Source organism: Eumetopias jubatus, unplaced genomic scaffold, assembly GCF_037043125.1.
Source record: "Eumetopias jubatus isolate StellerSeaLion01/CBP00866 unplaced genomic scaffold, mEumJub1_p1.0 scaffold_13, whole genome shotgun sequence".
In the NCBI taxonomy this organism is placed as follows: domain Eukaryota; kingdom Metazoa; phylum Chordata; class Mammalia; order Carnivora; family Otariidae; genus Eumetopias; species Eumetopias jubatus.
This window is the reverse complement of record NW_028274819.1, coordinates 29,957,068-30,224,874: the sequence shown is the minus strand read 5'-3', so window position 1 is coordinate 30,224,874 and position 267,807 is coordinate 29,957,068. Positions and strand designations below refer to the sequence as shown.

At 40.7% G+C, this 267,807-nt stretch overlaps 1 protein-coding gene across 1 annotated transcript; it reads right to left on the bottom strand.

The window, feature by feature from the left end:
* Window positions 1-51,199: 51,199 nt before the first annotated feature.
* Window positions 51,200-221,934, bottom strand: MPPED2 (metallophosphoesterase domain containing 2). The gene is made up of 7 exons (XM_088017816.1): window positions 221,840-221,934; window positions 216,121-216,369; window positions 174,137-174,318; window positions 138,848-139,073; window positions 58,813-58,928; window positions 55,131-55,244; window positions 51,200-52,503 (listed from the first exon to the last, which is right to left on the bottom strand). The coding sequence occupies exons 2-7, from the start codon at window positions 216,246-216,248 to the stop codon at window positions 52,385-52,387; spliced, it is 885 nt and encodes a 294-aa protein (XP_087873942.1). The 5' UTR covers window positions 216,249-216,369; window positions 221,840-221,934; the 3' UTR covers window positions 51,200-52,384.
* Between the last annotated feature and the right edge of the window lie 45,873 nt (window positions 221,935-267,807).

Here is a 267,807-nt window from a genome sequence, read left to right as displayed (position 1 = left end):
TCTGCAAACTGAGCTGTAGTTTGATTTCTCATTTGTCCAAGTGAAGCATCAGCAACTGAGTAAAACCAATTACCTCAAAACCCACCAAGCCCTCGGCGGCAACTTAGTGCATCTGAGCTTTGCCCAAATGTCATTACTTTCAAATTAGAGCCTGGTCTGAGATGGGGCACTGAAGAATTTCTACTGCTGAAAATAATTCAATATGGCAGTCTAGTTTTGTGATCCTTTGCAGAGCCAAATAGAAAGCAAAGACTCCTCCCAAGTTCGAGACATCTCCAATCCATAGCTGTCCCCTTTCAGAAGGCAAATATGTTGTAGAAGAATTCCCCAGGTCGTAGTCTTCATTTCTGAGGTGAAGTCCTGGGTTTGGGTGGGGGACACTTTAGGGAAAAGAATGCAAGGCATAAGAAGGTTTGGATAAGGAGTTATGTCACCTCACTACATAGTGAGAAACTCTATAGCACAAAAATCCACTAGGTAAGGAGAGAAGTTATTGCGTTAGCACATGGTCGGAGGAATTAAAACAAGCTGGGAAAGGTACATTATAGGTACTTGAAGAAACATCTGCCCATTAATTCACTTGTCTCCCCAGCACCCCCGCCCTTCTCTCTCCGATCACAGACACAGTCATTTTCTACCCCTTTTTCTTGCTTAACTTCCTTTGCAGCACTTACCACTATCCTAAATTGCATTTCAGATAGTTTACTCATTCATCACTCATGTATTTGCTTATTGCCTGTATCCCCACCAAACTGTAAGCTCCATGGGGTCTGGGAGTGCATCTGTCTGTGCATGGCAGAGCCATGGCTAGTACAGAGCAGGCATAGAAATAGTTGAAGTGAAGAATGAACCCGTTCACCGAACTTCCATTTACCAAATGCCCAATGTCGAAGCTCAAAGGATTCGAAGATGATGAAGTCATAACTGTCATTCATAGGAGTTTACTATGTGCCCTCAGTGAGCTAAAAAGCTTTGAGTGTAATGAGTAACAGCTTTACATACAGTATCTTACTTAATCTCACAACAACTCTGCAAAGCATGTGTTTCAATTACCCTTTTTTTTTCTTTTCTATTTAGATAAAGACATAGCACCTCACAGAGCCTGGCTCCCTTAATGCCACACAACTAGAAGGAGGTAAAGCCATGAATTAAACGGGTTTCCCACTCTGACTCCGGGTATTGTGTTCAAAGATGAATAAGATACAAACATTCTCTTTGAGAACCTCCCAGGCTCATGGTTTGGATTTGAAACATGCTGTCTTAGAAGGTCATCCTTGCCCTGCCTGGCCAGAGGAAGAATCCAGCAATGAGTCCTAGAGAATGGGACATTTGTCATCGTGGGAATTTCAGGAATGTCCTCCTTCCTGGCAGGATCTAGTATCCCATGCTGTTTTGCCTTTGGGTGAGGTCAGATTCTATTAGAGGTTCATGAGAGCAACATATATTCTCACATCCCTGGTTCCAGGTCTGTGTGTGAACTCAGCATCTGTCAGGGATCCTATTTACTTTTAATAAATCCAGCAATGAGTGATAAATAAGTGATGAGTCTCTGCCTCAGAGAATCCAGCAAGGGTAGGACCCAGCCAGGTGCTTGGGGAGCCAAACTCTTTTCCAGCATTCACAACTGAATTCTAAACAGCTGACACCAAACTCCACAGTCAGTTCAGACTGCAAAGTTTCTATATATTTTCTATGAACTATCCCTCTCTCTAGTCCCCTGGAATAAAAGAAAGTCCCTCAGCCTATTCATCCCACGAATTAAGAAAAAAAGAAAGAAAGGAGGAAGATTTTAAAAAGGTCTCCCTCAGTTACAATGCTGTTCATGTCCTTTGACCAGAAAGAGTTAGAGAAAAACTTCAGGATTGATCTGAGGGATGCAGAGCCCAGGTTCCATTAAAGTGTATTAATGCCAAGGTCTGTGCAATTAGTGAAAAGTCAATTCCCATTACTAGTTAACACTATTGAATATCTGCTTTCTTTAATAAAAAGCCATGTCCAGTACAAAGAGAATAAATCAATAGGTTCGCTGCATTTAGATCCATTTTGCCTTCTTCTAAAATGCACAGAGAAACTCCCTGTCAGAACTCCGCTGTCTGTCTGCCAAGCTCAGCCTGGGAGCTGGCAACCGGCCCTGATGTTTTTGCCTGGAATCTTTCATTTAGCACTCTCTTGCCTTAGCTTTCATTTCTCTAATCAGAAAATTCGAGTTTACCCCCGTGCCTAAAAATCCTCTGTGTGAGCCCAATCTTGATCTGTCTCTGATTTGGACTTGTTTGGAAACCAAGCCGAGAAGCCGCTATGGACCTACTTCTAAGCCCCAGCGCCGGCTAGCAGCAGCTCTCCCTCAGGCTAGGAGAGGGTAAGGTGGACACAATCTCTCACCAGAGCCCAAAGAATCCATAGGGCATGAAAGAGTTTGCCCCTTTAGATATGCCCTTTCCATTCTTTTACAGCTGGTTAACCTTTTTTGCTGCCAATTTTGGAGGCAGCCTGGAATGGTCCAGATCCTCAACTGTGAAGAGCAAAAAAAAAAAAAAAAGGATACACCTGCCCCTTGATGTTTACAAGCCCCCTCTTGGTTCCCAGCATTTTCCCAGAGGAAGGACACATTCACTTCCCTGCTTCGGAGGCTGCTTCTCTGTAGCTAAGCCAGGCTATTCATCTTCTTTGGTGTGGACCACAAGAAGGGGAAAGCTGTTTAGACACTACTCTCATTATAATGCTTGGTTTACTACAGATTAAAAGGACATTTTGAACCCCACTGTCTCTCATGTACTTGATTATATGTGAGTTACTCTTAAATTGGAATATTGTATTTCCACTAAAGTGACTTGCATTTCTCCAAATCATTTCATCTTATTTACAAGAATTCTTAGTTTTTGATAGAAAAAGGAGGGTTGATATCATTTGGCTTTAGTCAGGTTTACTGCACAGAATTATCTGATATTCCTTTTTTATCCTTTGGTCCTTATTTTTATCAGTCAGTCCTCATTCACTGATTCAATCTTGCATCTTCTCTCCCTTCCCAGAGTGTGTGAGCCCGATCTTGATCTGTCAGGGTGGGCAGGCTTGGTGGTGATAATGATTTGGGTCATGGTTTTAGTAGTAGAAAGTATTTGAATTCCATTTTTTTCTCTCTCAGGTTTCAGCAAATTAGAATAGATTATTTTTTGATCTATACTAGTAGTATAGATTGTCTAATTATATAATACTATACAAATAGTTTAGATAGGTTTTTCAATCAGTCCGAGTCTAGTATTTCTGCACCCAAGAGGGTAAGTCTATGTAATAAAGCAAGAGCTAGCTGAACCCATATCTGCATATTCCTGTTTCAGGGGCCCTTTTATGCCTCTTGCCACAACTCCACTCCTGGTCCTGAGGTCGGGTCTGCCACTGCAGATGATTGCAAACCAGACCCTACACTATGAAACCAAAGAATGACCCTGCTACTGTTTTGGATGCTTCCTGAAGCCACTGAAATCGCCTGTTTTCCTGTCCCACTTCATAGAGCAGCACTGACACAAAGAGTAGACATTTCTACCTTCCTAATACAAGGGTGGGAACTGATCAGTTGTGAGGAAGCCTTTATGGCTACACAAACAGCCAGCTTTTCTTCACATTCAAGGTTAAAGATTTTCATAAGGCAGGTTGATTAGTGACAAGGAAAGACTTAAAAGTCATCAGACAGGCTGGCGGCACACAATAGCTCAGGTACCTCTGCAAAAGGGACACTGACTAAGGAACAGGTGACTGGATCAAGGGAACATAGAGATCTTTGCCATCCCAAGCAGATGAAAGCTGCCCTCCGGGCCAGAGGCAGTGACTCAATTTCCATTTTGGGACGGTGCTCACAAAGCGATGAATTGGAGTTGTCAAGAAATTAATCCAAGATGAAGTATGGTAATGAATGTTGGGAAATGAATAAATGCAGTCCCAAGCAATCTGCCTTTGTGACGTTTATACAAGAAAACTGCCTTTTAAGGGGTTCATATTTGTCTTTGGTTCTTTAGCAAACCCTGCTGTGACAATCTTGAAATGAATAGCAGGAGGTAGAATTGAATTAAACTATTTCGCTTTTCAAAATATAAAGAGATGTTTTAAAAGTTTAAAATTCACAGAATTGCCTCAAATGCTGCAAATCTTATGCAACACCAAGGAATTGATCCCTCTTATCTTCAAGGCGGAGGTGGGGTGAGGAGAAGGGTGACCAGAGATGTTCCTCACTCTGCAGGCACTCCTGAGAACCATCTTTTGCAAGAGAGTCAAGGTGCCAAGCCAGAACTGGCAAGAGAGTTACTCCATAAAACGAGAATGGAATGGAATGCACTCTCACCTTTGAATTCAAGTGCATGTTAAGATTTTTATCTGAAATGAATTCTGATTCATATCAACTTGGACTAAGGGAAAAAAGACATTCAAACATGTGTTTATGCTTGTTGACATGGGTAAAGGATACACCTTTAATCTGAGTCATAATAGAGAAATGCGTACCACTGATACAGTCTTACCAAGAAAGTCAATATTCCACATCCCCCAAGACAGGAGGAAATTTGTTTCAATGATTGTGCGGTCACTGTACAGCCCTAAGAATAAGCTACATTGAGTGCCCTCAACTCTCTCCACACCACTTTGTTCTTTTTAGTTATTGTCTCAATTCCTCTCTGCAAAACTTTATTTTCCGATCATTTCAGAAAAAAAGAGAAATGGACATACCTTCCATGGATACTTTAGAAGACTTGATGCTGGTACAGAGAATGGAGAGAGGGTTGACTTCCATATTGTTAGGAGAGAATTTGTGTCCATGGCAATGGACATCACACACACACACACACACACACACACACACACACACACACAGAATAAAACAAACTCATCTCTTTGGATAATGATGCCAGATGCTTGCAATCAGCTATCTTCATTAATTTGAACCACTCAGGTCTTTCAGTGGAGATAAAATGGAACTCATATTGGTTAAGATCTAGAGCTTGGCTGGATAAGTCCTGTCAACAAGAAGCAGCAGGTTTTTCCATTTCTTCACTCTTAGTTTATAGTCTACGTTCCTCGGATAGACAGTCCTACATCACCTGTTGCTTCTTCCATGATTTCTTATCAGAAATTATTTTAAAGGGTATGAAACCATCATATCTAATGGCTTCCCATCTCACTCAAGGCCCATCATCAAGCCACCAGCCAACCACTCACACACCATTTTCATTCCTTCTCCAGCCTTCTCCAGGCACACTAGCCTATGTGTTAGTCCTTGGACACTCTAGGCATGTTCCTGCTCAGGGCCTTTGCGCTTGCTATTCCCTCTGACTGGCTTGCTCTTACTACAGTGTACACATGGTGAAATTGGGTAGTAACTCAAATGCTGCTTTCCCAATAGTGACTCAAATGTTGCTGTCTCACCTAAAATTTTAACCTCCTCCATCTCCCAAACAATTCTTATCCCTTTTCCTAACATAGCATATGATTCACTTTTTCAATCTTATTTAGTCTGTTTCCCCACTTGAATGTGGAAAGGACAGTGTTTTATTCACTGCTGTGTCCTTAGTGCCAGGAACAAGGCCTGGTATGTAGTAAGGGCTCAATAAATACTTTGAAGGAATAAATGAATATCAATTATTTACCAAGGGAGACAGTCATCTCCCTTTATTCACATATAAAGGCCTTTTCATGGGACAGTAGAAGCATTAACATGATACTCTTCATTGTAAAAGGCTACGAGCTCTTACCATGTATCCAGCATTATGTGAAATGCCTTACATGTGTTATCTTATTTAATCTTCACAATGAACCCCTGAGCTGAGTGTGGTCATTTTTAGTTTACACTGACTAAATGAGAAGCCAAGGAAATCAAGTAATCTGCTCACATCGGCATATTAGTATGAGGTAGATAGAGCTCAAATGCAAGTTGAAGTTTGTCTAACACATAGGTTTCAACCAAGGGTGATTTTTACCCACCCCCACCACCAACCTCCCTGGAACATTTGGTAATGTCTGGAGACCTCTGTCATTGTCACAACTGGAGATTGTTACTGGCATCTAGTGGGTAGATACCAAAGATGCTGCTAAACATCCCACACTGCACAAGCCAATTCGCCACAATAAAGAATTATTCAGCCCAATTGTGCTGAGGATGAGAAACCCTGGTCTAAACCCATAGACTGTTCATAGTCACTTTGCAGTTTTGCTCGATTAGTTGCTAGTAGCAGTGAAAATGGCATCAACTCTTCTAGAAAGCAATATGATGATAGTGTTTCTCGGGAGTGTCAAATGTTTTCATATCTTTTGACCCTGAAATCCTACTTCTGTAAATCTGGCCTCAGGAAGTAATCTAAAATGTAGAAAATGTCCCCAAATATTTATCATGACATTATTTGTAATAGCAAAAAAATGAAAACCACCCGATGTCTTGTAATAAAGGAATCATTAAGTAAACTCTGGAATATCCACTTGGAACATTAAGCAGCCATTAAAATGATATTTATTAGCATTTTGTAGGGAGATAGGAAAATGCTTACATAGAAATGGTAACTTTTAGAAATTAGTTTCAAAATTATGTATGCAGGAGGACTGTTTAAAAGCTGACAAAAATTTTATAAAATTATACAAAAGAGGTGAAGCAGAAATACACTAAAATAGTAATAGTGTGGTAGGACAATAGCTGGATAATTTATTTGTTTTCTCTTTCAGTACTTCCAAAATGTTCAATAATTACAAGGTATTCATTTTATAATGGGGAAAATATATATTTTTAAAAATAAGGCTTTTTTTGCTCTTGTAAGAAGAAAGAAAGGTAAGTAAGACAAGTGTCCCTAAGTTGAACTTCAGACCTATTTGTGGTGGGTTTTTTCCTCACCAATGGATTTATTGTGTTTAATTAGTTTTTATTACGATTCCTCTTAGGTAGCTGTCTTTGCTGTGGGAAGAAAGTCATGGTTAGTTATTTTATGGCAGCTGCAATTAGCTCCATCTTTGCCTGAGTATACCTACCCAAAACATTTCACTTGCTTATCTTAAATTGGTCTTCTAATGTTTTAAAAACAGTTGAGCCCATTAGATCAAAGAAGTTCTACCCTTAGAACCAGGACTGCCATCAAGGCAGGTACTATTCAGAGCCCTGAGGGACATGAGGAGGATGGGATGTGCATGGTTAAGCTCCTTTGTATGGACCTCCAAACCCCGGAGCCATGCATGAGTCTAGTGACTACGAGTGGGCTCTGCACTCCAACAGCCTTGCTTCAAATTCAGATTCACACTCACCAGTGTACCTTTAAGTCAGCTCTTACCTCTCTGTGCCCTCTCTGGATTCCAAGTCTATGTTTAAATCCTCTATAGGAAATGCTGTTAATGTCTCACAGACCCCATGCTCTTTGGATACTGTGACTTGGAACCATCTACATAAGAAAAACTTGTCCCACGATCCACCTAGTGTCTTACCCTCATCCCGCACCCCGTTTTCCAGATGTCTTTCGTTTGAAGGAAACTTTAGGTTTAGCCCATAAAAATTGTGATACAACCTATGAAAGCTCCATTCAAGACGCTCTACCTTTGGATTTTGTTTTCATTCAAAGCTGCCTTCACCTTGTGGACTGCCAGGGGTAAGGCTTGGCTTTCTGGTCCACCTGAGGGGCGGCCTGGGACAAAGAAGGAACACAGACAAAGCAGCTACAGAGGTGGCATCCTCATTCACTCGGACACTATTTGGGAAACGAAAGAATGGACACCTCGGTTATTTAATTAACCCATGGAGTCTCTGGAATGTAAACATTTTCTTTGTAAAGCCCTGAGACCTCTCCTATTTCCAACCAGCAGGACATTATTTCTGTCTTTCCTGTTCTCTCTGCTCTTGACCCCTCTGTAATGCATTGTTAGATGACTTGTTTGCACAGGTTTCCCCCTCCCCCAAATTCTTGAGGCATTAGAAATTTTCTCCCTTATCAATTTCCCAGGGACTGGCCCTCTATTCCCTAATGGCACCGGATTGGTACACACGGCAGACAGTGCCTAAGAAACAAAAAAGAAAAGCAGGAAGATAGAGATACACAGAGCCAGGCTCCCCGTCTATTCCCCATGTGTCCCACCGACAATGCTGTGTGGAAGGGAAATTGTTCTATCAGCGACTGTGCGAGATTCATGACCCCACCACAACCTTGAATTGGCCTTTAGTTGTCGCTGATGGGAACTGAAGAACAGCGCCTGTCGACATGATTGCTACTCTCCAATGAATCAGAACATACAGGGCGAGGAGCAGCACATTAAACCAGCAACAGAAATATATCACTGTACTTTTATATAGATGTATTGCTTTTGCCCAGGCATATAAATGATTGGGCCAGGCACTTATTTTTTTTTTCAAGGACTATAAATTAAAAATAAGCTAAGGGTTTTTGAATTATGTTCTTTTTAAAAAAAAATTAGGGTAGCTATTTTAAGGCAACAGTCAAATATTTAAAGATCATCTTATATGGATATTTCAGCCACTGGCTTTGGGAGGAAAATCAACCCTTGCCACCTGCACTCAGGTTACTTAATACACGAGCACCAGTTTATCATGTGCTGTCATTTGCTAATTGATCTTTTTAAAAAGTAAATGTTTCCCATATTTACTTCCCTGCCTGCTTATTGATAAAAGTATAGTTCACAAATTTAAGTTGTGATTTAAATAGACAGCAAGCATATTCACCAGCCTTGAACAAGGTGCTGTAAGAGTCAAGGTGTTCAGAGAAAGCTAAGAGAAGGGATCAATAATTCTTAAATTAGGGGTTATAGGGCCCCATTGAGAATATGCTGAGGCCAGTGGACACTCTCCCCAGGAGCACACAGGCATGCTTACACTTATAAGCAAAATTCTTCATTTCAATTCAAGGACTCCCAAACTGTCTGAAGGCCTTCCCTAGAGCCGGGGTTGAGAGATCCCCTGCCTCTGAAGTCATCATGTAAAGCTCTAAAGTGACACTAGGAGGATGGTGATCAGCTATGAAGCATGTCTCAAGTAGTTGGTTACTAACAATAGGTAAAGTATAGATACTTGCAAATGATTTACGTTTTAGAAGTATGTATGGCTGAGGAGCTTCAAAGGTTTTCCTATAATAGGATCACTCTCAACTATCACTGTGTCAATAGGACCTATGTGGTCTAAGCCCTGCTTACTCTCTGACATCACCTCTTACAGCTTTTCTCCTTACCCTAAAAGTTCCAGCCACATGGTTTCCTTTTAAATTTTCAGCTAAGTTCTTTCCTGCCTTGGGGCATTTTTAGTGCTGGGCAATATTCTAGGCACAGTTTGAACAAGGCCCCAATATCTGTCTTTTGTGGATCTTATAATCTGCAGAGGGAAATACACAATTGGTAGGGAAATAAATCTATAAGTCTGATCATTTCACATGTTATGAAGCAATTAAAGTAGAATGATAATGGGATAGAGAGTAATTGATGGGTGGCCAGGTGATGCCTCTTTGTGGAGATTTTACCTGAGATGAGAGAAATGAGAACCAGCTGCAGATCAAAGGAAATATTTTGCAGTAGCAAGTGCAAATGCCCTGAGGCCGGAAAGAACTTGGTTTGGAAGGTCAGAAAGGAAGCCATGTGGCATCTGATATGTTCTCTCAAGGAAAAACTTAAATGATCTATGCTGCTGCCCAACTCATTGATACAATATAAAGCAGTTGTGGTAATTACAAATTAAGTTCTATATTTCCCTGCAATAATTTTGAGTTTTTGTCAAAATATGGATATGCAAATCCAAGTAATCCAAGACCAGGTTTGAGATGGAGTAATATGAGGCTCAGAGGGGTTAAGTAATTTGCCTGAGGTCACACAGCTGCTTAATAAATCAACTTAGTGGAAGAGACCAAAGCAAAGCCCTGGCTTCTGCATTTGCAGGGTGGTATTCTTGCCTTGTACCACTCTGCCTCCCTGTACCCTCTGTCTTCATATAACTTACCAAAGGCCACTTTTTCTTGAAGAGTAGTCTGGTGCCTGGTTCCATACGCAATTATGGCCCAGAGACACACCATCATTACATAGTTTTTACCTTTATGAACTTTAATTAAAAATCCAGCTCAGCATTCCTTGATGTCTTGGGTTTACCTATATAGCCAAAGGTAAGGTAAAAAATGTCTCATCCCTTAAAAAAATGAAACAAAAACAAAAACACAACAACAAAAAACCCACTATCCTCTCTGGGCCAGGCATTGAGATCAGTTAGACTATTATAGGTTCTGGGTACTCACTTGCGTCTGGTTGGGCTAGCAGTTGGGACAGACGGTCTTTCAATATTGAATGTCCATGTTAAGAAGAATAATCATGCCTCTACCCCCTTTGTCCCTCTGGGCTCCAAATAGCAACCAAATTGACAGCAGTCTTGATTCTGAATACGTGTAGAAATTCTCTGATCTAATGGAATCAAATATTTTAAAACATTAGAAAGAGGGGTGCCTGGGTGACTCAGCCAGTTGAGCATCTGACTCTTGATTTTGGCTCAGGTCATGATCTCAGGGTTATGAGCTTGAGTTCCACGCTCAGTGGGGAGTCTGCTTGAGATTCTGTCTCTCCCTGTCCCTCTCCCTCTGCCCCCCCCATCATGTTCTCTCTCTCTCTCTCTCTCTCTCCCCCTCTCTCTTTCTCTCAAATAAATAAATCTTTTGGTAGCTACCAAAAGCTGGCAAAGAATAAGCTAGGTCTAGCCACTACTACAAAACTAACTACTGTACCAATACTAAACTCTCTCATAACAAGATTCTAAGAAAGAGTTTGGTCCAGTCCAATATTGAAATGCCCTTTTGAACTTCTAAAAAAAAAGTTCAGAAAATAAACCTAGCACTCTTCTAGTGCCTCTGATAAAACTCAGGCTCACAGTCCTCTCCTCCAGCATCTGAAATCTATCTTCTTGCCAACAAGTTTCTCTCTCCTTTTTCATACTGCTGGTGGGAGTCATGCCTTCACAAGCACAATTTGGCTATTGGGTATCAAGATGCTCTAAAAACTATGTAGATTTTGACCCAGTAATTGATCATGACTAAATCAGAGATACCTACAAGATTACATGGCAAGATAGTCACAGCAGCTTTATTTATAATGGTGAAAAATTGAAAATAATCTAAAGGAGCTTATAATCTCCCAAAATGTGTTCTGTGGAAATGGGTCTCCTAATAATCTCCAAACATGCATATACAGGATTGGGTGATTAAATGAGTTTGAGGGCGCCTGGGTGGCTCAGTTGGTTAAGCGACTGCCTTCGGCTCAGGTCATGATCCTGGAGTCCTGGGATCGAGTCCCGCATCGGGCTCCCTGCTCAGCGGGGAGTCGGCTTCTCCCTCTGACCCTCTTCCCTCTCATGCTTTCTATCTCTTATTCTCTCTCTCTCTCAAATAAATAAATAAAAAATCTTTAAAAAAAAATAAATGAGTTTGAGACACACATACGATATCTCTCTTTTGAAGAGTCACAAAACATATTAGATAAATCTTTTCTAAAGAATTCCTACAGTAAAGAAATCTATTTAACCATGTTGAACTTAATGTTTCTCAAATCACATGGCCATGGAACTCCTTTATTATATAACACTTCTTGATATACTCTAGAAATAAGGCTCTACGAAATATATTTCAGTAAATACTAGGTTAAATAAATTTACATATTTGTATTATGGAATGCTTCACTGGTATTTAAGACAATGTTAAAGAAGATTAATTCTATGGGATAAGTACTGATGATATATTGTTGAATGTGGGGGGGAAGTAGGTTATATAACAATGAATATCTGATTAGTCTAATTTTGAAAAAGTGAGTATGTGTACATTTATACCAAAATAGTAACAGATTTGATTTCTTGGTGATGGAATTACTGATGGCTTTTTTTTCTTTGTGCTTTTCTAAATTTCCCCAATTTTCTATAATAAATAGGCATGAATCTTGTTATGGGGAAAATATTATATATTTTTAAACTTTTATTTCAAAATGATTTGAGTTATCGCTATAGACTGAATATATCCAAATTCATATGTTGAAACCTACTCCTCACTGTGATGCTATTTGGAAATAGGGCATTTGGAAGGTGATTAGGTCATGAGAATGGAGCCCTCATGAATGGAATTAGTGCTCTTGTAAAAGAGATCCCAGAGAGAATCCTTACTCCTTCCTCCATGTGAGGACATAGCAAAAAGACAGCCAGCTATGAACCAGTAAGTGGGCTCTCACCAGCTACCAAATCTGCCAATGCCTTGTCCTTGGCTTTCTCAGCCTCCAGAACCTATGAGAAATAAATTTCTGTTGTTTATAAGCAACCCAGTTGATGGTATTTTGTTATAGCAGCACAAATGGACTGAGACAGTTATAAAAGTACAAAAAAAAAAAATAGTACAGAAAGTTTTCACACACTTTTTACCAAGAGTACTTCCCCTTGTATTAGCATCTTACGAAACCACACAATGACTGAAATCAGGAGTTTAGCACTGATGGAATACTCCCGTGAATTTCACAGTTTCCCCACTTATACCTTCTTTTGGGTTCAGAATCCAATCCAGGCTCCCACGTTGTGTTTAGTTCTCATGTCTCCTTAGTCTCCTATGGTCTGTGACAGTTTCTCAGGTTTTTTCCTTGTCTTTCATGACCTTAATACTTCTAAAAAGTCCTGGACTAGTTATCTGTAGAATGTTCCTCAACTTGAATTTGTCTGAGGTGTTCTTAGTCTAGTTTCATGCATTTTTGACATTTTTGCAAAAAAGTCACAGAATTCGTGTTGTCCCCTTCCCAGTACGTCATATGAGGAATTACATAATGTAATATTTTATTACTGGTTTCATTAACTTTGATCACTTAATAATTATCTTTTGGGAAGCTATTTTGAGACTATGCAAATCATCATACTTTCACCTACTAATTTTAGTATCATAATGATTCTTAACTATACAAGTTATTACTGTTGTGTTTCCTAATATCATTCCACACTTATTAATTAGAAATCTACTGTAAGAAAGAGTTGCCCCTTTGCTTCCATTTATTTATTTATGCAACTATTTTTATGTAGGTGTGGACTAATGGTTATTTATTTTATTCATGGGTTATCATTAATGATTTTGGTTTCTGAAACCATCCCCGATTTGGCCATTCAGAGCCCCTTCAAATTCACTCCTGTGTGCTTTTAACATGTCCCCATCCTTCTTTTCAGTACTACTTTTCTTTCTGGCACACAAAATATTCCAGAATCATCTTGTGCTTTCCTCTCTTCAGCCCTGGAATCAAACATTTCTCCAAGAGAAACCAAGATGTGGGTACATTGCTACCAGGGAATCACTGGTTCTAGGCCCTTCCAAGTGGACAGAGTTTGGAAATACACAAAGTATACTCACACACATGCATACAAAAATATCTTTATTTTCTTATCTACCCCTCTCTATCTGTCTATCGGGGACTTCATGTTGATAATACCTTTGATTCCAATCAAACTCTACAGAATTAATTTTAGTCTTCCCACTTTTATTTGTAACCCCTTTCTCTGACAGTGAGAGACCTGGCTTTCATTACCCACAATACATTTATTTGTTCAATCCTAGAACACACATAAAGAGTTTCAGAATTTCTAGCCCATACCATGTGAAAAAAATTAACTTACCAACTGTAGTATAGTATTTGTACATAATTATTTTTGTCTTTAGCTGAATCATAAGTAGGTACTGCTTCCCAACATGACTTGGGTTACTTCTCTTCTCCTTTTGGAGTGGTCCTATTATTTTGTCAGTTAGGTTAATTTTTCAGTCAGGTTCACTTTTATGGTTTGTATTCCATTGGGGATCTCCTCATATCCTGGTTGATTTAAACTTTATAAATTTATTTTGGGGGTGAACAAAATATACCCAAGAGTTAGAGTTATGTATTAAAAATTATACTTGGGGCGCCTGGGTGGCGCAGTGGGTTAAGCGTCTGACTCTTGGTTTTGGTTCAGGTCGTTCAGGTCATGATCTCGGGGTCATGAGATGGAGCCCCACATTGGGCTCCAAGCTCAGTGCAAAGTCTGCTTAAGACTCTCCCTTCCTCTCCTTTTGCCCCTCCCCCCACTCTCTCTCTCAAATAAATAAATAAATCTTAAAAAAAAATACACTCAAGAAGTGTCACTCTCCCTGATGCCTACCATACCTTTCCTATTCCCCCATTCTTTCCATCCTTTTCCCACCCACCACCCCTCAGTAACTAATTCAATTAGTTTTTAGTTTTTCCTTTCTGCATTTCTTTTGCACAAATGAGCAGATACCTATATATTTTCTTATATCACCTTCTTTCTTACATGAGAGATAACATGCTATAAGTACCCTTTACACTTTGCTTTTTTCATTTAACAGCATATCCCAGAAATCATTCTGATTCTTTTTTATACTTACATAGTACTTCATTGAGTGACTATGCCATAGTTTATTCAACCACTTCCCTATGTGTGAGTATTTAAGTTCTTTCTAATATTTTAAAAGTACAACTAATGCTGAAATGAATAAACTTGTGCATATGTATTTACATATTGTTGGACATCTATCTTCAGTATAGATTCCTAGAAGTGAAATCGCTGCAACAAAAAGTAAGGGAATATGTTGTTTTGCTAGGTATTGCCAAATTATCCTCAAGAATGGTCATGCCAATTTGCATTTTCATCAGCAATATATGTTTGTTTCAGGGTGCCTGGCTGGCTTAGTCTGTAGAGCATGCAACTCTTGACCTTGGGGTCATGAGTTTGAGCCCCTTGTTAGGCCTAGAGCTTACTTTAAAAAAAAAAGAAGGCTGGGGCTCCTGGATGGCTCAGGCAGTTAAGTGTCTGCCTTTGGCTCAGGTCATGATCCCAGGGTCCTGGGATCGAGCCCCGCATCGGGCTCCCTGCTCAGTGGGGAGCCTGCTTCTCCCTCTCCCTCTGCCTGCCACTCCCCCTACTTGTGCTCTCTCTGTCAAATAAATAAATAATATATATATATATATATATATATATATAAAGAATGCTTATTTCTCCATTGTCTTGCCAACAGAACGTGCTTTCTGCTGGTTAATTTTTACCAATCTAATAGGTGAGAAAAGGAATGTAAGTTGAGTGTTGATTCACTTTGCATTTCGCTAATAATGGCTGGTGGCTTGAATATATTTTATGTGTTTAAGAGCTTCTTCATATTTTTTGTGGGTGAATTGTCTTCATGCCTTTTTCTCATTTTTGTATCATGCTTTTGGTCATTTATCCCTCAGTTTTTAAGAGTTATTTATGTTCTTAAGTGGATTAGCCTTTTGCAGAATACGTAACAAATACTTTTCCCCAGTTTTGGCTATTTTTGACCTTTTTATAAGGCATTTCTGCTCTGCAAAATTTTTAATTTTCTGTAGTCAAATTTATTAATTTTTTTATCTCTGCATTTCATTGTATAATTTTAAGCATGTGCCTATTCCTTACCTGAAGACTTAAGACACTACATTTCAGTGCCAAGAAAAGTAAGAACTTACTCTAGGGTATTTTAAACCTGAGAGAGAGAGTAAGGAAGTAGAAAACTCAATGGCCCTGCAATCAGGTGGGCTCTATTCCCACCTCGTTCCCTTTCATCTTTTAGCTGTGAGACCTGTGGCAAAGTATTTAACCTCTCAGAGCTTAGTTTTTCTCTTCTGTAAAATGGGATGGTAAAACCTACCTTGTGCTGCTAAAAGGATTTGAAATGCTTATTTCAGTGCTTGGTACTAAGGAAACATTTATTATTAGTAGTATTAGTATTCATAATACATCTAATTCTAAGTGATAACTTAATGAAAATCTTAAAAGATGTATCTGATATTTTGTTCCCAATATTATCTCATCAAGACTCTACCACTTTAGGGGCGCCTGGGTGGCTCAGTCATTAAGCATCTGCCTCCGGCTCAGGTTATGATCCCAGGGTCCCGGGATCGAGCCCCACATCGGGCTCCCTGCTCAGCGGGGAGCCTGCTTCTCCCTCTCCCACTCCCCCTGCTTGTGTTCCCGCTCTCACTATGTCTCTGTCAAATAAATAAATAAAATCTTAAAAAAAAAAAAGACTCTACCACTTCTATAAAAGCACAGAATCTAAAAGATTTTCTCCCATTTACCTGTATGTTCATCAAAATTGTTCTCCTCTTTGCTCTCTGAAATACTTTATCTTTTGAAATGCTATCATGTCTCTGTTCTATAATGCATTCAGAGAAATGTAAGGATGGGAGTTAACATCCATAAGGCACATGGAAGTGACAGATAAGAGCATCAAAATGAGTTCCAGAAAGGATCCTAATTAAGCCAATTCATTATCACCTTATCTCTCCAAAGCCCTCTCCTGCCCCCAGATCCAAGTTCAAAGTTTTGTGGTCTTTCCCAAAGGACACATGTTCCATAGAACCAGGAATCTTCAGCTGACACTGGTTATCGTCAGTACCACAAAGGTACTCATTGGAATTCCTGTTGCCAAATGTGCTCTTGCCTTAACAGGCAATTCCTTTTCAGCTTCCCTGTGAAATGAAACAGATGCCCATAGGGAAGTCTGATGTCACCTTTGTTTTCAGTACCATTCAAAGCAAACACAACCAAGACTATTCCCCTAATCCTTTGGCAGCTGCTTCTAAATTATTTGAACATGATGAAGTTCCCATCTACCAATAAGTTAATTAGGTGGATGTGTGTCCTTATAGAGTACAGATGTCTTGCAGGACAAAAAAAAAAAAAAAGAAAAAAAGGAAAAAAATTGTCTAAGAGCCCCCTGGATGGGAATGGATCTTCTTCTACTTAATTGCCCAAGGGAGTGATTTGGACATAGTCCTCCCACCATCCTTTTGTAATTCCTCAGTGCCTCAGGGCACATGCAACTGATAGAGGGAAAAAAAGAGTAGAAGTGACAAATAAAAGGCAACTAACTTTGATTGCACATCCACTAAAATCTGGGTGCTACATTAGGTACTTAGAGATATATTATTTCAATGGTCCTTAGTCAAGGGGATACCACCCTCAAGTGGCATTTGGAAAATTTGTGGAGCCATTTTTTGTTGCCATAATAATTTAAGAGTACTACTGACATTTATGGAGTGGTGTGGTATAATAAAAAAATAAATACTTGTCCAAGTTTTCTGGCACAAAGCCCCTAAAATGCTTGGAATCTCCTGAGCAATAAGAGTGTCTTTTGTCTTCTAATGAGATGGCTGTTAGGCAAGGAGTGGGGAATGAGATAGGGGGATGTGCTGGGGCATGGGGGCCCTAGATACCTTCAGGATGAGGGGTGGTCACCAGAAAGACCAGCCATGATTAGATTGTTGGAACTTTATACACTCCTCCTTCCCCCATGCCCCCACCCCGCCTCTGGGGAGGAGGGAAGGGCTGGAGATTGAGGCCAATCACCAAAGGCCAATGATTAAATTAATCATGTCTACATAATAAAACCGCCACAAGAAAACCCTAAACAATTGGGTTTGGAGAGCTTCCAAATTGGTGAACATGTCTCCATCCCAGAAGAGAGGCAGAGTGGCATGCCCAGAAAGAGCAAGGAAGCTCTGCACCTCCCTCCACCCCAGACCTTGCCATATGCATCTCTTCCATTTGGCTGTTCCTAAATTGCATCTTTTTTTATAACAAATCTGTAATGGTAAGGATAGCACTTTCCTGGGTTCTGTGAGTCATTCTAGCACATTACTGAACCTGGAGTGGAGAGATGGTGGGGACTCCCCAAGTGTGGGGAGGCTTGGGCACTCCATTTGCAACTGGTGTCTGTAGTGGGGGAGTCTTGTGGGAATGGGTCCTTAACCTTGGGATCTGCACTAACTCTAGATAGCATCAGAAATGAACTGAATTGTTGGATACCCAGTTGGTGTTGGGAGAATTGGTTGTTGGTGCTGGAAAAAACAACAGAGGTGAGGACCAAAGATGCCTCATGCTTGACACCCTGCAGTGCATGGAACAGCTCAATTGTCCTGTATCCCACATGGCTTTCAAGGGGCTCACTAGTACAAACCTGTTTAAAATTATCTGAGCCTAGAACTTTATTTTATTTACAGAGTATGTTTGGCATAGTTTTTATATAACTTTCCAGAAATGCAACTATTATGTAAACTGAGGGAACACTGCACTTTATTTTGTGTACTGTGGTACGCTTGAGTTGCTAATACAACACAGTTGTATTGGTCTGCATTTCTACCCGTCACATATATGGTGAAAAATGTAGGTGTAAACACTAGACCAACTCATTATATTGTCTAGTGTAGTTGTGCCTGAGTATTTATAAATTATTTTGTTATAAATTACTTTGCTTTTATATCTTCTTTGTTTCACATATGGGCATTTTGGATTTTTAATGTGTGTATATAGGGTATGTTATTTATGAATTTTATTTCAGGATAATAAAGGAGGCATTGCAAAATATTTGTAATAAAATTACGACATTTGCTCTAGGTTGAGACTCAATGTATTATTTCATCAACTCCTCACAATGATTTTGAGATCTCTTATTAGGCTTGCGTTACCTATGCAGGAATTGGAGACCAGAGTGGCCAAGTCTCTTGCCCAAAATCACACAGCCAGTTAGTAGCAGAGCCAGGATTCAAATTGTTTCTTTCTGGTTCCAAAGGCCAAAATTTAGCAAACATAAGGGGACAAAGCCTAGAAGGATGAATTAAGGGAAGGATAAGGAAAGCAAAAAAGATTGAGGAAAAAGTATGGAGGAGAAAAAAAGATGCAAATTTATTTTCGTTTTAATTGTTAAACTCTGATGCATCGTCTAAACATACATAAAAGGTTTTCATTGATACTGTTTGGTATCTGCTGTACATAATGTATATTAAAAATACTGAGGATACAAAATAATTTTTAAGTACATGACACAACCCTATTTTTGAAAAACTTGTAGTTCGGAAGATAGAGTATCTTCCCTTAAACAAACAACATGGTCCAGTATAACTTAAGTCCAAAAGGAGAGGGGCAGCATCATTTATTCATCTAAATGCACAGCCTAGTTTTAAGATAGCCTTTCTTGGGGAACCTGGGTGGCTCAGTCAGTTAAGCATCTGCATTCAGTTCAGGTCATGAACCCAGGGTCCTGGGATTAAGCCCCACATCGGGGTCCCTCTCCTGCTCCCCCTGCTTGTGCGCTCTCTCTCTGCCAAATAAATAAAATCTTAAAATTAAAAAAAAAAAAGTCATTCCTTAAGATAGCCTTTCTTTTTCATGCCATAGCCAAGGAATGAGAAGCTAAATGGTTAAACGTTCAATGAAAACTTCGTGTGGCAGGATCACAATTTTCTCCCCTCCTCAGTAAAGCTGATTCCTGTATCTGAGGTTGATCCTGGCTTTATGAGACACAACTTAGGCCAGTTTTACTTTTCCATAGCTGACGCTTGGGGGTACCCAGATTTTACTGGAAACACATACCACAGCCCAAAAAAGGGAGGATCAATCAGGTTGCCAGTAAATGCATCATGCTTGGTGCCACATCCAAAAGCCACAGCCACCACAGGGTAGATGAGCGGCCCATTTCCTGGTCCTGTCTGCTGCTGCCGGTTTGCCAGGACCAAAGTCAAGGGAACTGCTGTCTCTTTGCCCCAAGGGGAGTTTATTTCCCTTTGAGGACTCACAGGCAGAGGCAGATTTCTGTGAAGCTAAAGAAGCTTAAGATTCAGGGACCCTCATTTAGGAGGGGGCACCAATATGTTCACATGGTCATAAGCTTTAATAACCTTCCCAAAAGTAAGATATTGTAACTACAATTGGTTAAAGCCACGGTCTCTTTTTTTGGGGGGGCATCTCCTCCCACCCACATCCCTTTGTGCCAAGAGGGCATTGGGACGACAATGGGTATTTTCAGTTCCAGCTAAGAACGTGGGATGGGAATACATTTAGTTTGGGTATAGTGGGATATATTTTTGGGGTTCACATTCACTTTTCCAACCTTGGTCATTGTGTTTCTTTTATCTATCTATCTATCATCTATTATCTATCTATCATTGAGATATATTGGCATACTAGTTTCAAGTGTATAGCATAATGATTATATATATATGTGTATATATATAGTATGATGACTCACTTCTATATACAAATAAGTACAGCTATCTGTACTGAGATTAAAATGGCTTCCAAGAATATTCTTATCACTGATTACGCTGGCTAACCCATCACTGAGCACGTCATGAAGATACAAGGCCACGGGGTTGTATGGCATTACCAAAGTGTCAGACGTTTATAGGTCATGTGGAGAAGCAAGGTATGAAATGTTTAGAGCCAGAAGTCTGTCTGTGGAAAATTCTTCCAAATCCTAGAGCCCATATATAAAAGAAACTTATGGAGGCTTTCCCAAATTTGACAATATTAAAAATGAATTGATGTTACCCATCACAACTGGCATGGTTGAAAAAAGTACTTTTCTAATCTATCAAAAATAAAAGACAAATTTTGATATTAGAGGAAAGATTGAATTATCTTTCTCTTCTTTTCCTTAGAATATTATAAAATCATTGTCAAATAAAGAGTTATCCAGAATACTGATCCAAAAATGTAAGGAATGAAAAAGTACTAGAGAGGTAAAGGTTCTGAGCACTCAATTTCAATGTGTGGCAAGGTTTTTTTCCCCCCTTCATCACCAAGCAATTCTCGAACACCAGCTGGTTGTCTTACAGCTCCACTCGATAGTGGCTGATCCCATAGGTTAAAGGCTCAGTCCCACGAGACTACCGCCCTGTCCAACCCACTTCTACCCTCCACCCTCACACTTCAGACACTAGTCACAAGTCTAGGTTATAGACCAGAGGTTCCCATGACCCCATCCTTGGGTTTGACTGATTTGCTACCGTGCCTTACAAAACTCAGAGAAAGATTTCATTTAATATATTACTGGTTGGTTAGGAAAGGATGTAGCTCAGGGACAGCCAGATGGAGGAGATGCCTTGGGCAAGTTATGAGGAAGGGATATGGGCCTTCCAGGCCCTCTCCAGACTCCACTTTCTGCAAATTTCCACCAACCTGGAAGCTCATAATTTCAATTATGAAATTGCCTCATAATATAACAAGACACCTTTATGGTTCCCATTACTTAGGGAATTCCAAGGGTTATAGGCTCTCTGTACCAGAAATCCTTTTGGGTTTTTATGGAGGTTTCATTTCATACACATGATTGATGAAACCAATGGCCATTGGCAATTGATTTGACTTCCAGTCCTTCTCCCCTCCCTGGATGGAGGTCAAGGAGGTAGGACTGAAAGTTCTAACCCTGTAAGTTCTCCAAGGTAGGTTCTCCTGGCAACCAGTCCCCATTCTTAGATGCATTCCAAAAATTGCCTCATAATATAATAAGACACCTTTATGATTCTCATCACTTAGGGAATTCCAAGGGTTACAGGCTCTCTGTACCAGAAATGGGGACAAAGACCAAATATGCATTTCTTATTATAAATCACAATATCACAGAGGTGTATTGGGCAACTTATTAATAAAATTATTATGTTCTTTTTCTGGATGTTGTGATGTTTGGATTATTGTCAGTTTTTTAAAATGTGTAATTTGTTGCAATTTATTTCCTTATTCAAAAGAAATATTTATTTTTGCACCCAACTTTTTTATCAGTAATTTTATATCATTTTTCTTAAAGAGGGCCTTTCAAATTGCATAAGCTTCAGGTCTCACAGGACTTGGGTTCATCCCAGCTCATGAGGCTTGGGTTAGTTATTTTCCGAGTGTTGGTATGCAAAGATGGTTAATTTCATATGGTGCCAGAAAGCTAAAGCTTTAATTCATGGTAGGAGTTAAGGGAGGAAAGATTTCAGGTCAATTCAAGACAAAAATTTATTATTCAGAGCCTTATAAAGCTGAAGTGGTAAGCTATGAGGGATAGTGAGTTTCATGACAGCAGAACTATTTAAGTAAAAGCTGCACAATCATCTGGCATGGCCACTGTCATGTGGGCCCAAGCTTGGAACGCTGTTTGGGCATAATGGGCTTGCAGGTAGACTTTGCTGCTTAGAGTATCTTCTTCTTCCTGTCTGCTGTACCCTCAGACCCCTCCTTGTGCCCCCAGAAGATGCTCTCGCAGTAGAATCTTTGGGAAGCAAGGGGTGAAACGGGGGAGTAATGAGGGCAGAAAACCAGGAACACAACAATCTTTTTATGAAGAGGAACAGAGTGCTCAGAAGTGAGATTAATGGCATGGTATGTTCAGCGGTTGAGAGGGAATCCACACAGACAGTTTCTAGAAACACCTTCTACAAGCTCCCCAAAAACCTAATAACGTCCTAAGGGAAAGGCCCAGCTTTTCACTAATGGTGGAGGCAGTTGCTTTGCCATTAACCTTTTCAAAGGGTCACTTCCACACCATAAGCCCAACATGCCACCCAGAAAATGTAACTGAACATCAGTTTTGCTTTTTCTCTTGCTTAACTGTTTTAAATGTCCTTGAACTGCATTTCTCCACCAGGCTTAATTTTATGGATTGTGGATTACATTTACTGCTCAGCACTTCTTGCTCAACCCTGGACAATTGCAGACCTACTGAGTTGTTAACTCACGTGGTCAGCATTAATGTCTGAGACTAGTTATACCAAATGACCGTAGCATAGAGTGATTAACACCTGGCCTTAGAGCGGCCCAATGAAATCAGCACTTTGGTTCTTCTTTTTCACCCAGCACAAACCTAGGAGGAATGTACAAGTAATGGCTTGGGTTAACTGTGCTTATCTTCCAAAGAGTTCAAATCTCTACCTCAATCTTACTAGCTGCCTTATCTTGGAAAATTGCATTTGAAAGTTGCAGGATGGCCACTTTTCCCATCTTGCATGCAGCTTGCAAGATTTCAGAGAAAGGTGTGACTTCTTCATTGTCACACACAGTCAGTAGGTTAGCCTGTTTTTTTTTTTTTTCCCACTAGCCCAAGTTACTTGGTTGGAAGAATTCCAAAAAGTTGTTGTAGAAGCTACAAATAGCTTTAGAATCACAGAATCTTGAAGTTGAGAAAGACCTTAAAAGTAATTTATTATTTACATCTTTCCATCTGGAACATCTCAAATAGAGTTGAGTAGAACCTGCTGCAGGTATGACCTGTACCCAAAGCTACCTAATCTATGGATCAGGATGAAACTCCACTCCTGCCTGATGAATAGACCCAGGAGAGCAGAGCACAGGGAGTGTAACTGGTCTCTGAGGGCACGCGAAACCATTACCAAAGGGCTCCCAGTTCAGGGCTAATAACTTCGTCAACTTTTCTGGGTCTTTTTCTCATTTTGTCAGCCCCTTTCAGTGTAGATTGTCATTCTGTGAAAGTCTGACATGTGTCGGGATGCTCAGGTTAAGAATGTCAGCAATTCTATTTAGGAGGAGGACAATCTGCAGCTGCTGAGAGTGAAGAGAAAATTCTGAAATGTCCTCTCCTGATTCACTCAACCGTCCCTCCCACCGCTCCAGCGAAGGGGAGGTTGACAAATTCCTGATATCAAAACCAGCTGTCAGAACAACATAGGGTAATAGCCGTCCTTGTCAGATGCACCAATTAATTCACCTGACTGTCAATGCTAGGATAATTGATAGACTCCACAATCTGGCTGAGTAATGAAAGTCAAAGGCATTACTAAGTCCATTTCACCTCCTAACAGGTCCTACAGTGGAACTGGGGCTGTCAGAACTGGACGATATTAATAAACGCCTGCAAAAAACTAGAGCTTGATTTTTAAAAGTACGTGTGCAGGCATGGGGAGAGAGGCTCCCTAATCAACTATATCTGTTACTGGGTGACCAATTCCTAACAATATTACCACAAAATGCTCAAAGGAAAACATGGCAGATAGGTAAACATTCTACTGGTTAATTCTAAGGTTTGTTTGCATGTGGATACGTCATTGTTTGGACAGGCCATTGAAGACTTCATGCAGTAGCCTGGACCTTTCTGCACTACTTACTCACTTTGCTTAAAGTAGAAAATAGAAGTCTGGCTCAACAGATGTATACCCAGAAGATTTGGTAGAAAATATTCCTTCTTCTTATGACAGGAAAATCCAACTACCATGCAATGAGAACACTCATGGCTAGAGATCTTTGCTGAACATATGGTGATATAATGTAAAATGTGGAATTCCAGGGTGACAGTCACAATTAGATCATTCTGGTGGGGGGAACCAGGGAAATTAACGTCTGGTAGATTCCCTAGGAAGGCAAAGAGCCATTTGCAAGGAGGTCAGCTAAGGAAGGGCAAGTAGCTATACTAGGTCTAAACAGGAAAGATATCAAATAGAAGAGTCGTCAGCTCTGTATCTGTGAACAAGGTTGAACTCTGGGGTGTGCATTCTAGCTTTGTAACATGTTTCTTAAACTAAGGTGTACTATTTGCTGAGCATGAACAATCCTCAGCCCCAAAGTAACAGTGATAACAATAATAACAATTTATTGAGCACTTGCTATATTCAGGTACTATGCTTAGATTTAATGTACATTATGCCATTTAATTCTCACAACAACCTTATGAGACCGACAGAAGCGAATGCACATTTTTAATGTTCACAGATTTCTAGCTTAACAGAAAGACACCTGTGACCTCCATCTCAATTTTCGCCCAGTTCCTCCCTCCCAAAGAGGGAGGATTCCTTCTTGCTGGTAGAGGGACTAAGTATGCAGCTAATCATTAAAATACTGACAGAGGGGTAGAAGAATGCCTTGCTGCTGCTGATGGGGGTGGGAGTTTAGTTTTTCAGGAGTATTCCAGGAGAGAGGCTTAGAGCAGATGCAAGAGTAAACTACGTGGGTGGGGGAGTGTACGGAATGAATAAATACTACTGGGAACCAAGGATTTAAATCCTCTATAACATCCTTTTGAGGGAAGCCAGCGAAAAACTGGAATATCCTTTCACCTACTCTGGGCTGTTGAAATCAGGGCTTATTATATAGGACATTACTGAGGTAGAACTACATGATCTGCGAGTTCATTAGGATTAGGGCATAAATTTTACCCATGGAAAGACAAGGATATTGGAACTCCAAGAAATTACATAATTCACCCCAAGCTTTCAGTACATTTGTGGAACTGTGATTTAGCAGCACAGATGAAACTACCCATTTTTCCGTTCCTTCCCATGCCATTCTGGAAGAGTTCCATATTCAAGGATTTTCCTTGGCCAATTACACCAAATCCCTTAAAGCCTCAACTCAGAATTTAGCTGCTTTTGTCTCAGTAATAATACTACCAAGCATGGAGTGCTTACTATGTGATAGGTTATGCCAAACATTTGATTTATGTTTCCTCATTCCATCCTCACGTCCTCCCCTGAGGCAGGTATCATTATGTCCCGTGCACAGAAGAGAACAACAAGGCTGCAGGAGATCAAGTAAATCGGCCACGGATGCACAGGTGGCAGATAGCCGCATCTGAAGTTGAACCCAGCTCTGCCTAACTGCAAGCCTGAGCCTCCCTCTCTTTATCTTAGGATCATTTTGATGCTTCAGGTAAAGGCAAATTGTCTGTGGGGAGCATCTTGAATCTTGCTCAGAAACCCTCCAGGCATCCTTCTCAACTTCACCCCTTTTCTTTCTGATTGTTTGGGTCTAAAATGGCCACACCATTTGAATATCCAAGAAGAGAAATGTTGAGCAAAAGAGTGAGTGGTGAATCCCAGGCAGGCTGGGGCGCAGGGGGTCTGGCTCAGGGGATTAGCTTCCTTGGAGCAGCCTGATTAATAAACCGGGATTTGTCTACGCAGGCAGTCTTCAATTTGGATTTGTCAGGATCAGGAAGATTTGTTTTCTTCTGGAGTAATGTGAGGCTCGGGGTGAGTTCAGTGTAATGTACTGTTGGTTCACCTTGACTATGATCTTCAAAATCACCACCATGTCTCTTGAACTACCCACCTAAGAAAACACTGGCGTGGATCTGTGTAGTGTCTTCCAATGGCAGTAGTTTCTCTTGGGAAGTAGAACATTTTTCTTCTTTTCTGTAATTCATCTTGAGTGAAGTTGTAAAAAAAAAAAAAAAGATACAATGATAGAAAGGAAAAAGAAAGGAATAAAAAAGAAAGAAAGGTCCCGTCCTGATTTTTTTCCCCAAGGATCACGACCAAGGTCCTTGTATCAATGAAAAGTAGATATTCGGTGCCCACTAAGGTCGCCCCTCTTTTTTGCCCCCATCATTCCAAACTCCAGAGGCTTTCATTTCATTTCATTTTTACACTGGCCAACTGAAGCTGTCATGTTCAAGAGCTAAATGTGTTGTCCTGCGTGGGCATCACATCCATCAATTAATGTTTCTGCCTTCTGTGCTAAAGGAATTATCTCCAAGTTCATCTTGATGAATTTTTTCCTCTACCTCATTACCCAAGCTAGATATAGCAGAGACTTCTCATGTTTAATGGCAACCATCTTACACACACTCTGATTCTTTTGAATGCACACATGCCTATTTATAGAGGCCCATGAGCATCCCATTGACTAGTTTTTCCATTAAAGACTCTTAAATTACAACAGCCATACAAGTCCCTTGTAAAATAAAACCAAGCATTATAGAAGTGTTTCTAAAATGTGAAAGTCCTTAAATAGAATTTCTTTTCAATGAGCAATAAAAAGTAGAATCACACTATAGGGGCGCCTGGGTGGCTCGGTGGTTAAGCGCCTGCCTTTGGCTCGGGTCATGATCCCAGGGTCCTGGGATCGAGTCCCCCAGGCTCTCTGCTCAGCGGGGAGTCTGCTCCTGCCACTCCCCTGCTTGTGTTCTCTCTCTCTCTCAAATAAACAAATAAAATGTTAAAAAAAGAAAAAGAATCATGCCATATATATATATATATATATATATATATATATACACTACTGCAATTTGATTTTTTTCACTTTATTTCAAATCTGAGTACACAATAATAAGATGGGCATTAATAACTGTTACATTTTTAGAGTGTATTTAACTTTTATAGCACATTCACATTTAATTTCTTAATTGCTTCTCAAATGGACCTATGAGATTTTATTAGAATAGACCCTCAGCCACTAAGATTCCTGAGGTAAATTCCTTATATATTTCTCTGTGTTTACTTGCCTATGTTCTCACTCTCTCAATGGAATGCAAACTTCATGAGGACTTGTCTGTCAGGACTGTTTCCCACTGGTATACAGTAAGCGGTCAATAAATATTTGTGTACAAGTAAATGATAAATAATTTGAAATAGTTCTATCTTCTGGATAAGTGAGTTTGGATTTTAAAAAATCTAAATGAATTTATTGCTGAGATACATAAAAGGTTTTCTTGCCTGTTAAAATGGAAGTGTATTGCCCATAATCTAGCTATTTTGGGGTGGTGTGAGATCATTGCTGTATCATTGCTAATTAGTTTGTTGTGTATCATACCACCATGATTTTAGGGCTCAAGATACATCAGGCTTTTTGCCTCTACCCTAAGTGACTTAGACATTCATTTGATTCTGCTTGGCTCTATGAGTTTTCTGACTTAAAAAAAATCAGTGACAATTGATAATATTTTATTTCAGCAAATATCTATACTGAGTACCCAACATATGCTAGATTTCATCATGATTACAAAAAAAAGGTATAGTCCCAAGGCACAAGATCACATAATCATATTTCCTTGATGTCAGTACACAGGAATTCTCATTTTGTATTTCCTTCTGCTCTATAATATTATATGGTAAATTTAGGAATCAATAACTGTTAGAAATGTGTGTAAAGTATGAGAAATCAGGCATAGAAATAAGGTGTCTATTTGTATTGTTGAGAGATTCTGTCTGCAGATTGGATAATATCTAGCTAGTGTTTATGGAAGAGTTTTTTTTTTTTTTAATTGCATTTGATTCTCAATCATGTTTAGGGAACTGGGTTCTTTTTAGAGAAGTATTATTCTATGCCCATACAATAGAAATGAAACTGAAACCTGAAAGAATAAATATCTTGCCTAAGTTTTTATTGCTAGTTAGAAGCAGAGCCAGAACCAAACTTCATTTTTCTTTATCACTCACTCCATAGGTTTCCTACCAGACGAGAGACTCACAAGAATTTGTAACAGAATGACTGGGTATACAAGCAACGCTTATACGCATCTCTGTGTAATAACTCCCAGTAGTCTTCCAAAATAGGGGATGGGGGTCAATTATCTTCTTTCCTATTAAGCAGCTGACTTATGTGAATCTGTTAACATCAAATCATATAAGAGCAAAGAGTTGAGGCAAAGTTTCGCAGTGTGTGTGTAAGGTAGGGGGACTTAGAAAAAACAGGCATTGGTATGGGAGCCAGTTCAAAAGATAATCAGGTATAATCTCTTGCTATTTTCAAATCTTAAGCTTTTACAGTTGCTCTAGGTATTAGTTTGGGTGGAGTAAAAGCACCAAGCAATGTCAACCCAGAGAATGCAATGTCAACACAGTTTTACTTCTTGTGAACTTGTCTTCAGCTCACGCTTTTCTTGGGCTTCTTGTTTAGATTAGTTTCCAGAGCCAGGTCACTTGTGCCTCAGGCCCTTCTACTGTCCTAGCTTTCTGAATTTTCATGATAGGTGGTGACATTTGTGTTGACTGATGTTACGAAGGCTCTTCATGCAAGTGCACTTTAACTGAGCAAATCACTAGAAGAAACTTCCCAACATATAAATCAAATCACGTCCTTTGGTCAGTTAAACCTTCTACCCTCTTCATATGGCAATTACAATGAAATCCTAAATCGAAGTTTGTCAAGACGGTAGAATTTAAACGTTCTCACCTGTGTGTGTGTGCGTGCGCGCACTCTCACACACGCGTTAATTAGCTAGTTGGGAGGAATCCTTTCCCAGTGCAAATGTGAAATATCTTACAGTTTTATTTGTCAATTACACCTCAATAAGGCTGGAAAAAAAAAAAAAAAAAGACTACAATCCTAACTCTTACCAGAGCTTGCAAGGACGCTGGAGGTTTGGCACTTGCCCCAGCCCCTCCTCCTCTGCTCACTGGCTATGCTCTGGCCACACTGGCCTCTTTTTCTGCCCCTTTCTTCCTGGAAGCTCTGCATTTGCTGTTCCCTCTGCCTGAGCACTTTTCTTCCAGATCTTCATATGTCTGCCTCATTCTTGTTGCTTAGGTCTTCACTCAAATGTTTTCCTGTCAGAGACTTTTTCTTTGGCTACCCTCCTTAATGCCACCCACCCTACCCTGCCGGTCAACTTTTATCCCATCATGCAGTTATTTTCTTCATACACTTACCACAATTTAAAATTATCTTTTAAATTTACATTTTATTTTCTTTCCTCTCTGAAAGAATGAGTTCCACAGGGCGAGGACTTTTAGAGTCTCATTTATTGCTGTTCTTCCAAAGCCTAGAACAGTGCCTAGCACATGTAGGGGCTCAGGGTTTGGGTGTCAAGTAAACGAATAAAGAGCTCACAGATTAGATAAACAGGGATACCTCTCATCGCTGCTCAAGTATGTGGTTCTGCTTTTGAGTTCATTCACAACAGTCAAGCCCTTCCGACTGTGGTAGATTTATCGTCAATAATTCTTGCCCACACTCATACCAGGAGGATCATTATAGAGTCCATGTTAATAAATGTGTTTACAGGTCATACATAATGACCGCAAAAGCAATAATTATTATTATTATTATCAACACGTATTGAGCTCATGCCAAATGTTGGACTCAATGCTTGTCTCACATTTATTTCTAATCCTCGCCACAGCCCTGCAAAGTGATAGAATCCATGTTTTGCGGAATAGGAAAGAAAGGGCACACATTCATTATGTCTCAAACATATCTGCAGGCTCCCATACTCCTCTCAGCAGGTGTAGCAATGCTTACTAATAAACTCCTATTCTGAGCAGATATGCTGTTGGGGACTGGGGACAGAGAGGCTCTCAGGGAGGGATAGGAAATGACAGTGGTCTCGGTGCTGCTACCACATGGGGCTGTAGAGACACTGTCCCCACGCTCTGGGCCAGCCAGAAAAGAGACTGAGCAGCAGGTTGGGAAGGGTGTGGGAATGATGCCCATAACAACTAAGGGTTAATTAATTTCCTGTTTGGGGGGAAATACCCAGGAGTGTGGTAAGCATGCCAGCTTCTTTGAGATTCCGCTTGTGCAATCCTATCCCCTTTTTTGTTATAGTGAACACTTCTCGCAGAGCCCCATCTGCAAAAGACATTTCCATGGTGCTCCCCCTGCACCCCGCCGGACAGCCCCCCAGTCCACGGCACTCCACTCTGTTGACAGTGCGGGCCCTCGCTCCAAACAAATACCCAGACCTGGCTCCTTCAGAGTTCAGAGGTGGGGACCAGTGGGGGAGGGGCTGCCAATCGGTGTCCTCCGCAGATGCCTGACATTGACTCGGGGGAGGGCTTTGTGGGGGGAAGGTGGGAGCTGGGGTGCGCCCAGCTGGAAGCCGCCCGTAATTGAACACTCGCAGATGGAGACCGAGGGTGATGTGGTTGTCGGCCGCTGCTGCCTTCAAGGCCCCCTTCGGCTGCCTGGGACTCAGGATTCTTTAGGAAGGGCCTGGTGCGGGTGGGGGCAGCCTAATAAAGCAGCTGGTCTATTAGAAGATAAGCTTTGTGGAGAATCACACAATCATTCCGAATCCCCCTAATCCCAAACTTTATTGCCCTAGATAATAAGCTTTGGTGGCGACACTCCATTGAAATATGGAACTGTCTGCAGGGTGGAGGCACCTGCTGGGTCACTCAGCTCCAGAGCGGCAACTGCCTTGCACACAATTCAGAGGCAGGTGCACAGCTCCCGGCTGTGCTCCCAGAGGGAGGGAAGGGGGCCGGTCGCCCTCCCCTGAAGGGCTCCAAATACTCTGTGCCCAGGAAGCCTGGCTTAGGCCTGAGAATGGTCTCTCTGAGGCTTGTGTATTAAGTCGTTTTGGGGACTTGGGAAATAAGGAGCAGGAGGGAGCATTTGTTTATTGGGGATGTTGAGGCTTAGAGAAAGGACCAGCCCTGTCTGCAGACCTTGTGGTCAGTGGATGATTGGTCTCTCCCTTCCTCTGGCAATTCCTTCTTGCCACTGCCCCTGAGGCCCACCTTGACAGAGGCTGTTTCCTCTTCTGCCTCCTCCCCTACATGTCCCCCATGGGGGCTTCCCTGTCCCCACCGCCATGATGCCGTCCACCAAGGAGATGTGTGTCTTTTCCTATGTGTCTCTCTAGTTCTTAATTCACATTAACACTGTAGCCCACACAATTAGTCAATCAATTAATTTCTTCTACTCCTATCTCTTCCACTAGACTAGGGCATCCTTAAGGGCAAAGATCATATCTGATTCATCTTGTCCTCAGAATCTTGGAGATGCTCAAAAGATTTACCAAAAAAAAAAAAAAAAAAAAAAAAAGGAAAGAAAGGAAGAAAGAAGGAAAGAGACAAAAAGATAAGGGAAAAACAAACAAACAAACAAGCAACCTAAAGGCATATAAAATGAATTCTATATGGCCACTGCCAAGTAATGAAGCAGATCTACACATTCAGGGCATGAGGTTCAGAGCATATTGTTACGTGGAAATAATGCAAAGTGTCAAAGAGTGTTAGAATATTATCTTATGTTTAAAAAATGTAATACTGATGGTAATGGTTGCCTCTGGAAAGTATATGTGGAAAGGGGTTAAAATAGGTAGAAGGGAGACTTACTTTACACTTTAAATCCCTTTGTAAAACTGAAATCGTTAGCATGTGTGAATATGACCTTTTTGAAAGGGTAGAAACAAATCCACTCGCCCATGTAGAAAGACAGTTGTCGAATGCACGAATAAACCCCCAGTTCATGCTCAGGTCTGTCTTACTCCTCTTATTCATCGTTCAAACATGATCTAGAAAGGCGGGATGTGTCTCCCCAAAGGCATTTGCAGCAGATTCAACTCCCTGAATGCAGATGAACCTGTTGGGCTGGAACAGCAATGGGTCAGTTGCCATCCAGGAGCTAGGAAGCTATGGACGAGAAGCTTGGAAGGTATAATGCAGGAACTCAACACCTGCTCCAGAATGTATGACTATGGATGGGAAAAACCAAACTGGCATTTAAGGAACCTCTGAGGAATACTAGATCTGGCAGGAAACAACTTTAAAGAAACATGTCAACTTTTCCTTATTGTCTGATTAGGACAAAAATGTTCAAATTCCCCTTATTAACATATACTTTCTCGCTCCCCCCTCCCCCACCGCCCACCCCCCGTCTCCCTGCTCTCCCTCAACTACCGTTATAGATGCATAGATGCCCTTTCTGGAAGGTCTGCCCTCCCTCAGATGTACATGACCTAAATTATTTGGCTCCACTCTGATGGTGTATTGACTACTTCCCCATCCCCATAAACAACCTCTTGGCATCTCTCCAGGGGACTGCCTGCACTAGATTAAATTAAGAGCAATCCTGGCTTTTAACAGGGCCTCTCCACCAAGCAGTTGCTTTGTAGGAGTGATTCATGAGTTTAGTTAATGATCCTAATGGCCTCTAATCAGACTTATCCCTTCCTGCAGCATAGTCTTTGGGCTACATAGAACTGGATTTAGGGAACCTTCATTAAGGTTGGGTATATTCCCAAATACTAGAGGCAGAATATGAGAACAAAAATAGTGTGTGCCGTCACCTGCCGAACCAAACGGAGAGCTCCACTAGGGCAGAAATGGCTAATTCTCCTCTTTGAAGATGGCATCCTGGGGACTCCCTCCTCTCTGTGGGTTAATGTGGCCATAAGAGTTCTTTTGGTCTTTCTGCGAAGCTGCTCTTCTAGCTTTTGCTTCTATGTTTTTATAAAATGTGTGGCTGTGGTTATGATTCTGATGCACGGAAGTTTGGGAAATCCCTGCCTCCTTTCCTCAGGGGGGATTTAGATTTTAAAATAATCCCCAATGTGCTAATGAGCAATTCAGGACTCCTTCATGGCTTCATTGAAGTATCCCATGATAAACTTTGCCCCATAGGATCCGTTTCTCTAGAAAATGCCATATTGCTTTTCTGTGACCTTTCTGCTATGGTCACCTTGATCTGCCTCAAGGAGCCTCTGGGAAGCCAAGGCAGGTGATGTTGACTTTTTTGGTAACTGACGTGGGTAGACAGGGTGCCCTGAGTTTTAGGAACTTCACAATTACTCTTCTTCCCAAGGATAGGATAGTGTAACACAGTGAGAGTTTGGGGCATTGGAGTAAACCTTAGTGGCCAAATACACAGAGCTCCTAGGTCCATCAGCACACAAAATGCCCAAGCCACTAAAAATCTTCATGTGCCCCAGATCATCTACCTTTTAGGGAAATAGCCTGTATCATTGATGTAAGTACAATGGTTCACATTAAATATATTTTGTAGGTGTTGAATATATCACGGAAAGTGTTGAAATGCAGGTAACTAGTTGGCACGTTATTACATTTGCAGACATTCAACTAAATATTTATTAGTTTTGATTTTCTGCTTTTTAAAAAAAATATATTGGAACAATATGTTTTTCAGATCTCAAACACTGTCGGTCTAATAGTCTGGGTGCCTGTCTAGGTCGCCCAAAGGATAAAAGAGTCCTGAAACCATCCTTTGTTCCCTAGAGGAGTTTATGGTAATGAAGGCAGGATTCTGGAGGGCATCATTTTCACTGATTGAACAGCAGCACCCTTTGGAGTGTTCCAGAGAAGTGTGTCAACCAAGGACCCCTCCATTGCTCTGAACTTCCAAGGAACTCTGCTTGCTTCAGTTAGCCTTTGCTGTGTGACACACCACCCCAAAATGTGGCTTAAAACAATAATTTATTATTTTCACGATTCCATGACTTAGCTCCGAGGTTCCTGCCTGGGTTCACTCAAGCAGCCGCCTTGGGTTGAAGGGTCAGCTGGGCTCAAAGACAGAGATGGTAGGCCTTCTGGCAGGTGTGGCAGTGGGGGCTGGTGGCAGGGGGTGCTGGCTGTTGGCTGGGAAGCCTCACTTCTATCCCATTTGGCCTCTCTTCTTCTAGTAGGCTAGATCAGCTTCTTTGTGTGGTGGCCTCTGAGCAGCATTGTGACAGTATGTCACAACCCCAGTCCAGAATCAAGGAGTGGAGGAATAGACTCTCCTCCTGGACAGTGAAGGGGGCAAAATTACAGGGCAAAGGGGCCTGGCCACTGGAATGGAAGGAATTCACAGCCATTAAACAAGAGATCACAGGCATGGCACAGAAGGACTGCAGGTCCCAGAAGCTAGGGAGAGGAGACTGTCTAGAGCCTTCTCCTCTGGTCATTCCATCCTTTCTCTTGCACTGCTAGTACACCCTGCAGAGAGGCTACAGATCAGCCCTTTCCTTTCCTTTTTTTTCCTCATCGAGGAAATGTGGGATAGGTGCTTAGCTTTATTGGTCAGGGGAGGAAGCATGGTACCTGAATGAAACAGCGGAGAAGAGCAGATTCTCAAATCAAAATGCTTGGTTTGAATTCTGGCTCTACCACATACCAGCTGTGACACATAAACAAGAGACATAAACTCTCTAGGCTTCAGCTTCCTCCTCTGTAAAATGGGATGACCATTGAATCTTTTCTTTTTAATTCTGTATATATGTGTGTTGTGTGTGGATTCAAGGAGGAATGTTCTTTTGCCTCAATATCTGATATTTGTTAAGTCATAGTATTAGTTCTTATTATTTTCCAAAGAGGCAGAATTCAAATTAAAGAGAGGTGTCTGAGATAAATATCTTCATATATATTTCTAGAATCTAAAAGAACAAAGAGAAATTCAACCTTCCCAGTTACCCTGACATTTAAGACCCTATTGTGCTTGAATGTGGGCAAGGGAGTAGCATGAAAAGGGTCCACGTATTATAGTCAGACCAATCTGGGTTCTAATCCTGGCTCTGCCAGTTACTTATTGTGTAATCTTTTTTTTTTAATTTTTTAAGATTTTTTATTTATTTACTTGAGGGACAGAGATAGTGACAGAGATAGCGACAGAGAGCAGGAACAGGGAGGAGAGGGAGAAGCAGGCTCCCCGCTGTGGGGCTCGATCCTGACCTGAGCCAAAGGCAGGCGCTCAACTGACTGAGCCACCCAGGCGCCCCCTTACTGCACAATCTTGAGCCAACTACTTACCTCATGGAATCTCCGTTTCCTCACGGGCAAAGGACACTTCACAACAGCATACACAGTCACAGCGGAGTAGATGTGAGAACTCAGGTAACTTGGGCCAATCAGTGGGCACACGGTAGGTGTTCAAAATACACTAGTTCTCTTCCCTCCACTTTCTGAATTTCCAATTTCCCGCCTGAGTCCAAATAACAAATTCAACGATACTTCCTGAGTGCTGGTGTACAGATGAGACTTGACTCTAACAGTTGTTTGTTGAATTTCCGGGTCTTTGTCAGAGGCCCACAGAAAGAAGCAGCCTCCCCTCTCTTGAAATGTTAAATATGTTTTTGTCCTATTGACAGTTCTCTCTGTTCTGTCCCTTTAAGGAAAAGACCCTGAATGAGCGGCTCACCCCATTGATGCTAAAGGCTGTGAGTTTTTCAGTTCTACTGAACTCGGCATGACCCTCGCAGACAGTAATTGCTTTAACATAGGGTTAGGCAACAGCAACAAACTTGTCTAAAAATAAGCCGGGGCTTAAAATACAACTTAACCTGGGAGATTTAAGTAGGTAAAGAAGATGGCTTCTCTCTGGAATTGCTTCTTGATTAATCACCCCATCTGAGGCTGTAGGAAAAATGACAGTTTTCAAACGGGGCTTGAAATGTCTACCGTTCTACTTTTCCATACTGGCAGGAAGCCAGGCCCTGCAAGCCATTGGTTCTTAAAGGGGACGGGTTCCTTTGGATTTTCCTGAGCCGCAGCTCAGGAAGACAGTGAGACAGTAGTGGACAAACTGATGAGAGCTTCCATGCTCTTCACTGAAGATTTGTCCATCTTCAGGACAAACTCAAGGAGCAGCTGTGGAGCCTGGAAGAGGGAAGAAGCAGTATCTGGGGGTATTTCCAGCGGTGCTCAGGGCTCAGGTCAAACAGGCTTCCGTGTGTCCACTAGCTTCTTTCCAGTCACATTATCCAGTATCTCGCATTCTACGATTGCCCCAGTATTCTATTGACTTGTCTCTAGTCAGTCCTCTGTCCTTCCTGCTGGCCTCTTGTCAATCCCAGGGTTTTTGCCAGCCATCACTTCTCTGAACATTCCATGCCTTGAGTTTGGGAACCTTCAGTTTGCAGCCAGTCTGGGGATCACCTCCTGTTCACAGTTGTACCTCTGTCCCAAATGAATTTATGCATCATTTGGGTTAGAGTCTTGCTTCTCCACCATACCTGCTGGGCACCCATAGCATCACTGGAAGATACCAGTGGCCAGTCTCCTTGTCTCCATGTCCTTCTATTGGACAAGCTGATTTCTGCCCTCACCTCACCCTGGACATAGTCTCTGTGGGCTTTAGGTAACTTAGGCTTTATCACCTAGGCCTAAAGCATGCCTCCAACTGGTGGGATTTTTAGACAAGTGTTTCATCTTGGCCTTGGGAAAGCGATTCTTACCTAAAAGAGTTTTCTTCCTGGCTTGAAACCAGATAAGCTCTGTAACAAGGATATGCTGGCTTAGTGCTTTTCACATTGTATTCTTCATCCAAACCCTAGAGCTCTGCAAAGGATTCTCTAGGGATTTCCCACTTGGTTTCGACTAGAGTGGTTCTATTCTGGCCAGTCTTGTATACTGTATTGGAGGAGTTCCACCTAAGATTGCCTCTTTTGCCTGTAACATTCATCTCAAAATATCTGCATAACTTGCTCTTTCTCTTCCTTTGTGTCTATGGTTCAATTTTTCTCCACAACCACCCTACGTAAAATGGCAACACTACCTTCCCCAATTTCATACTTCCTTCACCATAGTATCTAACGTACTATATAGTTTTTATGGTGATTCATGCTCCCACTCATTTTTGTTATGTTTAGTACCTCATCCCTTGCACCTCAAATAATGTGGACATGTAGGAAGTGCTCAATAAACATCTGTCCAATAAATGAATAAATTATACTTACAGAAAGAGTCTCAGAATTCTAGGGTATGTTTTACTTATCATAAGTCAAAATGACTTCTTGCTGGAATCATTTTCCTTCTTTCTATTTTATTCTAGTCAAAAATTTTATAGCCAATTTCACTTTTTTGGGGGGTAGTGCAATGTGTTTCTTTTGAGTTTTAAGACACGTATAGATTTGTGTAACTACCACCACCATCACAGTCAGGGTACAAGATGATTCCATCATCTCCTCCCACCCCCAAACTTCCCACGCTGCTCAAGTGAAGTCCCATATTATCCCCCACCCTAACCCCTGGCAACCATTGATCATTATAGTTTTGTCTTTTTGAAAATATCAAATAAATGAAATCATACAGAATATAACATTTTCAAACTGTCTTCTTTTAGTCAGCATAATGTCCTTGAGATTCATCCATGTTGTTGTGGGTAGTAACGGTTTGTTCTTTTTTCATTGCCAAGTAGTATTCCACTGTATGGATGTACCACAGTTTGTCTAAGCATTCACCCACCGAAGGACATTTGAGTTGTTTCCAGTTTCTGGTGATTATGAAAAGAAATGGTATAAACATTTGTGTACAGGTTAATGTGTACACCTAAGTTATCAGAGCTCTAGGATTTGGAGTGCGATTGCTGGACTGTACGATCAACGTACATAAGAAACAACAAACCATTTTCCAGGTCTACCATTTTGCATTCCTAGCCTTAATGCATGAGAATTTCTAGTTGTTCTGCATTCTCAGCAACACTTGGAATTGTCAGATTTTCTTTTTTTCCCCTTTCCTTCTCTCTGTCCTCCTTCCGTCCTTTGCCATTTAATAGGCATGCAGTGGTAACACATGGTGGTTTTAATTTGCAAGTAGTAGTATCTCTTTCCCTAATGGCTAGTGATGTTGAACATCTTTTCTTGTGCTTATATGCCATCCATTCTCTCCTCTTTGGTAAAGTGTCTATTTAAGTCTTTTACCATTTTTAATGTGATTGAATTTTAAGACTTTTTTTTTCATTTTAATTTTATTTTATTATGTTATGTTAGTCATCATACATTACATCATTAGTTTTTGATGTAGTGTTCCATGATTCATTGTTTGTATATAACGCCCAATTTTAAGACTTTTAAAAAACATATTCTAGCTTACAAGACATAATGTCATTTGCACATATTTCCTCCCAACCTGTAACTTGTCTTTCATTTTCTAAATAGTGTCTTCGATGGAGCAAAAGTTTTTGATTTTAATAAAGTACAACTTACCTTTTTCTTTTCTTTTATAGATTGTGCTTTGGGGGTCATACCTAAGAACTCTGCCTAATTCTAGGTTATGAATGTTTTCTCCTATGTTTTCTTCTGAGAGTTTCACAGATTTGGGCTTTACAATTAGATCAGTGATTCATTTTGAGTTAATTCTTGTGTAAGGTATGAGGTTTAGGTCTAGGTTTATTTTTGTATTATCACAATCCTTTATTTTGCAAGTCTAATTGTTCCGATGCTATTTGTTGAAAGGATTATGTCTCTTCGTTGAATTGCCTTTGCACATTAAGAAAAAATTGGTCATACTGTATGTTCTATTTTGAACTTTCTATTCTATTCCATTGAAGTATATACCTATCCCTTCACCAAAACCACATTTTCATGATTAATGTATCATTATAGCAATTGTTAAATTCAAAGAGAATCAGTTCTCCAACTTTGTTATGGAATAATTTTCTACCTGCTGTCATCTTGTGCTCCGAAAGGAGGAGAAAGTAAAGAGAATAATCTTTTATTGAGCACTGTCTATGTGACAGACAGTGGACCATGGAAATTTACTGTATTTTAATTTTTAAAACAATGCATTTCAGGTGGGTATTATTTTACCATTTCTGACGATAAGAGAACTGACCCTCAGAGAATTTTAATAACATACCCAAGGCTATGTAGTTAATATGAGACAGAGCCAGGACTTAACCCCAGGTCAGACTGACCCTCAAGCTCGCAACCTTTCTACTACACAATAGTTCATGTCAACTCTTCTGGATTCTGGAGGTATGGAGTATGCCCGAGGATACCTTGAATCCTCTGCTGTATTGAATTTCAAAAGAATTTCAAAAGAAATCATTTATGTTTAAAGAAAAAAACCCTCTGTGATTTCCCAAAAATTATTTTGTTCCCATGGTTGAGATGCAAACATATTCTTATTTATACAGTCTGAACAGAAGGTTTAGTTTGGCCTCTTGAAAAACAGTGCTGAGTTAATAATCTAAGAGTAGATTGTCACACTGGCTACAGGAAGATAAATAATCAAGGATTCTATGTCTTTAATTTAATATAACTTATTCTCATTAATTAAATGCCAATTACCTGCTTGTCTTTCCTGGGAACTGGCCTTTGCAATTAATCTTTTCAGAAACGTTGTACACACATGCTCACAGAGGTATTAATATCACTCTCAAGATTTACAGGCACTGGACTCTTTGGCTTAAACCATCCTCAAACACTCTACACTGTAACCGCAGATAATCGTCATAAATTTCCTGATCTTTGACCTAACTGGTTCTTAAATTTCCATTCCCTAACGGGCTTGAGGAGTTCGTATTTATCATACTGAGACGCTTACTTCTAAGGATCAACGCATTCCAGCAAGGCTTGGATTTCAGGTCTCTGACCCATCTTCCTACTGGGGTTTTTGCTAGTCACAGCAGAGAAGACTCCTTGGGGACTAAGAGAGTACTCTGTCCTCTGACTCCCCTGAGCAAAATCATTCATTCACAGACAATATAACCTCGCAGAATACCCTGAGCAACTTGACCCCTTAGAAGCCTTTTGAATGCCCCACCTGTACTGATGTAAGCATTCTATGGCAGCACATATCCACTGCTGGGAATACTCCCATTCCAGCCCTTAGCAGCTGCCTGTAAGTATCTGCACTTTTTATTAAATTTCTTATCCTCTAGACTGCTTATTCCTTATGCTTGTACATAACTCTACATTTTATGGGTGCTATAAATTTAAGTCTTGCAAGTGACTGGTGGTTTGCTTCGCAGAGCTAGTCTTGAATGTGTGCCTTCTAATTCCTTATTTCAGCTCGACAAAACAAGGAGACAGAGGAGGAAACCAAATTTATTGAAGGAAAGCTCAGTTTACTTGCAAACTCAGAGTCACAGCTTCCTACATCTGATCAGCTTCCATTCTTTAACATTTCAATTTCAGTGCCCAGAGTACAATTATCTCCATCTCAATCACTAGTTGAATGTTCTTTTTTGTTTGCTTATTTTTTATTTTAAAATAGTTATACATGCACATGCAAAGTGAATTTAAAGAGTGTAGAAAAGTACAAGGGAGGTAAGTCATAAATCAACCTTTGGGATATATAAAAAGTCTAATAATTGATTTGATAATGGTAGCCCATATGTGCCAGGCACCATGCTAAGCTCTTTGCATCCATTTTCTCACTGACTTCTCTCAACAATCTTATGAGATCAGTACTGTTATCACTCTCATTTTATTCTATTTTATTTTTATTTATTTTTTTAAGTAGGCTCCACGCCCGGCATGGAGCCCAACACAGGGTCCAAACTCACAACCCTGAGACCAAGACCTGAGCTGAGATTAAGAGTCAGACGGTTTACCAACTGGGCCCCCCTGGTGCCCCATCACTCTCATTTTAATGATGAGGGAACTGAGGCTCAAAGAGATTAAGAAATTTGATCAAAATCTCTCAGCTAGTGAGTGACGGAATCCTATCTTGAACCAAATCTGTCTGACCCCAAATCCCATGTTCCAAAAATGATACTAAAGGGCGCCTGGGTGGCTCAGTTGGTTAAGCGACTGCCTTCGGCTCAGGTCATGATCCTGGAGTCCTGGGATCGAGTCCCGCATCGGGCTCCCTGCTGCTCAGCAGCGAGTCTGCTTCTCCCTCTGACCCTCCCCCACTCTCATGTGCTCTCTCTCTCTCTCTCTCATTCTCGCTCTCTCAAATAAATAAAATCTTTAAAAAAAATGATACTAAAAGTGTGAGCTATTCATCACCATTATCATCTCAGATTCATCTTTTCAATCATATGCTTTGTGACCTAGCTTAACCATGTAACTAAAAATCCATCTATTAGGAGTCTTTATTGTGGGCAGGGCCAAACATCTTGCTAGAGATCTTCATAGCTTAGCTTGTACAATTCATTCCCTGAGTTTGACCAATCCATTTCTCCAGTTTGTAGGAAACAAGGAAAACTGAGCTGGGGATTTCTTAATAAGTCATTATCCTTATATGTAAACATGGCACTATGTTTCCTATCAGCACATCAAGGGCTATAAATTATTGTAGCTTTTTTCCCCTTTAGTAGCAGAGATAAGATTTGCCTCAATTCACTTATATTCTTTGAACCAATCTCCGGTCACACCAATGAGTTATTTTAAGGTGCTAGGGCTGAAACTGTGTGGGGCTTTGGATAAGAATAATGAATACTCGTCCCCATTAACACACGACTCTGACCTAAACTCAATCTATTCCACTCATTTGCCAAAGGGGTAGCTTTAGGTCTTATGTGACCCTGGCTACTGCTGATTAGATCAGGGGTATGCACATGACCTAGGGTAGCAACTCAATGACTAGGAAGAAGCTGATCAGATACTATTTTTCTCCTGAGCATCAGAAAAAGGATCCATGAACGACTACTCCTGAGGCACCTGGAGATTCCTGGCTTGTCCCCTCCCCAGGCTTCCCTATTTTTTCTATTTATTATGTCTGCACCCTTTAAACTGCAGCTACCCACCCCCCTGCTTTTTGCAAAGTGAACTGGAGTGAATTTTGGTTCCTGGAAATCAAATATCACTTGGACAAGAGAGACATATTAAACTTTTTAAATATCAGAAATAGCTCTTTGGAAGTACATATGGGTAAAGGTCTACCAACTAAAAAGCGTAAGATGGTATGTATCAGACTTGAAAGAGTTAACTTCCCACAAAGAACTAAGGGGTTGACTTCCTTCTCTTCAGTTAGGCCCAGATTAATTTTGGTTGGTTGCAAATGGAGTTTTTATTCAGGAGGCATGGGACATATGTGATAAATGTGAGGACTATCATATGTCTTATAAAGAGCTAATTGTTTGTGAAAGATGCTCTCCCAGTGACACACACACACACGTCTGATATACACTAGCTGCTGGCTCTTCTATAACAATTTCATTATACTATCCACCCTTACACCAGAACATAATGTGACAAAGCAAAGATTGTCTTCTTTGACCTTGGCCGGATCTGGAAACATTAAAAAGAGATCAAATACTTTTTTTTTTTTTTAGAATTAACAACTTTATGAAGACCTAATCACTCTGCATACTACATTCAAGCATAGGACTTATAAGCCATTTTCTCATTAACACTGTTGTTAATTTTTCATGCTGTATCCAATTTTCTCCGTGTCTTGAACTAACCACTTACTCTAATTTATTAGCTTAAGAATTGCTGAATTACAAAGGTAAGAAAAAATTGTACGTTTCACCTTTCCTCCAGAATTAGACTCCCAACCCAAGGAACTGGAATTCTTCACTACGGAATCATTTCCCCCCATCTTTTAAATTGGTGTTTTATCCAATCTTTGGCCTTTGGAATGCTGGCAGACATGACTCAGAGTAGAATGTAATGTACTGTTTCGTGTCTTTGTAAAAGTCATTTTGCATTTATCTTTAGAATTATTTTATCATTTTACGGACAGTTTAACATATTTACTCATGTGTAAACGGACAATGGGTGAAGATTAGAGAGGCTTCATTTGCAATGAAGACCTCAGTAGAGTCTGAAAAAAAAAAAAGGTTGAGCTACTAGCTAAAGATTATAAATTGTGGATATCAAATTATGGCCATAATCTCTAACCTTTAAGATACTGCTTTAAGAAAAGACAAAATTTCTGAAAAAAATGAATCTATCTCCGCCTCACAAATAGAGTCTTGAAACTCAGCACTGTACTGAAGAAATACTTAAAGTCTTGAGTTTGTAGTTAATTCTTTCCTTGTAATTAGAGAGACATATTTGTGGAGAGAAAGTTTTTGACTGACTTACTTGGAAGAAAAAGGAAGCACCCTAAAACAGTAGGAAAATTCAGGAACTGCCCCAAAGCTTTAAAGTAGTCAGGGGCCGGGCCCATGGGAGAGATAGTGTCCATTCTTCATTATTTGGGTGTCCTTTTCAACATGACTTTGCTTATATCACTGTTAATATTAGCCAGAGAAGTTCTAAATCCTTGAAGAATAGAGAGTGCATTCATTAGCCCGTTTTAAGACATATCATCCAAAAACTGAAAATTTAAAAGGCCCCAAACTTTAATTTCTGAGATTTAACATTAGCCAGACCTCTCTGGCTTATAGACATGCTCTCCTAACTACATGGTACAAAGGCCAATTACTTTGTATTCATTTCTTTTTCCAATAAAACATATTTGTCCTCAAATGTTCTTAAATGGATTTACTGATACATTTTCCTGTTTACACACGTCATGGCCAAAAAATAAAAGTTATAAAATATAAGCCATGGTCTGCAAAAATTCCTAGAGGCGACTGAGACTGTGAGTTACAGGACAGCAGGTGGAGAAAATGGAGTAGCACCACTGATTTTCACACAGGTCACCTGAAGGAAACAGGTTCATTTGCTCTGATTCAGGTCAGATCAGGTGATTAAGGGTTTGGTTGAAGCCTCTCTTTGGCCCAACTCTGGACTAAATCTTACGCTAAACAGAGTGCCTGATGCAGAGTGGCCACACGATAAATATTAGTTACTGGGTGCATGGATGTAGAAGTACAGATTGGCTCCCCTGACTCAATCTAATATCCCCGGGGTACATGTTACTGGCCACTAAAAACTCGTGAAAAGTTATCGACTGGGTGTGCCACCCCACTTCCAAACCTCATTCTAGGAATGAAGACTAAAACAGAATCTCTTTGACTTCAGGTGAGCAGTAGACACATTTTGTAACAAACTAAAACAACTGTACATAGATTCAACTGGAGAATGACAATGACCATTTTATAAAACCTTCAGATGAGAGGGAACTGCATAAAAGAAGAAAAATGACCAACATACATCTCCATCCAGAAGGTCTCTAGGTCAGCAGTAATTATTTGGGGGTGGGTAGTGGTAATGAAAGGAGACTGCCTCCACTGAAGTACTTTTAACACAGGTCCAAAGTGGTGGTGATGATGGGGTTCTTTAAATAGCTTTGAGAATGCTGACCTTTAAAAACAGTAGGGGATGTCCTCAGCATCCCAGCCAAGCTCCTCACAGCAAATATACCAACAATCACAGCATTACTGTCATGGATATAAATATTCAGATCAATAAATGGGATACTGCTGAATCCACAAGTAGAGCTGGAATAGCCTACGTATTGTCACTTCACCAGAGATACCTATTTTATTTCTTGGGAAAAGTCTTCTGTAAGAGTAACATCCTCACAAAATAGCTTCCCATGTGCCGTTGTGTTGTGTCGGAAAAACCCATCACGTACAGACTGGGCCCCTACAAAAGCCAGCAGACCTCATATTAATAAAACAACCAGGGCAACTCACTTGCCTCCTTTGTTCAAGGGTGTCCTCACATCAGAGAAGATAGATATATCAATTCATAGTTTAGAGAAAGAAAGTGATCAAAAGACATACACAAGTCACACCTCTTAGCCTGGGAAATCAAAAGGTTCATTAGTGTTTCGATCTAAAACCTCTTGCTTTCTCTCCTTCCTCCTCCTAGCTCCCCCACCCCCACTTCACTTTTTTATTGAGCAAATTTCTCTGCACAATCTCTAAACTCAAATAATTTCATAGCAATTCCTGGATGCTGTACCCATAGACCTCATCCTTCCTTGGGAAGATGATCTAATCAATGCAAATACAAGAGAAATAAAATGCCTATCTACCAGAGTTCCTGAATCTTTTCAGAACCCGTAGATTCCATTCATAACATGTGAAACCAACATACTGCTGCCACTGCAACTAGTGGTCTTATGAGTAGCTCTAGATTTTTTACTTTGGTTATTTAATCCTTTAGAAAACAATGTAAGGAAGTTCTTATCCTTCTGGACATCTTATTTGAATTCCATTGAAATAAGCCAGTCAAGGAAAAGGGTTAATTTGTTATACACTGAACATAGTATTGTTGAAGTAGACACACGCACACAGACATGCACACACACACACACACACACACACACACACTTTCACAGGAGATACTTTAATGCGGAAACAAAGTTGTGATAAGTATTATTTTTCTTATTTCTATAACTTTCTCAGGTGAAACCTTCCAAGCTGTATTTTTCAACTTTTTGAGTTAAGAAGGTAAACATGGTATTTCAAATCTCACCACCATTTATTAATGCTATAGATAGGAGGACTGTGTTTAACATTTCAGGATCTCCGTATTATCTGATGCTTCAAACTGTTTATCTACATTATCGCCATCATCTAATGAGACAAAAACTTTGTGGAGTGGCCCCTTCAGGTGTTTGAGTCAGTACCAGATCTTACTTAGGAAAATGCTGCACTCTGCACTCTCTTAAGGAATCTTCAGCAGTTAAGAATTATCTTGATGTTTCTATTTATCTTGCATTTCTGATCTACCAATCTATGCAAAACCGAGGGGGTAGTGGCCAGATGTCTCCAACATGGAGAGTTCAAGGAAGTGGGACAAATTGAAAGCAGGAAGGGAACTGCACTCAGGCATGTAATACCTTTTCTCTTTCTGGTAAGTGTGAGTTCAAGAGAGCTCATGGGGGAATCACTCTGTCCACACACAGCTTCGAAGGACAAAGCTTCTGGCTTCCATACCCCATAATGCAACCCTAGCGATCACACCCACAGGAACCCAAGCTCTTATATCCGAAGAGTCACAGACCACAGGGGACACCTGGACCAGCTCCTCAGGAAACCCTGGTCAGAAGGCTATCAGTGCAGCCCAGGCCAAAGTCACCTGCCAATACAAGTGGGAAACAGTATAAAGAAACATGTGCTCAGGGCAGTATTTCTCCAGAGAGCTATTTCAGATTCCACATAAGAGTAACTGGTGGCCTTGGATAAATCATTCCTCTCATTTATGTGCTGAACAGGAGAAAACAAGTCAACAACTGATGCATGCAAAAGCATTTGGAGGTGATGGATGGAGACATTATGGTGCATTTCGTCAATGGCATGCCATTAGAGAAAACCATTTCATAGAGTAAATTAAGAAAACAAACCAGCTACGTGACACACTTGGAAATTGCCACTGGCCAGACAGGTTTTTCTCCTCCAGGAATGAAGCTGCATGGGATTGACATTATCATTAACACTCAGACTCCCCTTGCTAGGTTAGTTGCCTGTGCTTGTCTGAGACTTAAATCCCCAGCCTGCACTTCCCTATAACGATGGCCACTCACATAAGTGGACAAACCTAACACAGATCCTGACTTTCTTTACTGCTCTTTTGGACTTTCATTTGAAATCTTACTGCTATTTACCTTCGTGTGTCAATATCTTGCTTTCTTCACCAAGTTATAGGGACATTTCGTAACAAGAACTGAGTCTTGCAAATGAAGCTTACTGGTACAGCAGCGTGCCTGTGCTGTGCAGGAAATGTCTGATTTCAACTGTGATTAATTTCTCCTATCTTTCTCACATACCTGGCTATTGCGTGCCCAACATGGATTAATTAAGACAGCATTTCTTTGGGAATGCAGAAGAAGAGACCTGGTCGCTGACCTCAGGGAGCTCACAGGCAGACCAGCAACAATCACAACATGGAGCAGGGGACAGTCCTCATGAGGGACATGGCAGTACCAAAAGGAGGTGTTCTGGGTATGAGCAGGGGCATTCAGGGAAGGCTTCCAGGAAATAGGGAGTCCCTTTGGAGGATTAAGTAGTTGGTACCTCAGCACTATAGCCAATGTGTGCAAGGGCATGTTGGTGAGCCCAAGACTGGAGCATTTGGGCTCCAAGTCATTTGCCATTTTAGAAGCTTCTACTGAAAATTTCAACCTATTCTCAAGGTCATCCACTAAGGTCAGGGCAGAAATGGGCTATGAAATTACAGGCCCCTTCCCTTGGTAAGCGAGCTCTGAGAGCACTCGGATGCACCTCATGGTAACCGTGGCTTCATAAAAATCAACGCTGATTGATGGGTGCAGGCTCTCTGCCTCTCCGTGTTTAGTCTATTGGTGCTTTTAGTACCACTGTGGCCATGCTTCCTAATGGAAATGCATTTCTCTCTCTCACCATTACCCAGATATAGATGCTCTCAGATATGAAAGGCCTTTTACCTCAAGATTTTTGTCTTGTGAGACAACCCTAATTCAGGAAGGATATAGGAGGAGTTGAGAAGAAAGTACCACAAATGTTTTGTTTTGTAGTTTAAAGAGAGAGAGAGAGAGAGAGAGGAATTTAAAGAGCTCAGTTTATGTACGGCATGGGTCTGTAGCTCCATTACCTTGACTTAGTCCAGTTCAAGGAATTCACTTTCTTTTGTGCAGGGCTCTGAATAACCTGGAAAAATAAGCTAAATGTTTCCTTATGCACCCCCCCACCCCTCTTTCTTTTGCTTTAAGGAATTGTGATGGACAGCATAATAAAATCTTCCATGTATAATGATAGATCCCTGGGCCTAGGACCCTAGTGATATTAGCATATCAACTCTGATAAATCCATCGGGAGGTAGGAATTACCCCTATTATGCAGGTGTGGAATCTGAGTCTCAGAGAAGTAAAGTAGCATGTCCAAAGCTACCCAGATGGTAAATGGCATTGCTGGGATTTGAAAGCAAGCACATCTGATTTTCAAGTCATGGGCTCTTCCTGACACCCAACGTCTTCCAGACTAGACATACACATGTAGGTCAAAACACGTGACAAAGAGCAACATCTCTGTTGTGGGAGGAGGAAAGGAGTGCCCATCGGAGTTGTTATAGGTGGACTGGTTGAAAGGAAAGAAAGTGAATCCTCATGGGAACACTTGGAGGTCAGATGCTAAGGTTTCTTTCAAATAATCAGGTTTAATAGTAATAAACTACAGATAGGGAGAGGTTGTTTTCTGCTATAAAATCACATTCTGTCTGGCCAAACTGATCTCTCCAACGCTGGTTATTCCTGAATGTCAAACTGGAAAAGCAGTTCATGCTCAAAGTTAAGAACTCAAATGCCAATATGGGGCTCCCTCTTTTGATCTGCTGTGTGACCATGGTGGCGCCACTGACCCTCTCTGAACTTCTCTTGAGTAGCAGGGGCTGACTTTATGACGGGCACCAGGGAAGAGGGAGGCTTTTCTGAGAGGGTTTTCAATCAGTGTGGTTTTCTCTTCCATGGAAAGGCAGGATAGGAGCAGAAAAGTAAAGACGACGTCTTGAAAAGGAAGGGAGAGTAGCTCTAAACTTCTGGAAGAACCTTGTCAGAGAGTGGACACACAGGCAGCAATCTTCCTACTTCATCACAAAGTAGGAGAAAAAACATTTTGCATTTAGAAGCTGACATCCAGAAGGGGGCCTGGAACCTTCTATAAAAGCACCTAGTAAGAATGTCCGGTGCTGGAACCCTCCCCACATCAAAATGTCTCCTGCTCCAAACCCAGCAGTGTTTCCAAATGCCTCAGCTTATAGCCAATTTCTCAAAAAATTGAAGTAGACTTTAATTCACTTTGGTTTCATAATTAAATGAAAAGTAATGAAAACTTTTAGGAACGTGGGAACAGGGCATGAAAAGATACTGAGAAACCAAAATAAAAGATGGATGTTCGGTCTGATGGAGCAGCATAGCCTTACTGGGAGAGGGTTGGGGGAGGGGACATTATTCTGGGCACAGCAAGTATTTTATCTGCAATTGACAAATCCCAAATCCTCCCAGCTTCTGTTTCTCCCGACTTAAGCCCTGGGTCACAGTATTTATTTACTTAAGTGACAGAGATGAAGGCAGGCTTAATGCTGGCCACCTGTCAGAAGAACAGTGACCTGCCTCTTAAGGGGATTTCAGCAACACCTCCCCCATCTTTATAAGACAAAAGGGGATTGGGAGAAAATGTAGAGAAAAAAATCACTAATTGAGCTTGAAGGAGAGGGTGACATAGAATGTAAAGACTCCAAGGAGAGAGAGGTGCTGAGATCCACGGGTGCCATTTAAAGCAACTCTAAAGAGTACAGACCCCTTCCTCTCCTGAGATTAGAAGGGATTTGCAAAATATGATACCCACACTGAAAAGTCAGGCCCCCTTAGCTGCCTCTCACAAATGCCCTTGGGGTCCTTCATATTCTTATGAAAGAGGTTCATTATAGTTTCCAAGGAATGCAAACCAATACACTTTCTCAGAAATAATGCCACCAGTGCTCTTGAGGGTGAGGAAGCAACAGACAGGTCCTGCCTGGAGAATTTCAAGGCAGCATGGGGGACCTTAGTTAACAAACTGGATGCCAGGCAGTGATCTCCACAGCACAACTTACGGCCACTTCATCATCATCAACCCCCTTTCACAGTGATGGGAAGTACCCAGCCGAAGGCACCTGAGCCAGTCCGAGGAGGAGCTTGGACTGGGGCAGGCACACTGGCCCCAGGCTCTGTGCTCAGACCCACTACAGTGCGCTGTGTCTCAAGCAGAGAGGAAGTGGTCCAATCCGAAGGATGCTCCAACAGCTCCCACATAAGGGATAAGACCTGCCCCCAGGCCCCTATCAGTTTTTTATCAGCTCTTGAAGGGCATCAACTTTTCTAGTCCAGAGGCCAGGTGATAAAAAGGGCAGGGGCTATGAATTCGGACAGACCTGGTTTTGAACCTTCTATTTTCCTAGGGAAATTTATTTAACTTTTGGAGCCTTGGTTTCCTATCTATAAAGTGGGGCTTCTGTGACCTCTCCCAGGGTTTTGTGAGGATTAGAAACAAAATATGAGACCTGCTCAGCAGAGTGCCTGGTGATGAAAGGACGGAAAGTGCCAATTTGTAAGAGCTATTTCAACTGTTCCTTTGTTAGAAGGCCCAGTGGAGAAAGCTTCAGGCCTTTGGACAGTCACCCTGGCCCTCCTGGAGGCTATTCATACATATGGAATGGTGAACCTGGACCATGAGCCAGTCTACCCTGTAGATTTAGCAGGCTGGGTTGCTTCCTGCCCCCTCACAATGGAAAGCAATTTCAGTAAGTGCTTAGCTTAATTAGTTTGGGTCCGGACGTGCTGTCAAGAGCTGTACATGCACACTTGTCATCATGATCATCCACCTGTCTCTGGAAAGCCTGCTTTTCCAGAAGTCTGAGCTTAGCTCCAGATGACATTTCCATTCAGTCACCTCTCACTCCAGCTCCCTAGGAAGAGCCCTGAAGTCAACACCTTCTTCTACTGATGTGGCAGATCAGAGGAGGGTTGTTAACTTCCCACAGTACCTCTTTTGGCCCATCATGGCTACTATGGTCATGGGCCACCTCTGCTTGGGAAGCTCAAGCATCTGCTCGGCGAGCTCAGACCAAAGTGTCCACCACACACTCTGGGTGGCAGCCAAGACGCTTAATCAATATTAACAACTAAGATGGTTACACGTGAGTCTGAGCTGGACTTCTTGCCTAAAACATTCTCTCTACCCAGCAGGCACTGAAATCAAGGATTCTTTTCATCAGTTACACCAAAAGAGTCCACAAGAGAAGGAGGAAAGGAAGATCTGCCAGAATACAATCCAAGGGGCACTGGGATGTAGACTTTTGGGCTACACTGCAGTTTCAAGATCATGCTGTTTTTCTTCAATGGCTGTTCCAGAGAATATAAAAAAGACATTACTTAGTTGACCACATCCTACTGCCGCCCGTTGAGTGCTGGCTGCCATAACATTTTAGTGATGGACATAAAGAAAGAACAGCAAGGGGGTGACAGTGACCGCTCCTGGGGACAAATGAGACTGAGTAGTGGTTACTCTCTTACCCACTGGTTCACCCTCTCACCACCACGCACACAGCCACGATAGTATCTTCAGCCTCCACTGCACGGTGACCTTTCCTATAGAAATTACAGTGGCCAAGATGAAATATTCACCCTCTGAAACCCACGGCAAGATAGATGACAGTGTGATGGAAGGAAAGAGTAGACTGAGTGCCTTATCGATCCATCTGCCAGCCTGTGAACAGTGGGTAATAAAAATTTATTGAAAATCAGGAAAAAAAAATCACTTATTCTAATTCTTCTGGAAGGCAGTACTAATGTTGCATATGAATAAATCCCCTCCTTCCCCAGGACTAAAACCACCATCCTCCCAGCCAACCCTCCAAACAGGACAGATTTAAAAATCTTGCAATTTTATTTGCATATAAAGGCCGCTAGATATAGAATATCACAATAAATTTAAAAGAAACAACTGCTTTCCTAAATTTCATTAACAAGATAACATAAAATAGAATAAAGCTCAACAGCATTTACAATGGGAAAACAGAAATGACTATTAGCGACAATATTTTGTGCTAGCGAAGATTGCATCGACACACAGTGCAAAATGGGGGGAGGGAGAGGAAGTAAGAAGACAATTCAGGGTATTTAAATATAAAGGACGACTAAGCCTCATTTTAGTTACCTTCCATTGCATCCACTTAAGTCTGTACATGCCTGTAATTGTACCTAGACTTAACTCAAGCTCTTTGAGACCTTGAGTTCTGAGAAAATGTGTCAGCCCCTTCGGACTTCTGATGCCCTGCTATAAAGCATTCCTTCGCAGTTGTACTGTCCTTGGCAATATTAAACTCCTAACTTAGTCATAGTACACAAAAAATATTTATATATATATAAACCCATATTGAAAAGGAGTCTGCACGCTCAATTGTTTTTTTAACTGCATGAAATACCTGCTCTTGACAGATTCCATTTCCATATTTTTAAAGCTAAAATAATTTAAAAGAAACAAACAATGAGACCTTGTATAACCACAATATGGATCTCACTAGCTAAGCCATCCTTTGAACGAGGGCCATTTTCTTCCCTGGACGCAGCTTTCTTTAGAGTGAGAGTGTGAAGAGAAGTCTTTTCCACGCCTACTTTTGCTGAAAAGATTGCTATAAATCCAGGCCAAGTCTGTAAAAAAGAAGGGTTACCAAGAAAACAACAACAACAACAAAACATCAAAACATAAAATACTTCAAACAATACTCTTAAACAGTTGTGCAAATCTGGGTGGTTTTTAAAACACTACCTACCTGTTTCTCTCTCTTTTTCCTTTTTCTTCCAGCTTAAAGCATATTAAAATAAGACTTTCATCACCTTTTAAAAAGAAAGCTTGGCTGTCCTTTGGCGAATACTAACAATTTACAATGGCGTGGCCTTTGAGAAAACGGAAGTCATTTTACAAATTCACAATGCTCCTTTCATTTCGAATGGACGCCCCATTAAAAAAAAATAATAAAGAAGAAGCACAACCTCTAGCGTCATTTGTGTTCCAGTAATTTACAAAAAGAACTCACAGGATTTGGAAATAAACAAGTAAGAGAATGTAAGTTTATAATTAGAAAAATGGCAGTTTATAGACCTTCCCTCACATTCCAATTGGGCTTTTAGAGCTTCAGGAACCCTGTGGGTTTGGAAGGTCAAATATAATTGGAGGGTTGGTCGGTTGAAAGCTGACTGTACACGTTGAGGCATTGATGTACGTTGTATAACCGTCGGTCATAATGCCGTAACCTGTGGAGACAGAGTGTCATGCTTACTGTAATATATACAAATGACAGTGACTCAGTGGTGAGCTGTCAGGCAAGGAAAACTAAAAAATCTTTGCCAGTGGGCAGTGAGATGAGATTCAATGAAGCCTCCCCAGATGATAACAGCTTTCAGAAGCTGCCTTCCAATTACATTCTGTTTTCTTTAAAGGGAGAATCCTCTACTTCAAAGAAAAGTGATTCCTTTTTTCCTTATTTAAGCATTCTATTTATCAGGGAAAGACTGTGATTTCTTTACTAGTGAGAATAAAGAAAAAACATTTTTTCCCTCTCTTAAAAATATGATTTTCATTTCAAAGCCCTGCATTAATTACTGAGTTCTAGGAACAGAAAGAGTAACGTAAGAGACTCCTCAGGGTACCCACATCCACACCCCAGATGGGCTTTGGGACAGGTGAGGAGGGAAGGAGCACTGCATTGGGATTCAGGAGGGGTGGATGCTCAGGTTCCTTATCTATGAGATAATCTCTAAACTGCCTCAATGAAAGTTAACAGTAAGTGATCTTATCTCCCTCGAATTGTGTGGCTTTGGTGCTGAGTTCCCTTTCGTTCAAGTAAGTCAAGTAATCAAATATCCAAGTGATTTGCAGAGACCTCGCCACAGGATCAAGCAAAAAGACTTCCCACATGGCAGTATAAAATCTCTGGTGACCTACTGGAAGGAAGAAGCTAAGGAAGTTTTTCTGGGTCTTTCGTACGTATGTCCCTTTTATAATTTTTAATTTGTTGAAATATTTTAACTTGTTTGCAAGTTTGCACATTTCCCTGGATACCTTATATCTACCTTAGAGTCTCTGCATTGAAGTTTGTAATTCTGTGTTGGTCTCAGGCTCTTATGGAATAGAAAAATATGCACGTGAAAAATTAAATTACCGGGACTTACAGAAATAACCAGGGTTTTTTTCCTTTTTTTTTTTTTCCTCTTTCCATTTACTAAAATTTGTCCAAGTAAGCCTGTGGAGAGCTTAATGAGGGTCAATGGAAAAATCTCTTAAGAAAAGAAAAGAGGCATTTAAAATGTGCACTGTTTAGTTCTGGGGTCATAAAGTCTTGTTATCTCTCTCCATCAAGAGGTTGGTATTTGCCCTCTCTCTGCCCTCTTCAGCTGTCTTAAGTGAATAAAAGTGAGACAAGTTTATTTGAATATGATCTCCTGCCTTTTAAGCAAGTTTATTATTTTGGGACATCAGTGGAATTCCCCAATTGTCTGGCTAGTTTAAAGCTAATTAATGATTTAAAAAAACAAAAAACAAAAAACACGGATGAAATACAAACTCATAGGCATGCTGCAGGAATTCAAGCCTGATACCTGTCCCCAGAAATGTCAGTTAGACATGAACTCCCAACCCCCATCCTCCCACCAATCCTGGATCATGCCTTAGAGAAGTGCCCCCTTTTCTGAGACTACAGCTCAAAGTCAGGGTAGGATGATGCCCACTCTTGGGAAGCTGCACCCCTGCATTCCATGCGCTCGGCTGGCGCCTGCACTTGGGACAGGATGAATTTTCTTAGGTATCAGTAGGATGATTTTCAATGCATATGCTTTTAATTCCTTGCCTAACCCGGAAGCCAATGGATTTGTGGGCTTTGAAAAGCACACTCCGTTTTTTTGCTTCATCAGACACACAGGCCTAAACAACTCGCCTGCAGATTCCTAAATGACTCCAGAGGACAAGCTGAAAGCAGAAGCTGGAGAAAATACGGCAGCTGCCTATGTAAAGGCACCCCTGGCGCACAAACCCTCGGAACCGGGAGAGACCAGTAGGGCCAGAAAATCGAAGGCCTGCTGAAAGACAGCTTTGTATCTGTCTAAAAACCCTAGCTTAAAAAAGGAAGGAAAGACAAAACCTTGAACCGTAAAGTTTCTGGGAGGCTTTCAGGTTCTGTGAACTTGACTCCAGCTTACCATGAAAGGCAGAACTAGAGGCAACTGGACCAGTTCCCATTAAGGCGAGATTTAATCATTCTCTTTAGCCTCAGCCTGACCTAAGAGTGCTGATGATTTCTGAGAAGTCTGAAATGGTTTTCTGAGGTTAGTAAGGAAACGACTACCTGCAAATGTGCAGGTTCCTGCCACTTCTGTTCTATAACTTTCACTGCGTGTCCCAAGTTATTTGCTTCAGAGAATGCCTTGTCTTCCTGGGTCTTCATATGCATTCCATATGAAACAGTATTTACAGGTAGAAAGAGGTCATGGAAGTTATTTAGTCTAATATCTAGGCCACTTCTTCTAACCATTTTAAAGAAAAAAAAAATTGTCCTTTTTGACCTCAGGGCTGCTCTACAGTGGTGGTTAGCAAACATTCCTTGTCAGAGCCCTGAGATTCCAGAAGTTGCCCGGGGGAGTGCTGGGTTTTCCGGAAGGTGAACCAGACCTGGTTCTTTCTCTCCACTCTGCTTAAAAGAGAGCAGCTCCGTATAAAATCTGTATCAGCTTTTCAGGCAGGTGTTTCTCCTAATCCTTCATTTTATAAAAGGGTTCTACCACTGGTAAAAGTTGCTCCAGTCATTCCCAGGGTAGCCAAGGTCCCCATTCTGGAATGAGATCATGGCTAATGACACATCTGGTGAACTCCTTTCGTCTGGTCTTACCTTCATGGATTCCACCAAATACATGGAGTTTGGGCCGAACTCGCCTCTGGACTGTGTTTAAAAGCTCCACGCAGCCCACTCTTTGAAGCTCCTTTGGAACCCAGTCTCGAAAGCCTACGGGCAAAATGCAATCAATACTCTTACTTTTCCTTCTTCAGGTAAGGTTTCATTTAGACTTTCAGGAAGCCATAACTCACAGAAGGTTTATTACATTATCTGTAATCCTAGCCTCTCCATTAAAGCTCACAATGGCTTTTAAGGAACTTTTCACTTGTCACTTTGTCTTCTTTAGGTTCTTGAATTTTTTTTTTTTTTTTGGTTTCCATTTTTTTTTCCTTCCTGTTAATTAACATTTTTTTTTTTTTTTTTCCTGTAAGGGATTTGATTTATGCAGCCCCGGTTTCAAATCTTCATGGGCCTAATGACATTTATTCCCGGCAGTCCCGCAATATCTCTTTCTTTCAATATTCAGTTACTTTCTCCTTTTTTATTATATCTTTCTTATAGCAGTTTACTTCTAAGATGGCTCAGAGAAGACAGGCTTAGGAGAGGCTGTTTGTAAACTGGCCACCAGACACCTGGCTCTCCTTAGGTACCTCAACTCTTAACCTTTGGTGGTTCCTGCTGACCAAAGCTTGGAAATGTGAAGCTCCTCCTGCAGTCTCATCTCTAGCAATAGGCAACAACGTGACCTCGTGGTGGCATCCCGTAAGCTGGGGCTAATTGACTGCCTTTAAAGTAAAAGCCACTTACTTCTATGCTTAATGCAGAAAATCCATAAAAACTGACATCAATTATAGCACAAGTCAGGTATCTGAATGATTATGGTCAGAAATGGAATCCATCTGCCTCAGCAGGATGGGTGTAAAGAAGGCAGGTGGGACTAACAGCTAAATCGCCATCAGTGGGAATCCAACCATAGCTCCATTGGGTGATTTCTACTATTTAGAAATGATCGGGCAGAAATGGACAGACAAGCTTATTCCACTTTGTTTGGCAAAACTGTAGAAACGAAAATAAAGCATCTCTGTAAAAATACGTTACCTGGGGTGTGGGAGGGGGAGTGGCTGGAAAGAACATCAGACGAAAAAGGGGGGCCCTATAAAAATTCAACCAGGGGTTTCAAAACTGTTAATTAGAGGAAAAAATCCTTAATCCACAGTGATTGGCATATTCCCTCATGAATGTGTTCTTCTCAAAGGGGGAAAATATCTTACTCATATATGATCAACCTGAGAAGGCATCCTGCTTCTACCATAATAGTAAAGTCTTATAGAGAGACGGCTTTCCTTCTCAGCGGGACAGAATTCAAGGCCAATCTCCATCCCACACCCCAATCCAGCATTTTCACAAGAACCCCAATAATGCACTGATTAAGGTTCAACTTCACCATGCCTGACCTTTTATTTTGGAACTCCTTGAAGAACTCACTTTGCTATATGCACAGCCACTCTCTGGATTATTCCATGTTTGCTATAAAGAGATGGATGGTAGCCTCCCTATGAAAAGTTCCTGGGATGTCTGAATTCTTCAGAGGCTAGAATTCAGACCTATTAACTACTGTCACTGGCTTCTGTACCAAAATTAATGGCTTGATGAAACTGTGAATCAATTGTTCTGTTCAAAGTTGTGTTCCAAATAACACTTCAGTCATGCAGATGTTTCTGTGCTGAGAATATCCAAGTCTTATTTACAATAAACAGCCTAAGGGGAATCATGTCTGTACCGAAGAGGCTGCTCAGGGAAAGGATCAAGTTGGCTGGGATGCTCTCTCCGTAGGTCTCGCTGGGTAACTCAGGCTGATCAGAATATTTAGCTAGCAGTTCAGGAGTTAGTCTCTAATGACTGCAAAATAGGGAAATTAACTAATTAAGGATGATACATGTTGGGGCGCCTGGGTGGCTCAGTCGTTAAGCGTCTGCCTTCGGCTCAGGTCATGATCCCAGGGTCCTGGGATCAAGCCCCAGCATCGGGCTCCCTGCTCCGCGGGAAGCCTGCCTCTCCCTCTCCCACTCCCCCTGCTTGTGTTCCCTCTCTCGCTGTGTCTCTCTCTGTCAAATAAATAAATAAAATCTTATCATAAAAAAAGGATGATACATGTTGTTGGTAAGTATAATCTTTTTAAAACATGGGATGGGATGGGATGGGACAGAATGAAATAGGGAAAAAAGCATGGGGATGGTGATTCTGAAATATTGAAAAAGTCAAGAATTGCTAGATCTTGTGCAAATCTGGACAATTTCCCTATCTGCAACAAGGCTGGCTCCTCTTCTCCTGCTTCTCCCTATTGTTAAAACGTACCACCGTAACTCACACCTCGGTCCTCCCTTCAGCTGTTTCTATGTGAAACACAGAGCACTGCCTTGGTAAGGGAAAGGAAGCAGTCCTAAGTGCGTTGGAGGAAACAGTATTTACAAGGAGTAAATTCACAGTAGGAGGCATGTGTTAGATTTTTTTATTTTTCAGGTTGACAGAGGAGGGAAGTGATACAGACAACAACCCCAAACCACAGGGAAAAATTGTGAAAATAATTTATTTTGTATTAAGTGTTTTCTATCTTTTTCCAAACCAAACTTTGCTAGTACTGTACATTTGGACATTTAGTAAGAGCACAGATTTCATGTTATGTGTTTTTTACCACAATCGAAGAAAAAGAAAACTCTCCTACTTAAAGTGAAGTATCTGAATGTCCTGAGGACACCCTTGTTGGGCAGGAAGCGTCCTGGCGTAATAGATACCAGACAGATGGGGACCAAGGTGATAGGAGCATTTGAAAAATGTTCTGTGGCTGAGCCACAAAGAGATAACAAGTTCTTGAATAATTAAAAGATAATTATGTAAGTCAAAGAATCTTCTTCTGGACCATAATCTGCATAACTAAAGGTGGCTTTGAAGCACACTGGTGGGTGATCTAAACTGGGTGTAGGTTCAAGGATTCTGTAGGATGAGTATCTTTTAAGTAACTTTCACCATAAATCCTTACTTAACACCTTAGCTTTAAAAAAAAAAGGATTATTTGCTCGTATAATCCGCTCAAGTGTTAAACTTTTAAAGATTTCCTAGGAAATCTTTATGGAAAAGGAAAATGAGCTACTTTACCTTATCTTTGGGGGGGGGAGAGAGAGAGAAAGAGAAGGGGGGCAGAGGGAGAGGGAGAGAGAATCTCAAGCAGACTCCATGCTGAGCACGGAGCCCCATGGGGGGCTCAATCCCACTACCCGAGCCGAAACCAAGAGCCAAATGCTTAACCAACTGCACCACCCAAACACCCCAAATGAGCTACGTTAAACAAAAGTTTCCATCATTTCATTCCTTCACAAGCCCGCTGGTTGGGAGGTCTATGTCTATGTCTTCCTTCCATTCCCCACTCCACCTCCCTCACTCCTGAGTACAGTTCTTAAAATAAATGATCAAGCTCAAAAGACTGTGGTGCTCCATACTCATTTGATTTTCCCTGATTCAACTAAATAAAAAAATTTAATTTCAAGAACACCTGTAAGCCCAGCAGAACGGCTGAGTTGAATTATCGTACTGGTTTCTTTTAAAGACATTGACTTTTCTTTTTGTGTTCACTTTTTATTTTTTGAAGGAAAATGATTATATCCCCAAAGCATTTATTATCCTTTATTATTATGAAAAAAGGCATCTCTTATGACAAAAGGACAACCTTTGCTTCACTTACCTAGAGGAGGTCCGTGGGTCATGAGTATGTCAATGCCCTCAGGGATGAGGTTCCACTTGTCCAGCAGAGACTGACCTCTGGGCAGGTTAAAGCCCCATCCATTAAACCACGGGGTCCTTTGGGGGAGATAATGCACATGATATCAGGCCAGCAGAGCTGCGTTTCCGCTCTACAATATTTCTCTCTCGCACATTCCCCACACGGTTTGCGTTGCTCTCTTTTCTCTTTTTGATGGTTGGCCCTGGCAGCAGGATGCTTTTTTGTTGACTGCTTCAAAACCAGGGCATTTGAAAGCAAGTGTGGAGCCGGCGAATTGTTCAACCAGAAAGGGGCACAAGAGTCTTTACAGTGGAGACTTTTCCAGCTGACCTCTATCAAAATTTTAACAATGCTTTGTCTTCTCCCCTAAATCTCCATGCTTCCTAAGATGCCTAGTCCCAATCCAAAGCATTTCCAGCCTTCCTGCAGTATCTCAGAGCTCAGAAATTCTATCAGTACTCCTTCCTCCCGATCACTGTGACACTGCTTCCCCAGAAGGATTCTTACTAGTGTCCCAGGCGAAAAGGCAAGTGCTCTGAAGGCAGAGCGTGAACCCCTGTACAGGGAGATGTTCTGAACAGCCTGGACTGGGAAAGCTGAAAAAATATAGGGGTTCTGACTGGTGAGAGGGGGGACAGGGAACAAAGATCAGGAGGAGGCGCCTCCTCCTGTCATTAAAAGGAAGATCTGGGAGGTTATTCTGGAATCTGCTCTCCTGGCGGGGAAGGTAAGCAGTCCACCCTCTCAGAAACTTCTGCTTCAGGAATGAGTTTTTGAGACTGACTGCTTCATGCAGAGAAGTGAATGAGGTTTTGGTCCATCCTGTGAGCACCTCTAATTGGAGCTGAACGTGCCTCTACCATTTATAATAACATGAGAATAACCAATTTTTCTCTACAAATACTACTGGCTAGATCACATCAGAGCAACGCAGTCCCCAGCGCTGTCCTTCTCCCGAACACCTAGCTATAACCTCTATTTTCCGAAAACGACTCTTTCCCCCCCTTCTGTAGAAAAACTCCAATTTGCTAGTGCATACATGCAAAAGACAAGCTGGTCAATCTTCTGGCTAAGCTGAACTTCCCATGCCTCCTGAAAGGTGACCCTGCGTCCAAGGCAACCTGGTCAGTCACAGCTAACCAAATGAGGTCACTCTTACTTAAAGCCAATCATGGGCCAGACTATCAGACCCTCTCAAGACTCAGAACTCAGAAATACTGACCCTGCATTCATTTGGTGGGGGGCATGTATAGGTAAGGACAGGATCTCACAAATGAGAACCTCAGTTCTCACTGAGGCGCCTGAAAGAAAGTTCCAGAGATAACGGACTGTGTGACCCCAGCTAAAAAAGTGAAACCAAGAAAGTATCTGACCTGGTTCCTAGAATTATTGTCCAAGTTCCTAAGCCATCCTCAGGGGCTTACTTACAATAACAATAATAACTTTCAAAGCTATTAATTGTTGAGGGCTTACTCTGTGTCAAGGAACTATTCTAAACACTTTATTTGTATTAACGCATTTAAATTACACAACGAGCTCATGAGGTAGCTACTAGTATTAACTCTATTTTACAGATGAGGAAACCGAGGCACAGAGAACTCAAGTAAATACAACCAATAAACTGGATATCAACCCCAACAATCTGATTCCAAAACCCATCCTCTTAGCCATCACACAACTCCTCTTCTTACACAGTACTTGAATTAACTTCCTACTTGCTCTGGGTGAGCCTGTACTCTTTTAAGTTTAAGTGTCTTGTTGCTTGAAGCCAAATGAGCTCTGAACTGGGATCAGGTGCATGGTTCTGAAATCCAGCAATGAGATGGTGGAGTGGACACCCATGGTTTCTGCCTGCCCAGCTCCTTCACCCTTCTTTTGGTAATGGCATCTGAATTTTCTTTGGAGAACCTCTCCCTCCCCATCTCCGTACATGTGCTGCGCTAAGGCTGACTCGTTGCTGCTCTAGGATCTCCCTGAACAGAGACTGGTCTAGGGATGTACATATGACCAGGCTGGGAGTCGTCCTCAGGCTTTTGCTGGTGCTACTGAAAAAGAGGCCATGGGTTCCTCTCTGGGATCCTGGGATCCTTGTGTAGGCTTGGAATTGCCTGGGAGCTTTGTCTCAGCCACCATGCTGACAGCCTGTGCTTGAGGGTCAAACCATTACAAAAAAAAAAAGAAAAGAAAAGAAAAAAGCCAAGCAAAGAAACAAGTGTACCCAGATGATCTTGTTGGACATTATGGATCCAGCTGTGCCTAAAGCCAATCACACATTTCCTTCCAAGTATATAAGCTAATAAAATATTTTTCTTTTTATTAACTTGAGTTAGGTTCTGTTTCCACAAGTGAAAGAGTCCTAATACATAAAATTGTTGTATTTAGTGTAAAAATGATCTCTGTACTTATGGTAGGCAACAATGTCTACCCCCACTCCCACCCCACAGATGTCCATGTCCTGATCCCTGGAACCTGTGGATATATTACCCTACCTGACAAAAGGAATTAAGGATGCTGATGATGGAGTTCAGGAGCTCATCATGCTGACCTTAAACTTGGGGTGATTTGTTACAGCAACGAACAGGACACTAATACAGTCCCTAACAGGTCTGAGCCGGCTGGCTCCACCCTCCAGGGGCTGTGAGTGGTGCGGGGTCTCACGAAGCACACGTGCAATCAATTAGCACAGCTCTTGGCAGCCACACTGCCTTGCTCAGCTAGATGCTGTGCTTTGGGTTTCCTCAGAGGAAAAGGCAGTGCTTGCTGCTAGGGAGGCACAGACATCTCAGGCCTGGGGGTAATGCCAGGTGGGCCCTTTCAGTGCTCAAGTAGTCCAGCTCGCTTGCGTTTATCTTCCAGGACTTCCTATCTTCAGGTTCTTAAACATTTTCATTAGAGTCTGAAAGAGACCTTTCCCAGTTTGGGATGCCCATCCTTCCCGTTCATTTTACCATGACCCATGATCTGTCTTAAAAGTAAAAAGAAAAAAAAAACAAAAACGGCAAGTTCGAAACCGAGTGAAAACTCAGTGAGCCTTTTGGCATGAGAGAGACACAAGCAAAAACATCTGTTTTCCTAGATTTCGAAAACAAGCTTCTGGGCCTATGGTTTCCGTCTGAATGCCAAATAAAGAAGGCTTGAAAGAGTCCCAAGCACACCCAAGTAGTTGATACAATGAATAGTTGGTACTCTGATTTCTCTGCTAGAGTCTGTCTGCGGGCAGTCAGCCTCTGGACCCCCAGGTCATCCCAGGGGATTCCAGAGTCAAAGGAACAAGACTTCAATTTTCAGTCTTTCTAATTTTCTCTCACAGGGTCTTCTCGGGAAGCCCACAGCCCTAGTACCCCAGGAAGTGCTCAGTTTTATAAGTGCTTTGCAAGCACAAGACAAGCCCATTGTGTCTTTGGATACCCCAAATTTCATTTGGTTAATGTTAAGCTTGTGACAAAATCCAGAAGTTTCCAAGTTAAGGGTAAACTTTAAAAATATCTGGCTTTCATTTTGACTCAAACTTGTATGTATGTGTATGAGAGTGAGACAGGATTTAAATTATAAGAAAAGGAACATTTATCACGTCCCTGATATGCTTTACACAGAGGTTTTACATAGACTATTAAACTTAATTACTCATAACAATCCTTGAATTATTATATTAACAATCCTTGAGTACTGCCAGCTCTATTTTTAGATAAAAAGCCTGAAAATCAGTGATATCAAGTAACTTGTCAATATTCCCAGGATTGGTTAAGTAGTGGAGCCCAGATTCCAACACGGATCTGCTAGCTCCAAAGCCTCTGTTTTTCCCTTGCACAAGGCTGAACTAAAACCTTCTAGCCCAATGTTGGTTTTACTCTCACACTTATAGAGTAAAAACAGGGCTGCTCCATACAGTCTCTTAGGCTGTGCACTGTACAACCTCAGGCGGTGCCGTGGCACTGTGTGATCGAAGTGGCTCTTAGTAAAAATGGAGTGTGACTTCAACGATGTTATTATGGCTTTTATGGGATAATCTCTCTTCCTTTAGATCCTCCAGATAAGGCCTTTTCCACAAGACAGTGGCCAGGCAATGGGAAAAGCAGCCCAGTGATAGGTTCCAGAATTATCCCAGCATGGCCGTAATGAAGAGGGGCACACAGAAGAGACCTGTGTGCTAATTCTCATTCTGGCATCCATTTACTAACTCACGTGAACCTCTGCTAAGCGAGGAATGGTCAGTGGGCCACTTTCCTCATCTGAAAAATGCATGAGTACATGGATTTGATTACTGGATTTCAAGATTGCTTATAGGCTGCAGAAATCTCATGCAGGAGCCCCACACCCAAAGCAGGTTCATGCAGGGGTGCTCTGGCTGGAGGGCTGGGAAGAAGGGGCTCTGAACCTGCTCACTCACTTGGCTCCCTCCTCCTTTCTGACCTCTGCTTCTAAGCTAAGCCAGCAAAGCCCAGCACTTGATGGTCCTTCTGTGATCAAGAAATCCTAACATTCGGTAAGTTTGTGCAGACTATCAATGTTCTAAATACTGTGAATCACTCTCAATGAATTGCCTAAATTGCCTATAAGGGACCGAGTCCAGTGTGGAAGAAATAGCTGCACAGAGCCGAGACCAAACGTGTCAGCATCAATGAATAATGCTTTATCCAGTTGAGTTTCAACCTGAAACATGAAACCCCAGCAGTGAGCCCATCAGGGGTTCACTGGAAAATATGCGCACAGTCGACCTCCAGAGCCCCACAATGGATTTTGTTCTGTAGCAATGGGGGGTGAGGGGGGAGAGAAGGGGGGAGGCATCCAGGGGAACAATGTCTATTGCCTCAGCCAAGGACTTAATAATTAGCTGTGACTAATAAATACCACATGGGAACCAACTTGTAAGAAAATGTCCCACAAAGTGCCTATTGCCTGTGGGCCAATCAGAACCTGTAACCCATCCCCTTATAGAGAAGGATTCGAAAACTCTGGAAGGAAGGGGAGCACTACAACTGCCTGAAGCCCTTGGACCGAAGACTCAGATGGATGGAAGCTCTCGAGGTTAGGGGCACTTGGCTTCTCAGGGCCGAAAGTCCAGGGGCAGGTGCTACGGGAGTTAACGTAGGCAGGACTTGTTCCAAACAATGTCAACACAGAACAGGTTTTCTATATGGAAGCAGGTTGAGATGAAATCGCTGCAAAGGTCATCTGTGTTTGCAGTTCACAGAAGGGAGCTGCTGGACCATAAATCTGAGGTTGGGACAGGTGAATGGCTGTTTATACTCCCCTACCCACATCAGTGGGGGTTGGGCACGCCCTGGGAAAGCAGGATTTGGAAAAGAGAAGGTCCTACTTGTTCTGCTCGGATGGGGGCTACTCAGGTTCACAGCCCTGGTACTTGCTGGTCAACGTCTACAAATTCCCCATGTTCAGACAGGTCCCGGGCAGGCTGCATCCCAAAGACTCAGGATTGTTATAAACAGTCTCCTAGGTGCCTCCTGCAAAGATTAAGGCTTGGGAGCCTGGTGAGCTCCGCTGGGGCTGTGCATGCTTCACACTGGGTGTGAAGGGGAAAGTGCAAGGGCTCACAGCTGGTGTGTTGGCCATGCCACTTAAGAGCTGTGAGGACCTGTGGGTTCTGTCGAAGTTCACCACGCTCATTTTGGAGGCAGGAAGTATGAACATGGATTACGGAATCACTGATCAATCAAGTCCCAGGTCTACCGCTTGTTGGTCTCTTCATCTTTCAAATAGAAACAAAGTATCTGTCTACGTGGGTAAAGTGAGACAGATCATTTATGCAAAACTTTTGGCAGCATACTGGCACAGAGTGTTAATGTGCAGCTTTTAATTTATATATAAGATATATTAGCAATATACACACGGACACGTACATACACACACACACACAGTCACTCATGTTACTTTTTCTTTCTAGAATTTCCCAAGCTTCGGCTCATCAAATAATAGGCCCTCTTGCTCCAGACTTTTGAAGAGTCCCCAGTGAATAGGCAAGCATTGCTAGATGGCGAGATAGAGCCTGATTTCCTCCGGCTGATTACTTATTAAAAGGTACTTCCTCAGCTCACTTTTGAGTGGAAGTTTTTCAAACAGGCACTCGCTCGCTCACTCGCTTGCTCAGTCTTGCATAGACAATCCTGTGGAATGTAAGCGCACAGGGCGAAACGTTAGTCAAGGCTGCTTAGCTGGCTACCACAGGTGGTTAGATTTTGACAGGCTCTTAAATTGGGAAAGTTCCAGGAAGGGGGTGACTTCGGGTCCTCGGAATATTAATAACAGGGCGCTCGGAGAGGCTCACTGGCAGCATGGACAAGCTACTAATTAACACCATCGCTGTAGCCTGGCATCTCCGGGACGCAAGATTCAGAAGCCAGGGGACGGTTTCCACATACACTTTCTTTTCTAAATGGCACACTTCAGAATTGCAACCTTGCTCACGCCTGGCTCTTCCAGCCGCCATCGGCCCCTGCCCGATGGCACATCACACTGGGTCCAGCAGAAGCTAATTTAACCACCGCTGGTTAAAATCACACCGCACTTCACAGCCCCCTTCACATGCCATGAAGCTGTCATGATAATTCTTGATCTCTAGCTCACCTGACAGCTCAGCCCTCCCTTGACTGCAAAGCTCCCGTCAGTTAGAAATAGCAGTTTCTCTGGTACCAGACGTGTCATCCTGAATAACCAGACGAAAGGCAGGCACCTGCCCCACTCCCTTCCTTGCCTCCTTTGCTCTTTAACTCTGGAGTTTGTGAAGAAGCCAGCCTTCTCTCCCAAGTCCCTCCCCTTGGCAGCCTGGAAGGTACCCTTCCATGCAATTAAAAAGATGCTCTGCATTAGCCTATGGAGGAACGTCACACCTTGTGCAGCGAGAAGACACACACACACCAGTTGCCGCGGCTAGGAGAGAGAGGGACAGCTTAACTTCGGGGCAAGATTTACAGCCCCGTGCAGCTGCCTGGGAAGCCTGCCTGGCCCAAACCACAGGCTCAGCTGCCTCGAAAGGGCAGTGCGGGCTTCTCTCTCACCCCAGCTGTCTAGTCCCATCTCTTCCCTGTGACTTTGTAACGCGCTCTTTCCTTATGAGGGCCCCGGGATGACAACACACACTGTTCTGATAAAGGGCAGGCCGGGGTGAATAATGCGGTCTGCGTGCTGGGGACAGCAGGGGAACAAATCTCACCTGAGGGGGTCACCTGAGGCCCCTGAGCTGTGAGCAGGGGCTTCACAAACCAAAGGCCTGCGGTCTTTACAAACACGCCAACTGTGACCCTTTTTTGGTAACGAATAAGGGAACAAGTATCAGAATTAAGCCTCTGCTACCCATTTTCCTTTCCCTTGCTGGAAAGGAGATGGTGTAAGCGGAGTTTGCTTTAGGAACCAAGAAAAAAAAAAACAAACCCACTACGACCTGTTTTCCAATGTGGTGTGCCTTGAATTGTTAAAAGTAACATTAAAGCTTCTGTTGCCTTCCCACTGAGCAGTATGGGAGACTACGCTCATCCATCCTGTGAAGAGCCTGACAAGGCAGAGGAGGGGCCATGGCAGGACCTCTGTCTTGGGGGGCAGGTGAAGCAGATTTGGGGCATGCCCAGGTGCATCCAGAAACAGCATTTTGTTTTGTGGCTGAGGAAATTAGAGGACCAATACCAGGGTGCCCGGACCAGAAAATGGGCCCTGCATTGCTCTTTAACCCCCATTAGGGAGAATTCCTCAAAAAGGGGTATCAGCCAACTCTCCCAGGTTTAAAAGAAAAAGGGAGGCTCAGTGGATGGCAAGGAGTAGAAAAGAAAAGGCGCATTCCTCTTTTTTTCTTTTTTGGTGATTTTTAAAATTGTGGTAAACTATATATAACATAAAACTTACCATTTCAGCCATTTTTTTTAAGTGTATAATTCAGTGGCATTCAATACACTCACAGTGTTGAGCAACCATCGCCACCATCCAGCTCCAGAACTTTCTCATCATCCCAAACAGAAGCTCTGTGCCCATGAACAACCATTCCCTCTCTCCGTACCCTCCCCCCAGACCCTGGCAACCACCATTCCACTTTGTGTCTCTGTGAACATGACTACTGCAAGTGTCTCATGGAAGAAGAATCCTGCCACATCTGTCCTTTTGGGTCTGGCTTCCTTCCCTTGGTACAATGTGTTCATGGCTCATCCACACCGTAGCATGTATCAGAAATCCACTCCTTTTTATGGCTCAATACTATCCCATCGTACGGCTAAACATCATCCAATTTTTCATCTAAGGTTTCTGAAAGTCTAGGATGTGTCAGGCACTAAGCTTGGCCCTAGGGAGACATGGGGTCCCTTGCTTTGGGAAGTGTGAGGTTACTGAGTTGAACGCCCAGGGAGGATGGGCTCAGTCTGGTACTTGTGGGGCAATTACTCATTCGACAAACATAACCTGGATGCCTGTCGTGAGCTAGGTTCTGGCAAGGTAGGTGCTGGGAATCCAAAATTGAATACAGTTTCCAGGATAAACCCACAGCTCACCATCTCACAGGTAAGGCTGCCCCGGATAGAAGGCCTTCATTTCTAAGTACTCTAATTTCAGAGGAACTTGGGGAACACCAGAATGATCTGAGAATTCATCCAGCAATTTCAAGGGAAGACTGGCTCCCAGGCCACCACGTGATCGGGAGCATACTTGGCAGCACTTTTGGGGGAGGTTTCCTTCCATTTCCTCCTGCACACTCCTTAATAAGGCTGGGCAGCTGAAGCCAGGGCCACAAAACACAAAACCACATCCTCCTGAAGACTGAGCTTGTGAGGGCAATTGTGTGTCACATGCCTGGCTGGTTCCAAAGCACAGGACGAACAGGAAGGGAGGAGACAGGAAGATTGCCAAGTACTCAGGCAACTTGGCAGAGAGCACCTGTACCTCCCTCTCCTCCTTTTCTACCCTGCAGACATGTCACAGAAACCTAGTAGGTAGAGGAAGGGTTTCCTAACTCAGATTTCCCAAAAGAGCAAGAAAAGGAGGAAAAGTGGGCTCAGAATTAATGGCATTTTGTCTTGTTACATAGTGAACTCAAGAACTGCTGTTAACAGGCAGGATGGCCAGATGAAATCTGGGCCCCCAACCAGAGGATCCCACAACATTTTATTCTGTTTAGTTTTTTTGAGAACGTGTCTGTATGAGTGTGCACTGTCACACATTTATGTTGATAATGCTGGTTTCTTTTTATATTATTTCATTTTGGGGGGACTCACGGGTCTATAGCTGGGGAGGTTCACACTGGAAAGAAAGCCTGCCACCTGAAAAATAGACGCCAAAAGAATAAGTAATAAGTGGACAATAAAATACCATGCAGTCATTCATTAAACATAACAAGGAAGATTGGAAGTTCGGTGACTTCAGTCTGGTTCGCCACTGTATCCCTAGCACCCGGCACAAAGCAGACACTTAAGTATTTGTCAACTGAATTAAGAGGGACCATTCATAAAGGGTTTGTAACTTCATGAAAAAATGTGTCTACCTTGATGGTCAATGGAAAAGCAAAGTATTAATTTGCATATCAGTATGAATGCAAGTACGCAAAAAATGCTTAGAAAAAAGACACAGACCAACATCCTGAATGGGGGTGGGAGGATTAGGGACGATTTTTTTCCCCTTCTGTTTGTCTACTATTTTCTACTCTTTCACTACTGATTAATATCATTTGGAAAGAAATAATTATTTGGTGTAAAATCTTCATACAGCCAAATGCAAGTTGGATATGGACGGACAGACTCATTGTCTACTTAGACTCTACTCGGACTGTGAGGCAGTTTCCCCAGGGGGTGGAGCATTGGGGGGGTGTTTGCTCAGGAGGCTGACAAGGCTTGCTTTCTTTCTCTCTCCTCCCCACAAGACAGTTTGTGGGAAGAGAAAGGCATCTTTAGCAGCAGAAGTCTTTTATTCATTCAGGTAATTCAATACATGTTTACTGAGCACCTGCTATCTGCCAAGCATTACTCTTCTGGTGGTGGCTCATTTTTCATTTTACTGAGGAACCTGTTTCAACGTAGATAATGTGATATATCTGCATAGTACTTACTTAATAGAAGTCATTCCCACCTTTCTTAGTTCACGGTAACCCCAAGTGGTGAGCAAGGGATTCATTTAAGAGAAAACAGTATACAGAATTTTAGTGACTTGCCTGCGGTTGCCTTCGGTGGAGGTGGCATGACTACGTTTGCAGGGTTAAAACTTAGCCCAGTCTGGTTTCAGATTTGGACTGCTTTCTACTCAGCAGTGGGACCTCGGGCAATTTCGTCCACCTGATCTCCCTTCTTCCATCTATAAAATGGAGGTAACAACGGCAACCACACAAGTTCATTGTGAGGACTGGATGTGATAATATATGTAATCATTCGGCAGGATGCTTGCCCTATATTAAGAATTAAATTTAGCTCTTTTTGTCATCATCATGAATGTTAACGTCGTTATAAATATTAGTTATCTTCAAGCCCTTGGCTCTTTGTTGTCTACTGCATCTTCTTCGTATTGCCACCAGGTGTACCTTCTCTCCACTGCTCAGATTTCGAATGTAAATACCAAAGAATTAGAGTGACCCATTGGAAAGCAGTGAGCGTTAACATTTCAGTACAGAGGAGCCAGCTTCGGATAATGAGAAGGCAATGCGTTAGAGTCAGAGGACATGAGTCCAGCCCTGGCTCTTCCAACTTACTTGCTATATAACCTTGGGCAAGTAACCTCTCTGATCTCCCGTTTCCTTCACTGTGCCACAGGGACAACAATTCCTATGCAACTCGCAAGGTTGTCAAACAAAGACCGGTATAAGTGAGGTGCTAAAGAGAAAGTGCCTTCTAATTCCCATGTCACTGGCTGTCTGTGGTGCCTTTGTGCTGCTTGAAAAGCTCAGAAAAGCTGGAATAAGTGACAAGGAGGTCAGATGTAAGTTAAAGTGTTGGCCCCTACTGATCTACCATTTTGGCTCTAAATGACTAGTTGCGGTCCAGACCGATTTAGTCAAGTGAGAAAACTGTGAGTGCAAACTGGCAGTACACACAATCAGGGGGATGAGTGAGAAGCTGGAGCTGCCTCTTCAATTCAGAGGTTAAAGCAAGTAGACAGACCCTGGTGTCTCCCTCCCCGTGCCAGCCAACCATAGATTATTAATTGGGCTCAGCCACCATTATCAAGCCCCTTCCACTGCACAGCCTTGGCAAAGGCGCTTCGGGGAGATCGAAATGCAACGCGAGACCATCCCAACCTGCCATCTGGTTGGGATAACGAGATAGTCACAGGCAACATTGTTCTTCCCTATTTCTGCCCATTAAAATTCCACTGAGCCCTTAGAGCTCAGCTCATATATCCCCCAAGAAGCTTTGCCGGATCCTCTCAACACTCTAATTGTCATTTGTGGAATTTATCATATTCTGCATTATCACTGGCTTGTGCGCGTGGTGCATGTGTGTGTTTTAACTTATTTCCCACCTCATTCCAACAAGTTGTCAAAGTTGTGTTATGGGTATGTCTATCTTCCTCAATGGATTGTGAGCCACGCCCTATTCACATTGCTGTCCCTAAGATCTGTGTCCCCAACAGGCACAATGCCTGTTACATAATAGATGTCAAGAAAATATTCGTAATAATGAAAAAAGCAAAAGAGAGTTTAGAATAAGCGCCCATGGCAGTGATCCAAATAATATGTGTGACTGGAGGTTGGAATGGGGCAAGATAGATGAAGGTCTGAGTTTTTAAAAAAAGAAAGGCGACTTAAAAATACTGGATTTTATGTCTCAGAGGCCTGTGCTGCCAAATACAATAGCCACTGTGTGGCTACTGAGCACTAGAAATGTGGCTCGTCTTGCTTGAGATGTACCAAAAATGTGAAAGACATGCTGTATTTTGGATACTTCACAGAGAAAACAAATGTAAAAATATCTAAATTTTTATACCAATTGCATGTTTCAACGATAATATTTTGGATATACTGGGTTACATAAAATATATTATTAAGCGAATTTTACCCTTTTTCGCTTATTAATGAGGCATATTTAAAATTACATATTTGGTTCATGTTATATTTATATTGCACAACACTGGCACAGGCCACAGAATTATTTGTACTATGACTCAGAAAGCCCAGTTTAGGGCTTATGCCCTAAAGAAATCATCCCAAAGTGAGTAAAAATGCCAAGCACAAAGTTGTTCACTGCAGAGTTATTTATAAGCGCAAAATATTGGAAACAAGTATATCCTCAACTCTGCATAAAAATAGAAATGGTTAAGACAACTACCATTATTGGAATATCCAATAAAATGTATATCATGCAAGTGCTAATTATCAAGACTAAGTAACTTAGCAACACAGAAAGTTCTTAAGATACAATAATGCTTGAAAAAAGTGCTCAGTGCCTAAATCTATGTACAATCTGCATGTAGGCATGTTCTTTCACTCAGCTCATCATACATTTGCTGAACTATTACTGCACCCCAAGTTCCGTGTTAAGGGAAGATTGGAACTGGAGATGAAAGGGGGTGGGAGACAGCCGGGTAAACAGACAATGGGGTGTGCAAATGGAAATACCAGGAAATACCAGGTAGAATCTGAAGGAGGTCACATCTAACCTTCCCTGGGGTGAGCAAGGACTGGGGAAAATGTGAAGAAAAACAAGAAAGCTGTTCTTTTGGTTTAGGGTGGGATGGGGTTTTCCTTGAAGTCCCAAGCTTTCTCAGGTTTTTGCCATGAAAACACAGAATAGAGATCAGTATCTGACTCCACAGTGAGCCCCTGGCACCCAGCAGGTGTGCACTGTTGGTTCAAAGAACTGGGTAGCCCTTAACGGCGCGGCTCTGCGGTCTGACCCCTGTCCTAAAAGGCGCTAACACCTCTCTCCGTCTCAGTTTGCTCATCTGTAAAATGGAGATAATTAAAGTATCTGCCTCATTGATACATTGTGGAGAAAATTAAACTCAATAATCCATGTAAAGTTCTTAGCTGGGTGCTTCTGCACATAAGAAGCATTACATAAATGTTGACTTTGTTATTATTGTAAAGATTAGAGGAATAGCATGAAATAACTGATCAGGAAGATAAAATGGAGGGTGGAACAATGCTCCCAACAGTACATTTGAGTGGAACTGGTTCACTTATTTTCAGTTTCTAGAATCATTTATACCCATTGAATTAACTCAACCAAGTTTTCTCCTTTTTTTTTTTAATGCCTTGAAGGATGATGAAATTATAAGTGTTCTATATAATGTGATAGTGAAATAAGTTAACCAGAGAATTATTTAGGTCTGCTGTCTTTCACTTAGCAGCACAAAAAAGCCAGACTGTACTCTCATTTCAAATTTCACGTTTTTCCCCTAGCATGTTACTCATTTGGTTCCAAACTCCTCAGTCAGAATATTAAGCACAATTTATCCACCTCCAGGTGACCTCTCATTAGACAAAAAATCAGGTCAATTGTCTCATTGTTTCTTAAAGAGTTGCTGATGAAGTCAAGAAATCTTGAAAAAGAAACATTTTATTTTTCTGATACTCTGTCCTGCTCTTTTTCTAGTAAGAGTCTAAGCAAGTTTGTGTGAAAACAGACTTTTTGTTTTATAAATAGAACACTGTTCAAGGTTTTTTAGAGATGTCTGCTAAAAATAAAGAGGGTTATAGTTTACTTCTTTATAGCTCTCAAAACAAAACTAAACACAACAAAAAAGCCTGAGCTTAACTAAATGTTATATTTCTACTTTGAAAGGTGTCTTTATGTGAGTCAGGCATGATTTTTTGAAATGAAATTCCCCAGAAATTAAATTTCCTGTGTTTATATACAAGGTGTGCCTATGTTAAGTAATGACACCACAGTGTGTGTTGTTTTTTTTTGACACCATGGCGTTTTGTTTTGTTGGTTTTTTTTAAACATATGCCCCAGATGGCGCGCCTGGGTGGCTCAGTTGTTAAGCGTCTTCCTTCGGCTCAGGTCATGATCCCAGGGTCCTGGGATTGAGCCCCACGTAGGGCTCCCTGCTCCGTGGGAAGCCTGCTTCTCCCTCTCCCACTCCGTCTACTTGTGTTCCCTCTCTCGCTGTCTTTCTGTCAAATAAATAAATAAAATCTTTAAAAAATTAAATAAAAAAATAAACATATGCCCCAGAATGAACACTAAATGTTCTACATCCAACCTATAAAGTACTCACACAATTCCTCTTTGAAAATTGCTTACTTTGTGGAGTAGAATAACTATTTTTATATATAAGTTCTTGGTTATTTGCTCCCAAATTATCAGCATCACTTTGAAGCTGAGCCCTTTGGTCCTCAAACTGGGAACTGACTGTATTCCAAACTGTTTGCAGGTTGCCTGGTTGGAACCGGTCAAGTGTCATGGTGCGGAAACAAAACCAGGTTTCCAGGTGAGTCCCTAGGAGCCAAGCTAATTCTAATTCCTATTGACAACATACGATGACAAGGATAGCACCGGAGCTCCACCACCACCTAGAACAAGGTGAGCTTGGAAGAAGGTCTGCTTTTCAACTCTGGATGCTGGGCACAAGGCTCTCCTGGCGCTGGCTGGATGGAGGCTCCAGGACCAGGGGCAGGAGACTATGAGTTGGACAGAGGAACTGAGGTTTCCTTCCAGGGAGCTTTCCAGGGCAGTATTTCCTACAGCGTGCCCAGTAGATTGGATCTGTTGAGATTGTTCAGGATCACAAAGGGTTCTGGGGTTAAGTAAGTCTGAGAAATGCCACTTGCTGCATTTCCCTTCCACTTTGGTGGCATAAGGTGAACCTTATCATAGTAAAGACTCCGAGAAGCCCTGCAGAAAAGAAATCTGTTGAATTTGATGTAACTGAACATGTTCCAAACATATAAGGCCCCTACCAATCCTGTTGCACTGTTCTCCATCATGCCTATTAATGGCAGTTAACATGTACGTAAAGTGTATGATGTGTCAGGTACTGTTCTGGGCACTTTACATATAGGAAATCATTTCATGCAGGTAGAGGTTAAGATTAACCTTACTCTACAGATGTGGAAACTGAGATAAAGAGAGGTGAAGGATTTCCAAAGGCACAGAGACCCCTGTTTCATCACCATGCCAAACAAACCTTGGAAACCAATCTCCTTAAAAGTCACTTAGGATAACACGGCCCCGATGGCCTGTGTCACCCCTTTCTTTTCTTACCCCAGCCCTTCCCTCTCACGAGTCTCTTGAAGCTGAATTTGTAAATTTCCCACTTTTGCAACAGAGAATGACAAAGTCAACATGGGTCTTTTTTCAAAAAGACTGAAGAAAGATCCATCCACACGTCCGAGGAAATCAGCTTTACTTTATCCTGGTCTATCAGTGTCCTACTGCTGCTATAACAAATTACCGCAAATTTAGTGGCTTGAAACATCTCAAATTTATTATCCTACAGTTCTGGAAGTCAGAAGTCCAAAATCAGTCTCACTGAACTAAAAATCAAGGGACTGGCAAGGCTGGTGGCTTTCTAAGGCTCTAGAGGAAAAATCCATTTCCTTGTCTTTTCCAGCTGCTAAGAGGCTGCCAGCATTCCTTGGTTCTGGGTCCTGCATCAATCTATTTGCTTCTGTGGTCACATCTCCTTCTCCCACTTTCACCCTCCTGCCTCTTCTCTCACAAGGACCCCTGTGATTATACTGGGACCACCCAGATTATCCAGGCAAATCTTCCCATCTCAAGGTCCTTGATATAATCACATGTGCAAAATCAATTTTGCTAGGTGAGGTAACATTCACAGGTTTCAAGGCTTAGGACGTGGACCTCTGTGGAGGGCCATTATTCTGCCCACCACACTGGCATTGCACTGATGGTGAGCTGAAGGGGAGATTGCCAGGGGCCCGGAATTGGCAGGGGTGGGAAGAAGGAGGTGGAGATTCCTCAGAAGCCCCCAACTGCTGTTGCAAGGTGGGTGGGGGGCGGATAGACAAGGTCACGGAGCTTCTCACTTTTACCATCACCAACTCAGCTCCTATGGCCTCTGGACAGCGTCGATGAGATGAAAAAGGAAGGCAGGGCTGTGATTCTCAAATAGATGTGTGTTTACCCCCAGGGGACATGGTTCTGTACTGGGAACACGTGAATCCACAGATCATCCTGATTTATCATGCCAGATCAATAACTGACCTTAAAGATGCTGAGATTTTAAAATTGAAATCACTTCTTTCATATTAACCCAAACCCAGGTCTATCTCTGGTTCTGCTTAAAAATGACACTTTTTGGGGCGCCTGGGTGGCTCAGTTGTTAAGCGTCTGCCTTCGGCTCAGGTCATGATCCCAGGGTCCTGGGATCGAGCCCCGCATCGGGCTCCCTGCTCAGCAGGAAGCCTACTTCTCCCTCTCCCACTCCCCCGCTTATGTTCCCTCTCTCGTCTCTCTCTGTCAAATAAATAAATAAAATCTTTAAAAAAATGACACTTTTTAACTCTCCCTGGTTGTCTGAGTGTATGGGACATAACACAGTCTATCTCCAATGTTAACAGTAAGGTTTAAGTAAATTAATACCTATGAGATGCTTCAATCCACGCCTGGAATATAGGAAGCTCTCAGTAAGTGTGATAATTCGATTTGATTGTTGTTACTCCATCACTTCCTGAACCATTACAGAGTCATCTGCCAGGTGCTTTTTATACATCAGCCGCTTTTCGCCTCACAACAGCCCTAAGAGATAGGACTGTTATTGTCTCCATTTTACAGATGATCAAACGAGGTGAGGTCGACGGTGTTCAAATCCTTTGATTAGGGTCACACATCTGACTAAGCAAAGCTGGGAGCCAAACCCTGTTTGCCTCCAAAGCCCACAGTTCCAACGTTTCGGTCTCTCCTGCACATTTGCTGCCCAGGCTCCTCTGGGGCCAGGAGAGCATGCCACAGTCACAAGTCAAATCAGAGTTAGCAGGACTTCTAGTGAGTTCCTAAGGGGCCCATGGTTGCAGATTTTTTGAGTTATTAATTCTGCAAAGAACAGCTTTCTACTTACTTCGTTGTTGATGCCAGTGTTTTAGAAAGTAAGGGAAATGGTATTTTTATCCCTCACACTTCCCTGGTCACCTTTACTCTTTATCTGATGACACACCATCTCCTGTGTGTCGTGGCCACAGCCTTTAGCTGGTCCAATACCTTCTTCTCAAAGCCCTTTAATAAACAGTATTGAAAGTGGCACTGTCTGACTTCTTCAGGAAATGGAAATTTCTAGAGTCAAATTTTTGCTGGCTCTCCTTACAACAGAAAACTTTGAACCTGTGGCAGTGGTATCCCATTGCAGTGACTCTACATTTGGAAGAATACTTTATATAGACAAACTCTGTGGTCTTCTGAGGACTCTGGCTAAGTATACCACAGGGAGAAAGACAGAAAAACATATTTCCTGAAATCTTCACAAACGTGAAGAACAGGAAGCTTTCCAAGTCCATGAGCAATGACACTTGGCTGGCCAACAAAGGCTGACCATCCACTATTCATCTCTCTTCCCTAGACTCTCTCCGTTTTATGAGCTAGAAGTAACCGGGGGTTGGAATTTCCAGCTTTGCCCCTACCAACAACGTCAAACTCCCCAAGGTAATCTACGCGGGGTAAATCTGGAAGTGGCCAAGCAGGGATTTGGTTTCCCGACAGCCTGTCTATAAACTTCATGATTTTCCCCCCTGACAAGATGCAGGGTGAAGTGGCTCAGGAAAGCATGCTCAGCAGAGCACGGGAGAAAGACACTAAATCGGACACCAAGACGCTGGGTTTTAAACTTGCCTTTGAATTATAAACAGTCGTGTCCCCTGAGAAGTCACTAAACTCCTTATGCAGTGGTTCCTTCACTTGCCATCAGTGGGTAGAATGCTGAGTTTCAGCATACTTGCCATTTTCACTCACTGGCAACATTATCTGCTAACCTGAGGCAACAAAGCTTGGTAATAAAAAGTACATAACGTCCCTTAGTGTCTCTAAGCTGTAAGCTCTACGAGGGAAGGCATTTTTGTATTTGCTATATCTCCAACAGGACCTGCCTCTTACTGGTACTTGATGAATATTTACGGGATGCAAAACAAAATCTGGAGAGGTAGCCTGGTGCAGTGCAGTGGTTCTCAAACACTAGCGTGCATCAAAATCGCCTGAAAGGCCCACTCCAAAGTTCAGCAGGTGTAAGGTGGGGCCTGAGAACGTGCATTTCTAAGAAGGATCCAGGGGCTGCTGGTGCTGCTTGCTGGTCCTGGGACCAGTGTTTGAGAAGCACCAGTGTCATGGTCAAGAGCAGACTTCTGTGGCAGACCTCTTTAGTTCAAATCCTGGATGTTAGCCTAATTTACCTCTCTGTGCTTCCTCATCTGTAATAACACAGAGAACAACGAAACCTACCTCACAAGGTTCCTGCATGTAAAACATGTCGAATAGGGCCTGATATGTCATAAACCTTGTGTTTGCTATTATTACTGGGAGATTTTTTTCTCACTCTTGCTTTGATGTTTTAGTCTGTGTTTATATTAGTTCTTCCAACAACAAAACGAGTACGTATAATTTGGAAATCTTGGATCTCACTCCAGTAGTTACTCTGGGCACTGCTGGGGTGCACATTTTTCCCACTGAGAGCTATGAGGGACTTGGGACTTTGCTGAGGAACAGAAAGAGATTTCTCATTTAATAAGTCAATGTATCTTTAGACTTTTAAGGTGACCACCTAGATTTTCCAAATCAGGTAACATCAAGGTTCTAGTGGTAAGTAAGGATGTCACCTCCTGCCTAGACAGTGTGGCCATGCTGGTCACTTCTAGATGGTCAAGGCCATGATGGATATCACCTCTCTGGGACTGCCTATGCTGGCCATGGGAGGTGCAGAGAGCTTCTCTATTTAAGCTGAAGGAAATTAACAGTGGAACAAATTAAAACAACAATCAGATTTAAGTGGCCTCTATCAGGAAATTAACTTTAATGGATATTGTCATCACCAGGCCTACCTCAGAGCTGCTGGTCTCCCAGTGTTGAGATGCAATAAAAACTAGGGCCTAAACACTGAGTTACCCACCCACAACTCGGAATGGATTTTCTTTTTACTAGCTTATGTTTGCTTTAATATGTCCCTTTCCCTGTTCATTCAAGCTTTTCTGTAATTCTATTAAACTGATTACACACCTCTGCAAATAACTGCACACCTTACCTGAGACAGAAGCTCAAATGGGGACTGGGAGATGTATTCCCTTGTTTTGCCACTTTCTTTTAAGTGAGATCTGAAAGCTTCTCTTTTCCCCAGCAAATTCTAACCCTAGAATGCTGTGGGAGCTTAGAAGGTACTGTTTTGGTTTTATTTTTCCCCCCTAAGTCCTTTCTTTGCAGGAGGATAAGAACCAACCTTGTTATCTAGGCATGGTGACATCATCTGGGCTTTTCTGGATCAACACTTACTTGAATTCTAGGCTGAGTCTGGTGTCTGGCCTTCCTTGACCCAGTGGACGTGTATGAGCAATCTTCCCTCTTCCTTCAAAACCACCCTAGAGTCTACACTGAACTTGCTACGGCAAGATCCAGAGACCAAGCCCAAGATCACTAGATCAAGAGCAATGCAAGGGAGGCAGAAGAGGGTATCTGACCTCACAAGATAACTCTTCTGACTTATTAACAAAATGAGCCTCCAGGACCAAGGGGCAGGAATCTTGAGGCAAATAGAGTTGATGGGCCTAGCGAACCCGGTCTACCTGATGGCAGCCCCAAGCTTGGACTCCAGAGCCAGTCAACTGGGTTTGAATCCTTACTGTACCACTTTGCTGGGTGAACTAGGGCAAACTTCCTCATGCTTGTTTTCTCATCTGTATAATTAGAATAACTGTTCTTCTACCTCAAGGGTTTATTGTGAAATTTACTTAAAATGTACAAAACACTTTGAATGTTGCTTGACATGCATTAAGTATTAGGTGTTTGTTACTTGACTAAAATATGTTGAGCCCTACTATGTGTCAGGAATGACCGGGACTTGGCTCTTATTCTCAAGGAGTTCATGGTTCAGCAAAGCAGACAGACTTAAGAAGTAAGTGGTGTGAGTGTGTGTGGAATGATGCATTCCTGTAGGAGGATAATTGTAACAGCTTCCTCTTGTAAAACACCTACTAGGCGCTTTCCACATGTGTCCTCTATTTAATCTCCATTAAGAGTTTCACAAGGTAGGTCTTGTAGTCTTGAGTTACCTATGAATAAGACTAAGAAAGTTTAAGTTACTGACTAAAAAGTCATGGCCAAGTGGCTAAGCTGGGATTTGGACACAGAGCTGCCTGACTTCAAAGTCCATGCTCTTTACCCGAACATGGTAAAGGGGTGAGATACTTAGGAAACCATGTGGAACACAGGAGACTAGTTTTTATTTTAACCCATAGAGAACTGTGTGATGTCAGAGAAATTACCGAATTCCCCTGTGTTTCTGCTTCTTCGGGTGTAAGACGGCACTCTCCGGGTCCTACCTGTACAGACTTGCAGAGTCACTGTGAGTTCAATGGAGATAATCGGGACAGCCCCGAGAAGCATTCAGAGTGCCAGAGAGAAGAAGGATGCTCCAGCTCTAACCCTCAGGGGCAACAGCCTTCCCTGACTGACCTGCTACCCTCTCTTCCTTGAGCTCTTCCCACACAGTCGTAGTTCTTCGGGGGCAGGGACAACATCTCCCCCTCTCCTTGTATTCCCACGGCATTTTGCCCAGTGTTGGCCACAGAGAAGGAACACGCTGAACGGTTGTTCAGAAACAGGACTCTAGCAGGGGAGAAAGATTTAAGTCAAAAGTGGCAAAATGTGTCCAAGAAACTCATAGAGGGATACGGGGTTTGGGGAAACAAGACAAGTGAAACTAAACAAATGAACTGGGAATGAAATGTTGTCCGGTTTTGAAATGTTCTGGGTTCAGAGAAACTCACGTTAGGCCCTTGTACTTCCAGATTCAGAAAAGAACAAACTTTCCAAACCTTGAGAGGTTTGCCAATCACTAATTATATGCCAATTATTCTATTTTGGGCTTTTGCTAATGAGATCTGGGAAGTGTCTTAATTACCCAAAATTATGAAAATAATTTCAAACTTGACTCTAGGGCTAGTTTTACTCCACTTAGGAAGAAAAATATAAATGAACGTACACGGGGTTATTTTTTATTAAGAAATACTCTGAATTTGCTGGAACTCTAGCTCCTGTTGTAAACCCACATCTACAGCTCCCAACCCTTAAATGCTCGAAGTTTCAGGCACACTGGCAGGGTCACTATTACGTTCAATGGATTGCTGGTGGGTTTTGGTGATTTCCAGAAAAACGTGATCTCTTTAAACTGTGGTGCCCTAGAAATCCCAGTCCTTGCTGAACAAGGAGAACGTGAGTAACACTCTGTGCTCAAAGGGGGTTGGAGAGAGCTGGGACATAGTTTGGAAGCATCAGTAGACCCAAAATGAGGAAATAGTAAGCTTATGATTTAATACGTGCTCTTCCTCAGGAATTGTCTCCTATAGCCCAAGGGGATTTCCTTGGATAATACTGTGTCCTATTTGTATATGTCTTTGTAATTTATAACCTGCTTTTTTGTGACATCATAGGGGAGGGAGTCTAGTGTGGAAAGTAAGGACCAGTTTTTGGTCCTACTTACTATTCTACATTGCCTTAAGCAAGTTATTGAAAGTCTCTATGCTTCAGTTTGCTTGAGTATAAATCGATTTATTTATTGTCTTACCCTACAGGGTTAATTAAATCGAGGTAATATATGTAAAGCTTTCAAAGTACCCTAGACTAGGGGTCAGCAAACGATGGCCTGTGGACCAAGTCTGGCTTGTTGACTATTTTTGTAAACAAAGTTTTATTGGGACACAGCCATACCTATTCATTTATACTGTCCGTGACTGCTTCCACACAGTCATAGCAGACTTCAGGAGTCATGACAGAGACCTTATAGCCTGCAAATTCTAAGATATTTACCCTACCCCTGTTATGGACTCCAGAGCACTGAAAGAATGATGGTTATTAGGACAGTTGAGGATGGGTACTGTTATGGCATTTTACAGCTAAAAGAAGAAAAGCTCAGTAGAGTTACATTCCTTACTCAAGGTAGCAAAGCTAGTAAGAGCCAGGCCAAGCCTAGGCACTGACTGTCTGACACCAAGCCCAATATTTTATACACTCTACTCTGCTGACATGTGCTTATTTTACTCAATAAACAATCAGGATCGAGTTGACACTGCTGACAAATCAATGACTGAGACCTTGCCTTTGGCATCTGTATGATGTATGCCTGTTGTACGTCCTGTCAGCTCGGAATCACCACAAGGATGCATCCAGAGGATGCTAAGAAATCCCACTACAACCACATTTTCCGAAGAGTGTACTGTGGAACGATGAAAGGTCTGGGTTAAAAAGAGGGTTTCACAGTCAAACACATCTGTGAAAGGCCAAGTTAAAAAGTTTCTTTACTGCAGGACTTCTCAGAGCCTTTGGTGTATTAGCACACATTTGAGAATCTCCAAGAGGACAGAGTGAGCAGCACTTTCCAAATCAATCCTTCCCCCTCTCTCCTCATCCCATGGTTATCTAGCAGGACTGGCGGTCCTCAGAACACTCTGAAAAACACTGCTTTTTGGCCTCAGAAATAGTACTTCTCCATTTCTAAGAGGGACTATACATCCCCATACCCAGATGACATATTTTTTAATTAATTAAAAGAAATTAAAACCAAGGAAATGCCCTTTTAATTACAGCTGAAGCATTTACTGACCAAACAGTTCCCAGGAGTTATTACTAGAAACACATGCTTTCCAATGCTACTGAGGAAAGACTTAAGTAGCAGTTTATGCTCCTTCTAATCTTCCCAGACTCTCAGAACTCCGGGCTGACCATGAGACAATCAAGATCATCTGTTCCATGTGGAAAATCAGAAATGGATCATATTTTTATACATTTGCCACAATTCCCTTCTACGAAACCAATCGCTTAGAAACATCTGTAATGTATGAAATACTTACAATTGACTACAATCTTGTGGTAAGAGCTTAATTATGCCTCCAAAAGATGCCCCCCTCATTCCAGGAGCCTGGCAACAGATCTGTGAGTCTGTGGTTCAGTCTCATATTTCTCTCCTGCTTTGTCCTTTAATTCAATCCCAACTATGAAAGCAGGAAACATTTCTGAAGCTTTGGTCCCAGGGCCATGGCCTGAATTTTCTTGGTCCCCTTTCTTTTTCACATTACATCTTCCCCATTTCTTAGACCCAGTGGGAACCAGTGCGATGGCTCCACCGGAGTCTTCGGAGCCCCATTACAAGCTAGGTTAGGCACCCCTCTTATCCCCTCCTTCTCGCTCTGAAACATGTATGTATCATCCTCGAATTGGTTCTTTACGGGAGCGTAAGTCTTACGAGGCAGGTCTTGATTCACCATGGTATCCTTACAGCCGAGCCTGGTGTCTGGTACCCAGGCGTAAAGTAAATATCTGTGTTTGTTGATCTCAGGCTTACTGGAACAACTGGCTCAAAGAGGGCAAGGAGGGAGCATTTTATAGATATTCAAGACACCTGGTTTAAGGAGACATGTAGAAATTGTTGGGAAGTTGTGGAAGAACTGGAAGAACTGAGATGCTCCCTCAAACATGGTGGTTGAAGAAGAAAATCCCAAGACTTTAGATGGGGAGAAAGAAGAGTAGTTACCAGGCAGAAATACTCCGGGTATGTTTTAGAGCAAAAAAGCACAGCCCCACTAATTAAGACCTGTAATGTGATGTGCTGGCATTCATTCGTGACTTCATTCATTTGGCCACAAAGGCAAATGTTACTGAGCACTCATAATGTGGAGAGGTTGGAGTGACCACCTCCACGTGGAAGAGTTCTGGAATATCACATGCAAGGTGACACTTCCACTCATTATCCACTGGGGCTCCATTTTTAAAAGCAGTGATTGCTCTTAAGCTCTGATTCTTATCTGCTTTGGATCAAGCACATGAGAAAGTCCTCAGATGCAGTATCGCTATGTCTCTTTGCACACAAAATTGCAAGACTCCTGTTACCAATCCTCCAGACCTGCTTCCCCATCCACTCTCCCCATCATATAGGCAATGATATATCTTAAAAAATCACGAAATAGAAACAGCACTTATGATGAGGAAATAGTAAAACTACTAGTAGTTCCCATTAACGAGAGCTTCCTCTGTGTCGGGCATTAGGCAGAGTGCTTTCCATGCTGGAGCTTAGGATTACTACTTTGAAGTACCCTCTGTTTTCTGCAACTTAGCAAAGTTAAGTTAACCTGTCCAGGGTCACCCAGCACAGGTGGGAGTCAAGCTCTGGTCTGCCTGACTTCGGGGTCAGTGTCCTGTCTCACTGAGCTCCTTTCACATTGTAGGAGGGGAGGGAGGAAGAGGAAAACAGGAGGTGGGAAGGGGGAGAGAGAAGGCAAAGGACAGACATCATGAAGGGAGACAGAAGTTAAACATTCTGGAAAGTTGGCACGGTAAAGTAGAAAGGGCCCAGACTTTGCAGCCAGAAGATCTGGGCTCAACTCTTGGCTCTGCAGAATGAACTTAGGGAATGGGTCAATAGCAGACCCTTCCTCTGGCACCTTCTATCTCAAGAGAATGAGCAGTGAACTAGTTTGAAGGAGTTCTGCCTACCTGAAAACAGTATGAATCAGCGACATTTCTCACTTAACAGCAAGACTGCCTAACTAACCAGAAAACTCATCTTAAGCCCATCTTATGCTTCTCCTTGGCACCCAGGTGCTTGGAACGGTGCATTGCTCTCAACCCACATTTGATATATGGATGAATGCAAATTGCTAAGGGACACAAGATTTTCTGGAAAACACTACTTTCAAAGCAGAAGGAATATCTTTTTGTGTTCTTGTGATTTTGTGAGAGTTAAAGCAAAAGCAAAAGCAAGGAAATTGATTAAAGCTTTTTGTAATGAGTTCAAAAATACACACACACACACACACACACACACACACACACACACACACACACACGGCTATTCACTGGGAAAGTCAAAAGGCAACCAAACAGGATGGACTCAGTGTTAGGTGAAAAGATTATCCTTAAAGCATAGAAAGGTACAACGGATGAAATCGGGAGCAGCATGATTTGCATTCTACCTGCATTGTAAAGTAATGAAAATAAAACCATGTGCTCGGAGCAGAGCTGCCACTTTCAATCGCTCCAAATTGTTTTGCTTGTCTCACGAAGTGCTTCAAACATATCAAATGCACTTGCCTTCCCGAAGAAGTGGTCCATAACAAGACTGGAAATTAATAGTGGTTTCTGAATTACTCTCAAACATACAAATGTCACCACCCCTTTTTCATTTTGTTAAACAGGACATCTTTTCCCAAGATGACCTAACTCCATGATGGCTAATCCACTTAAAATAAACATTCCAAATAAACTCACCTCAGGGCTGACACAATAAATACAATGTACATTTCCTATGATCCCAAATAAGCTAATAAGACTTAAGAAGAATACATACATTAACTCACTTTAAAAAAGGACATTTGCCATAATCTTGCTCCATTCCACTTTTCCTTTTGGTTTTATATCTTATTTTTGGGTTGTGCTGGTTTGTTGGGATTCTCCCTGCTTGCTTAACTTATTCTAGTTCAATAATGTTTAAATTGTTCAGCAATCCACGTAAACATTAACAAAATCTTAACTGCATGTATGACAGCATTAATTTCTTAAATCCCCATAACTGTGTGACATGGAACCAGCCCTTGGACTACTTTAATTAAATAAATTGCAGCACGTCTTCCGACTTCACTTGACAGGATTTCTAGGAGTCAGTGATCACCCACATTGGGATGAAAGAACAGGACACACAGCAATTTCTTAACAGCAACCATATTAATTTTTTTTTCCTCTTTGGGAATTGAGAAATTAAGTTTGGGGGAGATTAGCAGTCCCTTTAAAGCGTCTGTCTTCTCATTCATACTTTTCCCCTGATAACACCTAGTCTAGGTATCCAGTCACTGCCTGAGTGACCCTGTGACAAAAAGAAAATACAAACAGCAAAAACCAGGTTGGCCTCATTAAAACGTCTACTGGGAGAACTCAGTTGGTGAGGAAGGGCTCTGGGCGTGTAGGGCTGGCTTCCGGGAAATACTGTTCAGCTCTCTTGTATGAAGAGGAAACAAGGCTCAAAGGGCCGACATGACTTGTCCATAGACCTTCAACTAATATATAAAACTAAACTCCATACTTTCTGATTCATAAACCAAATTCTTTCCATTCTATTTCTGGACTGGGACTCAGGGGACCTGAATTCTGATCTAATCTGTCACCAACGAATGTAACCTTTTTTTATTGTGGCAAAATATACGTAACAGACAACTTGCCATTTTAACCATTTTTAAAGGTATAGGTGGGTGGCATTCGGCACATTCACAGTATTGTGCAACCGTCACCACCTTCCATCTCCAGAACTTTTTTTATCTTCCTCAACTGAAAGTCTATACCCATTAAACAATAACTCCGTGTCCCTTTCTCCTCCCTGGCCCTTTCTACTTTCCGTCTTCATGAATTTGACTAAAGTAGGTGCCTCATATAAATGGAATCATACAATCTTTGTCCTTTTTTGTCTGGCTTACTTCACTTAGAATAATATTTTCAAGGTTCACCTATGTTGTAGCATATCTCAATGTCCTTTCTTTTTAAGACTGAATAATGTTCTATTGTATGTATACGCATTTTATTTATCCATTCATCTGGTGATGGATATTTGGGTCACTTCCTCCCTTTGGTGATTGTGAATAATGCTGCTACGAGCTTGGATGTACAAATACCTGCTTGAGCTAACGTAACTTTTGATGGAGCAATTTCCCTTTCCCTAGTGTTGCTATTATCATCTCTAAAATGATGACAAAGGGATATGTGTCTTCTTGAGTACCCCATTTTCTACTAGTATGATCATTTCTCCATAGACCATCCAGGATTGTGCTAGGCGGGATGCAGACAGCTATTAATCCAGCCCAAATTTAGGATGATATAAAATGAATAGCTTTGCTGTCAAGGTCAAAGATTTTGAGTTCGTTCCTGGTCCTGGAAATTCCAACTGTGTACAGAAAATGGGATATGTTATAGGGCATAGGCAAGTTTCCTCTTCTACTCTTCCCAGTGTTTCACCCATTAGGAATTCATTCTGAGTGGGACGCCTGGGTGGCTCAGCTGGTTAAGCATCTGCCTTCAGCTCAGGTCATGATCTCAGGGTCCTGGGATCGAGTCCCACATCGGGCTCCTTGCTCAGCGGGGAGCCTGCTTCTCCCTCTGCCTGCTGCTCTCCCTGCTTGTGCTCTCCACTCTCTCTCGCTGTGACAAATAAATAAAATCTTTAAAAAAAAAAAAAAAAGGAATTCATCCTGAGCAAAGACTCTCAATTCAACTCAACCTGACAATCACTTATTGAGCACCTTGTGAGCAAGCACCGAGCTCTGTGCTAGGGATTCACTGGCTTGATCGTGGCATCACTAAAACTACTTTTGCGAGGAAGACATTGTGATGGACACGTTTTTAAAAGTGCTATTACACAGCGTGACTTAAAAAGAATAAATTAATTCACTGCAAAGGAAAAGGGGGAAAAAAAAAAAGCAGTGTAAGTCAGCAGAAGAAACAAACATCTCTCCATCTCCCGGCATCTTTGTCCACGTTTGCTTGCCTGCTGCAGCCTTCACACTCTGCCAGGCTGCTCCAGGCCTATTTAAAATATCTACAAAGCCTGCTCCCGCAAAGCAATTAGAGAGCCCCTTGTACATTTCAGTCTGGCTAATGGCTTCCCAAGCCGTCCCCCCGCTAAAGAAGTGCCTCCCAGCAAAAGCAGCCAAGGAGCACCCCTCTGACTCCACACTCCAGTAATGGAAAACAAGCAGCCCAATCTGTTTGCCAAGACGGTCAGAGTGGACCCCCCCAATGCTGACTTTTATGTCCAAGTTACTGATTTCCCTGAAAACAGTGACTCCTAATGAAAATGTGGACATTTAACTCAAGTGCTCTTTTGTAGTGGTTTTGCATTAGTGTTCTGAGAGGCAAAGCCACCACAAAGTTAACATACTGTGTTGTTCTAGCAGGGAGCGAGGGAAGGCGGGAAAGAAAAGCTGTTGAAAACAAAAGGTCATTTTATTTGATAATGTTAAAAGAACATTAGATTTGTACTCTATGAACTGGGCCGTATAAACAAGGGGTCATTCTAGGCAGACAGGCTGCTGTTGGTCGGTGGGCTCCCCCTGAGCCCTGTCTGTGTGCAACAGAGCCCACTGGACAAGAATCCATTCTCCTGGGCTGCTGTATGCCACAGAATTTCATACAAGTTCAGAACTTCTGACAGTCTGATTTGATAAAAATCCCAAACCACAGTAGCCCATTATGTGGGCAAACTATTCATTTTATATTCACCTCCTTGTCGTGTTAGTGCAGAGGTCATCTAAAGAGGAGGCCTAATTAATCAAACTGTCAGAGGCAATGAGGAGGAGCATGTTAATAGGACTTTTATTTCACCCAGGAAAGCGGCGGCCTGACAGGGACCAGAAAATATGGTCTTGGTGTTGCTGTTTATTAGCAATTCTGAGATCAGTGGTAATAGGAGCCAAGCAGTGTGTGGTTGATAAAGTGCAGGGTGTCAAGAAGTAGCAGGAACTCGAAATTAGACTGACAAGAGCCAGCACTCGCTGGATATTGATAGCTAGTAAATAGGAAGCCCAGTGCAAAGGGGCATATCAAAGAGGGTGGCATGGCCAAGAAGGGTCTGTGCACTTAGGTAGGGGGCGAGGGAGAAAAGGCAGAGTTCAGATTCTGTCCTTTGCCGATTGCTCAAAGGGTCTACTGCAAAATGAATCTTTCCTGGACTTGACCGGTGTTCTTTGGAGGTTGCACTACACCAGGCCCTGTGCTAGATGCTGGGGATGCCAGCCCTCCTGGCTAGTGGGTAGTGCTGTGCTTATTGATTTGGGAAGCAGACCCCATTAAGAATGCAAAGACAACTATCCACCTTCAAAAGAGAAAATTCATTTATACACCAAAGACTCAAAATTAACATACAATTTTGGGGGTGTTTTAAAACTGACGTTCCCTGAGAAACACTTTCAGAGGGGAACCCTGGCTAAGAGTTCCCTGTCTGCTGTCACCATGCACTGTTGAGGGGGTATTTTTCCAGAGACAAATGAGCATGGTTTGGCGGGGGGGGGGGGGGGGAATGGGACAAACCATAAGGGCACCATTTTCGTAATAGGGATTTCCACTGGAGGACTAGAGAACGTCTTCACGCCATTCACACTGAGCCCCGTTCTTGTGCTTTCTGCAGCAACATTCTCGCTGCTGAGGAGGGAGCCCCAGTGATCGCGGGAACCAGCCAGCAAAGGAATCCACAGCTCCTGGGGCGTGAAAGGGGCTCTGAGACATGAAGGCACAATAGTAGCCCCTGAGGAGCTCCATGCTCTTGGCACTGAAGCCAGCTCCCACCCCCCGTCCTCCCGCCGGAAGCCTCATTCTCTGCCTCTGGACACAGATGCAGGCTTCCAATTGTTTCATGGGTTCCATGTATGATCATGTTAGGCACTGAAGTGTTACAGCTTTATCACACTGATTCTTACCACGGCCTGCAGAAAGGCTAGTGCTACCATAAAGACAATGCCTAAACAATTTTAGACAATTTTCTTCAACAAAGATGAAATGCAATAGGTTAAGTTTTTTTGTGTTTAGAAGACATTCCCTGGGACGCCTGGGTGGCTCAGTCGGTTATAAACATCTGCCTTCGGCTCAGGTCATGATCCCGGGGTCCTAGGATGGAACCCTGCATCAGGCTCCCTGCTCAACGGGGAGCCTGTTGTTTTTTTCTTTCCCTCTGCCTCTGCCGCTCCCCCTGCTTGTGTATGTGCACTTCTCTATGACAAATAAATAATAAAATCTTAAAAAAAAAGACATTCCCTGACAGCCCAGAAAAGCATCCCCCCATTATTTTTTCTAACCTCTTTATATGTCCTTCATAGCACTTATTCTAATTCATAACTGGATTTATTTGTTTTACTCCCCCGTCTACTTGCAGTTCTTGTCTCCCCATTAGATCTGAAGGTTGCCACAGCAGGAACTGTGTCTATTTTATACTAATATAGATCCATTCCCAAGCACAAAGCCTGGCACATGGGTAGGTGCTCAATAAATGTTGTGGAATAAATGAATGAGTGAATGTCCCTAAATAGATCTGAGAATAAAATTAATTAGAATATCGTGAATCTTAAAGTCCTGCTCTGTTCGAATATAAATTCATTACTTCACTACAAGATATCTGTTGAGTATCTATTAGCGCCAGGCCTTGTCAGACCTGGGAATTCACTTAACAAAAGAGCCTTGACCCTGCCTTCATGTGGCTCTATAGTTTCACTCCCTGTTTCGATCATAAAAAAAAAAATAAATGTAAGGACTGAAGCAATGTTAGTGATAGCAGGTGTTAATGATACATCTCAGGATGCCCAAAGCGATTTGTGCGTATTTTCTCACTGATGCTCACAACTATCCTATAAATTAAATGCTGTTCTTGGTCCCAGTTTACAGATGAAGATCTGAGCTCTGAGAGGTGAAGTGAGCTGCCAATGGCCAACAGCGGGCAAATGGGGGAGGAGCTGGGATTTGTCAACAGCCAAGTCTGAGCCCAAAGCCTGGATGTGTGGGATCAGCAATAGAGCCCCTCTCCCCCTGGTGCTTCTAAATCACCCAGGAAGCAGATACAGAAAAATAACAGCTATACTTGTCAGAGTTTTGCACCCAGGTTTTGTAGTCCAGAGTTTAATGGCATATGTCATAACAGGAATCTTCAGTTTGCAAAGAAGTTCCATGTAAAATGACACATTTCACCCTCAGAAAAAAACTCTGTAAGAGGGAAAAGAGAGAGAGAATATAGGACCCTTTTTCCAGAATAGGGAACAGGCTCAGAGAAGGGCTGGCTCAGGGCCACACAGCTGGTAAGCAGCAGGGAGGAGTCCTGAACCTGGTCTCGTAGGCTCTTTGGCTTCCCAGCATCACTTTAATTTTGCATTTAAAGGATTCATAAACCATCCCAATGGATCCCTGGAAAATAATCTGTGGGATTAATACGACAGTATCCTGCAAGGGCAGGGTACCAGCATGGCATGGCAGCAAAAGCCACCTGGGTCACTGTCCCAGCCTCCTAACTAGCAGCGGGGGTCTGGGCAAATCACTTTCCCTCTCTGGGCCCCCGTTTCTACCCCCATACCGAGGGGGCTGGGGACCTTGAGGACATGGTCTGTAAGTTATTTCCCAGCTGTGAAACTGTGAAGCTCCATCTCACTCCTTGTTTCCTTCTCCTCTTTGGCCTCCTTTCTTCATATTTGAGCAGCTTTTATGGCATTTGGGAATCAGAAATGACAAAGCTTGACCCCTCATGACTAAGGACCTTGGCTGTCAGGTCTTAGAAACACAACTTCCACGGCGGCGGACCTGACCCATGTGCAGTGTGAAGTGAGGGCTCAGAGAGAGGGAGATGGTCTTTACCAGCAGGCAGCACTGTGGTGATGGATAATGGAGATCCTGAGTGCCCAGGGTCCTCGTATTTATCATCTAAACCGGGCTGATTCAGAAACTTTGCTACTGAGACATCTTAACCTTAGGGCCAGAAATGTAGTCTATTAAGAATCTTATCAGGAACCCTCCCACCCAGCCCCCCATCACTGTGTGGGAGATGCTATTTTAATGTTAAAAGAAGCTGGTTACCACAAATGTCCGTTTAACTTTTACCATTTTCAAGTGTGTTCCAATAATGTTAGAGGAACTTTCAAAAGAACACAACTGCTTTGTGCAGTGGGCCTCATTACCACAGAATTTAAAGGGGTGGGGGTGGGGTGCTGTTTTATCTCCCTGACTGACAGCCTGCCGTGGGAGATCCAGCTGGAGATGTGGAGGCAGGAGACCTGTGCCCTAGTTCCTGCTCCCCATGTAACTTGGTATAATCGTGGGCAAGTCGTTTAACCTTCATTTCTTAAATTGGGAATGGAATCACACCAATTAAGCCTGCCTCAAAGGAACGTGGGGAGCGCAGGGGAGCCAAAGCGGGGTTCCTATTTCCCGCCTCCTCTCATTTTGTCCTTTCTGCTCATGTAATGCTGCCTCAAACCACCTCAACTGGTCACTACAGAATGAAAGCAGGAATCAGACTGTTTCACCTCTCTGCGTAAAATTCTTCAAGGGCTTTTCACTGCCTAAGAATAAACCCCAAATTCTTGAGTTCCTCGCATGGAGTCCTGGCCTGTACCCAGTGCTCTGGCTGCACTGGGGCCCTCTGTGCCCTTTACCCTTTCACCTCAGCCTCTGGATCTTGTTATTTTCTGTTCTGAAGGCCTTCTCCTTTCAACACTGCCAAGTGGCCAAGGTTGGGTCATCGTCAAGACCTGGCTTAAACAAGATCCCCCCTAGGGGATCTATGGACCTATCCTGGCCCATCCTGCAGCATGAATACCTTCTCTGTTCCTAGAGCGCTCCACGGGGACCTTCCTTCAGTCTGTTTCTGTAGTACTGGAAATAGTGATATTTCTGTATCCTCTCCTCTCACTTTATCAGTATTTCTCTTGTGGTCCTTGCATCAGGATTGCCTGGGGGACTTGTTAGAAATGAGGTCTCCTGGCTCTCTCTCTCTCTCTAAAAAAAATGGCGGGGGGCACCTGGGTGACTCAGTTGGTTAAGTGTCCAGCTCTTGATTTTGGCTCAGGTCATGATCTGTGCTCAGTGGGGAGTCTGCTTGAGATTCTTTCTCTCCCTCTCCCGCTGCCCCTCCCCTGCTCATGCACACACTCTCTCTAAAAGAAAGAAAGAAAGAACAGAAAAGAAAAGAAAAAGAAATGAGGTCTCCTGGGTACCACTCAAACTCACCAAATTACAACTTCTGGAGGTGCGGTGTGACCCGTGCCTGCTAAAGTCTGAGAATCACTGTACCAGCATGTAAATAAGCTTGCCAGTGGCAGGAATCCTATCTCATTCTCTGTGTGACTCCAGAGCTCACCACAATACCTGGCACAGAGTAGGCACTCAATAAACATTTGTGAATGAAGAAATAACTTAAGCCCTAGGACACAGGCAGGTGGGGTTCTGGTTCTGGAGGTCTGACTCGAAGATGAGTTGCCTTAAGATGTCTCTGTGATGAGGGAGCAGAAGGCTGGCTGAGGACAAAGCACAACCTGACACCCTGCAACCGCCCCCCACCCAGCCCACTCCTGGGTGGGACACGTGTGACATTCTTCCAGGAATCTTCCAACTGTCTTTTTTTTTTTTTTTTTTACCGTGAAAAAAATACATTTTTATTGTTATGTTAATCACCATATATTACATCATTAGTTTTTGATGTAGTGTTCCATGATTCATTGTTTGTGCATAACACCCAGTGCTCCATGCAGAACGTGCCCTCTTTAATACCCATCACCAGGCTAACCCATCCCCCCACCCTCCTCCCCTCTAGAACCCTCAGTTTGTTTTTCAGAGTCCATCGTCTCTCATGGTTCGTCTCCCCCTCTGACTTACTCCCCCTCATTCTTCCCCTCCTGCTATTTTCTTCTTTTTCTTTTTTCTTAACATATGTTGCATTATTTGTCGCAGAAGTACAGATCTGCGACTCAACAGTCTTGCACAATTCACAACGCTCACCATAGCACATACCCTCCCCATGTCTATCACCCAGCCACCCCATCCCTCCCACCCCCCACCACTCCAGCAACACTCAGTTAGTTTCCTGTGATTAAGAATTCCTCATATCAGTGAGGTCATATGATACATGTCTTTCTCTGATTGACTTATTTCACTCAGCATAACACCCTCCAGTTCCATCCATGTCATTGCAAATGGCAAGATCTCATTCCTTTTGATGGCTGCATAATATTGCATAATATTGTGTATATATACCACCTCTTCTTTATCCATTCATCTGTCGATGGACATCTTGGCTCTTTCCACAGTTTGGCTATTGTGGACATTGCTGCTATAAACATTGGGGTGCACATACCCCTTCGGATCCCTACATTTGTATCTTTGTGGTAAATACCCAGTAGTGCAATTGCTGGATCGTATGGTAGCTGTATTTTCAACTGTTTGAGGAACCTCCATACTGTTTTCCAGAGGGGTTGCACCAGCTTGCATTCCCACCGACAGTGTAGGAGGGTTCCCCTTTCTCCACGTCCCCGCCAACATCTGTCATTTCCTAACTTGTTAATTTTAGCCATTTCGACTGGTGTGAGGTGGTATCTCATTGAGGTTTTGATTTGGATTTCCCTGATGCCGAGTGTTGTTGAGCACTTGGGAAAATTGGACAGCCACATGCAGAAGAATGAAACTGGACCATTTCCCTACACCACACACAAAAATAGGCTCCAAATGGTTGAAAGACCGAAACGCGAGACAGGAGTCCATCAAAATCCCAAAGGAGAACACAGGTAGCAACCTCCTCGACCTCAGCCACAGCAACCTCCTCCTAAGGTCCCAGCTCATCTTCCAATCTCATCACTTCTTGACAGAATTCAGTTCATTGTATTGTAGAACACTGTTTCCTAGCTGGTTTCCAGCAGGAGATCATTTTTAATCCTTTTCATTCTTTTAATGAAAGGGGCCACTTTCATGCCCCTGTCATGCAGCCATCTCCATAGGCCCTTCCAACTGTCTTAATGTTAATACTTTGCTAGAGGTGAAAACAACTTTAACTTGACAATGGCAAGGCCTCTGGTATCTTGTAGGTCCTCTTTAGCATATGAAAGTTCTTTTGAAACTTCCCTTTTCCTTACCTTCCCCAACCCCACAGTATATAAAGAGTCACCCCTCACAACCCTGGTGCAGCAGCTCCTTCTGCCCACAGGTCCTGTCCCCATGCTTTAATAAGCCACCACTTTGCACCAAAGACATCTCAAGAATTCTTTCTTGGTTGTCAGCTCCGGACCTCACCCCACCGATATTCCAAAACCACATCACCTAGAAACGCATTTTGTCCAGCAGTGTGGGGCCATAAACATCGCTGTTAGGAGAAAAGACCTAGGAAAACACTGCCACGTTCCTTTGCCAACATTATTCTCATTATTCCATGTGGCCCCGCAACAAGGATGGTGGGAACGGACAAGTAAAGTGGGGTTTGAGAAAGAAGGGCCTTGAGGGCCACTGCGGATGGAGACATCACAGAGGAGACCCTCCTGGCTGAGGATGCCCAGCATGCACTGCACCTTGCCCAAATGTGGTTTCCTGGTGAAGTCGGCAGGCAGTCCCTGCAAGGATGTGCCATCCAGTTATGCGCTATGAGCACTGAAGGGAAACAACTCTTCGAACTGTTTTTTCTTTTTTTCTATTCAGAACATTAAATAAATAGAAAAGGCTAAACTACCAGCAGCTAAAATCAAGCCTCTGGTGACAACGAAAATAGAAGCCATGGAGTCCCTGGGATCTCTTCATTGTAAAGAGAATTTGGTGACCAAGCCTACAGGGGTACAACTATCACATGAAGCTGCAGGCTCGGTCTGGAAAGCCTCCACACCCCTCGGGCATTCTAGGTCCAGAAACACAGGAAACCTGCGGAGGATGATGCACTGCCTGTATGCTATCCAATGGCCCTCAGGCATCCCTTAATTTACTCTTCTTCAAAACAATCTCTTTCAATTGAGGCTTTGCAGGGACCATAGCAAAATGAAGATGGAGACCAGTTTATTTTATTTCGGGGACAATCAGATTTTTCTCCAATAGAGCAATTGCAAGACTGCCTATTTTTGTAAATAGGGTACCACAGCCCCAAGAGTAAGGCCGCACCCCAGATACTTGCTTCTGGCGGCGTACAGTGACATTTTCACTTAATTCTTTTCCTTTTTGGAAAATCACTGATTTTCCCTTCCTATGGGGAAAATTGAGTGCACCAAAATTTCTGGTCATTTTGTACAGTTTGCTCTCTGATTTAAAAATGGCAGATTTCATTGGACACTGATAAGACCAGGAAAAAAGACTGTTTCTTCCACTCTGAGCTTCCCCATTTGGCTCAAAAGGGCAGACGCCCTCCTGCTACGTCTAACTCTTGATTACTCCCTCCCAAGGCTGCGGAGGAATCTCCGACTTTGTCTGGGGCTGGCTTTGCCCCCAGCGAGGTGGGACCAGACAGCATTTGAATAGCATTTGCATGCGGCTGGAATCAATAAGGCAACTTCCGGTGCTTCATTGTCCGGTGTCGCTCTAGTACACAAAAGAGGTCAGGGGAGTGTTCTTATTTTCCCCAGAGGTCAGCCCCGATCTTGTCTCCAGGCCACACCCCTTTGTTTCACGCATTTCTTTAAGCAAGCAACTTCTTCAAAAGATTCCTTTAAAAGGAAAGGGGTTTCTTTTTTTACCTTAGCCAGGAGACTATTGTTGCTTGAAAACAAAAGGAATCTGCACCTTAATCCCGATGACATTGCTACAGGAACCTTATTTACAGTATGACAAAAACCTGTTCCATTCTTACAGCCTCATTAAATCTAAGCCTCATTTAACGAGCGGGACATTTTTACAATGGGTTTACTGGCGTACTGTGATAAATGGCTGTCTAACATCTTTCAACAATAGCCGGGCTACAGCCATAACCATGATGTGTATAAACACAGCATCAGTTTAACAATGCACAGTGCTGAATAGCAGGAAGTGAAGGCAAACATTTTCCCTGGGTGTTTCTGTATGTGTGTGTGTGTGTGTGTTGGGGGGGGTGGAATTCACTAGAGGGAAAATTTATAAAAATTTTTTACAAGTTTAATGTTTCTGCTAAGGAGAGTAAAGATGACCTTTGCAACTCATGACCTATTTAAAAAAAAGTTTCCTGAAATCTAATTTGATCCCTGAAAGATAAAAGAGATCGACAATAAAATGAAAATGACCCCGTTCCCTCTCTATTTTAAAAAATCCTGTATCCAAAAAATGAATAGAATGTCTTGTGAATACACACAGGTCACATGTCTAGAAGATGAAGTCCAGCTTGCTTATTCAAGAATATAGGTTAGGATGCCAGGCAAATCAAAACAACCATGGCCAGGACAGATTCTGAAGCCCAAGGCACTTTAAAAAATAAAAACAAACAAACAAATTGCATTTTTTTCTTTGTGACAGAGAACCTAACCATCACATGCATACTCAAGACCGTCCGGGCCTGTTCCAGGTACTTGCGGGTGCCAAAGAAGCATAGGTTTTCTAAATCAGAAGAGAAACTTAAATGTACTCAACACATTTAGATCCTACCTGGGTTTCCACTGGCCTCTGATTTAATTTCACACCAAATGCTATTGCATAACTGGACAGAGCAAAGCCTCTAGTATTTACACTGGAGACTAAGGTCTGACATTCTGTCTAAATGAAATTTCCCAGTTGTCCCAAGCAGTTTTTACCTTGTTTCCATACGAGCAGTTTGAAATGTCACTACATATTGCTGCAATGACAAGTGAGCAAAAGCCAAACCTGGCTTGGCTGGTGGTGCTCAGAGCCAACAGGCCTGCAAACCAGCCTCGTGTCCTCTGCCCAACTCCCCTCAGGGGCACCGGCCCATGCTCTGTCCCATCAAGCAGCGTGGCCAAAGGGACCCAAAAGCTCTGCCAGTGACCCTCTCCAAAGGCTAATTAGGAGGAACTGTGGACAATTATCATTGAAAAGAAAGGACCCTTGATCTGTCTCCTTCCCTCCCCATGCTTTAAGAATCAAAGGCTGCCTTTCGGAGTGGGTTTCGGCAATAGCTCTATTTTTATTATTAGAATATACACGTAAAGCAGGAAACTAGTTTTCCATTAAACTAGTTTTCATAGCGTTTAATGGAAAACTAGTTTTCATAGTGTTAAAAGGATTAAAAAGCTAAGTATATGCCTTAGGTTACTCCAGTGTCTTGTTTTTTTCTTCTTCCTCTTAATACCAAAAGGCAGCTTCTGCAACCTACACCTTCCTCTCCATCTGGGATGGGAGGTAATCAGAAGGCACGGCTGCCTGCTTCATCAACAGTGTGAATCAATTAAGCATTGCTATTCCCCCCAGGAAGCCATCCCTTTGCAGATCAGCCTGGCTTCACATGATGAGATGGGGGAACTCCCCATTCACAAAGGTAAAGATTCCTCATCTGGACAGTCCTGCCAAGATCATAAGAGCCTTTGGGCACATCCAGAACTCACGAAACCTGCTGGCCATTCTGCTCTGAGAGACTGATAAACTGACGCTCTGACCAAGAGGCTCTGTTATTGTCTCCCCACCCTCACATAGATAGGGCACTGGCCTGGGTAATGTTTCATCATATTCTGAATTCAAAGCCTTTATGTCTTCCCTTTGAAATAGAGTATAATTTGTAAGAATTGAAGACTCTCTCCAGACATAACCTTAATTGTTCTTTATAAATATTATTTCTCTATAGAAAACCTACACAAGTATAAACAATGGAAGAAACCTTGTAGCAGGTCCTTTAGTTTTGTCTGTGATCCCCGAAAGTGAGAAGCAAAGGAAGAATTTGGGGAAAATTCATCTGGGGAAGAGATGACTAAGGAAAACACCAAATTCCTTTTGAATACCCTGAGGAACTGTCTGACGTGTGGAGTAAGGTATAATGGATATGGGTCCAACCAAAGGAGGTTTGAGTAGAACATACAGTCCTGCCTGATGAATGGTCCTCAGCTGAGAGGAGTAAAAGCATAGCAGAACGAGAGGAAGGGGGACTAACTAGCACCCAACCAGCAAAATCAATCCTGACCATATATGGGGTAACAGGTGTCCTGGCCACATTCCATTTACTACTTGAGCGATTCAGCTGAGAGTAGATGAATTCATTCATTCTCGTTCTCTCTCATATTCTCTCTCTCTCGTGTGTGTGTGTGTGTGTGTGTGTGTGTGTGTGTGTGTGTGTGTGTGTGCGTGTGTAGTAAAGGACTGTTGGCAAAGTCACTGGCTGGCTAGATAAACTGTAATGAATATGCAAGCCTGAACTTTTATAATCCTAAAAATCAAATGGAAACAGGAATGAAAAGAAATGGCCTAGTTCGGGCGCCTGGGTGGCTCAGTCGTTAAGCGTCTGCCTTCGGCTTGGGTCATGATCCCAGGGTCCTGGGATCGAGCCCCGCATCGGGCTCCCTGCTCAGCAGGAAGCCTGCTTCTCCCTCTCCCACTCCCCCTGCTTGTGTTCCCTCTCTAGCTGTCTCTCTCTCTGTGTCAAATAAATAAATAAAATCTTTAAAAGAAAATAAATGGCCTAGTCTCCACTTCCTATTTTTTTTAGCATCCCCTCCCCCCTTTATTTTGTAGGCACAGTTATCTGTTTTGGGCCTTTCCAATTTCTTAAACAGTGCCATAATGGTTTCACATATAAGATCCTTTTCACCAGCAGTCTTAAAGCACTATATGAGCACTAATTATTCATCAACCACATAATATGAATGAAAACTAACTAAATTGTCAAATACTGAGCAATAGGAACAAATTCACAACTTGAAAAATTGACCTTTATCTCTGTTAAAATTAACACCTGAGAGAAGTTACATCGAGAAAAGTCAATTCCTGATAGCAGTCAATTTTTTTTAAAAGATTTTATTTATTTATTAGACAGAGAGACACAGTGAGAGAGGGAACACAAGCAGGGGGAGTGGGAGAAGGGAGAAGCAGGCTCCCCCCAGAGCAGGTAGCCCGACGCGGAGCTCGATCCCGGGACCCTGGGACCATGACCTAAGCCGGAGGCAGACGCTTAACCATCTGAGTCACCCAGGCGCCCCAGCAGTCAATTTTCTTCTTAGACTTTGATGTTATTCTCTGTCCTCTAATGGAAGAGAGTTCACTCATATGGTTTCAGTCTGTGAAGAAGACTCATCAGCATTTATGGAGTAAACCAACATGTTTTGAGAATGTACCCCCAGCACTGCTCCCTGGACATGTTCTAAAGGAATGCTGACAGGGAAAAGTGGGGACAAAATGAGGGAGAGATTTTCTGCCTTCGTATGTGACAAAGTTCTCTTGGGGACTTGGCCTTAAAGATGACATAAACACATAACAAGAAAGCTCAAAAGGAATTTTTCATTCATGTATTAGTCTGGCATTTTGACCTTCTAATTTTTCAAAACAGTCCCTTCTTTTTTAAATTGCTGAAAGCTGATATCCTCCAAAAGTCACATGAGAAGCTTAAAAGGATCCCTTGGCATTTTCAAATTGTTGACATGTGCCTCAAGTTTGTAAAGTTTCAGGCCCTAATTGTACCAAAAAGTAAACAAAGGTCCACGGAAGAAAGCTAGCATTTACTGGGTGCCCACCAAATTCCAGGAGTCTCTTTACATATGCATTTAATCTGCAAACCAGCTATTTCACAACCTTTATGCTGATGAGGCTCAGAGAGGTAAAGTAATTGGAGCAGAATCCTCCAGTTAGTAAATAACTGAACCAGGGTTCAAACACGGTTCTGTGTCGAAAGCCATGCTCTCTCCAACACACCCGAGGATCACAATACAATTTGCAACTTATGCCTTTTTGGCATTCTAGAGTTAGTAACAAGAGTCATCTGGGATTTACTTGTGGACCTCCATATTCATATTTGCATCTTAATTCATATCTGAGTCTTCCCAGAATCTATGTTCTCAGAGTAAAGATAACAGTTTGATGACACAGATGAACCAATCTGCATTAAATTCCTAATTTCCAAATGCCCAGGACAACCTCTGGTGCTGCAGCACCTAATGGAGTCCTTCCCATGACATGAAAGCAATTCCCAGCACAGGGGAAGGAGCCCTCACTTGAGCTAAAGCCCTGGGCTCTCATTCAGGCTCTTCCAAAGCAGCACCTCCCATCTGCTTCTCAGTCTGTTTTCTCTTGAGCTAAATGAGAGATGAAAATGAGAGGATCTCCAAGGTCCTTTTCAGTTCTATGGATGAGAAAATGTTTTGAGGTTGGGAGAGGAAAAGTTAAAAAGTAAAATAAGGAAACAAAATGTTAGTGATGGAAAAAAATTCAGAGATAAATTAGTACAATATTTTCATTTCATACATGAAGAAAGTGAAAGCCAAAGGGACAACTAAACTTACATGGGTAGGAAGTGAACGTGCACGTAACTGGGGTTCCCTTGGATTTCATGTCCACCCTCTTTCTACAATGCAGAGCGGAATGAGCTTGAAATAAAACACGTAATTAAGGGGAAATATTTAAAAATCAGTAAAAAAAACAATTATCTGTATCCCAACCAACACAGATCCTGAATTAAGAGAATTTTAATTTACTTTGCTCTCCACTTTTTTAGGCAAGAGGCAGAAAGATGCCCTCATGAGGAGTTGATTTACAAGGAGTAAATCTAGGAATAAATACACAGCAATTCAAACACCTATAGCTTCAGAGCCAGTTGTTCTCACATTTTAGTGGGCATAAAAACTACCCTGCTAAATTATCCTGCTAAAGTGCAGATTTCCTGCTCCCCACCCTCCCTGCAAAGGTTCTGATTCATGTCTACGTAGGGCCCGGGCACTAGATTATCAAAAACTCAAGGCTGAGACCTGCGTTCAGGAACCACATGTTCTAAAGCTAGATGAGTGGGGCCAATAAAATTTTGTTAATTATGATCACCTGGAGACACTAGGGGATCCTGACTTAAAATTCCTAGGGCAATTTTGAACGGTTATTAAAATAAAACATTTTTTTATTTAATCTTCAGAAACGTAAACTTACCAAACATCCCATACACCAAACACGCCTGTTTATCAGTGTTGTACTACTGTCTGTGCACAATGTTAGCACATTCATAAATAAATCCAGTTCCTTACGTGGGATTTTTATGGAGTCATGGAATATCTGGTTTGAAATAGACAAAGTCACTATGAGAACTCCAATTTTATAATAAGAAAACCCACAAACATCCCAGGACACAAAATAAAAGCTCAACTATGGATTTTGAGAAATGCTGCATCTCTTGAGGTTTTCTGCAATTGGAAATGTTCAAGTCTTCCTAAGAAGAAGCCACAGCAGGGCCTTTTGGGTCACGTTATAAGGAGAGGTCTTGACAAGAAGATCATGAAATATTCAGAACTGTTCTCAAATCCACAAAGTTTCACACAGAAGCTCCTTCTCTGGGTCTTATTATTCCAAGATATATCATGAGTTAACAGAGATACGTGAAATTACAAATAACGTTCTCCTGCCCCCACCTCTTCACCCAGAACCTGCCATGTGTGTGGCTAGGCTGGACTACGTATGGCAGTAATAAACATCTCTTTTTCTTTGGAGATTCCTGAGCAGAACATGTGTGTTGTGACAATTAGTTTTGCCCAAGGGTGGCAACTGTTTTCAGAAAGCCAAAGTGACACTCTCTTTTTCCAGACATGAAAGGACATGGTTTGAACTATCTAGGGGCAAACAGCAGCAAGGAGTCTTTATCTGAGACTGAGCTCAGCATCTGCTCCACTTTGCCGCCCACATGGATACTCGTGTAGGAAAGAGAAAACACTGGGGGCTTGGCTGTTACAGCAGTACACAGGGCATTTTGTACTTGGCACAACCAAGACCAGGTGCACCCTAAAATGAAACAGCGAAAGATGAGAGTTTCACACCCTGCTTCCAGCATTTTCTGTTTAAATCCAGAGTATCCCGTGTTCTTTGTGAAAGCTGGCTCTTCTCTGCGTTCGTTATGCCATAGTTATTACTTTGTCCTTTTATCGTCTTTTTATCCATTTCTGCTTCTCTTGGTCACCATATAAATGTGGAGTCCAATTCCCCACCCCACCCCCACAAAATGGAGAAAAACCTTTCTTGACAAGAATCAGTAGTCCACCAGTCCCATATTTTGCGGGGTATGGTGGGTGGGAATTATGTCTGCTGAAAAGAACCTCATGGATGGTTGATGAGAAGGTAAAATGGTGCAGTTGCTGTGGAAAATGGTATGGCACTTCCTCAAAAAATTAAACATAGAGTTACCATATAATTCAGCAATTCCGTTTCTGGCTACATCCCCCCAAAGAAGAAACTCAAACAGATACTATACACCCATGTTCATAGCAGCAGTATTCACAATATTCAAGAGGCGGAAGCAATCTAAGTGTCCATCTGTGGATGAATGGATAAACCAAATGTGGTATGTATACACAATGGAATACTATTTAGCCTAAAAGAGGAAATTCTGGCACATGCTCCAATACAGATGAACCTTGAAGATATTAAGTGAAATAAGCCAGACACAAAAGGACACATTGTATGATGCCACTTATATGAGCTACCGAGATTGGTCAGATTCATAGAGACAGCAAGTACATTCATGGTTGCCAGGGGCGGGGCGGGCGGGGGGGGTAGGGAAATGACAGTATTTAATGGCTATCGAGTTTCAGTTTGGTATGCCAAAAAAGTGCTGGAGATGGATGGTGGTCATGGTTGCACAATATGAATGTACTTAATACCACTAAACCGTATACTTAAAAAGGGTTAAAATGGTAAATTTTGTCATGTGTTTTTTTTTTTATCACAATAAAAAAAAGGAGCTGATAGGAAAATGATGATGTGGCACCAAAGACACTGTTGAATGGGATTCAGCTAGCATATCACTTGTGCTGCAGCAAAGTTGAGAGGCAGCAAAGTTGAGAGCCAGCAAATCCACCCCTGCTGGAGTGGAAAGGATGCTCTACCTTCTGCAGAAGTACAAAATCCAGCACCCTGAAGCAGGCATTTGATGAAAAGGACCCTAAAGAAGAGAAAAGGTTCCCTGGAAGTTGACTACAATGGCTAAATCTTCTTTATGAAGAGTAAATGTTCTTTCAGCCTTTCCACATTTAAGCAAAGATCATCTTGACAATTTAATCTCCTGAATTTTTTTCCCAAGTCTCATTTCATATTCTGAAGGTAAGAACCATATATTTCCTATCAAAAATGGAAACTTATTTATGTTTCAGGAGATTATCCTGTGTAAACATTCAGGCAGCGATGCTGGGTACTCACTGTCCTGCATAAATTCATCTCATCAACTTATCAACTGTAATTCAACAAGTCTGTGTGCCTCCTTCAAGTGTTGCCAGATTCAGAGGTCTGGGAAGTGGAGCGTTGAAGGATACTAGGGGAAATATTGCAGTTACCAACAGGGCGATCTGCACTAAAAGACTCACAAAGCTCTGTCCTGATCTGGGCACGTTTTGAGAACAATAAAACTGAAAGTTCACATTTAACACCTGTTCTTCATTACCCCTGTCTTCTAGGGTAAAGACATCCCCGTTACCAGGGAGTAATCAAAGATATAAACATTCCTTTAACTTAATAAATGGAAAACAGCAAAAAGCAGAATGCAAATTCTACAAGCGATAACCCACAGCACAAACTCATTTCTGTTATTCTATGACCCATATGGAAAGAGAAAAAAATCACCCACAGCCTACAGGTTCAGCTTGGGCATGAAGGAATGACAAAACTTTAATACACGTTTTGCATAAAAATCACTGCCTAAATAATGCAAATAATTAAAAATAATGTAAAAATACCAAGGGTCTTTTAAAAGTATGTTCAGAAATAGCCTTAAAAAGGAAAGGGAAAATTAATCTCTTTTAAGAATTATTTTAAACAATGACTTCCTTCATTTAGGGTAAAAAAAAAAAATCCTGTTTCTATTTCTGGCCCACAATCTATTTTCCTGGACTGGATCTCCAAGAGCAGTTTACTAACGTCCAAGTACTTGCAAACAAGGAATCCAATAATACCCCATTCCCATCCACTCTAACTCCCATTTAACAGATAAATAAAAAGCCACTGTAGTATGTTTAATTGATGGAAACTGAAATATATAGATGTATTTATTACCCACATGGTAAAAAGTATGGAAAAGGGCATAGTCCCTATCATCTGGTATTTATTTGATGGATGGAAAGTTTAATAAGAAATCTAAAAAGGCACATATGAAGAGATTTTAAATCTGGAAAGAAAAGGGTCATACAGAAGGGAGTCAGTTGGGGAAAAAAGTACTAACCGTGGGAGAGAAGAAAGATTTTCCTAAAGAACCTGTGGTTTAGGAAACAATGAAATAAAACCATTAATAGTTGAGTGACTATGGGATGGAATCTGTCAATTTTTATGCAAATGATAAACTTATGAAAGAGGAAGAAGATGTTAAAAATCCCTAGCGCCGTTTCTTTGCACAGATTTATACCACTAACAAAGGTTTCTCTGCCATCTATTCAGGCCAATTCTGAAATATCAGTTACAATATAATACTGAGAGACCCACTGAAGAAAAGACACACCAAATAATTGCAATTATATAAAGGAAACGAGCTTCAAAGGAGAGCTGCCCACTTCCCGTCTCCAGTAAATAGTTCAGAGTGGACATTTGTTAAGTTGCTTTCCCATGCTCATTCCTCCATTTCCTCTTCCCCCACAGTCCTGGCTTCCACTTGGGGATCCATGGTAAGCTGACTGAACTCCAGGCCAGCATCGCAGAGCTTGCAACTCAGGCTAAGGCCATTGGTGCATTCCATCCCTCTGGCTCTGGCAATTGGTACAAGGGTAGAGATATTCAGAACCCACTGCAGGATTTTACTGAGGCCACCTTCCCCCTAGATGTGGTCGCTTTTCCCCACTTAGTCCCTCAAAGCCACTGGCAGCCATTATGGAAGCATGAGGAGACAGTATGCCCGAGAATGGTGCCAACATGTAAGGAATGGAAAGGGAGAAATAGTATCCCAATCACATGTTAAGGCCACGCTAAACCTTCTGATAAAGCCACATCTACTTTAAATTTTTTTCAAATACATAAGTTAATACTTTCCATGTGTTCAAGTCAGTTTGGGTTGAGTTTTCCATAACTTGCAGTATAAATATCCTCACTGATATGGTGTTATGCCCAAATTGTTACTATATATGTGTATAATTGATATATATAACTGCATATAGTATATTAGTTTCAGATGTACAAAATAGTGATTTGACATTTGTATACATTGTGAAATGGTCACCACAATAAGTCTAGTTACCATCTGTCACCTTACAAAGTCTATATAATATTGACTATGATATATTTTTAATAAGGCAAAATATCATTAATATGGACTATACTAATGAATTTTAGAAAATGTATATCAGGGAAGAGCTAAGCTGAGACTTAACTATGCAATGTTTAAAGAAACAAGATTCAAACAGAACATTTAAACTATTAGATTATAAGCAGTATACGGTAAGCATTCAATAAAAATTGGATTAATTACATTGATATATATTTAAGATATGTTAACAACTATGCAAACACTCATTACAAGTATGCAAAATGAAAATCTGTATCAGCATCTTTGAGTGGACCTTTTATTGGAACCGAAGTTACCAGACTTTCGTTCGGATCTCATGACTAGTATAATGTCAAGGAATGTGTTGGGTACTCATCATAAGTTATTATTTTTTCTTTTACTATGAAAGGATTCTAAAACACAAAAATGTAAATTCTCCCAAACACACTCACCATACTCAATTATCATCTGCTACATTTCATTTAAAAAAAATTAAGGACCAAAAATGTAGGTAGAACATAATTTCAGAATAAAGGCTAGTCCTTCCCAAGAAAAATAAGTTTAAAGATACAATGAAAACACAAAACATATTGTTTTTTTTCTCACTCTGTCATGATAATACTGTGAAAGTTTACCTTCAGTTTCTTAATGAACTTGACTGAAGGAAACCATTTTTGAAACTTAGGCTTTTCACTAATTCAGGCTGTCTCTTTCTCAATCATCTGGATAAATGTTTGTGGTTTGTGCCACTGGGCAAAAACCTTTTTACTTGAGGTTATTCTGACTATGAGAAGAAACTCTGATCAAGTTCAGAGAAATATGCAGGCATATGCAAGATTGTTTCTTATTACTCATTTTCAGTCAATTCACTTTTACGATTTATAAAATTATAATTTTTCTAAGATTTTATTTATTTGACAGAGAGAGCACAAGCAGAGGGAGAGGGAGAAGCAGGCTCCCTACCGAGCCAGGAGCCCGACGTGGGGCTCAATTCCAGGACCCTGGGATCATGACCGGAGCCAAAGGCAGCCGCTTAACTGACTGAGCCACCCAGGCGTCCTTATAAAATTATAATTTTATCACTTATTTTGTTTTAGGTTCTATTAGGATGGTGCAAGAATTTAAATAAGGATGTTCTCAAGGAACTTAGCGGTTTGGGAAAGCCAATACTAAAACCCATGAGACACCTGGCTAATTCTCAGGCTCTATGGTTCAATCCTACTCAGCTTAGAGCTTAGCTTTTGTATTAAGCAAATGGAGTCTATTTCTCCGATTCCTATTTCTACTACTCACTAGTCACCTCTGGGTCTCAGCTCCATGGTCTGTGCAATGACAGTTAGCATACCTTCCCCACGTGTTGTGATGGTGAAATAAAATGTTTATCACAGAGTACGGCACATGTTAAGTTCTTAAACAGAAAGAGTGAGACTATGCAGTTAAGAAGATCTCAAGTGGTTCAAGCTGGAATTGCATTTAGAGTTTACACAGGTATGTTAGCAGGTGAAGCTGGAGTATTAAAAGCAATTGGAAATAGAGATGGGGTCTATGACATGTTGGAGCATACACGTATCACACGAAGACCTTTAAATTTATCTGTTTAAAAAACACTGTTCATGGAAAACAATACACCTGAGGTCCAAATGTAGCCCTAATTCCGAGTTTGTGGCCTTTGGCAGGTAGAACCTGAAGACACAGTGAAAAGCAGAGGATTTCAGTGAATGGAGTGTCTCTGGAAGCTTGTAGTAATAGTAATGCTTTTCCGACTTGCTACCATATTGCTCTATTTCATTCCTAATCACAGCACCTACCAGTACCAGATAGTCTGCTACATCAATTTTCCTTTCAGGCTATTTTTTTGTTGTTGTTAGAATGGAAGCTCCATGAGAGCACAGACTTTGCTCCTAAGCCTGGCAAAAAAAAAAAAAAAAAAAAAAAAAAGTGGTCCTTAAATATTTGTTGAATGACTAAATGAACATTATTGTTATTTGGTTCCATGGATTTCTAAACAGAACCACTACTTTCAAGTTAGGAGTTCTAGTTTCTGAAATTTAACAGATTTATCTTCATTTCTGAATGAGGACCCAGCTAGGAGAGCAATGTGTGATAGCCAGGTAATTCAATAAAGCTATCCATATTACTATGGAGCATTAGCTTCAAAAGTGTTAGAAGAGGATCTTGGAGTTAGCGATTGTAGGCTACCCCTGCCTCCCATGGGGCTGGACTGACAAAGGTAGGAGGTGCTGTCGCTGGAAGCCATGACCACCCTCACAGCTGAGACCATCATGGCCCACGCAGCAGAAGCTGGGTCCACCGAGGAAAGGGTCCTCCCGGGGAAGTCAAACTCCAGAGCCCCATGGAGGCCAGATGGAGCCTGGGAATCCTGGTTGGTAGCAGTCAGCCTGCCCTGTGATGCAGAGAGGAACAGGGTGAGGGTGAGGACTGGATCCACAGGCAAAGAGAAAAGGATCAGGGCAGCTTCCAACCTATACTCTAAGCACAGGTCAGGGACTGAGTTGTTCTCTGTCATCTTTCTTCAGTTCAAAAGCTTCTGCAAATTCCACTGAAACAGTACTTTTTGGTCCCCAAGATAAACTGAGTTTTTGGACTAAAATGCATCTGAAAGAGAGAATTATTAAGACTTGCACAACGATGACATTCTGATTTTTTTTTTTAAAGATTTATTTGAGAGAGAGAGCACGAGCACATGTGAGGGGGGAGGGGCAGAGGGAGAGGGAGAGGATCTCCAGCAGACTCCCTGCTGAGCTCTGAGGCTCATCCCATGACCCTGAGATCATGACCTGAGCCAAAATTGAGAGTTGGATATTTAACTGCCTGAGCCACCCAGGCACCCCTGATTCTTTACTTCTGAGCCAACCCTACTTGGTAAGAATGGAAAAACATGTTTATTTTTAAACAAATTTTTTTAAAGATTGTATTTATTTATTTGACAGAGAGAGACAGCGAGAGAGGGAACACAAGCAGGGGGAGAAGGAGAGGGAGAAGCAGGCCTCCCGCGGAGCAGGGAGCCCGATGTGGGGCTCGATCCCAGGACCCTGGGGTCATGACCTGAGCCCAGGGCAGACGCCCAATGACTGAGCCACCCAGGCGCCCCTGGAAAACCATGTTTAATACTATATCTATTTGAACACACTTCTGAGCCTCTGAAATGAAAGCGTGTATGTGTGTAATATTAGAACAAATACTTTAAGCCTTTACAAATTTTTACCTTCACATATGACAGAATAATTAACAGAAATATTAATCTGTTTGATTTTCCTCTTTTTCGCTCCTTATTCCAAAGAAGGCCTTTGCGTTCCTTTGCCTCGGGGGTGTTTGTAGATCATGGTTTAAGTAGAAGTTGCCAGAAACACCCCTACTCCCACTCTTCCTGGCTTTTGTTTTCACTGAGGGCATGAAGCTAGGTCAATGCACTGGGGAGGGAGGCTGGGTGAGTGCCCCTGGGGACAGGGGTGGGGGTGAAGGACTACCAGAAGCCGTCAAGACAAGCAGAGGGAGAACTCCTTCCTCCACAGTGAAAACAGAAAGACTATCTTTAATAGTGAGGACTCAGATGGAATTTCTGACAAGGGGGCACAGTGGGTGGGGGGCTCACAGACCCTAAGCAGGAACAGCTGTGATATGATCCTCAGGAGGTCAAATCATGCCCTCGCTCCCAGCTTGGACAGCAATTCCCCAGCCCAAGTCAGGGAAAACAGAGCCATCCCCTGCCTTCTAACACCAACAAAGGGCCTATCAGCGGTGGACCCCATCCACACGGCCCCCTCCAAATGGCCCAAATGTCGCCAAGGCCCTGGGTTAGGTGCCAGGGCAGAGGGAGCCTTAATCATGGGTGAGATCTAATTTCTTCCTACTCGAAGAGGTAAGGACTCAGATTTAGATTTATTCCAACTCTAAAACCAAACAAACAAATAAGAATGATGTGCAATTTCTTGCATCTGCATATGACAGAATAACATTCACACCTGCTGCACATGTTTAAACGTTTAAAAACTCAAGTTGCTGGTGCACAGTTATTGCTCACGCCTTGGGCTTTCATCAGTAGATGCAGCTGTGGAATTGCTGGGAGAGGGAGGGGTTGTTCATATTCAGAATCCTTACCTCCGTGATAGACTTGCGGATGGCATGCTGTCACAGTAAGATGGCACAGATGCCTCTTAGAGATCACTTAGGGTCAACAGACAAGGGAACAGAGCTCCCCAGAGGCTCCGGATTCAAGTCAAAGATGCCGTATCTTCAACAGTGTTTCTCAAGCTTTGGTCCTCGTGTGCTAGAGTCATGAGTCCCTCACCACATCTGTGTACCACCTGTACTAATATTTACTAAATATTTCTCTACATATGGATTCACTTTTATTACTTAAATTTATCCTCACCCTCAACAATAATATCCATGAAATCACGAGTTTGGTGTACTACATATATACTCACACACTTTTCAATATGCATGCAATAAATACAAAATTACTCAAGAACAAATGCCCATCTGTGCACTGCCTAAGATTATGTCATGCTTCGTTAAAGTGGCATAACAGGCCAGTTTGGGAAACTGAATCAATCACATGCATTTACATAAGAGCTACAATTGTTCTGGATATTCTGATGGCACCTTCTCTTCCCTTTGATTCCAGTTTCCAGACTTGGATAACTTTCTGATGATGATGGGTCTGAATATAAAATGAAACGGAGAGGCAGAGAGTGAGGTAGGGGTTACAAAGGAGGGACGAAGGAGGAGGAAGAGATGAAATAATGGGAGATGTAGAAAAAAAAAGATGACAGGCAAGAGATCCAAACAAAAACATTAACAGCATGGGAGCCTCTGTATTTGTGTATGTGTGTATGAGTCATGCGATCACACCAGGAAGTATGTTTATCAAAAACATGGTTACCTCACAGAGGGGCAGTATTATCCTAAACAATTACACAGCACTGGTCCCAAGCATAAACCTGAAAAGAGGAAGCATTTATGCTTGAATCCCCCAGATTCTCCTAGACCCCTTGTAGCCCCCCCACCTCCCCTGCCCCGCTACTCGATCTTTGCCTCTTTGCTCTGCAAAGACTTAGAGTTAGCTGCATAGCCAGCCCTGCCTGCCTCCACACCTTCCCCACTTACCTTCCTTATCAGCTCAGGAAGAAATTTCTGCAAAAGTCTTCCTCTGGTCACTGATATCTCTGGGAACCAAATCCATTAAGATATTTTTGATCCTTACTCATGCTATTTTGAATGTCTGGTGCACAGGAAGGAACCGATAAAAATAGAATTACAATGCCCTTACCGCCAAAGTAGCAAAGGGGCTGATTAAGATTGATGTCTGAATAAATATACAATAGCAGGCCCCGCATTTTAATAGCTTTTGATGGAAGTAGAAAAGGAGTGAGTGCAGTTTTCACTGACTGGATGGGTATACATTTCTGTTCCCTTATCACACACTTTTGTCTTAAAATATGGCCCTTCTTTTTCTTTAAATATTAAAAGTCATGTAGAATAATAACAACAATAATATATAAAAGCATGGCTGATACTCACTGAGCACTCACAGGATGACAGGCCTGGTTCTAGGAAGTTTACACGTACTAACCCAGCTAATCCCCACAACAAACAACCAAACAAGGATGCGTGGATACTGTGATTCCTTTTTCCTAGATGAGGAAACTCACAGAGATGCATAATAGCACAGCAGAGATCCACGTCTAGGCCTGCTTCTCCAAATGAGTATATTAGCATGGGAGTTACTAATATCTCTTCATCCCGACCTCCTCTATAGTCAGAGCCTCTGAGATGCAGGTTGCTATGAGGACTTTACATATATGTGAAGTCCTTCAGGGAGTGCCGGCCACCCAGTAAGCTCTGGAACGCAATGCTGCATCATCGCCATCATCATCCTTTCTTCCATAGCCTCCACTGATTAGGAGGAAAATTCTCTCTTCCTTCCTCTCTCTCTCTCTCTCTCTCTCTGCACCTATGAATCTTATGATATAAAACAAGTAAATTTCAATGAAATGGTCATGGCCTCATCCCTACAGTCTCTCCACGGAAAGGAGCTAGGGTTCACTTCCTGTCCTGGCAGTTACCTAGAGAATTCCATGGGGACTGCCTCCAGCCCAACTAGAACCATGTCCTTCAACTAGCAACAGTCAACTTCTGGTCTGCAGTCACTTTAACTCAAAGAGCCTTGTTTATCTGTAAGTGGTTATACCTGTGGCTTGGTGACTGATTCGTTTTAATCATTCTACCCACTTTTATTTTAGCATATTCTTTTATGTAATTTTATTATTTAATTTTGCTTAACGGTTTACTTTCCAGGTACAAACAGGATGGTCCGTCATGAAATGGACATCTGGGTAGGCAGTTCATGATTCAAATACAAGAGGTTTTAGAAAACTTTCTCCCTTCTTTTACTCTCTACCCTGTTGGTCCAGCATGAACTTCAGCAGCAAGTCCCCCATGGTAAGCAGCGGACACTGCTTAAAAGTAGACTGCCCACATCTTCCTATCATTCACAGTCTCATGTAAGTCATCTGTACCCTGAGCTACTTGTACCTATATTCCAAAAACCTCCCACTCCTCCCAGCCAAGAGTGTGAGGGTTTATTTCTACTTTCAGACTTGCCTTGTTACTACTCTCTCTTAATGCTTGGTACCCAATGGCTCCTTAGCTCCTTGCTCCTTCCCCCACCTCTTCTGCTCCAAGTCATCCTGTCTAGGTTTCCAACCTCTAACACTCTACATAAATTGTGCCTCCAAGGACAACAAAAGAAGGGAGCTTGTAGGATGTGCCACCTAGGAAGGATGCCCACTCTATCCTAGGCAAATAATCAAACATTTCCCACAATAGGACTTTTTAGAGCAAGAGTGCAAGTTAACAATCCATTATCAGGTTACTGGAATCACTTAACACTAGTCAGCAAGTCAGAAATCTAATCTTGATTTCTCCCTTTCCCTGAGCCCATCAGATCTAAATCTTCTGATCCTACCCTCTCACCATGTCTTGAGTCTCCGCTCCTCTTCATCTCCCCTGACAATGTTTTAAGGAAGACTCTCCACATTTCATTTCTGGACAATTCCAACAATATTTCTGATTATTGTTCCTAGTCTCATTTCCTTCTCCACTCCCTTCATTTTAGTCTATCCTGCAGCAAGAGTTCTTTCCAAAATATAAATTAGTCAAATAATTCTCCTACTTCAAATCTTTCCATGGCTCACCAGAGCCAGAAGACAAAGTCCAAACTCTTCCGCCCGGCATATCAGGCCCATTATGACCCTCTTTATACCTGCATTCTATGGCAATGGAATAACTTTCAGATCCCAAAATTTTAATTGCTTCTATTCATTGTATGTGCAGCTCTTTCTGCCTGAAATATCCTCTTCTAGATTCTTCTCAGTCTTCCTGAAGGCTTTCCTTAACCACCCAAGCCGAATCAAGTGCTCATCATGCCTCTGTCTCCAGAATAATCTTACTAAACTCTGTAGCACTGGTGTCAATCTATTCAATGATCTACTTGTCCTCGCTTTGGTAAGAGACTTCTGAGGTCCTCTACAGTCAGTATTCTGTATTGTTCAATCTCATATTCCCAGCATCGCACCTACTTAGAGAAAACCTTTTCACATTTTGCATATAGCTTTTTGGCCCCACCACTAAGTTGAGGCCATGACTTCGACTTTTTTTCATTAAACAGTCTTATCAAATAATATTTTTTTTCCAACTGAGGACTGGGTTTCATTAGTAGGTCATGAAAGGAATTTAGTGACCAGCATTTAAAAAATGAAATACACAATGAGATATTACTGCATACTCATTTGGATGACTATAATTCCACCCCCCTCAATCCCCCCAAAAAGTACTGGAGAAATTGGAGCCCTTGTGCTTTCCTGGTGGGAATGGAAAATGAGGCAGCTGCCCTAGACAATGGTATGACAATTCCTGAAAGAGTTAAACACAGCATAATTCAGGAATTCCAGTTCTGGCTACATATCAAAAGAAGTGAAAGCAGAAACTTGAACAAATATTTGCATACCATGTTCATAGCAGCATTACTCCCAACAGGCAAAAGGTGGAAGCAATCCAAATGTCCTCTGACAGATGGATAGTAAACTACATATGATCTATACATACAATGGAATATGATTCAGCCTTAAAAAGGAAGGAATTCTGACACACACTGCAACATGATGAACTGTGAAGACATCATGCTAAGTGAAATAAGCTGATCCCAAAAGGACAAATATTGCATGTGATGTATGATTCTGCTTATTTGAGATACCTAGAACAGTCAAGTTCATAGAGAATATAGAATAGTGGTTGCTAACGCTGGAAGGGAGGAAAATTGGAGTTGATGTTTAACAGGTACAGAGTTTCCATTGGGAAAGATGAGGATGTTCTGGAGATGTGATGGTTGCATACATTATGAATGTACTTAATGCCACTGAACAGTATATTTAACAGTGGTTAAAATGGTAAACTTTGCATTATATATATTTTACCACAATTTATAGAACAAAATAGAATAGAGTAAAAAGTATCAAAATGCATCTTATGTACAAAGGATAAGCATGTTCTATGAAAGTTGTATTTCTTTTTTTTAAAGATCTATTTCTTTATTTTGAGAAAGAGAGAGAGAGCAGGGGAAGGGGCAGAGGGAGGGGGAGAGAGAGATTCTCCAACAGACTCCTCGCTGAGCAGGAAGCCAGAGGTGAGATCATGACCTGAGCCAAAATTAAGCTTCAGACACTCAACCAACTGAGCCACCCAGGCGCCCCACAAGTTTTACTTCAATAAAAGTTTCTATATACTTATTTTTTAATGTAAAACAGATTTCTTACTCTGAGTTATGATCAAAAAGTTTAAAAGCCACCATTCCAAAAACTTACTTTTAATAGCTATGATAGTCTATCATATAAATATAGTGCAATTTTTAAACCAGTCTCCTACTTTTGGACATTCAAATCATTTTCTTTGTTCCCTCCCTCCCTTCCCCTTCTCCCTCCCTCTTGCCCTCCTTCCTTCCTTCGTTCTTCTTTCTATTCTCTGTAATGAACATCCTTAAATAAAACTCTTTATATGCATCTCCTATTTCACCTCTTGTCATGTAACTATTTTTTCAGATTGTTTCTGCAATCATTTTTTGCACAGCACAATCCAGCTCTTCAGTGGTTTCAATTTTGCCTTCTTACCTGATTTCCATTTCTAACCCCCCTCCTGCCTCATCTTACTGCTGGAACTTCCTCCATCCACTTCACTCACCCAACAGAAAACTTCAATGGCACATTCCTTCCTCCGTAGACACTGCCACTGTCACTATGATGCACAGCTTCTAAGATGCTCCCAATGAGCCTCCTTCCTGGTATTCATGCCCATGTGTAATCCTTTGCCTCTTGGGTAAAGGATATAGGCATTGCCTAGTGATTTGCTTCTAATGAAAAAAAATGGCAAAAGTGATAGAGTGTTACTACTGATTAGGTTACAAAGATGTCGGCTTCCATCTTGCTGGTCCTCTTTTACTCTCTCACTTGCTCACTCTGATTCTAACCAGTTGACATGTTGTAAGCTAACATATGGAGAGGCCCACATGGCAAGGAACTGAGGAAGGCCACTGGCTAACAGTCAATAAGAAACTGAGAAACTGGGGCTCTCAGTCCAACCATTTGCAAAGAACCGAATCCTACCAACTACCACTTAAGTCATCTTGGAAGTGGATTTTACCCACATCTGGCCTTGAAATGAGACTACAGCTCTGGACAACACCTTGATTATATACTCTTGCTAGAACCCTTAGTGGAAGACCCAGCTAAACTGTGCCTCGATTCCTTACCTATGGAAACTATAAGATAATAAATGTTTGTTGTTTAAGCACCTAAATGTTGTGATTTTTTACATAGCTATAGATAACCAATACAGGCACAATCTCAGAATTTCTGGTTGTTGGCTTAAAATATATAAAGACATTTACCACTCCAGAATTTTCAATTCACACCACTACCCACTGTTGAGAGCATTTCTAGCTTCCAATGCCAGAAGCAAAAATATGAGGATCAATGAATAACCATTCTTGAAAAAAGAGGCTACAAGACAAGCAGAACCAGAAACTCTCTTCTTAGCCCTTCATGCATCTTGTGTTTGTGTTTGTAGGAGAGACAACTATGACCGTTGCCTGTGGTACATACAATTCACCTTCTTCTGGTGATAGCATACCAATTTTCCTTTGAAAACTCACCTCTATTCCACTGTTAATTCAAGTGGTACAGGTGAGACCCACCCCATGGTGCACTTGCCTCAGGAAGGAGTCTGACGAGACCTAGCCAATTACAGCATTCCATCCCCCTTCCCACACTGATGGGTTCTGGAAAGGACATGTAAGTCAGAGTGGGATAATGAGACTCTCTTGATTGGATGTAAATTTGAAACTGCCAGCAGCCACCACAAGGGGAGAGTCTGTCTACAGAGGAAGCTAACAGACAAAGATCCATCCAAGAAATAGAGATGGGTTCCAATAATAACAAATGGGTATCTGGATCAAGCCGTGCTCGATGTCAGTTATCCCCATGGGCTTCCAAGTTACATAAGCCAATAATTTCCCATTTTTGCTTGAGTCATTTTGAATGGATTTCTCTTACTTGCAGCTAAAAGAGTTTTAATACCCTCATCCTGCTTTGCTCCTCCAATGTTAAAAAAAAAAAAAACAAAACTGTGTAACTTGACAAAGAATGTTGCTGATACGAACTGAAATTTTTCCTGATTACAAAATCAACAATAGCCTTGAACTGTAAGGTATTATAAGCTTGTTTCTATAAATTGATTCTCTTATATTTAAGATGGCTGGATATGGAATCTAGAATTTGGGTTATTTCACTTAAGAAAACTTGAGCTTCTTCCCATCTTTTTCTTCTCTCCTATTAAAGAAACGACTGACATAAATATGCCTCATTAACTTCTTCCTTCCTTCTTTTCTTCCTTTCTTCCAAAAATATTTGATTAAACATAGCAATAAATGTTGAATGAAATAAGAAAGCCCCAGAGGACTACATTCTAATTTCCTTTTAAAAATCAACTTTACTGGTATAAAACTTATGTACAATAAGCTGTATCCATTTGTTGGAATTTCTCAGATGTATACACATGTGTAATGCTGAAACAGGGCTACAATTAAAAAAAAAACATTTCCATCACCCCCCAAATATTCCTCATACCCTTTGCAGTATGCCCTTCCCTCTGCCACCAGTAAGCGGCAACCACTGATCTTTGTGTTAATTTAGATTAGTTTGTATTTTCTAGAGTTTCAAATAAATGGAATCATGTTTTATGTACTATTCTGTATCTGGCTTCTTTCCCTCAGTATATAATGATTTTGAGATTCATCCATGTTATGCTGAATGTATCAGTATCTCATTCCTTTTTTTTTTTTATCGCTTGGTAGTATTCCAATGTATGGAATTTAATACTTGTTTATCCATTCACCTGTTGATGGACAGATGGGTTGTTTTCTGGTTTGAGTTAATGTGAATAAAGCTCCTATGAACTGTTGTGTGCAAATCTTTGTGTGGACATATATTTTCACTTGTTTAGGGTAAATATCTAGGAGGAGAATGGCCAGCTTGTATGGTAGGTAAGGATTAACTTTCTGAGAAACTGATAAAAAGTTTTCCCAAAAGCCTGTAGCATTTTATACTCATATCTCCCGTATATAAGAGCTCTAGCAGTGGCTCCATACTTGTCATTTTCTGGTATTGTTAGTTTTAAAAATTCTAATCCTTCTGAAGGATGTTTAATGGTATCTCATGTGGCTTTAGTTTGCATGTCAGACATGAATAATGATGTTGAATATCTTTTTGTATGGTTAATGGCCTTCTGTTTATATTCTTTAATGAACAGTCAATTCAAATTTCTGACCATTTTTTATGAGAGTATTTGTCTTCTTCTTATGAAGTTGTAAGAGTCTTAGTTTAGATATTCTGGATACAGCTTTACATAATTGTCAGATTTATTTGTCAAGAATTTGTTCCCCCAGATTGTGGATGGCATTTTTACTTTTCTAATGGCATCTTCTGAAGAGGAAAAGTTTTTAATAATGATAAAATCCAATTTGTCTTTTTTTATTCTTTTATGGTTCATGCTTTTGTGTGTCCTATCTAAGAAATCTTTTCCTACCTCAAGGTTACAAAGATTCTCTCTTTTCTTCTGAAGTTTTATAGAATTAGTTTTATATCTCAGTGTAAGATCTATTTTGTATTTATTTTTGTATATGGTGTGAGGTATGGGTCAAGGTTTTCCATACTGATTATTTGTCTAAGTACAATTTATTGAAAACTATTGTCTCCCTTTAAATTGCCTTGGCCCTGTGTCAAAATTCATTTGACCATATATGTATGGGTCTGTTTCTAGAGTCATTTTTCTTTTCCACTGAACTGTATCTCTACTTTTCACCATTAATACGCTATTTTGATTAGTAAAAGCTTAATGATAAGCCTGAAAATCAGATAATGTAAGTCCACCAACTTTTATTTTTTAAGTGGTTTTGGCTATTCTAGATCTTTTTCATTTCCAAATAAATATCAGGATCAGCTGCTCATTTACAAAACTCAAAAGCCTACTGAGATTTTGACTCAGTAGACTGAGTTGAATCTGCACATTAATTTGGGGAGAACTGAACAGTCTACAAATACAGTATATTTTCATTTGTTCAAATCTTTTAATTTCTTTCAGCAATATCATTTAATTTTCAGTAGTAAGGTCCACATTTTGTTATATTTACCCTTAGCATTTTATGTTTTTGGTGCTATTATAGTTAATATTAAAAAAGTCATTTTCAATTTTATGCTGCTAGTATACAAATACACAGTTGATTTTTGTATATTAATGCTGTACCTGTAAACTTGCTAAAATTCACTTATTCTAGATTCTTAGAAGATTCCTTAGGATTTTGCTGTTTTGTAAATTCCTTAGAATTTACTAAATTAGTATCACATGCAAAAAAAGACAATTTTACCTTTTCCTTTACAATCTTCATTTTATTTCTTTTTGTGCTTGATTATATTGTTTAGGGCCTCAAAAAATTTAGTGTGTAATAGTAGAAGACCAGGAATCCTTACCTTACTCCTGATCTTAGTGTGAAAGCATTCAATATTTATCATTAACTATGATGCTAACTGTAGACTGTGGCCCTATATCAGATTGATGAAGTTCTCTTCTACTCCAAGTTACTGAGAGTTTTTATTATGAATGAGTGTTGAATTTATTCAAATGTTTTTTCTGTATCTGTTGAAATGATCACATGATTTATCTCCTTTATTCTGCTAACAGGGTAAATTACATTGATTGACTTTTTTTTTTAATGTTAAACCTATCTTGAATTCTTGAGATAAACCCAAATTGTTTGTAATACATTAAACTTTCTGTATGTTGTTGGATTTGATTTTCTAAATTTTGTCAAATATTTTTGTGTCTGTTCATGAGGCATAGTATTATGTAATTTTGGAGGTAATGTCTTTGTAAGATTTTGGTATTGATGTTATGTTGGCCATAAAATGAGTTGGAATGTATTGACTCTTCTACTTTCTGAAATAGCTTATATAAGGTTTTGATATTTCTTCTTTGAATGGTTTGATAAAATTCACAAGTAAAACCATACGGACCTGGAGTTTTCTTGTTGAAAAAGTTTTTGAAAATAAATTCAATTTCATTGTTATATATAAGGCTATTCAAATTTTACACTTTATCTTTTATCTTTTTTTAGTAAGTTTATTTTTTAAATTTATCTGTCCATTTCACCCGTTTTTTTTTTTTTTGGCATAAGGTTGTTTATAATATTATTATATTTTTAATGTTTCTAAGATCTATAATGATAACTCCTCTTTCATTCTTGATATTGGTGATTTATTTTATCTTTTTTTCCTAATCATTAGAGGCTTATCAATTTTGCTAATATTTTCAAAACTAGTTTTAGCTTTGTTATTTTCTGTTTTCTATTCCATTGATTTTTGCTTTCCACTTTGTAATTCCTTCATTCTACTTCTTTGGAGTTGTTTTTGCTTTTTCTAGGCTCCTGAGGTGGAACCTGTGGTAACTGGCTTAGATACAAACATCAGAGCTAGAAATTCCCCTCCAAGCATGGTTTATCTGTACTCCACAAATTGCAGTGTGTTATACTTTCATTTACTATTCAATTTGAAATTGTTTCTAAATTTGGGAATCTCTTCTTTGACTCATTTAGAAGCACGTTGCTTAGTTTCCAAATATATGGAGTTTTCAAATATATCTTACTATTATTAATTTTTTTTAAAGATTTTATTTATTTGACAGAGAGAGACACAGCGAGAGAGGGAACACAAGCAGGGGGAGTGGGAAAGGGAGAAGCAGGCCTCCCGCGGAGCAGGGAGCCCGATGCGGGGCTCGATCCCAGGACCCTGGGATCATGATCTGAGCCGAAGGCAGACGCTTAATGACTGAGCCACCCAGGCGCCCACTATTATTAATTTCTAACAAAATTCCTTTGTGTTGAGGGAATATACTCTGTATGATTTCAATCCTTTTAGATTTATTTTGTTTTATGGTACAGCATATGGTCTACCTTGGTGAAAGTACTACATGCAATTCAAAAGGTATATCCCACAGTTGCTGTGTGAAGTAGTCTACAAATATCAATTAGGTCTAGGTGGTTAATAATGTTGTTCTGATGTTGGTTTTTTTTTTTTAAGATTTATTTATTTGAGAGAGAAAGAGAGAGTGTTGAGAGGGGCAGAGGGAGAGGGAGAGAAAGAGAAGCAGACTCCCTGCTGAGTGTGGAGCCTAATGTGGGGCTCGATCTCACGATCCTGAGATCATTACCTGAGCCGAAATCAAGAGTTGATGCTTAACCAACTGAGCCACCCGGGTGCCCCGATCCTCTATGTTTTACCAGTTTTGTTGGGGGGGGGTCTAGTTTTACAATCAATTGATGAGAGATGTGTTAAAATCTGTTATGATTATGGAATTGTCTGTTTTTTCCCTTTAACACTCTCAATATTTGCTTTATGTATTTCAAAGGTCCATTGTGAAACACATACACATTTATGACTGTTCTGTCTTTCTGATGAACTGATCCTTTTATCATTATGTATGTCCCTCTTTATCTATGGTAATACTTATCTTCTTAAATTCTATTTTACCTGATATTAATATAGCCACTCCAGCCTTTTTATGCTTACCATTTGCCTGGTGCATCTTTTCCTATCCATTTACATCAACCTATTTGTATCTTATATTTAAAGTGCATCTTTATATTTAAATGCGTCTTTTGTAGATAGCATATAATTGTTTTCTAATCTATTCAGATAATCTCTGCCTTTTAAGTTTATGTAATATAATTACTCATGTGAGTATATGTAGGTCAACTCTTACTTGTTCTCTATTTGTCCTCTTGGTTTTTTGTTCCTCCTTTCACCCTTCCTGGCTTCTTTTGAATTACTTAAAAACATTTTGCAACTCCATCTTATCAACTGGTTTTTAAGCTTTACATTTTTATATAGTATATTTTTTAGAGATTGTTTTAGTTACATTATACATCTTTAACATTTTACAACCTACTTAAGAGTTAATATTGTACCATTTCGCATAAAATGTAAAAGTCTTGAGATCATGTAAATCTTTTTACCTTACTTTGTGACATAGCTGTCACATGTATTATGGCTATGTTATTTATGAGCGCAAGATACTGTAATGTTTGCTTTATGTCATATATATTTTTGAAAATAATCAGTGGAAAAAACAGGTTTTTATATTCAACCAGATATCAGCCATGTCTGATACTCTTAATTCCTGAAGATCCATGTTCCCCTCCAGTATCATTTCCCTTCAGTGTAAGAATTCTTTAGCATCTCTTATAGTGTGGGTTTGGTAGCAGTGAATTTTCTTTGATTTCCTAAATTCATCTGAAAATGTTATTTTGCTTTTATTCTTCATGGATATTTTCACTGGCTATACAATTCTGGGTTCACATTTTTTTTTCCTTTTAATTCTTTAAAGAAGTTGTTCTCCTATCTTCTGACCTCCATGGTTTGATGAGAAGTCTGATACCATTTAATCATTGTTTGCTATATATAATATGCTGTTTTAGTATCTGGCTTAACTATTTTCTCATTTTCTTTGGACTTCAGTAATTTGACTATGCTATTGTTAGGCATAGTTTACTTGATATTTTCTCTCTCTGGGGTTCGCTGAGATTTAATTTGTAGATTTATGTCTCTCAACAAATTTGGAGATTTGGGGGCCCTTATTTCTTCAAATAACTTTTTGGTTCTATTCTCTCTCCTCTCCTATAGGTCTCAGATTACCTGTATGTTACACTTTTGCTATTGTCCCACAGATTACTGAGGCTGTTCATTTTTACAATAATTTTTCCTTCTCTTCTTTAGACTGCTTAACTTCTATTAACCTACCATCCAGTTTACTCATTCTTTTCTCTGTTAGAAAAATCTGCTATGAAGCCCATATAGTGAATGATGTATTCAACTATTACATTTTTTTGGTTCCAAAATTTCCATTTGGTTATTTTGTATTTCACTTCCTGATATTTCCTAACTTTTTATTCATTATAAACATATTTTCTTTATCCTTACTTAGCATAATCACAATATCTGCTTTATTTTTTCTTAAGATTTTATTTATTTCTTTGAGAGAGAGGAGAGAGAGAAAGAGAGAGTGCACAAGCAGGGTGGAGGGGCAGGGAGGGAGGGAGGGAGAGGGAGGAAGCAAGGAGAGGGAGAGGGAGAGGGAGAGAGGGAGGGAGGGAGAAGGAGGAAGAAGGTGGGAGAGGGAGAAGCAGACTGCTGAGCAGGAAACCTGATTCGGGGCTTAATCCCAGGACCCTGGGATCATGACCTGAGCTGAAGGCAGATACTTAACCCGCTGCGCCACCTAAGTACCCCATAATAGCTGCTTTAAAATCCTTTTCTGATAGTTCTAATATCTGATTCATCTCAAGGTTGGCCTCTGTTCATTGTCTTTTCCTTTGACAACACGTCACATTAATCCTGGCTCTTCACATATCAAGTAATACCAGATATTCTGATGTCATGTTGTGGAGACTCTGAATTCTGTTATATTTCTCAGAAGAGTGAGAGTTCATGGTTTGTCTTAGCAGGCAATTACCTTGGTTGAAATTGAACTGTAAACTCTGTCAGGTCTGTGGTGGACAGTAGCCTAGACCTCAGTTTAGACTGCTTTTAATCTGTCCATCATGCATAGCTCAGAAATCAACCAGAGACTTGGATAGAGATTATACACAGATTTTGGTGTTTCTCTTATTTGGCTCTTTTTTTTTTTTTCCTAGAATTCCCCCTCACTCTGTGGTGGCTCTTGTAACTATGATCTTCTTCAAAGGGTTCTTCCTGCTTAAAAGAGTGCAGACTCTCTGTTGGAATTTTAGCCACCCAATGCTATAACTCTGCCCAACTGTGGCTTCCCGCAGAGAAAAACCACAGAAATGGAAAACTCAACTCTATGCTTGATGCTTCCTCCAAGTTTCAACTCCCCTCCAAAAATCTACCTGCTTGTGTTTACTCCCCAAAGTCCTTAGGTAGTTATTTTTCATTTTTCCAGAGTTCATAGTTACTTGTAGGAGGTTCAATCTGTTAGGAGCTTATTCCACCTTAAGTAAAGCAGAAACCCATATTTTTTTATGAAGTTTAAAACCAATAACCGTGTGTGTGTGTGTGTGTGTGTGTGTGTGTGTGTGTGTTAAGACAAATCTGGGGCGCCTGGGTGGCTCAGATGGTTAAGTGGCTGCCTTTGGATCAGGTCATGATCCCAGGGTCCTGGAATGGAGCCCCACACCGGGCTCCCTGCTCAGCAAGGAGTCTGCTTTTCCCTCTTCCTCTGCCTCTCCCCACTGCTCCTGCTTTCTCTCTCTGTATCTCTCTGTCTCAATGAATAAATAAAAAATTATTAAAAAAAAGACAAATCTAAAGAAGCAAAAGAATGATAAAGATAAAATTCAAGTTAATGTTTACCTGCAGAAGGAGGGACAAAAGGGGAAAATACACAGATTAATACAAATTATTGTCAGTGTGCTGGCTATGTGTGGGCTAATAGATGTTTACTGCACTATTCATAAATGGATAAATATCATGATAGTAACAAGACCTATACATAGACCAGTGATGACCCTGTGTCATGAACCAAGGCCTTCAATATATTTAATTCTGTCCATCTAAAAACAGGTGTTCACAGAGTCCTCACCTTTAAAAAATCTGAATATTAACAAGATTCTGACAAGCTCCAGGATCTATGAAATGGCTAAGGATTTATGAGACTCATTTATAGGTAAACTTTATGGACCATTCAAATTTAGGGACATCTTAGACACATGGTCAATAATGAGAAAACCCCCTAATTAATGTTGTCATTTTGAGTAAGAAAGATAAAAAAACAAAACCATGCATGTGTGTATTGTTTCTTTATTCACAATACATACAGGCTCTTTGACCAAGACAGAGAAAAGTTCCCAAGGGCGTAGAAGCAAGAAATAAGAAAAGAGAATGAGTGTAAGAATGTTGAAGCATTCTCAAAGCAGCTAAAAACTTTAGCTTGCATGCCTAAAAGCATATCCACATGTCAAGGACCGTGGGACATTTTCCCAGAGGTGACTGGACACGAAGCCTCCCTGGTCTTAGTATCTTAAACTAGGCTGAATGGAACACCAGGGAATATGCTGGAGGGAGAGAGAGCACACTGGCCAAAGGGCTGGAAAAAGTGATGCAATCGGAGGGCTCTTTCCCATCTCTAATTTTATGACTCTCCGTGAAAAGGAAGGAGAATTCAAACCACTTCAAAATAAGATCAACAGAGACCTGGCTTGGAAGACTGGTTCTGATGAAAAAAAGTTTATAAAGATTTATTTTCATGGTTGATAATCACATTCCATGCCAAAAGATACCTCCATCTGATTACTGTTTTTCATAGCATATATAGGGTAAAATTTTAAACTAATGCAGAATAATTTCTCTGGGAATTGTGAACAGTAGGGGGAGAATCTACAAACAATATTCACTGTAAAATAAAGGCTTTCCTTCCCGACAATCAGAAGCTTGACAAATCATACCAATGTTTTATTTCTCGGGATATTTAAAAGAGCACAACAAACAGAAAGCTCTTCATTTGCTTGCTATCTGGTTTGATTTTAAGGAGAGTGCAATCCCAAAGACAAACCTCAAAAGGAAAAAAAAATAATATTCAATTTTCTTTTATTTTTTTCTTATTTGATGGCATTAATAAATTGTAAGTATTTTCCCAAGTCAAGGAAAAAAAAACACCTTTCTGTTGCTTTCTTTGAAACATCTTTAAAAACATATTTTAAAGACTACGCTTTATAAAACTTTTTTTTAGACAGAAATTCACTAAATGCTCTAAAATTCAAAATCTCTAATCAACTGAATACCCCCCGGGTGTGAGGAAATAGGGCCTCTTTGGGGGAAGGTAATCCTAATTATGTGGCATGCTGGAGAGGCACCCAAGTTTATGTCAGTAGCAGATTCTGATAAGATAATGCACCAAAAGAATCAGGTCTGGACTATTTCAACGGTGGGGGGGAGGGAAGGGGGTGTTGGTGTAATGTTGGTATTTAACTGTGATCTAGAGGCCAACAAAGGGCAGGGTGGACAAAGCAGAGCCTAATGAAGCTGCTAGTGTCTGGGGTGAAAGAGCCACAAAGCCTTTCAAATTAGCAGCTGAATCCTGACACTCATTAGTGATTATACATGCAAGGACTGCAACTTAAAGCTCCAACCAGTAAAACAGCCAAGACACTGCATACACACAAAGGAAATAAAGTATGTACGAAAATAAAAAACTAGAACCTTTCAAACGTCTTCCCTTTCACATTTTGACATTTTTCTTTTTCTTTTCTTTTTTTTTAATATTAATGACAAGACTGCAGAGTGCTTACCTTCCAATTTAGTACTAAAATAATTACCACTGCGACTAAAATGAGACTTTCATTTTTTTTTAATCAAGGAAGGTCTAGTCAGAAATTGCTTCTGCTAAGTTCTGTACAAGACATAATATACTCTTGTTAACTAACAAAACCAATAAATCAAGCTGAAGCACTTATTAAAGTATCTTACAGCACTAAATTTATCACTGATGACAAATTTAATTTGGGACTCTGACAGTTTGCTCCTTGCTTGTACTTCAACAGATTTCTTTCTTTCTTTTTTGGTGGGGGGAGGGAGTGGGGAGGGTGGGCAGTTATTTCGCAAATAATGAATGCTGAAATTTACTAGAATTTTTTCGAGTCATAAAAGACAACTTCTGATAGAAAACTGTGTTTTTCCCATAGCGTCACTGTCACTGGGGCAAGTTATGCATTAAAATTCTTTTCCAGCGATTCTGTCCTTTGCACATTAGAGTTAGCAGAATTTTTAAAATGGTGATAATGAGCACTTCACGAAGCAATTTATAATCATCACTCCGTTAACCCACACTCTATCTCCACAGTTAGGTCAGTGCACGTCCCGTGATAATGAAGATAAGAAAATTAAGATTTCGAGTTTTCCCTACCGAACAGGTAGAACAATTTTAATCTATGGGAAGGTCATTCAGCACAAGGTAGGGTGAAAAGTAAAGAATTTCACAAGACTGTGTTGGGTTTTCTTATAATTACCCAATACCGTAGCTAAAAGGATGATATTCCCACTTTAAGGATCAAAAGAGAATTACATTACAAATACACATAAAATTATTATTAATAGGAAACCTTGGCTAGACGCCATACTTCCAGACTACATGATGTGAATAATGCCTTATTTTCTGTTCCGGTCAACTGCACAACACAACCAGGTTACAGAAGTTATATTTTCTATAAACTTTTCCTCCTCCTAAAACATAGCTCTAAATTCTACATTAGCATTTTCTGGTTGTCTTTTCAAATGGTGTTTTCTTTCTTGACAATGCAATCAGCATATAAAAACCAAATTTCACCCCCTGGTCCCAGTTAAGGCAAAACCAAGCAGCCTGAACCACAGCCTGACAAGGAGAACACATTAAGCTCTGGAACAAAAGCATCCAAGTCGACCTGTTTTGCAGACTGATTAATAGAAATAAGCTCCAAGGACTAATCACAAGCCGAGCCCTGTTTTGCAGATTAATAGAACAAAGACACACGCGAGGAGGGGAGGTTACAGCACTGGAATACAAATAAGAAAAGGTAGACACCAGGCTTTCCCCTCCACTCAAGTCACCTCCTCTAAAGCCAGATTTACTGACCCAAAACCAGGGTGTCACATTCAGGGATGACTCAAAATGCAGCACCAAAGAGGTCTGGGTTCTCTCCGTCAGCCTAGCACCGAATGAGCCACCTAGGTTCCACCTTCTTTGGAGATTCTGATTTAAAAGAGGAAACAAAATTTCTCAGCAGGACGATGCATGAGTCGGGGTGCTTTCAGGGAATCTTTTTCCACTTCAGCCAGGCAATCAACAACACTTGCTGACTGGGACAGATGCTTCCAACTCCCCATCTTTTGCAATGGCCTCACGGTGACACAGGTAATCTGTGGAGTGTGTGTGTACGTGCAGGCGCACAAATATACAAGAACTCGATTCATGATGACAGAACAAAGTTAGAATAAGAGATTCAATTTCCAAATTACCCCTAGACACAACACACATTTTACAACTGGAGAATGTGGCTTTTTTTCCTGACTGTAAAAATGAAACTTACCCACTCTAAGCACATACAAAATCCCAGGAAGGTAGAATGAAAAGGAAAAAAAAAAAAAAAAAGAACACTCATAAAAGAAAACCGCTGTTGTATTTGCGGTGTATTACCTCTCAGTTTTCATTTTCTCTCTATATTTATATACATTCTTTATAATGTTACGATCCCTCTGTATATTTTTGGTGGGGATATGGCTTTTGAAATGCTCAGTGCCAAGCATAAGAAGAAAAACATACCATTGCTCTCTGATGACTGATGCTAATTCTTGAATGACTAAAACCAAGTGAGTGTATGAGTTTTTATTGGAATTGTAAAATCTTCATCCATGCGAGATCTGGTAAACTGAAGACAGTTTACACAGCTTGAGAAACAATCTTTAGGAATGGAGAGGTCTACTTTTTGCCTGATTTTTCTCCTTGATGATTTTCTGCAGCAACTACTTTCTTTTCTTCTCTCTCTCTCTTTTTTTGTAGATAAAGCTTTTTTGGTGTCATTCAGAAGAAGAGTATTTGAGTCAATGGGCAGGGAATGGATTTTCTCTGTCATATTTGTATTCCGTGTTATCGATAATCCAATTATTCTGTTCATTGCAACAATCAACAAAGTAAAAATACATTTATAATGAAAATCATAAATTTCAGCAGTTACAAAATCTGAGAACTGACTCCAGAGCACAGTTAAGCCTGTGGTTTACAGGCTAGCCAAACTTCAAAATTTCCAAAGAAGTGATCGTGTTTCTCTCTGGCTTTTCAAGGAGACTTCGAACTCTCCAGAAAGTAATTCCTCTAGCAAGTAAACTTAAAAACCAATTACCTTCCTTGGTACCAGATCTTCCCTTTAATGGTAATATTGAACAGCACATACGATGTGTTTGAGCGCAAGAAGGTACTCAATACCCCGGCTATCCCCCTGCTTTCACAGGCCAGCCTTCGAAGCTTGCCTTGCAAGGGGCAACCACACAGAACTCACCTCTGGGAAGAGCTGTCTAAAAGCACAAAGGTCAGGGCCAGCATTATACACACACACTTGGGTTTTCCATTTTCCTACTCATTCTGCTCAACCTACAGGTAAATACTTGTCCTTACAGAATTATATTTTTTTTTTTCAGGGAGAGGTTGAATTTGGGTAAGAAAAGGAACTTCCTTGTTATTTCCTTTGAAAAAACGGGAAGTATCAGAAGAATGCTTAGTAACAGAGGCATCATAAGCAAAACCTACAATCATCATTCTCAAATGCTTCCTATGGATTTATTTACTTATTTATTTTTTAAAGATTTTATTTATTTATTTGAGAGAGAGAGAGAGACATCGGGTGAGCAAGAGAGAGCATGGAGGGGGGCGGCTCCCCACTGAGCAAGGAGCCTGATGGGAGGGCTCCATCCCAGGACCCTGAGATCATGACATGAGCCAAAGGCAGACGCTTAACCCACTGAGTCACCCAGGCACCTGGATTCATTTATTTAAATAATATAAAAGTAAACCCCACAAACTAAGTCTCTTAAGCAAATCTCCTTTCCACAATCTTTTTTTTTTTTTTTTTGGCATAACACCGAAGGAAAAGAAGAAAAAGAGCAAGAAGGTGGCTAGTAACAAGCCAACAGCGTATTTCCAACTAGTCTTGCCATCAGCAATTTCTGATTAGATTTTAGTCTAGCATCTCTTATTTTGTTCTGTAAAGATCAAAGCAAGAAGGCTTTTTTGTTTAATTGATTCCTGATTTACAATAAAAATAGAGACCCCAACTATGGCTAGTGAGAGGGGGATAGATTTTTAAATCATTAAGACAATACGAAGTTTTTTTCCCAGTTTCTGTCTTCAGTAGTCCTCTTTCTAGAACCATGGTATTCCAAGCTACTTTCCATTGCTTATGAAGCCTCCTGTGGTATGGAAAGTATTCAGTATTCAGTATTAAGACTGATATGCCCCACAATTTCAATATATACTGTAGCTTGAAATCGAGTGAGAAAAACAGTGATCTCCAGTTATTAAGCCACATCAGAGGCACTTAGTTTCGTGTACAACCATTTTGTACATAATATGTACAAGAAGTGCCTACCCAGTTTTAGGAAAAAGTGGAAAATCAGTGTGTCAACTCTGAATTTTTTCTTCCTTTATAAACATCATTGGTTTTATTTAGCCTTCAATGTTGATTTACTGTAGGATCATATGAAATTTTAGCACTATTTTTTGGGGGGTGGGGGAGGAGATGTGATCTATCCTAAATCGACCATGCCAAACATTAGGGACATTAGGACTGAAAGTATCTAAATTACCCAAAGTATCACCAGCACCTTCAGATGCTGGCTTGGGAACTTTTATCTTGGGAAGAATCTTATTGAGGTTGGTTCCTAACCACTTCCTCTAATTTGCCTTTATACTCCAGGTGTTTCCCTTTGTTGCCTTTTTCTTTTCTGCCGCAAATTTCATACTTGGACATTACTGGTCTTAGTAACTGTATTTACACTTTAACTAAGCCGATCTTTTCTCATATTTGAGCAAAACAGTCTTTCTAGTCCTCCCCTGGATTAATGCAGATTTGTAACTCATCTCAACTACTCTTTACAGAACGCATGCACATTCTGCGAACCCACAGGCCTTCACATTTACCATTAGCTTCCTGTTTGAGCAGCTCCATGGAATATTCCACATTCAATTTATAGTCTCCATCCAAGATTACCTTTATTTTTCCTGGGTGAAAATGCACTACCAAGCATTACTCATACATTTCAAATGATACTTCATGTAAGTGACCTTAAAAATGCCCCCTCTGTCTTCATTTAACAGACATCTATTCACACTTCCATGTCTTCTGACCACATGCAGCCCATGTATGAGGTACCTTTCCTAAGTGGTTTCCACTTACCCGGATCATAAGCAACCTGCCGTGCAAGGAAGCTGTACACTATTTGCCTTCAAAAATTTTCTTTCTCTCTCTCACACACACACAAACAGGAGGAATCACTTTCCTAGATTATGCTTCCTATTCATCTCTTTTCTGCCTCTTCACTTCTCCCCTTCTCCCCTGATGTACCAGCATAAAAAAAGAACAAAACAGAACAAACACAAAACAACCAATCAAATAAACAAACAAAAATAATAACCGTTATAAAACTAGACAACTGTTACCTTTCAGGGGAGAAAATAATATTTACCGAGTGCCAAGAACTTAACATACATGACCACATTTTAATCCCATAAAAATACACCAAGTAGTGAAAAACATAATGGCTTTGGGGTTGATTTCCAGTTCTGCCACTTCAGGAAATGTGTGTCTTTGGGTGGAGTTAGCTAACTTCTCTAACTTTCAATTTTTATCATCTCCCCAATGGGTGGTAATCTTATTTTCCTCATAGGGTCGATGTAACACTTAAGAACAATGTGATATAAGGTACCTTGATGTGGGTGATGCTTAGTATATAGTAGTTGTTACTATTTCATACCCATTTGACAGATGAGAGCTGGAATAACTTGCCTAACAAAGTAAAGGCATCCTGTTTCTAAAGTCTGCTGCCGCTACCCTCCACGGCCTCCCATCAGTAAGGAGAACAGGGTTGCAGGTGTTTAAGCTACGTCCAGTCTGAGGATTAGACCTTTCAGGGTACGTCTGCCCACTGGGGAGGTTCTGCCAGAAGTTTGTTAATAAACCTGAGGAGCAGATGGCTTCAGGGAAGAGCAAGTCAGAAAGAAGAGCTTAGCCCAGTTTCAACAAAGCCTTCCCTGTCAGAGGGATGTCCCTGAGCACAACACGGTTTGGCCTGTCCCCAACAAGCCCCCACGGGCTTAGAGGTGAATCATTAGGAGGTGCGTGACATCATGTCTTGACTGCTTCTCAGAGAGCAGCCCAGAAGGGCAGAGGGCCTCTCTCCTGTGGAGCAGAGAACAGAGCATGGCTTTGATTATCACGCCCTATTGTGAAGCAACTTGGGCAGCCCGCAGACTCATCGGAAGGCAGAAAGGGAGGAAGGCCATGCAGATGTGGTGCCGGGCCAAAGGAGAGCACTCCGTGGCAGCAGCAACCTCCAAAATGTGTGCTCCAGGGCCCATTTCACCTTCATCACTGATCATCGGGACAATTAAATGAACCTGGGGAGTTACGGGACTCAGTAGGGAGCACATGGGCATAGGGCAGAATGCATGGCAGGAGGCAGGGCAGCAGCAGTGACTGGAACCAGGCAAATTTGGGTCAAGACTGTCAACTGGACCCCAGTGCACTCACTCTCTGGTGATACCTGGAGAAATTCACATTACACTTACGGTTCAGAGTATAAAATCAGAAATCCATGTTGGTCAAAGAACTTGAAAAGAAATGGCACAGAATCCACATGACTTTAATTCATCTCTAAAAATTCAGCCACTGGGAATTTGACCATTAAGAAAAGAGAATACCACATGTCTGATAACTGGTTTCTAACGTCCAAAGAACTTCCTGAGTGGCCAGCTGGTCTAGCTTCCTACCAAACTCACACTTTACACTACCTACTTTTGCTGCAGCTTGAAGAAACGGTCTTCAACTCTAATAGAAACTTCTACAGTTGCTCCTAGCCTGGGGATAAAGCATCTGAAGTACAGAAATGGCAAGAAAGAATCTAAGAATACTGTTGGAGCCTTCCTCTGAAAATTCTCACTGCCTTCAATGTTAGGTTTGTCCAACTACTCCCATTCCTCACCTTCTTATTAAACCATGCTCACCTGGAGAGACGTTCTACTCTCTGTATTTTTTTTATTGTTATGTTAATCACCATATATTACATCATTAGTTTTTGGTGCAGTGTTCCATGATTCATTGTTTCTACTCTCTGTATTTATGAATGTTCAGGATGGATCTAATAGGAACAAAGCTCACAAACATAGTTTAGTGCTCTGTTTGGTTCCATCTTGCTCTACCATCTCTAGTCCTCCTGGTAGATTCATGGCTATGCTTGATCTCATATTGGAAACATTCTGTCCTTTGCAACTCATGACTCCTCTACCTTCAGTCCGTCGGCCACAGATGTGTCTCTACCACCACCGCCCTCCTTCATTCATTCAGCTGATACGGACAGAGCACCCACCATGGGCCAGACACTGGGCTCCCCGAGGGGATACAGAGAACAAAGCTGACAGGGTCCTCGCCCTCATAGAGCTTAGAGCCACTGTGTCATCGCCTTCCAACCCCCAGCAGCGGTTGTGGTTGAAAAGGAGCCTGTTTGTGTTATATGAGAAAATGATAGAACAGCCAGCAGCCAACCAGCCAGCTGGGTCTCAGTGGTAAGGGCCAGGGCATGCTCTCTGGAGCCTGGTATGTGGACCCATGAAAGGCAGGCCTGACTGCAGCAGGGGCACACTCCCAGCACTGCCTTCTTGGTGCATATGCCCAGGGCTGCAGTCTTCCTCAGCCGCTACCTGGTGCCACAGAGGGGAAAAAAGCCACAGGCACCCAATATGTACTCCCCGCGGATGTGTGTGCAAAGGAATTGTGAGTCATCTCTACGGAGCAGAAAGGACCAGAAGGAGGTGATCCATGTCTTATGACGCACTGAGACACAGATTTTTTCACAGAAAACCCTAGGCTCTGTAGCTCATCAGGCAAACAAATACTGGATCATTCCTTTATCTGTCTCCTCAATATCCCTACTTCCCCCCTAGGAGCACCTTACCCAGAATCCTGAGAGCTCCTGAAAAGTATTAACCTGGATTTGTGTGCCCCTTCTGCAACTAAATGGAAAAAGCTAAGTTTTCCAAGCGGCCCCTTCCTGAAATGCCTCAGGTCAAGGAGTAGGAGGACGTCTGGTTACGAGGATATCCCGGTTTGGTCTAAGGAGCTCCGCATAGGAAGGCTGGATTCCAGTCCGATCTCTCCCCAATCCCTTTGGGCAAGTCACCGTCTCTGTCAAAAATTCTATCTTGGCCTCCTCTGGCAAAAGGAGGCAATACCGAGCAGCACCTGACATACAGGCACTTGTAAACACTGCTATTATTAATTATTATTATTAATACATACTCTGCTTACTTCAATCGTTTAGAATTATTTTTTAACTTAAATTTTAATTTAAGTGAAGCCCAACTGAGAGAATACATGGGGCAGTTCTCTGAGTGAAGTCATCATCCACATGTGAGGTTATTACTGTCGTTTGCTAGTTGAGGTCATCTCTCAGAATGTGCAGACAAAAATTTAATTTATGCCAATAGCTGATATCAAGCATATGCGAATGCACGCAAACATTTCTATGCCCCCCTCCACATTCTTTTACACAGCTACCACTGACAACGTCAGATAAAGGCGTCAGGACAGGCTTTAAGGGTCTGGATGGAGCAGGGTGGAAAGGAATTGAGTGTGATCCAACAGCACGGGCCCTGCATAACCCGGCTTTGGAACTGCTACTTACTGATATGGCTATGAATGGGACGTAGAAAGCAAAGCGATCGGTTTTGCTTTCTCCTTTTTCAAATAAACAGGGCACTTGTTAAACCAGAAGTGAATCTGATCCCACGCAGCTTTAAGAACAGTCAGCTGCATTCTGGAACAGGCAAAAATGTAAACAGAGCCTGTAACCTTAGAGCAGGGCAGAACACCCATAGGTTTCATATGGGAGAGTCTATGGGCCCCATGCCAAGAAAAATGAAATGTTAGCCTGGGCCTTTAAACAGAATCATGTAAAAGCAGAGTGCATATTTGTTTAACACACACACAGACCTTTTTCTGTGCCAGTACCTTTCTGAACCCTCCTGAATAAAAGCTGGAATCCCTGAGCCAGTGGTAGGAACCAATACTGTTCATACATTCCTGTTCTTTAGCATGAAAGGACTTTCCTGCTGAACATGGAGAGGTTTCTTTTTCTTCTTTCTTTTCTTTCTTTTTTTTTTGGCCCAAGTTAATTACAAAGTATGACTGTGAAAATAAAATAAATGAGCCCATTCCACCCATCCCCATATCTGAATTCTATCATATGAGTTGCCAATTGGTTTCCTAATCCTCTTATTCAATATCTGCTGTTAATTTGTTCGCTATTTCAAGAACGTGAAGACTGTCAGCAAAATACATGATGCATTATAAAACTTACAGTTGGAAATAAAAGCGTCTGAAGCTTTTCTGACAGGGTAAACATAAAGTACTATTGCACTGATCAGAACAAGGAAATGTGAGCAACCTTGTAGCTATTTCTGTGCAAACACGATCACAAACACTGCAGCAGCATCAACACTTAACAACTCCCACTTTCAAAAATGCTGAGAAAATTATATCTAAATGAATGAATGAATGAACTCAACATGTTTGTGGATCCGCAATGAGGGACAGGGAGGAGGGGAAAAAAACCTCCCGCTCACCCTTCCTTGGCAGATGCTACTCAATGGGCTTTCTCTTGTTCCTGCAGACATTTTAGAATTACACCGTCTAGGCCCGATCTAATTTTCCTGCCACAGAAGTTAAGGCACTTCCTCCACAGTTACTGAATCTGACAAATTACACCTGGATCTACTCTAACATGAAAAAGTGTGTTCTTTGTTCCTGACCTCTTGGTCAGCATTGAGATCAAATTCCTGGACATCGGAAAGCCCCACTCATATTCATTAAAAGCCACGGGAGACCAGCCCTGCATTTCTGTTCAAGAGGGGAACAAGGTGCAGCCACTGCCGAACAATACGGCTGCTCCGCTTGGGTCGGAGCACTACCGGCTTTTTACTTTTTGCAGCTTGGCTCCTGATAAGTTAGTACCTGTATTTTTTTCGACACAGCATCAGTATCAAAAGAGCAATTGAAACAAACAAAAAACACACAAACAAAAAAAACCAAAGGGCCTGGTCGATTTTTAAATGGTGAGCGAGTTTCCTGAAACCTGCTTGTACTAAGATGCTGGCTATAGATCCAGTAACCAAAATTACAAAGCTGATTTCAAAAAATTCCACCTTCCCCCCTACCTTGGCCAGACAAACAGATTAAAAGTTTGTCTCCTCCTTCAAGCCATACTCTCAGCCTTCGGAAAAGACAGAACTCAGAGTGATCATAAACAGGAAATTAGAAACCAAGGTGGTGGCAGAAAATCAACACGAGGGATACAAGAAATCCACAAGCTTTCCTGTCGTGGGACCCAAGTCCTAGGCAGACCTAACCGCCTGGCAACACAAGACCTTTTCTTTCTCCCCCAAAGAGGAAGAGAAAAGCATAATAGGAGAAGTTAAGAAAAGCTGTGTCTAAACCATTATTCCCAACGATGCTAATACATCAGTCTTGATTCCTTTCTTCAAGATACTTGGAAGAACAAGATGGTGAAGGAATATATACAGAAGCCACGGAACCTGCCATGAGGCCTCCCGAGGCAGGGGTGCTGCCTGGATCTAGTCAGCTCTTGCCCTCCTTCCAAGGGAGCACCTTTCTTACGGGAGAAGGCAGCACACTTACATCTTCTTCTGTGTAGGTAGACCACTGAATTTCCCCAGACCTCTTCCTCAGGAAGCTAAGAACTACCACAGTGCACTCCTATTGCAAACACACACAGATCCTTGGAAGTGGTGTAAGTTATTCTCCCCATACAGATTCCAGCTAAATTGTAAATTAGAGACATTGCTTTAATTCTCGCTCATCTTTGGGAAGCTTTCAGCTGTGCTACAAGTTAAAACAGCATAATGAATATGGACTAATACTCCTTTTCTATACTAAAAGCAAGTCACGATCCACATTTTTAAAATACAGGAATTACAGCTATCTTCCTGGTGGGATGACAGTCACCTTTGAGAAACCCATGACAGGATGGAAATCCTTCATATCAAGGGTCTTATTTTGATTTCTGTTTGGAAATTAAGACCACTAGTAATATCAAAATTCACTGGAAAAGCCTGGGAATCAAACTTAAACTGGTTTACATTGTTTGGCGGCTGGAGTAACTAATGGATTACTAAGCAGGCATTCACCTATGGGTGAATCTCGGGGATGGAAAAACCTAACTTCTGAAGGGAGTAAAGTGATAGCTCTGGTATAAATCCCCCCAAACTTTGCTTCTAGTCAAATTCTTAAGTGAAAGTGGTTACAACGTGTACAAGGTATTAAAATAAACAAGCATGCCAGCAAATATGGATACTCTTCGAAAATTTCAGCTTTGGTGACCATTTAAGCAAGTGATGGATGAGAGATACTAGGGCAGACATTGTTGGCCCTATTTTACAAAAACAGAAGTTCAGCGATTGGCCTTGTGTCACTCAATCAGCAGCGGCTGAATTTAAGCTCGAATGCACCCCATCTGACTCCTAGTCTAATAGTCTTCGTATGAAGATGGACAAAAGTGTCAAGTAGATTTGGAAGACTAAACCCCCTGTAATCAGTAATAGCTCACACTCATTAGATGCTTACTCTACGTCAGGAAGTCTTTGGTGTGCTGTGGATGCATTAACTCACTTTCCTCATAGCAACCACATGGAAGAAGTAATGCTGCTACCTCCCACTTTAAAGATGAGAAAACAGAGACAGGGGGATGTTTTAGAAACCCACCCAAGGGCTGAATAAATGGGAGAGCTAGGAAAATCTGTGCTCTCTGCACAGAAAGGCTAGCACGGGCATTCCCAAATCAATGTTCAGATTATCAGCAGTTCTGGGAATATTAATTTTTTTTTAAATTTTTTAATTTAAATTCAATTTAGTTAACATATACTGTATTATTAGTTTCAGGGGTAGAGTTTAGTGATTCACCAGTTGTATATAACACCCCGTGCTCATTACATCAGGTGCCCTCCTTAATGCCCATCACCCAATTACCCCATCCCCCGCCTTCCTCTCCAGCAACGCTCTGTTTGTTTCCTAGAGTTAACAGGTCCTTTATGGTTTGCCTCCTCCTCTGTTTTCATCTTATTTTATTAATTTTAACAAAATATCTTCACAGTGAGATCCGAATTACTATACCTCCAAAATATATATTGAAACTGAAATTTGCTTTTCATCAACCTCTGTATTCTTAGTCAAAAGACAAAGTACAGCAATTCCTATGGGTGACACAAATTCCATTTAAAGATCTCCCTTATTGTAAAGAAGTGCTAGGCAGGAAATAGTTTAAACTTTCTGGAAATCACATGTTATGTGTAAAGACAACTTTAGGATAACATTTCAGAAGACTCACCCTGCTTACCTTCTTGATTAAACCATCCTATTAAAATAAACAATTTCTGAATGACATCAATTCTGCTCAGACATAAACATTGTCTGAAGTCTTCACGCCCCATCACATCACATATATCTGCCATCAAAGACGGATTATGCCTCATCACATCACATATTTGAATTACTATGTGTTTTGTGTATTTTTTTTTTAATTTTTAAAATTTTTATTTTATTTATTTATTTTTTAAATTTGAGATGCTGCAAGACCTGCCTCTGGATCCAAAATCACTCCCTCATTCATCACAGCCATCAGCTGGTGTAGCTAAACCTTATCCTATACAGATTTGAATCTGCTCGGATAATGGAAGAAGTTTGTTTCCTATCATCATTTCAGCAACTATCAATCCGGAGATCTCTGAAAGTCTGGCTTGTTCAGGAATGGCTTTCCGTGTTCCGTGCCTTCGAAAGTCTTTCAAAAATCATCTTCGGGTATTAAAAAAATGATCTTAACTCCACGCAGAGCTTCTCTGCCAATCAGAGGTCCTTCCTCACCTCCTGCATAGTCATTAGGAAGAGAGCTGTGAGGATGGAAAAGCTCCCTCTCTGGCCCTTGGCTCAGAAATGCTAATACTGACATAGGGCGTTACCCTGAAACCAGTTTTCAGATTACACTTGGATAGGGCCTATTTCTACTGTTTGTTCTCTTGCCCTTTACCACCTTGTGTATAAAAAACATTCACTGATGTACATTAGTAAAGCTGGACATCACCACTGCAGATTATAACCCCCAATTACCACACCACTACCACCACCATCTCAGTCATATGGTGCACCCCGTAGTCAGACTCAAAACCAGGATGCTGCCACTCAGAGTCTGGGCAATCTCTGAGCACTTACTTAACCTTTCTGTGCCTGAGTTTCTTTCACCTGCAAAATCAGAATCACAACAGTGTCCATTTCTTAAAGGCATTTTAAGGAAAATGAGATAAAAGATAAAAAGGCTTAGAACAATGCCTGGCATATAGTAGGTACTCAAGTAAGAGTTCACAGTCATTGTTGGGTTGATTTTAAAATGAAATATACTTCCTGTATTCACTCATCAGTCCTTCTGGATCCCAACTAGTAAGGCTAGAAAAAAAAATGATCAACTGTTGAGAAAATAACCTCAACTTTCTACTCTACAGAGAACAAACGAAACTGTCGAGTGGGATGGCCAATCTGAATTCACGCTCTTTGTCCTCTTCCAGGCTTATCCGTAAATCCTAGCACAGGGCTGGGGTACTTCTCCAGGCTGGGTGAGTAAAGGTTAGTTCTTCTGCTCTATATACTCACAGAGCTCTCAAAAAAGTAGATAAATAAATAAAAATCCAAGGCTCCTCTGATATTGATCTTCTAGTCTAAAACTCCCATTTTAAAGACAAAGAAACTGGTTTGGAGGTTAAGTGACTTGCTCAAGTTCACATAAATACTTAGGAGCAGTACTGAGGCCAGAAAATGATCATTACCCTAAGCAAACCACAAGGCACTCTTCCACATCCATTACAAAACGTCACCTAATTTAATCCTCATAATAATCCTCTAAAGTAAGTATTATCTCCACTGTCTTAGAGATGCAGAAACTGAGGCTCATCCTCTATGAATTAATTTCTTCAAAAGCATACAAGTGACAAATGAGAGAGACAAGATCAAATGCTTCCTGTCTGGTCCCAAAGAATACAAACCTGTTTCAAGTTTTCTAGAGCTCAGTGCTAGAATTCTCAGCACTGAGCCTCAACCTGTAAATTTCAAACTGAGTGTACGTCAGTCTCGTCTGGGGAGCTTTAAAAATACAAATTGCTAGGCTCTACCTCAGGAAGGAGAGTCAGAGTCTCTGGGGGTATGGCTTCAAAAATCTGTACTTCTTCAGAGTTGGTCAGGTGATTCTGATGTGTAGCAAGATTTGAGAAACCCTAACCTAAGCAAGATACAAGTGTTTCCAATGTAAAATGAGAAGGAAATGAGTTACCTAAGGCTGATGGCATGTTCAGAGTAGCTGAATCCACGTGAAGGGTAACACGGTGACCTTCCCCCAAATCCTTCTATGTCCCACAGACACACACATAGCCCCAGTCACATAAACATATGTATATCTACCAAAGCCCTACTTCCATTGATCTTGCCTAAGGAAATCTGCACCACGGTGAAAGCAACAAGCACCGTTCTTTCCAGCAGTGCTAGAATCTGTGTTGTGTTGGAAATACAGCCATAAGCTTTCTTTCCACCCTTATCCTTGCCATTGAAAGCACCTATGTTTGCATCATGATTTCTTAGTGCTGAACTAAAAACACGAAGGGGAAGATTGTTCCAACGAGCACTTACCAAGGTGCCCCGTATATCCTGAATCCCTTCACTGTTACCTCCGAGTCTTGTAAGTAAATACTGTTTGTCAGGAGGGACTGAACGTTGTCAAAGTCCTCTGGTTTCAATTTGGACACAGAGGGGAAACGGTAGTAGTCCTGTTTAACAAGGTCTGCCATGAATTCCTTATCAAATGTCAGTTCATGATTCCCAGCAATCACTATTTTATATTCATATGGCAGGTTTCCTGAAATAAGAAAAAAGAGTACCAATTAGCACGTTCATTTCCCATCACGAAGTACAACAGCCGAGACTGTGTGATTAGCAGACAGTACACCCGAATGAAATAGCTCACGCATTCCTTTCTATTTCCATGGGAACCAAAATTTATGACTACGCCTTTATGCTAGCAAAAAAAAAAAAAAAAAAAATGACAATAAACAGGAGAGAGGAAGCTGCTAAGAAGCTTAAAAGCTACTAAGAAGACATTCAGCTTTCTAGTTCCATTTCCCTCTTCTGCATGCTAGAGATTTACTGTGATGAATCTACACTGTGATGAATCATACTTTATAATTATCCAGTGAAAAGCACTTTAATCACGATCCTTACAAAAAGGTCTGGACTTGGTTTGGTCCTCAAAAATTAAGCCAACCAACTGTTCTTAACAACTCAAAGGACTGCTTGATTTGTAGTATATCCTTCAAAAGTATATTTGCAGTAATATCATACAAAAGACATGGCATAGCCAAGCATTTCACAATGTACATAAAGGAAAGGAACTACAGAGTAAAATTTCATATTGTAAGTTAAAATTTACCTTGTGGTTTGTGAATAAAAAGAACATTAATAATAGCCCCCTGATTAGAAGGCTAACTTTCCTCCCATTGGGATGGGAGAAGAAACTGTAAAGCTTAACCCCCTTTTAATATTTATGGTATGGAAATGTGAGTTCTCGGTGTGTGCTTTTTATGCAAAAGTTTCCCGATCAAAATGAGATAATTCTGGGAAGAAGAATGAAAGCTATAAAGGAAAACCCAAACACCAGACTTCTGCATAGATTTATAATGTTTGAATAAAGTACGGATCATACATATTAATAACTCACCGTGATGCTATAAGAAGCAAAATCCAAAGGGAGATAGTGCCGGGCAGCTGTCCCCATCCTGAAATTAATGCCCTTTTCTCTTCTTTGTCATTACCCATCCCTCAAGCCTCACTGCAGAGCTGCTGCTCATTTTACTTTATTTCATTTTATTTTAGGGGAGAAAAGGGCGGGGCAGTGGTCCTATAATTCCAGCTTCCTGAGGCTCCTGGGTCCAATGCAAAATTAATGTTTCCTGCTATTCCAGGAAGAATGAAAGTTACCACTAGCAGGAAATTGGATACACTTGTTGTAGGAATTGGTCCTTACCAGCAAGCCAGAGTCAATGATTTAATTAATGAAGCTTAGTGGGGAGGAAAATTATATTTTGGGGGTGGGGGCAAGTTTTGCCATAGGTATTTGGACTTCAGCAATGCAAACTACAGAGACTATGCTGTGAAGTCCTCAATCTCAGCAGCGCACTGCACACATATTTGCTAATATTGAAACTTTTTTTTTTTTTAAAGAGAGCAAACGCCAGTGGGGTTGAGGGGCAAGGGCAGAGGGAGAGGGATAGAGAATCTTAGGCAGGATACGTGTTCAACATGGAACCCGATGCGGGGCTCGATCTCACAACCCTGAGATCATGACCTGAGCCAAAATCAAGAGTCGGACGCTTAATTGAATGAGCCACTCAGGCGCCCCTGAAATGATTTTTAAGATCACCAGAATATGCTTTGTAATGCTATTTTCTTTAGCTTTCAATTTTTAGGTTTCTATCAGTAATGAAATTGCATATATAACACATGGTTTAATAGGGAGGCTTAAGAAAGAGATGAAAGCAGTCAGAAAATAACACGGCAGAAAGCAGAAACCACAAGCATCGCAGCCAAACGTCAATGGATATCCTTGACTACTAGCGCACAATGCTGTTCGACATGCTTTTGGCCTCAGTTATGCGTAAGGCTGTGCTAAAGAGCTCACAGAAAATAGGAAGCCCCTCTCAAATGTATGTTTTTGCAAGTTTATAATGTGCACTAGCATAAGGCAATAAGGAGTGTGATGTATGCTGCAAGCTACTTGGATAGAATTATATTTTGCACAATTCCCTACACTTAAAATATAGTTGAGAGATGTATTAACAGGCCATAAATCCCCGACACCACGCACACTGGACATTTGTGAGATGCCCCACAACTTTAACATCATGACTCTGTGACCCCCTTTGGCCTGATACTGCACCCCCCAGAGTCACCTGTGCCCCCAAAGCCAGAATGGGCTGACACATTTTCCTTGAGAGTAATCTCAAGGCAGGTCCGACCTGCATGAGTCTTTGAGCAACTCTACTTGTACAAGTCATGCTACAGCTGCCCAGTTCCATTTTAATCATTCATGATGATGGACTCACTGTAAGCCTTTCTTTATGTGCCACTGCTCTTGCAAGAGGGCTTAGCTTCTCGCTTTTTCCATTTTCGAATTTTGGTTCAGGAACGGCATGAGTGAGACTGAGAAACAAGGCAAAGGAAGTATATTTTCCCCCTCTGAGCCATTTTTTTTAGAAAAAGTGAAACTGCTGCAAAGTAAATCTTCTTCAGGGAGACAGGTCTCTTCAGTGTCTTTTAAATCAAATTTTGGAGACTCAGCATAAAGAAGTAGCCACCAAAATGGAGAGCGGAGGAAACAGTGGTGATATTTACACACTGCCAACAAATTCATCTCTGAGACTCCAGTAGTAGTTTCCAACTTCCATCCTCTGCTACCTATATTAGGACACTGTCTGACATATATTTATATATATGTAATTTTTATATATACAATTTTTATATGTTAATTTTTTCTGAACTTGACCTTTCATTTATTATCTGCCAACCTTTGTTTTATATGAAAGGTGTAAGCAGGGCAGCTGACAAATCTTGTTACTTGATGGTATTTTTTTTTGAGGTTAGATTAATTTGGAAAGCTCTGCAGTCAAGCTCCAAACTTCTTGGTATTCATATAGCATCATTTAAAAATTGTCAGACAAAGAGGTGCCTGCCTTGATCCATTTTATTCAGATCAGGCCATTGAAGTCGACCTCCCTGAATAAAAAAACCCGAGACTATATACAGTTATTCTAACATGGAAAAATTCTTGCTTTGAATGACCTAAAGAACTCTAACTAAGCATTCCATGCTATATGTTCTACGAGCGATAAACAAGATTATTTTAAGTGGAATGGAGATAAACTTTTGACAAAATGTCAAATAGTTCTGTATGTTTTAAAAAGTGCATATTTGGAAAAATACAATATGACAGTACAAATAACGATATATGGCTTCATTTTTGGTTTGCTTTTCATCTCTACTTTCATTTTTCTATTTTTACATATAAAATAGGAGATGATTTAAAGAAAACTATCGAGCAAATAATAATACCAGACGATTCACAAGTATGGCAAAGTGATGACTATAGCAAGTAAATGAACGAAATGTGGGAAATTAGCCCATCTTCTCATGTTTCTAATAACTGGCCTCCTGATCTCATTCTTCCCACTTTCACTGGCACTTTAATTTTCCAGACATCTATTTTGATATTTTGGCTCTCTCTCTCTCTATTTAATCCTCCTTCTTAATGAGTTTTTGTTTACCAAACCCAAGAAAACAAAAACAAGCAGCCACTGACACACACATACACACACACACACTTCTCACATACAATCCTAAACCACGCTTATTTTTGAGATGCTTCTTCATTTCACATCTAAACTTTTGGAAAGAGGATTCCAGAAGCTTGCAGCTGGTCGGCCAAACACAGGCCACAGATGTATTACAAATGGCCCTCAGTGCTGTTTTGTGTTTTGTCTTGTTTTTAAATTGAACTAACATTTAGAAATCAGGAGATGTCATGCAAAAAATTCTGATTTTCTAGCTACTTTTGGAAAATCAGAAGACCAGTCAATATACTGTAGACCTTCATCCAGTTGGCCACAGACCTTTCCACTCCCTATGACTTCTCACACCTGGCCCACTTACCACGTTTGTGTTGCCCGATGGTCCCCTCTGTTATCAGAATTAGTAACTTAGAGACACGTGGTCACTCAGAACTTACCCCATGCAATCTGGCTTGTGTTTCTATTCTCTTCCCAAAGCTTTCCCAGAATGTCAATAATAACTTACTAAGAGCCAAAGCCCAGACATTTTCTCACTTCTCATCTCCATGGATCATACCACAGTGACATCCCTGTCCCTCAAAGTCTCTACCCCCTTGACACTGGATGTTGCGCTCCCCGGTTCTCCTCCTCCCTCTGTTGCACTTCCTTTCCTTCACCTTCTTCCTCAGCCCCCTTTGCCTCCTGTCTCATTCTCATTGACTCATTACATTCTCCCTCTTCATCTTTACTTCTATGGATATCAGTTAATATTTCCTTACAGTATGTCTCACCCTTCTATTCTCTGTGATTCAATTTTAAACTATTACAATTTAAACGATGGAGGCAGCATAAGGTTAAGGGCAGGAACTCTGCTGCAGGCTTCACCACACATTGGCTGCATGACCCTGGACAGAGTCCTTATGTTCTCTCAAGTGTGCTAGCAAAATGAGGATAGTAACTGCACCCATCTCATAACCTGTGCTCAAGATAAAATGAGATAAAGTTTCTAAAGCACATGCACGGTATGGACTAAACAATCAGTGCATGTTAATTATTTTTTTTACTCCATTTTTCTTAGTTTTGCTTTTTGCATGTGACTTGTCTCCCCCCTGCACTGTGAAATCCTTGAAGGTATGGATCATGGCTTGTGGCTTCGTATTTGACCCAAAGTACCCGGTTCCATACCTTCCAAATGGCAGGCACATGAGTACTATTTGCTGAATAAGTGGAAGAATGAACGAACTTCTGCAATATTTGCCAGGAGCTTTCATAGGAGAATTACAGAACCTGAGCTTGTCATCTTGGGATATGACAAAGTTTAACTGCTGTCACATTGTCCTCCAGAGACACTCAGAATTTACCCAGTTTACGCCTCCAGAAGTGTCCCATTCTCTGCCCCCAAATTCAGCCTAGCCAGAAAAATCTCTAACAAACCATTTTTTAACTGGCTTTTTCCTCCAAATCTAAATGGGGGAAAATACTATCACCCCCCCGCCAAGGTTTGGTACACATTAAACAAGATGCTGCATGTAAAGAACTTGCACAGTTTCTAACACGTCAGGATGACTCAACAGATACTAGGTGTGATGTAATGGTTGTTATAATGATTACCCTTCCCAGGTGCCATTCAAGAAAATATTCGTTGATCCACAAATTGGATCACTCTCTGGTCACAGTGGCTCAAGGTCACTGCTCCCAAGGAAAAACATCTGAGATGGAAAAGAGAACTTTGATTTTTCAGAGGCAGGGGCTGGCATGGTCTAATGTGTCCTTCTAGTCAACAAAAGTATTATTAGGGTCACGAAGGCATCTGGATCTAAATGGCATGGTGGGTGGGCCTAAGAGGCCTTCAACCTGCACACCGATTGCTTCTGTCAAGATGATTCTAACCTTGCAAAATGTGTCTCCTGAACATATCACTCCTTTCCTCCTTCTGTTACCCAGTTAGGCATCATTTCTAGTATTTACTGACTGCCTCTCACTCACAAATGAATGGAATAAACCATGACCGATAACATCTCTCCAGAGGGACTACTCACCTAGAATATCCCTAATACCCTCCTAGAATCAGATACTATATACGATCTCTATATACTCATATACTCTTCTATGAGTAATTAGAGAGGAATAGAACGTCTAGAAAAGTTTCAGATCTTCAGTTATGCACATGTCTGATAAATCCACAACAACTTTAAAGCAGACAAACAGTGAATTGTGTGAAGGTCAGCTTCCCTTCTGTACCAAACTCTGGACATTTAGTGTGTGACTTAAAGCAGCTCCCATGAATCACAACACATGACCCCAGCAGGATCTTCAGAGATAGCCTCATCTGGTGATTTGAAAGCTGCGTTCTGTGAGCCTCCCCAGGGCTGGAGCAGGGCCACGTGAGGAAAGAGACAAGGGCAGAGGCGAGAGACCCGTTCCCTTGTTCACCACAGCCGCACTGCTTTCCTTTCCTTTACAATTTGGGGAAAGATGTCGTGTGAAGACTTAGCCCTGGCTTAAAAATATTCAACCGAAAAACCTCTGGTTTATCCAATTCCATTTTCCTGATGAAAAAAACGGAGTGCCAGAGAGGGGCTGCCACTTGCTAAGCTAAATCATGGGCCACGTTGGAGGTACAAGTGGGACAAGAATAACTCTTCTGTCCCCCACGCTAGTTTTCTTTCAGGTGATCCCAAATTTTTAAGACTCTTATGAAGTTTAGCTCAAGACCTACCTCTTATGTAACTCCTCCTCAGACCATTCGTCCATCTATGGCGATCCTTTTCCCTAGATCTAGGCAGCAGTGGCCCTTTCTGTTTGTATCACAAAACAGAACTGGCTACGTGATGGATTTCTCCTCCAGGGGTCATGAAGCAGTTTCACCTTCACACTATGACAACACACATTCTGGCTCAACTAAGGCATTCCCCAAATGCTACTGCAGCTGTGGGTGTAATTTCTTACCCACCCACTCTCAGAAGAATTTGGGAGCCTACCCAAGGAAGGGAAGGTCATGGCCTTGGGAAGGAGAAGGAAAAAAGCTCCTGTGCCCAACTTTATGCAGGGTCCCAGAATTTAAAAACATGTTGGCTATATTATAAGAACTAAAATGAGACTTTGACAGGGGAATAGTAGTCCAAGATAATAAACCCAAATGCCTACAGGGACTAGAGAAGTAAATAAAAAATGTGAATTGGACTAGGTAGAAGTAATAGAGGGTGGTGAGGACCAGCACCCATGTGTATCACCATTTAAAAATAAACATATATAAGAACTGCTTTGGCCAAACAAGATTCCTTGCTAGCTTGCCCCCCCAAAAAAGTTAATGTCCCTCAAAATTAAGTATCATACAACTGTGACCTATTTTTCTGCCACAAATAATTATAGGATATATTCCTCTAGAAAATTTAAGTTCCAGTCAAATCAAAATCCAAAGTCAATTCCAGAATAGTCACTTTTCTTGGGAAATCTGTCTACCACCTGCAAAAAGATGACCCCTGCCCCATATTCTCCATTCCTCGTGAATGGTGAGTATGGGAAACGGGGGTAACCAAAATGGCCATTAGGTTGAGGCAAATGCCAAATACTGCTTTCCCATGCCCCATTTTTTATCAGGGATCTGATGAGCAAGGCTAACTGACTGCTATCTCCTATTTATTTCTGCTAAAACTGAGGGAAACAAAAACCCAGAGTACAACAGCAGTTCTTTGTGAAGGAGAGCATCCCAAAGCAAACACGGCTTGCCAGGTATCGTGGGTAAGAGAAAACCTAGGTATATAAAGGTGACAAATTTCAAGATCTCCAATCTCTAGGCCTACTCCCCTCTATACCCTTAAATTATAGGCTTTGAAAATATATAAAGAAACCAAAAATGTGTAGCAGAACTCTCATATTAAATAAAGTTTATTATGCAGCAAGAAGAAAACACAGAGATGATGAGAAAAGAGGAGAACCTGGCTGTAGCTTCCAGATACCCAGGAAAATCAAACTCACAAGGCACAAGCTTCAGGCCTACTTTCCCTTGCCAGTATGCTAGGGAAAAAAAACTAATTTATGAAATTAAAAAAGAATAAAACAGATATATAGCCAGACCTATTATCATGGGACTGTTTCTAAACAAAAGAGATACATTACAATTCAATCACATTTCTGAAACCTTCAACCTGCGTGGGGGCAGTGCCAGGGGCCTGTTTTGAAACACTGCTCCCTAATGCCAGTGTTATAAAAGGACCCTGTTATACCCACAAGGTGGATAAAAGGCAGCAATTTTTTTCTGTTTAAAATTATTATTGTATTTTTAATATCATGACTCCCGCGGAGAGGGAAAATGTTCAAACTCTTGAAGTCTCTATTCCACTGAGAACTAAGAGTAACTTGGGTTTGAAAACTGTTCAAGCAGAAAATTTTGCAGGAGGATGAAAGAAATAAATAATAATACCAGTGGCTAGGAGGATGGAAGAACTATGAGGCTCTGGGATGGACTAAGGACAGTGTCATAGACATTCCTTCCCTGGATTATGGGGGCTGATAGCTGTGCAGGGCTAAGTTGAGCCTGGAGGCAGGGAGAAGACTGTCAGCTACAAGCGGGCAGAGCCCACTTTTCCCCACTGTTCCCCCAGCATCTAGAAAAATGCTTGGTATTTAATTGGTGCCCACGGCCTACTTGTTAAATGAATCAACGGACCTCCGGCAATCCCTCTCGGCTCCACAGTTTGCACTCACTTGCCTGGGCTGCAAAGCCACCAGAAACATTCAGTCAGGGTAAGCTCCGTCTCTGACCTCAGTCTGTCCCCCGTCAGGCTCCATTAATTTTCACAAGTCCTGACAGCTCTAACGTTAATACTCACACTTGCTGATGGAGCCACACAGCAGGTTCAGACTGCTACCTTCTCCTCTGAAACTCATGCATTAGGGTTTCTTCCATGCTTGCAATGGGAAACCAAGTCTAAGAAATATTAAACACAGAAAACTATATTACAATAATGTCAGGGTTGAGCCGGAAACCCAGGAGAATGAAAGGAATGCTGAGTGAAAGCCCAGGTCCAACTGCAGGAATTAGGGCTAGCGCAAGAAGCCACAGCTGAAACGCTCCCTCCTCCTCTTCTTCAGCCTCCTCCATAAAAAGAATCCCAAAGTACCAAAGATGCTGTAAGCCTTAATCCATACAAAGGAGACAAAAGTCTATCCCCCGCCCAGGAAAGCAGACCCCTTCTGTACCTGAACGGTCATCAGTATATGGCACTGAGAAGTATAAACCATAAGGGAGCAGGTTGTTAGTACCCATAATGACGAAAGACATAAAAACAGCTCAGAGATTTGATTGTGGCTCAGCAGCAACTTGTTTGCATGTGTTTCCTGTCTCAACCATAACCTTAATCCAACATAACTTCTTGTGATTTAAACGCATATTCAGGCACACACACTCATTCACACTCATACAAGTTAGAAGACCACTATAAGGTAGTAAAAACAAATGACGATATCTTCTTTGTTTCCCAACTGAGTATCTCTAAGTTGCCACCCAGACCAACATGGCACATTCTACGTATGAAGATGTGGCAGTGAGCTGTCCACTGAAATCCAGCTCCAATTATACTCGAGTATTACCATCTGGCTGGACAACTAGAGCCACAGGTAGCTTCTTCACTATATTCTGTCCAATCTCTCACTGACAAATGCAGGCCTTGGCTTGTTGAGAAAGATTTATACCCCATACAACAAATTTCAGGGGAACACTCAGAATATCTCCTTAAAGACCCTTTCATCTACTTCCTCAAGCTTCAGAAAACTGGATCCAAATCAGGGTTCCACTGGACAGTCACCAGAAAAACTGGTCAAGGCACTGTCAATCTCATCTAAAACAGCTGGTGCACGTTTCATTCAAACGTACTGGAATGTAGGGATATACAGCGTGATGGAAAGATCATGGGCTGTGGAGTCAGACAGATCTGGGACCAAGTTTCTGGTTCTGGCACTTACTTTATCTCTGAAACTCAAAAAACTCAAACTTAAAACATGCTCTTTCACCTCCATATTACTCATCAGAAAAAAATGAGGATAATCATACAACCTATACGACAGAGTGGATGTGCAGACCGAGTGAGATCAGGAAAGGACCTAACACAAACCTGACAGATAAATGACAATTATTATTATCATCATAATTTTTACCCTGTCTTCTGTTGTGCATTGTAACCTCATTCAGGATAAGGGGCCCATCTCTAACTTCTTACCACCTTAAAAGAGTATTCCACAAATATCTTTAATAAACTAGTAGTGTTGACTGACAAAATCTATGGTGAGGTGAAGAATATTGTTTTTTCCCCCACAAAGTCTTTAAAAAGCAACTGAGAAAAGGTGCTCTTTCCAGCATGAATTATAAAATGAGTGGCAATTATTATACTGAAGAGTATAATAATGCCATCTTTTAAAATTTGATGCAATCCTATGTTTACATTTTCAGACATTAAATATTATAAAAATCAAATTAAATAAAAATAACACTGGCATAAAGACCATATTCTTTAAAAGAAAGAATACTTTTAGAGAATTTTGGATTCCCTCTCCACCTTAACCCTTCAAATAGTAATAAAAAAATCTTTTTTTCTAATAAATACTATTATTTTTGCTTGCTAAAATAATGTTTGGGCAGATGCATGCAGGATTTCAGTGTGCAGTGATTCCAGGGGGCCAGTCCACAGAAGCCAGAACAGAGGGTTGACAGTGGAAATAAAATCTCTGCCTTAACAGCACCACTGGGGCTAGATGAAAATGGTCTTCTAGAACTTGATTAAAACTAAATTGAAAAAGAACGTATTTGGCTAATATTACATTAGACTAAAATATAGAAATGAACCCTAATACTCTCGAAATCTAATAAGAAAAAGCCATCTCAATTTCCAAACTTTCAAAAGCATCTTCTTTAAATGCATCACAGATCAATTTACATGGTACTTTTACCAATAAGCAAAACCAAATCACAGGTTCCAATTGGCTTATATTGGAAAGTATAAGAGCAAATGCTAGAAAATGCAATTACTGCAAACAAACTCCATTTTCTCCCCTCTGAAGGGAATTTCAGAGAATATTTTATTGCCATCAAATAATATTTCTGAAGGCATCAATACACAATTCTATTTTCTTTTCAGAGTCCCTACTCACTGGATAATCTAATCCACTCTACAGAATATCTTGAAATTTAGAGAAGAGCCCAGGAAAGGGGATATTACCTTGCACACACATCCTATGTCAATTTTAATAATTTGCAATCTGGACAGGATGCTGCACAAAGCAAAATTTAGGATCCAATAAAATTGATTTTTCCTAACTTATAATTCAAAGTTTTAATGAAACATTTCAAGGGTAAAATTTTAAAAAAAATCTCTCAGAGAAGGTTATTTTTATCAAGAGTGACAGTGATGAGATGGAGGAAATGGAGACCACGTTCATTTCCTCTTCCGTTTCTGCTTCCCCCCACCAAACTGGCAAAATTTCCTATTAATAAGAATTCCAGATAATCAGGAGCTACAAAGTAGATTTTCTGGGGGTTATGAAATCATGAAGTCTCCCAGTGATAAGGTTTGGTTTCCTTGAAACACCAGTTCCAAAAATCTCTGATCTCTTTCCTTAGGTATAGTTTTGCAGCCTCATGCCACAAGCCTCCCCTCTGGGATGAAATACTACAAAGTAGTATAATTCTTTAGGAAGAAACCATTTTTGGAAAGTCTATTATGGCCCTTGGAGGTCCAAGGCTCCAGGAAGTGGAGTTGGAGGTCTATTTCCCTTTCCCATTTTTATTCCTTTCCAATATGTCATGGGTCTGAATGTTTATGTCCCCTCAAAATTCATACATTGAAATCCTAATCCCCATTGTGATGGTATTTGGAAGTGGGACCTTTGGCAGGTGCCTGGTCATGAAGGGTGGAGCCCCCACGAATGGGATTAGTGCCCTTATAAATGAGACCCTCCAGAACTCTCTAGCTCCTTCCACCATGTGAAGAAACAGCAGGAGGGCGCTCTCACCAAAAGACTGTGCTGGTGCCTTGGTCTTAGACTTTTTAGCCTTCCAAACTGTGAGAAATAAATTTCTGTTGTGTATAAGCCACCCAGTCTGTGGTACTTTGTTATAGCAATCTGAGTGAAATAAGACATCATGGTTTTCTAGTTTCCAGAGATCTAGCCCTCAATATCTTAAATCTACAGTTCAAGACAAATTGACACTGGTCTTCCTAAGTCCATGTTTTCCCATAGTGTTCTTATGGCATATGGTGTTCTTTACAGCTCTCCTTAAATAATTCAAATAAATATGTAAAGGAGTCCAGGTAATCATGGCACAGTTGGAGCACACTCATCTGCTGAACACTGTTCCCAGCAAGACAATAAAATGAAAAAAGAGCAGAGGTGGTCAAATGTTCTGAATATTTGAAGTCAGGTAAACACACACCGCTTTAGCCTTAAATTTTCCATTAAAAGTACATGTCCATTTCTCTCCCCATATCATACACACCCAGCCCCTCTGACAAGGTATGGATTTCCCCTCCCTTTAGGTCTGCATCTTTTATGAGCTGAATTGTACCCCCAAAATCCATATGATGAAACCCTCACTCTCAGTACCTCAAGCATGTGACTGTACTTGAAGATAGGGCCTCTAAAAAGGTGAATAAACTGAAATGAGGCCATAAGGATGGGCCTTAATCTGATCTGATTGCTCTTCTTATAAGAAGAAAAGAATAGAGATGCTCAGTTGGTTAAGCATCTGCCTTCGGCTCACGTCATGATCCCAGGATCATGGGATCAAGTCCCGCACTGGGGTCCCTGCTCAGAGGAGAGCCTGCTTCTCCCTTTGCCTGCTGCTCACCCTGCTTTGCTCTCTCTCTCTCTGACAAATAAATAAAATCTTTAAAGAAGAAGAAAAAAAAATATGGACGAGGAATGTGCTCCCACATGAAAAGCCACAGCAAGAAGTTGGCCATCTACCAGCCTCCAAACCTACTGACACCTTGATCTTGGACTACTAGGAACTGACAGAACAGACAGAAAATAAATTTTGTTGTTTAAGGCCCCCAGCATGTGGTATTTTGTTATAGCACCCCTAAGAAACTAATACATCTTTCTATAAGGAAGGCTTTGCTTAATCCATCCTACATACTAAAGCTGAGGTGATCTTATCAGAATACAAATCCAATCATATATTCCTTCTATATGCTTACACATTCACCCACTTGAAAATCCTCCCAGACTCCCTACTATTGTCTATAGACCAGAGGCCAAACTCCCTGTGTGGTGTGTGTAACTCTGTCACCTGGCCGCTTCAGCCACTCCTCCACTCATACACTGGGCTCTGAGCTTGCCAAGTGCTTGCAGCTCAGAGAATGAGAATGTGTCCACAGGACTCATTCTCCCACTTGACCATGGACCTCAGGAGGATTGACTATATTTTACTCATCTTTGCATTCTCAGCAGACTTCAATAATTATTTATCAAACAAAAGAGTGAGTGAATGAAGAATGATTTTATCCTGGCTAAGAATCATGTGGATATGAGTAGTTAGTACCTCAATTTTGGATTCTGGATGGCTTCAAAGTGTGACAAATCCTATTTATCTTTTATCCTCGGACGGCACCAGTTGAATACGTCACGAAGTATACTACTCATTTGCAACTGAGAAGCTAAGTCTAATTTTAAAACTCTTTTATAAGGAAACTTGGTTGTCGTTGTTGGGGAAGGCAAAGAGATTGGCCTGCACATAGTAAGGACTCAGTTTTGTTGAATGAGTGAACAAATAAATGGATGAATAAATGAAAGAATGAACTATACACATCATACAAATAACGTGTTTCAATTTCAAAACGGAAGGGAGTTACTACTGTTGCATGGTTAACCTTACTCATTTAAAGATTTTTCCAACCTTTGTTCCCAGGATTGGGTAGCTCAGAGGAGATAATCAATACTGGAGTTAATGGAATAGCCATTCATTATTTGAGGAAGGTGTCTGTATTTCTTCTTCACTGTATCCCTTCATCTGAAAGTTCTTACCCGTAGGCCTCTCAGGCAAATCACTGCTGTTTTGACAGCTGGTTTTCCCGAGGCCACTCTTTACAAATGAGCCTACTGCCTGGGCCAGACAGGACATGTGCATGCATCTTCTCAGGACCCCAAGTCACTGGGTCACATGAAAGAATCCACACTAACATACTTGCAGGGCCAGCTTTTTCCCTTTGCTTCCTACAGAAAAATCAAGAGGCAGTAGGGTGCTCCTGACCTTTTCTCCTCTAATTCCAGGCTCACTGAAATTCTATCCTAGAAGAGTCCCCGGAGATCAGAATCATTCCTTCTCTGGAATGGGAACCTAAGACCCAGCAAGGCTAAATGACTCCTCCAAGGTCACCCAAGGTAGAATTCCCCATCTTGCTGACCCATGTTTTCCCTTTCTACCATATCATACAATTACGGAGTCAGAGATAGTCTCAATGATTTGCTTTACAGATCAGGAAATCTAGGTTCAGGGAAACTGAGAGGCGTTTCTGAAGACAGTGCCTACAATCATGAATCCGGACTCCTAAAATCAACCTGCCACTACCCGCAAGTACCATCCAATAACCCTCTGGGCATATGGCGACTAATTTCTTCATATCTCAGAGATACACAGAACTGCTCAGAGTTCACTGTCAGAATAATCTTTCTTGTTCTTTTTTAAACCTCTACTATTATAGTTTAAGACCATATTCTTTCATTTGACCCAGGGAAGGCATGTGTTTAGTTATTTTAACTGTGAGTTTAAATCAGAGAATAACTTAAGACAATAAAAATGATTTCCCTGGACCCAGCCAATGTCCTTCCAAATTTTTCTTCTGTTTCTGACACTATGACTGAGGCACCTTTGCTGAAACCAGCGGTAAAGATCTTCCATGAGGCTAGCATCCAATTTTTACTTATTTTTTTCCACCAGAAGCTAAAAATCTGATTTGCTTACTCTCAACCAATATGGTACCCCTTTCTCATATCAAATACCAAGGTGGTTTCTCAAAGTTTTGAGCAAAAGATTTTCTAGACTGCTATCTTCTTATAATACAGAGGCTCCTCTCAACCATGTAATCATTTCTGCATGTCTCTGAAATACTAGCATTTTTCACTAAGATTATTCTCAGAGTGGGAGGTAAAACCAGTATCACTGATTCTTAAATGCTGAAAGTGGAGGTGAAACTTTTTTTGAAAAAGACTATTTTTATTAATTTTTTTAAAAAATGAACTCTTTGAAGTGTTTTAGCCAGAAACTGAATGTCAGATACACTAGCAGGAAAAGAAGGTCTTTTTGCAGGTCCTAACATAATTCTCTACAACTGAGAACACCAACCACTTCTACTCAAACCCATCTAAAACCTGTAAAGTTAATTTCTTAGTAGGAAGGTCTGGCCAAATTTCAATTCTTTGGGTTAAACTGTTCTTACTTTTTAATTCCGTCATGTGGCATTTCAACTGCACATCCTCAGGTTCACCCACTTTGTAGTTTCCTTTCCCTTTTAGCTCATTTAAAAAGCTGATTTCAAAATTCTTGCAAAGTCAGGTCTCAACCTAATTTCCTAATCCAGCAGCCTTGAGGAAAAGAAATCCTATAAGATCCCATTAAATCTCATTAAATCCCTGACCCTCTCAAAAGTCGGGATGAGATTTGAGAATGCCCATGGAATGATCACAGTCTTTATACTATGGTCACACTATTCCACCGGATTGCTGAGTATGACAGTCAGTATGCTTGGTATGAGCTAGGAATATAATGATGCACAAAACAGAAAAGGGTCTCTTATGGAGCCCCTTATGGAGCTTATACTCAGCTGGGAGCAACAGACAATAAAGAAGTAAATATCTGCTAATACTACTTAGGTTATGGTAAGTGCTAGGCAGGGAATTAGCAGGTGCTATGAAAGAGAGTAAAAGAGGACATCTACCGAGATACGGCAATCAAGGAAGGGGTCTTTGAGGGGGATGAGTCAACATTTTCAGTCTGCCCAGAGCTTTATCAATAATCAGTTAAGAAACAGACTTTCCTAATCATGTGCAACATAATGTAAGGAGGCATGAAGCACGTCTGTGCGTGTGTGAGCACGCGTGCGCACGCACACACACACACACGAAATGTTTAGAACAGTATATCAACCACACGGTTCCTCTAAAGATCTCAATTTTCATGAGAACACTCAAATACTGCCATCCTCTATTACTGATTAGCTAAAAACTAACTAAAGAATATTTTTTCAAAACCTACTCTTGTGATTGAAAATCTAAAATGTGTTTATTCAACTTCGTGCCTTAGTAAGACAAACATAGTAAGGGTCCCGTGTTGAAACAACTATGCAGGAAGTAAAAAATGTACCAGATTGGACCAAATGTGTGCATACTCTCTGTTCATGTATTCATCCCCCTCCTCCCCACTCCCACCCCCACCCCCAGAGAAGCCATGTGCTCAAGAAAAGTAGGCCTATTCTTAGACCCAGGTGAACTGCTCTTGACTAATTGGTAATTTTATTCCCCTTGCCAGTGACTGGTTTAAAGAGGTGCACGTCTCCCAGTCCTAGTCAATGAGACAGGAGGCGCAGTCTGCTGAAGGGCTTCTGGGAAACGGTCACCACCTGGACAAAGAAGGAACAGGCCCTCTTCCCACTGAACTTCATGCTACGCCTTCATGCTCTGCCTGGCACTTCAACAGTCACTCTCCAACCTTTGTGGCAAGGCTAATAACATATGAGAACAGGAGAAAGGAATGCTGCAAGAATTCAGGCCCCTGAATTACCAGATCCTGAAAAATGCTTTACTCCCAGCCTTCTTGTTATATGGGATAATAAGTCCCTTGCTGTTGAAGCTATTTTGTTTCTTGCAGCCAAAAGCCTCCTGATTTAACTCACTATGTTTATACTTCCACATGCCTAATTAATAGTGTTTCTTCCCAACACTGCTATTTGTATACCTTCTTCTCCTCCTTACAATATAGTCTGGTAAGAGATCCTGATTTGCGATTGGCACAGATACGCAGAGTCCCTGTAAACAAATCAAAAGATGAGGATAATTATGAGGCCAAGAACCAATACAAACAACACTTACCCTCTGTTGGGCACAGTCCTAAAAAACTATATATACATTAACCTACTTAATCCTTGCATGAAACATACGAAGTAAGGACGATTATCCCCTTTCACAGATGAAGTAACTGAAATACACAGAAGTCACAGTGGAAAAGAATGGCCTATTGTTAAGGGTGATGAGAGTCTGTAGAATAATACCCCTGAATTTGACAACTGATACTGTCCTAAGTAAGAAGAGTGGTGGTGAACTGGAATTCACACACAGAAGGGCTCATTAAAGCTCCCAACTATTTAGATCCACCAGTAGAAAATCGGATTCCATAGGTCTAAGCTAGATTTCAAGAATCTCAGTTTTTAACTATCCACCTGGGACATTCGATAAGCAGTCTGTTTGAGAAGACACGAACTTGAACTAGGGAAAACCAAGCTGCTCAAGATTTGCGGGACCTACCAGGATAAACTGAGTGGATCTATTAACTCCTTTTCAAATAAGTAGGCAAAAAGCTTCAAAAGTTAATTCCCCTTGGAAGGGTTAGATAACCTTGATCCTGTATAGGTTAGAATCATAAACCAAAGTTAATTTGCTTCCTAAATCCTACAGGGCACAACAGTTGCATGTGTCTTCCTGACTTCCTGATTCACATACTAACCCCAACTTGCCCCACAGATATGCCAAGAACCTCCACAAGACATGAAACAGCCTACGATGTGAAGGAAACTTAAAAATCCCACCAAACCAAGGTCAGAGTCATTTCGGGAACTTGCCAATAGAGATACCTGAAAGTCTGGATTGGCCATTAAGAGTTAAAATAAAGCAGGCATACACTTCACCATGGCAATTTTCTGTCTACCACAGTCAGAGAGCATGAATATGACCAAAGATGAATGACACCAAACCAGGGGCCTGCCCATCCTACAACATGGCCGACATTGCTAATCAATCCTAACATCTTTCCCACTGAGTCTGGATGTGGCACGAAGATTCTTCTTAACAAAGTGCTTCAGGGCTGAAACTCCTTAAGAACACAAATAAAAATTAGCCCTCTTACTAATAGGTCAAAAAAAAAGTGAAAATATTATGCCTTCACTTCCCAGCCACTTTTCTGGTGCACCCAAATCTTGCTATTATTATTTCTACAGCTCCTCTCATCTCTTGGTCGTGAAGAGCACTTGGATAAATGTTTACTGAATTTAATTTAGTTTTTTTCTACGACTTTGGCCAAAGGATCTAGCATTTCCCCAACAGGAATATTAAACCCAGCAGAGCCCGTGAAACACTGGAACCAAAACAGTTAATTAGCAAGTCACCAAGACTGGAGCTCCTAAGAAGCAGGAGGCACAGCTTAGAAAACTGCCCATTTTTCTTGTAATAAAGAAAATAAAGACAGTAATTCTGAGAACATTTATTAACCCCCCAGTATGGGTAATTGCCATCAGATGTGGGTCTGTCAGTCTTGCATTAACATAAGCTACTGCATCTTGGTTTTCAATGGCACAGTAATGCCCATGATACTGCAGATAAGTGCTAACGCTGGAGTTTTGAGAACCAAGCCCTGTGTCCAGCAAATGCTTTTAAAAAGATTTCACTCTCAATGGTTGCTTGCCCAGAGAAATTCATTTTATGTTTAAAAAAAAAAAAGGCAAGAAAGAAAACAAGGAAGCATTCAATTGAGCAAGCATTTTCTTAACTCATTTTAAGATAATCTCTTGTGTTCACCAACAATTTCTCCAATGGGTGGAACCACAGAGGGAGACTTTGTATGGTTTGGCTGTATGCTCCATTCTATATTGGTATATGACCTAAAATAATGGAATGGCGATAAAACAAAAAAAAAAAAAAGAAAGGCTTTATAATAGTCAGGACACGCCGACCAATTTTAAATTGAATTACACAGCCTGCTAATCTTTATGATGGGATAAAATTTCTTTCAACATTATGCATTATACTAAAATTTGCAGCACTTCCCCCCCCACTTCTTGAGCTGAGAGCCCCCCACGCACACCTCCCCAGTGATAAAGCTTCCTTTTAACACCAAAATCATTGTTCTTGCTGACTGGGAAGGCAGGGCACGGCTTGTGCAAGATTTCATTTTTATAGCTATTGTTAGTTGGTGTGCATCTATATTTCACACCAGGGTATACCCAAACAGTATTGTGAACCCTGGACATATTATCCTAATATCCACAAGCACACATTTTTTAGAAAGGATAGATTTGAACACAGACATATACGATGAAAGAGATTTTTAAAACCAATAATGTTGAGGAGCTTTGTGAAGTGTTATAAAAGGATGTGCAGAACACTGTGTATTTGATGAAGAAGGCAGATTGCAGAAACTCTGAACTATCTAAGTTCAGAGGTAGGAGTAACCCCACTGAAGGATGAGCCTGTCTGGGCTATGTTCATACTCATTTGTGTCTCTCCCTCTCTCTCTAGGTGATGGAGGGAGAATACTAATGTGAGGGGAAAGAGCTTGTTCCAAAAGTTCAACCCTTCTAACCCCGATGAAGAGACTTAAGAGAGGACAGCAAGCACTGCCTGCACAAGTTTCCTGATCCTCCTTCCTCCCATCCAGGGAAAGGGAATTCCCCAAATTTACGTTACTAGAAACCACATATAAAATACTCCTAGGAGACACGACCCTTCTTAAAACCTAAGATCCTCCCTTATGTTCCCAATACCTTAGACTATGGAATCTTACTCCGTGAAAGCATTTTGGCTTACCAAAATAAAAACGAAAGACACACCCATAAACACGGAGTTGTGAAAATGTCATGTTCCCTATCACTAACTACCTACTTTTTTTTTTTAATCTTTGCAAGGCAGGCAGAGGCCATTGGTAAGAATAAAAACTTAGATCCAGGACGCACTAATAGAGTAGTATATGGAAAATTATGAGCTATAGAAGAACTACCAGAAACTAATAGTTCTGTTTTAGATTTTTCTAGAAATCCCAGACATTCATTTAATTGACATTCACCAGTCCCGCGGAGGCACACGCCGGCTGCTTCCTACAGCGCGTGGACTAATGACAGTCACAGTTATCCCTGGGACACCCCATGCGCTTCCACTCCCATGTGTGGCGTCCCAGAGCCACCTGCATTTTCCTCCAACTAGTTTATGTCAGCTGTACTTTTTACCAGAAGTACCTCCTGTAATTATATATTACTTAAGATGATGAAGCAGGAGCGTTAAAACACTATATAAATTTGCTGTTGTACAAGGAGTAAAGGACAGCCCTTTAAAAAGCGAGGGGAAAAGAATCACGAAAATCTAGAAGTAGTCTGCACTCAGATTGTTTTGCAAGGATCTTTACATTCTTCCTCGCTGATAGACTAAAACGGAAAACGTGATAAAGATGATAAAGGTGAGATGAAGACAATAAGTTATATGTGTGATCTGCCCAAGAAAGGCAGCATTGATCTCTAACCACGGTGTTCGTATCCAAAGGAAGGGATCCAGCGAGACCTCGGGAGACCGGCCCCCACATGCGCATCTGTGTGCCTCAAGTTAGAGTAAAAATATCTGGCTACATGATTATCATCGTTACAGTTTCCTGCTTTAGCAGTCTCTGGCACACTGGGTAGGGGGGGCCCTTGCCAGAGTCAGGCTGCACAGGCACACATGTGGAGGTAGACCTTACGCCTTTCGCCACCCCTACCCCTCACGTGGCCTTCTCAAAGAACAAAACGTGCAGAAGCAAAAACTATACAGGTCCTACAAACATGCAGACGCACATGTATTTATGGTTTCTACCTATTTTTATAGGAGAATCACAAGTTTCCTCACTTCCACAGTGCTAAATATACAAGTTTAAAGACTCATTTGTCAATTCATATACTAGTCATTTTTTTTGGCTTTAGGGTTCCATTGCTTTCTGAATCCAGGCTTTCTGTGAAGAAAGGAGTCATAAAAGTGAACAATGTGAAACTATGCAAAGAAGAAAGTGAAAATATCAGTTTGCTCTCCTTAAGTCATGAAAGTCAGAAATGATGGCTTCCTATGTAGGACTAACTACATGCAGCTCTTGTGCATCCTTCACAACCACCACCACTGAGACTATGCCCTATGCCCTTGTTCGATGAGCAACTCCAAAGTCAGGGGTTAAGTGCACAGGACTTTGACACATTGCTGGCACTCAATCGCAATCAGCTTTGTGATATGAAATTATTTAGAGTCACTTAGTGAAGAACTAGACAACCTCAATTTCCACATTTTACAGAGAAACCAAAGCTCAGAGGTTGTCTAGTTTATAGTAAGATGTCCTCGCAGGGCAGTTCAGTCTCCTCAAAACAGAAAGAGAGTTTACCTCACAACCTTATTTTCATACAAAGGAAATGAATTCAATGTAGAGGATAAATGAGACTCAACTAAGTGGCAGGGAGAAGGGAGGTAATACAGTTTAATTGTACAACTTTACCGTGAAAGAAGAAAAAAAATGTGCTGTTTCCTTCCTGTTCCTGAAATTTCAATAGAGTTTAAGAAACAAGTTGGGGGGGGGGAAGTTTGTGTCAGTTTCATAATGCACACAAAACTTGCTGTAATAACATCTAAATCTGGTAGATCAATAATGCATGTTATAGTTAGCTGCTTAATTATTCATTTTGGATATACCAAATAGGGTTTTAAAACAAACTCCAGATGTGGAGAGAGCTAGGAAATACAGACAGTATAATAAAAAATAAAAGTCATTTTTCCCCAATGTGATTCTTTCTTGAAACATTGTAAAAATCTCCTCTAATTTTCAAAATTAGAGACACTTTGATTAAGAACTTTATATATATGTTTTGACAATTATGTGTGTTTTACAGACTATTATGAGGACTAAAATCAAATGCCCTATATATTCCATTTCAAAATATGTACATAAAAATGTGGCATATATCACAATATCAAAAGATCACAAGGTGACAAAAGTAAATACTAGCATAAGAGCATTAATCAAAGATATGTAATAAAAAAAAGCAAAAAAAAAAAACAAACAATGTTCATCTGGGAGGCAAACCAAAATAGAAGACTACTTGAAGGTTGCCTTATACAGTTGCAAAAGTTGTTAACTGCACAACAGCAGCAGCCAAAGAGGTGAGTGGGAGCTGTGTGCCATTCAACAAACATGTACTCATCAGGTCCAGGGGGCACCTCTATACACTTGGTACAAAAGCACCTTATGGACAAATAGCAGCCCTAAGCAGGAACAACTTGGAGAAATGGAAACATTTCTAAGTGAAAGTGCAAGACTCCTCTTATTTCCTTCCCTAAGTAATAAAATAGAAAAACAAGAAGAAGAATAAACAAAAACAAAACCAAGTGTAAGATCTGTGAGTTTCAAAATGAACCCCCATTTTAGGCTAAAATATGAATGCCTACTAACCAACTGTCTTTGAAGGACTCCTTCAACCCACGGCTCTGGAATGTGCCTTCAGGTTTCCACAAGGACTAACTCAGCCATGCCAGAAACACAGAGAGAATCTGAGTGTGCAAGTTTTTAATACCAGGTTATCAAGACTCTCTTGATCTCATTATTTAGCACATTCTGCCCAGCAGTCTAGCAGCCTTCAATCAAACAAATCTAGTTTTTTGAGTTCATTGTATCTCCAACTTTTCTGAAACTTGAAATTAAATTCAATATAAGAAGTAAAAAATTTTAGTTGACACATGATTAATCAACTGGGGCTACCCGTTGGTATGAGAAGTGCTGTCTACACATGAATGGTCCTTCTGGTACTTCACCTTGGACTCCACTTCCTGCTCCCTAGGCTAGTGGCCTGCCCCACGTGCAGGAATGGCTGTACTGAATTACGTGGGCTATGCTATAATTATGTCGTCTTCTCTTTCATCTTCCTTGCTCCAAGGGAACATGTGTAGGGTGAGTTAATGATTTGCTGCCTATCTCTGATGAGTACTATATTATTTGCATCATAATATTTTCATTTCTTCCCCCTGCACATAATGCCACGTTGACAGCAAGGTCAGTTAAGTTACTATAAGGGATTTTTAATGAAAACAATTATAAATTTAAAATAACTGTGTTTAAAGCACTTAACAGTCACTAGGGTCAAGTGATTACTGCAGTTACAAGACCCATGGGACATGTTCACACCAAAACAAAGTGAATAAATTACCTCAGCTGGCTCATGTAATCACTAAGTGACCACAGGGGTCAGGCAGAGTGGAACCCTGAAGACTTCCACGCAAAACCAATAATGAAAATTTACCAGTCAAAAGGGGGAAGGGGGCTGGGGAAACGTCAAGAATTAGCGCGTGCAGCGACAGACTTCTTAGAAGCACAACGGACGCTCCATGCCCTTTGAAGGGCCAGGAAAATGACATTTGAAAACCCAGGGGACAGCTGGAAAAAAGATTCCAGGAAACAATACGCAGGCAGGCTGGGAGGAGGTAGGATAGCTAAAATGCAAGTGATCTATGAAGTATCAGCAAGTTCAAAGCCATACGGAGGGCCACTTCGGTCTAAGGAGGACTGTCCCTATCCAGAAACCTGTGCCGGGGTCTGGAAATGCATTCAGAGGCTGCACTTTAAGACAGTGAGGGTTGTGATGTTAATGAAACGATCATCTCTAACATCTAACAGGCTCTTCGTATCTTCTGTGTTGCAGAGAAGAGGTGGCTGAAGGTCAGGGAAGCAACGCATTTTGTTCATGGAAGTACAACTGTGATGTAAAGAAAACCAAACATTTCTTAAGAAGTCCTTATTTGCTAAATATTCCACTGGAGTGAATGCTCAGGGGTTCATAATCGAAAGAGGAGACCAGAAGTCCTAAAAGTGATGTGTGCTGATGGTCTGAAGACAGTGTGAGAGGGAAGAAGGGACTGATTCCCTGGGAAGGCAGGGCCAGTTTCAGAACAGAAGTAACTTTGAATTGGGCCTTAAAGAATGGACAAGAGCTCACAGAAGAAAGGAACAAGACTGGCAGGATCAACGAGAACAAATATTCAGTTATTCAGCCAAAATTTATTGAGTGCTTGCTACGCACCCAGCGCTGTGCTCGCAACCCTATCAGTGACAGGGAGCAAGAGAGACATGTCTGCAGCTCTCACGGAGCCTGCTTTCATTCATCTCTCTGTTCACTAATGCACATGTTCTGAGAAGCTCCTACGTGTCAGTAAGTGTTGTAGGTATAGAAAATATAGTGGAAAACAAGAAAACTGCAGACCCTCATGGAGCTTGCCCTCACTGGAGGAAGAACAATAAATAAGATATAGAAGTAGGAAAAAGAAGATCTTACCAAGGAAGTGGCATGTGAACAGAGACCCATAGACCAAAGAAACTGTTCAGTACAAAGGTTCAAGGTGGAAATACCATGGACCAGAATGCGGCTGTGGTCAGAGCTCAGGGAGCAGGAAGAAGATGATAAGACAGAAGCCCAAAGAGCTAAGGAGAGGATGGAGAGAAATATGGTGGGAAGTGAGGCTGGAGAGATAGGCTAGACCATTTCATGAAGAGCCTTGAATGTCATGATGGACTTTATCCCATCAGTTAATGGTTCCTAAAATACATTCCACAAAATGTCAGTCTGGTGGGAGACCCCATGGAAAAAGGGCTCTGTGCCTCCATCTCTGCGTCTATGAAAATGGTCATAACAGCATCAACCAACTTGAGTATTGGGAAGATTAAATGAGTTAATTCTTGTAAAGGGTCTGGCAATGTTGAGTGCCCAGTAAATGTTATTATTCATATATGATTCCAAGAAAGAAGAATGGAAGGCTGAGCCTTCGCAGTTTCTTTAAGCACAGTGGAGGTCTGAAAGACACTTCAGGTTCCCAAGTTAACAGTGATGTAAATTGGAAGGGGAATTCAGGAGAATGAGCAGTCTTTGGAGGAGATATCAATTCAGTCTGAGATACACTGGTTTTGAGATACCCTGTGTACCTTCTACAATCTATGGCAAAATACCTAGTCACCAGTTAGATACAAGGCTCTGGAGAAAGAGAGATTAAGACAAAATCAGTACTCCATTCCATAAACAAAATCTCAAAGAATAAGAAGAATCTCCCAGATTTCGATACACAATATTAACATAGGAAGACAAATGGCATCACACCAGACAGAAAACAAGGCCCCTATTCCTGGGCCCTCCACTAACAAGTCTGTGCAAAACCGAGTAAGATACTGAAACTCTGAGTTCCAGTTGCCTATAGGAAAGGGGGAAATCACACTGACAATCAGAGGCTGGATGCCAAATGCAATGATCTGCCCTCTTGTTCCCTTATGCATTCTCAGTGCCTGTCACAAAGCAGGACCTGGCCCTTAAAAGGCAGTTAGAATAGATGCAAATCATCTTTTGAGGATGAAGTCCCTTCATGTTCTGGGAGACAAGGATCCTGCTCCAGGATTTAGCAATACCAGTTGACCCTTGGACAATGCAGAAGTTAGGAGCGCCAACCCTCCCACACAGTGGAAAATCTGCATGCACATTTAGTATGTATTATATGTATTATATACTGTATTCCTACAATAAAGTAAGCTAGAGAATACAACATTATTAATAAAGTTATAAGGAAGAGAAAATAATCTACAGTACTGTAAAAAATCTACATGTAAGTGGACCCGTGCAGTTCAAACCCATGTTGTTCAAGGATCAAGTGTACACAATTTGGGGCTTCAGTTTTCCCTCTTGGATCAGATGGCTTGGAAAAGCTGAAGACTCTTTTGTTACCAAAAAACTCTTTTGTAAATTTTATTTATTTATTTTAAATAGTGATACAATTATCATATAGCAAAATACAAAAAGACTCCCCCTTTCCAAAGAGTTTTTACCTGGCTTTTTCTGTTTAGCTGATGAAGTGATGGTTATATATGTCCTGCCCATGTCTGTTTCTTTTAAAGAGATGCTGATTACTTCAGAAAAGGAGAAAACAGGAAGCTTTAGAACCGAAAGCTGGAAGAAGCGTGGAGTCGATGTCCAGTTCTTACATTGACTCACAATATGACCGCAGCCTGTCCTTCCACATTTCTCGATCTCCATCCATCCATCAGCAAGACATCAGCAATACTGTCTGCCCATATCAACTTCCCTGAACCATTATAAGCATTAATGATCTAATATACTTAAAGGTACTTTGAGTCCTTTGGAGGAAGGATGTCATATAAATTAGAAGCATTATAATTAATGTAATTTAAGAAAATGGCTGGCCATAACAAAGAAGATTAGGTTCACACGGATCACAAATGACCTAGTCATCATGTCTTCAGGTCACTAACGATCCTTCCTAATGGAATAAAATCCAATCTTACTTCACTGAGCATATTCAGTTGCTCTGTGTTTGGGTACATTTTCCCCCCCAAGAATCTTACTTAATTCTATATCAAAACTGAACTGTGCTTTAAAATTAATTTTGCCCTTATTGGAAAAATGTTTTATATATAACTAGACCATGAAGTAATTCACTTTAGGGAAAAGATTCTTCTATGTAAAAAAGGACAAGTAGATATCAAGCATGAGTCAACTATTCGGGTGAAGCAAATATACGAGGACAGACAAGAAAACAGGATGTCTGTATCCACATGATAGAATAATAGGCACCTCAAAGGCACTTTTTAAAACTCTTCAATCTCGTACTAAGGAAAAAAAAGCAAAAACCCTAAGTAAACTGCTTAAAGCAGAAACAGAAGCTATTAAATAAGTTATTAATTTTAGAATGACAACTGGAAAAACCAAATTATGAATTAAGAGCTAGAAAGTACGGCATGTCAGATATTGGTTTTTGTGAGCAAGCTAAAGATTAAGAAACTCCTTTGATATTAAACTCTAAACAATAAGAATCAGGGAATTCTAGGCTCTAAGGAACTCTGACACTTTCTTCTCTGTAAATCATGGGAAAAGTCATCTTGTTTGTCCTTCTCAAAGCCTCCTACAAAACCTCTTTATTAGCTATGACTATTAAGTGATAATAAAGTTATATGTCTATAAACATTCCAATGAGGCTCCCTTGCTCAAATCATTTTTGAAACTTTTCACTGGGAACTGCTAGGCACTTCACTAGAGAGCACTGTGTCACACCATTGTTTTGCTTTGTTTATTTTTCCTACTGAGGTATAACTGACATCAAATTCTATTAGTTTTAGGTATACAACATAATGATTCGATATTTGTATATGCTGCAAAATGACCACCTCAATAAATCTAGCTAACATCTGTCACCATACATAGTTGCCAAACTTTTTTCTTGTGCTGAGAACTTCTAAGATCTAATCTCTTATCAGCTTTCAAATATGTAATGCTTGTTTATAACCATCCCATAGTATACAGCATTACACTATACTACGTAATTATACTAGAGCATACAGTATTTTAACTACAGCCACCATGCTGTACATTACATCCCCATGACTTCTGTTGCCATTATGCCACATCATTATTTTTTATTCCAAATGGTATCTCTCAACTTGCCCACTTCACAAGCTCCAATTCCTAATAATTTTGTATTGTTCAAAAAAAAAAATCAGAAGCCTTAAATGTGACAACCATGCCTAGAAATCATTACCGTGTGGAGAGTTGAGAAAATAAACTGAAGTCTGACACCAATAACCTGGCTGAAGGCTGGTGCGGTGGAGTTTGCAAAGCAAGAGCCAGTGCACAGGGATGGTTCCTAGAAGGAGGCACGGTGACACTGGCAAGGACAGCAAGTGTGCCAGATTCAAGATCAGGACAGGAGGGACATGACAGGACACTGAAGAGAGGTCTCTGAAAAGGGGAGGCCTGGCCCCGCAGGTGTGTAGCTCAGAGGGAATTAGAATCTAGCGAGATGTCGATGTATGTTGGATGTGTTGTGTGTGTGAAGGAGCCAAGGCCAGGGTGCTCACCCTTTTCTCTGCTCCGCATGCAGAATGGGCTTCAGGCCAGCAGGTCACTGCGGCACAAGTCTGTAAGACCACCTTCCCTGATTAAGTTCTGCTGTCCCAGGGAGTAAGAGACACGCACCCACGGGACAGGAAGAAGTCATGGCGCACTTAGCATAAGAGAGCAAGTTACGTTTACTGACCATTCACTGCCTGGATGCGGTGGGCACCCATTATATTATTTAACCCCACAACCATCCTTGTAGGTTAGATACACTAAGCATGAATAATTCTCCTTTGACAGAGGAATAAAACGAAGATCGCAGCATTAACAATATTGAGATCAGGACTTAAACACAAGCGGAGTCCAGTACTCATGCTCTGAACGCTATGCTGTACTGTCTTTCTACACCTCAGTACACACACACGCATTCATACACCACGGAACAGGATGCATGCCAGATGTGAAGAGAAGTTATCTGTGAACTGTAAGATATCCTGGTGATCTATTTTTTTTTTTACCATTATTTACATTTTTTCACCATGAGTATGTAAGCTTTCACCATTAGAAAAAGAGTTTGCATCATTTTTAAAAAGCCCTTAGAGGATGGAGATTTTTCTGACACTGAAGACATTCAAAAACATGTGACACAAATTTTCAAAGACTACTGAAGAGTATTAGGGGGAAATTATAATCTTAATAGAGGGACATTTGACAATATATAATAAACCATTTTTTTAAGGTATGTATCATTTGGACCAACAATTCTACTGCTAGAGAGATATCCTGCAAATATAACTTAAGGATGTTTGCAAAGAGAGAGCAGGAAGGATGTTCATCACACCAGTGCAGATAATAAAAGAATGAAGACATCTTAGGTGTCCAGTAAGAGAGATCTGGTTAAATAAATCAGAGTGCACCCACACAGCAGAATGCTATGCTAATGCAGAGCATGATGTGTTAAAATTTTTTAAAGTTACAGGATAATATGCACAGTTGTAATAATTTTTAAAAATAAATTAAACAAAAAGCCCTTAAAGGGTGAATATTTGCTGCTCTTGAGAACATTCAAGACAGAAACAGAAAGTCAAAAAAATTCTCTCACATTCCATAATCAAAGACAACTACTCTAAAGATGGGATTATAAAGGGATGTCTATTTTCTACTTTGCACACATCAAATACTTGAATTTTTCTAATACATGTGTATCTTATTTATATTAAAATGTTCTTTTTTAAATTAAAAATATTCTTTTTTGGGAAAAAGTATTTTAGCCATATTTATTGATGTGGAAAGTTGTTTGTGATATATTAAGATGAAAAACACACAATAAAACAGTACTACCATAAATCTCTATTTTGGTAAAAGATGTGTGTGCGCATGTGTGTATGTAAGTATTAACAGAAAACATTCCATAAAGATTCACACTAAAATGTTAACCGTGGTTATCTCTGGCCATGGGTAATTTTGTTTTCTTCTTTCACTTGTCTCTACTTCCTAAGTTTCAGGCATGCACATGTATTACATGTATTGTAAGAATAAAATAAATAGCCCAGACTATGAAAGCTTTTCCTAAAGCTTTTCAGCTCCAAAACTCTGGCCCAACAGCAAGATCTCTGGAAAAGAGACATAGTGTCCCAATATGATTATTCCGAAAGAAGCAAAATAATTTATATGTCTATGATCTGTGATGTTCGTTACAGTCACACTCTGTTATAACCATGCCTAAAGCAATGCTCCAACAAATATGAATAACCTTCTTCTTGAGATTTTCCTTGGGAATATTTTCATTCTTCCTTTCAGGCCTGGAGAAACTGAAGCTCAAAGCTATTATATAAAAACCAAGACCAAGGAAAAGTCATAATGGAAAGTTCATGGCTTCGGTGCTGTGCTAAAAGGGATTCTGACTAGCCAGATTGTTACATGTAATCTTTAGGCGGAAACAATAGGCCACCCAAGAACTTGGTCTAATTATAATAGGAAACAAAACAACAACAAACCCTTTATAATATTTCTGCACCATATGTAGGAATCATTAACAATAGCCAACTGGGTGTTATAAATACTTTGAGGAGAAAGGGAATAGAAACAGATTTTACATACGGAACTATATAATTTTAAAGTCTGAGCCAGAAGTACAGGGAGAAAGAAGTCTTGTACCTTTATGTTCATTCATTCACTCCATGATTGCACAGCCATTTCTGGGCACTATGTTTCAGGCCCTATACTCTGAACTGGGTGTACAAAGAGTGCTCATTAGGCACACACTGTTGTCTAGTAGGGTAGAGACAAACAAACAATTACAGTACAACCATGAATGTTCAATAAGTATATGCCATATTCAAGGAGAAGTCTACCAAAAATATTCTGAAGATGAGAGGACAGCAGGGATGAAATCGAGTGGACAATGAAGACCAGTAAAGAATATCAAAGAGGCACAAGCTGGAAGAACACAGCGGCAACGTGAAGGAAGACCACACGTGGCCCAATGGCTCACAAAAACGTACCTTCGGGCATATCAGTGGTTCAGAATTTACTACCAATAAAAATAATCACATTGTAACTAGCAGGCATTTTATAGTTGGCAAATTTATTTTTAAGCCAAGCCTGTAATGATTAGGATGCATTTGTGCCAAGATAAAAAAGAAAATGCTATAATGGTTGAGCGGCTAGGATCCCAGTTCAGCTCACCAAAGCCTATTCACCTGCGACATACCTGCAGTATATCTGACCTCACATATTAATGGGACAAGAGGATTTAACTAACACTTTAAAAAGAATTTCTTTGGGCAAGATTTATTGGTCCCTCTTTCCCACAACCCTGCAGGCCCTGGCAATAAGAAGCCACATGTCTCTCGGACCCTGGGCTGGTTCCCTTCAAGACAGCCCCGTGGGCAGCAGCTGGGTAGAGAAGGGGAGGTGGTTTGTGAGATGAAGGACTCCAGTGTCTCATCAGCCAGCCTCAGGGGAAGTGAAAAACAGGATTCTGGTGGCTCCCTCAGGATGGCAGAGGGAGAAATTTAAAGTTTCACCCTCCAACCCACGGCAGAGATTTCCAAGGAAAGGGGCCAAAGGGGCAACAGCAGAAGCTATCAGAATATGCTGTTTTTTTTTTTTTTTAATTCAAATGTTCACAAGTAGGAGAGGCCGGCCCACAAAAGAAAAGGTTTTCAGGTTCCAGTCAGTGGCTAGTCACTTCAAGGACCAAGATGAGTGCAATGAAATGCTAATGTCACAACATGATTTAGACACCCCTTGGAGCCTATGTGCCTGGCTGCATCTTCAGTATTCTCTATGGATATTTACCTCCTTGTAATTCACTGCCATTGGAACCGTCTACACCAAACGGTAAGAATGCTTCCCCACCTCGCAACACCCTCCCAGCCGCCAGCCAACCCTATACGGAGGCTGTGCCATAAAACTGTTGTAACATGACATAAACCCACCTTAGACCCTCAGCATCTGTATGTGTGACTGTGTGTGTCCAAGGAGGCAGTTTTTCAAAGAACCACCATTTTACCCAGGATAGGGTCCCTCCAGCAGGGATCCTAAGCCCCACACTGGGAATAGAGAAAGACAGGAGGACACGCTCGGGAAACAGAGTCTGATGGACCCAAGTTCAAATCCTGATGTGCCCACCTAGTTGTTATGATCAAAGATAAGTGAACTTCACCAAGGCTCAGTTTCCTCGTTAAGTATAGAAGAAGATAATAGCTTACTCATCAGTAACAAGAGCTACTTCATCAGTTATTGTGAGGACTGCATGAATGATACCTGTAATTGTGGGGTGGGGACGGGTACAGTGTCTAGACCCTACCACCTACAGATAATACATGCTCGTTCAATACCACTTCCCATTCAAGTTCTAGTCCCCATGTGGCCATCTATTTTCTGAGTGACTCTGGGTGATTCATATAATCTCCCACCTCAGTTTCCCCTTCTCTCAAGTTAGGAGGTGGGACCTCTAAGGCCTCTAAAAGTCCTAGCATTCTGTCTAGTAACGGAAGCTTGTTGTCAGCTTCTACTCTTAATACCTTTTTAGTGAGTGCTCCCTTTTACAGTCCAAATCCCTCTTTAAATCCACGGTACCAGTCCTTTCTAGTTTCTGGTTTTTGGATTTTTTGCCTCTGGCTCTGTTGTCTTCCCCCACATTAGTTATTGAAAGTTGTCTACAGGCCAAGGCTGTGTTAAGAATGGTCTAAGCTTTATCACAGGGTGCATATGAACAACCACCAGGGGTATATTATTATGATGATGCCCATTTTACAAAAGAGAAAATCAAGGCTCAAGAGTTTAAGCAACTTACCAAAAGTAGGGAATTCAAAACTGGCTCTTCCCAGCTGCCTATAATCCTTGTATGGTATCCTACCTGTCCAAGTTTGACTGTACCTAGTTTGAGCTCTATCTTCTTATGACCCTGTGCTGTGCTGGCTTATCTCATAAATCACTTTGTATTAATAACTTTGTGTGTTACACCTGCCAGGTGGCCTACGCACGAATTAACCAGGACCCATCACCTCTGAACCAACAGGAAAGTCATGATGGGATTCTCAGGCCCTGCAGCTGGTAGGTCAGGGTGAGATTCAAGATAGATAGGACTTAAAGACATCTTTCAAATAATAGCACATGGTCAAACAGCTACTCAATCTTCCATATGAAACTGCTGGAAGCTACCTTGTTTTAGTTCAAGCCTAAAGTGCAAGCTTCCCAGCTGCTCCAAGCCCACTCGTAATAGCAGAGTAGTAACAGAAAAGGGCTCACACTTTGGGGTCAGACAACCCCAGGTTGAGTAGTCAAGTGAATCTGAATGGATTTCTCTGATAACCTCTCTGAGCTTCTTATCTGTTAAATGACCTTGGGTAAGTCACTCCAACTGAGCTTCAGGTTCCCAATCTGGAAAATGGGATAACACTGGCAACCTTAGAGGGATGACACAGGGACAGAAGGAATGCCTGGCCTGTAACAGAAATACATGAGCCTGTTGGAGAAAAAAGGAGCTGGGGGGGGAGGGGGTGGTCAGGTTGTTTCCAATAATCGGGATAGTCTAGTGTAGAAAGATGGGAATCAATGAGAGGTTTACTGAACTTTTCCAAAATCTGTAAGGACCCATGCCAGTGAGAACTAGATGCCTTGTTATGACAAAAGCCCCAGACCAATCTGACCCCTGACTCCACTCTGCTAGGTCATCTCGCAACAGGGGCTAGAAGTGCTTTTTTGCAGGTGAGAGGCTTCCGTTGAGCCAAGTGGTGGAGTGTAATCTCACATCCCTTCTCACTCTCAGCACCACAAGGTTGCCAGGGTAACTGAGCTATTCTGGTCCTTCCCTATGGGATCCCAACTTTATCCACATCCCATGGGCTCCCTTTGGCCTCATGTTCTGCAGCCCCTGCTGAGGCCTCTTACTTCTGCCACACAAGATCAGAGGGGAAATGAGAAGAGAAGGAACTGACCATGCAACTGAACCTTAGTTAGCATTTTATTTCCTTACCATTTTATTTCCTTAGTTACAGCACATTTCCATTTACAGAGTACTTTCCCTTATAAAATTTCCCAGTATTTACTTCCAATCTACTAAATAACTCCTCTGACCTCTTCTTGTTTTTACCCTTTAAATATCTGTTGATGGTCCATTCACCACATTCCCCATTCAGTTATTAATGGCCCACAAAAACTTGCTAGCAGCAATCATTTACTGATTAATCTGCACAATAATCCAGAAAGACAGGTAGTATTAATCCTTAGTTCTGCAGAGGGAAACCAAGGGGAAAAGAGAGGTTAACTCAGTTGCCCAAGGTCAGTGGCTAAACAAGATTATAACCAGGATCTATCCTGTCTTGTACTTCTATAAACACTTCCCACCGTGCTATTCCCTTTCTTTACAAATCAACGTTGTCAAGGCAGCTAGATCTTTCTGTGTTGAGATTCAGTTTCACAGAACAGTTTAGAACTGTCAAGATTCAACCTCAAGTAATTCTGCCTGCTAACACTTCATAAATAAAAGTTGCTAAAATTAATAGATAATAGTACTTGAAAGCCAATTTTACAAAGACAAAAGAGAAGTGAAAAGATCAGGATTACAAACTCAGCTCTGCCACAAGGAGACTCTGAGAGAGTCACTTAACTTCTCTATATCTCTGAGTTACCTACAAAAATGAGATTATGCTGAATGTTATTTAAGGTACCTTACTGTTTAAAATGAGATGACTGAATAACTGTTAAAACAGTTCAAAATATAAAGCTCCAATATCCAATGCTGCCGAGATCATGCTTACACTGGTATATCCATTCACTGTGAATGAGGTACACAGCTACAATCCCCTTGGAAAACAAGATGCCAATACACAGCAAAACACATAAAGAATTTCATATCCTTTTACTTAGTAATTTAACTCATGCAGTGTTTTACCCTAAGAAGTCAACAGAAGCAAAAAGGATACACAAATGAAAATGCAAATTTCAGTGCTAGGAATCAAAGGAGAAATTATCAAATAACAATATTCATTTTTAGAGGAATCCCTTATTAAATAAAAGCACAGAATATTAATGTCATGTTGCTATTTAAAAGGATGAACATGAAAATTATGCAAAGTCATTGAAAAATCATGTCAATACTATTCAATGAAAATAGCCAGAAGTAAAAGAGCAGATACATACTCTGATGCCAACTACATAAAATGTGGACAGATCGACAAGGTCACGGGAGAACTGAAAATAGTTATGTTAGCAGTTAGGCTTAGTTTTAAAAATATTTTAACTGTTGTTCATGAATGCTGTTTTTCCATTCACACATTTTATCACCTCATCAATTATTTAAAAATTTCTCAGCCCCTGCTTTAGTTTGATGGAAAATGAATTTTAAACTTTCTCCCTAAATCTCCCGAGTAATTTTTATTGGTTGACATATTATTCATGACATTATTCTTCCGGAGTAATTTCTGCTCTTTACTATATAATTCTTCAGTGTCTTTAGAGATTCTAAACCCTTGCCTTCTTTCCCTCACCTAAGAGAATTCTTTTAAAAGATGTGTCATCTAATCTAGTTTTGAATAACCCCACGATTGCCTTGTAATGCTAATATTTGGCCACTGCCTGACCCAGGAGCCCACATTTTTCCATAACCCTGACCTGTGGGTGCCTCTACAGTAACCACAAAGTTGCCATTATGCTTTTCTTGGTGTATCTAGGGTGGTTTCACATTCCAAGTTTGGGGAGCTTTACAGCAGGACAACTTATCATTTCAGGGGTTTTAGGACATCCGTTGGTTCACTTAGGAAAGCTGGCCCCAAGGAGCACTGTGCTAGGACCCTCCCTTCATAGACTTTCACATCCTCCTTCATTTCTTAGAAATGTTCTCTTACTAGCAGGTCATTTGTACATCTTTGCTCATAATATCTGGGAAAGACTGCAGAGCCAATGAATTAAAAATATGATTCTAGGTCTCATGTGTGCCAATGAATGCCCTCATTAAAGCAGCATGAGTGAGATGAGATGGGTTTCAAAGCTTTCCGTCCCTTTGCCCCAGAGCCGCTGAGGCCAGGCACTGAAAGGATGCACAGTAAAATTAAATATCTAAAAATTCATCTTTAATTAACAGAATTGGATTAAAGCTAGACACCACCGCATATCATACGAGAAATGGCTGAGCTGGCTTCCAAGTGCTCTAATTCAATTAGGACGCAGTGAGTGACACTCGGATGGGAAAGGTTAATTGGGGGCGCCAGAACGCAATCATTCCTTACCTAACCAGTCATTAAACTTCTTAACCTCTGAGGGCAGTCCCAGCTCGGTGAAATCGCCTGTGTGGAGAAGGATGTCCCCATAAGGCATCTGGATACCATCTGTTCTGGAGTGCGTGTCTGAGATGCAGACAAACCGCGTGTGGCCCGCTGGTTTTGGAGTGTCATATGGGATGGGGTCGACCCTAAAGTAGACATAACAGATCCCATAACAGTTAAATATATTAGAACCCTCGTAATTGTCATTGCACATACATATCGACGGTTATCCGTGAACGCACCCAGATAAACTGATGCAAAGGCAGAAGGGGACTTTGCAACAAGGGAGACTTTGGGGTGCACAGGAGAAAGCATCCCCCATCTACGACCCCACTGAGCAAATTCAAAAAGGCTTACTTACCTGGGAGGAGAATGAAAAGGAAAGAATATCTTACATGTAAAATCAGAACTAACCCAGGAAATGGATACAGTGATTAATGGTGAAGTTTAGGGATATTGAACCTCAACTGGGGAAGCAAAATTATGCTATTTTCTCTCATCATGCTCCAATTGATCCCCCTACTCATTAAGAAATGGATAACTACATTTATTCCTTCTTAAACATGCATAACTTAAGCAGTGAACTAATTTACAGAGAACACTTTGCACATGCTTTGCCAACTGAGATGTGGAAAGATATAGACAGTACTTATATTTAATTTCCTTTCCACAACCATTCGACACCTGTATCTTCTTGTTTTTGCTAAGTGATTCACAAATCAGTGGGGAGAGAAGGTGATGTCAAAATAACAGGACTTAAAAGAAAAACACTGAATGTTAAAAGAACTTTGTAAAGTTCCTTCTTCACAACAGTGAATTATCTGCAGTCCCAGTTACACCTTAGATGACTTGCAATGCTCAAATGCCTTGGGCAAAGATTCTATTCAGTACAATTCATATGCCTTTTAATGGGTGTGTATAGATCTACATATGCATTAATATATGTATACTTTTAGAGACCTAAGCACTGTGAAATTACACTAGGGCATAAGAATCAAAAGGCAAAATGATCAACCCGAAGCAAAGAAAATGAAACAGAACAGTCTCATTTAATTGAGTGTAACAAAGTGTGCTAAATAAACTTCGTAAAGAAATGCAAATCTGACTCTTCAAGCATACAGTTTTAATTATTTAAGGGGTTTCTATGTAGCAAAATTAAGGATGCTTTAACTATATTAACTCTACACTGACAGCTTCCTTTAATTTCTCTGTAGGAATGTATACTTATTTTGGATTATGGGTGAAAAGCAGCAGTTATAAAGGCAAAGAGAAGGTCACAAGAGAGGCAAATATGCAATGCAGGGATCAGAGTGTGAAACATTAAATAAGGAACAATGTTTCATGTCACAGCCCCGCCCTTCACCGTTAGCATGCAGCAGAGAATTCACTGAAGGCTCAACACGAGATTCTCTATATGTGTTGCCTCTACGGGCTTTGTTTAATTTTTCTTTCTTTTTTCCACTTTTCTGAAAGAAACGATCTGTTTTAACAGTGGCAATTTTAGTGAGGAGAATAAAGACATCGATATACAACCCGGAGAGTCTTGAATTTCTTTAATGGTTAATCTTTTAATGTAATTTTCTCTTTGTCACAGGAGAAGGTAAGCAAGTAAGAAGAAAGAAGAGCAAGAAGAGAGAAGGGGAGGGACCGCGAACTGGTTAACGCAGTGGGTCTGACTGGAAACCCAAAAAGAAAGTTTAACTTCCACAAAAAATTAATGAATTTTTCCTGTAAAGCCTAGAAATTAATAATGCTATTACCATGGAGAATGTTATTCACTAATCCACCAAGATTTCATGAGTAACCTGGAAACCCTTCTGATTATTTCCGATGTTGACTTTTCTATATATATAAAAGTGTCTGGTGTCTTCCCTTCCATTACTGAGACTCTGTTACACTCAGTCTTAGTGGTTCCAGTCTCGTCAGTATCTCCTGTCTTCTAAAAGTAGTTTCCCGAGAGAATGAATGACTGTTTTCTGCAGCAGACTGGAAGGGAAAAGTGAAAGTGATAGTAATATTCTGTTCCCATGTCAAAAGTTAAGAGGCTCACTGGAATGGGACTGTGCACACTGAAACTTAATCCACCAACATCTGAATGAAAATTAAATATCAACCACTGGACATCTAAATACATGAATAATTCAAATACATGTATATGCATATACATACACACATAAGCACATCTTTATTTTCCAGTTCTCAACCTAATAGTACTATACAGACACAGTCCCTATTTCCTCTTTTCCATAACTCGGCTGAGCTCCAGGCACAACTACTACATCAAAATCCTTTACAAATCCATCGGAACCTATCAGAGGGACATGCATTGTAGTTATCATTTTGAATTTATTAGACAGAAAATAGCACACATATAAACCCCTCACTGTGTACAGGCCCTTATTCTGTGACTTCTCCTCTGTTTAGAGAAGCAAATCATCAGATGGTACATAATCTTTTTCCCATCTTAGTTTTAGACTGGGCAATAACTTTCTGAGGCCACTGATGGGAACACCAGTCAATTTTAAGTGGCTTCCACTTTTCTCCCCACCTTCCCACCTCCTCCAGAGAAACATTTAAATGTCCAACAGAATTAACAGTGAAAGAAAGGCCAAGGAATAGAAAAATAGAGGGGAAAGGGAAAAGGGAGAAAATACATCTTCTCAGCTTTGAGCTGAAATAAAATGAGTCAGAAGGACACAGGAAGACTGTCAGAGAAGGCTCACCCATCAATATCACCAATCTGATGTCACCAAAGAGAATTAGGTAGACATTTAAGAGAGGTATGGAGGATTGATTCAAGATAGAGGCTTGGGAAAGGGAAGGGGGGGAGGTATAAAGAGGCAAATGCAGAAGTCATGTACATCCTCTGACCCAGAGACATGGATGTCCTTTGTTACCCTCAGGACTCAAAACCAGGCAAGAGATGGTTTCAGGAGACAAGACAACACAGCATGTCAGAGGCACGCTGCAGGATAACATGACAAATTTCACCCAGGGTGGGGGGGGGTCACAGGAAGGAAGACATGTCCACCCAAAGACATTCAGAGTTGAAAATAAGACATCCTAGCAGAGTAGGCAAGTTGAAACAGATATAATTAAAGTTGAGACTACCCTCGGGAAACTACTATTTCCAAACTGGGCATTTGGTAAATGCTTTGAAAATAAAAGTCAAGGCAGTCAAATATTTTCAGTGTAACAGCATGTCTAAGGGAGATCCCGGCTACCGTTAGAAGATCTACCTGTTTGCATTGTGTGAAGACCCACAGACTACGTTTTTGTTCTTAGTTAACTTCACTGCTTACTGTTGATGCTGCTGACTTTCTCAAATGATCGACCATTTCCCCTAAGGCATCATGTCAAGTATCCTAGCAAGTGAGTGTCTTACCAAGGCAATCTAACCCCCAGAGCCAGATTCAAATATCACAGTGAGATTTGCACGTACATTTGAGTACAGCCAGGGGAAAACAAGATGACATGGGCAGATGAGAAGAAAACACAGCTTCATAAAATCCCAGAGCCGGACAAAACCTTAGCGGGCAGTGGGTTCAACGCTTTACATGAAGCTTCTACCCCATCGCTGCCTAACTGACACAAGTTTTCTTCCCAATGTTTCCAGAGAAGGAGAGCTCCTGAGTTCCCTCCTCTTCCCTGGGGCTCCCCGTTCTGGTTTTCTTGATTGTTCTACTTGCTAAAAAGTTTCTGATTCAGAGTCTACACCTCTGCAAGCACAGAGAAAGCTGAGCACGGTCCAAAGAGACTTAGCCCAGAGCCCAAAAACGAACAATGTTGGCTGAGGTATTTGCTTCTGGCAAGTCGTTTCATTCTTTGGGACTATGTTGCTATGAGGATATAAATCGTCAAATACTGGGTCTGGCACACAGCACATGCTCAGAAAGCAAAGACAGAGTGACATAAGAGTGAAGCAGGCTTGACTATTTGCTTTGACTCTCACTCCAGATTTATTAACAGTGTGACACCAAACATGGGACTCAACTCCTGTGTCTTGGTTTCCTCACCAATAAAATGGATATGAAAATAGTACCTCTCTCATAGGATTGCTGTGACAATAAAAAGGTATCATGCACTCAAAGCATTTAGAAGTCTGACACACAGCAGACACACTCAGGAAGTGGTTTTTGGCTTTGTTTTGTTTTTTACTAAGTAGTCGTATTTTTGCTACTATTAGTAGAAGTAGTATCTTTTAGTTTATCTGACCTCCATCTCTTCTAGTTACAAGGAGGTAACAGCTATACCACACAGGGACTTTCTGAGAGTTAAAGGAGGTCACATTAACAACACCCAGCACAGTCTGGACACATACTCTACAGTCAATAATTACATTGATTTCCTTCCTCTTACTTTCTTCTTTTATCCCAATCTTCTGCATTTGAAATACCAGAAGTAAGAATCCAGTCCCCTTTTCCCTTTGACGGTTCTTCAAATATTTAAGGACAAATACCATAACCCCTTAGTATCTTCTCTACTCTAATTGAGGAGCCCTGGTTTCTTCAGCGTTCCCTTGTGTGTTAAGATTTCCAGTGCCCTCAGAGCCCTGCTGGTCTCCTCCTCCATACGATCCGACGGGTCTAAATGCCTCCCTGGGCAGTGTCAGAATTCATGGGCTCATGAATTCATCGGCCAGTGAGCTGTGTATCAAAGACAAACGTTGTTAGGGGCGGTGGAGAGATAACAGTGCTGGGCACACTGGTGGTCTTTCCAAGAGGCGCTATCGTCAAAACGTTTTCTAATTCAGTCTCCAGGGTTTGTGCCAAGCCTCAAATCTTGTTTTTGAAGCTTGACTGTCAAGTGTTTATATATCTCATTGCATATTCAAACAAATAAACCATTCTCATTTATCCAGTCTTGACGCATTAAGAGTTTTTTTTACTCATAAAAAAATATGATAATATTACTGCTTCCACTATGGAATACTCTTCTGACAATACCTCTTATTTTTCCCAATAACAAATTCATACAGTGTTTCAAGCTCCATTGATATATCTTCATAAAAGCTGTTATCATGTCATTTGTTATGACATGGATTTCTTCTTTAGAGCATGTGTGCAGTAAAAGCTTTGTGTACACAATTAGCCTATAATTCAGTGGAAGAATGGAGTATTACCCTTACAAAGCATTTTAATGGGAATCAAATGTATTTACCACCCCCATTCCACTTGAAAATCCTGATGCTGTTCATGCATTCCACTGACTTTATCTCTAAAAAGTTTTCCAAGGTGACATTAACGCTTCCATTTTTTTACCCAGAAAACCTGGGTGGCATGAAAGCCAAAGTTATATCCACCCTAGATATACTGTTTGTTAAAGATACGCAAAGCCTACCAGCAATACAATGAAATCCAAATACCGGGTGTAAGTTAGTAAAATCACAGAATTTTATATTGGAAGAGACTTTAGAGATTGTCTAATCCTCTGTTCCACTTCTTTGAATATCTTCTTCATGGTCTGCCTTACTCATGTATACTGCTACTTAGTTTCTGTTAAGTGTCCTACCCTTTTTATATATTTTTTAAAGTTTTGCCCTAAACAATATCATTTATGAATTCATGATGGAGATATGCTGGCTTTATGTTTTACCTACACATTAAAATAAACAGAGAACTACTACAATTTAAAGGTTTCTCCACTCTAAAGAACTAGAACTCAGATTTCCTAACTTCCCATTTCTCTTTCTACCCACTTAATTTTGGAAACTTAAAAAGATTCTAGCACTTGGAGAATAAAAAAGATAAAAATTATAAAATGCTAACAAATCACCTAAACTCTAACAGCCATTAAGATCTAACAAGTCTGCTTAAAATTATTGGGAGTTCAGTGTCGAAAATATCCAAATTTTAATGCTGTGTATATCGAGCCCTCAATTCTCATGTAAGTTATCTAGTCAAAAGGAATCTCTTAAAACCTCAAAAAAAATCTGTATATTGTAGTATGTTGGGGGAAGTGAGCAATTTGAAAGTTTGATTTTTAGAATACTGGTAGAAATTAAAAGTGTTCCTCATTCTCAGGTATGTCAAGTCACGTGTGCAAACTGATTGTAAATGTTTCCAAATACATGTCTCTTTAAAAAGGACTACTTTAGGGACACCTGGGTGGCTCAGACAGTTAAGTGTCTGTCTTCGGCTTAGGTCATGATCCCAAAGGTCCCTGGGATCCAGTCCCACATTGGGCTCCCTGCTCAGTGGGGAGTCTGCCTCTCCCCCAGCTCATGCTGTCTCTCATACTCTCTCTCTCAAATAAATAAATAAAAATAAAATGTTTAAAAAAAAAGGGACTACTTTAGTTGACAGATGAGCCTCATTGTTTTTTGTCTGTTTGTTTGTTTTGTTTGAAAAGCCCTGTTTGTGGAGTCCAGGAGCCTCTGTACTTTTACTCAGTGGTCATCACTTAGCGAGGTGACCCTGGGCTAGTCACCTCTCTTCCGGCCTCTTCCTTAAGTGTGAAAAGAGGGGCAAGACCCAATGATCCCCACATGACTAGCTGCACGGTTTCTACATCACTATTCATTAAAGGCTTCAGAAATAATTCAGTCTCTTAAGTAGCTTAAAACATGTCCTTTCTCTTTGCAATTTTATTCTGTTTTCCCGGACAATGCAAAGATAAACGCAGTCCAGATCCATCCAAATATAATCCGAATTAGCGAGACTTTATATGAAAGAGAAGTGAAATTGCAATGTAGGGCTGTAGAAAAGACTTCCAGGGCTATCTAGTGTAAAAGAGAGCAAAGCCAGAATTCCAGTTACCACAACAAAACAAAAATTAAAGGGCATGTGATTTAACTAAGTTGCGTCAGAAGTGGGGCTGTTCTCATTTTTCTCAAACTATGAGCTGGCGAAATTCTCCTACTTTAGCCATCGTGCCCAGGGAACAGTAATGGTGCTGAAACACAGTAAGTAAGCATAACAGAACCAGATGTATAAATATATTCACATTTGTACCAAGGGCACTGCTTTTCTTTAACTGCTGAACTGCTGTATCAACACTGTTCTATCACCGACTAATTATAGCTAACAAAGCCCACTGCACAAAGTATATCTCGTCTATTTTTTCCTAGTACAGAAGTACAGTGCCGACATTCAATGAATATTAAGTGGTAACAAATGAATTCTTTGAGCACTGAATCTGAGATGAATTCACGGTCTTTCTACCAATGCCATTCAGGTGTTTTAGTGCCCGTCAGGCTAGCGATTGCATGAACCACTGAAGCCTCTCAGATGGCACGTTGTTGGGTCATAAATATCTCACTGGAGATGTACTATATCCAAAGTTAAATGGTTCCCTCTCTTCTAACCTAAGAACCAAGTTAATCGGCTTACAATTCTGCGTAGCGGTCTGGCATCTGAGAAAAAGGGGCATGTGACACCATACTGAGTGTCTGTTATTCCACACAGTGGGTCAAGCATTCGGTCAATAACCATTCCTTAGGCACCTACCTGTGTGCCAGGTACAATGATAGGTTCTAAAAGGACAAAGAAGCAACAAGCATGGTTCCTTTAAGGATTCTGCAGTTGATCTGTCAATCATTTATTCACCAAATGCTTACTGACATGCCTGGTTTCTGCACATTCAGTCGTTTCACAACATTTAAACAGGTGACTTTCAAAACAGTATGCAAAGTAAGGCTCTGTGAGGTGCTGCGGAGTAAAGGAGAAAATGCCTGGCACTGCTTGCAGGCTGGGAAGAAGGACAGGGGACATTACAGCGGGCAAAGGACAAGGTAGTATGCCCATTTCAAACGCCTGGGACAAAGTATCTTAAGGTTGAGGAAGCAGGAGAGTGGCATGAAGCTGGAATTTGAATTGGGATTTCAACAAGCATAGGATTTGGAAAATCAGGCAGAAAAGAAAGGCTGTCCAGGCAACAGGAGGAGCAATGTGGAAGCACTTAGCATGTGTAAGGGCCTCTGAGTAAAGAGGTGTGGCTGGGGCAGTCACAAGACAGTGAGCAGTGGAAGGTTTGAGAGGCCAGACCACGGAGAGCCAGATGGTGGGGCCTGAAGCAGCCCTGAAGGCCGTGGAAAATAGCTTCCTCCCTCACCCACTGAGAGGTGCAGGGGACCACAAAGAAAGCAGGCTTTTATAGGAAACCTAAGGCTCTGTGCAGGATGTGCGGGGAGGTGGGGGTGGGGAATGGAAAGATGGAAAGACAGAAAGGAGAGGGTATGGAACAAGAGCAGTAGAAACCTGATGATGATATTAAAACAGAAGCCCCGGTGAGCAGACCTCAATGAGAATCTGAGAAGTAGCCACAAATGAGCTACAACATCCTACACTATTAGGTCTCCTCTGGCTCCATCCTGTCCACACTTATCACTAATCCAGTGCTATGGACTGAATCTGTGTCCTCCCCTAAAATTCGTACATTGAATCCCTAATCCCGAAGGTGACAGTATTAGGAGATGGAACATCTGGGAGGTAATTAGGTCATGAATGGGACTAGCAGCTTCATCAAAAGTGACACGAGAAAGATGTTCTCTCTTGCAGCTATGTAAGGACAGGGCAAGAAGGTAGCCCTCGACAAGCCAGGGAGGGGCTTTCACCAGGATCACCAGGAATCAAACTGGGGGGCACCCTGATGGTAGAATTCCCAGCCTCTGAAATAAACGTTGTGTAAGCCACCCAATCTATGGTATCTGTTATAGCAACCCAAATTAAGACAACTGGATACAGACATAAACTTTTTTGGCTGAAAATAACAACAGTAATAATGAGGAGCGATGGCAGCAGTCTTCATTTAGAAGCCAGGCACCATGTGATGCCCTTCACATGATGGTTTTCATCTAATCCTTGCGGCAGGTAGCCCCTGTCTTTCTCCCATTTTACAAATGAGGAAACGGAGACTCGGCAAAGGCGCAAGGCTAGTAGGTGGCTCTACCCCAAGGGGCTACTCAGCATCTGCTCTGTCCTTCTGCCATCCTCCAGCTATACAACCTTCTCTTACATGACACAACACACCCAGATGCAAGAGTAGATTGTCCTAAAATGGAGTACACCGGGTTTTTTTTTTTTTACATCAATAATTACAATTACACCTTCAAAGACAAAATGTGGTTTATTTGCAAATACAGGTACATCTGAAAACGTCTTCATCTGGCTCAGTCCAGTAGAAAGAACCTTAAGGGACATCAAAAACACAAGCATTTAATTTTTTAAATGTTGGGAGTGACATTCAGGAGTAGGTGTTGCGTCTAACTGACTAGATTTTTTTTTATTAAAACTGCTAAAAGGGAATAAATTCTACTGTCTTTCTCTACCATTCCAACTCATCAAAGCCAAGTTTTCAAGCCTTAACGTCTCACAAGTACTTGTTAATGGAATTCATTGTTTAGTTAATTGTGCTTATCAGAAGTACAGGTATCTTCATATTTGCATGGCTAATAGGCCTCCTTTAAAAGTGTGGCCACTTCAGTTGGATTTTAATGATCTGTAATTTTTTTTTCCAACTTTGGATTGAGTTGACTGACTTACTTTCCAAAAAAATCAGTCATGCCTAAGGCAAAAAGACCATTTCTGCTACAGTTGGGACATCTTATTAGTACATTTCAAAACAAATGCTTATTTGTAAGGCCACTTAACATGATGCCAACATTTAACGACCTTTCAAATACAATAATTTTCAGACTCAATATGTGATACTCTGGAGCCTGTTTCATAATAATAAAGAGAACTATTTTACCTTACATCTTTATCCCTTGCTGAAATAGCTAGTCCATTATTCAACCATAAAAATTACATAGTTCCCACACTACAGAAGAAGCATGGAGAAGTTTTTTTCTCTCCGGAAATGAATACTTACTACCTTGGTAGAGTAGGTCATAGTTTACGTGATTAGCACAGGATTGGTATACTGAAGGTACAGAACTGATGGATGACTTGCCCATGATCAAGCAGCTAGTATCTGGTTGAAAAGAGAATCAAATCTAGGTCTGACTGGAATTCCAGTGGTCAATTTACTTTGAATAGTAACAAAGGGAAATACCTTCTATCATGTTATAACTTCTAATTAGCACTGACCAAACTCTGCCCAGATTTCTCTGTGGAGTGACACCAGCAAGGTCCACCAACACGTATGACTAGAAATTAGTCTAGTCCTCCATCCCAAGCTTTTAAATGAGCCATTTTATTCATTTAGCTCACAGATCAGCAAGCTGTAGCTCATACGAAAAATACGGCCCAATGCATGTTTCTATAAAGAAAGTTATACTGTAGCACGGCGACATTCATTTGCTTAAATATTATCTACAGCCACTTTCAACCTACAAGAGCAGACTCGTAATTGTACAGATGCCATATGGCCTACAGAGTCTAAAATATTTACTATTTAGAACTTTCCAGAAAAAAGTTTGTCCACTCCTGATTTTGTCACTCAACAAACGTTTATTAAGCAGTAACTGTATGTTAGACATTATATTACTAATAATAACATCTAATATTTAGCAGTATCTGTAATGTGCTTTCCTATATTCCAATATTATTTCCTATATTATTACTATGAATCCTCTCAAGATCTCTGCATGATGTGTGTGCGTGTGCACACACATATGCATGTGGTTGTTTGTACTCTCCAAATTTTACTTAAGATCCCACATTAAGCTTGGGACTCTTGATTTGGAACCTGTCTAAATCATGAGTTTCCGCCCTTTGCTATGCAATACTGTTTCTCAGAGGTGACTTTGGAATGAGCATCCTTTTAATGGAATGCTGACGCCTCTGGGCATTATCTGATCCCAAAGGGATAAATGCCTTAGCCTTTGGGCTATTTTACAACTTGGTAACTTGTAGATAAGTGAAAGCAATGCAAATAATTCTTATCTATAGTTGCAAATAAGTTCTGTCCAGTGGAGGTTCAACTGACTCCCCCTCCAGTTTTGAATCCATTTTTTTAAAAGATTTTATTTATTTATTTGACAGAGAGAGAGATAGGGATAGCATAAACACAAGCAGGGGGAGTGGTGCTCCCACCAAGCAGGGAGCCCAATGTGGGACTCGATCCCAGGACCCTGGGATCATGACCTGAGCTGAAGGCAGACGCTTAACGACTGAGCCACCCAGGCGCCCTTTTGCATCCATTTGTAAATTCATCTCAACATTCTTTTAGTCCAGATAAATTTGTGGTTCTCCTGTGTGCCTATTATAACAAATTTCTTGGTTCCCTCATTTATTAGTGAGTTAAATAAAAATTTTAACAACTGTTCGTTTTATATCCATATGAGTCAGGATTCTGAAGAATTATTCTTTAACAGGGGTTACCAAGATGCCATTTACCATCTTGAATCTCACAGTGTTGCTCGGGAGGGTGTACCTACCAAGATGTAATCAATGTGACCCTAAATTTTATATACCTATGCGCAAGAATGGGAGGAGGGAGAATAAGAGAGAACACAGTGACTAAGAGGTCACTTCAGGGGTCGTTTTTGAAACCTAAAGCATCAATAAGACCTAGGTTTAGACCATGGCTCTGCCTGTGCCCAGCTTTGAGACCCTGGACACATTACTAAACTCCTCAGAGGCCTTCGTTATATGTCATCTGTAAACTGGGGATGATAGCAGTAGTTCCGTCACAAAGTTGATTAAATAACTATCACTTATAAAGGGACTGGTGCATATTAAGTGTCTAACTAACTAACTAACATATAAATGTTAAACATCATTACTGAGATTCTTCTATGGGCAATATTGAAGAAAGGAATTAGTTCTATTTGGGGACGGTGAAGTCTTCCCAAAGTGGGTATAGTTGGTCTGGGTCTAGAAGGGGTAGTAGGAGTTCACCAAGCAGACAGCTAGAGTAATGTCCTTCAACATAAAATGAACAGTGTTTTGTTTTGTTTCGTTTTTTTCAGAATGAGAGGTATGAAGGTGAGGAAGGTAAGTCAGAGTGCCAAATTTACAAGAAGGCAATTCCCAGGTAGACACTGAATTTATAAGGTGACCTGAATTTTCCTAAAGTTGTTAAAGCCTGTACCTCTCTACTTCACTTCAGGACTGCTAAAGCCAGGTAGGAATGCATTATTCAGATACCAATTTTCACAAAATCCAGAGACCAAATCATCATGACTACAGTTATGACTACTCACACCAGTTCAAGTACACATTGGGGCAAGGGTATAAGACCACATTTTACAGGAACCAAACGTATACATTGTACTTTTAACAGTTAGCTTTTATTCAGTGTAAACTCTCTCTCTCTCTCTCTCTCTCTCTCCCCCACCCCTTTCTCTCTCTCATTCTGTCTTTTATACACCCATGAAAATAACACACAAATCCAATTACACTCTGTTCTTATCCTGGCCAGACCCAATTTCTTTCAGTGCCTTGTTCTATGTCATTTCTACATTCTATTACTGGTTTCATGATAGTTCACATATAAAATGATCCTGTTTTATTTCAAATCAGTGACTTCCCTGGATGCTTTGGATAAAAATAAATTTCAGGTAATTCTCAATTCTGAGTCAATATTTGCTAAAAGTAGTAAAGTCTTCATCCACCATGTTTGCAGAATTCTGTTTGCTCCTTTTCACTCCTACATACACCCATTTGAATGCTGAACCATAGAGGGCCGGTTATCTGACCCGGGCCTTCCGCAGAGGGCCTACAGGTCGGCTAAGACTCAGGCATTTCAGCTATCTCTTTCTGCTAGGGCAATGATGGCAAGATGAAAAGGAAGTTAGATATACTTTAGTTTTTTGGCAGGAAAATAACTTTTCCATAAGCCTTCTCCTTTAAAAAACAAAACAAAACACAACCAAAAACCTTACAGGTACTCCCTGTGCCCAACTATCAGATATCAGCCCGCCCCCAGTCTCCCGAGGTTCCGCTGTGTGATTGTTTCAAGCTCTCTTCCTCGAGAACAGGTGAGCATGTGACCGCTACCGTCCATAAAAGCTGAAGTGAGTGTACTTAGCTAAAGGGCATTGTAATAATTTTTCTCTTCCACGTGAGAAAGTTAGCCTTGAAAATTCTCTGGCTCAGTGCCTGTTTTTAAATCATCTTTTAGGGAGGGGTGGCCAAGGGGGCATGTTGAAGCCAGTCCCACTCTCACTCCCATATCAACTGCTCTTTAAGATCACAACAATAACAATAATAATAAAAAGACGGTAGCCCCTATCAAGCCTTCAGATTTGCTTTCAAGGCAGTGCTAAAGACCCGATATTTTAATAGGCAGTGCTAAAGACCCGATATTTTAACAGGCAGTGCTAAAGACCCGATATTTTAATAGGCAGTGCTAAAGACCCGATATTTTAATAAGCAATGCTTCCAAATGCTCATTGTGGGAAAGCAGTCCTGGCTGGTAGATTAAACTTGATTAGCATAGGGGCTGGCGCTGTTCTATACAGACAACGTGATTCGCGTTGGAATCGAGGGTGAAGGGTGGCCTGAGAAAGTCACTGAACAGATTTGTAACCTCCAACTACAAATCACCTTCTGATTCCACAGAAATGACTGTCTTTCCCCCACCCATGCTGTAGCATGTCGTTGTGTTAGGAAACAACAGTGAGAATCGTGAACCCATTTCAATAAATACAGCAGCAGGACTAGAATATAATTTCTCTTTGTCCTGACTCCTAAATGTTTGTTTGCTTTAGGACCCATGGCCGGGCAGTATTCTCATTAGGACCCTGCAGAGGGGATGTGAGTAGAGCCAGGAATTCTGATGTGAGTTTGCCAAAGCAAAACTTTGCAGAGCACTCTTGGCTATTTAGCATACAGATAATGTGCAGAAGCACTTGGCCTGAGGGGAGGGACAAGCTAACACACACCTCCACTTGATGCTCCCACAGCTTGCAAGGCTGAAGAAATGGGCTCCCGAGTGAAAAGGTAAACCTCAGCGAGGTCTTCCAGGAGATTCCCTAAACTGCCTTCACTTGGGAAAACACGCAATAAGAACCCCCACAAAATCCAGTTTAGGGCTGGTCCTTTTTTGATGAGAGGCCACAAATCAAGGTAATCAGTGAATAGTGCTGCTAGGTTTCTGGATTCAAGTTATTTTTTTTTTAACAGACGACTGAATATAACTCAATTTGTTCTCCACAAACTGAACTCCTGTGGGAAAGTTCCAGTTACAACATAAAACCCAAGTCCATTACTCTGCCCCTTCTGTCTACCTACTGTTCCCTCCTTCATCTTTTACTTGCACATTGGTATATTCCTTCATACTTTTTCAAAAAACTGGTTCATGTATAATCTGGTTGCATCCTCATCTTGTAGGTAAAAAGATCAGTGTTATTATTCCTGTTGAGTCTAAGATCCAAAGTGACTTGCTCATGGCCAATGTTAGCAGCAGAAATGGATCCAGGCTCCATGCTTCCCAATGCTCAGTAATAAAAAGAAAAGTTACCTTCTGGGAGTGCTATTTACCACAGTGCCTCAGGCACTGTGCCAAGCAAGCAGTTTATGGACATTACCTCATCTACTCCTTCCTATAAGGTGGTACTATTAATCCCATTTTACAGATGTACTGGGTTTCTGAGGTTAAATAATTTCCCCAAGGTCAGGGATGCCATAAATGGGGAAGCCTCGATTTTAAGGAGAATCCGTCTGACTCCTGGCTTACTCGCTTATACTGCCTGCCTCCCAGGCCATTATCTGCTTCCATGTAAATCCAATGTGAAACTGAAGAAATACAAGTGTTCTCCACATCTGAACATTTCAAACATTAGGTACTACTTTTAGATACCTAATAAACTTCTGAAATTCTAGTTTTATCCACTTTGATACTGTCCAACTGAAAACATTAAAACTTACTAAGTGTTACCTTTGGTCAGGTGTTTTTACTGGTCTATCATTTGTTTCTCTCTCTTAGTCCGGTTCAAAGAAAAACAGATGGTTCAATACACATTCCTGTAACAAATTTACTAGAATGCCCAGAAAACTTTATGAGCCTAATACATTCTTAAGACAGACAACATGATTTCAGACCCCAGATACGCAATACACTCGGAGAACTTCTCCAGAACATGGCGCTACTGAGCCCCATGCTTCAGTTTTCTCCCGTTTACATGAGGGGTACAAATACTCACCTCACAGAGATGTTCTGAGGAAGCCATGAGAATGCACTGAGCATGGTTATGAAGGATCAATAACTACCACAATTATCGCTGTTTTATCATTATTTCTGTCTCTGCAAAATTTCTCAGGATTGCCCTAATTTCACAAGGTTGACGAAACCTGAATCCTCTCCTTAACGAAGTGTTCCAAATACGGCTCTCTTACAGAGAGATGATAAACCCCCTGCACCCTAACTGGGAAAGAAAACACCATTTTGTAACTCATAATTCAACTCTGTCTCTTAAAATTAGTATTCGCCTCATACTATTAAAACTGTCAAGTCTTCCATATCACCTCAGTACATGCATCAAATAAGTTATTTTACACAAAGTAACGTGTTAATTCAGTCAAATAAGAGTCACCGGAGCCAGAATCACAAAGGGAAGTGACTTTCCATGATTCACAAAATCGAGTTACTTGAGAGTTACCCCCACATATGAGAAATTATTATTTTACTGTGGAAAAAAAAAGCTTTTATTCTCCTAATTGTAAAATATACACTTGCCAAAGTTACAGATAACATTAGTAAAATTAAGAATATGTGTAAAAAGAGCAAAGAAAGATGAACCCCTATTCATCTACCTAGAGATAGCTACAAGTAACGTTTTGGTATCTTTCCATTTTGTCTTTTCACGATGCCTTTTTAAAACATAATTGGGATCATTCTGCATTCAAAATGTTATATTCTGGGAATTTTTTGCTCCACTTAAGCCACTGTAACGTCAGCATTTTCAGTGCTACTGCAGACTCTTTATAAACGTGTTCACTGACTGCAGGATATTTCATGGGTTAGTTTTGTCACAATGTTCTTAATCACTTCCCCTTGCTGAACTCCTCCAAAAGGCTTTTAAGCCGTCAAGCCCAGACAAGATTTCTAGACACACGGCGCTGACCATGGGCCCTGCCTGTGGTCATGAACGTGGCCATTTTGGGAACTAGCTACATAACTTCTCTCTGTACAGTGAGAAACACGGGGGGTCTTACTCATCAAATACCAACAGACCAGGAGTTCAGTGATGTGTGAACCCCAAATGCCAGTAGTTCTGGGCAACAATTAGAGAAACTCCTCTAAGATAAATAAAATAAGGGTGCCTGGGTGGCTCAGTTGGTTAAGCGACTGCCTTCGGCTCAGGTCATGATCCTGGAGTCCCGGGATCGAGTCCCGCGTCGGGCTCCCTGCTCGGCAGGGAGTCTGCTTCTCCCTCTGACCCTCTTCCCTCTCATGCTCTCTCTCTCTCTCAAATAAATAAATAAAATCTTTAAAAAAAAGATAAATAAAATAAGGTTCTCGACAGTCCTGGCCACCCACCGTGAGCACAGGGAAGAGTATAAACGCCTCCCACCTGTCTTGCCGTGTGTGCTCCAAAGCAAACAGAGGGCACAGACAAGAGTATCCGCTGTTCTCTTCTTCCCCTAAACAGTTTATTTCCAAAAATCACTGTTCCATCCCCACTCAACACCATTTGCTATCAACTGCACCATGAAACCTACTTTTTAAAGTAATGTACCATGTTCATTTTATTTTCTTTCAGGAAAGAAAAAGAGGCAGAAGGACACAGGTTATGCAGAAGAAGAAGGAGGAGAAGGAGAAGGAGAAGAAAAAGAAGAAGAAGAAGAAGAAGAAGAAGAAGAAGAAGAAGAAGAAGAAGAAGAAGAAGAAGAAGAAGAGGAGGAAGAAGAAGTAGAAGAAGAAGAGGAAGAAGAAGAAGAAGAAGAAGGAGGAGGGGGAGGAAGAGGAGGAGGAGGAGAAGAAGCAGGTGCCAACACTGTAGATCTTGCTTTTAGACACAGAATGTAACAATGAAGTTAGAAAACACAATTACCAATGCTCACACATAAGCTTCATGCTCATGCACAACCAGTATATTAAGATCCAAAATTCAGTGTGCCATGCCTTTCGATTTAGGAACCTGAGAGTTACATTTACATTTCCCACAGTTCCAACAAACAAACCAACATGGATTTTTGTTTTAAATACTTAAAGATATGCAAAGAGAAGGCAGCATTTGTGAACCTCTAAGCCCAGTAGATGGAATTCTGAAAATCTTCACTGTTCTGTGAAAAACAAGACTGAGAAACAGGGAAGAAATTACTTTAAGTCGAAAGTCAGGATGGCCTCATGGAAAAGAATGGGCTTTGTCACAGGGACAGCTGGGCTGGTATTCTGACTCAAGCCTCATGAAGGAGGGATAAATAGCCACTTTAAAGATTAAATATGGCATCTACAACTCCCAGGACTATCTCTGGCACGAGGTAGTCCATACTGCAAGAAGGAGAAATGGTCAGATTGCACTGACAATTTATGAGTGTAAATAATCATAAACAGAATGTCAAGGACCTTATAAAATTGAAGACTACTGCTTCTTTTTAACCTTATGAAACAAACAGAACAAGGGAGAAAAAAAGCACATCCTAAACTTCTGGTTTGTCTTGGGGCAGCTTGACCAACAATAGGGTCCTTAGGGCACTCTGTGAATTTCCGAACTGCAGGGCAGGGTGCCCTGCCCTGTGTGTTCTCTACCCAGACCCATGGCATCTTCATGCCCACCACTCAGCTCCGAACCAACCCTGACCAACCCTCACCACAGACAGCACTCAGAAAATCCCAATCCGCGCCTCAAGCAGCTCAGGAACAAGCCATCCGACACTTCGCTCTGCTGTGCCTTTTAACATTTCAGTTCCAATAAATGGGCTTTTGCCTCCTTCCTGTTACTAAGCTTTTGTAACCTCCCACATTTCTAGGAACTACAATTTGCCCTTGCACTGTTCCTTTAAGGCTAGGCTCCTATTTTTAAATTTCTGCCCCCAAACTTAAGGAGATCCACGAGAGGTCTACAGCATGCTGCCACACTGTCTTTGCGTTAGAATCTCCCCCACATTTGCCTGCCCTCGGCTAGCCTCCCTGACACAAGTTCACGGGTGTACAGCTCCAAACAGCCACGTGAACTCTCGTTCTTTCAAAACCTGCAGCTCACACCAACCCTAAAAGCAGACAGCCTCTGGGACTCTGCAGCGGTGTACTGGGCTGGACAATCTGGCCTCCTCCACCATTTTCTAGATGCCATTGAGCACAACAGTAGGATTATCATCACCTACTTTACTCACTCCAGAGGACAAACCGTTCTACTCAACTGCGAATTATTTTTTCAATGTTGGATTTTTCTTCTTTTTCTCTACAGAAACAACCTCAGTTCAGGTCCTCTGAATTGGTCCTTTAGCCATCATACACAACACTTGGGACCCTGGTCACTCCAAACACCACAATATCGTCACTCTCTTGCTTTACGGATATCAAAAGAGCCTCTCAGGCTACTGACATATTCTTCGATGACCACTCCTCAAACTAGTAAAAAGAAGAAATCCTGACACACTTCTCCAGAATCTGAAATTTTTTATTTCAGTCAATGAAGGGCCAAGTCCCCACACATTTACTTCATATTTCCATAAGCCCCCAGACATACCTCGAAGTAGAGAAAATCTTTTCCTTCTTAAATTTTTACACTCAGTTTTGGGTGTTTAGTTGAATGGGTTAACAGTCTTGAGTATTCCCTCTGGAATTCCATAACCTGTGAACATGATGTTTCCATGTGAAACTCTCCATTGCATTATCACCTAATCCCAGTGGTGTTGGAGTGGAAAGTCCAGGAACTAATACAAGGAATTCTGAGTAACTTCAGCCTAAAATCTTAGAATGCTTGAAATCCAAGGATCTTTGGAAACCATCTGCTCTAAATAGTATTTGTTCCATTTTACAGGTGAGGGAACTGAGGCCTATACCATTTGATGCTCAATTGAATATGCTTTTCTTCTTTGACCCCTCAGCCTCCAAATAATGAATTCCTCCATATTTGTGTTTCTGAATAAAAAAGTCATGCTAGGTCATGCTTCTCCACAGAGCCTCAACCAGTGGAACTATTCCAAAAAACATGTTTGTGGATCTGGGTTGTATTTAACTTCATGTTCTTCATGACTTCAGTTCCACATGGTTTTATCATGAGCGTTGTTTTGGAAAAGAAAAGAAAACAGTCAAAATCCAAATTTTTAATTCATGGATGTGTCACTGCCTCTTTGACAGACTAGCATGATTCATAAACTCAGGAAAATGTATATTTCATTGACCAGCTGTGAAATCTTAATCTTGATTTTCTTATCTGCAAAATGGGAATAATACCACCTACTTCTGAAGGTTTTGGTGAGAACTGAATAAGATAATGTACTAAAGCAGGTAGCACTTAGCTCGGTATACAGTAAGTACTCCAATAGTTGATAGCCATTATTCTATTATTATTATTATCTCTGTGGATGCCACTTTGTCCTGTCTGGCTTGCCTTTTTTAAACCTGTTTCCTTGGTCTAACTTAGGCTGTGTGCCCTGCAGTCCAGAAGATCTAAGATGCCTTAAAGGGGGCGCCTGGGTGGCTCAGTCGTTAAGCGTCTGCCTTTGGCTCAGATCTTGGTCCCAGGGTCCTGGGATCGAGCCCCACATCAGGCTCCCTGCTCGGCGGGAAGCCTGCTTCTCCCTCTCCCACTCCCCCTGCTTGTGTTCCCTCTCTCGCTGCGTCCCTCTCTGTCAAATAAATAAATAAAATCTTAAGATGCCTGAAAAAAGAGAGAAAAGGGGTTCTCCAAAAGCAGTGTTTAACCACAGTTAACACAATAAAATGAGGAAAAAAGCCATCAGAATGGGAAAAATAACCAAAAAAATAGACGTTAGATTTATACTCTAGGCTACAACAAATTTTGTATCGAGGCTGATTAGCATCATCAGTGGGTATTACATTGAACCATTTTCCCCCATAATAAATTGGTAAGATTACCATTTTAATTTATTAAACAGTCCCAGACTCAGGCAAGTTTGCTTGCCTAGAACATAGCAGGAGTTCAATAAATATTTGAATTAGTGAACGAATAAAAGAATGACCATGTCAAATAAGCAAATACATATCAAAACTCTGATACAGTTATATCTGCTATTCTGTTTATATGGCAAAGGAAGTTTTAGAATACTTCTATCTTACCAATTTTTTTTATTGGAGACAATATATAATTTAATATAATCAAAATAAAAGAATTCAAATGTATTTTTAGAAATTGATGGTATATTTTCACTTATTCATGACTCCTGATAGCCTAAAAGCAGCTATTATGTCAAGATAAATTATTAGCTTTCACAATGGTGTAATAAACGGAGCTATAATTCATGTTCATTTGGAAACATTCTTCCCTAGTTATTGTGAGATTCAAAACACATATATAGCCAGAAAATCTATTATGATTGTTAGTTTCCTTTAAAAAAAATTAAAAAAGAATGGCTACTTGTTAAGTAACCAATCAGTAAACATCTCTAATCAGCCATCTTGGTCACTTAAACAACAAAATGTGCAATTATTTCGGTCTCTAAGCTGAGAGACCCTATTTCCCATTCATATAGGATCATTTGGAGCAACTGTTGGGTCAACTTTCCAGTAGTCAGTCCAATACCTTTATGGACAAGTAGAAAGTTCCTGTACTACTACGTATATGAAAACTCTTCAGGGCAATGATCGTAAGGGGTCCAACCAAAGAAGACATTTAGTCTGGTAAGTCTAAAGAGCTCTGTGGCCAGAGTGAGAACATCAAAGGTAAGAACTCCCGAGCGAATTCTACTCCTTGGGTGTGTTGAACTGGCAGATGCCAGGAAGGTATGAACAAGTATGATGAAGATGGTTTCCGTAGCTGGAAAATATAGAGAACTCCTTCCATATATGCCCATGAACTGGCTTCAAAGACAAACCCTGAAGAGAGTTTCGTAACTGTTCTCTGCAATGCAGTTTTGCAGGACTCGGTAATAACCACACCAAACAGAATATACACACACACGTATATACGTATGTATGTACTTTATTATTCTACTCATTCGGGTGAATGTATTAGAAAGAAATGAAGAATCTGGGTCAGTAGTTTATAGTCACACTGCTAGCATGATAGTAATAGTCTTTCTCAGATTGAACGTTTGGGGTCATCCTTTATCTTTCCCTTTCCCCCAAAGCTAGAGTTAAGCTATTCCCAGAACTGCCTCTGCTTACAGGTACTTTGTAAACTGCTTTCCCCATACCCTTCTCTTTCTTTTGTTTCCTTCCTCCTTTCCTCTCTCCCTCCTTCCTTGCTTCCTTCCTCTCTTTCTCTTTTCTTCCCCTAGCTTGGGAACACCAAAATTTGCCGAGAAAAAAAACTGAAAGCATAAAAATGCTTTACAGTCACAACCAATTCTTTTCAAATAGTTAGCAAACCTGGTCCTCCTCATTTGGACAATTACAGCCAAAAGAAGGATCTAGTTTCAAAGTGCAGCTGTTCATTTGAAGTGGGATAGGCATGGTTAATTTTTTCAAGGAGAAAATGGTGATGAATGGAATAGAAAATAAAGATATCTTTTAAGCTAGACCAAAAAAAATTATTTTAACTCAAGAAGGTCATCAATTTGGAAATATTATCCAGAGAATTTTCAAATCACAGAGAGGAGCTTTCAGGAAATCTTAAGTGACTACAAATGAAAAGTATGCCTCGGAGACCAGTTTAAATAAAAGTCACAGTAGTCACATATGCAACTTTAAACCATGCAACACACAAGGCGGAGGAATCTTAGGGAAGCCACTGGGACCCCAATGCATATAATTATCTTCTTTGTAAACCACACAGCACTAGTAACAGTGGTCTCTACCATTTTTACTAATAAAATTTTATTGTAGATTACAATAACATTTCAATTCTTATGACTTCCGAATATTATTTTGCAGACTAAAACAAACAAATGATCTTTCAAACTACATCTGATGCTGGTCACGCAAGTATGTTCTCTTTGTGAAAATTCACTGAGTCAAATACAGTTAATTTGTACACTTCTCCATACATAGGTTATGCTTCAGTGTAAAGTTTACTAATTAAAGAGAAGCTATACTCAATCCTCTCCTTCCGTATGACATTTTTTAGAGACATTTTTTAAATACTATGAGAACACAAAACTGCACATCTCCTTCAAAACCTTACCCCAAAATTTTGTAAGCTATTTTAGAATGTTATTTTCTCTTTTGGGTTTAGTATCCTTAAGTCTTCTCTTCTGATAGGAAAAAAATGCATGCTCTCCTATTTTAATTTCCCACTCATCATATTTAGTTCTTCCCATTTCTCTCTACTAATACCTTTCCAAATAAGCCAAGATCACCAGTCGTTACTAAGCACCTTCACTGTCGGTATATCACTAACACTGGCCTTTTTCTTCTTGAAAGTGGTCTTCCCGTTCGGCAAAGGGCATAATCAGCACTAGCCGACTGCTGCTTTGTGGGGTTTATCAATAATGTAGTTAATAAAGAAAGGTTTTGTGGATAACCACACTGTGTTATAGGTTATCTAAGAACTCATACCTTTTCTTCAACTTCCATCTTAAAAATTCATGAATTAAGAAAACCTGAGGGAGGAGGAGGGTGTTTTATGAAATAGGGCATTCTCATTTGTCACTGAAATTACTGACTTTTGGAGTCAGCGATTATTATTGTTGTGTTAAATTATTTATTTTCAAGGAAATAAGCGCAGTAATCTCAAAATGACTTTTAAATCATTGGCCTTAAGAATATCTTCTAAAGAGCTGATTAAGATATGCATTTTATACTGGTCACTATAAAAAATGGTGATGAACTGAAGTTTTTATTTTGGTGTTTGTTTTTGTGTAAACCATTTTCTGGAGCCAACTGCCTGAAAAGCTTCAGATTGCTTTATACCTACCAACAGTGACTGGCATTTACTCTTAGTAAGCATAAGTTGTCACAAACGACAGAAAATGATTAGCAATCACTTGCTACACGACGTGAGATAGTCTTAAAACACCATTTACCCCCTACTGAACCAATATCTTAGCTCATTCTAGAGAATACGAACAAGTATTTCTCCAGCAACTAACATAAGTGAAAATATGAGCTCTAGCTCTGTAAAATGCAACAAATTTGGTCACAAAGGAAAACGAAAGCAAACACCCTAATACTAACTCAAGACACTTTAGTTGGAGAAAAACAGCCTGCATCCCATAACATTTTATGATACCAAATGAGATGCAGGCAATGTAATTTCACTTATGTGATTCACTTACAAGCAATGCAAATGCAATCTTGCTGATTACATTTAAAACAAAAGACTGAATCTGCTTATTTATAGAGCAGACCAAGAGTCATGCAAAAATCATGCTACTCCCGCCACGAATATGGAACAAAAAGAAAACAATCTGCCTGAAGACCTTTTCATCTCCACAGAAAGAAAAATGATGTTAACAGTGAACCCTGAGTTGACCCACTATGCTTAATAATGTGGCTTCTTGGTGCCGTCAATAGAAAACAAGGTCAACTGTGTGAGTAATCATTAGCTGAGGTGTTCAACCCACATGCAAACAATGTCCAGTCTTTTATTTGTGTTACAGAAGTGTTCAGGAAGCACTTGCATCTATGTTTAATTTTAAACCTTCATTTATCTGTGGGTGTGTATGCATGTGTACACACAAACATATTTGTATATAGACAGTAGAGATGTATAATTTCTACAGTGAAATGTAGACTGCTACAACCAGTATATTCACTAGCTGGACTCCTCGAAATGCGTATTTTATGAACTTCTCTGCCTACTAAGATGGGTTCTTGATCATTCCAGAACTACTAATTTTAATCATCACCAAAAACTTAGAGCTTTTATTAGAAAATTTTCCTATTATGAAGTTCAACAGTTAGAACTCATTGTGAAGGTTGCTGCCAAATACCATCTCTGAACTTCCCAGAAAAGCAACAGAGCTGGAGAAATTCTCCTACTTTCTGTGATGCTCCGTTTTTAAAGATCTAACAGGTACTCCTGGCTAACCACCAGCAACTGAACCAATGCCCAGCTGTCTGCCATCGTACCAACAGCGTAGGCACTTGGCTAGAGTCTTATTGAGAGTTAGATCTGCAGCACCCCAAGCAAGGAGGATCATCGCCAAAGCCAACTTGGGCCCAGCTGCAGTTTTAACAGAAAGAAGTTTGGTGTGATACCTCACACCTGCCACAGAGAGCATTTTCCAAGAAGGAACTTGCATGTGGCTGGAAATACTCCTTGTGGAGTGACTCGTGGCCACAGGGTTTCTCCATCTTAATGAAGAAGACACACTTCAGTGGTCTACCGAGTGATGCCAACACCAATTATGGATAACAGGAGCAATTTTCTGTGCAATAACACCACTGTTTTTTGGTCTGAGACATCATTTCCAAACAGTAGCCTCTGAGAACCTGTCAAAAAATAGAGGGCCTTTGAAGCTGCCCTTGATCTTGGATATTCAGTCACAGTCAGGTCTCAAGACTGCATTCCAAACTGAACTTGGTAACATTTATTGCTTTGAGGCATCCAAACTTCCGTCCTCCTGTCTCCAAATGGAAAAGACCTAAAAGCATATAGGTTTGCTCATTTCCAAACAGCGCAAGCAGTAGGCCCTGAAACCATTTAACTTGTTTAGAATGTGAGCCATTATCCAAGCCCATGGCATATGGTTGTGCACTTCTCAACTCCTGCAGCTCTCCAAGTGTGTAGTCTCTGAGTAGCAAATGGCAGTGGTTTCTGGAGCCCTGGGATCCAGAAGATGCCTCCAGATTTGAAAGGAACCAAGGGACACAAGATTGGTAGTGGTAAGAGCAGGAGAAGATATTACAAAATGAAAGTAAAGTGTGATCCTCCAGGGCAGAAAACAATTGCTCCTGTTTAATTGATACTGTCTTCCATCATAGGGTGCCTCCTCCAGGGAGCCTCCCTTCTTCCATGTTTGGGACAAGAGTCAGACATGAAGATACTTTGACCTGGGGTATGTCTACAGGGAAAATTAGGAAATAAAACTGGAAAGCAATTTAATTGACTTAATTGTCAGATGAAAAAAGCTTTATTTCAGACATGTTCTTGAAGAAATTCTCCCTTGCCTCTCCTACTCGGTTAGGATTTAATGTCTGCCTCAAATTCTAAGTTCCTTAAGCACTTTCTGCTCAGTAAGGGTCATAAAGACTATGACCAGCAGTCCTGTGTGACCCTGATCAGGTCCCTCAACCTCTCTGAGTCACCAACTAGCCATATGTAAAATTCTCTACACATGTTGCCCTTACAGTGAACACAACACATGGCAAGTACACAAAAATACACCTTGATAGGCTCCTAATAAGAATGCACACATGATTATTTTATTAAATATTATTTAATTCAGGTGCATTTGATTGTCTCCCTAAATAGGCAAAACACCCCTAGCAGACAACAATGGATAGCTTACAGTTCTACGCTATTCTGACTGCTAGACCCAAGAAGACATTCATTTATTCATCAGTAACTATTTATTATAGCAGACACTGTGCTATGCTCAGGGAATAAAACCATTAGGTGAAACAGCTACTATCCCTAACCCACCTTGCTACTTCCAGTAAATACTGACTCATTCATTCATTCATTCATTGAAACACTTTCTGGGACACCAACTTCCCCCAGACCTCCCACTCCTCTTGCTCATTTCCTTCCTATCTGTAGATGGTTTCCAAGACTTCCATCAAGGAAAAAAGCTCTTTGTCTTATGCCAGTATTTTAGAGGTTTTCATTTCAAAAAAATTAAAAAAAAGGTGTTAGAGGATCACAGAATCACAAAAGAGGCCTCAGTCACTCAATGTCAAAATATGAGAGCTACCAACAAACCATCCTTCAGGTATTGATGAGTGAGTGACAGCAGGTGGCAGGGGCATCTTCAGTAAACTATATGGAGGAACACTGAAGCAAGCAAGGTTGGCAATAACTAGTCCTGGGGCGAGCATTATAATTGCAGGAATGACTTCTCTAAAGATGATAGGAAGATTTTAAGTTCAGAGAGAATGTACCATGAGGACAAATTTACATACATACATGTTGAAGCCTGTTATTAATTTGTTAAAGATGTACTTAATTACTGAGTCCTTGGGCATTGTGCTGGATTTAAGATCAGACCGCATTAGCCCTGCCCTGACAGAGCTTCTAGTCTGGAAAGAGAAAAATAATGCTATCTTGACCATTCCTTTATATTTGCAAATGTAATTTTCAAAATGGAGGTAATGGGTACTATAACACTTCTGGGTTTAAGTCGTGTATACTGTGTAAGGCTGCTTTTTTGATCTTTCTTCCACAGGCTTCTTGGCCTGGGACGAGGCTCTGAGAAACGAGTGGGAACAGCAGATGTTACAGACACTCTCCTACTCCGGCAAGTGGAAAGTTGCCTCTCTTTTTCTATTTCTTACCCTTTCCCCAAAATCTCACGGTTATTTCCAGGGGTTATATGGACAAAAAGATACACATCATTAAGTATTTTACATTTTTAACGGCTCCTTCCAATTCACTGCAAGTTCCTTGACTTTGCCTGCCCTCAGCCTCACGTGTACATGTCTACTCAAGCACACACCAGCTTATGAACCGAGTCTCTGGGGTGCCGCGCCTCAGCCTCCCCAGCTGCACCAGAAGGTGTGCTACCTCTGACAGAAATGCTGGTAACACGATACAAGCAAACACGGGACAGGACTTACTGTGTTCCAGGAAATGTTCTAGGTACTATACACAAAGCAACCGATTTAGCATCCATGACAGCCCTAGGAGATAGGTATGAATTTTTCCCCTCATTTGCAGATGGGAACACAGAGAGGTTAGGTAGCTTCTCCAAAGTCACACAGCTAGAAAGAAGCAGACCAAGACTCAAACCTTGGCAGTCTGGTTCTAGAGTCCACAATCTTAAACACTACACTCTATTGCCTCTCTATCTTCTCACATGGTGAAGCTCAGGAATATATTCCAAACCCTTAGGCATTTATTCTCAAACTATTAAAGCCCCGTGTGTTAAACTTGACTATGTTTTCTTAATTTACGGAGTAGTCACACTACCTTAAAAATACACCCAAGAGAGCAAAAGAGGGAGAGGATGGTAGAAACAAAGACACCTGATGCTATGTGCATCGAACACATGCATGGCCCCTAATCTGACTCTATATGTGAGTAAACAAGATACATAAATCTGGGTAGATTGGTTGTTCATATAAACAATTCAAAGCCTTATCATGCCTCTCTGAACTGACTCCAATTCATCAAAAATGTAGGAGCAGGTTATATATGGCACCCTCCATTAACTAAAAGACACCAATAAATTTCCAAAATGTAGGCTCAGCACCAAAATATATACATATAAATATATATATGTATGTATGTATGTATGTATGTATGGGTGGAGAAATCCCCACATATATTGCAGAACTCCGTGCAGCTTGTGTCTTCTCTGTGCAGTCTGGATCATGCATAATGCAACACCGCAACTGCTAACAGCAGGCGCGCACCAGATAATTTACACTTGTTTTTATGGACACGAGGAACTGATCTTTGAAGCTGTCCCTAATGAGATTCCGCTTGGCCCTAACAGCATCCTGAGAGAGTGTTCCGGTTTTCTACTTGGCATCCGGTGCATATTTATAATGCAGAATACAAGCTCATTTAAATTGCACATGTGGATTTTGGTGTCTTCCCTATTTTAAAGAAAGATTTTCATATCCTAAGGAGCACTGACTCGTCAATTACTAAACCATACTTTACCTAAACAATGTCACTGCCAGTCACTACAGGTACTTATCAGAGAGGCAGGTCCATCAAAGGGCCTCTACCTGCAGGGCAAAAAGCTCCCCCAATTGTAGTCCAGCCCTCAAGTCCAGAAATTCAATTAGGTCTTCAGCCAAGGGGCATCTCCAGAAATGCCTAATTATACAACACCTTCCTTAGTAGACACAATCGTGGGGACAGTCAGGGGAAAAAACCTGAAGTCAGTCACCTAAATTAAAAACTTCCTGCCCCAAAGTGCTTGCAACGCAAGCCTCTTTTTCTTATTATCGCCCCTCTTTTAAGTTCTGCTCCATATAAAATTTTTCCTTAAGCTTGCCATTTATACGGGCTTTTCTAATCATTTGGTTTTCAAGGGGTTTAGCGCTTACTCACCCATAATCAGAGCTCTATTACATACTTACTTTGAGTTTCATCTGTTTTCCTTTATATTACATTTTTAAAAAGATTTTCAATCTTTATGTAACACCAGTGTTGCTAGGATGGTGTTACTGTACTTAACCCAAATCACAGATTTCTGTCAAAATGGTTATTCTATTAGAGCTTATTAAGAGTAAGAGTTATCTCAGAAAAAAGTAGTTACAAAACACACAAGTACAGAATAAAACTGGTTCGCCTTATGCAAAATGCACAATTCCCATGATAACAGATGACCTGTTTTCAAGGTCTTCATTTCAGGTCAACTCCACAGATTAGGGGCAGTTGTCAGTCAGACTCCTAATCATGGGGCTGAAATATACCCTAAATTAATTTCACGCTTCTATCCAATAATTGTTGACTCCAAATAGGATCAATAAATAAGCATTTTACAAAGGAATTAAAACAATATACTTTCTAATGCCTCAATTTTTAGAGAAAAATATAGGAAACCCAAATCTTTAGGGTCAAGTTGAAAGTAAAACTGATGTTTTTCCCATGTTAGGACTGAGAATATACTGTTGTCAATGCAAATGTCAACTGAAGGCAGGACAGATCATAGCATTAGTGTAGGAGTATCAGAAATACTCACTCTGAGCTTCATCCAGCTCCACCCTGAAAAAAACACGGGAGACTTACATAAGTTACCCTTTTTAAAGCCAAGTATTTGCTCAAGTCTAAATACATGCTCTCAAAATGAATGGATGATGGCGAGGGAGCACAGACTTCTTGGAGAAGCACATACTAAGAGACTACTGAATCCTTGCAAACTCAACTTTCATTCATTCATTCAACAGGTATTTGGAGAGTATCTAGAATGTGCCTAGTACCGTGACAGGTGATCTGGATAGAGGCAGGCAAAAGGAAAAGAAAAGAAAACTATGAAGACAGAGTAGCTGCTTTCATAGCCTAGTGGAAGACAATCATTTCTCAAATAATTTAAAAATCCATTTATGGGGTGCCCGGGTGGCTCAGTCGGTTGACTCTTGGTTGTCTTCCTCTCCCTCTGCCCCTCCCCTGACTCATGCTCTCTCTTCCTTTTCAAGTAAATAAATCTTTAAAAAATAAATAAAAATGCATTTATGATAAGTGGAGTCAAAGAAAAGCATTACTTGTAGGTACTCCAAATACAGAGCTTTCTCAACTTATAATGGGGGTTACCTCCCAATAAACCCATAGTAAGTTGGAAATATCGTAAGTCAAAAATGCATTTAATACATCTAACCTGAGGACCATCATAGCTTAACCTAGCCGATCTTAACCATGCTCAAAACCCATAAGCCTACAGTTGGACAAAATCATGTAATGTAAAGCTTATCTTATAATAAAGTGTTGACTATCTCATGCAATTTGCTGAATACCGTACTGGAAGCAAAAAACAGGATGGTTGTATGGGTACAGAAGGGTTGTGAGTGTATTGCTTGTTGACTTCCATAACTGCATACTGACTGGGAGCTGGGGCTGCCACTTCCCGGGATCGCCAAAGGGGACTGAATCCTGTATTGCTAGCCCAGGAAAAGATCTGAATTCAAGTACAGTTTCTACTGAATATCACTTTTGCACCATGGTAAAGTCGAGAAATCTTATGTCAACTTGCTGTAAGTCAGGGACTGTCTATTCATATAAAGGTTCACATAATCCAGAGAGGGGGTAGGGGCTCCCCTAAAGAAATGACAGAGGAGAAGGGAAATAGTATTGAGGGAAGAGAGCTGTCAACATCATTCCGAACCTCAAAGTTTAGGGCAGTGGACGCCTGATGCTCTCCCCATACCTCTTCGGTACCGCTCACTTGAAATAAATTAAAAATAAAAAATTGAGGAGGTGTGCCTAGAAAGTTGGATTTACATGTCTTCCGTTCAATGTCAGCACCAAAAACAGGATCGAAGACCTTGGGAAAAATCGGTGGACAGATCACCAAAGTTGGCACTAACTGCTGCCAAATGTCTGGCTGGCACCAGAGTACAGACTAAATTGGCCATAAAAACCTCACTGTAGTCCTTACTCCTCTCAAAGGAAATGATTTCGTGATTCACAATGAGGCTTACCCAGAGGCCAGTCTTAGGGGGAGGCCTTGAATTTTGAGCTTAACTCAATTGCACGGTTTAGGGCAAGAGTTTCATGTTTCAGATGTGCAGTCAGGTAATCTGATCCCATCAGCGTTTTTAATGGCTTCTAAAAAATCCAAAGTGTTAAATCATTTTCCCAGCCTCCCCCAGAGCGGTCCGAGGGTGTTTTTTCCCCCCAACCTCCATTCTCCTCCCCCCAGTCTCTTATTTTTCATACTCGAACTGTTACTAAGTCTGAGACACTAATTTAACACACATTTCTTAATCCTCAAGTCTGATTGTAATCTGTGTGCTAAAAGAGTACACACATACCTAATGTACTCCCTTTAAAAAGCACTGACCCAGAGGAAATAAAAGGATAATGCAATATGTAGAGATGGTGCTTTCTTTCAAAAACAGCACTATTATCGTGATTCCTTATAAGCCTGGGGAGAACATTCTCCGGTGCTGGAGAAACCAAAGGCAGCAGACCCATGTACATCCCACAGCTCCAGTAAAGGCACATCTCTTAGAGTCACACTGTCTCAGTAAGTTCACACAGAGAGAGACTCAGTCCCTCCCACCCAGTGTGGGAGTCCACCGCCCCACCCGGAGACAGCACAGCCCCTAAAAACTTTCAAAGCAGGAGGAAACGGAAACAAAAACAAAAACTTCTCAACAAGAGTAAAACAGACACGCCACGTTTAATGGCATCAGAAAAAAAGTTAGGGTGGGTAATGATGGCCCACCTGCCACCATGAAGACTCTGTGGCAGCTCAAGGGTTAATGCTGGCGATGCAGTCACAATGAACAATATTATTGATAATAATAGCTACCATGCATTGAGCACTGAGATGCTGTACTACGTGCTTTACTAAGCACTAGGCATCCTCTAATATAAACTTGACTGTTACCCAGTGAAGCATATATTCTTATGATCCCCACAGTAAAGCTAAGGCACTAGCAGTAGAGAATATACCAGAACACATGCAAGGGTCATGGGGATGGAGAGACAGACCGGAATATGGATATACTATTGGGGGGGGAGCTTTTCAAATTTCTTTTTTTTTAATATATATATATTTATAAATGTGCCTAGATTTCTGCTGGGCACCAACAACTCTCCTCCTGAGTTCTCCCTTACAAAATATATGCATTCACTCTTCCCGTCGCTCATGTTCTTCTGTTTATAGCTTTATTAAGATATTAAGTCCAGCAGTGGCTCCTGCAGCCCGTGGTACAGCACCTCGCAAAACAGCACTGTTTGTTTATAAGGTGACACAACCTTCCCCACAGAGTATGGGGGCATGACTAAAATCCACTAATGGCCAGAAAGCTCATTTTAATTCTACACTTAACAAAATAAACACCTCATAAAGGCAGGTAAGCAGAAGCTACTTTTCACTCTGGACTGCTTTGTCTTAATAACCTTTGAAAGGAAGGAACGGACCGCAGGAACAGGCTCTCGCACACGCAGAACACAATTATGGCACAAAGAGATTGTGATAAAAGCCAAACCCCTTATGCAAAGTTAAATTATTTTTTTTTCCTGGGAGGAAGGAGTACCTCTCCCAAATACAGACCATTGCTAAATTGCAATGGTTCTTTCTCTGCAAATTCTGGCTGCATTAGTGGGATCTACAAGCCTGTCTGAAAAACCAGGGCATTTGATTTCCCTGAAACCAATTCCCAAAAGGGCTGATTCCCCCCCCCCCCCCCGGCTCTTTTGTCCACAGAAAATGAAGCTCCACTTACACGTTGGAGGAAATATTTCAAAACATTCCCTTTTTCCTCAAAGTGCAGAATTTATGGTAACAGATAATTAACAACAAATGACAAACAATCTGAGCAGTAAAGGTCCCAGTTTGGTTGCCAAGATGATGGTATCAAATTCCAAGATAAACAGTGGAGCGTGCCGACTGCCATTAACGTCAAGGGGTCGAGATGGAGAGATGCAAAACAGGCCAGGCATCCGCCACCAAGGGGCACAATGTGGAGCAAACCACCTCCCACGGGGTTATTATCTCCCTTCTGAGCCCTCGAGAGTGTCAGTGGGTGTGGGGGTAGGACGGAGCTCTCTCCACTGGACCGAACAGACACCCAAGCCTTTCTATCTCACAGAGGGAAAACATTAATCTTCTTTGAACTGCATTATGAAAGAATGAGGAATTAATATCCTTTAGGAGTTAACACCTCCTTCCTAAGTTTGTTCTTCCCAAAGATTTGAACTCCCCATCTTCTTTTCTCTGAGTTTGTTGAGTCAAAATAGGTTTCAGTGCCACCAGTTGTGCCCAGACTGTGAGGGTTAAGAACAAAGTGAAAACAAGTTAACCTGTAAAAATTGGAATTTGAGCACAACATATGGTAAGTCTCCCAGATACTAACAGATGGCCAACCTTGGGAAATCGCAATTTCAGATATTCTTACATTTCTCAAAAGCCAGTTCATAGTTTGCTATTTGTTAAATGGATTTTTTTTAAACATTGAAATACAAACCTCAAGTTTGAATTACCTACAAATTGTCCTTCTCAGAGACCAAAACAGGTCAATGTATCAAAAATTGCTATTCTCATCCTTTCAAGGGCTCGATTCGTTGGTATGTGGGGTTGGTATGCATAACCCAGAAAGCTAAGGTGCAATTTGTCTTATTTCCTTGTAAAGCCCATCTTGACTGATGTTGAAGGATGCTGACACTCTCCTGGTATTACAGTCAAGCCCAAAACCAGGAACATCATAATTGCAAGAAAGAGTTTTGATCTAATGTATATATCTGCTAGTCTGTCTTTCTCTTTCTCTCTTCTTTCCTCCCTCCCTCTCCTCTCTCCGTCTCCTTCACACATATTCCCATTTCTCATTGTATTCCTTGCCCATCCATGCAGGACCAGTATGCAAAAGTTGGTAACATTTTTAAAAATGGAATACGTTAAACATAAGGTAAAACCAAGAGCGATGGGTATGATATTTGTGATTTAAAAAAGAAAGTATCTAATACAGTCTGATAGGCCTCTGTAGTTATCTTTGAAGTCTTAAAGCAAAGCAAAATGAAACAAAAAAAGAACTATTTTCCAAAACTCAGGACTAAAATAGAGCTGGTATACTGTCTATGTCACAGCAAAAGGCTAAATCAGGAAATTAGGGAAACATGCTTAAGTTGCTTAGCTGGTGGAAGACTTAATTTTTTTCTTGATTTCGGTTTTAAGTCCTTGTGCAAAACACATTTTAAACTAAGTGTGCAATATGTAAACGGTTTGAGACTTGGTCTGTGGCCCAAATACCTAAAACCAAATACCACAAGTAAGCCACTTTTCTTAGCCAATCAGTATAAATGCCAAAATAGCCCACCGCAAGATGGGAAAAGATATTTTTCCAATCCAAGAATTATCAAATCTTTGAGCTGGAAGGTTTCAGAGGCTTTCTGCACAAAGAAGTAAGTGGGCTTGAGTAGAGTCTGTGTTACGGCAATCTTTCAAGGAATCCACTACCAACAGAGGAACCAAGAATGGCTTAATTCTCACTTGGAATTTTAAAGCTCAATAATATCAAGTGCGGAACATTTACCTGTTTGCTTTATTAATGGTACTAGTTTTTCTTTTTCTTTTCTTTTTTCAACTGGTGTCAAGAGCTTTACTACTTAATATAAAACTGCACAAAAATTTAAACCCACTAGAGGGGCTTATAGTCTCGATTTGTGGTAAAGAAGAAAATATGGAAAGCCTGCAAAAATGCATTTTCTTATGTACATTTTACCCTTCTACAGGGACAGAAATTGAAGGAAAAAAAATCTTCAAAACAAAATAGAATAAAAATATGCGGACCCAAATACTGCAAGGGCCAATAAATCCAACAGAGTTTCCTCTTTGCAGAGTTCGTGTTTCTACACAGACAAAGCCTCCAAGTGTACTTCTACATTAAAAAAAAAAAAAGAGGCAGACTAACATGGTGGTCTGCAAAAGAAGGGGGGGTAGTTTTGTTCATACTGATACTGAAATAATAGCCCAATCATGCCAGGATGGCTACTGAAACGTCTAGTTTCCAGCATGCTGTGGAAGTCTAAAAGGGGAAAAAAACATGGAAGGAAAGAGCTGAGGAAAAATCTGAAAAAGAAGAAAAACAAGCTGATGGCCAGATCTTCTGAGACTCTGCAAACTTCTTTTCCTTTTTGGAAATAATTCAAAACTACCAAGGGTTTGCTGTACAACACATGGTAGATTCAGTGCCATCGGCTTTGTTTTGATATCTTAAAATCTACACCTTCATAAGCTCTAAAATCTCAGAATTAAAATTAAATATGTCTCAAATACAGACTCCCTATTGCATTACTTCCTGGTTAGCCATTTTGTATGTCTTTCTCAAAACATTTCCATGAAGGAAATTAAAAAAAAAAAAAACTGTACTTAGAACAGGCAATAGATTCAATCCATAAGGAGAGGTGATTTGATGGCTTCCCAACTTCAGGATGTGTCTATCCATCCTGTGTGTGACTATGGCCACACTTGCCTATGAATCTTTCTTTATCTCTATAAATGTAGGTAAGTGTTTCAGAATTTGAAATCCAGGCATACCATAATAGATGGGATTTACTTTATTTGTCAAAATTCTTTACCCTCCCTGAAAGTCAAGTAACCAAAAAACAAACAAAAAACACTACACGGTTATACAACACACACCCAGGGTTCTAAGAACAAATCCCCATATGGACAAAAAAAAATTTCAATTTTAGGTTGCCTTTTTAATGCTCGAATGCAAACAAAGAAATCTACAGAATAAGAAAAAAGTCAAGCTCTAAAATGAAGTCAAACTGTCACGGACCACAAGACCAGTACCCTCAGGGAGTATATAGGAAAAAGAACTTATTTAAAAAAAAAAAGAAATGAGAGAGGAAAAGAAAAATACTCTGTGTTTACATATGAGTGCAAACGAAAAGAGCCATTCAGCATCTCCACGATGAATTTCAGATTGAAAACATTAACAAAAATTATGGCCATGCTAATGTGCAGGCCAGTGATAAATTTGTAATGAGAATGAGCATGAGAATCAGTGGCTTACCAAGAGAAAAAAAATGTTTAGAATGTTTTTTCAAACAGCTAATGCAGCCCAGCTCCAGAGCAAAGGATGAATTTCTACCTTGTTAGTAAAGTGCAATTGTACAGAGCCCCAGACATTCATTCATTCATTGATATTAGTCTTCCTCTGGGTGAGAGTTAGGGGGGTCATTTCTCTTCTTCTTCTCCACCACAACCCCATGACGCCTCACTGTTATATTTTTTTTTCCTACAGAATACCACTAATAATGAGGGATTTATATTCTTAATTTCAAACAGACCTAAAGATAAGATAAGAAGCAGGAGAAATCCGAAACTGCCAGAGTGGGAGGCGATGATGCTAAAAGGGCACCAAGTTCCTGGTGAGGAACCTGAAAATCAGAGAAGCCCAAAGTACTAATGACCGTAGACCTAATTAGTGACCAAGACAGGACTAGAATCCAGGTTCTCTGAAATATGATCAAGTAGTCTACAGCGAGCTACCTATTTACTGATACTGTGTACTCTGACAGCTTCCAAAAATGCATCTAAAAAGACTCCTTAATAAATTTCACTTCAGGTATAGGACTAGAAAGAAGGGAACCTCTTTGGCACTGCTCCCACCTTCCCACACGTGAGCAAGTGGAATTACACTGAACCAAAAAACAGCCTTTGGTCTATTCCTCGGTTATAACATGAAATAGAAGAAAACACCACCGAAAGAAGGTAGGCCCAAAGAAAGTAGAAGATTTACATTTGTGGGAGCCTTAGGTGCAAGGACTTATAGACAAATTGCATTTTTATCATTCTTAAAAAAAGTTTTTATCATAAAAGTATTACACAGTTGTTATAATAAGAATTCAAATTATGCAAAGGTATATAAAATAAAAAGTGAAGGGTCTTTATCCACCAACTCCCTCCCCCGAATTCGTTCCATAAATAATCACCAGTAACGTTGGTCTTTATTTTTCTACACACTTTTATATTTTTTTAACCAAAAGACACCATTCCATAACTCTCTCGTGTAACTTTGTCTTTGTACCTAAGGATGCCTAATGCAGACCTGACATAAACATTTACTTCCCAGCCCCAGAAATGAAACTTCAGATCACACACACACACAAAGTCCTATAAGAATCTGGCATGGAATGATCACTAAGCTACCCTAAAAACTTCAGATCATTTTTGATTCACAATGTCCAAGCAAATACTGACCAGATACTTTATAGTGCAATAAAGAGTAACGAGAACACAAGCTGGACTTGTCAGGTTTTATACAACAAGAAGTTCAGAAAGGAAGATGTTAACACTGATGTTACCAGCTGGACACAAGACCATATGGAAAAGATCATAAATATTATCACAGCATCTATTTATCAAGTGCTATATCTTTCAGGCACTCTATGTCATACGCTTTATCTCACTTAATACAACTATCTTAAAGGGTCATTCAACCCATTCTACAGATGAGAAGACTCAGGAATTTTTCCATCATCGCTCAGCCAAGCTAGTAACAAGCAGGATCAACACCTGTATGTAGATCTCTGATTTCAGACCATACTTTCAGCCATCATATGAATATTGTCCTCATTCCCTAGCCAAAGCTGTAGCCCTTTGCACTCAATCCTGGTTAATTATAGTTAATTCTTGATGCTTCTGTTTTAACCACCACCATAGGAGGGGAGCCTAAGACACTGATGGGGGGTACAAGACCCTGAGAACAGCCCATGAGGAAGAAGGCCACTGTGATTGCACAGAGAATAACCAGGCCCACACTCAGTTCACTGGATTCCTTCTCCCCCTGGGACTGTACCTCTCAAGGAGAACTAAGTGAGATAATCGTAGGCTGTTTATGACCTTGACAGGCACCAAGAAGTCAGAACATCTGCCAACCCTGACAGTCAAATATCCCACTCAGAAAAGTTTGCTGGGAGTGGTTCCTCGAAGAAGACAGGACAAAACTTACCAGTGATTTTCCTATTCATTCATTTTTACTCCACTGGTTTTCAAAATGAATTGAGACAGCTTAGAATTAAAAACGCAGAATCAGTAAAACAATCATTAATAACAGCTAACGTGTATTGAGTATAAGCTATGTACTAAGAACTCCTCTAAGAATTTTACAAGTAATACTGTTTTAACCTTCACGGCAACCTTTTGAGATAGGCCCTACTTTTATCGTCCACATTTTACAAATGGAAAAAGAAAACACAGAGAACTTAATACATTTCTCCACAGTTGGTTACACAGCTAGTAAGTGGTGCAAACCAGGCTTTAAATCTAACAATCTTATTTCACTGGAGATGTCAACCACTATGCTATATGCTGCCTCCCAAAACAAGTATAAAAGAGGAACAGCACAGTAATATTCCACGGGTGTTGACAACTGAAGACAAAGACAAGCATAGGACTAAAACTGAAAATAAAACTTGATACGACCTTCCTAGCAACCAATTCTTAAAGAAAAAGGTGAGGAATTAACCTCAGTAGGGTGATCAACCACCCTGGCTAGCACAGGACTAAGGGGTCTCCCAGAAGGCAGGACTTTCAGTGCAAAAGCTGAGGTGGCTGGATGCCCTACTGGAAAAGGCTTTATAATATTTTATTAGGCCTCACATAATTAAAAATACACAAAACCTTTATGGTGCTTTCAAACCTACATTGGCTCCTTCAGCACCTCCTCCCACCAACATTAAAAATACTAAATAATTTTCTCCACACTCTGCTTGGGAAAAATGAAGGGATTGTAGAAAAATGAAACACTGTTAATTGTTGGTTTCCAATCATCACATCTATCACTGTTTTCAAGAGTCTGAGTAAGAGGGGCATACAAATTCTTGGCTAAATTCTGTCCTATAAACTCCAGCTGTGCTTTCATTTTCTCTCCCAAGGTCATTTAAGATTGCTTTCTTAAAAAAAAAAAAAAAAAATTCTTCCTTTAGATTTTGCCATTTGCAAAAACAGGGATGGACCGAGAGGGTATTATGCTAAGTGCAATAGGTTAGACAGAAAAAGACAAACACCATACAATTTCGCTTCTATACCTATGTAGAATCTAAGAAAATAAAACACATGAATAAACAGACCAAAAAAAAGCAGAAACAGATGCATAAATACAAGAATAAACTGGTGGTTGCCAGAGGGGAGGGAGGTAAAGGGATGGGTAAAATGGGTAAAGGTGGGTGGGAGGTCCAGGCTTCCGGTTATGGAATGGGTCAAGTCGTGCGGATGAAAGGCGCCGGACAGGGAACAGAGTCAGTGGTATTTTAATAGTGCTGTATGGTGACAGACGGCAGCTACACTTGTGGTGAGCCCAGCAAAAGGTACAGACTTGTCCAATCACTATGTTGTACACCTGAAACTAAAGTAACATTGTGTGTCAACTGTACTTCAATTAAAAAAAAAAAAAACTTCCCTATGTCACAGGCAGAGATGCAGGCCAGTGGTTTTTTAGATGCTTGGTGGCAGCCTCGTCAGAACTTATGGGAGAAACCAAACCAAGATCAAGTAGTAAATCTCCTAACGTCACTTGAAACTGTAGCTCTGAAATCGGTGATGAGCTTGATGAAGATGAGGGCCAAGTTTTATGTATCTGTAACCCCCCCTATAGCAACCCCTTGCAAATAAATGTCTTAATTGCAATCTTAATCTCAGTATGTCAGAGCTAAAAAGATCCACAACTGTCACTCGGTGCAAATGTGTACAGATGAGTAAACTAAGGCATGGAGAAGAGAAGTCAGTTGCCCAAGGTGGGTCACAAAATTGACGTGAGACTAACTGAATTAAATGGGAAGTGAGCTATTCCTTAATTAAGGCAAGAAAACACCACTAGGTTCTGTGAAAGAAAACAATGGATCACTTAAGGGGCCAGGATTGTAATTCCAATTCAGGTGATCCATTATGGGATATAAGTAAAAAAGGAAAGGAAACATTTTAAGGATCCCATGTAAAATAATGAGCAACTCTTCAAGTGGAAAAGACAAAATATTTTTAGGTAGAGGAACAAACCTCTGCCGTGATGTGTTAAGAACTTCAGAAAAACTGAAGAAATTTTAGACTAAATATTTCATGGATATTTTCCAGCCAATTTAAGTTTCTATTTAGACTAAGTGCATTTTTTTTTTTTTACTATAAAAGAAATATAACATGATCACATTTAACGAAGATACCCGAATGCCTAGTATGGGCCAGTCACTGAATGGGAAGGTGAGCCAGCTACTAGACAATACACACACACCTTCATACAAACACTCAAAATGTTAATATAGAACAGAAAAATTCCAATGAGAAAATCTCCAAATCTCAATCACAATATCTCATCTCAATGCACAGTCAAATCAGTGGGTCAATCCATCCATCAGTCAGTATTTCTGAACAACTGTTACCTGCTCAATCACTGCTTTTAAGAAACAAATGAGAAAGAGATAGAGAGAGGTAATAATGCAGGTGGTATGGGTTGAAGTAGGGACTAGGAGCGTCGTGCTGGGGAGGGGGACACAGTCAGTTTGGACTGGGAGAGATAGAAGAGCTTTTATAGATGGAGAGAGGCCTGAACTGACTTAAGGCATTTGATGAGCAGAGCATAAAAGTGCTTCTCACAGCTGAGGTGCTCAGGCAACAGCGAGCCCACCTGTGGCTGGAACAAAGGGTTCAGGCAGAAAGCCCCAGGTAGGTGATGAAGATGAAAAAGGCCAGCTGGACCCAGACCAGGGATGAGTGCTCTACGCCAAGGTGGGAAGTCTAGTGAAGGGCTACACAGCTGTCCAGGCTACCACTGCAAACCTCATTTTGCAAGACTTTTTTTTTTTTTTCCCAAAAAAGGTATATGTAATTTGATCCTTCGATTTTTCATGGCTAGATCTAAGCAGATTAGTTCTAAGGTTACATGATTTTTTAAATAACTCTGTTCGTTGCCAGTTCACCAATTGAGTCTTAGGGCCGTGAACGAGTGAAGACTTAAGGTGATATTCCCTATCAGTCATCTTCCAAGGAATTTGAGGCAAAACATACTTTCTTTTGGGCGCCTGGGTGGCTCAGTTGGTTAAGCGACTGCCTTCGGCTCAGGTCATGATCCTGGAGTCGCAGGATCGAGTCCCACATCGGGCTCCCTGCTCAGCAGGGAGTCTGCTTCGCCCTCTGACCCTCTTCCCTCTCGTGCTATCTCTCATTCTCTCTCTCTCTCAAATAAATAAATAAAATCTTTAAAAAAACATACTTTCTTTTGCTTGAAAGGAAACAGAATTCACAAAGTTCTTTGTGATTCTTTAATACAAAACGTCACACTGGCAGAACAGAGCTAAAGGTATCCCAAGTCCAGCTTGCACAAATTCTATAACATATCTGAAAAAAAGGAAATCACTAGAAGCAGAAGAATAAAAGGAAAATTTGAAATGAACAAGACTTACTGTTCAGAAAAGCCATTTTAACAAAGGAAAATTGTATTCACCTTAAAAACTTTTCCTTAAAATCATGTTAACAATCCTTCATAATCATGAGTAAGTCGTGATTTAAAGAAAGTATAAAATCCTTCAAAATAGTTCAGCATTAACCATTTGCAAGTATTGCTTTCCCTTTTTCTTCTTTTTTTCCCCCAGAAATCCCATCATAGGTAATTGAGTAGCTCTATAGAATATACTTGCAAAGTAACATCCTAGTATTTACACTAATACCCAGGCAGTCAAGAGAGATCCTTTTGTTTCATTAGTGTTTCTAAATTTGGGGGGGCAGGGTGTGTGTGGGGGGAGGGGGAGGCCCTACTGTTTTTTAAATGCTCAAATAAAACAAATACGATAAAAAAGAACTTGTGACTTAGACATGCCCCGAGTTCAGTTCTGCCAGGAATGGAAAAAACAGTCAACAGAGCCCTAACCTCCTTTCTCTCTTGACTATACAATAGTGTTCAAAGAGGTTTAGTCCTACTATGAAAGACTCATGTTAGACATTGGAAGGGTCTAATAGAGAATGAGCACCAGGCATTGAATAAACTAGGGAGATGGTGACCTTTTGCCCCTTGTGCTGAAAGCCCGGCACATCCTGTAGCAAAGGAACAGAAAAAAGCTGGTGTGCATCCAGGTGCTGCAAAATCCTTGCCTCTGGATTTCTCCCACACTCTGTTCCTTAAACAGTTTAAAACTGAAACAGGACTTAAATGGTACTAGGGAGTGAGAGAAAAGTACAGTTCCTGGAACCAACTGTTCCACTGTCCCTTAATCCTTTGTTCCCCATATTGTTTGAGTCCTGCAGCACGCAGCACACATTCCACTAGCAACAGGCAAGACAATGGATTTAGCAGCGGCTGGACAATTAGTCCCAATTAGGCCTATTTCCCAGCTGAATGTAAAGGGGTAGTGGGGTGAGGTGTGTGTGTGGGGGGGTAAACTACAGAAATTTTAAAGAAGTATTTCATCATGGAGGCAAACAATACATGTAAAGCAAACTGAACCAGGGGTCAGGAAACTCTGCCAAAAGTCACTGTGTGACACTGGCAAATACCTTAACCTCTCTGTTGTTACCCACAAAATGCAGGCAATCGACCACCACCGCTTAGATCTGGTGATCTAACGTCAAATTGTGGTTTTTGAAAGTACACTGAAAATCTGAAGAGGTTACACAGACGCAGGGTATTCCTCTGAGCTATATTTGGAAGCACAGATACCCATCTGTTTTACAAATCATATACCTTTTATTCTCCCTGGCAGAACTCATTAGAGACTTTCTTATTTTATTTCTATTTTCTTGATTGCTAATTTTTTTAAGTTCATGAGTGATACTTACATATGTACATGTGGCGGCTGGAATCTGCTCTGGTTGATATTGTAGTGCGTGAATGCCTGGGTGGGGTTTGAGCTGTACTCATCCACCGTTATGGTAACTTTGCCTTGAGAAGGAATCCCATGAGCCATCCTTCCTCCCTATAGGCATGAGCAATTCACAACTTTCCGGAGCAAAGGATGGAAGCAGGCATGGTGTGTTTCAGCCAACCTCTGAACCCAAGGATCTACTCATCAATACCACTGTGCGTTTCTGAAAAAAAAAAAAAAAATTATAAAATGAGAACAAAGAAAATGAAGGTGCTCTAAGAAAGGTCAAATATGACACCTGGACATGAAATGGGCCCAGGAAAAATCTTAATATGTGTCGTTGCCCCGTGAATACAACCTTTGCCAGCACTCTATCCTGCATGCACTTCAGAGTGGACCCTGCACTCCATATGACATTGCTAGCTGCTGGCAAATCACTTCAATGGCATTCAAACTAAGATTTCCTCTTTAATTATAATTATGGCACTTAACATGAATTACGGAAGGGGCATATCCACAGTTGCCATGGTGTCTAACTATAAATGGTTTGTGCTCGAAGTGGAGAATCTTCCAAACCTTCCCTGCTAATTGGAATGTTTGGTCTGTACAAAGTTGATGTCATAGAATAATGTGAAATCGCAATGCTTAACACAGCCATATAACACGGTATCAAATGTAAGTTTCAAATGCTGCACTTATAATAGATACCTGTGTATAGCTATAATACACACATAATATAGGCACGTGTTACATGCAATTTTTTCTTTCACAAGCAGTTCCCCAAATACCCAGGTACTCAACACCTGGTATACATATGTATTCCATTCTGGCCAAGAATCTTACGGTAAGGCAAATCCTTCTTGCTAAATGTAATATTATTTCTTCAAACACTACAGTCACGCGGGGGAAAGTCAAAACACATCCAGACTTGGACCACTACTTGGATGCATTCATTACGGCCCCTCTTAGAGCCCAAAGAGAGCACTGAAGGCCATTACGTCTACCACCTCATTCTTGCCTGGTGCTGTATAATTCTCAGCAGCTGGTTTCATCCTCTCAAAATTTCCATTAGTTTTGATTATTCTGATAAATGTCAATATATTATTTGCTGCGCTGGGTTGAGAAATGAGGATGTTTATTTTTATGGTAGGTATGCAAAGACTAAGAGAGCAAATCCCTGCACTGAGGCTGTTGGAACTCATCAGTGCAACAGAGAAGAAATGGGTAGCACCCTCCTTGAGTAACCCTGGGGTAACCCACGCTCTTTAAGTGCTCTGCAGCAGAATCTGTTTGCCATGTGCACCATTAAGCTCCAGGAATCTTAGCTGTTATCTCAAATAAAAATATTTAGAATAAGAAGATTAGACTTAAATTTGGCATGAAACACCTTAGATATCAAGAAAAAGGCAGATGGCCTGCCATAGGCCATTTATTTTATTATTTTACAACCCGGGGGTTGTGTAGTCCTCCATATGCTAGCTGGGCTAAGAAATTCCACAGCGTTCTACTCAAATCATTGCCTTCTTCATATTAGCAAAGCACGCTAAACGACACCCACCTTGCCTTCGTTCCTAATGCACACCGCCACTGCCAAGACATGAATCCCTGGTGTTCTGGCATTTTAAACAAAGTGTCACTTTGGGTTCTCTTTCTTCTTCCTGACTTCATGGGAGGTAGGAATCCTTTAAGCACTAGTTGATAGACAACCAGGCCGGTAGGATTAACTAAATTAAAATCTTTCCCTGCTCCTTTGATGTAAAATATCTATAAGAACTGCTTACAAATCATAATGTAGCAGTTTTCATACCAAGTTTGCAGCTGTTTCCTTAATTTCCCCCACAATTATATTTTACTGTTATTTTGCATAACAGTAAAACACAACACCTGCTTCAAATTGCAGTCCTGTTCTAAGTACTGTAATTCTCTTTTGAGACACAAAGTACCGAGACACTACTGAAGCGCAAAACTGCATAATTGCGCCATGCTGAAAAGTAAATACAAATGAAAACATCTTCCTGTTATAGAAATGACTGTCATTAAAAAGAATGTTAGCCATCAACGCACAGAAAGAAAAAAATACACATTTTCAGACTGCGAGAACTTAGTGTTTGCATAAATTAAAGAGTGGTGTAAAAATTACATGCCAATTCTTATGTTCCTGCCATCAAAGTCTATTGTGTGAGATACGCAGCATTAAGAAGCAAAAGGAAACAAAATTCATGTCTACGCCATTGTGACCTCTCAATAACGATCTCTGCACTCTGCCAGAGAAAGGTTTAAATGTTTCTGGAGTAAACTCACCAATTAAACTAAGCAAAAGAGCCTAGAAATAAAATTTCCACACCTCTTATCTAAATATCTATGCAGTGACTTAGAGGAGTTAGGATTAGACCCTCCCATCTGAAGCAGAGAACTTAGAAGGTGATCAATTCACACTCCTCAATGGTCCAGTCTATCCTAAAGTCCAAGTAGGATTGCCTTGTCTATCAAGTGAACATCTGTGCCTCTTTGCACCTTTGCCCCAGCAAGACAAATAGAACATCTCTTCATCAGCAAGCACAGGCCCCTGTAACTCTGAAGGGCTAAATGGGTGGCTGGCACCTCATTTGAATTCATCTTTACCATGTTCTCTTTCAAATGTTTTATCGAAAGAGTGCACCTGCAGTGTCTACCTTCTTTAATCTGGAGTCCTTTGAAGAAACTGTCGGACTAAGGCAGAGAGCTTCAAAACTTTCACAGGAACCTTTACAGACAAGTCAAGAAAAGGCTTATTTTTTAAAATACTATGCTCACCCTCACTCAGATATTAAACACCAACACATGGAAAAGGGTTTTTTTCTAGCAAATTCTCAAAGAGAGGGGACAATGGCCCCTCCTCTGACCTGAGAAATTTGGAAAAAGCTTGAAACAAGACAGAATGATACACGGCCTAAAACTATCCAGAAGCTGATTTACCTTGCTTCACATATTTAGGCAGTAAAAGCTTCCAAATGTTCAGATTTTGGAGCATCTCATCCTCATTACACTTACATCACTTTTTACATATAATATTTAAAGAGTATTCTTTCAATTTTCATCTTATAATTTCAGCACATTTGCTCCACAAAACAAAGGAACCTGGCACTAAACGTCAGGAATCCTAAAGGAAAATCTAAAAGGGACTGACATTGCCAAACATTCATGCTGGTGCTAGTTTGATTTTCGCCTTAAAAAAAATCATGTGGGCTCATTTTGCATTTCCTAGACAGCAATCGCGTCTCCTGCCCCTTAAGCTGTGCAACTTGCAATGTTCTTTTTCAGGAATCTAGCTGGAAAACCTTTTAAAGTCTTCTGGCAATGAAAGGATTAAAAGCTGAGGAATTAAATAACTGTCTCCACCTCCTAGACACCAGAAGTCCAATTTACCAAAAGTTTCAAAGCAACAACTCACGACCTCCCTACCCGAGCTCGCTTGGCACAGCCTATGAGAAAGGAGCCCGTGATTTCCTCGTTTAAACAAGGATGCTCATTTTATTCACTAGCCCTGAGAAGATCGCCCGACCGCCTGGCCGGACTTTGGAACTCGCCTGCTCCAGCTCCACCAAATTTCGCTCTCTCCTCCCTCTGCCGCACGGATCGAGTGATTTCTCAACTCACGCCCCTACTCTTTTATGCCCACCTCCAGTTACTCATCCCCGTATCCCGGAGCGATGCCTACAAGCCTTCTCAGAGGCTTCTCCGCCAGGGTTTTGAGAGGGATGCACAAAGTTCCACGTGCCTCTGTCCACAGAGCGCCCCCCCTCCCGCGGCACTTACACCTGAACTTGTCTCCAGCACTGCGGACACCCGCCTGGCACATTCTTTCGGAGAGAAAGGGCAGGACTTTTCTCCTGCGCCTCTGGCAACGCGTAGAGCCTATATATGGTGGGGCGGGGGGCGCGGAATTCTCCACTTTGGATTGGTTTGTTTGTTTTAAATCTAGGGTGGGCAGTTGGGGGGGTGTCCTTCAGCAACTACACACACACACACACACACGCACACACACACACACACTCACACGCTCGCCCTGCCCTCCCGGCTCACGGCCGGCTTGTCCGGGCTACAGCTCCCCCTTCCTTCCTGGAGCACCAGCTCGCCTTACTCGCTCAGTCCCCCGTTGCCACCACCGTCGCCTCCGCTACTGCCGCCGCTGCTAGCACTGCTGGAGCTGGCACTCGCGGCCCCGGGCTCCGCCGGGCGCCTGTCTCTCTTTCTCTCCCCCAGCCCCGGATTGATTGATGACCACCGGCGGCCAATGGCTCTGACACCGCGCCATCCTCGCTCGAGCATCACAGCCCCACGCCCCCGACGTCAGCCTCGCGGGCGCACTGGCATCCCCGAACCCTCAGAGGAGAGCCCGCGCCCGGAGCCGCCACCGCCGCCTCCCTGCTCTCTGCCCCGGAGCTGCCGGGCTGCTTTCCTGGAGCGGCGGAGAAAGGAAGGGAGGGAGCCAGCGAGCGTTGGAAGGGGGTGTGGAGGCCACGGATTTCCCCCCTCTTCAGAAATCTTTTCTTTCCCTTAAAGTTTTGTTTGTTTTTTCCACCCGGACCTGTTTGTGTTTGTTTGCAGCATCTAAATCAATTACACATTTTGCATGACCCGCATTTGCTCTTAATTTGGGGTATGTTGGGGGAGGGGGTTAGTAAATGTTCTATAAATCTACCCCACCGGGGCATCCTTAATTTCTTGCTGGTGGATTCTAACTCCCTCCCCGATCTCCGGAAAAATGCCCCCTTCATCTCCTAGGCCGCAAAACCCCGGAATTCAAAGGCTTTACAAAGATAACCCTGTTCCGTGTAAATAGCAAAGAAACTCCTGCCTCTCTGGAGAAGAAATCGGGCGGCAACGGTTACTTTTTCTCCTCGCTCGTCCCCCCGCCGCCGTGGCCGGGTCGCAGGCTCGCTCCGCAGGCTGCCATCGTGAAGAGACCGGAGGCGGCAGGGGACAGCGAGGTTGGGGCGCAGGGACAGGGTGAGAAAAAGCCCCGCGCGAGAGCTGCGCGCGCGCGGGCGGCCCCGGGGGCGGCCGCGGAGCGCAGCCCAAGCACAAAGCTGCGCGGCGCCTTCCCGGCCACCGCACCTCGCTCGGGCCGCCTCGGGCGCCCGGGGCTCGGGCCAACACAATGCACCCGGGCCTAGGCCGGGGCGGTTCGAACACATAACCCCGGGACTTTCTAGTAAACAGCTCGCCTAGCCCTCGTCCCCACCCCCATCCCCGCCGCCTGGCTTTTGCTGATGCCCCTCGCGGACACCCCCCTCACCCCTCCTAAGAAATCCCGGCGGAGAAGGGAGCTGGAGGTGGGGACCCTGAGAGGTCGGGGGCTGAGGACTGGGGGGTGGGGGGGAGGGGAAATGAGCAGAGGGGCGAGATGGGGAGTGGGAGGGAGACAGCTCCTGAAAAAGAATTTGCTTTCGCTCCGGGGTAGAAAATACGCCCTCCTCGGGTTCCGAATTGCCCGGGAAGCGCCCGCTCGTGCGAATGTCAGGAGCACCGGGGCAGCCGCGGTCCGCAGCCTCCGAGCCCCTCGCACGCGCCTCTGACAAGGCACCTCTCACCCGGGCTCCGCTTTGTGTGTGCATTTTTTTTTTTTTCCCTTCCTCTCGCGCGCGGCACCGGGCGCCCGGCCGCCTCCTCCCCCTCCCCCGCCCTCCGCCTCCCTTCCCGGGGCGGATTACCTTTCCCGGGCTGCGCTCCGGGTCCCGGGGATGCCTTCAGCGCCCAACGAGCAGGCGATCCATCGCGGAGCGGCCGGAGCCGGAGGGAGGCGTGCGGGGGGCGCGCGGGGGCGGCGAGGGGCGCGGGCGGGCCAGAACCTTCGACCCCGGAGGTCCCGCCGCTAGCTGGGGCGGGGGGCCGGGGGGCGCGGCACGAGAGGGAGGCGGGGGGGAGAAAGGACCCGAGCAGCCTCGATCTGGGGAGAGAGCGAGCGAGGGGGCGAGGAGAGGGAGCGAGGGCGCGGCGAGCCAGAGGGAGCGCGAGCGGTGCAGTGACAGGGACTGCCACTGGGGTCAAAGGAGCACAGCTCCAGGAAGCAGGGCGGCTGAGGCGCCGCTCCGTGCGCGCTCCCCGGCGGGACCCCGCGCCCCCGCGCGCCCCTCCTGCAGCCCAGGCCCGCTCGAACCCCCACCGGCGCCCCGAGGCCCCGGGGTTGCAAGAGGAGGAGGGAGCTGAGGGCGAGGCCGGCAGCCTGCTGGTGCTCTCGGGTCAAGCAGGCAGCAGGAAGCTGAGCCGCAAGTTCATCATCAGGAGTGTGATCAGCGTAAAAATGATAAGGGACTGGGGAGGGGGCGGCTGCGGAGCCCCAGAAAAATAAAGGGAGTTTTCCCTCCAAATGGGCGTCTTCTGCAAAGAGAACACCCAGGCCCCCCCATCCACCGACCTGCCTGGGGCTGTCTGGAGTACTGGCACAGCTCCAGGGCGCCGAGCTCGCCGCGGGGGCAAGGGGAGCGGCTCGGGCCCTGGGCTCAAACCGAGGAAGGCCACCCTGGGTCCCCTCCCATCTGCTGAGCTTAGGCTTTCCTGGGGGAGAGCTGTGCTCTCTTTCCTCAAGCCTTTCAACTAGCCAGACACACACACACACACACACACACACACACACACACACACACACACACCTTACACACACACACACACACACACACACACACACACACACACACACACACACACACACCTTTCTCTCTGCAATGTTGTTCCTGAGAAAGAAAAGGCCAACCCAGCTGATAATTTTTTTTACCTCCATGAATTAAGGCAGGTTCAGAATAGGGGGGTGAGGAGGGCCAAAGACTCTTAATTGTTTCCATTTTTGTCTTGGGAGCACATATTCCCCCACCCCAAAATAAGCACTTCAAAAACATTTTTAAAAATTAAAGTTGGTCCTCTGTTTTCTGCTACTTTGGGTAATGGGGAGAAAAGACTTTCAGAATTGTATGCAAAAACATAAGGAAAGGAAAGGCTGCTGAAATGCTAGAAGACAGAAGACAAGGAAGAGAAGGCTTTTAGAAAACTTGGTTGGCGGAGCTGTCTATAAAAGATGAGGTGGCCCTGTGATGTTATGCCATTGTCAGAGCTGAAGGATTTGGACTGCAACCAGATCTAATTCCTTTCCAGGAGTCGGACTCAAAGATCTAGGCATTCTCCAAAGGGAAATCCAATGGATGTGTGTGAGAGAGAGACGTGTGCTAAGTATACTATTTGACAACTGACTAGACATCCTGGCTGAAATTATATCCCCTAAAAATAAAAAGGAGCCATTTCAACCTGGTCTGTGGCCTCTGTGCTGAGACTAATTGGTTTCCAGGGTCTGGGAAGGAAGGGAGAGAGGCTGGTAGGAGCCCCTATAAAAAAAGATCAAACAGAATTCCCTTGAAAATATTTCCCTTTAACAATGGGCTTTCCTGGCACTTGAATTTTAAGTAACCTATCTCTTATGCCTGAGCTGAAATGAAGGGAGAGATGGTGTTGCTAATAAATTTATTTTGTTGTACAATATGCCCAGAGTGTCAGTACTTGTCAAATGTTCTGAGATCAAGAGGACAGTGATTCTCCTTGCCCAGCACAAATCACAGCAAGTGGCATTGACATTAAAGATGGCAAAGATGGGGGGAGGGAAGGGGGGAAGCACCTTTAAATTTTGTTTCTGTTTTACAGCCTAGCAGCAAACACTGACTAGTATCATGTTGTTGAAGAAATGCTTGGTTTTGTTTCCCTTATTCTGAGTTAGCAGTGCACTTGTCTTATCTAAATGGTTTGAATTTTTTTGACTGATTTGGGCTGATTTAATCAGTTAAAAAAAAAACCCACAAGCCAAATAATTTCTGTGGTTTTCTTCCTTTTTTTTAAATAACTGTTAGTCAATCAAAACAGCCAAACTTAAATTTGTACATGAACCTGAATCTATATATGTGCACACAGATAATAAATAATAATGTGTTCTACTTAGTGGCACATTTTATAGGATATTTAATGCTATACAAAACAAGTGGTTGATCCTTTATAAAGTTGATGAAAATTTGTATATCATTTTACTGAGTGGGGAAAAACTGAGGCAAAAAAAGCTGTTTGAAATTGTAACTTGTAGTGGAGGAAGAAGTCATCCTCTTCCGTGTCCCTGATGATCAATTATCCACTGGGAGAAGTAGTGACCAAGCTGTATTAAGGCTGTGAATTTTTATCTCTATTAGGTTACCAAAATAAAAAAGCCAGAGAAATAGAAATAAATTTCAATAAGTCAGGAACAAAAGGGAATCACTTTTCAAATAATTCTCATTACATGGATTTGAACATATTGTGTTTTATAAAATCATATTGTCCATCAATATAGATAACTACACTAAAAGCTTGTTTTAAAATGATTGGATGTGAACCATGTCTGTCCCCTGACATCAGCTTTGAAACATCGAGCCTCATTAGAGCAAACTTGAAATGCTGTAAGCTGGGACTTTTTTTTTTTTTTAAACATAAGTGAGACTCTAAGCTTCATTTTTTTGTCATTGTTAAATTCAGTTTTTATTGTTTATAATGGAAAACAAAAGAAGGCTAAAAATAAAATGCCAAGTTTATGATTGCCTTTATGCAAATATTACAAATTTCTCCCTTTAATGGAATGTAAATTTGGACCCTTTCTCCAGTGATTTCATCGAAGGAACTGGCAAATATGCTTCCTGATAGCCTGCTGCAATATCTTTTAAAATATCTTTTCAGAAAGTATTTAGGGAAGAAAATGAGAGAGCAGAGCGTGGGAGAACTTTGGGTGGAAGCTTGGAAAGTGGATGCTACTTCCCTTGAAAGCTTAATACTTTATTTGGCATTAGCTCTCATTCTCCCTATGAGGACAGGTTTTCCAATACTTCAGGGACATGTGTATAACTGAAAACTTGGTTCAATCCTGTGGTTCTTCTTCAGAAAAAAAATTTATCAAAACTATTGCGTTTCACTGAACAATTTTATTGAAATTATATACACCAATCTTAACTCTATGAACAAACAGCAACTATTTTGCTTCTTGTTCCTTTAAATTTTCTGCATCTTTATCATTTTCCAGCAAAGCTTAAGATTATAGGTTATCCAAAATCAGAGTCTGCCAATAGAACTATTATGGTGCAATTCAAAAAAATCTGAGCCAACGAACATCCTTATTTTATTCTTAATTCCTACAGTTTTTACATTTTTTGACTTGTTTCAAATGTTTTTTGCTATAAACTCCTCAAGTTTAAGAACTATGCCCTTTATCCCTTTGTGTCCTGTATTCTTATGTGCTGTGTACATAGTAGAACCTTGGAAATATTTATTAAATGACTGTATGGGTCAAAAAATGAGAAAGTGAGTAAGAGAAGGCATGAGTGAAGGAGACAACTATACAATCAAGGAAAATCCATACCAGATATGCAGGAACGGAAATGATGTCATGAGACCAGTGTCAGAGGATAAGAGCTAAGAACTCGTGGTGTTCAAACAGTACATTTAAAAGGGTTTTCTAATATCTTTAGAAACATGAAATAATACATAAGACTGTTTCAGAAATTTATTTTCTCATAGAGAAACTGAAGATTATCATGTATCACACTTGTTTAAAGATAGCCTTTTTAAAAAATACAGTAACATGAAAAAAAAAACCCAAGTAAAATTTGTATCTTAAAATTTACAGAGATGATGTACCAAGATATAGTCTCAAAAGAAACTTAGGTGATTAACCTGATTTTTTGATAGATCCTTTTTGAAGTTCTCAAAATAAATATATAATGTGTTTTATCCTTTGTATTTAAAATTTCCTTTTGGTGAACCAATAAAAATGTTTATGACTGAGAAACATTCAGGAGACACTAGAACTGAGGAAATCTTGCTTTACAAAATAAATTTTTAAGACATTATCTTAGAAAGGCTAATCTTTGCCAGCAGCATAAATAATAAGCATGGAAGGAGTGGAAATCTTAAAATTTTGCAAAACTCACTAATTCTTACCATACTTACTAACCAACGTCTAGCATGTATCAACAACTCAAACAAGTATTATTTATACAATAATAATTTTAAAAATTAATTTTAAAAATCTGACAAGATACTGAGCATGTGTTAGTGTGTTTTCCATTTTAATAGACTTGAATGATTTCTGTTATCATTTAATATTTGCCAGGTTTTTTCCCATATCATGATCCCAATTCTGGAAAAATGATAGAATGTAGTGGTACTTGGGACAGGCGTGTCATGGTGGAAGAGCATTCTCACTGAAGTAAAAGGCAAAGTAATCTCTTTTGAAAGATGGGCATGTGGAAAACCCATAATAACCTGATTAAAGAAAATGTATGTGGGGGGGTTTCAATTTTAATAATTCAATTTGACAAGCTAGTTTAAGATGTATTAGTAGTTTGAGTAAGCAATACATAATGTAATTTTTCTTCTTAGTAAAAATAAATGAATGAATACATTTTTTAAAAACTGAGTTTGAGAGACAGGCAGAATCTAAAACCCATCTCTCTCTGTATTATTAACGTAATGGTTTGATTATTCAACAAATATTTTTTAATCTTCGCTCTAGGCAGAATACTTATACCATGCTGATGGTCTAAAGATGCAAAAAGCAGAATTTTCCTCCACATTATAAAGTACATAATCTCATGGGCATGAGCAGTCTGATGTTAAATAATCATACAGATAAATACAAATTACATACATACAAATCAATGAAAAGAAAAGGCATCTGGTGCAAAAAAAAATAAAACCCACAAAACAAACAAACAAAAACAATAACAAAAAACCAAAACCGAAACATACAATAAGACTTTTTCTCCTCTGAGGTTAAATGAAGATTTCCCTGATGGAGGGAAGAAATACAAGGATATCATAGGAAAAAGAAAAGCCGTGTGGGAGTTGCTGAGTGAGGAATCGCATGGTGCCTGAGAGAAGGGTCTGGATCTGGATCTGTACACAGAGGCCAGGACCAAAGGGCCAGGCTAAAAGCATTTGAAGGTCACAGCTAAGGCCCTGTTCAAGATGTTTGACTTCATCCTGAGGGCAACTGGAAGCTGTTTAAGGATCTTAAGTAGAAAGGCTAACATGATTAGATTTGTGTTTTGAAAAGGTCGCTTTTCCCCCAGCGTGGAGAATGGATTTTAGGGGGTGAGAGTGAACATTGGGAGGCCAGTTAGGGGTTATTGCTGGCAATGGGTTGAAGATGATGGTAGCCTTCAGCAGCATGACAGTTTGGAGGAGAAAAGACACGGAGAGACATGAATGGATTCAAGATATTCAAATAAATTTTACATAATAAAAATAAAGATTACTGAAATATTGAAATACTGGTCGGAGCCTGGGTGGCTCAGATGGTTAAGCGTCGGTCTTCGCTCAGGTCATGATCCTGGAGTCCCGGGATCCAGTCCCGCACTGGGCTCCCTTGCTCAGCAGGGAGTCTGCTTCTCCCTCTGACCCTCCCTCCACTCATGCTCTCTCTCTCTCTCTCTCAAATAAATAAAATCTTAAAAAAAAAAAAAAAAGAAAGGAAAGAAATACTGGCATGGTATTCCCCAGCCAGAGAGGCTGAGCACCATATTTAACTAACATTTTTTTTTAACCTAACATTTTTCTAACACACAGATCCTAAAACTTTATCTCCCATTCAGTGTCCCACAACTACTTATGGCTCACACGTCTGGACTTGTTCTTATTTCAAATGAAGCAGAAATGCAGGAGATAAGTGTGTTTCTGTTCTCCTGTAAAGATTTTAAATGCTACATCACTTCTATGTCAGTCCTCATTGGAACTAGTTCACTTATATTTAAAACAATATTCTAAGGGAGTCTTCACAAGTGGCTGTTTTCTAAGGAAAATCTTCAAAGAAACAGATATGCTTTCAGAGGAAATGCATAGACACTGACTGCAAGTAAGAATATTGTTCTTTCAGCACAGGATTATTCCATGTGGACCCAATCAATTTTCCCAGACCAATTGTGAGAAAGATGTTGTAGTCGCTGGGTTTCTTACTGATACAAGCTATGTCACTATGGCTCTGCTGGGCAACTCAGACTTCTAAGAAAAGATGAAATGGAAATGCAGCAAATACAGACACTTCAGGACTTCTATAATGGCAGCTATGTTTTCTAACTTCACCCCTTTCTTGGTATTTCTACATTTTGAAAGTTCCATCAATTTATTCTGTTCTCATGACTCCCCATAATGACCACCCCTAAACAAAGTAAAACCTGCACACAAGAGAACAGTTGAATAGCCAAGATCTAGAGCATGTGGTTTTACTAGAAGCTAAAATAAAAGGAAGGTTGACTGGAGGGTAGTTTAAAAAAAACCACAGCACTATATCAAAATCCCTATTTCATGCTCAGTACAGAAGGAACTTTAAAAAGATTATTTTTTCATTTTCAACTTTGTTCCTTTTTCTATTCATTGTTTTGTGACAATTTGGAAAATACAGACAAGCAAAAGGACAAAGTTAAAAACTAGCTGTGATTTCATCATTCAGAAATATCCATTATAAACATTTGGTTATATAGCTTTGCAGTCAAATGTAGTTTACAAAAATGGAATAAGCCTGGGAATGCAGCTAAGTGTATAGAGTGGTAGTTGAGAGAAAAACCAAGGTTGGAATCCCACTTCTGGGTCTTACTACTTGTGTGACTTTGAGTAAGTTGCTTAGACCCTCTGTGTCTGGGTTTCTTCGTTTGTAAAAAGGAGATATTAAATATACCTGCTTCATAGAGTTGTTACAAGGATTAAATGTGTTAATATTTTTTTAAGCACTTAGATTAATGCCTGATTCATATTGAGCAATTATTATAAGCTTTGTACCCCATTTCTAAATCTTTTTAATATAACATTAATACATAGTCATAAATACATTAAACCTAGAAGTACACCAAGAAGTAAAAGTTCCTCCTTTTTCTCTCATATCCCATCCTATGTAACTTATTCCTTCAAAGGAATAGAATACTATGAACATCTCTCCATGTCATTAAACATCTTTGTATGGCTCTAAATACTAGAACTTTCCTTAAAAGAAGTGCAATGCATGTTATAAGTTCAGAATACCCAACTGTCCATATTCCATTTCAAAATACTACACATATATTTTAATCATAGAGATTACTTTAAAAGATATTCCTTTAAGGATTCAGTAGTCCTAAAACATATTAAGAAAATCCTTCTGCTATTCTTATCTATGGGAATGATTGAATTGATCTTTGAAAGACCAAAATACTTAGGGTTTTATTTTCAGTTTATTAATTCCCTTCTTTTGAAGCATGAGCAATATGCTAAAAAGTAAAATTAAGGATTTTATGCATGGAAAGCTGCAGTTTTGGGTTATTTATGCTGTTGAAATTCATAAGCAAAACAAATTAACTGATAGTTCGTAGCGAAATGATGACCGTTTGAAATTTGAACTTTACCTTCAGTTGTTTATATAACACTTATTTGCATACTTCAGACTTGTCTAGAATATATAATGGGTCATAATCTGTAGCATTCATTTGCCAACAGGAGGTTCAAGATGTGATGGCAGGAACATGGGAAAGTTGTTATGGGAATTTAAGGGAGGGGGCATAAAAGAATTCTTTGGAACTTGGCAGCTTTTTGGCAAATTGGATGGCTGTTGCTTTTCCACCAGCTGGGACATGAAGTATATGGAAGTGTATATGGACAGTGTTTATTTTATCATAAGATCTTCACATCAAAATTAAATAGTCTGTGGTAATCCTCAACCTTCACCACACACACAGGCTAATCTAGTTAAACAAATATGAGTGTGTTTGAGTGTCAAGGAATTGGCCTGGTGGATTCTAAGATTTTCATTTTAGAAAAGTCTGTAGTAAGAGAAAAATGTGTTCTACAGCAGCTATTATCTGGTATCTGAATTTGCTGTTGGCAAACTGGTCCTTGCATGTCTTTGAGGCATATGGAAATTGATGATGAAAGTGTATAGTGTAACTAGAAATATAATCTGATGAAAACTGAAGCAGTGAACTGTGAGAACTGTTAAACCAGTGTCATCAAACAGTGCTTTGAAAATAATGAAACAGAACTACCAGCCCTTTATGAGTAATATTAGGTAAAAATGAGAAAAGCACATGGTATATACAAAAAGTTTAAATATATGAGGTAATGCTCTTTTTAATTACTATTATTACAAAGACCATTCCAAAAGTCTACACCCAGACTCCTTTCCATTTATCTCTGAGTAGACAATGACATCACGTCTCCTCTAAATTATTCAGACTCAGGGGATGGAATTGGCTCATTCAATAGGGAATGCCATGTTTGGTGTTGGCACGGTACTTAAAGCCTCTCTCCACATTATCCCCAAACTGAAAAGCACATTTGATGGTGGCCAAATGATTAAAAAAATTTCCCTCTAGACTTTAAGCATTCAGAAAACCATGAAGAACAAAAATAGAACTGTACCATAAGGTATAATCATAAAACGTCACAGAAGAGGAAAACTTAAGAAGTAAAAAAACGCTCCAGTCATCTGAAGGCTAGCAGTTCGTGAAGTCATTAGAAGTCATTCCATACGGGCTGAGTTTGAGAAAAAGTCAGAGGTTCCTTTGTTCTTGGCTCTGAGTGAAATCAAAACCTACCCAGATCCTGTACAAAGCCAACTGCGGTCCGCCTTTTTCTTGCTCACGTATGCCACTAAACGCACGTAAATGACTTATGTTCAGAAAAGTCTGTGATTCTGTTCATATTAATCCATGTCTCAGGCTGGCAAAATGCCTACGCACAATCAAAGGGGGGGGTGGGGTGGGTAGAAGCCTGCCTTTTCAAACAGGCTAGAAAATTTGTACCAAAAGATCACAGGGCAACAGAGACAGCTGGAAAAATTGGAGCTGGGGCTCTGATTTTTGTGCCAGTGTTACACCTAATGCAAAGGGAATGCAGATGATAGATTGAGAGTTATGTATGTTGTTTAGTTGGAGGCAGTGTGCTCCCACAGAGGTAAAAGTGTAACATTTTAAAGGTGGTATCACATTGTAAGGTAACACAAAACCCCTTGCTATTGCAAAGAATTAGTACTTCAGAATCCAGGACAAGTTGCTAATAAAATAAGGTAAACACATACAAAGAATAATCATGAAGCCAAAGCTTCAAAATTACTCAATAGAAAGGTGTTTCACTAATGTCTCTTAATAATCATGTCTTTGGAAAATAGTGCTAACAGGTGTTTTTACATCTATAGAATTTTCTGCCAGATGGTTTAAAACACTTGGGCTCCAAGGTGTTTTCAAATCAAAGGTTCTAGGACATTTGCGCTTCTAAAAGGAATGTGTATGATTTTTCTTGGGTTTTGTAGTGGTTTTATCCATAATGGAGAATTAAAAAACCAAGGTATTAGATGTAATTCTCTGTATCATCTCTATTTGAACAGACCTTTTCATTCGAGGTGTTATTCAGTATAATTTTGTTCAGATGAAGTATGTCTTCCACAACTAAAACGTTGTGTATAAAATGGAGATCATTGAAAGTTTTATTGAGATGTGTTCGGGGTATCCCGGGTCCACGCTGATTCAGGTTGTGTTTTCAGACTCCGAACTCTGTGGCCTTTGACAGGCATGAAGAAAAGCAAGACCAAAACAGTTCTCACAACACAGTCGGTGGTCACAAAGAACAGCCCATGGAGATGTCTGTCACTGGAAAAAGCAGCCTCTGGAAGAGAACCAAAAGAGGGAAAGAGGTGGAAATGGAGAGAGAGAGAGAGAAAGAGAGAGGGAATGCATGCACGAGGGAGAGAGAAAGAAAGGGAGGGAGAGATTGAGAGACAGATTGAGAGCAGATAAAATATAATATTTGAACCCTAAGAGATAAAAATTAAATACTAAAAAAATCAGTAGCTGGAATCACAGGCACCTATTTTCCTCCTCTATTTATCTCTAAGAACTCCATTAACAAAAGAGTTTGAAAGTATAGGTGGTCAACAACACAATGACATTAAAAAAGATAACCTGCTAGAACCTTCTGGCATCTTAGGGAAATTGGCTAATTGGTTCCAGGGCGAGGGATGGAATAGTTCTAGAAACAACAAACAGTCTCTTGCTTCATTATTTATTTTGATGTTTTTATCTTTAGTAAAACGCCATCATATTTGACATACTAATATCATTTGCTACTTTCCTAACTTGCTTTTTTTAATGTATTTATTATTATTATTATGTTATGTTAATCACCATACATTACATCATTAGTTTTTGATGTAGTGTTCCATGATTCATTGTTTGTGTACAACACCCAGTGCTCCATGCAGTGCATGCCCTCTTTAATACCCATCACCAGGCTAACCCATCCCCCCACCCCCTCCCCTCTAGAACCCTCAGTTTGTTTCTCAGAGTCCATAGTGTCTCATGGTTCGTCTCCCCCTCCGATTTCCCCCCCTTCATTCTTCCCCTCCTGCTATCTTCTTTTTTTTTTTCTAACTTGCTTTTTTGACATCGATGTGCTCTTATGTTGAAATTTTTTCTTTGTAGGGTGATATTTTGTTGACCACCCGATAACAGGCAATGGAATATACATTATTATTTAAAATGTGCACACAGGCCCTGAAGCTTTTTTAAAAAAAAGGGTTAAAGTACTCTTAGCACATATATGCGTAAACTCATGTACCCCTAATATGTAAATTCTTCAAACAACCTGGTTAAGATAAAATCATAAGCTAATATGTAGCTAGGCTGCTGTCCTGACATTCTCTCACCACTTTTTTTCTTCCTTTCTTTCTTTCTTTTTTTTCTTCTGGTTTTCCAAATAAGCAGCAGGCCCTGAGGGCTCTTTGAACTCACTAGAGTGTTTAGCGCCAGCAATCACTGGTTCATGTAGCTTATCTTTTCCTGGTATTTCTATGTGATTTAATAGTTCCAGCCTGGCCAGGGGAATGAAAACTTCTGGGTCTGTTTCTGGAAGCACTGCACTCCTCATTGCCATCTGTAATAAACCAAATAACCTTTCTCTGCTTCAGCTATTTTTTTATAATCATGTCTGTTTTGCAGCAATGCAGTGAAGCTTGATAAAATAGTTGGAGTTGTTCACCAGGGAAGCAAAGTCATGCAGGTGTGTCTAGTAATTAGTTAATGAATAAGTACCAACCTCTTGACGGTAATATTAATTAAATATCCAACATTAAAGTGGCATTTAATTGCCAAGGGATTAATAAAACAGATCCTTACTCTACTAGATAGGGATTCTTTAGTGATAAGTAATAGAATCTGACCCTGGCTAAGATCAGCATGAGAGAGTTTATTGAAAAGTAACAGGATTACAACAATCAGGAGGCTTGGGGTGGTGGATTAAATTTTCTGAAAATGACTGCTCCAATATATATTCTATCCCACGTGTGCCTCTTACAATATGATGTTGATGGAGTTCTTGAACATGGGTGTACATTTACAGTGCTTCAATCAAGTGCCGAGGTGACACCGCCTGACTTTGGGGCTACGTCATAAAAAGAGACAGGGTTTCCGCATGGTTCTTTCTTGAGAGGTGTATCTTTGGATCCCTGAGCTGTAAGAAGTCTGGCCGCCCTAAATCCACCATGCTGGATAGACCATATCAAGATTTTGCGAGATGACCAAGGATCCCCATCTGTTGTGGTCCGCAGCTGTTCCAGTCTTCTCTGACCAGGTTCCAGACGTCTGAGCAAGCCTTCAAGCCCTGCCGTTAAGCCACCCCAGGCAAAAATAAGTAGAGGAGAAGCAAGCTGTCCTTGCTGGGGTCTGCCCAGATTGCAGAGTCAAGAGCAAAATAGATGTTGTTGTTTTAAACTATTAAGTTGGGGGCACCTGGGTGGCTCAGTTGGTTGGGCGACTGCCTTAGGCTCAGGTCATGATCCTGGAGTCCCGGGATCGAGTCCCGCATCGGGCTCCCTGCTCGGCGGGGAGTCTGCTTCTCCCTCTGACCCTCTTCCCTCTCGTGCTCTCTGTCTCTCATTCTCTCTCTCTCAAATAAATAAAATCTTTGAAAAAATTAAAAAAAATAAACTACTAAGTTGGGGGTGGATTGTAAAACAGTTGCTAGTAACTGGAACACCAGGTCAGGAAGCAGGAACCAAGGGGAGAAGATAGAGCTGGGAACCGGGAGCTAGAGAACTACCTTGTGGCATTAGTCCTGTCATCGTGGTACTGCCACTAGGATGACTCATGCCAAATGTCTCTTCAATCCTGGGTCACTCGCTTAAGAGTCAGAATCCTGGAGAGTATATCCACGGACCAAGCTGAGGCGGTGGTTTAGCTCCTGCCTGTGGCTGAACAATGCAGGAAAGACTTGGTAAATAGAGCCCCCAGCAGCTGCTGTGACTCCCCAGTAGGAAGGCGGACACCTGGATTTATCATAGCCGCCAGGACTATGATGGAGAGAGAGAAATGTTCCAAAAAGAATATTGAAGTGTTTTTCAGAGGGCAAAGGGCTGACAGAAAGTCAAAAAGCAGTAAGTCGACTCAGACCACATTTCATTCTACTTAAATAAACAATTTTTTTCTATAGTTATAGTATCTTTGAATATAAATTAATTGCAAGTAACATGCATATTTTGTCTGCTAATGGTGTTATTGAATAAAGTTACTGAAATGGTCTTTGAGATGAAGTAATTCATAGGGTTAAAAGATATTAGATATTACGTTGCTCCCTTTCTGTCTTCCTCGCCAGCCTCCCTCCTTCCTACCCTTCCTCCCTCCCTTTTCTTTTTTCTTTTCTTTTCTTTGCTCCTTTCCTTCCCTTCCCTTCCCTTCCTCCTTCGTTCTCCCTTTCTTTTTCTTTCTTTCTTTCTTTCTTTCTTTCTTTCTTTCTTTCTTTCTTTCTTTCTTTCTTTCTTTCTCTTTCTTCTTTCTTTCTTCCTTCCTTCCTTTCTTTCTTCCTTCCTTCCATGATCTTTAATAATTTAGTATTTAGCTCCCAGTCTACAAAATATTCACAAATATAAGACAAGAGACTATAGATTATAAAAATACTCAGAGCTGTCTTAAACCATTTTTATGGAACAAGATGGAGGAATAAACAAATAATAAATTGATAAAATACTAAAATTTTCCAAAGTCATTGTTTCTCAAACTACAGTTCTTTTTCACTTGAATCTGTTTCAAATGCAGTGGCTCAACAGATGCACACATACACATACACAATTACCTCTATCATTTTCAATCAAATAAGTTGCTCAATTTCTTGAAAATAGTGAGACTCACTGATTGTTTGACTGGATCAGAGGTTTATTTGACTGAATTGAAAGGCCATTGATCCAGTGGCCCCATGGATAGACAATGTAAAAGATAATTTTCCCTTACTGTCATTGCTCATTCAAGTTTTAATTTGTTTTAGTTATTTAACAAGAAACATTGCTCTCTTTTAAACAATAGTGCAGCAGTGGAAAAAATGATTCTTCATCATTGAGATTTCTCTTATGGTTTTTATTTTTTTATTTTTTTTTTAAGATTTTATTTATTTGACAGAGATAGACACAGCAGGAGAGGGAACACAAGCCGGGGGGAGTGGGAGAGGGAGAAGCAGGCTTCCCACTGAGCAGGGAGCCCGATGCGGGGCTTGATCCCAGGACCCTGGGATCATGACCTGAGCCGAAGGCAGACGCTTAACGATTGAGCCACCCAGGCGCCCCTCTCGTATGGCTTTTAAACAGGAGAAATAAACACATTCTTTAAACAAAGATGCCTTATTTTCTGTAGAAAAGACATCTATAGAAGACATAGAATTTTCACCAAAATTTAAAGCAGAATTACATATATTTTAGACACAATATATACTGAAACAATACATTATTGCTAAGAGAGTTTATTATCAGTTTCTGGAACATGCATGGAATAGATTAGGGAATACAACAAATTGTGAAGAATTCAAGCCAAGCTTAGGAGTCTTACATAGTTTCAGATTTTATTGGTGAAATTATTAGATGGATGGATAGATAGATAGATAGATAGATACATACATACATCGATAGATAGATTGATCTCAGAAATCGAGAGTTTCTAAGTTCTATTTTGAGGTGTAAGTGATTGCTTTCCTCCTTCTTATTCTACTTCCCCCCTACCCCTTTTGCTTCTTTTTAGCTTGATTTGGCCAGTGAAATCTGGCGAAATCAGAAAAGTAGCCTCAGTGTGAAAAGGCAGGGTAAAAATGAAAAAATCAGCATCTCTACACAGTCTCTTACTGTTGTTCTTTCAGTATTTTGTGAAAGTAGGATTTCTGAACCTCAGCCCGATTGACATGCAGGCTGGAAAATTCTTTGGGTTTTTATTATTATTTTTAAGATTTTATTTTATTTATTTTAGAGAGAGAGACAGAGAACACACGAGTGGGGAGAGGGGCAAAAGGAGAGGGAGAAGGAGAGGTAGAGAAGCAGACTCCCCGCTGAGCGTGGAGCCTGAGATCATGACCTGAGCCACAATCAAGAGTCTGACGCTTAACCAACTAAGCCACCAGGCACCCTTGGGCTGGAAAATTCTTTGTTGCGGGAGCTGGCCTGTACATGGTAGAATGCTCAGCAACATCCCTGGCTTCTGCTCACTGTATGCTAGTAGCTAGCACTTTTTTTTTTTTAGTTGTAAAATATACATAACATAAAATTTATCACTTTAATCATTTTAAAATACGCAGTGCAGTAACATTAAGTACATTTATATTGTTGTGCAACCATTGCTGGCATCCATCTCCAGAACTTTTCCATCTCCTCAAATTGAAACTTCATACCTATTAAAGAATAACTTGCCTTTCCCACCTCCCCCAAGCCCCTGGTAATCTCCATTCTACTTTCTATTTCTGTGAATTTGACTACTCTCAGTGCTTTACATCAGTGAAATCATACAATATTTGTTTTTTGTTTTTTGTGGGGTTTTTTTTTGTGACCAACTTATTTCACTTAGCATAATGTCTTCAAAGTTTATTTATGTCAAAGCATGTCAGAATTTCCTTCCTTTTTAAGGCTGAATAATATTCCATTTGACAGATATACCACATTTGTTTATTCATTCATCTGTCAATTGACACTTAGTTTGGATTTACCTTTTGTCTATTGTGAATAGTACTGTTGTGAACATGAGCATACAAATATCTGTTTGAGTTTCTGCTTTCAGTTCTTCTGAGTATATAGACAGAAGTGGAATGACTGGGTCAAATGTCTCTAGACATCGTCAAATGTCCCTTGAGGGGCAAAATCACCCATGATTAAGAGCTGCTTGCCTAAGGGAACAAACTTCTTTGAACAAAGGTATTTCCACAGAACTGAATTATGAAATTTGCAGTTTAAAAGGAGCATTACAAGCCATCATGACGTTGCATGCATCATCTCTGTCTCATCATGAAGACTTATGTTTGGCCACCAGCAGTGCTCAGGAACTCAGTCACCTATAAGGTTACCTCAGACTTACCCTATCAGTTCTCTCCTTACTCTCTTTTTGTCCACTGTCTCCTTCCCATCATGCTAAGAACATATTCATGTCTCTATATCCTATATCTTCCACCTGCTAGTCCCCCTCAAACATCTTAATAGAGTAATCTATAAAACCTCAACTCCCATTTATTCTTTAATCAATTAACATCTGAAACTGCTTTGAATACAATCACCTAACTGCTAAATTCAATCACGTTTTCTCTTGTCTTTATTCTAGACAGAGTCTTAGCAATATCCAGTGTAACCTGACCTAACACTCCAGTGGGTCATTTATTCAACAAGCATTTATTGCATGGACTATGTATCACCTTGTAATAAAGAATGTCACTGGCCTTTGTCTCTGCTTCCTGGAGGGTAACCTCTAAACCCTTAGAATTTCCCAAGTAATGAGGTGTATCTTTGCTATTCATGGTCTACCCCTCAGATCACGCTTGAAAGTATGCTTGAAAGTAGGCCCCTAGATAGTTGATGCTAATGAAATGGGCCAAGATGGGGGCTGGCTATGCTAGAAAGACCAACCATGTGATTAGACTTTGGACTTTGAGCCACATGAGATAAGCCTGACCTCTGAGGAAGTGGGTGAGGCTGGAGATTGAGTCATATGGGTAATGATTGAACCAATCTTGCTTTTATAATGAAATTCTGATAAAAACTCTGGATACTGAAGTTCAGGTGATCTTCCAAGGCAAATACTCTGTGTATTGGCCCACATCAGTGTGTTGAGAGTGTAACATGTATCCTGAGGACAAGGAAGCTTCACAGTTGGGACCTTCTCTGATATCATTCTCTATACCTCTCCTTTGGGCCTGTTCTTCTGATTTGTATTCTTTTGCTGTAATAAAACTATGATCATTAAGCACAGTACTTATAATCATTAAGGTACGTGAAGTATCTTCCTGAGTTTTATGAGTTGCTCCAATGAATTTTCAAACCCTAAGGGCTAATGGGAAACTGAATTTTTAACCAGCTGGTCAAAAGTGAAGGTAGCCTGAGGACTCCTCAACATGTGGCTGGTGTCTGAAATGAGGGCAGTCTTATGGAGGACTATGCCCTTCACCTGTGAAGTTTGGCTTAACTCTAGGTAGTGTCAGAAATCATTATAGTCATTCTAAGAGACTGACTCTTGAATACCATGTCAAACAAAACATTGATTCCTAGCCTCATGGAACTTAGAATAGAGATATAGAGACATCAAAATATAACCAGAAAACCAAACATAGAAACTCCTCTGGGTACAAACGAGTTAAATTTACAAAGACTGTTTATAAATCTATTTGTTCCTAAGTCCAAAATGATGCCATACAAGTGATGAACACAGGCACATCAATTAATGTTAGATTTTACTTTGTTTCCGTTGTAATCCTATGACACTAATTAGTAGTTTTCATCATCCTCACCGCTTGCACATTCATTGGACATAATGAGATTAATAATGTTCATAAAACACCTCGAAATTAAGCACAAACATAGCAAGCACTCAAGAACTGAGAAAAATGAAAACAGGATGACTAAGATTAAAATAACTGTACATGACCACTTCTGTCTTCAATTGTTGGTGAACAGAGCTGACTTGGCTTTGTTCCAGAGCAAAGCTTTATTTATACAATGTCTATGAATTTCTTAAGTTGGACTTCACAAAGAGAGGCTATACAAACATACATCTATCTGAATAAATAAGTGGCTCATAGACGGAAGTTTAGGGAAGTCTTCTCAATTAAGTAAAAATCAGTCAGGCAGAGTGGGGAGAAGTACCATTGAAGGAAGAAGTTCAACAGGTACAAAGATCCTGAGGTAGGAAAAAGTTTGGCACTTTGGAGGCAAAGGAGAGTCTATGGAGAGAGTGTGTCTGGGAATGAGGAAGCAAATAGGCAAAGGGGTCTGCCTCAGCAAGTCGGCACCAAGGCTCAGGTATCAGAGGGTGGTGATGGGCAATATGTTTGGGTCAATACTATGGCTAATAGTGGGAAATATTCCAAACCAGTCACAGCACTGGGGTGTGAGCCTACTGGGGAATACAGACGTGTGTGTGTGTGTGTGTGTGTGTGTGTGTACTTGCTTGTGTGAATGAATGACTTAGAGCTGTAATAATTGGGGGTTGATAATAGGGAGACATCTGACTGGAATTAAATCAGGAGCTGTATGAATAATTTCCATGAATTCTTTTAGTTAATATTTAATAGCAACACTATGAGACAGGTGTTATTATTGTGAATCCATTTTAAATAAGAGAAAGGAGTAAGGTTAAGTGATTAGACTGGGATTTGAACTCAAGCTGTGTGGCTTTTGAGCCCTCTCTGCTAACTTGGTTCTAACAACCATGCCTGCATCAGCACGCACCCCAGCGGGATGGGTTCTCTTTCCCAGTGCACAGTGGACCCGGTGTGAAAATAAGAAAGCTGTGGCTGGATTTCCACACACTGGCCTCTGGTCAACGGGGACTACGAATTGCTCCCATAGCCAGCCTTGAGCCAGGCATCCACACTTGGGACTAGCAAAGTAGGCAATGAAACCTAAGTTCTCTAAGAATTAGAAGTCTATTTGGGGAATGAGTTTCCTTAGAAGACTGGGCTTTGTTCAAGTGAAGAGGTTTTGGCTTGTGGAGGGATATTGGGATATTAATGCAAAGGGCACTGAATTTCAACTCATGGCTGATAAAGTCTAGAATATCTCAGTTCTATGAAGTTGTCCTGCTCATTATGGCTCTTCATTTCCAGCATAGACAGCTCCCCTTCCTGAGCCTTCTGTATGCAAGCCTGAGCTCCTCTCAACTGATTTCATTTCTTTTCAGTTGGTATCAGTCCAGCATCAAAACTGTCCAAATCGAGACTCATCAAAGCTACTTAACTGTATTTCCCCAAATTCTCCAGTGTTTCTCTAGTGCTAGGCATGCTGATAGTCCTATTGTCTCCCAAACTTCCTGTGCCTTCCCACCTGAGTGCACATTTAGTAAAAAATAGTCTTACCCATTTTACTCCACTTTTAAAGACCATTTCTACATCCTTCCATGAAGCTATCCCTTGAAAGTCACTTCCTTTCTAGATTAGCCATTGTCTGTGTGAAGAAGTTTTAGCACATGGTTATATTTGTCCTTTATTATATCCTGCTTCAGTTTTCCCCAAATGTTTGGTGCAGACACAAATGTTTACGTGCGACAAACTCCTGGCGGGCACAGAGGAGATTTTAGGCGGTTCTACAGATGTAGCAATGAATTGTATTCATGTCACATAGTCAGAAATGTATTTCCTCTTTGATTCCTTTTCAGTAATTGGAATTAGGACAAGTAAAAGTTATTTGTTTTTTTTTTTTTTTTACCAAATGTATATTTAACACCTACATAACTCACAAACCTCCCTACATAGAGATGAAAATCCCTGAGTATCTATAGAATAGAGTAAAACATTTCATTGTATTTATTTTTATAAATATAAATACAAGGCAAGTAAGAGAAATAAACCATGCACTATAATAATATACTTTTAAAAATTGATAGATTTGAATTAAAATAGAAGTCAACCTTAAAAATTGAGCAAATACTAGTACAGTCTGTATGTAAAGTTGTCACCATGAAGCATATAATTCACCAAGGTAAGGCTATTCTTAAGAAGAAATAATGGATGACGGGAGGAACATTGATTTGGATATTGAGAAATCTTGGCTTTGGAAATGAGAGCTTAAGAGGACAAGTTCAGGAGTCAAGTCACCTGGTTCTACCACGTGTTAGTGGTGTAAACTCAGATGATTACTTAGACTTTTAGGCAGTACTGTATAATAGAACTTTCTGTGATGTTCTTAATGTTCTATAATTAGAGGTGAACACTATAGTAACCACTACTGAGCACTTGAAATTTGGCCTATGCAACTAAGGGGCCGAATTTTAGCTTTTATTTAAATTAATTTAATTGTAATCGCAACATGCGGCTAGTGGCTACTTATCACATAGTTCAGCTCCAAGACTCAGTTTTCTCATCTATCAGATAAAGATAATAATAGCACTTGCCTCAGAGGATAGTTTGAAAATTAAATGAGATAATGCACACGAGGCACATAGCTTAGTACTTGGCACAGAAAAAGAATCATTTTAGCATTATATTTAACTAGCTTTATTGATAACTTGTTTCACATCTCTGAAATTCAGTCGTTTCTTTAGTATTTTAATTTAATGGTGTCTAAGATCATCTGAGTACTGATGTACCCGTTCAGTTCTGCCCTAAGACCCAAATGTAGGATGCATAGTAAAGACTCCATAAATAGGAGCAAAGGAGAGCTTTTGTCGGAGTGGATTTTTTTTTTTTAATCTGATTTGAACTCAGTTTCAAATTTATTGGAGTTGTGAAAGTTTAAATGTCTAAGACAATAAAAGAAAATACAGGATGACCAAGCGAAACTTTGGGTAAATTAAAAATATTGCTTTCTTTGAAAAGTGTCCTAAGTTGGATGTCAACTTTTTTGAATTGATTATGCAGTGTGTTTCTGATATTCTGGCCCAACTGTATCAAAGAGCCTCCCTCTCTGAAGAATAATGAGAGTTACCATTTATTGAGAGCTTCTGGTGTGCCTAACACTTGCCCAGTTATTCAGTTATTATTGCTTATTCTACAACAATCTTACAAAGCAGGTGCTGTTATCCCTATTGTAAAGGTCAGGAAATGAGCCTTGGGGAGATCAAATGAATCATCTTGGTCCTACATCTAAAAGGAGAATCCGGCCCCACCTGGTTCTAAAGCTTGCTGACTTTCCCCTACAATCCATTGCATTTCTGCAGGCACATCTAATGAAGTTATAATAATTATACAATATAATAATAATGTGCAATCCTTATAGGAGCCAATTAGCTTATAGTTTGGTTTCATCTGAATCTATATAATTCTTCAGAGTTTCCAAAGCTGTAGCCGAGGACTGTGATTTTATTTGCGTGGTTTGAAGGGTTCTGCTGTGAAGGTTAGAAAAGAAATACTAAGATATAGCTAAGGCTTTCATAGTTAACATTTGTTGGCAATTAATTGGCATCGGGATCTAAGTGCTTTACTTGAGAAATTACGTTTGATCCTCTTAACCCAATCTGACACCTGCCATTCTTATACCTATTTTATTGACAAGTAAACTGGGCACAGAGGGCAAACAACTTCTCTAAGATCACCCACATGAAACTAAGATTTGGACACAGGCAGCGTGACACCAGCATGCAGGCTGTGAGCTACCACACTGTACTACCTACTGGTAGTGCTTGTGTGAGGTCTGAGCAGCAGTCAGTACTTGCTTGCGTGTGCTGGACTTGGGTTTCTCCAGCAGCTCCCTATTCATAACCTGAGTCTTTTTGCTGTGTCCCCATAATACTTTTCTTCTCCGTGCCTCTCCTTCTTCAGCTGACCTTTTGTGCCACTCAACTCCAAATCTTTTTCTCTGCTTATTTTTACTAGCTATCGGGATACTTATGTAACATTAGGAAGTGTGTGAGTTTTCTGCCAAAAAAGAAGAAAAAAAATCTTTATTGATGGGAATAGTGAACTTTCAAAGCACCTGGAATAGAAAACTGTGTGAATTCAAAAAGTAAAAAAGCTCAAATCTCAATTCCTTCTTCATTTTGCCGGTATGGTTTTGAAGTGGTAATAGAAAGAGAAGCTGCAATATTTTCTGTTAAGAGAGTTTGGTTAAAAAAAATCTATATACCTTTCTGCTTCTAGAAAAACTGCAGCTCTCAGGACTACAATGTTTAAGGATATTAATGAGAAATATCCAAGGGAAACACTAAACATTGAGGAGAAAAATACATTTTCTGTGTCAAGGAAAATATATTTCTGTGTTGTAAGTGGGCCAAATTATGAGAACTATTCACAGACTTTTTTTTATAGCACTTACCAGAGCAGTTAGGATAATCTATGCTCTATTGCATCATGTGGTACTTTCAGGATTTGGCATTTAGGTAGGATGCATGCTAAACTGAAAATACCCTCTTGTTAAAAAGAAAGAGTGAGAGAATTCTATGAGAGGTTTTTCACCTGTCAGAGGTTATTCGAAGTTGTAATTCAGGAAAAAAAATAGAATGTAAAGACATAGGCTGCCCAATAGATTAATACTATTTAGTGAATTTTTGGCCTCATTAGTGGGGCTTCCATTTGACAGGCAAAGAAGTGACACGTTTTGACGAGGACAATCATGAGAATCCACGGTAAAGGCATTCAAATCGTTCTTAGATTTTGTACAGAATATGCAACATTTGTAGAATTTGTACAGAATATGCAAAAAACCCAGCTAAGATTAATCAATAGTTTCTTTTCTTCCATTGCAGCCAGACTAGAGGTGATGGAACAAAGTTGGATGTTATATACTGAACTCTATCATTTGTAGGTTTATATGAGAATTTATATTTATCCTGGCAACTGCTTTGGGCACATGCTCTGAGGTTCTATAAACTGTAAGTCTCTGTGTTTCTGCAAGCTATGAGCTTTCACCAGGGAGGAAATAATATACAATAGGCAATATGAATCATATTTTTATCTGATGTCAACATTACAGGAAATGTGTTGATTTTAATAAGGTAAACCATATGAAATTGTCAATATTTGACCGTTTTTGATTTACAAAATGTCAATTTTATATGGTTCAACCTAATATTTTAAAATATGAATAAATCACAAGGCAAAGATGTTATTTTTGGATTCTAACAATAACAGGAGCTGCACTGGAATTTGTTCCAGTTACAGAAGCTATGGCGATTTGAACACTTTTACTTCAGAATTGTATTTGGAAGTGATGGGCTGAGAAATAAACAGAATTTAAAGTGTTCTCTGACATTCTTAAGTATTGTATCAGACTTGTTCACCATAGAAGACACTTTGAAAATTGTCATAGACTCAAACAAACAAGTCATAAATAGATAATGCAAAACATCTAGTGACTGGGTTGAGTGCATTCTGTGTCAACCTGAGTAGCAATTAAAAGACAAAGAAAAGCATAGGTAACTTTTCCTCCTAGGAAACTCTGCAGCCGTACAAAGGGTCTCTTGCTTATATACTAATAATGAGGTTAATTAAAACAAGAAAGAAAAAGTACACCATACATTAGGAATTACATAAGACCTTGGTCCCTTGATTTAGATGTGTGGGATTTACTTTGTCATTCAAACTATGAAGACACCTCTCCAAGAGTGAAAATGAAGTGACTCGCCACGAGTATCACTACTAAACATCAAAGGTCATCTAGTTCCCAGGAAGAACAATTAGCAAACTAGCAAGTCATCCCCCGCCCCAGTTTTTAGCTTGAAATAGTTCAAACCTACAGAAAAGTTGCCAAGCGATACAATGATTTTCCATACATTCACCTAGATTCACCAATTGTTGTTACTATTTTGTTTCCTCTCTCTCTCTCTCACTTTCTCTCCCCCTCAATTGTTCTATCCACTCTGACAACCATAAATAAGCAAAGATATATTTTAAGGTTATTTTCAGGATTTTTGAATGCTCTTCATGTCAGGTGTGGATCTCCCCCTTTCTTCAGTTTAACCAATGTGTCAAAGATTTATAGATTCATTTCTGTCTTGGAAAGTACCAGCTTACCTCAGGAATTCACTCCTAATCCAGCTCACTCCATACCACAGGGTTCTAAAGTTCATTCCTTCAAGAGAGAGGAAGCAGGGATGGTAATTTTATCATTTACCCACAGGGCATGTAGGTGACAGCTATATATTCACTTGGTGCCCTCAGCATCAAAACAAAGCTCCAACAAATCAATTTAAAGGGGGAAAGGATTATATTACCTTCCTCCTATCAATGCAAGGTCTAACTTTTCACAGCAAAATCCTGTGGGGAATTTATGTGTTCTTCTCACCTGATTGTGTGCTTTACCTGGAATAACCTGCTAATGGATCTCCCTGCCTCCAGTTTTTCCCTCTACTGTAACTCATTCCACACACAGCTGCCAGTTCAGCCTTCTGGATACTCTACTTTGATCATGTCACTACCCTGGCCAGAAACTGTTGCTGATGTCTTATGTCCAACAGGATAGATTGCAAACGTCTTCACCTAATACTGGTATTCCCCTGGTGGGACCTGGTATGGCTGTATTTGTTGTTGAAATGTTGCAATACTTCCAAACCAGTTGGTAAAGAGAAATCCTCTACTTACTGACTCTATAAATTACCTAAAGATCCAGACCAGCAGGTGTGGCAGAGGGTAATGGGGCTTGGGAATGGTGCTGGTGTGAAGGTGTGTGGTCGGTGGTGATTGCTTAGGGACTTAGGTAGTTGAGGTGGGGCCAGTGGTGATGCCCATGCAGCTACCATCCACTCAAAACCAAGATATCATCCTTGTTTTAGGTCTTACCTTCAGATCATACATCCAGTCTATTAAAAATAAATAAGTAGATAAAAAGTCTCCCATGCATCAAAAAGGGGAACCCTCTTGTACTCTTAGTGGGAATGTGAACTGGAATAGCCCCTGTGGCAAACAGAATGGAGGTTCCTCAAAAAGTGAAAAATAGAGCTACCCTGTGATCCAGTGATTGTACTACTAGGTATTTACCCAAAGAATACAAAAATGCTAATTTAAAGGGATTCATGTACTTTGATGTTTATAGTAGCATTATCTACAATAGCTAGATTATGAAAACAGCCCAAGTGTCCACTAACTGATGACTGGATAAAGAAGAGGTGGCATATATACACATATATATTACTCCGTCATAAAAAAAGAATGGAATCTTGCCATTTGTAACGACATGGTTGGGACTAGAGGGTATTGTGCTAAGCGAAATAAGTCAGAGAAAGACAAATACCATGTGATTTCACTCATATGTGAATTTAAGGAACAGAACAAACAAGCAAAGGGAAAGAAAAGTGAGAGAGGTAAACCAAGAAACAGACTCTTAACTATAGAGAACAAACTGATGGTGACCAGCGGGGAGCTGGCTGGGGGGATGGGTGAAATAGGTGAAGAGGTTTAGGGAGTGCACTTTCACGATGAGCACCGGGTATCCTATGGGATTGTTGAATCACTATATTGTACACCCGGAACTAATATTACACTGTATGTTAACTAACTAGAATCTAAATAAAAACTCGAGTTTCCCATGTGTCACCATCAGCACCTCTACATTCTAGTCCAACCCTTCATGAGCTCAACCTTCACATCAACACGTCATTCTCCACTGACCAGCCAGAAGGATCTTAAAGCTTACATCCAAACATACCAGGGCACAGCTTAAAACCGCCCGTGGCTTCCTTGCACATAGTAGGTGAATATCCAAGTTCGGGATCATGGTCTATAATGCCAGACAGGACTGCCTACCCCGTTCTTCCCCTCTCCCCGTGCTCTTCCTGCTCTGGCTGGATCTCCGCCCTTCAACTATTCTGAACTTGTAGCCTTCTCAAGACCTTTAGCATTTGTTCATTTGCTCTTCTTTCCACTTGGAAAAAACTTCATACATTTGGCTTCATTACTGCCTTCATCTTGTAAGCCATGCCTTTGTTGGAAGTCAGTTTCTCAGAGAGACTTTCCTGGGACAGTTTTGAAAACCCTTATCTCCCCTACTCCATTACCTCATTTCTTTGTTGTATCGCAGAACACCTGAAATCATCTTATGTACCTCTTTGTTTTCAGCTTTATTTTCTATCTCCTTCTACTAGACTCTACGTTTCTGGAAGGCAGCTTTCTCTGTCTTGTCATTGCTTTCTCCTGGCACATAGAATAGTGCCTGGCCTGATACACGTTTTTTGACTGACTGTCTGACTGACAAAAGCACTGAGCACAGTGCCCGGCACACAGTAAGTACTCGATATCTGTTAGCTGTTTTGTCATCATCATCACAGGCCTCTATTCAGTTATATATCTGTTGACCTCCCCTGCTCTTTTGGCTCTCTCTCTCTCTCACTTTCGTTTTATTATTGTTATCTTTTTCTTTCTCAGTTTTATATCTTAGCACCAACAGTATGCTTGGCACTAAACTGATTTTGTTGAAATCTATTTTTATTACAACAAATAATAATCAACTGTTATAGACCTCTGATACTTTGGGAGGTAGCTTTATCCCCCCTTTTATCTCTCAATTTTGACTTTGGGAAAAGAAAGAATCAGATTTCTTGCAAAAAATTGGTTATAAATTTCTCAAGTTATGCATATTTCCTATAAAACAAATGTAAACTGGCAGCCTGGAGGTTCAATATAGCACTTGGATGTGATTTGTTTTGCTCAGCAACATATTAAAGTTTTTTCAGCATACATTTAAAAATCAAAAGAATTCAGTTTTACTTGGAAAAAAGAAACTACATTTTAAGTTTCTCTTCAAAAAAAGAAAAGAAGAAGATCTGGATATAGCGAGTTCAATTTCATGCAACAATTGGCTGGATCATGAGCCCTTGAGGTTGCCCTAGTCCCAAACTATTCATTCTCAATCATTTGTTACATGCCTGGATCCCTGGAAGAATTTGAGCTTGTAATTCCTATTGTAAAGAATGTTTCCATACAGAGAATCTTTTTTTTTTTTTTTTTTTTTTTTTTACACCTTGCTAGATGGAATTAGAATTTCCCAGCTCATCCGATCCAGGGTCCTGGTTTCATTTGATGAACTAGGAGTTAGAGTAGGTATTTTAAGAAAGGCACCTAACTTAGATATAATGGAGCCGAGTAGGGGGCAAAAGGTAGGAAAGGGACAGATTTTTATGGGACAAGAGATTTATTCAACCTTATGGATGCTCTATTTTCAAAAAGAATATACAATTATAAATTTTAAAAATAGTATCTTTCCCAGGGCATTAAAAGAGGGTAGATCAACGGCAGGGCCTTGAGGTTTAAGAATCATGAGTTCTACGGTAAATCCACTTCTGATAGGAGTAAGGAAGGAAAAGAGAAGGAAGCTCTATAAGAGAAGGAAGAAAGCTTTATAAGCAATCATCTAGGCATGAAACATCTGTGCTTACTACAATATCAAACATGAAACTCAAGACCTGCTCCGTTAAATGGATAGAAGCTGAAGCACGGGCTTTGTGCCAAAGCATACTGTTACTTTTTTTTTTTTTTTTATCCACTTTATTCTGGGGGTAATCCTTTTCTTGGATCTAAGGATTCTTAGATCCCCTGCAGCCTGAGTTTCCCAGGCTCCCATGGCAGCTGGGGTTGGCTAACCAGAGCCACTAACTTGAGGTGGGAGGAGGTGAGAAACCAGGGAGTTTCTCTCCCTCCCTCTCTGTCTGGATGGCACCTCCAGAAGCAGCTGTCTCCTCAGTGGTTCTGTCTCCCTTTGGATGAACCTTCATGGGTCTAGCTTCCAACAAGATACTTCTGCCTCTAGTTCTGCTCACGAGCCCCTTCCCTTTGTCTCTCCACCAGAAGGGTGGTGGACCTTGCTGCTGGTGGCTCATCTCTGGGTTACCTCATTGTTCCCTCTTTGGCTTTTCAGCTCCTCTGTCACCCGTGTAATCAATTCCCTGCATTAAAATCCTCTTGTTTTAAATACTCAGGGTGGATTCTCTTTTTCTATTGGAATCTGACTGATGTTGAGACAATTTTGTAGAGTCTTATTACCACACTGTACTCATGCTTGATTCTATCATCTTACTATTGCTATTATAAACTGTAATTTTTTAATATAAAATCTTTATACTTTTGTCACCATATTCTTTATGTCATGAATTGAGTTTGTTTATTGGCCTGTTTGTTTGATAATTTGAAAGTATTTTTTAACTATCCAGCCTATGATAAACTTTGGTTGTATAAAAGAGTGATCTTCCTTATGCAGATACTATTCATAGAGTAAATCTTATGAATGAGATATTGAAATACCAAAGAAGTCTCCAAATGTTATTTTTATAAAGCATATGCACTTACTATGGGTCTAACATAAAACCTGTATTGGTTGTTGATATAAATAATTCTGGGTTATAATAAGTAGTTTTTATTATGAAAAATTTCAAACATACACAGAGTAAATAGAATTGTATAATAACCCCAGTGTTACCATCATCTAGCTTCAACGATGATCAACATTCTGACATTTTGTATGATCATCTATACCCCCATCCCATCACCACTCCTCCACATACGTAGACTTTTCAGATTGACTTCTTTCACTTAGTAATATGCATTTAAGTTTCCTCCATGTCTTTTCATGGCTTGATAGACCTTTCCTTTCCTTTCCTTTCCTTTCCTTTCCTTTCCTTTCCTTTCCTTTCCTTTCCTTTCCTTTCCTTTCCTTTCCTTTCCTTTCCTTTCTTTCCTTTCCTTTCCTTTCCTTTCCTTTCCTTTCCTTTCCTTTCCTTTCCTTTCCTTTCCTTCCCTTCCCTTCCCTTCCCTTCCCTTTTCCTTCCTTTTCCTTTCCTTTCCCTTCCCTTTCCTTTTCTTTCCCTTCCCTTCCCTTTTCCTTCCTTTCCCTTCCTTTCCTTTCCTTTCCTTTCCTTTCCTTTCCTTTCCTTTCCTTTCCTTTCCTTTCCTTTCCTTCCCTTCCCTTCCCTTCCCTTCCCTTTTCCTTCCTTTTCCTTTCCTTTTCTTTCCCTTCCCTTCCCTTTTCCTTCCTTTCCTTTCCTTTCCTTTCCTTTCCTTTCCTTTCCTTTCCTTTCCTTTCTCTTCCCTTTTCCTTCCTTTTCCTTCCTTTCCTTTCCTTTCTGTCCCTTCCCTTCCCTTCCCTTTCCCTTCCCTTCCCTTTCCTTTCCTTCCCTTCCTTCCCCTTCCCTTTCCCTTCCTTTCCCTTCCTTTTTCTTCCCTTCCCTTCCCTTCCCTTCCTTTCCCTTCCCTTCCTTTCCTTTCCTTTCCCCTCCTTTCTTTTCCTCTCCTCTCCTTTCCTTTCCCTTTTACTTCCCTCCCCTCCTTCCCCCCCTCTCCTCCCCTCCCTTCCCCTCCTCTCCTCTCCTCTCTTCTTTCTTTTCATGCTGAGTAATGTTCCATTGTCTGAAATGTTATTTAACCATTCACCAACTGAAGAGCATCTTGGTTGCTTCCAAGTTGTGACAATTAGGAATAAAGCTGTTATAAACATCTATGTGCAGGCTTTTTGTGTGGATGTAAGTTTTCAATTTTGGGTAAATACCACGGAGTATGATTACTGAATTTAATGGTTATTAATAATTGATCCAGTTTCTTTACTAGATATAAGATTATTCAGATTGTCCATTTTTTCTTGTGTGAGTTTTTGTAGATTATGCCTTTGAAGGGATTGGTCCGTAGCATCTAGGTTACCAAATTTGTGGGTATAGAATTTTTCATAATTCCTTTTTTATCCTTTTCATATCCATGGGTTCTGTATGAATGTTTCTTCTTTCATTCTTGATGTTAGTAATTTGTAAACTTCTCTTCTTTTTTCTTAGTTTGCCTGACTAGAGACTTACCGTTTTTATTGATCTTTTCAAAGAATCAGTTTTTTATTTCACTGATAGTCTCTATTGATTCCATTTTTTAATTTATTCATGCTTTAATCTGTACTCTTTATTTTTTTCCTGCTTCCTTTGGATTTAATTTGCTTTTCTTTTTCTAATATCTTATGATGAATACTTAGATTATTGATTTTTAGATCTTTCTGTCTTACTAATATAGAAATTCAATACTATAAATTTCCCTGTAAGCACTGCATCCCACGTAATTTTGATAAATTTTATTTTAAAATTTTATTGTTAAAAATTTTAATTTCTCTTGATATTTCTTCGACCATGTGTGTTTAGAACTGTGTTGTTTAATCTCTAATAATTCTCCAGGTGTCACTGTTTTCTCCTCCTTTAAATTTGCTAAGACATGTTTTATGGCCCAGAATATGGTCCATCTTGAATGTTACAAGGGAGCTTGAGAAGAATTCTTAATCTGCTGTTGTTAGAAGTAGTCTAGAGATGTCGACAACATCCAATTAATTGATGGTGCTGTTGAGTTTAACTATGTGTTCACTGATTTTCTTCCTGTTGTATCTTTCCATTTTTGATAGAGAGATGTTAAAGTCCCCAACCATGCTGATGCATTTCATTTATTTCTCTTTGCAGTTCTATCAATTTTAGCCTCATATATTTTGATGCTCTGTTGTTAGACACATACACATTAAGGACTGTTATACCTTCTTGGAGTATTGAACTCTTTATCAGTATGTAATGCCCCTCTTTATTCTTAATAACTTTCCTTGCTCTGAAGTTGGCTCTGAAATTAATGTAACTACTGCTTTCTTTTGATTAGTGTTAGCATGGTATATCTTTATCCATTTAATTTTAATCTAGATGTGACTTTATATTTAAAGTAAGCTTTTGTAGTCAACATGTAGTTGGATATTGTTTTTTTTAATGTTTTTTTTAAAGATTTTATTTATTTATTCGAGAGAGAGAGAATGAGAGATAGAGAGCACGAGATGGAAGAGGGTCAGAGGGAGAAGCAGACTCCCTGCCGAGCAGGGAGCCCTATGTGGGACTCGATCCCGGGACTCCAGGATCATGACCTGAGCTGAAGGCAGTCGCTTAACCAACTGAGCCACCCAGACACCCTGGATATTGTTTTTTTACCCACTCTAACAATCTCCTGTCTTTTAATTGGTGTATTTAGACAATTGCCTTTTAAGGTGATTATTGATACAGCTGGATTAATATCTACCATATTCACTACTCTTTTCTATTTGTTGCCATTGTTCCTTGTTCCTATTTTTGTCTTCCTCTACTTGTTCTGCTTTTATGTTTTTTTTTAATGGTCTTTTTTGTTTGTTTTTGTTTTTAGATTTTGTTTATTTATTTGACATAGAGAGACACACACAAGCAGGGGGAGTGGGAGAGGGAGAAGCAGGCTTTCCACTGAGCAGGGAGCCCAATATGAGGCTTGATCCCAGGGTCCTGGGATCATGACCCCAGCCAAAGGCAGACACTTAAGGACTGAGCCACCCAGGCGCCCCTTTGCCCTTTATGGTTTTAACTGAACATTTTATATGATTCCCTTTTCTTTCCTCTCTTGGCATATCAATTGTATTTCTTTTTTCTTAACTTTTTTAGCGGTTGCAAAAGTTTGCAATATACATTTATAACTAATCCAAGTCCACTTTCAAATGACACTATATTTCTTCACATATACTAACAAAATATTTCTAATTCCTCTTTTATATCCCTGTATCATCACTATCATTCATTTCACTTATAAATAAGCATATATACATGCATAAACATACATAATCAAATACATTGTTGCTATTATTATTTTGAACAGTTACTTGATAGATCAATTAAGAATACAAAAATTATTTTACCTTTACTTATTCACTCTCTAATGTTCATCTTTATTTATGCAGATCTATGTTTCTTGACCTATATTATTTTCATTTTCTCTGAAGAATTTCTTTTAACATTTCTTTTAAGGCAAGTCTACTGGCACCAAATTCCCTCAGTTATTGTAGTTTGAAAACATCTTTCTCCTTCACTTTTGAAGGATAATTTTGAAGGGCACAGAATTCTAGATTTTTTTTCTCTCAACACTTTAAATATTTCACTCACTTTCTTCTTGCTTTCATGATTTCTGAGGAGTCAGATATAATTGTTTTCTTTGCTCCTCTGTAGGTAAGGTAATTTTTTCCTCTGCTTATTTTTCCCCCCAGAAAATTGCTTCTTGATCTTTGATTTTCTGAAGTTCTAATGTGGTATATATGCCTAGGTGTAATTTCTTAGCATTTATCCTGCTTGGTGTTCTCCAAGCTTCACAGATCTTTGGTTTCGTGTCTGACATTAATTTGGGGAAATTCTCAGTCATTATTATTTCAAATATTGCTTCTGTTCCTTTCTGTCTTTCTTCTCTGACTGGTATTCCAGTTATAGGTATTATTACACATTTTGTAGTTGTCCCACAGTTCTTGGATATTGTGTTCTTTTTCTTTGAGTCTTTTTTCTCCTTATTTCTTAAGTTTGGTAGTTTCTAATGTCATATCCTCACCCTCAGAGATTCAATGAGCCCATCAAAGGCATTCTTCATTTCTGTTACAGTGTTTGTGATCTCTAGCATTTCTTTTTGATTCTTAAAATTTCCATCTCTCCGTTTAAATAATCCATCTGTTTCTGCATATTGTCTACTTTCTCCATTAAAGCTCTTATCATGTTAATCATAGCTTGAAAAAAAATTCCTGGTCTGATAATGCCAATGTTCTTGCCATTTTTGGCTCTAGTTTTGATGCTTGTTTAGGCTCCTTAAACTATAATAGGTTTTTTTGTTTGTTTTGTTTGTTTTGTGTGCATGTGTATGTTTTGTCTTTTAGTATGCTTTGTAAATTTTTGTTAAAAGGCAGACATGTAAAAGGAACTGCAGTAAATAGGCCTTTAGTAATGTGGTGGTAAGGTGGGGTGGGAAGATGAAGCCTTCTATAGTACTATGATTCGGTCTCAGTGCTTTGGTGAGGCTGTGGCCCTGGGCTATGAACTTCACTAGTGCTTTTCAGGTGCCCCCTGCCCCCCTTTAAGTAGAACAAAATGGTTGGTGGGGGCTTGAATTGTGTATTTCCATTCCCCTATGTGGATGGCTAGAAGGGGCTGGAGTTGGGTATTTCCCTCTTTCCCCCGGGCATCTGACATCACCCCAGCAGTTTATGTTCTGATAAAATAATTTCTTCTGACGGCAGGCCTTATTTAGAAGGAAAGAGTGCTGTAGCGTATTTCAAAATTGTCTCTCTTTCCCTCCCCTCCTGAAAGCTCAGGGGATTTTTTCCCTGATATTGACTAGGAAGACCCTTTAGAGCTCCTAAAAGTGGAACAAAAGTGTAAGAGCTTCCCTCTGACTGGGTCCCTCTGCAGTTTTTCTCTCTCAGGTTTGTCCACACTTAGCCTCCAGCAATTTGTCAATTATAGTTCAGGTTTTCCTATCCTGATATTGGTCCCTGTGTAGGGTTCTGCTTGTAAGTTTGTACTCAGTTAAGTTGTGATTCTCTGTACTGCCGTCTGTCTTTCCAATTTGGGGGGGGCAGTGATTTGCCCTGTCACCTGACTTCTCAGACAAATATGAGTTGTTGATTTCTAAGTTTGTTCAGCTTTCAAAACTTACTGTTAGGATGAAGACTTTAAATCTCCTTACATACAGACCAGATGTCAGAAGTCAAGTCATTTACTTTGTAGAGGCTCAGTTTCGTTGTATGTAGATACTTTAGTCTGCATCCTCAATAGCAATTTTTTTTTTAATTAAGGGGCCATTCAGGAAAAAAAATCATGTTAAAAAGACACATTTGTTTTTCATTTAAAATGAAAATTATTTTGTCACATCTCAGGAAAATACATATTTATAATTTAAACTGAATATACTAAAGAGGAGCAAATATGGAGGCACTTTTCCAATTATTCATGCTGAAATTGGATCTTAGATCCTATGGAGAAGCTGGGCAAGAGTCATCCTCTGAGACCAACAGTTGCTCATCAAAGGACTACATTCCATTTTAGGTCTAAAATTCCATAGATGCTAAAATCTTATATGATCCCACTACCCATTATAAGATATTTAAAGTCCCAGGAGATAAAATATTGATGCTATTTTAGGGAATGGGAAAATTATATAGATAGTTAATTCTATAGTAAGTCACAATGATAGATATTCAGAAAACTGAAAACCTGTTCTCTCACAGGGAACTAGGTGATAGTTCACTTTTTTTTAACCCTTTAATCAGTTTCTGAAAAATGCGAATTTGCCCATGAGCAAAAAATCTAAATGAGACATGAATATGGAAAAGCTCCAGAGATGCCATATCAACTGCAGAGCTCACAAGTTGCTCCATCAGAGACTAGACTATTTCAGATCTTCACAGAAACTTTCTGTGAGTATGAGTGAGAGGGATGGAGGTATGAATGGCTACTGGGCTTTTTTTTAAAGATTTATTTATTTATTTATTAGAGAGAGAGAGGTTGAGAGAGAGAGAGGGTGCATAAGAGCGCATGAGCAGGGGGAGGGGCAGAGGGAGAGGGAGAAGAAGAGAAGCAGATTCCTGCTGAGTGCAGGCATATAAGGGCATGATCTCATGACACTGAGATCATGACCTGATCCAAAATAAAAATCGCTTCACCCACTGAGCCACCCAGGAACCCCTGAATGGTTACTGGGCTTTAAAGTAGGGGGTTCTTAAGGTTGAGATTCAAAGTGTTGAGTGGAGCAAAGGGAAAAGGAAGAAAATAATGATATCATAGGAGTAGCAGAACTAAAAAGATTTTCTGAAGATCATGAATCAAGAGAATGAAATAGAGGGTGCCTGGGTGGCTCAGTTGGTTAAGCGACTGCCTCCGGCTCAGGTCATGATCCTGGAGTCCCGGGATTGAGTTTCGCATTGGGGTCCCTGCTCGGCAGGGAGTCTGCTCCTCCCTCTGACCCTCCTCCATCTCATGTGCTCTCTCTCATTCTCTCTCTCTCTTTCAAATAAATAAATAAAATCTTTTAAAAAGAGAGAGAGAATGAAATAGATATGAAAATTTTTGGATTTATATGGGCATCAGCTGTTGAAAGTTTGCGTTCCACACATTGCTTAAGTGGACCCAGATTTGCAAAGGTGAAATGTTGTCCTGCTAATCTAATGCATCTCTTAGCTTTCGAAGACAAGGGAATATATGCCTAATTATTATGGAAGGGAAAGCAGATGAAGATGATGTGGACATTCAAGTGATGGGGTTGTGGGATCTTTGACAATTCAAACAGAAATCCTTTATCTTCCCCAACACATTGAGTGTTCCCTTCTGAAAGGAACTGCTTGACTTTCTGCTCACTATTTTCGTAGTGAGAAAGGAAAATAAACTAATTGCCCCCATAAATTGCATCATGTTCTTCACAATCTCAATTCCTCAAGGAAAACCCCTTTGCTGGCAAACCCAAACAGAATAAAGGTTCCTCTTCTATGTCCCCAAATACTTGTGCATATCTGTGCCATAGCCCTTATTTATCACTCTGTATGGCAGTGGGTCACAACTTTTAGGGTTTTGAGCATAGAATTTTTGGCAGAATAGTCAAAGGCATTAACTCATATCTACCAATATAACTGTGTTCATTGGGTAGCACTTCAGCCTTGTGTTATTACCTGAGAGAGTTGTTCAACTCACTGATTTATACACTCAGGAGGCAAACTTCTCAAGCTTTTTGGTAAAAGCACAATTTCTCAAAGGCGGTGGCTTACTATTTCATCTTTTACTCCTCACAGTTCTTATCCTACAATATACCACATTTTCATGAGCTCTTCAACACCTCATCTGAGCTCATTGTATATATCCTACTTAGGATTAATAAAATGAAATTCTCCAAATGATCCAACTTTGGCACATAACTATGAAAGATTCAGAGCACACCAGTGTCACTTCATAGTGTTTGAGAACCACTGTTATGTCAAAATAGTTGTGGGGTTTTTTGACCATCTATTATGATCAAATAAATGAATGATTTGAATTGAGCATGAGATACTATAAATATTAAGTCTATATCTTACAAACAGAGAAATTTAAGGGACTTTAAAAAATATGCCATGCTCTAAAATTTGGACGTTTAATTTTTAATTCCCATAATTCTTCGATCTAAACCACCACTAATTTTCAGAACGCTCATATAATTTTTTTTTTTTTGTAAACATGCTTTCCCTTTCTTCCTTCATCTGGTATCTTCTTTGTCTTTTGCTTGACAAAAACATTCCTTAGTTTCTTTCCTAAAGTTTCAGTTCAGTAGAACTCAGAAGTTACAAAAACCTTAGCATGAGAAACTTCAAAACATTAAACTTTTTTTTTTAAAGCTGAAGAATGTATTTTTTGGGGTCTGCCCAGGAGAGTTCATTGTTGCAAAGCTGGTTGTGACACCTAAATAATTAAGCCATAACCAATATATGTGTGAAATTACTGCCTTAAGCTCGCCTTGGTGACTGTTTGCCATTAAATTAGTAGAATAAATAATTTACACCAAAATGTAGGCCTGAGATAACACCATTAAAACTGATAGGACTTGTTCATTAATTGTAAGAAATTAGATGAAACACAATTCCCTAAGTGTGAGCTCTCCTGTGGTATAAATGTATGTTAGTTCTATACTTGCATGAAGGAATAGATGAAGATCCTGAAATCACTCTGTTGATGCACTATCTAATTGAGTATGGTGTGTGTAAAGCATTGTACTAAATATACAGGGAAGAAAGGGGGAGCATCTGTGTGAAGCTTTAAAATGATTAGAAGTGATCCAACGAGAACAAATTTTTTGGATGGAAAAAAAATAGAATTACTTATTTTTGTTTTCAGTTTGTGGCAATGGTTCTTGAACTTTTCTTGGTCTAAAATCATCAAGAGTACTACCCCAAGAGAAAATCTGATTCAGTAAGTCTAGGGTGGGGCCCCAGAAATTCCTTTTAAACAAGCACTGTAGGTGAGTGATCCTGATACAAATGGTTAATGGACCAAATTTTAAAGAAGCATAGTTCTGTGCAATTTGATGGGTTTGACCACCTTGCCAAAGGTCCATCTTGTTTACTTGCCCAGCTCTGGTAATTAGCTTGGTGCTTTCATTTAATAAATATAGTTTCTCCAAAGAATACATTGTGCCTAGCTCTGTGCATAAAGTGGTCAATAAGGCAGGTGGAGCTTTGACTGCTTGGGTAGAGGGGACAGTTTTCAACACTTCACCTCTTAGCACATTCTCTGAAAGTGGTTCTTTTGCAACAATTTCAAGGTAATATATTGACATACTGGTGGGGACTATGATAAAAAGACATCAAAGAAAGCAGTACAAACCAAAAGTTAGAATGTCTGATACATAATGGAAATAGTGCTCACAGGGTGAGTATCTTAATCTGTCCAGGCTGCTATAACAAAATGCCACAGATTGAGTATCTCAAACAACAGAAATTTATTTCTCACAGTTCTGGAGGCTGAGAAGTTCAAGATCAAAGCACCAGTTTGGTTTCATTCTGGTGAAAGCCCTCTTCCTGGCTCATAATGGGTGCCTTCTCTATGTGTCCTCACATGGTGGAAGGGGGGTATAAAGGAAAAACTCACTTCTGTCTTTCTCCTTTCCTCACACACTACTACCACATTCACAACCCTTCGGACACCAGATGTATGGATTTTTTTTCCCTACTCCAAGCAATTCTCTGTGACACCAGCTGGGTGTTCTACAATTCAATTCAATTTTGACTCTAATTGGAGTTAGCACAGACTCTACAAGTTGAGAGATGAGTCCTAAGAGACTGCCCCCCCACTTCAGATACCAATCTCAAGTAAGAGGTCCCCAGGTCACCTCCAACTTCTGTCTGACTTGGCTATAAATCAGAGGTTCCCATGAACCTCGCTTCCCTTGAATTGAATTACTTTCTAGAACAAACACAGAACGCAGGGAAACACTTACTTATATTTACCAGTTTATTATATAATACAGGATATGGAAGAACAGCCAGAAGAAGAGATACATAGGGTGAGGTCTGGAAGTGTCCCAAGTGCAGGAACTTCTTTCCCCATAAAGTTGGGGTGTGCTCTACCCTCCTGGTACATGGATGTGTTTGATCTTTCTGGTGACCAGCCCCCATCCTGAAGCTATCCAGGAGCATACCATGAGTTGCCTGATTAGAACAAAAGACACTCCCATCACCCAGGAGATTCCAAGGCCTTTAGAAGTTCTGTGTCAGGAACTAGGTCAAAGATCAGATATTAGAACAAAAGATGCTCCTAGTGCTCTTGTCACTCAAGAACTTACAAAAGTTTTAGGAACTCTGTGCCAGGAACCAGGGGCAGAGACCAATATATGTATTTTCTATTATTTCACAGGGGGCTAGCAAACTTTCTGCGGCCTCCTTTACAAAGACACTGATCTTATTTACAAGGGCTTCACTCTCATGACCTAAGAACTTCCTTAAGGCCCCACGTCCTAATACTATGCCATTAGACATTAGGATTTCAACCTATGAATGTTGGGGGTGGGGGGACACAAACACTCACATCATAGCAGTGAGACAGATAGGAAAGAGTTATGTTGCCTTCTTTATGTTTTGCTTCCCCATGAACCAACAGGACTGACCTGATTTCCTGGTCTAGACCTCCCCTAAGGATGCTCTCCTATTGTTAGAACCAGGGGTTATCCCAGCCTGGTGGAAGACAGAGTATCAAACAGATAGTTTTCAGGCTGATGTATTATATAAAAGCTGCTAAGGTAGCATGTAACAAGTTTGCTAATTTAGTAAGAGGTTGGGGGTAGGGGGGACATTGTTGAGGAATTTCTGTTTGAGCTGACAGTTGAAGTCGAATTTAGCTAAGCCAAGAGTGTGGGAGGGGAGATGATGTGGAGGGGGGGAGGTTTTCATGGAAAGCAAACTGAATGGTGGGGTGACTTTGAGAAAGAAAGCCTAGTTTGTGACAAAAGCTGAAAAACCAGTAAGGCTGGATCTTTAGAGAGTGATGGGAGATAGGCTGAAAAGATAAGCAAGGGTCAGACCAAGGAGAGCTTTGCAAGTCGCTGAAGATTTAAGCTGAGTGACTAGGCACTTAATAAATATTGTGAGGGAATATGGCGGACTCTCCTAATTTTCTCCACCCCTCCCCACTTCTTATATGCTGAAAGGGCTCCAGTTTGAGTTCAACAATATATCCAGCCCCAGGTGAATTAAGGTAGGTCTAATACAGTTGTGTCTATTTTCTTCCTGTTTGCTGGCTACTTATTATCCCAGCCTCCCTTGTGTTGAGGAGTGGCTTACATATGACCTGTATCTGGCCAATCAGATGTAAGTTTCCCTTCACTGCTGTAACAAAATGTTACAAACTCAGTGCTTTAATGAACAACTGTATTCTCTTAAAGTTCTGGAGGCCCAAATTCTGGAATACGTCTCACTGGGCTGCCGTGGAGGTATTAGGAGGGCTCTTCCCACTAGTGACTCCAGGAGAGACTTGGTTCCTTTGCCTTTTCTAGCTTCCGGAGGCCACCTTTGTTCTTGGCTTATGATTCCTTCCTCACATGGTTTCAACCTCCCGCCAGTCATTGTATCATCTATTTCTCTTCTGTGTCAAATCTCCCTCCGCCTCTGTCGCATAGGGACACTCGTGATTACATTTAGGGCCCATTCATAATCCCCCATCTCAAGATACTTAATCATATCTGCAAAGCCTTTTGCCATATAAGGTAATATTCACAGGTTCTGGGGACTAAGACATGGATATGGTGGGTATTATTCAGCCCGCCTCAAGGCCTCTGGATAAGTTTTTACTTCCTGATAATTGGAGAGTCCTTTTTTCAGTCTTTCCCTTCCTTGTTAGGAATTTTTTGGGGAAGAGACTTTATTTTTTGTAGCCATAGTGTTTTATTAAATTTTTTTAAAATATATTTTTCCAGCTCTAGTGAAGTATGACTGACAAATAAAAATTGCATATATTTAGGTTGTAAAATGTGGTTTTTTTGAAAGTGTACAATGTGATGATTTTATGTATATATGCTGAAATGATTAACACAATCAAGTCAATTAATACATCCATCATCTCCCACAGTTATTTTATCTGTGTGTATGCGTGCCTGTGCTAAGAACACTTAAGATTTACTCTCTTAACAACATTCAGGTGTACAATACAGTATTATTATCTATAATCACCAGAACTTAATCATCCTATAATGGAAAATTTGTACCCTTTGACCAACATCTATTTTCCCACCCACCAGCCACTGGCAACCACCATCATACTCTGTGGTTCTTTGAGTATGATTTTTTTCGATTCCACATGCAAGGGATCAATACAGTTTTTTTCTTTCTTTGCCTGGCTTATTTACTTAGCCTAATGTCCTCCAGGTTCATCTTTGTTGAGGCTTTGATGCCTAGAGCTGCTACAGCCATTTTATAACCAGTAAATGACATCAAAGGATGAAACCCCTGCATATGAAGGACTGAAGAGCCTGGGCTTTTGAGAGCAATATTCAGCTGCTGAGCAGAACCTTGAACAATATGCCTCCAAACTTCCTGTTAGGTAAGATCATTGTCTTTTCTGTTTAAGTCACACTTAGTTGCTATTATTACTTGCAGATGAATATATCCTCACTGCTCCATTTGACAAATGAAGTTTGGTGCTTTTTGCAGCCAGGAAAATATTATGATCAAGACCTTAACACTGTGAAAATAAAGGAAATCTCATTTAAAACGAAGTTGGGAAGCCCTGAAGGGGGACCTCTTACACACTACCATTCACCGTAATTAGCATACCACACATTCTCCAACAGCAAGAAGCTTAGTTTACAAACAGCTGGAGCAAGGAAAAATTTCTCCTCGCCTAACAACAGCGCAGCCAATGAGAACTCAGTGAAACAGTCCCTCTCAGCTTCTGCCTGTTCCCTACAAAAGCAAGCCCCTCCCCTTTGTTTTCCAGACTTGCATATAGCTTACCATAGTTCGCTTGTCCCAAATTGTAATTCTTTTTCTTTTCCCAAGTAAACTCATTTTGCTGGTAAAATAACTGGCTCTTTTGTTTTTTTTAAGGTGAACAATTTTTTTTTTAAGATCTTATTTATTTATTTGACAGAGAGAGAGAAAGAGAGGGAGAAAGAGTGCTCATGAGCCAGGGGAGGGGCAGAGAAGCAGACTCCTTCCTGGGTAGGGAGCCAGATGTGGGACTCGATCCCAGCAGTCTGGAATCATGACCTGAGCTAAAGACATCATGACCTGAACCAAAAGCAGACACTTAACCGACTGAGCCACCCAGGCACCCTAAGGTAAACAATATTAATATAGAAACAGAGACTTTCAGGGAAGGGGGGAATGAAGAGAACATCTGGTTCAGACTTTCTATTTTAAAGATGACTAATTCGAGAAAGATTATTAATTTGAGGCTCAGAGAGGTGATAGATTTTTGCAAAATCAACAGCCAAAATTTAGTTCACAACCCTGATTACAATTTCATCACCTGGCTCCTGCTTCAATAATATTTCCCCAACCCATGAAACCTCGGAACAATAGAAATAGCTTTGAGGGGAAAAAGGGCAAAGAACAAACATCTTATGCTTTCTTTGTGATGAAGCCTTGAACCAGGTTTCAAGTTCTTCTAACATAATATAATTTAATGGGGAGAGCTCTTGACATTAAGAGGGAAAATTTATATTTAAAAGGCTAGGACCGTGGACCGTGACACAGTAAGGCACTTTAAGGATGTTGGCAAAGAAAACCAAGAGTAACTGATGGTTGTAATTACACAAGAACAAAGAAGTTGAGTCTCTAGAATTAAAGGTGTTTCAGTGTCATTGATGCTCTGGGGGAGTAGGCACCTGGATTTTTCCCCCCCTCGGGACAGCTTTATCCAAATAAAACACAGTGTGTTTCATCACCCATAATGGAAAGTGCCTGTCACTCCTTGAACATCGTCATATGGTTGGTGGCCGGTGGATAATGGAGCACTGAGTGTCAAGGTGACTGGCTTTCAATGCACACAAAACTAAAAATTATAGACCTGTCATTCCAGAGGCAGGCCACAATTAGCTGTCTATGCAACTTGAAATTTCCATTTTGCCAGCTGAGTAATCAGTTGACTGGAGTTTCTCATTTTGGATGCATTTCCAAGCCTTTTGTGGACTGCTCTTTTAAAATGTGGATTCTGAGGTAAATAAACAGTGCACTTAATCAGATGTATTCTTTTTAGAAACACCCTCTTCCCAAACATATAGGCAAACAACAATATTGTTATAATAGTAACAATAGTAATGTGAGGAAACAGTATAAGCCTTGGGTACTTCATTTAGAGATAGTAAAAGTTCAAGCCAAAAAATAAGAATCATGCCTTAATATCTGGGATCCAGGGTTGAGAAAGTGAAACAGATTTTTGCAGCAGGTAACTTGATAAGGTCACCAACTAAGAAGTAAAATCAGCACTAGAAGTTAAAACTTGGGAATTTCAGTTTTAGAAATAATCACTAACTCAAAACTATCTGTTTGCCTGTTTTCTATCTAGATTTAGTTTCTAATTCTCTGTCTGGGTTCTATCTTTTCTCTACCCTAGTCTTTTGGAGCTAGAAAAAAATGATGCCAAAATGGGGTCTATTGAAAAATTATATTGCAATTTTCATTCAGTTGCTGTAAGTGCAGTAAACTCCAGGGCTCTACCATCTGAGATCAGATTCTAGAGCATTTATTTATTTTTTTTTTAAAGATTTTTTTTTTTTTATTTATTCATGAGAGACGGGGGGAGAGAGAGAGAGAGAAAGAGAGGCAGAGGGAGAAGCAGGCTCCCAAGGAGCAGGGAACCCAATGTGGGACTCGATTCCAGGACTCTGGGATCACAACCTGAGCCGAAGGCAGACGCTCAACCATCTGAGCCACCCAGGTGCCCAGATTCTAGAGCATTTAATTGGACATGGATTTTTACCCTTCTTGTCCCTTGTCCCCAATCCACATTACTCTCCCCCTCCCGTGGATGGTCCCTGTCTGAATTTAAATTGCCAAGCCATGAGGACACAAATGAAGTTGACAATCAATACAAATTGACGAAAAGATCAAAAGTCTGAGATCAGAAGTCTTTGAGTGAAATTCTCTCTACAAGTCTTGGAAATCTCATGGTTTTATTTAACTTTCCATCATGGTTTTAATTATCGGTAGTGTTAGTCAAGGTTGCACGGAATAGAAGAGATTTGCCCAATAGAGTAAAAGAACTGAATTTGTATTGTATTGAAAGAGGTCCTAACTAGACTGCTGATGGTGGAATATTGACTATTCTATTGTTTTTGAGTGACTGAGTGTCATATTTTACTGGGAATTGATTTCTGAGCCTCAGTCAAGGAGTGATTGAATTTGCAATTAGAGTCACTCTGTTGTGTAACTCAGATTATGCAAAGATCATTCTGAAACAGCAACTGAGATATAACCTAAGGTTGGTGTATGTCTTCTCCTTAATTTCTCTGCCTTTGCCTCTGTCTCTGTCTCTCTCTCAATTTTTGGTGTGTATTCAGTTTTTAAAGGACCAAAAGACCTTTTTTTCATCTCTCCAGGAAAAAAAGGACATAATCTAGAATTACGGGAGACTTGACTATCTGTTTTATAAGAATCTACACCTAGCAATTGTTTAATATTCTGTCTCCCATCTAAAAAATAGTAAGCTTTGTCCCTGATTCCTAACGATTAGCACAAAAAGGGAACAGCTTTTCAAAGCTAAGACAGAATCTCTTTAATTCCAACAATGTCCATTTAAGAAATATAAACTGTGAAGATAAGCAAAGGCTATGTTCTCTAAAAGGAAGCATTTTCAAATGAACAGAACAAGCAAATGCGGACTTAATTAGGTAGAGTCAGATGGGTATCAATTATTCACCTTTCCAGGGCCAGAATGGTGATGCTAAAGAAATGAAATAAGGCATGCTATTAGCTTCTCTCCTTTCTTTTCTGGAGCTGCTGTTCTGATCTGAACTGGCTGAAGATGTGATAGCAGGAAGACAGAATGAAAATTTGCCCTTCCCTTCACAATTGGGGGTAAAGTGTTTTTGGAAAGTGTAGTATCCTCCATTGAAATAAAATGTTATTGATTATCTGCTTTGAGACATAAGGAACTTTCTTATGTTTGGAATATGCACATACTATTCTGTTATGCCTTAAAACTAGCTAAATAAATACCTTAAAAATAGCTAAATAAACTTTGTCCTCATTTTCAGAATTCCATGTATTCTAGACTTAGTATTTGGGCTAGTAGCCAAAGTGGCCAATAATTCAAATTGATGGTAATCATTTAGAGACTAGGACTGTTTACTTTTGCACAGTCTCTTTTAAAAGCATTCTTGCACATCTGCTCCCTTACCCAAGTGAGATTGCATGATGCACATGCAGTCTACCAATGAAATATACTTAACTCCAGCACAGTAAGGGATCAGCACTTACGTGAGTACCAAAAATGTGTTAGCTTCAAGTGGCAAAATGTGGGGTCCGAAAGAACCTAGGGATAAGGGATTTAGCAAATTTGTGCTCTCGGTCTGACAATGATAATGACTACTTGTTACATACCTCTCAATATTCATTAAAATGTGTGTGTGTGTGTGTGTGTGTGTATTGGGTGGGTGGTGGTAAGAGTGTGTGACAGGATGGGGCTGGCGGGGGTGGAAGCAGAGAGAAACTCATCAACCCTGAGGAGTGTTCCCAAGAAATGAGATGCCTCTGTTATGATGTCCACATGCTAATTATACTTGTACTCTACACACTTTTAATTCTTTAGGTAACCTCATGTTAACTACCTTTTATAGCTGAGGAAACCAAAACTCATGAAGACAAAGTGACTTGTCCCGAATTGGACAGCTTGTCAATAGCAAAGCTGGAGCCAGACTCTAAGCCTCTGACTTTCTGTGTAAGATACATTTTTTTCCTAAATGAGTTGTTTTAACCATGGGACTCTGAAAATAAGCAATCTTTTCAAAATAGACTGCATCCCTGTAGGTTCTTTCAAATCTCTTAGAAGTTGAAATAATTACATCATCAAGTCCATTATAAATGTCAATCCATTGTAGAAAAATATGATTTCTATATATCTTAATTAAACTATCTTTTAAATTCCATCACAATAAAGGGAAAAAATTATAGATATATAGCATAAGATTCTACTCTTAATTTAAGAACCCGTTTTATTGAGGGAGAGGTATTTAAAAGCTAAAGAATAGAACAGAAGTCAAAAATACCAAATTGACTTGTGCAATGCTGTTTAAGTAGAATTCCTTGGAAAAGTTGGAAACGGCTCAAAGGAATGTATATTTGTAGACATGTGGCAGAAGTTTTCCTTAAACTTGAATCAGCTGATTCTATTTTTAAAAGCAATATTCTTTTTAGTAAGGTCCAGGAATCACATAACAAAGTGTCCCTTCCTTTGTGAGAGTTTTCTTACTAGGCCACAGTTTTCTTAAAAGATTGAAAGATTTATGAAAAATACTGTGACTCATAATAGATACTCCATTTCTATTAAATATAAGAGACTTTTAGTCTCTAAATTAAGAGAAACTCTAAAACACCTCTATAAATATATTTTTTTCATATAAGTTGTTATATTTGTAAAGAAGGTAGGTGAGTCAGAAACAAATGTTATGGAGAAGGTTATTTATAGACAAATATAATGAATACATTAAACTCCAAATTGGTACAGTTCTAATAATGTGTTCTACTTCTCTTCCAAATCTCCTTTCATTACTCTTTTGTAACAGACTTTCTGTATATTATAACTCACTGATGCCATGGTGTTGTTTTTCTGGGGAAAAGTGCCTTTTTTTCCCCCAATGGAAGAGAGGTTAACCAAATTTTATAGCTTAGTTTAACTATTTTTTTTGCAGATCACCAGTTATGCCATTACTATAAATTATCTTAAAATTATATGTACATAAAGATTGGCCATTTAATGAATGTATTATTCTTTGTTAAGATTATAGGTGGGCTTATATCCCACACTAAAGTGGTCATAAATAATGTAGTGACTGCAAAGTCAGGTTAATATTAAAAGCAGAGTTTTGTGGTGCATCTTAAATACCAGCATTCTAAATCCTCCGGTTTCAAAAAAGAAAAATGACAACAAAAAGTCATGTAGCAGTAGTTTATCCCTAACCTTCCCCTGCCATCGCCCCCCCCCCAATTCATCTGGCTAAGTTTTGTGGGGCTTTTTCTTTTCATGAAAATTATTCTGTCACATCATGTGCGTGTATCTGTCACTGGATCTGAATTGCATGTGAATTATACCTTGAATAGATGCCCCAAAGTGGAGGAGCGAAAATGTGCCCCTTCTGAATATTTTAGACTTGTATGAGTTCTCTAATATTTTTGTTTTTGTGCAAGGCCGCTGGTAAGGCGGCCTGGAGCCTTGAATGCTGACAGCCTCCATTAGCATGAATGCTGTTCTCTTATCTCCCCTCGCTCTCCTCCGCTCCCCCCTCGCTCTTTCTTGTCTGACGGCTCCCTGACATCGTTGACAAGGCTGACACCACCAATCAGCTTCGACTCAGCAAGGTCACTGTTCAGACTTGACTCGTGATTGGCTGCAGCGCTTTAGCGTGTTATTACTGTCTGATTTGATCGGAGGCAGGGGGTGGTCTCCAATCAAACAGAGAAAAGGTCCTAGAGAAGGTAATTAAATCCTGTCAGAGGCAATTATCGGTTCCAGGGCCATGACTCTGGCCCTGAATGCAGATGATCTGAAACTGTATTCTTGTAGAAATTCAAGAGGGCTCCTGGCGTGGTTCGGCTAGGCATAAAGCAAGCAGCAGGCTTTCTGCAAACAATGCAGCTCTGTATTTTGAACCTTTCTGTCTTTTTTCCCCTTTACCCGAAGACTTCTGTTTTCACTGATCAAAAATATTCCTTTTCAGGTCACATTCTAATTAATTTAATAGACAAGGTTTCCCTTTCTTGTACATAAATAATGACGAGTTTTACCAAGGA

Bases quoted from the DNA above. Each gene is read 5' to 3' on its own strand.
- MPPED2 (XM_088017816.1), bottom strand. From the start codon at position 216,248: ATGGCTCATGGGATTCCTTCTCAAGGCAAAGTTACCATAACGGTGGAT. The intron at 58,929-138,847 runs GTAAGTGCTCGT...TCTCCCCCAAAG, and splicing joins AGGATATACGGGGCACCTTG to GACCCCGTGGTTTAATGGAT. The intron at 52,504-55,130 runs GTAAGACCAGAC...CTGTCTCCACAG, and splicing joins ATTTGGTGGAATCCATGAAG to GTTACGGCATTATGACCGAC.